Source organism: Sceloporus occidentalis, unplaced genomic scaffold (assembly GCF_023333645.1).
Source record: "Sceloporus occidentalis isolate IW3139 unplaced genomic scaffold, rSceOcc1.0.p SCAF_107, whole genome shotgun sequence".
In the NCBI taxonomy this organism is placed as follows: domain Eukaryota; kingdom Metazoa; phylum Chordata; class Lepidosauria; order Squamata; family Phrynosomatidae; genus Sceloporus; species Sceloporus occidentalis.
The window spans coordinates 3,185,538-3,473,895 of NW_028317087.1; the positions used below are offsets into that span (position 1 = coordinate 3,185,538).

The following is a 288,358-nucleotide window of genomic DNA, read 5'->3' on the forward strand; positions in this document are numbered from 1 at the left end:
CGTTGTCTACGCGGATCGCGTAGACGTCAACCCGCTGCCCCGGCAATACAGCAGGAAGCACCGGTAAGTGTGTATGATGGGGGGGGGGGGTGAGACAGGAGGATCCAGGTCCCCTGCAGCGGTGCGGGGGATCTGGATCTTAGTCTCCTAATCAGACTCTATTTGAGGTCTGATTAGAAGACGACCCCGATTAGAAGACGAGGGGTATTTTTCAGAGCATTTGCTCTGAAAAAAACCTCGTCTTATAATCGAGCAAATACGGTAGTTACACAAGATCAGTAATTGCTTTCATGATTTAGTCAATTGATGCATAGAATTACTTGTATGTGCTATTTCTTAGAAATCAGATAACAGTCAAGTAGGGATACTGTCTCGCAATTTTGCTTTAAAGGATATTAACAGTTTACCAAAAGCAGTAGTGGAATGCCGAGCGACAACTACAGAGTAAGCTCTTTCATGCAATTCGTGTTTAGGACTGAAACAACTATAAAACCGATAATAATCGATAATGAAAATCGTTGACAACGATTTTCATTATCGATTAGTCGAATCTATTTTTATCGATTATAAAAAGAGGTTTTTTCAGAGCAAATGCTCTGAAGAAACTCCTCTCCTTATATAATCCGACCTCAAACAAAGATCGGATTATAACACTAGAATCCAGATCCCCCGCAATGCTGCAGGGGACCTGGATTCCCCTCACTGTCAGCCGGTGGGTGTTCGTGCGATGCGCACAGACAACTTCCGTTTCTCCCATCCACTTCCACTGCTACGATGCAGTGGCAGCATCGCATGATGTAGAAGCCCCAGCGGAAGTGAAGGTGAGTAACGGAGGCTGTCTGTGCACATCGTGCAGACCCCCACCGGCTGACAGAGAATCGAGGTCTCCTGCAGAGGATCATCCTCTCTGTCAGCTGGTGGGGGTCTGCAAGATGCGCACAGACAGCCTCCGTTACTGCCCTTCACTTACGCTGATTCTTCTATAAAGCCACCCTCCCATACACCACTCTGCCTCTCTACCCGGCTCCCTGGTGTCTTGTGAACCTCCGTTGCTGACAGGAGGCTGAGTGGTGTATGGGAGGGGGAGGAGGCAGAGTGGTGTATGGGAGGGGGGAGGAGCCAGAGTGGTGTATGGGAGGGGGAGGAGCCAGAGTGGTGTATGGGAGGGGGAGGAGCCAGAGTGGTGTATGGGAGGGGGAGGAGGCAAAGTGGTGTATGGGAGGGGGGAGGAGGCAGAGTGGTGTATGGGAGGGGGGAGGAGGCAGAGTGGTGTATGGGTGAGTTATAGTGGTGTATGGGGGGTATAATGAATTTCAGGGTAGCAGAGTGGTGTATGGGGGTGTAATGAATTTCAGGGAGGCAGAATGGCATATCTGTGGGAGTTAGAGTGGTGTATAGGGGGGTATAATGAATTTCAGGGTGGTGCAGGGCATTTATGGGGGGCGGAGTGGCATATCAGTGTACACCGTGGCATATAGGGAGGTATAAGGCATAAATGGGGCGAGTGGCATATTGGAAGTTATAAGGCATATCGATATTAGGCATATCAAGGGGGCATAAAACATATCTGGGGGTAAAAGGTATATCAGGGGGCTCAGTTGCATATCACTGGCATATAAGGAGTATAAGGCATATCGGGGGCACAGTGGCATATCAGGGGGCACAGTGGAATCTGGCATATAAGAGGTATAAGGCATATATGGGGCAGAGTGGCAAGCTGGGGGTCAGATGTGCATAACTGGGGGCAGTTTGGTAAATAAAAGAAAATATAAACAAGGCTTTTTTTCTCATAGTTTTTATTAAATATGAAAAATAGTTAACATATGAATTAATATTTACTAATAACTTTGTATTAAAACCTAGTTTGAGAAACACTGTGTTTGGGTTCTTGTAGCTTTTTTTATTATGTCAGTAAAATAAGAAGGTGAATAGAGAGAGAGGCCATTGCGATAAAGAGATGAAAGTGTAAATTGTACGTTTTTTATTACATTATTTTAAATGTAAAAAAAATAAATTTTTTTATCCGATTAATCGAAAAAATAATCTGCAACTAATCGATTATTAAAATAATTGTTAGTTGCAGCCCTATTCGTGTTATAATCTGCCCAGTTTAATTATAAAGGCCTTTACTTTGCATGAACTAACAGGGCAAAGAATCAAATATAGACATATGATGGGTCAGTAATTTTTTGTCCAAGTCATTTACTTTAATGTCATTACTCCTCTTTTCACAGTTTTTTCGGCATTAAGTGCCTGAGCAGCTCTGTCTTGCACCCATTTTTGTATTATGTATTAGACATGTTTATGTAGAAACTGTAAAAATGTTAAAGAATTCTTCCCCTGCCTGTGATTAGTGCCGTTATTTTCAGATTTCATGATCCTTGCTTCGCTGGTGTCAGTTAAGATTTTTTTTTTTTTTACTGTGAAGCCCAAAGGACTTGTGCTTCTCAGTCGTACATATGAAAAAAAATGAACCCGTGCTCAAAAGTGATAGGGCCACGAATAATATAGATTTTTGCCATAAAATGTCAAATAATCTCCCTCCCAGATGTTCAGCTCCCACTGGAATACTGCCACCAGATAGTTTATAGAGAATGATGAGAGTGGTATTCCCAAATCAGCTGCCAGCCTAACCCTCAACCTTTACTCACAAGAGATAGAAATCCAGATGTAAACACAAGAGAAGTCTGTGTTCTGTATAATGTATTTCACAATCTTTGTGCATGTCCCTGGGGTCTGTAATTTTAATGAGGTGAGCGGGGGGAGGCAGAGTAACACAAAGGCTCCATGCAGAAAATGCTGTGATACAGAACAGGCTGGCAGCAAAACAACATGCAGAGGAAAAGCCGAGTGGCCCGCACCTCAGGGGAGTGAGGGGTGGAGCAGGGTGGACATCGGGGAAATTAAGTAAGCTCTGTGATGGCAATATATAAGCATGTGAATCTATTTAACCCAGTGCCAGAAAGGTATTTAGCCTAATGTACCCATTCCCCTGGCATTGAAGTGGTAAACGCACACATACCCAGGGGGCATACCAAGACATTTTGGACAACGCTATGCTTCCAAGTTTGAGGGAAGACCCTTTTCTATTCCATCATGTGCGTACCCCAGTGTACAAAGCAAGGTCCATAAAGACATGGTTGGATGACTTGACTGCCCCACACAGATCCCTGATCAAAACCCATCAAACACCCTGGGATGAACTGGAACAGAGATTGCGACCCAGGCTCTTGTCCAACATCATTGCCTGACCTCACAAATGCTCTACCTGATGAATGGGAAAAAATTCCCACTGAAACAATACAAAATCTTATGGGAAGCCTCCCCTGAATAGTGGAAGCTGTAATAGCTGCAAAGGGGGACCAACTACATATTAATGGTTATGCATTTAGAATGCAATGTCATCAAAGTCCCTGTTTGGTGTAATGTTTTTGTCCATATAGTGTATATGTATACATTCGTGTGAAAAATACACCCTCTTTTTAAATTCTATGGTTTTACATGTCAGGCCACAATAACAATCATCTGTTCCTTAACAGGTGACAAAATTAGGTGAATTCAACCTCATACAACAACATATAACATATTACACTGTGTCATGATTTATTCAACAAAAATTATGCCAAAATGGAGAAGCAATGTGTGAAAAACTAGGTACACCTTATGATTCAATAGCTGTAGAAACACTTTTAACAGCAATAACTTACAGTAATTGTTTTCTGTATGACTTTATCAGTCTCTCACATTGGTCTGGAGGAATTCGGGCCCGCTCTTTTTTACAACATTGCTTCAATTCATTGAGGTTTGTGGGCATTTGTTTATGCACATCTTTCTTAAGGTTCTGCAACAGCATTTCAATCAGGTTAAGGTTTGACCGGACCATTGCAAACACTTTAATTATTTTCTTTTTCAGCCATTCTATTGTAGTGCTGGCGCGCTTGGGATCATTGTCCTGTTGCATGACCCAATTTCAGCCAAGCTTTAGCTGTCGGACAGATGGCCTCACATTTGACTCTAGAATACTTTGGTATACAGAGGATTTCATGGTCGACTCAATGACTGCAAGGTTATAGGTTCTGTAGCTGCAAAACAAGCCAAAATGATCACCCCTTCACCACCGTGCTACCAGTCGGTATGAGGTGCTTGTGCTGTGTTTGGTTTTCGCCAAACGTGGTGCTGTGCATTATGGCCAAACATCTCTACTTTGGTCTCGTCCGTCCAAAATACATTGTTCCAGGAGCCTTGTGGTTTGTTCAGATGCGACTTTGCAAACCTAAGCAGTGCTGCCATGTTCTTTTGAGAGAGAAAAGGCTTTCTACTGGCAACCCTTCCAAACAAACCATACGTGTTTAGTATTTTTCTAATTATACAGTCATGAACTTTATCATTTAATATGCTGGGGCCTGTAGAGTGTGAGATGCGTCGTCTGATCTTGGGGTGAATTTGCTGGGATGTCCACTCCTGGAAAGACTAGCAACTATCTTGAATGTTTTCCACTTTTGAATAATATTTCTCACTGTAGAATGATGGACTTTCAAGTGTTTGGAAATGGTCTTATAACCCTTCCCAGACTGATGGGCAGCAACAATTGCTTTTCTGAGATCATTGCTGATGTTCTTCTTGGTATTGTGGTAACACACCTGAATGCTCCAGACCAGCAAACTGTTCTGTGTGAGGTTTTAAAGTTGCCATACTTATGTGAATTAGATCATTCCATTGATTGCTATGGTCGTGATGAGACCGCTTTTAAGAATTGAACGTACAAGAATTGTTTAATAAATACCCCAAGTTGTTATGGCGTGGTAAAGCCCCCCCTTCAGGCTACTAGGCCAGTGGCTTCCACCTGCTGGAGCAGCCTACTTCTAATAACTATTTTAACAGACTGCGGACGGGTTAACACCAATCATTAACTCAGCGGAGAACATGATGCTGTTACAAGTTCCCTTTCTCCTGAAGACGTTAGTGCTGGGAAAAAACAACTCAATGCACGGTTCTCATAGGTTTGCTGAGAGTCTTTCTCAAGGAAAGCTATGTGTACACAGCCAGCTCTTAGCTCAATGAGATTTCTATTTTCCTTTAGGTCAAAGCATGTCTTTTCTTAATAGACGCATAATGAGTCTGAAATGTTGGTGCCTTAGGATAAGAGATAACATTTCTTTGTGCTGCACTTTGTGGCTGCACATGATCTATTCAGGACAAGTTTCAAAGCTGGTGGCCTTTAGGTGAATCTTGTTTTGCGTGTGCCTGGAAGCCGCATTCTACGCATAGTTCACATTCTTCGTGCTAATGGGTGTGTAGCTGTGTTGCTAGGCAACAAGGTATGCAGTAAAAGGCCCCATTGGCTCCAGAAAGATGACTGCGTGCATCAGAAAAGGTAAAATCTTTATTATTAGTACAACTTTAGTTAAAATCCAGCTAGAATACAATCCACATTCTACTGATTGGGAATGCACTTTACAAAAAAAATATGCATATGTATAGAACGCATACTTTAAATCTAATTATCATATTTTGAAACAATTATATCGATTATAGTGTGTGTTCATTGTGAGCATGTATCGATTCTTCTTCTGTCCTTTCTAGTCTGTCAGACCCTTTCAATGTTTAAATTGTAAGAAGCACTGCGTAAATTGTTGGCGCTATATAAATAAAAGATATAAAATATATGTATATAAAAATATATATATATAAATAATATATATTATTATATTCTAAAAACAACGTAAAATAATATCTTCAAAATATATGTTCTATTAATGCAAGAAAGCATTATAATCATCTTACTGTATTACGGTTGGGTGTCCCAGCATGCTTGCTGATCTACTATATTGCAGGTTTTATGTTCTATTAGCAGGCAATACATACTAGCCTCCCAATAGATTATTGATAAATGAATAATAATAAATATTGTTTTTAGAAAGCGCTATCACATTCTGAGTGCTGTTCGTACAGACATGATGGAGCCAAATGAACTGCTCATTTCCACAGGGGAGACAGGAAGAGTTCCAAGCTGGTCTTGGGGTATCAGGGCTAGCCAGGCAATGGTGTAGAAACTCCCACCATGCTTAGCATCCATCAGGTGAAATAAGAATAGTGTGACATCAGGACATCTTGAGCTCTGGGGCTGGACAGACATGAAGCAAGGAGCAGTCAGGTAGCTCCTCCAGTGCCAAATGTTTCCAACTCCTGCGTTAGAAGATCAATACAGTCTCCATGGTATGCTTTGTATCCAGCTCCCGGGTCGTGGCTGCTATCCCGTGTAGCCTTTGTAATTATGGAAGATTGTTTATACTGTGAAGAAAATCAGCATGTTGTGTACTCAGAGGTATTAAAGCCTTTATTTGTTACGTTAATAGACTCTGAAGAGACTTAAAGCTTAGAACTCCTAAGTAAACTTAACCCTAAATCCCTGTAAATGTACGGATTCGCCCTGCCGTAATGAGATACAGGACCCAACAAGCTATAGACACTCAAAGAGTTGACAGTCTAAGAAGCTTATGAATCAATGGGATTAGTGAAATTTGACTGGTACACCAGCAGTTACAGCTGTGCCAGAAAAAAGCATTGCGTGGTTTTAGAACATACACGACTAGGTCACATTGCAATAAGTGCAGTAAAAAGACCCCCATGCAGCACGGGGAATTTATAGAGAAGGCTTGTTAAAAGCCTATGTGGCAACCCTAGGTATTGGATTATAAGACTGGGAAATGTTTCCCAGGCTGAATATGGGTAAATGCTCTACATATTGACATCAACACATTTACTTTGAGCGGATTTATTTTCTGGGTTCGAGTAATTATCACTGGATACTGAATCGGCAGATGAAGAGTTATACCCGGCTTTCGAACCTAAATGACGCTGATGTCTTCATTGAGACCTTTTATCATAGCTGTAATAATAATTTTGTAACAATACAAACCTTAATTATCTCTAAAATGTATTTTAGTCTTCCATGTTATTATTCAGAGGTGGAGTGCGACTCCATTATCAACAGACCCTTAGTATTCTTTATTACGACAAGACAAGACTGGGTGTGAGACTTTGCCTGCGGAGCCTGGCATCTTACTGGGGATCATTGCAGCTGTGCACTGATGGGGTAGGAAGACCTCCACATCCTGCTCCATGGCATTTCCATTTTCCAGCGTTTTTGCCTGCCTATTTATAGATTTATTCATGATAATAATTATAATGGGTATATGATGGTCAAGCATAATCAGAGCAGAACTTCAGTTTCACAGCCAGCACAAGTGTTCATCAGCCCCGACACTTGCCCCCATTCCTTTATCTGTGGGTGGTGACACCTGAGCGTTCTGTGACATTAGGATGACCACACATGGCACACATACATTTCTGGTTACATATTGGATGATACTGGGATGATATTTGCAAGACCTGTGCAGGTAATGATTTATATTTTCATCCTTTAAAGTTTAGGTTTGTAATGTATGCATACATAATGAATGCATATTTTTTGTCTAAAAAGTGAAGACAGCGGTAAAGGCCAAATCTCCGTATCTTTAATGCAGTCTTTGCCATATAAACCAATTTTCATGATAAAACAGTTTGGCAATGAGGTGATTGCTACTTAATCTAGTATATTGTAATGGTAATGAGAATATCCAATTGTCACTCAGAATAAACAGATATATCCTCCTTTAAAAAGAAAACATTATGTGTGCAACAGAAAATGGCTTTATAAAAATGGCTGTGGTTTGATAGGAAATTAAAAATATGCTAATAGCAGCAGATCTCAATCAAGCAAGATAGTACATTTCCACTAGCTAATGTCTCTGTAAAAAAGAGAGAAAAAGTCTACCAGACAGCTGGCAAATTGGGATTTTCCGTGCAGCATATATCGGTTTTCATAAAAGCATTAATATGGCTTATCATTATTATTTGAATTCATAAGCTTTTGTTCAGAAGACCCTGTTCTGGAATTAATAGTCGTAATGGTTCTGGGATTTCTATGTTAGATTGTTGCGACTACTCTAGTTGAGGAACGTGAAACCCTGCACAATAAAAGACAGAACACTGTGTATAGCATAGGTGGGATCTCTAAACCAGTGTCTGAACTGGTTCTAGTCTGTGCTACAATCTAGCAAACCTAAATGGTCATCAAAAATGAATAGGGATAAGGACTGAGGTTCAGTTAGCTGATCAAAAGGTCACCTTCGTCAGTGCAGGACTTGCGTTAGACCTCCGAGAGAAGTCTGTCTGCAAGAGACAGTACTTACAAGGACACCTTAACGTGCGCTGCCACCTGCTGATCAGTAAGATTATCCATCCGCTGTTTAATATTTAACAGTATGAACATTATTTTTAATTGTTCCAGAGGACCCTCTCAAATAACCAGAATTTCACAGCTTTCCATAATACGTTTTCCTTTCATTATTCCTACCTGGGCTGTGACTGGCGTGCCTTATTGGATTTATTCTTTGAATTGTAGTTTGGGTCAGTGACCTTTTTAAACATACCCATGTCGCAGTTGGTTGTTACATTGTACGTGCTGAAGTAAGGAGTATTGTTCTCAGATTGTTACTTTACCCTCAAATTAGATCACTGTTTTTTAACGGTGGCCCTTTGACTGGGCTGTCGCAGTTAATTACAAAATCAGAAGTGTTCTTTAATATCGAGTCTGGCATTCTGTGCTGCATCACATTAGTAGTAATTACCGGAGATCTCTACAAATGAAAACGGGATTATTTTTCATGTACCAAGCCGAGTCTATAAGCCATCTTTAAATTGTATAAGAGCATTGATCGTATGTAGTAATGTGAACCGTATTATAATTGCGGTTATTGTCAACCATGATAAAACACAGGCACTGTTACAATTTCTATATATTCATTTTACAGTTTACCATCTGTAACGGGTTCACCAAGAGAGCTGTAGTAACTCTCAGAGATCACCCAGTATCCTCCTGTTGTCCACGGAATCACTTCCAGCACCAGCCAGCATGCGCACCTTGGAACCCTGCTATGTGTACCCAATAAGTAGACACAACTACCTTGAACTGAGTACAGCAGGAATGAATAGTTTATTGTTGTAAGACATAGACTGATATAGCCACAGAACTTCATTAACATAAATCAACATTGATAACCAGGTACATGTAGACAACCCAACCTTTAATCCCCTTTAGCTACTGAATATCCCCCTGGTAGCCATCCTGTTAATGGGATTAGTTTAACAATGGAGTTCCTGCCTGTTTGGCAGCCAGTTTGGCAGCCAGGCTGGAGCCATCTCTGAATACCTTGGGCCCTGTATGACAGCTCATTCTGTCACACCATCAAACAAGCTGTTCTTAGTCGTATGAGTAATCCTGACCAGGGTTGGCTTTACATTTCAGCTTCCTCTGAAGACTAATACTTCAAAAGCTTTTCTACTAGGGGTTCTCGACCGGCATCATGGCTGGATTGCCCGTCCCTGACCCTGAGTTTGTTGAGGTTACGAATGGATGAAAAAAGCAGGAGCTCTTTATCAAAATATACATATATTAAATAATCATTTAGAAATACATATTCTCGCCTCAAACATATTTTTACCCAGGGAATAGATTTTGATCAAAACCAAGTTTTGCTTGAAGAAATTTACCAATGCAATTTATCATCTGCCGTATAGAAATTGAAAACTGCTTCTTAAGTCTATAAAAACTGGGTGTTAAGACAGAACGGCTGTGTTTTATATTGCTTATCGTCGAGCTGCATTTATTCAGTGCACAGATGGCCGATCTTTTTTTGTTTTGTTTACTTGTTCTTGCTACAGAGATCTGCTCTGCATTCATCATTTTTAGGATCATTTTTTTTTTTTGCAGAGCCAAATATCTAGCTTTGCTCCTGTAGAGCCGTATAAATGGGCTTCTGACTTAAAGTACCGTATTTGCTCGATTATAAGACGACCCTGATTATAAGACGACCCCCCAAAATCTGAATATTAACTTAGGAAAAAAAGAAAAAGCCTGAATATAAGACGACCCTAAAGGAAAAAAGTTTTACCAGTAAATGTTAATTCATGTAAACTATTTTTTTTAATAAAAGCTATGATTGAGAAAAATATTTTTTTTGTTTTTATTTCTTGTATTTTCCAACCTGTCCCCCAGTTACGCACATCTGCCCCCAGGCTTGCCACTCCAATATGGCACTGTGGCCCATGATATGCCTTTTAACCCTCTATATGCCACTGTGCCCCATGGTATGCCTTTTGACCCCCTATGTGCCACTCTGCCTCCAGAAATGCCTTATACCCCTATATGCCACTCTGCCTCCAGAAATGCCTTATACCCCTATATCCCATTCTGGCATTTAGGGGGTTAAAATGCATATTATGGGGCAGAGTGGCATATAGGGAGGTATAAGGCATTTCAGGAGGCAGAGTGGCATTAAGGGAGTTAAAAGGCATTGTATAGAGCACTCTGCCTCCAGAAATGCCTTATACCCCTATATGCCACTCTGGCATTTAGGGGGTTAAAATGCATATTATGGGGCAGAGTGGCATATAGGTGTATAAGGCATTTCAGGAGGCAGAGTGCTCTATTAAATGCCCCCTTAACGCCACTCCAGAAATGCCCTATGCCCCCATTTAACACACACACACACACACACACACACACACACACCCTATACCCCGATTTAACTAACACACACACACACACACACTCTCCCCTCCCCTCCCCTCTCAGCCCTCTCTTACCGGTGCTTCCAGCCGGGGCAGCGGGTTGACGTCGCATTCTGCTGCAGCCGGAAGGAGGTGGAGTTGGCAGCGGGGGTTTGTATCCGTCCGTCGCGTATACTTTCCCCGGCTGTCAGTCGGGGAAGGTTTGCGCGACGGACGCAGACAACCCCCGCTGCTAGCCACACCTCCTTCCGGCTGCAGCGGACGTTGTCTACGCGGATCGCGTAGACGTCAACCCGCTGCCCCGGCAATACAGCAGGAAGCACCGGTAAGTGTGTGTATGATGGGGGGGGGGGTGAGACAGGAGGATCCAGGTCCCCTGCAGCGGTGCGGGGGATCTGGATCTTAGTCTCCTAATCAGACTCTATTTGAGGTCTGATTAGAAGACGACCCCGATTAGAAGACGAGGGGTATTTTTCAGAGCATTTGCTCTGAAAAAAACCTCGTCTTATAATCGAGCAAATACGGTACTTTTTATATTTCTCCTGTTCCATATCAGTGTGAACAGAACAGATTTACATCGAAAGCAAATGGCCTATAATAATGACTTTTATCCTTGTTATGAAAATTACACTCTTCATAAAACATAGCATTCGCCGCAGAGAGGTTTATGCAGCCGCGAATCACAGGCACCTATGATGGTTTGCTGCAAATGAAAACATAAACCATGATATACCGGCAGAATCCATGCATCCCATTGCAGTATAACACATGCAGTGCTTAACGGCTCAGAGCGGCTCATCTTCCGGCTTTATGATCATACCTAAGGCTCTCTCAGTTCGGGAAAGGGTGATGCATGCATGATGGACATACTTTGTACAGATTCACATTGCACAGACATGATAAGCTACGAATGCTTAGCCTGTGCAGCCGAGAACGGATTGCTCACGTCCTTCGTTACACACTAATTGCATAAATCATGTGAGTAATTGTGACTGCAGTTTTACTTTGTTTGCTATAATGCCTTACGCTACAGCTATTACAGATGGGGTGTTATTTGGTTTATTCATTTGCATCGAGTCCTTTGCTTCCAAGCTGTATTTAGGGTGGTCCATGTAACCATCATGGCAGGGGCTACTTGGTGCTATCACTGGATTAAGATGGAGTAAGAACTTTGTTTTTTTTATTGTCTAAAAGCAAATGCATCTGAGCAGTGACTGGCGCATGTATATAAGAGCCCAGACTGATGCGCCAAGCCCATTGGCATCCCTAAAACCTCTTCTCTGTCATTGCACAAATATGACGTTGAGCCTTGGATTAATCTCTAGAATGGGAATGCCATGCTTATGGCTGCTCTAGAGACGCTGCAAGGCTTTTTGCATAAAATAATTAATTAATCTTGCACCTTTCCTGCATTTGCAGATGGTTCAGAGAAATACGCTGTCTGAAGTCGCAGTTCATGTTATCTATCTGAGATCGCAGCTTTCTCTCCAAGCCGTGGAGATTTCCATTCCGTAACGATTTGCTGTCCCTTTATCCAGGGCATCATTTCTCTTGGTTCAGGCACTTGCTGTATGTTTTATTTCCATCACAGATCTACTTATGAGGAATAATCAACAAAACAAGCTTACTGTTAAAATGGTTCTAGGGTTTTAATGTTACTGATGCATGATGCCATGCAAAATACACTGCATTTCTAGGTGCGGATCTTGTTTCGAAATAGAACCATACATAAGTGTCCAGATATAGCCTTATGTCTGTGGATGGATTTTGAGGAACATGATTGTGGGAGGCAGCCATGATTGTGGGAAGCGGGTAGAAATACTGTATGTGGGTAGTGATGGTGACAATGCAGCTGTTAGCGTGTTCCAGAAGTGTGTATATACATAAAGAACTAGTATTTTAGCGTGGATGGTTTACTGTAATCTAGGTAGCTACAAATGTTTTAACTTGTCATATGAAACCAGTGTAGAGGTTTCCCCAGTTATAGTGTAAGCTGTGTATAGTATTCTCACCTACATGTAACTCCAAAAATCGGCCCAGCACCTGGTGGTGGAGAACGTGCCTCAACTCTCCGCACTCAAAGAGTTAAAGGGACAGTAAAGCCTCAGCACATTAATAGATGATGACAGCCTGTAGAATCCTAGCCTTCAGGATGCCAGAGACAGACAGCCAGTGCTATAATTTTCAGTCAGAACAGCAAAACTGTAATATTAATTCTAATGAAGAAACCTGTAGAATTCGGCACAATAAGCATGTACATGGTTTTTTTGGCGCAGAGTGTTATTGGCCAATTGCTAATTCCCGGATATTTAAAGTAACCCTGGAAACATCACATAAGCTAGGTAGTTGACCAAGAAATTTCACCCTTTATGTAAAATTCCCATTTTAATTTGATTTCCAGCAACTACACTTTATTACCTCCTCGCCCATAACTGCTTCTCCTTCCCCTGAGCAAGAACTGGCTGAAATATTGAACGCAGCTAATATGTGTGCTACCGGTCTCATGCAGGCTATCACGTATCCCGAGAGGTGGGTGTGAAAGGGTTATTACTATTATTAGCATATTAACAAGCAGTGCATCTCATAACAATTTAGACCCATGGAGACAAAAGGTAAGGAGAGCCCTTCTCAAGTGAGCTTACATTCTAAAAAGTGAATCACCTGCTGCTTTCCAGGCAGGGCACAGGACCAGTGTGTGTGCAAGAAGTGTACATAATAGAATACATAATAAACTATGTACCCATATAGTAGCCGAGTTTATCCTGTTCATTCAATATATGAGCCCTTAGGTAGATGTTAGAAAATTATTATTATTTTTATTCATAATTGGAAATAAAATATACATTCATATTAAACACCATATACTCCCTGACAGCTACCTCCAGTGTTAATGTGACCCCCCTACACACGTGTGGTAAGACCTCCTATGGATTTCAGCGCCACCGATGTACTGCTTCAAGCTGCCAAAAGTGGCATGAAGACCCCAGAGGAGGGAGCACAGTGCACTACAGCTCTGGAGCTACAGCTTCAACTCATGCATATTAAGAAACGTACAAAAAAACTTTAAGGGGCATTGATCATTGGTGGGTGGTACATGGTATACTAGTCCTTATGTGATGCCATGTGCAGTCTCTTGATAGCAAGCTGGCTGCAGAAGTGTGTGAATGCATCCTTGCAGGCAGGCAGTGTGATTCTTTGTGAAATCAGAGGTAACACCTTTGGATAGATTACAGCTACTATCGGCTGTTTTGAGTGGCCATGTGTTGTGTTGACAAGGAAAAGGGGAAAGTCGCTTTTGGATGTATCCTTTCACACATTGTGTCCTGTCTATAGTGCAGCTAGAGAGAAAACAGACATCCCAGTCACAAACACTCCAGCCAATGACACCCACCATACTCCAAGCCTCCGCAGGGGGGTGAGTGTATATACCGTGTATATACCGTATATATAGATAGATATATCTGATAATCCAGTTCCTGTCATTCGCAGAGACCAACTCAGATCCCTGGACTGCTCTTATAGATCACTAGGGATTAGAAATACAAGTATTAAAAGGCGCATGAGAGTGGGAAACTAACAAAAAGCTTTGAGAAGGGAAAGTGACGTTTTATAGGAATAAAAGAAAAAGTAACCACTGATGAGGTGAGATTTTTTTTTTAATTATTATTGTTATTTTCTTTTTTATCATCACCCTCTGTATGTTGGGTGTGCTGGCATTCACTGTGCATGGGGTGAGATGGCCCTTGTAAAACTGTATTTTTAGGGGAATGCCTGGACAGTAGACAAAGGCAGATGTGTTTTGTGTTAAACTTTTTCAAGACTGTCTGGAAACGGATTTGTCTTTTGCTTCACATAATGAGAACTGAGCTTGCAGTTTTACATATGACAGTCTAATTTTCCACTTTATTTACACTTGGGACCAATTTCACATTGGTACCAATATAATTTTAACTCTGTTTCATACTTTTAAATATGCGTTACATGGGCTTCTCTTTGCAGCTTTTACCAGGGCTGCTCAGTAACCCTCGGTCACCACAAACATTAAGGAGGCTTTCAAGAAATCTCACTATACAGGGCCAGCCGAGCCATTCATGCAGAAAGTGAATACGAGAATCCATAGGCCAAAAAGAGCAACGTAGGCTATCGCATGCCACCACTTATCTTTAGTCTTAGAACTGAACCGCTTATAAATTATAAAAATAAATACACGTATAAAATTAATAAGCATAGAGAAAATATGTTAAGGTATGAAATCAATAGATGCAGGAGAGAAACATAAAATAGATTTCAGAAAAGTATTACAAATTATACCCATTTAGCTGCTGATCATGATAGGAGAAGCTATATATTCAGTTATACTAAATTGTAGCAAATAACCAGGGTAAACAGGTTAATAATGTAAAGTTAAGTTAGACAAGTTAGACTGTATCTACACTGAGTATGGTTGTACACCCATAATAAATTAACAAATCTGAAAATGTTCAAAATCAGTTATTGTATTAGCCGTGCATGACTTCTCCTTTTATCCGAAATTGCATAGTCCAACGGCAGACTAAAATTGGGAAGTAAAAGTATGAGAAAGCCACAGCTAACAATAATTAAGACTGCGTTTCATGGAGTTTTTTCACAGAGTAAAAGAGGAATTGAATATAGAAAAGTACTTTAATGTTCATTTTTTCATTACTGGATAACGCACAAAGATAAAATCCGACAAATACAGGCTTTGTGTTTTTTCCTCTGTTTATTAGACTCAATTACAGGACCTAGTTAAAATGCACAAGCTGGACACTTTAACTTCCCATATCTGTCTTCTTAATCCTCCTAACCCCGTGTAACATTGGCACTGAATAATACTTTATTAGATGTGGAAAGAAAATGAACAACTTTGATAATTTGCATGTTTTTGATACATCTTAGGTCTCCTTGTGGAAAAAATTATTACTACCTGTAGAAGAGACTAAAGCAGTCTAGAAAGTTCACCCTTTTGAACACAGCCAGACTAATTATTATGACTGGAAGCACACATCAGTGCTGGTTTTTCATTCAGTCATAGCAGTACAAAGATCACTTTTTCCATCATGTAGTCTGTAATAACTAAACTTGTGCAAATGGACCAAAAACTATTTTCATGTTTAATTTTCTGCCCTTTAAATAAAATTCAGAAATGAGATTCATGGTCACTTACCCTCCCTCACGCTCTCTTACATTCTGTCATGCTCTCTCTGTGTCTCCTTACCTCCTCCACCGACCACTTTCATGTCCCTGTCTCCTTTTCCCTAAATCCCCTTCTCTTATTGTTTTATATAGTGCCATCATATTCTGCAGCACTGTACAATGGGTAAACAGGACATAACAACATGTAGTAAACAAGAGGTAAAGAGGGCCCTGCTCAAGCTTACAAAATTGCCTCCTGTTCTTCTGTCTTCTTTCTTCGTCTGCTTCTTCCTAATATTAGTTCCGTTAGCCTTCTCCTACACCATCTTCCCGAGAGGAGCTGCAGAAGTTTCCAGGTACAGGGAAGTGGATGGTGGAGAAACTAGGGGGACATTGAGTGTGAGAGATTGTGAGATAGAGTGAGAGTAGAGCTTGAGAGAGTGAAAGTGTGAGAAAAAGCAACAAAATACAAATAAAAAAATTCAGAGCTGTCGTTCGTATGATTTCGCAAAAATGGCACATTTTGTTAATTCATCCATGGCACAAGTGTAGTAACAACAAAGGATTGTATGCACCATGACAACAGAAAATAAGTGTCACCAATAAAAAGAAATGTGCATCTAAGTGATTTGAAAAACTGTATGAATGTTTATTCACTTAACAAAGACGATGTGTATAGTGCAAATAGTTCCAAGCAGAACCAGTTGCCAATGGATCCCAGGCAACCTTCCATGTGCTCTTTGCTAACACAGGTCTAAATATTAAATAATCATATCCACCATTACCCTTACAGTAAGTAGTTTTTTAGTATCTTTCTTAAATCCTATTAGTTTTCTGTTCCACTTTTGAAGGCATCAATCTAGGAAATAAGTCAACTGAAATATCATTGTTGCCTAATCAGGAATTCTCCAGTGTTATTAAGCAGTAGAAAAAAACATATTTTGGTCTTCAAAAGTGCTTTCTTCTCTATCATCATCAAGTGATTCACCAGTCGATCCAAACAAGCATTCTTCTCTATGATCACTGACCTTAACAAACAAGAATTTCTCTGCAAGACGACCAGGCAGTGAAGTAAGAATTCTCCCACAAGCTGCCTAAATGTTCAAAAGTAAATTCTGCTCCGAGGTCGTCAGTATTTTGAAAGAGACCAGGGAATGACACCTTTCAATTTAATGAAATATGTGTTTTCTTGCGGAAGGAGGTTTCTCAGCACTAAAATAATTTTGGCCTCCAAATTCAACTGTTTGATTTATATATGTTTGGAAGTCTTCCGATGCTATTCTGGATGTTTTGTCGCATTGTTGCAAACAAGCTGATCTAGGTCTAAGAAATACTGACCCTAAGGCATTGTTGTAAATTTGTAGCCCCGGTTTCACGATATCTTTAAGATCCGTCCAGGAATTGCTGTAGTATTTCTTGTTACATTTAAGCAGAGATTGTAAAACAAAACACCATTTCCATAACTTGTCTGTAAAATCTGTTGGGAGGTTAAGATGTCAGAGGGGTTACAAATCCTTTTTGCAGAAAATTCTTGTCCTAAAAGTGCAACAATTTGATCCTAAATGTTTACTGACTGAACCAGTCATGCCCCAGAAATTACATGTATCCATTTAATCGGCAACTTTAGTGATACGTTGTGACGGAAGCCTCCATCACTGGGGCCACTGGAGAAGCCTGACTGCCAGCCTCCTCCCTATTGACTATGGGCCCTGGGTTTGTAAAGACTTCTGTGGCTACCCCCAGCAGTATCCTCTCATCACTGGCTGAGGGGATTATCTCCAGCAGACAGCCAGGATCTGCCACCAGGGAGTGACCACCATTCTTTGATGTTTAATGTTGTATAAATCAGTCTCCCCCCCTATTGTATTGTTAATCCCGTTACTGCCCCTGTTGTCTCTGAGAGGCAGATTAAGGGGGCGGTTTGTGTCCCAATATCTTGTTTTATGTTAATGTGTGTTTTGCTGGATATATCCAGCTCTGTGTGTCTAAAATAAATCAGTCTTCGTTTGGTTTTACCCTACACTGAGTCTCGGCTAGTGACTGGGGAACCGGGGAAAGTGTGTTGTCCCAGGCTAAGGGAGCATAAGACAGCGGAGGCAGTCGGTCGGACTAGCCAGCTCCGTGACATTGGTGGCAAGCGGCGGGATTTTTTTCTTAGTCTGAGGGACACTTACTTTCTACCGGTATTGACCGACAGGACGGCAGACTTCGGTCGCCTTGACAAGGACATGGATGTGGTATCAGAATTCCAGGGGCTGCTGCGGGTCATCCTCTCCTGCTACACCACTGCTTTGCCTACAGAACAATACCAGAACCTGAGGCAAGTGGTTCGACGGTCAGTATGGCAGAGGGCTGTTATACGCCGGGGTCAGTGTCTTCCAAGCTCCGAACAAAAGATTAGAGACCAGCGGGAACTACGGATGTCTTTCCTGGGACAGCAACCCCAGGAGCAATGGGTATCCGAATTGGACAAGCTGGTCCAACAGGAGGTAGAGCTGGAAGATCACTATAGGGCTCTGCAGTGGTATACAGAACAAGCATATTGGGGAACTGCGAAAGATTGTTCTCCAGAGGGCTATGACTTTGGTGGCCCGGGATTATTATGGGATAGTCTTCAGGAGGATCCGGACTTCGGCAGTACAGCGGAGTGGCGGATTGAGGACATCCGGGATTTCAGGGAGTGGGACCTCCCAGATGCCCTAGGATTTAAAGGTGATTTAGACTTTTTAATTACGCAGGAGTGGGAACTGGAGAAGGCGTATAAAAAACTGTTTGACCGCGTTCAACAGAATGCCCCGGTGTCCAGGGATTGTGTGGATTTTGTGGATGTGATTGAGTGGTCAGCTGAGGATGTTGACCCAGGTGGGGTGGATGGGACTGCGGTCTCCACCCCTGAGTCAGAGGGATACTGGGCAGCTAATCCAGATCCGATACTGGAGCTGTGCGACTGTGCTCCACAACCAGATCCAGAGATTGTGGATCTAACTGATTTTACATCTGAGGATGTTAACCCAAGAGGGGTGGATAACACTGCGGTCTCCACACCGGGGGCCTCAGAATGCTGGGCAGTCTGCCCAGATCTCTTAGTCCCAGCTGAAGAGCTGGCAACAGGGCAGAGCGCTGCTGGCTTCTGCCCCACACCTGCAATGACTACAGGGATCCAGGGAGATGTGGCAGCCGGCCCTTCTCTCCAGCGGCAGCTCACATGTCCGGGAGCGGAGGAACTTGTTTTTCCTCCCCAGCGGCAGTGGGAGGAACCGAGAGATGTGACAGCCGGTCCATCTTCCCAGCGGCAGCTCACATGTCCGGGAGCAGAGGAACCGGCCCTCCCTCCCCAGCGGCAGGCCGACCCACAAGATTCCCTAACCCCAGCTGAAGTGCTGGCAACCAGGCAGAGCATCGCTGGCCTCTGCCCAGCACCTACCAAAGCTGCAGGAGTTCAGGGAGATACAGTGGCCGACCCGCCCCCCCAGCAGCAGAACCTAATTCCAGGACCGGATCAACCGGAACTCCCTCCTCACTGGCAACAGGAGCACCAGGGAGGGGATGCAGGCGGCATCACTCCCCAGCGGTACCCGGGAGATGGCGCAGCCGGCCCATCTCCCCAGCAGCAGCAGGAGCACCAATTTTGGGAGGGCATTAATGGGCCAAATAAACTGACTGACTACGGAGTCAACCCGTTTGGGGTCTCATCCTATGTCAGTCCAATTCGAAGGGGGGAGAATTGTGACGGAAGCCTCCATCACTGGGGCCACTGGAGAAGCCTGACTGCCAGCCTCCTCCCTATTGACTATGGGCCCTGGGTTTGTAAAGACTTCTGTGGCTACCCCCAGCAGTATCCTCTCATCACTGGCTGAGGGGATTATCTCCAGCAGACAGCCAGGATCTGCCACCAGGGAGTGACCACCATTCTTTGATGTTTAATGTTGTATAAATCAGTCTCCCCCCCTATTGTATTGTTAATCCCGTTACTGCCCCTGTTGTCTCTGAGAGGCAGATTAAGGGGGCGGTTTGTGTCCCAATATCTTGTTTTATGTTAATGTGTGTTTTGCTGGATATATCCAGCTCTGTGTGTCTAAAATAAATCAGTCTTCGTTTGGTTTTACCCTACACTGAGTCTCGGCTAGTGACTGGGGAACCGGGGAAAGTGTGTTGTCCCAGGCTAAGGGAGCATAAGACAGCGGAGGCAGTCGGTCGGACTAGCCAGCTCCGTGACATACGTTAATTAAGATAAATGAGGTATGGACATTATAGGTACCTTGGGAGGAGTAGACATCCAAAGTCAAAGTCACTTGACTTCTGCCATTGTGTGAGTGTAGACCTGCAGTCATCATATTGATAGTTAAAAGGATAAGCAGTGCTGAAAATAAAAACCAATAAACATTGCTATTTGTCTTATGGACTCGCCATCTCCCTCCAAGGGACACCTTTCCAGGAAATAGTTGTAAGGTGACTTTTTGTTTTCATTCTTCAAATTATTCCGGCAATGCTTCTGAATTTAGTATGTCATAAAAAAGTTCTTGCTGGGGATAAACCACCAGAGGGAAAATAAATAAATTCAACAAAACTTGGAGAAAATAAAAACGGCAAATGGTTATACAAATATCTTGTGTATAAATAGTTGTCTTCTCTACATATGTCCTGAGGCATGCACATCACTGAAAATAAATTGTTAGCTGCTTCCAAATACAAGGACTATAATATTATTTCTTTATCGCTGTGGAGGAAAACACAAAGAGTATTTCATTGTGACATTTTGGTATTTTCAATTATAACGATGAGACCTTGGGTATTTTTTTATCTACATTTCCATAAACTGTCACATTTGGCTGCCCCCCATGGCTAAGCCCATAATGTTTTTTTAATCCTTTTTGTTACTGAGTTATAGCTGACAGAGTTACCTATAATATTCATTTAATTTGTCATCCGATGACACTTTTTGCCTGCTCTTTAGTGGATTCCTGATTTTATTCGTAGGAACCTCTTGATATTGGCATGTTTCATGAATAATTCAACCAGAGCTTTTGATAGTTGAACCTGCTAATGATCCAGAACCAGACCTAGGTTTACATATTGGTTAAGTACAAGCATTGCTATTCAATAGAAAAACTCCCACTTAACGATAGTTTTAAACTGTGTGTTTAATGCTAGTAATAGGTTCATGCAGGATATTAAAATAGTTGTTCTTCTATTCAAGCAAGTGTATATTTAGGGAAGGAGTTGACCTCTGGTCCTCTAGGGCAATTCTGTATGTCCTTAATTAAACATGTTTTCATTCATTTAAGGCATCTTCATTGATCTGTCTATGCTCAAGCTGGAATATACAAACATTCTGGCCCACTTGAGGCCTTGAGTTAAACACCCCTGATCTATGAAGCACTATACAGTCCTTAAAATGTACTTGGCACCTACTTCCTGTTCTGTATCAAGGGGTCCAGTAAATGTATTCATGAAGTGCAAGTATTTGGGTCCAGGTAACACAGTCCAGACCATTTTATAGAATATAAATCCATATTTCCTTGTCAGAAATGTGACATCCTGATCCTCATTGATTACTATGGTGGAATAGTAATAAAATACTATCAAGTGTCCTGATCTCTGTCAGTTTGAAATTCTATTGTTATGTGGAAAGAAGAGACCTCTCTGTCTGGCATAAATCATGGTTTGATTGCGGCTGGTTTGGAGAGAGAATACTAATTTGATTTTTAGTGTACAAAACATTCCATCATTTCATATGCTGATCACTTAAATATCTCCTCGTTCACTGCAGAGTAGCAAGTGCTGTTTACTTGACTTCCCTGTGTCCTTTGTTTCAAAACATGCTCCAACTTTGCCATGTATGGCAAACGTAACCGGGTTTAACAGCATAGTCATCCTGGCACACACACATATACATATATATATATATATATATATATATATATCTCCATCCATAGTTCTCTCATATATCCCTTCTCATTTGCTCTGCTGCGGTAGTAGTGCTCCATCAGTTCCAGTTTCTCGTGTCTTGTCCATGTATGGTTAGTTCCAGTTGCCCAGAGAAGATGTAGAGAGTGAAAGCCAAATTTGTCCCAGTGGTCATGGGAGCACCCTGGGCTGTGACTCTTAAGCTGTGAGAGTGCCAACTGATTCCAGGAACGACATCAGAACGCTGTCCAGAAGAGTGCAGTGCTAGAAACAGCTACAATACTGCGCAGAACCCTCACACTCCCAGGCCTATGGTAAAGTTGAAGAGGAGAGATACCACCCATAGGACTGAGAAGGAAATCTCTGTAGCACACCAGAGAGGATTGTTCCTGTTATCTGTTCCATCAGTAGGTGTTGTCACACAAAGATTATAGCGGGATGATATCAGATAACATAACTTTCCCCATGACAGAGCACCTAGAACAATACTTGGGTTAAGTGTCATATGCACTTAAATGCACATGATAGTTGTGTCATCTTTAAATTAACATTTTTCCTGGGCAAATAAATCACGGTATTCATCGGCATCCCCTCAGTGCATTTGCATTGTGTCCGGTCCCCAGCTCCTTTGCTTACCATACGTGCGTTATACTTATGGCCTTATTTTTCTTTTTTTCTTTTACAAGCAAAGAATGCATATTAAATAACTTACAAAGTACTTTCAAATGTGTTCTTCATCAGCTGAGCTATATGGGGTACTAGAGTGTATGCTCTCTTTAAGGGGACATGATAGATTTACTATAAAAGATTTACTATAAAGTCACACTACACTGTGTTGTTTGTAAATAACACATCTTAAGTGGAGAAATTGGCTTATTATGAGTGTCCATATATTTATTATATGATATTTAGCATATATAATTTATATGGTTTGTATCACAGACACATGCTGTTGTGTTAAAACGTCTTATAAACATGGCGTAATTAAAATGTGTAGACTTGGTAGTACAGCTATTGGTGTGGTTAATCCCGCCTGGAGTATAACCAGAATGTGGCGTATGAGGTATAGTAACATTGGTGTGTGTGCCGCGTGTTTATTCAGCTTTCCCAGGGATGGGCTGTTCTGCATTTTGTTTTCTGTGTGCCGCATATGAATGACATCTGCAGAGAACGCTTCGGCATTATGTCCCCAGTGCTCATTTACAATTATATGGGGCATTGAATAAAAGCCAAGTTTTGTATAATAAAGACGTAAAATCAGACATAAATTACACGCAGCATACTTTTTTCCCCTGCATTCAGTTTGTAATGTAAATTCTAATGCTTTTACTGCCGATTCGAAATGACATATTTTATTTTTCTTGAGAGACGTGCTTAAGAGAAGAGCTGTAGCCGACTGATTTGTTGCCTGTTTCCAAAGATGAATTTCAGTGTGTAAATGGTGATTGTACATACATTTAACACCCTGTGTGTGGGAGGGATGTGATATACAGTGCGTGCTGAGAGAAAGCCAAGGTTGCTTCGCTCATAGTTTTGATCACTACTTCTCATTTGCCATGGTAGCCAGCTAGCCGCTCGTGTGCGCTCCCATAATACACTGTGGTGGCCAGCTGCGTGTAGTATATACAGTCTTACATATGTTGATGTGACACGTGGCAGGGTCCACACACCTCCGGACCACAAACATTTTTGTAGTCTGATACTACGGGGACCAACCTCCAAACTGCCCATTTCCTTCTAAGACAGGCGGAAGTGACTGCAGGACTCCAGGTGTTTATGAGCCAAAACTCCCACGATCACCTGAGAATTATCATCCAAACAAACGTTCTTTCAGCCACCCCCTGCGCCGGAGAGTTTATGTTGGAAACACCATGCAAATCCGGTGATGTCCTTACCTTTCACTGTGCTTGTCCATTAGCCTTGTTGGAATGTAGTTTGTGAAGCACTTTTCTGTGCCTTTTGGATGGACTATGTGATAAAGTGACAAATACATTAAATTTAGCTTCACCAAAATGTACTTTAGTATTAATTCTTTAGAAATTGAACAAATAAAATATGTATCTTAGGGAGCAGCTGTAGTTCTGTAGCGCATCCTCCTCGATCAGATATTCTTGCCATTATTTTGTATATTAAAATACTTTCAAACAGCTTGAAAGGAAGATGAGAGAGGGTGGTTACGATGGGAATATTCAAATACATGGACGGTTTAAATGAAGTATAGGTCAGGTGTACAGTTCAAATTAGGAAGATACTACAGGAGGCTAAAGCGATCTCTACTAAGAAAAATAGTTCTGTGATTCTGTGTTTATTGTAAGTATTTTGGCTGTATACATTGAATGCTTGAAATATGTTTACCACTGGCAGTTGTTACTTAGTAATGATTAAAATCTTTTGTACAAATTATCTCAGTTTTGCAACACTGGATAATAGTCATTGCTGCATAATGTGCTCCCTCTGCTGTGCGACTACTTGAGATGAATTTAAATGTAGCTTTAATTATACTTCTGGATTATTCGCCGGAAAGCTAGTTAAATATATTAAATCATTAGTTTGATGAAACGCTGCTATCTTTCAAACAACGCTCCGTGATTACAGTTCTTAGCGGGCTTTTTAATTTGTGGGAGGTTTTTGATAGGCACACTTCGTGTATTATATGGACGTTCACCCATCTCCCAGGTTCTCCTGGAATTCAAGATAATGGTAGCCATTTGTCAGATGGAACCTTTAGGAGATGCTGCTACAGTTATATTCGTTCACTGTGGTAACATTACATCATATGGCAACTTAATAAGCCCTGTTGCTTTCAAATTCAGTTCATGTATAAAGCTGACGTAACAACAATGAAAAATACAGTCTCACGAAAGCCATGGTCTGGGGCCTTTTAACCCATAAACATCATATAGATATTGGTGAAAGTCTTTATTTTCAGTATTACATACGTGGAAAAATACCTGAATGCTCAAGTTTAATACAGGCTTTCTGATGCAGATTTTTGCAAAGAAGAGTTTGATCTATACAATATGCTGTTAAAATGACTAAACAGATGAAGTACAAGCAGCCAGATCATAGTTAGTATATATATATATATATATATATATATATATATATATATATATTGATCACATCCGGCTTTTGCCTTTTTTTTTGTTCAGTAACAAAATGAGTACTTTGTACCATACCATAGGATTTATTGCAAGTTATCCTAATGTAGATCAAAAATGTAGGCAGTCCTATGTCTATAGCTAATTTACCATGGAAGGTGTTGGTTACATATAGGGTTTTTGTGTTCTTCCCACATGGTGAAATCAATGATTAAACCGCAGAACTATGCGACAGCTGTCCATATGCACTACATCTGTGCCGTCGCCTTTTACAGTGCCAAGAGAGCACAGCCGAGCTAACAATAGAGCTCATTCACACCTCGCCTGGAATTTAACGGGAAGCACAGACATTAGTGCTGGCCTGCATACGGCTTATGTTTATTGGATAGAGCAATTCTGGTGCAAAGTGCAATTGCCAAAGCAACCAGTTGACTTTTCCGGCTGATTTTTCTTGGTTTGCTCCAGAACTTCTCTTTATACGTAACCCTCATAGTATGCATTTGGAAACCTTAAAGCGGACGAGCCCCCTCCAACACTTTATATTAATCACTACAGCATAAAGAACTCTCTTTTACCCATTTCTTGTAGTTAGACGGCACATTGTTGATGTTTATATGTATGTATGTATGTATGTATGTGTCTGCCTTCTCTTTGTGATTTGCTGCTGATCTTTTTCATAACATGCCAAGAGCATAAAATACCCAAGCATTTGAGGAGAAAATATAGCTGGCATGTTCCTTTAATGCCCCCCGACACACTCGACAGAGGACCACCAGTACCAGGCTGGAAAATGTAATTCAGTCCTGGCAATTTAACCCCAGCATCTGATATATGATATGCAACATTTTTTATGTGACAGGGTGATAGAATGCACTGTGCGCCAAAAAAAAGAAATAGTAAATGTATGTTCCTTTTTTTATCCTATTTTTATAACATTCTTTACACAAAAGGTCCACATCATCATACCATACATCAGGGGTGTCCAAGTTTTTTCTGCAGTGGGCCACTTCATCAGAATTGTATCCGTGCGCGGGCCGCACTCATTTTTCACTGTGAGAAAATATGGCCTTTAATAAAATATGCAGATTAAAATAAAGTAAATGACACAAAACCTTTACTTTTCCTCTCACTGATTTCTGGGCCTAGAAAGTTTTGTGACTACAAATTTAGGACTCAGGATAATTAAAAATGAAATAGTTCTATTTATTCTAGGGATGCACCAAAATGAAAGTTCTGGACCAAAACATTCACGGTTCACTGTTAGCAATCACACTCCTATCATGCCAAGTCAGCCAGTACATGCTGATACAGGGTGGCTGTAAGTGATGTGCAGACCCCATACTGCTGGCAGCATCAATGCACAAGGGGGGCAGCCAGGTTTCAGCATGTACTGGCTGACTTGGCATGATAGGAGTGTGATTGCTAACAGCAATCACAGTCCCATCATGCCTAGGTTCCAGCACTTACACATCCACACACACTCATTCATTCATATACTCATTCATTCACAGATTAATTCCCTCAATCACGCATACTCATTCAAACACCCTCCCCACCCCCTTACCTGCACTGCAGCTCCTCGATGCCGCTCACAGACTTCAGCAGGGGGGCGCGGCCTCCCTCTGCATTCTCTGGTTCTGCACAGAGGAAGCAGGACTGGAGCAGAGTCATGTGATGTCACGTGAACCCTGCTGGGTTCCGCTTCCTCTATGCAGTACAAAAGACACTCCCACAGGTAAGTAGCAGGGCTCTGGTTGTAGCAGGGCTCGAGGTGCGGTCTGCGTAAGATCGGTTGCCCTTGCTGCAGGGCCGCATTTTGGGCGCCCCTGCCATACATCATTCCAAAAAAAACAATCTGCATAAAAATAAAGCTATTCCTGTATCCTAAACCTATAGTTATCCGCCACTCCCTGTCCATGGTGCTGATATCAGGAACCTAATGTATATATTTAGGAACACAGAAGAATACCGTTCTGCATCACGTATATCCCTGCAGTGGAAATAGCTGCCGGGTACCTGCTGCCATTGTGTTTCTGAGCCTTTCTACACTGATCGTGTTATATCTGTACTGCGGAAACGGCCATAAGTTAGATCTCTAGCTTTTTCTGAAATATCTCTCCCTCTGGATCATGGAAAATATAGCTGATCAGCTGGCCGTTGGGCGCTCCTGCTTTTTGCTGTGTTTTATGATCTCATATTAAGTTCACCTCTCGGCAGATACAGGTTAATCTGGGAGCAGCATAGATACATAGCCCGTCTTCTTGTGGGTTTCTGAAGTAGGCTACAGTCTGACTTATAATACCCGTGATGTTTTCATGTTGTCTTGTGATTTTAAACTTCAGCCTAACCGTGGCATCCGTCACAGAGATGCTGTTGTCTTGATGTCGGTTTGTGTTGCTTCAGGCAAACACCAGATAACATTTCCAGGCTAATGTGCGTTGTGGCAGCTCAGAGGTAGCAATGAATTTCCTAGAGCAAGAAAGATAACAACTGAGACGGGTTTAGTGAAATTGCAAGCGGTCAGCATATTTTCTGTGAAAAATTGGAAAGTAAGACGCATTTCACAGTCTGGCTGCTTGGATTGCTGTCACATACCTCATAGTGTGAGCCAGAGTTAACTCTGATATCGACTGGTGTTTAAAATTAAGATGTCCTTTTCCACTAAATAATTACCCCAATTATGTATGATGTCACAAGCATAAAGAAAGTTTCAGTTCATTTGTGTGCCACGGTGCGATCTGACTCGGTGACCCAACTAGTTCCTAAATGATTTCATCAACTGCAACTGGTTGCATTACTCCCTTCGGTGCTCAATTCGTTAAACTTGCCGTAGTGGTATGACTCATAAGTCGAAGTCCATGGCTAATACATTCCGATCATGCAATCAATAAAGAATGCACCCAATTGTCATGAAATATTAGAGGTATTTAACGTTTTAATGTAAGAAGATTAATAGCAGCTGTAAATCTTTTTTTCTTTTTCCCCAGCTCCGGGGTTTAATCCGAGAGGAGACATCTCCAATAGCTGTTCACGGCGCTGTTATGTTCTGACGGTCCACCATGGGCAGGCGCTATCCAGGTGCATCCTACAGGCCAAGCACTTCATGTATGTATAGCTTTTTGCCGTGTACGTTATTAACACAGTCCTGCGTTCCCTACTGTTTCAATTTTGTATCAGTTTCCCAGACACATGGAATAAAGGGATAAGGGGTATGATTATGAGACAAAGCTGTTGCTCGGCAGTAATCGTAGAACTTCTATTTATTGACAGTTCATCGTCATGAATGATTATAGCAGACAGTGACAGCTAAATTACTTCATTTCATTTAAATACAGCAGGTTAACTTTTTGTTGTAACACTGACGCATGGAATGCTGCAAACATTTGGCTGTGATATATTGTTCTTCCCTCTGTGAATTCTCATCCTATTTTGTGCTAAGCTGATACCGGAGTCATCTCCACAAAAGAAGTCCTAATGACCAACTATAATTTCACTACATTTTACCGTCCAAATACAGGGCTGCTTGCTTAATATGAATGCCAGAGAGGGTTTGGGTAACCTGCAAGATCCAAGAGTTTCCAATTTCCTATTAATGTCCAACTTTGATTTTTTTTGTATTATTAAAAGGGCTTTCTAAATATTGGTTTCAAAACAATTATAATTTTCCTATAATGCTGCTTTTTTACTTTATGTATATATGGTTTGCTCTGTTAGCCCTTTGTACTTGAGAAACACATCAAGTCCTTATCAAGCTGCCACGCACTAATTTAAAAAAAGGGTTCGTTGTCTAGAGAGACCCTCATTTCTAAAAATCTTTGTTACTATAAGCAGATATGCGGAGAAAGTATGTTTATTGCAACACATGATCTAAACCCACCCGGCCGTGAAATGTGAAAAAAGTCACACAAACAGCACACACAGGACATAAAGTGGGAAACGAGTATATACCCGCATTACCCGAATAGCCACCCTGTGATGCAACAGCAAAGACCTCCATTCATTTTATAGAGGATGTCTCCAGCTGGCTCATGATGGACAGTTGGGGGTTTGTATCACAGATAGTTAAATCATAAATATATATTTTTGACCCCACTAATTTCTGTTTCCCTGTATCCACGTTGTCTAGGTGATTGTATACGCACTTGTAGGCTATCTGTGTAGCTTTAAAGTCTTCAACCATAATAAGTGCCACAGTTTCCTTTTAATTGGCTTTAGGAAGGAAATGTAATTATAAGGATTTATGATAGGAATCACTTCTGAGTAGCATCAAAAACACTGGCATGCATTTGACAGCCATAAACGGAAAGACTTATAGCTTTGGCTGCAGGGGTAGCGTTTATAGCAGCAATGTACCCAGAATGTAAAGCGGACAGAAATCTTGCCATCATACAGCAATTTTGTAGCCGTGCTGACCTCATGAAAGTGAGGTGTCAAGGTCACAAGATGCTCTCAGCATGATGGAATCACTGGGATGCCAGATTCGATTTGTGTACATTTTCAACCTTTGACTGAGCACCAGATTTGCTGAGCTCCGGTTCCTTACATGCCTGTATAGGTAGGGGTTTCATAGAGACAAAAAAAACAGGTTATTACCAGCATCAAAGTTTTCACTAACTCAAAAAAACAAAGAACTTGACAGCCGATAACACCCATCTAGTCTGCTCTACAGATAGAAACCCAGGAGCCCTATTCCTGTCCCATGTATGTTTAAAATATCTCACTACATTAACCTCTGCCACCCTCTCAGTAAAGTAAAACATCCCACTCTACTTTAGTCTCTGACCCTCTGGTTTAAAAAAAAAAAACTATCTAAAAATGTCATAAAGTGTTACACAGAGCAGCGCTGGTGCGTAAATCGTGGCAACTGATGCATGGTTTGTGTTGATTGCTTCACTTTTAACATTGTGCCCCAGAACTTGTCCACAATACACAGCCCCCGATGTCGTTCAGTTGGCAGCCCAGAGCTCCAGATGCAGCCTTCTTGGGAATTTTAAAACCAAACTGGTTATCGCACTTTACCCACTGGTTGTAAGGGACAATATCTCCATCAAATGGTGCAGAATAATTACTTTAACAAGTACTGCTCCAGAAAGTGCTTGTTTCAGTGACATTGATTGTAATTGAAGTGGAACTGATGTGGCAGAGTCCATACATAACACATCCCGTACTGGCATTCATGCCATTAAATCCCGTTACTCATTTCTTACCCATAAAAGCAGAATGTCATTAGACCAGAGAGAGGCAGGGATCGGTGCAGCTGTGTGGCATGTCAACGACATTCACGGGCATTGAAAGCTTGGAGAATCGCAGCGATGATTTGTTTGGAAAAATTAAAAACGTACAATGCATGATGAGTGTGTTACGTGTAGCTTCAGAGTGACCCGTCCTCTGCGTCCTCTGCCAGTCACTTCCACAGTCATGTCCTCTCCTTGGACACCAATACCCAAGGAGTACTGAGAACCATCAACCCCATGCATTGGATTTCCTGGGCCTGGATCTGGGTGTCCCTTTTACTTCTACGTTCTAAATGGCCTTTAACATCGGCGTACCTTTTGTTTCTGTTGATTCTGTCTGTTTTCTCCTTCGTCCTCTGGTTTGGGACATGTGCTATTGAGTAGGCCTTTGTAAAATATGTTCAAATGATTTTTATGAATATGACTGAACCTTCATACATGGAACGGTCACATCTCTACCTTTAATGTTTTTATGTTAATCCCTCAGTATTCTTACGCGCTGCAAAATATTTTTGCAGAGCCAATTGGCTAGGTTCTGTTTGGCCTGATATCACCATAGCCCGTTTAGCAGGCCAGCGTGCCATTGTGCCGGATGGGAGTCATGAATGTGCCGCTAGTACACCTGTCAGTGTGGATGTCTAGGAGGCAGCAGCAGCTCTTGGTTAAGGGACCAGGTAGTGGAAAACCAATGCTTGTCTGACTAAAGGAAAGATAACAGCGAGATAAACACTGCCCGACCGATGCTTTAAGAGCAAATAGTCTTTATCCATCAGTCGTCAAGTGAACGAAGGCTGATTGGTGGGTTTTGGGATAGGCCCCCAAGGTGCAAAATGCTTTTATTACCCATTAATGGACAAAAGTGCATCTAATAGCTGTATAGACAGGTGTACATACAGATGAGTAGATTGATCGCTAATTAGTAGATCATTAATGAGCTTTTTACTCTTTCTTTGTTGTGGCATGTGATGCAGTAATACGCTTTGCCATACCATTAAGATCAATGGTGTGTACAAAAACTTGCAAGCCATAAATTAAATATCTCTTATATGTGTTCAACATAACGAATATAAAATATATGTTATAGAGGTCTTATTAGAGGCTTTAAACATGGACCCCACATGTTATGGTGTTAAGAAAGCTATACCTTTTTTCTATGTGAGATGCAAAAACAGTTGAATTGTATATATTTCAGCAGAAATAAGTTAATTTCTCTCTCTTTAATTCTGTCTGGGCTGCTGGGTGTAGCCCTGATTTCTTTTCCTGAAAATCTGCAGTTTGTTATTTTTGTGCGTGCGCAGGGATAAAGAATAGAAAAGATTTGTCTAGGTATGTGAAAAGGAGCCGTGCTTTCCTGTGCGATGATGCCTGATCTTTGGGAGATTAGAAGTGACTCGTTTCCTTATAGCCACACATTCTGCACTCTCCAGACGTGTCTTTAAAGCCTAATTCCCCGTGAAAGGTTTGGTCTGTTTCATGTGGTGCTTTACTGCAGACAAACGTGTTATTCTCTGTAGCTGTATTTTTATCATCATTATATTTTTTATTATATTTTGACTTTGTTGGTAACCGAAGGAAGTGCGTACCTCTCTGACTTATGGATGTATATACTTTTCGAGGACAGGGCTGTGCTAGTGAAGAAACAGGTATGTAAGAGGTTGTCAGATTTGCTAGTCTTGTACGGAGGTTTCCGCTTACCTGATGCACTAAATGCTCCCATTCAACTTAAAGTGTATGGAGCAGAGTGGGAATGTGCTAAATCCCACTATCATGTGCTAAATGGCACTATCATGTGCTAAATCCCACTATCATGTGCTGTATATTGGATAGATTTATGATACAAATTAATGAAGGGCTAGAGTTACTGGTAAAAACATCACAACCGAAGGGACATCATTGCCCATGGTAATGGTCTTCACGCCTTGGGGGGAATCTCTGGTATATATATTTTATTGAAGCATAGATATATTATTTAATGTGCATCACTTTTCCCAAAACCTATATTTTACAGTCCAGTTAATAAACCCAGACATACACAACATACATACATACATACATACACACAAGTATTAAAAGTCAACCCCACCATGTGAATGCCATGGGGGTAGCTAACTCCATTTACGTGGACTCCGGTTCATGGAAATCAGTACAGGCGTTCTTTAGTTGTTGGAGTTCCATTATGAGGCTTCTGTCTCATTTAAGTCCTCCCCAGCTGCTTGTACTGGAGGCCAGGAGCGTTCGTCAGTACACTTCTTGGACATACTCATTCTAGGCAATGGAATTTTAGAGTCTAAATATGATGGAACAAGTTACAAACACCTAGACTTCCCCTATGTATTTAATGTAACAGCTACTATCGCTGTCACATAGCCTTCTTGTGCAACGTTGCAACTCTGTGATAACAGACATGAATGAAATAGGTATTATTTTATACATTTCAAAGTATATTACTATTGGAAAGTGCTGGTTCATTAATGCCAAGGGTGCCAAAGGACGATTTTCTGTAGCGCAGCCAGCTAATCAGTATATAGCTGTGTTGGTTTCCAGTAAATCAGTGGTGGTTGTGGAAATACTGCAGGGAAAAATGCATTGATTCAGGCTGCCTTCGAATGTAAATGATGAGAAAGGGGGCAAGTTCATGGCGGGAAAGAGAATTTGTTTTTAGAAATCAGTAAATTAGTGGAGGTTTTACTTGTACGTGCCACTGAACCTGCTTAATCTTTAAAACAATTACATTATTCCAGGGGTATCATTTTAAATGTATAAAATGAGCTAGAATCGGTAAAATACGAGACCTGTAACAAAGGTAAATAATATTTTAGATTTTTTCCATGCCTGACCTTAGACATTGTGATTTTCCTGTGTTTGTCTTTCAATTTATGTTGGATTTCCGTTTTCTTTCATTTTATACCCTTTTTATCACATTCCCGGTATTAGTTTAATCCTGTAGTATTAGTAAGATTTTCTTTGTTTTAATTTTTCCAATCATCCCTCTTTTCAGATTTCTAACTTTATCCTAAATCCTGATCCATTGCTGACGCCCTTGCGATCCATGTCTGAAGCCATGCAAGGTCAGACTCCCTTGAAAATGTTGTGTCGAGTGTGAGCTGTGTTCCTCAACCCATGTTTTGTTTGATTTTCATTTTATGGTTTCTTTTCACACTTCTTTGCTTTTTTTCTGTTTACTTCCTAATGTCCATAAAGGTTTGCAACGTCTTCAATTGATATAGTTGCAACTTTGAAATCCTAGTTGAAATCCTTTGGATGGAAATACATGTATTTGTTTGACTCTATTTCTCCTAATCACAGCAGCCCTTGGCAAAACAACAAAGGGCTTACAAGATGGATACAATACATATACTATTATGTTTTTGCTTTCATAATATGTTACAGCATGGTATCTTTTTGGCATCATGCTTTTATCCTTCTTCAAAATCTTAGAAGAATATCCTTGTTGGTTCTCCCTATTGAATACGGATCTGATTAAGGGAAAGTCCTGTACTTCTGCTGGCACTTGAATTCATAAACTGGGGCGCTGCAGTGTGCAATTATAGGTTGCTGCCCTGGGGGGTGGCCTTCAGCAAGCACTAAACCTCATCACACGTAGGGTCTCATAATCTGCATGTTTTAGGGCACAAGCCCTTTTCTAAAAGGTGAGTCTCTCTGTTTCTCGTTACTTATTGGAACGGTATGTTTGCTTGCGGAAATACTCACGCGGCTCATCATTCAGATGTAAGTAGCAGAGCAGCCAGTGTTGGAGTGCAAGCCCAGCCAAACAAATGACCAGTATTACCAAAATAAATCACACATATATCACATTGGCATCCGGACTTCCCAGCATTCACTATTGTCAAACCTTTTTAAATTTCACGAACAATCTCTAAAACGGATGGCATGAAAAAGGAGTGTTGGAGAAAGTACTGTCTTGAAATGTTATTATAGATGCCACCTCAAAATATATATAAAAAGAAAATTATAAGGTAAATGTAATATCCACTACAGAAGAAACATAGTATCATAAGATTCTGAAGAAGCATAGTAGCATGTGATTCTGACTTTTATTAGAATTATTATAACATAAATTATTATAACAAAAAAATGCATTGAGTTAATCCTTATTCCCAAACATTGTAAAGTAGGCCGATTTGGATGTTTGCGTTAACATGAGCAGAACAAGTTTGTATGTGGCGAAGATGTAATTTCAGAACCATGTTTCCTAAACTACTCTTTCTTTTAATTTTTTTAGTTGATTCGGGTGTGGACACCCTTCCAGTGTTTATGGCTAGCCACAGTGCGACAGACATTGCGAATCGAAATGGTCCACTTAGCCCTCCAAACACCTTGAACTTGCGCTCATCCCATAACGAGTTGCTGAATGCAGATGTGAAGCACACTGAACCAAAGAGCAACACTCCACCAAAATGCAGAAAAAAATACGCACTGACCAATATTCAGGCAGCTATGGGCTTGTCTGACCCTGCAAGTCAGCCTCTTTTGTCAAATGGTTCTCCAAACATTAAAGTAGTGAAGAATGGAGAAAATCAACTGAGGAAGGCAGCTGAACAAGGGCAGGATCCCAACAAAAATGGAAGCACAGAGGCTGCTGTCAACAGAATTTCAGAGAAGCTGGAAGGGAGAGAAGTAGTTGCAGATGACATAGGAAGCAGTGAAATTGCACCATTACTTCCTAGAAGAACCAAGAGCTTCCTCAACTACTATGCAGATCTAGAAACATCTAGAGATCTGGGGCAGGGGCTTGGTAATGGCCACTCAGTGAAGCAAGAGGAAAACTCTACCTGGATCAGTGGCCACGGATCTGGCATAATAGCCAATGGGGAAGTGTTGCCCACAAAATTGAACAAGACACCAAGTCCAGAGGACAGTCAGGTTCCCACAGTATCATCCAGTCCAGAAACTAAGAAGGACCAACCAAAAACTGGTGCAAAGACAGACTGTGCTTTGCACCGCATTCAGAACCTGGCGCCTAGTGATGAAGATTCAAGTTGGACAACGTTATCCCAGGACAGCGCTTCACCAATATCACCTGATGAAACAGGTAACCAATTATAATGTACATGGTGATCATGTGTCTTCATGTTTTTAGAGTGTATACATTTAAAGCATTGTTTATTAGAATTTTAGGTAAGCATGGATTTTACTATAAATATATATATTTAATATTTTGCTCCTACATATGTTGTTACGGGCAAGGACAACATTAAAAAAAAACCAGGTACTTTCCTTACCTAAAATAAATATCATTGAAAAAATATGAAGGTACAGTGCTTTGGAAAATGGTACTTTGTGATCCTCCAGTGGTTATCCCACTTTATGTAAAATGAGTACAAAGCAAAGACCACACCAAGTGCTGACAAATCTTTGGCTGATAAGAGACCTGAGTATACTTTATATGCACCTGAATACACAAAGTTTTTTAATAGCTTAACTTGGATCTTGAGTTTAGGTATTAAAGCTTTTAGGGACACCACATGTACCAAGTGTTAGCTTGTGATTTGAGAGAAGATGGAACCTTTAGTAGGACTTGATACTTAATGAATACATCATCTTTGACTGAAGCTCGGAGGTCCCAAATGCCTATGTGACTCTACATTGCTTTTTCAATGTTGGCCCAATAAAAGGTATCAACTTCAAAAAAAATACATGATTTCCTCTTAGAACAATAGAATTATATAAATTTTCCTTACATGTGGTTCAACGATGATTTTGTGAATAGCAACATTTTCTATGTGTGTTTTCTTTAGTGAGCAGAACAAAATATGGGGTTTGGATTATGAATACTAAATAGATTTTTAAATATGATAGTTTTATTACCCATTTTCAACCCTAAATAGCAATATACGTATATGTGAACTGTAAATGTTTTGTTAACATGATAGCTCCTTGTATGCTAGTATAGGCATCTTGAGGAATTGAAAAGGAAAGCCAGCTATCGTGGATGTAGAGTTTTATAGCTTGTTCAGGTCCTTCCCATAATCCTGCAGCACGATTAGTGCCAAATGTCCCTGAAGCTAGGGCTTCATAATTGGTTTCTTAAGTCTTGCCCAGGGCCCGATAGGCATTCTGCGTAGCTCTGGGCACCACGACTGCGGTCTCCCTAAACGGCTGTAAAGGTTTTCTAGAAAAGGATCTGTAGGCTTTGCATAGGCAAAAAAAAAATGAACGCCATATAACAGGAGAATTTGGTAGAGGAGGTCTACAGCACCACTAAAAACCTTCAATTTAGGCATGTGTCAATTCTACTTTATAGAGAATCCAGCCCTTGTCTTGCCATAGGACGTGTTATCTCAAGCTGTAGTTACATGTGTGACATACATTATAGGTAACAAATTATATACACAGTACGTACCCAGAATTACTTTGTTACTTATATTGGTCCTGAATATAAAAAAAGGCTGATTAATGGCAAAAAAGAAAAACACGCATCCTCCTACTTACCTTAACTTAAAAAACCCACCTATTCGGAGAAGAGTACAATCTACACTCCATCTGCCCTCCATAGCTTTAAGATCTCCAACGCACTGACTTCTCCACAAGAACAAATCTTCCTCATCCAAGAAGTCCTTATCCTTCTGCCTCATTTCTTCTCAACCTCCTAAGTGATTGTAAACTCAGAAAATCAGTGCCCTTCTTCACCAGTATATCTTATCATGTGTTAATCATATTGTCAAATTGTTGTAAAAGTGCTAAAGAATCTTCTGCTGCTCTATAAGTAAATATAAGTGTAAAGTGTTTTCACCGCAGGGGAAACTAAGCCGAGGTGTTAAACCAGTGTGCATTTTTCTTCTAGTATTTCTCTTTTTGGACCCTGTTTTATGTTTTAATAAATTATTGACTCTGTTATGTGAGAGCCCGGTTGATTTGTACTTGAACATAGCTCTAACTTTATTAATTTATTGGGGAGAGTTTGTCTGCGAGAAAGAAGAGAATCAGGAGTTCTTCAATCTTTGACATGTTAATCTGTACCGACTGGGAATGTTCCTTCCGGTATTTAGCTTTAGTGCTATAGGGACTATGACAATCATTCATTAAAAAAGATGGGTTTTTTTAAGTTGGTCGTCAAGGTCTTATGGTGTTCAGTGATCTGGGCATTAACACAATTAACAAATAGAAGTTAGATTTGACCTGGAGAGGACGTGGAGTGGGTACAGAGGGGCTGCTGCCAGAGCCTTAATGCTGCTTGACTGAGCCGTAGAGTTCTTGTGCCTGCGCTGCCTATGAAATCGTTGGCCATTCAGTCTCAGAATGTTTTCTGTCTATTATACCAACAGCACAAAGAGCCAAACATTTTTTCAGGATGTCTCCGTAAATCACTGCAAAGCTCTTATCAAAACTTGAAAGATTTGGTATGTTAGGAATTTTATTTTCACAAATGTTAAATAACTGTTTTACTTCAGGCAAAAGCAGCATCGCTGGCAAGCAAAATTGTGTTTTGTAAACCTGTCTTTGCATGTCTGAGGGGCCTCTGATAAACCCACGGGATTGCGATTAAATGTCTTTAACAGCGATGTGGAATTCACTTCAGTGATTTATGCATTTCTCTAGAAACTAGATTTTTTTTCATCATGCCTTATCCCATACCTCCCAACAGTCCCTGGTTTCATGTTGCTGGGTAGCTGTCCCGCTGTCCTGCTTTTGTAGGCAGCGGGGTTCATGGGCTAGTTGGTATGATTTTCGGCTCTACCCTGACCAGCCCAAGCAGCTGTAAAATCAATGGAGGTCTGTACCCTTAACTCTGCTCTAATTACAAGTTCCTTTTTAATGACATAATAGGGCATAAATAGCGTTTCAGGCAGGATATGAGTCATACAGTGTCAGGGCCACGCTGGGTCCCCAAGCAATCCAATGGCAACCCAGCGGAGGGCTGCTGATGACAATGTCTTAATAAATAAATACATCTGACAGCTCCTTTTACCAGGGACACTTACACTATAAGACTGCATCCAGGTTTGTAAAATCTCCTACTGCTAAAGGTGGTATTTATTTAACGTTCGTATAACAAACAAGCTACACATCACAGGTTAACCCAGTGAAACCCACAAACCTCCTATTCACTAATGGTCCAGTCATAGAATAATTCTACATTGTTCATGTTTGACCCTGTATTGCAGCCTGGATTCTGAGAAATAAAGCAGGTCAGTTATTTGATTTTAAGGTATATTCTTTATTCACATGCATTGAGTCCTAGGGATGCATCATGAGAAGGGTGACTTTCGTCTGTATCCCATATAACAGACGTACGGCCGAGTACCTCGTATATACATTATTGATTCTGATGCCAAACTATTGTGTCCTATGTAGGTAAAAATTCTTGAGCGGCTCTTGAGCTCTGTGAATCTCTTAAGAATATGTTTTTGGAGCCTTGAGTGCTGAATCGTTCCTGCCGCAGTAGTGATAGTATGGTTACTAGATCCCAATGAAATGCAATATATTGTTTACATGGCAGTAAATAGATTAAATGTGACTTTCATATCTCTGATCTAATCCTTGTTCTAATCTGCCTTCCTGATAGTTTTAAGGCTTGACAAAGGCTGGCTGATGATGATGAGCATTGCTAAAATTGAAAAATAATCAAAGGTACTCATCCCTGGTGTATATCATGGGGTACGGCTTAGTGCATTAGTACATTGTGGACCTATTTAGCTTATAATTGTTTAACAGAGTTTTAAACAATTGTTCACACAGATTTCTTAATGAAAATATATATATGGTCCCACTGCTCAATAATGCAAAGCCTCCATTCTATATGTGTAATATGTCACCACAGAGCCTCTGTAACTTGACCATAGCAAGGTTTAATTAATACATATATGTTGATATATTGACATACTCTATATGTATACATCCATTTAATCGATGAGCAGGGCCGTATTTAGTTTGCAGGAGCCTTTGGTCACAAGGAGGTTTATTCACTAAAGCAGGAGTTTGCAGGTGTTGACTGGAGACGTATCAATGTCATTTATGGGCCATGTATAATGCAGTTACATTAGTGAAAGTTCCTACAAAGTTACCAGACAGGTTTAACTATCCATTATAGAGGGGAATCCCACCTCCATGTGCAGGAGACATTTGACTATTCATAATATATAATCAAGTTGGCACCCTTGGTAAAGCTGTGAAAAGTTTCAGATGAAACCAAAATTAAGCTTTTGGCAATCAACACTAGAGGTGGGTTTGGCGCGCACACAGAGAGGTAGCCATATGGAAAAGTACCCTATGCCCATGTTAAATATGGTGGTGACGCCTTAATGTTTTGGGGCTGTTTTCTGCAAGAAGACCTGTACATTTTGTTAGGATATATGACATCATGGTATCAAATATCAACAGATATTAAATTAATAAAATGGACAATGATCCAAAACTGTGTGGTGTGTGGGGGGATGCCTGCGATGTCAAACATACTGATCTCCGTGTGTTAGCATCCCTGCAAAAGCTGGACAGGGCCAGAAAATCAGGACTGTCCTGCTAAAACTTAGGAGGTACGTAGATGCTATATACAATATCAACAGCTTTGGTTTGGGCAGGGCTTCCATTTAGACGTTCATTTTTTCCAGTATTTGGGTTGCCGCTTAAACGAATTAATAAAAAAAAACAAAAAACCTGGTCAGTGTGCCAGCTCGGCTCTGGGCTTCTCTTAAGTGATCCATCCAAATGATGGGAGGCACTCTGTGATGAAAACAGCACTCTCACTAATAGAAATCTCCTACTAAATCAATTCAGCCCAGTGCTGCAATGCACCTTCACCGACTCGAAGGTTAGAAGCTGGGAGAGCTGTCTGTCTGTTTAATTACCAGCCTGTGAAACCTGTTTAATGTGCAATCATTTTCTACATATACATTATTGGTAAAGTATGCCGAATGTGCGGGGGCCCATGGTATCTTCTTCGCATTAATAATGATGCGCTGGGTTTGCAGTAGGGTTCTACAGTCATTAAGCGAGCAGAGTGGTATTAAATACGTGATGTCCACCTGGGAGCGTGGATGTTAATGCGAGGCTCTGGTGTTTTTAACGGGATTGATGGTCGCTGACTTTCAGCTTGAATTTATTCTTTGTAAAGCTTGCGTCTTGTACAGAATCCATCGGAAAATACATCACTGTCTTCGTGAAATCAATGGAGTAGTGATGTGTGCGCGCGCAGGGCTATCGTTTCCTTATTGCTCTTGTAGCTCGTGTCTGGCTAGTGGAGGCAGTGACTTCTGATATCAACATGTGGTGTCTCACTACAGACCCGGCTACTGGAGAAGGTCGGAAGCTTTTCTGCGATCGAATCCAGCAGCTCCACCTTTGTAGAATAAGGAAGCTCTGGCAGGTCTCATCAGGACGCTGTTGGACCGAGCTGAGAAATCCATGGTTTTAACTGTCAGACCTTGGGAATTCTTTATGGAAGAAAAGAATGAGGCTCTTTGGAGCTACATGTCCTGTAGCTAACAAAGGATGCTGATAGCAGGACAATTCAGGTTTAACAAGGCTAAAGATACCTGTAAGTAAGACGACTTTCAGCACTTGTGGCTTTGGTAATTGTTTCTAAAGTCTTAATAATGCCTTTTGTTTAAACGTACAGCAGTGAGCAGCATGATGAACATTATTTTATCTGGGTTTTTTTAATTGATCATTGATTCCTAGCATCAGATCTGTATAAAGATTAATTCTGCTCCTTATGCAGCATGAGCTTAGTGATTGGCAGCTATCAGTGCCTTCCAATTCATGCAGCAGAAGTGATTTCTCAAGCAATTTCTACTTAATTCAGTGATTTGTGTATTTTTGTGCTTTTGCCATTTCATGCAATTAATCCCAATCTCCTGCAATCAAATGAACAAAAACCTTTTCTGTATTTTAATATGATTTTCATATTTATGTACATGCAACTGATGAATTGGCAAAAGATATTCAAATATAAGTTAATGCAGCAAATCAAGAGCTAAATCTCTGTATATACACTGGGTTTCAACACCCTAACTTTACAATGCATTATGAAGGGCCGATTTCAACAAGCTTCTAGTGCAAGAAAGGCACAGCAGACCACGTAAAATACAGTTAAATCTGTGGGCTTCCTTGAATTTCACCTCACCCATTGAACTATGCATTATACAGGGCCAGCTTGGCCCTTTTCATAGTAGAGACCTGGCATGGTTGGACCTTATAAAATGTACAGTCCTGCAAACCCAAGTACACCTAGTTGAATTTGATGGTGTTTTGGCTTTGGAAGATTAAAACAGCATTTTCCAAGTTCTGAAAGTATTACATTAATTAATATTTATTTTGTAGGTAAACCTCATACGAACCATCAAAGCCTACATGGAGTCAGTACTTATTTAGAAAGATTGATGATGAAGAACAAGACAAATAGGTTGATTGGTGTAGTATGGTTAATTGTGGTCTTCAGCAAAGCGCTGCATGGCTCTCCAGAAGATAAAGGGTTATGGTCTTTTTTGTCATTAAAACCTTTCAGCGTTTACATAATTTTACTTTTAATCTGCCAGAGTGCACTGAAAAAAATGGCCGTTCTTCACTTATTTTGCCGGCCTGTTCTTGGCCTGAATTCAGCTATTGATTGTAGGTTATCAGAACACACTGATTTTCATGCTCTGCAACCACTGGGATTTTTCCCCCTGACCATTTTCTGTGCGTTTATTCTTCCCATCGTGTTTTCTGATATGATGGTAAAAAGTTATGGTTTTATGATATCTTAAATGCATGTAATGATATTAAGCAGTATAAAACATAGGCCACATTGACGTTCATAGCTGATCACTAATAGATGCTGTAAAAGCTTTTATTTGATTTTGTGATTTTTATTTAGCCTGGACTTTATAATCTCTAAATAGTTTTTTCAAAAGTGGTATAAAATCAGGACAATAAAAGCAGCTGAGTGGTCAGTAAAGACTTGTATACTCACCCGATTTTCTCTGTTTCCCTCGTTCTAGATTTCTAGTACTTTTATTTATATAATCTATGTCATTGACCGTTTAGTTTTTCTTTAAACTAGTTCATTTTGGGTGTATAGATAGATATTCTACATTCTGAGATATCCCAACAGGACTGTGCAGTGGATGACAAGTGGATGCAGCCCCCTTGTTTCCTCTTCCCCCTGTTACCTTGTGTTGCATGTACCCAGCTGCCCACCAACACCACCTGAAGGACCAAATCTGCCCCTCAAGCCGCAGGAGGTGGAACCGTGCAGTGCCATTCCACGTCAGACATTTGCCTGTATATAAAGATTTTCCAAATGACACTGTAGATAACTCATTTATGAAGTTACTACCTACTTCCACCCATGTATTCCACGCTTCCTGTCCCTAACTTGTGAAAAGAATTTGGAAAGCAACGTGCCCCGGCTTCCCTTTGTTACAATACCCTGGTATAAGACAATAAGTCTTTTTAAGATATTGCTCAGATGTGCAAATGGTGCATCCCCATGTCTCTCTAAAGCGAAGGAGGTTGAGTTTTCGAAATGCTTTTCGTAAGGTTTTATAAAATAAAGAAAATATGTGGATAATGGAAGCGCTATGTAAAAGATCCTCTGGATCCCCATTCCTCTTAATTTTTCTTCTCTCTCTATTACTTGGATAACTCAAATGGGAAGGTTTTGAGGCTTATAATAATTAGATTATGTTTTCCATTAAAACAGTTAAGTGACCCAAACATTTGAACGGTAGTGTATATGGCTATTGTGAGGATCGTCTTACCGGAAGGAATCCAGGATGCAGGAAAGGAACACGCTTGCTCAGTACAGGACACGCATAAGGGGCCTGAGGAGGATAACAGGACACTTGGCAGTGTAGCTGTAAGCACGGGTGATCTGGACGGAGCCGTTAAGCAGACCAGGGTCAGGATACCAGAGGTTCTCAGAGTCGTTAGGATAGCCGGGGTCAGGATGCCAGAAGTACACAGGAGCCGTAAGGATAGCCGAGGTCAGGATGCCAGAAATATACAATAGCCGTTTAGCAGACCGGGGTCAGGATGCCAGAGGTACTCAGAGTCGTTAGGATAGCCAGGGTCAGGATACCAGAAGTTCTCGATAGCCATTGAGCAGACCAGGGTCAAGATACCAGAAGTAACACAAACAATAATGTAACACAGGAGGGGGCTCAATAAGCACGGAAGCACCAGTACAACTGAGCACCGGTGGATGTGTGAGAGATGTTTAAATAGCCCGGGGAGGCGTTCCCCGGCGTCTCTGACGTAACCGCGTCCACCGTCGCCATAGCGACGCGGCGGAATCCAGGCGGCGGACATACATTCAGATCATTTTACAGAGTAATATTTATTTTGAAACATAATTTAACCACATAATATACTATATATTATATATATATATATATATATATATATATATATATATATATATATATATATATACCGTATTGGCTCGGATATAGGCCACACCCGCATATAGGTGCTTTTTTAATGAAAAAAGTTTCTGCCCCCCCCTCCCCGAGATATGCTGCCACTCTGTCCCGAAGATGTACCCCCCGAGATATGCTGCCACTCTACCCCCCCGAGATATGCTGCCACTCTACCCCCCTGAGATATGCTGCCACTCTACCCCCCCCGAGATATGCTGCCACTCTGTCCCCAAGATGTCCCCCCCCACCAGACTTACCGGTGCAGACTCCACGGGGTCTTTCGGGCCGGTGGGGGACATCTACACATAACACGTATTCAACTTCCGGTGCCGGCACTTCCGCTGTGGGAAGTACCGGTAAGGAAGATTGTTCACGCAGATGTTCACCGGCAGGGGCGATGCGAGCAGAAACAACCTCCGCTGCCGGCACGTCTGCAAGATGTGCTTTAAAATCTCCCACGTGGGAATTCCCGGAAAGGGAGATTGTTAAAGCACATCGTGCAGACGTGCCGGCAGCGGAGGCTGTTTACGCACATCGCCACTGCCGGTGAACGTCTGCGCGATGCTCTTGGACAATCTCCCGTACCGGCACTCCCGCCGTGGAAAGTGCTGGCAGGGGAGGCTGTCTGAGCGTATCGGAGAGTAGGATGCAGGTCCCCTGCACCGCTCCGGGAGATCTGTATCCTAACCCTGCTGGCTGCCCGGCGCCCGGAATTGCATATCCCGGGCGTCGGGCGCTAGACCCCGAATATAGGCCGCACCCCCACTTTATAGACTTAAAGTGGGGGAAAAAAGTGCGGCCTATATTCGAGCCAATACGGTATATATATATATATATATATTTTATATTAATAAAATGTAAAAAAAATTGTGACAAAAATGATATTATATACATATTGTTTCTGTACACATTATTGTCCAAACAAAACTGCTGCTCTTGCAGCCGATGTTCAGCTTACGTGGAGCTGATTGCTATTATTTTGCGTTCCTTGTCTACTGTAATTAAACATTGTCTTTTTCCATGTTGCAGGCAGTCCTGCAGAGACAGCTAATCATGTCCTTCCCTTCCCACGGGAGCTGCTTTCCACATTATGAAATCAGCGGTAATGCTCTAAAAGTAATCCGAAAGCTTCATTAATAGAGAACATTGCTTTTTGCTGGGGAGTTTGGGATAGGCAAAAGTTATTGCTCGTTGTAAAACCCAAGTACCTCCAACCAAGGAAAATATAGTCTTCATAAATTTCATTTTTTGCTTTGCTACACTTATATCCAATTATATTTATTACAGTATTTTCATATAAGATGCGCTCTGCATGCAGCCTGAATACATAAATACAGGCAATGCTATATATATATACATATATATATATATATATATATATATATATATATATAATGTATGTACGTATGTGAAAGGTGCTTGTTATGTTTAAGTGAGAAGCAACAGACGCTTTCTGTTATGTATCATAATTGTGTTCTGTACGGGGTATGTGAAAACCCTTCCATGTTCTCGATCAGTGGTGCTTGAGTTAAGAACATCTCTATGAAAGATAGAGGCTTCTTCCCGTTCTAAATGGCCATCAGCCATGACCCTTTTGCCAATCTGCAGTGGTATCAAGAGGCAGAAGCTCGGTGATCAATGCCTTGCTCACTGTGTTTCATTATCACATTGTAAAGAAGAATCTTGTTTTATTTATTGAGAGTAGCCATGGCATGTGCAGATTTGTGGACGTCTGGTCCAGTTTAATGCTGTGTTTCGTCCCTGCTACTACAACTACTGCTGGAGGAAGTAGGGAGGCATGATTAAGACGAGAGTTAAAGGCAGGGTATGAGGGACAGTGGACAGATTGGACAATGTGTTATAGAACAATAAACAGTTAACCATGTAGGTATATTTATGCAGTCATAACTGAGTTTAGGTGGGTATGATGTTTATATTTACATTCTTAAACTGTGCAATACCGTCTGCTCAATTTGTAATTATATAAAACAACCCACAATTATAAAGGTGAAAAGTTACTTTTTTTTAAAAGAATTATAAATAAGGTTTGAAGTTTTAAATTGGTTCTTATTACCTGGCCAATTCAAATTCAATGCACTCAATTCAAATTCTGTGTTCCCTAGCTCTCAGATTCTACGGTTCTGTGTATATGGAGTTCATAGAATAAGTGTCTGGTTTTATTGATTAGTGGAATCACTATTGAACTTCTCCTATTGAACGCATCTCTTGTGAGGCCTTGTATAATAAAGTTGTGATCTATTTGAATTATGTATTATCCATCACTTACGGTTGTGTTGAAGCAGATGATGCTCAGAACATACTTATTCCATCCTATGCCTCTTAAGTCTTCCTGTTTGGAGCCCAACTCACTCCTGTGATGTCCCTCTTTTCTAGGAGCTCACAATGTTGGGTATGACGTCATCACTGTGTAGATAAAAACATTCTAATTTACTGAATTAAATAGCTACCAATAAATCACAAAATCACATTAAAAAAGTCTTTGTAAAGCCCAGTCCCTTGGCTATTCCTCACATCACACCCATAAGAACAAAAGTGTTCCCCTTTGGCCATTTGGAAATACTTGGAGGAATGCGGCTCATTTCCATATATATTCTGATCCTAGAACCTTCTCGTTGATATAGAATGCCAGAGGGTTGAATGCTTTAACTGTGTCTGTCACCAGACGATGGAAACACTCATCAATCCACTGCTGTCAGTGCAGGAATCCTAAAGATTGGGAGAAATTGAAACATAAAAATAAGGTTGTAAGTTCTAGTGAGTTGAGCCCTCCACACCTTCTATCTCTGTTATTAATTCATATAACCCCAGTTTTACAGAGCTGGGCACTCTATAAAAAATAATTATAAAAACCTTTTTTACCGCTTACCCTTGGGTTTTTGTGATGCCGCCTGGTCATGAATTTGGATGCAATTGTCTGGAACCAAGAGATTCTGACATAAAGAAAGGGCTTCTGGTGCACAGTCTGAAAAGTGTCCATCGTTTACATTGAGCACAGAATTTTACCTATGAAATAGTTTGCACTTAAAGAGGACATGGAACACCTGACATATAACCATAACTGGATCCAGAGCTGAAAACCATCTGTCATAGACACTGCAATTTATGCAAAGTTTCCATAATTCTGCCATGAAGATAACATTGAAATGCTCGTATATGCCCAACCCTTCCTGTGCCCAGAGTATATTGTTTAAGCAGAGCAGCCCTGTAAAGACGATGTTCCACTCAGATAAAACATTAATTGCACTTCTTCTTGTATGGTAAGCAAATAATGCCTTTGGTATGAAAGTCTCGGTCAGAAAAGCATTTTTCCAGATTTGTAATGACAGATGAAATGTTGTGAATTTGCAGCCATTTATAAGGGGTCTTGCATTGAGTCCCTGCTGATTCACAGTGCGTTCTTGGGGGTTTCCGTCAAGTTGAACAACTCATAGCGGAGCTGTATGGCAGACTCTCTGGAGTCTCTGGTTCAAGGCACACCCAGTTGTTTGCTTCAGCGAAAGGGCTCTTTCGGCACTTCAAACTCATTCATTTCAGAACAATTCTATTAATGCTTTTTTCTCGGATAAACTTAATGACATTAAATCATTTATAAGACATTTTACCGGCTCTTAAAACCCAATAGTTTAGCTTCTTTTCAGAGACATTTTCTTTGGAACCTTTCATATTCTTGGTCGCTGTGAAACTATACTATTCTGGTTCTTATCTTGCGTCCAATGGCACTTTCAGCGTCTCCTTTTCCAGTAATTCTTCCTTACTTCCCCTCTCAGCAACATAAGGCTCCGTTTTAGGACCGCTCCTAGTCTTGCTTTACCTCTCTTCTCTTGGCAAACTAATTTTGACCTTGTGGCTTACAGGTGAATGCTCCTGTGTGTCTCTAAAACGGAATGACTTATTTTCAAACTTCCGTTGATCGTCATCTGTACCCCATATGCCTGCTTTCTTGGTGTCACTATCGTCTCCCACCTGCCGTACTTCAGTACAGATAGGGGCTTTTATGAGTAAATCTCTTTCTTCTTGCGCTTATCAACTCCCATCTTGACCACTGTAACTGTGTCTAAGCTGATCTCCATCAAATCTGTCTTGTCTATTAACATCTATCATGAATGCTGCTGCAAGGCTTATCTTACTTTATTTAAACAACATATATACCCTCTCCTCGCAGATTGTATGGTAGTATTTCTTATGTCTTGTTTAATCAAGCACTGCTGAAAATGATGGAGCTATATAAATGCACAATTAATAATAAAATGAAGCCAGTAGCCCTGTATAATTATACTGCTAGGTGTTTCTATGCTTCACTAAAATGGTAAATAAGAGCCTTATGTAATAAGAAGGGGTTAATCACAGAGCAGAGGCTCGCCGGGAATTCACATCAGAAGCATTTTGCATCTAAAATAAACACTGCTTGTTGGTAATTTGTTTAAGTCTAAGACAGCTATTCATACTGTTTATTTTGTTTTTCATCTCAGAAGAGCTCTTAGTGCAGCAATTTTCGAAAGGTCACAATAACAAGTAATAGCTGTGATCTGCTAAGGAGGAATGCTAGCGTGTGACGCTCTAACACAAACAAAATGCTGCTTAAAGACGAGGGTTACAATAATTCATTTCAGACTGAAATTTGTATCTTGACAAAACGGCTAGTTATTGTTACGGAATCAGGCACCGCAGGTGATGGACCCACAATGCAGAAATGGCGAGCAAATCCAATAAACAAGCCGGGATCGAGGCAGGCAGCACAGGAGCGAAGTCAAACAACAATAGCCAAGGTCGGGACGGGCAGCGCAGGATCGTAGTCAAAGAACAATAGCCAAGGTCGGGACGGGCAGCGCAGGATCGTAGTCAAGGAACAATAGCCAAGGTCTGGTACACAAGAATAGCAATCAAAAGGCACAAGCGAAACAAACACCCCGAGAACAATGATTTGGACTCGTTGAATGGGCAAGGAAACACAGGACCAGGAAGTTTAAATAGGACCAATGGCGGGAAAGCAGGTACGATGACGTCATCGCGACCGGCGCAAGAGAAGCGTCGTCGCGATGACAACGAATCAAAACAAACCCTACTGCCTGTGGTACCTCCGCGAAAGACGCGGAAGCGCCACACAGGCAGGGGAGGAAGAGACAGCAACCGTGGACAGGCAGCGGCGATCGAACACTCGATCGCCGCCGACATGTCCGCGGCGGCTAACCACAATCTCCTCTCTGCCTGTGCTGCCGCCGCGAGCGACGCGGCGGCGCCGCACAGGCAGAAGAGGTACTGGTCGGGCGCCACGAGCATGTAGCGGCGGATCGTCTCTTCGATCGCCGCTGACATGTAGCGGCAGCCCGATCAGGACTGACAGTGGCAGGAAGGCGTGCCTGCCCGATACACACGCCCCCTCGTGTGCGCGCCGCACGCACGGCAACACACGAGGAGGACGGGCGCGAAGGACGCCGAGGGACCCCAGCCGGCCGGGTAGGTACGACACAACCCCCCCTCCCAGGAGCGCGCTCCGGGCGCGAAGGACCGGGACGGAGAGGGAAGCGGGCATGGAATCGGGAGACACAGAGAGGCGCGTGCACAGCACGGGCAGGTATCCAGGACCGCTCCTCCGGACCGTACCCTCGCCAGTCGATCAGATACTGCAGGGAGCCGCGGTGCCAACGGGAGTCGAGCACGCGGCGGACGACGTGCTCCTCGTGGCCGCGGACAAGGACAGGGGCAGGAGGACGAAGGGCCACAGAATAGCGGTTACGCACACAGGGTTTGAGGAGAGACACGTGGAACGTGTTGGGGATACGCATAGAAGGAGGAAGAGCAAGGGACACGGCGACCTCGTTGATACGCCGGACGACGCGGAAGGGACCGAGAAACCGGGGACCTAGGGTCCTACAGGGTTGACGGAGTGCAACATTCCGCGCGGATAGCCATACGTAGTCGCCGACCCTGTAGTGGGGAGGCGAAGCACGATGTTTGTCAGCAGCCGTCTTGCTGCGGGCTTGGGCCTTGACCAGCTGGTCATGGAGAGCCTTCCAATGGGCACGCATGTCAGCGACCCGTTCCTCGACGGCAGGGATAGAGGCACCGCGAGAGGTGGCAGGAGGCGGCAGGACAACGGGATGGTATCCCAACGCGGCAAAAAACGGCGAACAACGCAAGGATTCATGGACAGCGTTGTTGTAGGATAATTCGGCCAAGGGTAACAGGGAAGACCAGTTGTCGTGGCGTTCATTGACGTGGAGGCGTAGGTATTGTTTCAAGGTCTGGTTGGTGCGTTCAGTCTGGCCGTTAGATTGCGGGTGATAAGCCGAGGACAGATGCGTCCGGATCCCTAACTTGCAGCAAAGGGCTCTCCAGTATTTGGATATAAACTGGGGACCCCTATCTGATACTACGTGGAGAGGCAGACCATGCAGGCGTACCACGTCTCTGATGAACACATCCGCCAACTGGGATGCCGTGGGTAGCTTGCGTAGGGCAATGAAGTGGGCCTGCTTCGTGAACCTGTCAACCACAACGAGGATGGTAGTGAACCCTTGAGAGACAGGAAGGTCGACAATGAAGTCCATAGCGATGTGAGTCCATGGGATTCTTGGGACTGGAAGAGGCAATAGGAAACCAGAAGGCCGAGTATGTATGGATTTGTGACGGGAACATTGAGGACAGGTGGCAATAAAGGCGCTGACGTCACGCGTTAAGGACGGCCACCAGAAGGTTTTCCGGATGTGGTACTCGGTCTTGCGGGCTCCAGGATGACCGGCTAGTGGTGGGTTATGACCCCAGTGGAGAACAGCAGCACGAAACTGTTGGGAGACATAGAGCCTTCCCGAAGGAGGTCGTTGGGACGCTGTGATGTGCGTCTGTTGCATACGAATCCGGTGCATCACGGAAGACGATAAGGAAGAGATGATGCGTGCCTGAGGAATGATGGGTTCCTCTTGGGCGACGTCCCGATGGCTGTCGAATTGACGGGAGAGAGCATCTGCTTTGATGTTTTTACTTCCGGGCTGATATGTCATGACGTAATTAAATCGGGTGAAGAACAAGGCCCATCTGGCCTGTCGAGGGTTCAGGCGTCGAGCGGATTCTACATATTGTAAATTCTTGTGGTCTGTCATGACCACAACAGGCAGTTTGGTTCCTTCGAGTAGGTGACGCCATTCCTCGAAGGCCAGTTTGACCGCGAGAAGTTCTCTGTTTCCTACGTCGTAGTTACGTTCGGCGGACGAGAAACCCTTGGAAAAGAACGCACAGGGGTGGTACTTGGAGGTTGTCGGATTCCGCTGAGAAAGCACAGCCCCCGCACCTGTCTCTGATGCGTCTACTTCAAGCAGGTATTGCAAAGCAGGATCTGGACGTTGCAGAACGGGAGCTGAACAGAAGGCATGTTTGAGGCGTTCGAAGGCTTTCACAGCTTCCACAGACCAGTACTTGGGATCAGCCCCTTTTTTAGTAAAGGCGATGATAGGCGCTGCGATGGAGGCATAATTGCGTATGAAGCGCCGATAATAATTGGCGAATCCCAAAAAGCGTTGTACTGCCTTTACGGTATGGGGGATTGGCCAATCGAGGATGGCCTTCAACTTGCTAGGGTCCATTTCGAGACCGTTAGCGGAGATGATGTACCCGAGGAACGGGAGGCTGTTTTTTTCGAAGTCGCATTTTTCGGCTTTGGCATAGAGACCGTTCTCACGCAGTCTCTGCAGCACTGACCGTAGATGCAGTCGATGTGTTATGATGTCCGGTGAATAGACAAGGATGTCATCGAGGTAGACGACCACGTGTGACAGCAACATGTCTCGGAACACGTCATTGATGAAGGCTTGAAACACGGCAGGAGCGTTACATAGTCCGAAGGGCATCACCCGGTACTCATAATGACCGAATCTCGTATTGAAGGCGGTCTTCCATTCATCGTTTTCCTTAATGCGTACTAGGTTGTAAGCCCCTCTTAGGTCGAGCTTGGTGAAAACCGTAGCCCCCTTCAACCTGTCATAGATCTCCGTGATTAACGGAAGAGGATACCGGTTCTTTACGGTGATACGATTTAGTCCCCTATAATCTATGCATGGCCGAAGGGAGCCCTCCTTTTTGGAGACAAAAAAGAATCCAGCCCCTGCTGGTGAGGAGGAGGGTCGGATGAAGCCCTTCTCCAGGCTCTCTTTGATGTATAATTCCAGAGCTTCATTTTCTGGCTCAGATAGGGGATATGTACGTCCCCGAGGAGGCGTGGTACCTGGTAACAAGTCTATGGCACAGTCATAGGATCTGTGAGGAGGTAGGCGTTCTGCCTGTCGTTTGGAGAACACGTCCAGGAAGGCCCAATACTGTTGCGGCACTAGCAGCTTGGGGTCTGTAGGCTTGAGTTCCAAAACGAGATTCACCCTTGTGCAAGGTAAGGAACAAAGGCGGTGACAAGAAGGACTCCATGCAAGTATCTCGCCTTTGTCCCAATCGATGCGTGGATTGTGAAGCCTTAGCCAGGTGAACCCCAGTATCAAGGGGGCATGAGGTGATTGTATTAGTTCGAAAGTGATTGTTTCTCTGTGGGTTGCCCCAATGAACATAGAGAGCGGACAGGTCTCTCGGGTGACCACTCCCCGACCTAAGAGGCTACCGTCAACAGCGGTCACCACAGAAGGAGTCTCTTTGGGACGTAGTGGTAGCCCATGTTGTACGGCCCATTGTTCGTCCAAAAACACTCCAGCCGCCCCGGAGTCTATGAAAGCTTGGGTGACCACAGAGTGGTCTAGCCACCTAAGCGAGACGGAGATCAACATGCGATGGGGAGGAGATGTGTTCTTACTGCTTAGGGGTTCTCCTCCTTTGGTCCCTAAGCTTTTTCGTTTCCCGGACGTAACGGACATGTACGTAGGAGGTGATCCGCTTGTCCGCAGTAGAAACAGAGACCGTGAGTCCTCCTTCGCGTTTTCTCTGCTTCCGTGAGGTGCCGTATAGTGCCAATCTCCATGGGTTCCTCGGGAGGTTGGCTGGGTGCAGTAGGTGGTGTGTGAGAACCGCTATGGGAGGGAAGCGGCCGATGTCGCCTGCCTTTGTCTTTCTCTGCGTTTCTCTCCTGAATGCGCTTGTCCACACGCAAACAAAGGGTAATAAAGTCCTCTAGATCAGATGGGGGATCGTGGAACAACAGCACGTCCTTGATCTTCTCATTGAGACCCTTCCGATACGCTGCTCGGAGGGAACCCTGATCCCACTGGAGTTCACATGCCAGAGTACGGAATTCCACAGTATATTGGGCTAGAGTCTTATGTCCTTGCTGTAGCTCCAACAAGGAGTTTTCGGCTGTTTCTTTGCGGCCTGGCACATCAAAGACCGATCGTAAGGCCTCCATGAAAGCAGGACAGTCGTCCATCAGGTCGGATCCCTGCTCGATAAGGGGAGAGGCCCACAGCAGTGCCTCACCCTTCAACAATGAAATGATGAAGGACACCCGTTTGGAGGAGGTGCGAAACGCCCGTGGATGGTTGCGGAAATGTAGCAAACATTGATTCAGGAATCCCCTGCATTCTTTGGGATCCCCAGCATACTTGTCCGGAAGAGGCAAGCGAGCGGCAGCGCCTCCGTCCTCAGGGCTGGGATCCCTGGGTACGAAAGGCGGTCTAGCAGAGGGAGCGACAGCCAGAGACCGTAGCAAGTCAGTCATAGTGTCCATTTTGCTGGATAAGGACTGCAGTTGCGTGGAGTGAGACGTAAGCAGCTGCTCCTGCAGGTCCTGGCGGGAGAGGACGTTAGCCATATCCGCGGGGTCCATGGTATGGCCCGTTCAATGTGTTACGGAATCAGGCACCGCAGGTGATGGACCCACAATGCAGAAATGGCGAGCAAATCCAATAAACAAGCCGGGATCGAGGCAGGCAGCACAGGAGCGAAGTCAAACAACAATAGCCAAGGTCGGGACGGGCAGCGCAGGATCGTAGTCAAAGAACAATAGCCAAGGTCGGGACAGGCAGCGCAGGATCGTAGTCAAGGAACAATAGCCAAGGTCTGGTACACAAGAATAGCAATCAAAAGGCACAAGCGAAACAAACACCCCGAGAACAATGATTTGGACTCGTTGAACGGGCAAGGAAACACAGGACCAGGAAGTTTAAATAGGACCAATGGCGGGAAAGCAGGTACGATGACGTCATCGCGACCGGCGCAAGAGAAGCGTCGTCGCGATGACAACGAATCAAAACAAACCCTACTGCCTGTGGTACCTCCGCGAAAGACGCGGAAGCGCCACACAGGCAGGGGAGGAAGAGACAGCAACCGTGGACAGGCAGCGGCGATCGAACACTCGATCGCCGCCGACATGTCCGCGGCGGCTAACCACAATCTCCTCTCTGCCTGTGCTGCCGCCGCGAGCGACGCGGCGGCGCCGCACAGGCAGAAGAGGTACTGGTCGGGCGCCACGAGCATGTAGCGGCGGATCGTCTCTTCGATCGCCGCTGACATGTAGCGGCAGCCCGATCAGGACTGACAGTGGCAGGAAGGCGTGCCTGCCCGATACACACGCCCCCTCGTGTGCGCGCCGCACGCACGGCAACACACGAGGAGGACGGGCGCGAAGGACGCCGAGGGACCCCAGCCGGCCGGGTAGGTACGACAGTTATAATGGATTATTCCTTGTCATTCAGGGATAATTTCATTTGACAAGAAAATCAGACGGTGGTTCTGAGCGAGTCACCAGGGCGCTTTCATGCCTTCCACTTTAATAACAAGATTTAGTCTGCTTAAACCGTTAGTGAGTCAGTGTTTCTTCAAGATTTATTCAAGCAAGTTTTTAGCTTCCAAGTACCCTCCATTTTATCAGTTTCAAATACACCGATCAGCAAAAACATTATGACCACCTCCCTAATATTGTACAGATGCCCCTTTTGCCGCCAAAACAGCCCTGACCTGTCGAGGAATGGCCTCCACTAGAGCTCCGAAGGTGTGCTGTGATATCTGGCATCAAGACTTTAGGAGCAGATCCTTTAAGTCCTGTAAGTTGCGAGGTGCGGCCTCCATGGATGCATCCAGGTCCCGTGTGTTCTCCAGGTAAGCACCGGCCATCCATGTGATGAAAAAGAAAACGTGATTCATCAGACCAGGCCACCTTCTTTCATTGCTCCGTGGTCCAGTTTTTATGCTCATGTCCACTTTCGGCAGTGGATAGGGGTCAGTATGGGAACCCTGACTGGTCTGCGGCTTCACGGCCCCATACGCAACAAACTGTGATGCGCTTTGTGTCCTGACTCCTTTCTATCAGAACCAGCATTACTTTTTCAGCAATTAGAGCTACAGTAACTCGTCCGTTGGATTTGTCCACACAGGCCAGCCTTCTCCACTACGTACATCAATGAGCCTTGGCCGCCCATAACCCTTTTCCTTCCGCTTTTCCTTCCTTGGACCACTTATGATAGGCACTGACCGCTGCAGACCAGGAACATCGCACAATAGCTGCAGTTCTGGAGATGCTCTGACTCAGTCGTTTAGACATCACAATTTGGCCCTTGTCAAAGTCGCTCTGTTCCTTACGTTTGCCCATTTTTCCTGCTTCTAACACATTAACTTTGGGGACGAAATGTTCACTTGCTGCCTAATATATCCCACCCACTCACAGGTGCATGATAACAAGATCATCCATGCTATCCACTTCACCTGTCAGTGGTCATAACGTTATGGCTGATGAGTGTATAATCTAGTCTTGGAATGCCAGGTGCTGGATTCAGATCTTCCACTCCCAGTTAGTGCAGATGTTCTAGCCATGGCAATTTATTCTAGTGTTATCCTAGATCTGTGATGACCGGGACAGTTAAACCTGACTAACTCATTCTAGTCTTGGGAATGTAGACAACGGCATTCTGAGCTTAGCCTCATGGAGCCCCAAAAATACAGGGCCGGCCATTTGTAGAAATGTTGTACAAGCCTTTGTATCTGTACACTTACCTCTTATAGGGATCATGGCACAGCTGTTTAGTCACCCTCCAGAGCTGGCAGGTCCTCTTCTCCTGAGTATGACAGCAGTTGTGTGTTTTCTCTCAAGTGTTTGTTCATTTTTGCATTTGTTTCTTTCCCAGCTGTCACATCTAATGAGGTATTTTATTTAAGTTTCTCATTGTGACTCTGGGTGTGCTGATCCCTGACAGTTTGTATTTAGGCTTGGCTTTGATCACCATTAACCTTACCACAGCTTGTGTTTTAACTACAATATTCGCTACTCCTCTGGTACTTCTTGTTGCCTGACTGATCTACTGTTGCTGACTCTGCCTTGTTCTTGACTTTGTCCACGGCTCATCTTCTGCGAAGAGTGTCCAGCCCACGACCTAAAGCATCGCTACAGCATCTAATTAATGAGGCGAAGCCAGGTAGTGGTAAACTAACAACACCCCAGGTATATAAGAACAAACAGTTTGAATCCAATATTATTCAGGAAATTTCACGGTTTTAGCCACTTGTTTTCTAATGACCTTAATACGAAGAGAAACTGAATTTCTATACCGTTAGCGGATGGGTTGTACTGTTCATCTCAGAGCTTGGCACATGGATGTATTGTGTAGCTAAATGCAGAAACCTGACACCTAGTGGCCTGATAGAGAACTACCGATACCTTCTTCATCTCCCTCACATATTCTGGCATTATTACCACTGTGGACCGTGTATATGCAACTCTTTGCTTTTAGGTTATTATTTTTTTATCATTATTATTATTATATGTTGCAAAGACATTTAAGGTTACTGGGAATAACATTTATAATCTAAATCTCATTACATATGTACACCAACTAAAAAGATACTTTGATTGCATCTCATAATACATGAACCAGAATGAAGTATGGATATACGGTAATACTATATACTTTGATGAGAGGTTGGATGAAAACTGTGGGATATGATTAACTAGTGATTTATTTAATAGTTAATTAGCTGCAGAATGTACAACTGCTGATTATATCAATCATATTTCCCCCTAATTTTTTTGGGTTATTCATTGTCTTCATACTTTAGATCTATATTATATTAAGATTACTCAACAATAGCTCTCCATATATTGTAGATTTACATCTTCCCATGATGCTGTCTGCCATTGGAGAGTTCACCTATGACAAGCACATCTCTTAGTAGAGGGATCTGAGATCTGTGCTCATCATTCTTCTCCAGTCTTCAATTGGCATCAATGGACAATGCCACAAATTAAGCAAAATTAGACTTTTTTCAAATACAAATGAAAGAAACCACTTTACAATGTGTTTTATGACCATGTTTTAAAAGTGTCAGAGCGCACTTGGCTTTAATAACATGTAGTGTGCACAGTTAAAGTGTATTTAAGAGAGAGAGAGATTTATTCTCTCTGCCTCTGGATCAGTCCTATCGGCTTCATCTCATTTGAGTCCTGCAGAGGAAGTCATACTGTCCTTTGATTCTAATCATTGTAATTGAGTTGGGAACATGGCATGTACTTCCTAGAAACAGATATATATATTTTTTTTATACAGAGCAGCATAAATTTAGTTGATAGAGGGAGGGTGAGTATACCTAGAGCCTGGGATTATCTGAAATGCAGTTGATTGAGAGCCCTTGGTCTGTGTGATATCGTACATTCAATAAATGGCGCATGCTTTAGAAGAGCAGCAATTCCTTAACCAATCACTACCAGATCATGTACCTATTAGATATCGCTTATTATTATTTATTTTTTTTTAAAGTCCCAAATTCCCAACCCAATTCTTTACCCAGTGTCCATCTTTTCTAGAAGCTTGGACTACTAATCCAGCTCTATCTACAGTAGAGTTTCCTCTAAAATATCATTGCTCTGTATGATTAATCTAACATAGACATGTAGCAAAACATCTGAAAACACAGAAGCCTTGGTAGGCATTAATTGGAAAGGCTCCTGTGACTTCTCAGCTCTCACTACTCATTTCATCAGTGCTGTAATATTTTCCTAGTAAACACACTGTGTGCCATTGACTTTCCTGAATAAGATGTTAATTATAGGAGCACTTTAGCCTGTACTGATAAAAACTGTATCATCTCTAAACTAAAGATCATGGTCCGATGCCAGCTTCCTGTCCTACCGCAGTCTGGGTGTACTTGAGCTGTATAGCAGATCTCAGCAGATAGTATGACAATTCTATGGCTGGCTTTTATTCATGAACAAGTCATTTTCAGATAAGCTGTATAATATTTATAACCCCTCACGCTGGAAGGAAGTTCAGGATCACCCATATAACTGTGTTGCTTAAAGCTGTGCCTTGTGGAGCAGTTTTGGCTTCAATATCAGCGGTGATTTTCCATCTGAATTCTGCAGGAGCTTGGCAGATAACACAGTAGCTGCATGTTAATCGGATTAGCTGACTGCAATACCTCTCCTGAACTTGGGGGCCCAAGGAATAGAACTACAACCAACCAATCCCGTTCCCGGGATCAAAAATACCCTTATTATTACCCCACCCTAAAACATCACTTTTATTAAGGTGTTTATTAAAAGGTATAACCAAAAAAGATGTTTAAAAACACCAGCGTCACCAGTCCTAAAAGGTATACGTCACTATGACATGAGGGCATATACCCACAGTCGTATAACACTAATAGTATCACATCATATATACTGTTGATGGCTGCAATCCTAATAACAATAATAATAGAATTATGACCAGTGACACGGGCTTATTAAAAACTCAAACAAATAGCCCCCCTGACATGTTTCGCTCCTCAGAGCTTCATCAGAGGTCTGGGCTAATCAAGGTATAGAAGGATCCTGATGAGTCTAGTGCAGTTGTGGCCAAATTAATATTATCATTGTAAGTCTTTTTACAAAAAAGAACTGTCTGCAGTGAAAGTACTCATCACTCATGTATATACACATACTATACGTTTCGGCTCCCTGTTATGTTTGCGCTTTATCAAGGACACACTATAGTGAACCTTTCTTGCAAGAAGAGCTCAGCTGGCTCTGCGCAATGCAGAGGTAATGTTGGAGGGAGAACCCAAAATGTGCGCCAAGTGTATAGGAAGTACCTCCATCACCGTGGGCCATACTTGTACCCTCTTAGTGCAGCCTGTGATAGGATACAGATGTTAAATCCCAGGATTCTACATGCTCCCAAGCTGGTGGCCCCATGACATTTAATGCCCAACACAATTAAAGTATAACTGGTGGAAGGAAGACCCCCATATAGTTCATCTTTAAGGTGCCTAAACACAATATATATATATTAGAAACATCATTACTTTTACCGGCTAGCATGTTAGATATAAACACAACCAGCAAATGTGTTGTAACACACAGATTGGCTGTTTCCCTCTTAATATTTTCTTGCCTTGTCTAAAAAATTTCCTAAAATGCACACAATTTGTCACTTCACATCAGGCGCATGGATGCGTGTGGTGGGGAATAACATACTGGGAATGCTATTAAACATAAAGATGAATGTGGAACCGTATCATTGATTTGTCTCTCTGTGCTGGTAATTAGCAGGTGGCAGATTGGAAAACATATTTTAAAGGAGCAGACACTGTTTACTGGAGAAAGACAATTGTTTACAATATAAGTTAGTAAAATATAAAGCTATTCTGAATCCAACACTCTACACTCTATCTAGATGGGCCGGGGGGTTCTTACCTTGCGTCGGAAACTTTCAAACATTTGATTTCCATCTTGAGATGTTTTTGTATGTATTCCTACGTAATGTTAAAAGACGTTAAACACTGCTGGAAGACTAACACAACTGCAAACAGCTGCTGTGCCATTCCCAAGGAATTATCCTATACTCTGGGTTAAGAAATCGTTCCCATTTTTAATGCATAAGGGAATTCATTTAGCACGGATTCCAATTCATGTTACTGCATACAGATTACTTTTTATTTAGTTAACAGATTTATAAGAGCAGCAATTCCTTAACCCGTTCACTACGAAATAGTACTATGAGTCTTCTGCCTCATTTTCCTCCCCCCTTGAAAGCAGGAAGCATATTCATGTACGCAATTTATTCATGTACACAATAATATGTATTCAATAAAGTAGCAGCATTTTATATATGTAAATGGACTTTGCACACAACCTGGATTGGAGTGTTCCTATAAGAAACAAAATACCTATGTTTCATATTATATATACAATATATATATATATATATATATATATATATATATATATATATGATGTAACTTAGTATCAGTTCTGTTCCGCAGCCTTTTCTCCCCATCCATATAGGGACGCAGTGAATCATTATGGAAGCCTGCGTCGGTGTATACACTACACTTGCAAAAGAGACAGCCCTCCCGTTGCATCTGGTTCTCTCTGCCTCTCTATTTCCCTGCTGACCATGTGATTGTTTCTCGGAGATACTGTATGGGAGATGCACTTTCTGTTTCCATGACAACCCCACCATGCTGTGAGGAAGGAGCTTTCGGAATCATCAGCTCTCCTGCTGTTTATTCCTCGCTCCGTGATGAGCGCTGTTACCAAAAATAGACTGAGGTGTAACATTTTCTGTTTGTATTTGTGAGGTGGTCCTGATGCCACCGCTGTGCCAGGATGCTGGGAAGAGACTGTATGCTGACCATCGTGATTGTTAATTACGAGGGTATGTAATGCTGTTTTTCTCCGCCGTACCGTAGGGATTTCCTTGCGAGGATTTGGAACTATTGGCCTACAACCAGCAAATAATAATGCATGTGCAGTGCAATTAAGGTTTACAGAAAAGGCAAAAGGGACATGAGAGAGAAATGCCATTAAATAATGTCTTCTTCTAGAAAAGTAGAGGACTGGCTTCTGCCAAAGGGTTTGAGTTTTAACCATTTGAAATGCATTGAAAATATTTGCACGTAAAAGATATATTATTATTATTATTATTTAGCACCATCAAATTCCGTGGCGCTGTACAATGGGTATGTCATAATTCTGCAGCACTGCATTTCATTATAATATTTACTTGTGAATAGACTTACAGCTAGTACCTACACCAGAGAAAGAATTGAATTGTAATAATGTAGAGAGATTAGAATATTTAGGGACCCGGAACAGAAGCCTGATGCTTAATAGAATTTTTTTTTTTAGTTTTTAATTACCTTACTGGACATGTTTCGTCATCCATATTCCAGTTATCCCATTGGCCTTGTTGCATGGTTATATAGCTATAATGGATATGTCGTGTTGTGGCGGTTATTTTGTATCATTGGTATAAAGAGTTAATGATGGGTATTTTGTGCTACTCCCTCTTAAAATGTATTTTATATGATATTTCTTGATAATTTCATTTTTAATTACATACATTAAAGAAATAGTAAAATCCACAGCTTGTTTTGAATTTGTTGGTTTAGACCTGAACCTTGGGCCTATAAGTGTTTGGGACCACTTAGACTGAATAACCACTCTTTCAAATGTAACTATATATATATATATATATATATATATATATATATATATATATATATATATATATATAATGTCCATAAGTGGTGATCTGGGTATTGTACCTCTTACCCGAGTTTTGTCTAAAGGCTGTCCTGTACAGCAGGCAATTACTTTCAAGGATCCATGTATAAAGTCGATATAGAGGCAAAGGTGATCATTGTTAACCTTATTTGCATGCGCCTACCCAGAATCCCTTGTGGTTGTGGCAGCACCATGACATTTCTGAGGGAAAAACAAGCCTTCTGGCTTGTCTGGTGTCTGTAGATGAGTGTTTAATAATACTATATATATAGATAGATATAGATAGATAGATAGATAGATAGATATGTATAGATCTGTGCATTATGGAGGGCTTCAGTTCTTTCATTTCCTGATAGCTTGGGCCAGCAATATTTGAGGAGGTAAGCAGTCAGACAAGGTGCATGGTCACAAGGGAGCCAAACAAGTTGTGAGGTTGTAAGTAAGCAGAGATAAGTGCTCCATCAGCAAAGGTCTCTATAATTTGCGTTCTTGCCTGGCTGTATTGTGTAGAAAGCCACTATATGATGTCATATGATGTCTGCACCTTGCCGATGCTCAAGTAAGCAAGCCATAAAGTCCTGTGCTTCAACGAATTCCAGCTCCACAAAGTTAACGCAAGTGGGCTCAAAACGGGTACATTGAAGATTTTGGGGAATACTGCTGCCCCTGATGATACATAAATGACTTGGCACATTTACATGACTGAAGGAGCTCAATGACAACGTTTTTGCTATTGTACCGGAGCAAAAATACCGGTACCTTTAGAAAAGGCAAGTTTAGCCTAAATATCATGGTTATGTATATAACAAGGACACAAATATCCATTGCTTTAGAGAGCAATTTGCAAATACTTAATAAACAATGCATTACATTGACAAGCAGGCTTAATAGCCTGTGTTTAATTATGTGTTTGCCCTCCCTGTCTGGTCTTGTCCCCATATGCTATCGGCTCTCTTCTCTCCCTCTTCCAAGTGTAGAGGGATCGATACAGACTATTACTTTTCAGGCCACTGTGTTTCATGGGTCTTTGTTCTGGCATACTAATTAGGTTCTTTTACCGATTGTATCGCTGCCTTGTGATGCGTGATGTGCAGTTTAATGGGTTATAATTTACAGGTGCAACAGCAAGGAATACAAGGGATAAAAAAGAAATAAAAGGAAATCTTTTTTAGTGGGCTGAGATTCCAATTTCTGAACCAAATTCCATGATTTGGTTAATTATTAATTTAATATTTTGTCTCGAGTAGGGCTGTTGGACTGTTACAGCATTATAGATAGTACCAGGCTTTGGGTGAAAACCTGAAACAATCTTAAGAAAACTGCAAAATGAGTGCATTTCACAGAATACAGCGGTCGAAATTAGTTGTGGAAAGAAAGATGAGACTTCTATAGAGCCTGTTGCGGGAAACAAAAACTGGTGTCCAGAAGGTGAAACCCAAGGCGCCTGGAAGGAATTCCTAGTGGACATGGAAACCTGGCACTGGGGATTTGGGGTGCCTTGCACAAAAAGTTCCACTGGAAGGTCCTTCTGAGTCAAAAGAAGAATGATCCCATTACTAAGCGATATGGCTAATACGGCAGAACCACATAGTTCACATTAGCTGGCTGGGCTTTCTAAGCATCTGAGTGCTGATTTACCTATAGCACCAAGACCCCTTGGGTTGGACCGGTTCTCAAAGAGTAATAATACAGGCCTATAGACTCATTTTACTAAGATCATCATAAAATGGAATACATTTACATATCATGCAGTTTTTTAAAAGAAATAAAAAAAAACTAATTTGTTCAATGCAAAACTAAACTACCATGTTCAATGTACAAAAATTAGATTTTATATGGATTATAGGTTCTATTTTATCACCTGTCTTTGCAGATAATACATTGCTTAGAGACAAGATTTTTTCATGATGATACCAACATAACAGATGAGTCATATGTGCTAATTACAAGCTACCGAACAGTAATGACGATTACCAACTAATCATTTAAATAGCATGGTGTATTTTGACTGTTCTTTAAACCTGTCTTGAATCAGCGTTTCCAGTGAAAGCCTGTATGTCTGACTCCTTTTTTGACCTTGGAACAGTTTCTTTAACGTTGTAGTCTGGCACTTTAACAATGTGTACCTTGAGTACTGGCGCTATGTTACCTGTCTTTAAACAAACCTAACCAGGATTGGCCCTTCATAATTAATAGTTTTGTTTAATGAGCTGTACAGTGGTTTCAGCCTCTGGAGGAGCCTGTCTTTCTAGATTTTACAAATGTCAAGTATATGCATATTGGTCATTTATATATGTTCTGGCTCTGTTATCTAGAAGACCATTCTAGAAGATGAAAACAGTGACTCCTTATGATACTGCCTTGTGGCAAATGATGACATGTATCAGTCAGCAGCATATTTAACTTGGGCACTGTGCTAGGTCTCATGGAGAGTAGCTCACCCAGCTGCCAACTCTGCTGTTGTCACTGTGTGATGCCGGCAGAACCCTCCATAGTGTACGTAGACCGGCTGGGAGACTAGAGGTGTCCATTATAACAACCCCTTTCAGAAGCTGTACAGCAGAGAGGCAGATCGGCCAAGACGACTGCAGCACCCCCTAGTCAGCCTAAGCCAGAATACGTCGCTGGTCTCTTAATCACCTTGAGGGGCCCTCCGACCTATAAAAGTCTATAGAGGGAAGGATTTTATTGGTTAAGCAGTACTTCTTTAGCATGACTGGCATCAATGGCAGCCTACATGTTTGCAGATAAACCAAAGATTATTGGGTGCTAAATTTACTCATTACTGTATCTATTGCTTAAATAAAAATATTTATTTTTCCATGAGACTTGTCCTTCAAAAAACTATTTGGGTAGCTAATATTGACATACATGGTAAACATTGCTGTGAATTTCGTATTGATCCATCATGTTCACAGCTCTCCTGAGTCAGGTCCCTGATGGCTTATGGAGCACTAATGATTTGACTCGGCTTCTGATCTCAGATGCGTGGATGGATTTTTACACTCAAGATGGTGGCAAGTGCTTCCCAGGTCCATGCTGCCCTGGGCTATAAAGGCACTTACCATTGGAGTCTATTTCCCGAAGGAGTCCACAGAGCTTGCCACGTTGTATCCAAATCCAAGAAGATAATCCTCCCTAAATGCTTTTTGCTGGTGCTGCCTTGAACATGTACCACAGTAAACTGTTCTGTGGACTTAATAATTGTGGAAGGGCTGATTATTTTACACATTGAAGTATACATTTTCCAAAGACAAATGGACATTTCACAACTTATTCCATCTCTGTCATTCTAGCTAAGCTTAAATCCGGTGAATATAAGCATAAAGGATATAAGCATAAACATTAAACATATAGAAAAAAAACACAGCCGACAGATTTATTACAAATCAGGGTTTATGGCATTTTAAATTATCCGGTGGCTCTAGTTTTTTCATTGAATTATTCTCATCTCGTCAGCTACAATAATATCCTTTACTCCACTGAATTTATTTGATAGAAATTGGGTGTTTAATTAGATGGCATCTCAAGATGTACCCACGATTGCAAACCCCGAAGCCATCTAATGTCATTACAGCCTGAATGGGCTTATTGTCAGAAACCGCAGCGTTTCTAGCAGCGAATACTCTGCAGGCAGCACTGCGGAGGTGAAATGATTAGCTTTTTTATATACTTTTTTTTTCATCTACCATTTGGCTGGTATTTTTATGGCTTCCTAACCTTCATGCACAACTCCAATCCCAAAGGTCAATCAAACATAGGAAAACATTGTAGTCATTATCTCCATGTGAGTTCCATGTGACCCAAAAGCAATTGCAATTCTATTTATATTCTGGTGTTGTTTCATTAGGGTTCTGTTAATACTTTCTGGAGAGATTATACCTGCACACGGTCACGTGTTACAGTACCATCCGGCTGCAAGGGAAAAAAATATTATTTATTAATTGTTGCTGGTTTAACATGTCTGTAACTAAATGCAACTTTCGAAACACTATTCCTAGTATTGAATAGTGTTTCTCCTATTGAATGCCTAATTACCACAGTAGCAATTCTTTAATCAGTTAAGTTTTGCCTCATTTATAATCATCTTAAAAATGTCACTGTTGTTTTTCTGTGTAAATCTTTGTAGAAAGGAACACAATGATAGATCTGCTAAGCTAATTTGCTTAACATACTAGAGAGCACCAGGACAGGACTGGCGATGTCCAGGCGGTCCTGGCATTTAAGGCTAGCTGCTGCCTGGTTTCCTCATTCATTTTAGAAAGTGTTTTTAGGCTAACGATACTTTACCCCTTACATCCGCCAGTAGACTATATTCAGCTGTGAACTTGTTACATGGATTTGCCGTTGTATCATTTTTTTAAACTGATGCCATGTTCATAGCACAAATCAAATCCTGGTATATTCTTCCCTTTCATGAAACACATAGGGCTTACAAGATGGCTCTTTTAAGTGTGGACCCAAAAACAAATGCATTGTGTAGTCCAGCAAGCACAGCACTGTTCCTTTTTGCACGTGTATCCATGTTTGCATAGCCACACGACACATCCCGCCACTGGGTGTTACAATGTAATGCAGCCGCACTGAAGCCCCAAAGTATTTCAGATTTGCCCACTGCAGGTTATGCATGCGTTATTTAATAGTCAAAGTGGATAAGAGTTCAGGGGTAAAAACATAAAAATGTCAACAGTATCAGCTGAAGCTGAGTCTTTATGGTATCTTAGTGCAGCAAGAATTCCGGGCTGCGCGTTTTAAGTTAGACATTTGAACAAAACATCCTACTTAGCCCTTTCAGACCGTTGGCAGGTGCAGCTGTTTGTTGTATACCCCATAAGGCATTAAACATGTTAAGAGCTCCAATGTGCTATGTGATACAGATACAGTGCAGTATTATGGCACGGAGCTATAGCGTGGGCCATTTAACACAGGCTCAAATACACTAAACGAGCCCAGCCAGGATCGCCTCAGTATATACGGTATATATATTTGCGTGAGGATCCTGTATGCTGGTAAATTGTATCCCAGATCAAATATACGATTATGGAGTACCTTAAAAAGATTTGTGGAAGGGAAAAAGGGAGTAGTTTTTTTTAATTACAATTATATGTTTCAAGGATTCATACAATTACTTTTGCGGAAAATAAACATTTCTACATATTTATGTAGAAATCAGGTTTGTATCGGTATCCAGAAGCAGGTACGCCACATTCCTGAGCAGAATGTGACACTTACTATAATCCGGTGCTTTGTCATTCCAGTCACTGGCGGTATTTCACGCAGGGGCATAACAGAGGTCCTCATAGCCAGGTCTTAGAGAGCTTTGGTGCTCTTGAGGGCCTTTTGAAACTGGCTTCTGCTGTTACTCATATTGTTTTACCACTGGGCACACACATACTGAAGTCATTGAAGCAACAAGGCGACACAAGACCATGGGAGATGTAGAAATGTTTCACGGTCCCTGGTAGACGTTGCATCCCTTGAGTAAAGACCAGTAAATTGCCATGCACTGGCATTCAGTGGGCCAAACCAATCATCCATGGTCAACATTGCAAAACAACAAACTACAATTCAATGCATTTGAATATTGATGACACATTAATTATATGATATACTGATATGGAATCTTAGTGGTTGGTCTGGCTCTGTTGATGAATGTTTCAAATAAACTTTAACTCACAACAAATCATTAACCAAAGGCTCTTTGCGCTGTCATTTTGCTAAACTTCATAGTGTGAAGATTAAGCAGGCCTGCACGTCTTGCACTGCGCAACCAAGATTAAGCGATCATTTTATAATACATGGCTTTCTTTTACTATTTCGGTTCCTTGGGAGAAAAGCAATGGAAGAAAAATCTAAAACAAAACCCAGCGTGTTATACTTTGGTGAGATATGCGGCTTCACTGAGGAATCTAAAATATTGTTTAATTGTAAAACCTCTTTATTATTTTGTGAGTCTGCGATCCTGAATCATGGTGTGCGCAGCACTGAGTAACGGATATTGTTGGAATGCATCATGTGTGTCTCTGAAGGCCGATAGTTCAAGGAGAAATCTTTGATATTGCGGTGTATAATTTTAAAGACATCTTTAAAAACAATACACCAAATACAATAGGAATTAGGCTTCGGAGTACACTTAGAAGATTAAAACAAAATTACAAGTGTGTTGGTGGTTTGAATTCCTTAATTACCACTAGGTAGGAAAAATGCTGCCATCATGGCCCTGCTAACAGGATTTATGTAAATGTTATGTGATATGAATTTAGACACTTGCGGCCCTGGTTGATGGTATGTAACATCCACATACATGCAGGAACCAGGTAATTAATATTGCTTATACCTATTAACATGGCTGGGAATTTCACCTTTTGACACGTGAAGCCAGTATTTTAACACACACTGTCTGACCAAAAGTATGTGCACACCTGACCATCACACCTTGAGTTTGTTGGACATCCCATTCCAAAACCATGGGCATTGATATATATATAGTTGGCCCCACTTTCCAGGTCAGATGCTGATGTTGGTCAAGAAGACCTGGCTCGCAATCTATGTTCCTGTTCATCCCAAAGGTATTTGGTGGGTTTGAGGACCTTGCTTTGTGCACTTTGGCACAGACATGCTGGAATAGAAAAGTACCTTCCCTAAACTGTTCACACAAACGTAGAAGCATAGCATTGTCCAAAATATCTTGGTATGCTGAAGGATTAAGATTTCCCTTCACTGGAAGTAAAGGACCCAACCCCTCAAAAACAACCCCATACCATTATCCCTCCTCCACCAAACTGTACAGGGGGCACCATGCATTCTGGTAGGAGCTGTTATCACTCCTAGACGCTCCCACTTCACTTAAATTACACAGTGGACCCAAGGAGGTGGCTTCCTATGACAGTGACACATTTAACGTCACAGTGCTCTTAAGTATGACCCATTTTGTCAATGTTTGTCTATGGCAATGGCTGCCTATGGACTTCGTTTTATACACCTGTTAGCAATGGGTGCCCACATAAATTATAGTATCATAAACATGAAAGGTTACAAGGCCCAAGCAATTATATTGAAATATGCAAACCATGTACAAGGGTCAAACAGTTTATTGCCTCTACTCTAGTGGCCAAAATGTGTCTTTATGTTACATTATGTAGGTCGCTTTGATGAAAGCTTTAAAGCAATGCACGTTTAAAGTTTAATGTTTATTTGGGATGAAGTGCTTGTTGCATTTTATTTCATGCTTTTTGATGTTTGTTTTACAGCTGACATATGGAGCGACCATTCATTTCAGACAGATCCTGATCTACCACCTGGCTGGAAGAAAGTCAATGACATTGCTGGGATCTACTACTGGCATATACCAACCGGTGCCACACAGTGGGAACGCCCTGTGTCAGCGCCGACAGATCTTCCTGGATCACGAAAGGGATCACTCAGCTCTCTCACATCATCTCCTACTCCAGAGAATGAGGTAAAATACATCACATTTTTTCATCATAATACCTGCGGCTCACCCTTTCTCCATAGTGTTTGACATGCCTACAAAGCAGCGTTTTCCGGTCCTTACAAGGAAGTGGGCAGTAGATAAATCGTGAAGAGCAATCATACAATCATATGTTCGTACAGTTTGCAGTGTGTGCTGCTCTGATAAGCCCAGTAGCTCTGAATCCCCTGTGACCCCACGTCATAAATTAGACAGGTCTATAGCTCCAGTTTCACATAGACAGTAGGGGCCACTCTGGAATAACATTATTTCCCAGTTATTAACAGAGAGGAGCCAACAGACCCATAACATGGCTCTGATACACACATAAAGGACAACATTTTATGCATATATTGAACATCTGTATAATGCATTAAAGTTTTTTTCCCAGTTAATACTCAATCTATTAAAACATTTTTTAAACTGTATTTTAGCCTTTAAGACAGTTTTACTTGTGAGATTATCGCATATCCTTTTAAGCAATATTTCACCTATATCATGGCAATAATAAAAGTGAACCCATTCAAAAATGGTCTTCTGTTCTAAGTCCAGAACTACCCCAGCCACTTAATAGGTTTGCTCCGTGACCAGAGGTAGGCAGCCACCAGCGCTCCAGTTGCCATCGACCACCATTCCTATCAACCAATGTACCGGCCAGTATGAGACTCGCATCATTGCAAGTTTCTTGGTAGTTAGTTATCGGGATTATGCACCAACAATCTACAGTATAAAGATTGATATTATAACCTGATGCTATAGAAATGATTACTATGTTATGAATCAAGTTATGGTTACATCAAATATATGTTTGTTAGTATGGATTAAATCAGCCAGTGGTAAAATCCCAAGGTTAAATGTATAGTGAGCACACATTAACGTACAGACATGTCTGGGTGGCCATAGACAGCCTTGTTACCACTTTCAGAATACTGTAATACTACTTGATTTCACACCGAATTGGGCTGATACGATATGACAGGAACCCTACAGGGAAGTGTCATATCTACAGAGTACAAACAACGTGCATCAAATATTTACTTGCTCTGTCTCTGGATAAGGCTTTATATTGTAATTTGTCTATATTTAATTTCTTTCCAATACAAAACTTTTCTTCAGACCTTCAGAGTTATCTGAGAAGGAACAGGAATAGTGAGCGGATATGAAATAAACATTAAACCTCCTGAATGTGAATATTTGAACGAAGCAACCAACGTATTATTCTTGTATGGAACAGACATGCAAATTTTGAAGTTATAAATATTTGATTTGCTTTGAGGCATCAGATTGAATATTTAAAATAAAAGCAGATTGAAGTTATCCGCTGTCATGCATGAAAAAAATGGGGGTGGGAGGGAAGCCATAAATATTTAAATAAGCATCAAACTACAACTGAGCGTTTTATGGAGATTAACAGCCTACATGACTGTATCCGCCGTGATCAGTGCTGAGTGGATATCATTTGTGGATTGGATATAATTATTCCAATCTATACAAAAATAATAAAAAATCTTGCAAGCATTTATAGAAATGTGCATGAAGACAATGGCAGATAAACAAACAAAAGGAAACATTGTGATCAGTCTTACGTTAAATCGAAAGTCTTGGGAAAAAATACGTGTTTTCCTTTCAATTTTTAATACAGTTGTATAGAGCATTTTAGTATATGACTGAAGAGAATTGGGTTTTGTTTTACATTGTTCCAATAAACGTTTTCCGCAGATCTGTAGGTTGCCATTGTAGACAATCGTGATATTTAGTTTCAAGCTCTACACTGAGCTGATTCTCTGTGGCAATGCTAATGAACCCATGGACCTTAATTAGTCAGAGAGTCCCTCTGGTTGATTAAGCCAATATTGTTTACAAGTATGATAGAAACTTAGTGTGTTTGTCTAGTAGACGGGGCATAGGGAACAGACCCTAGCACGTGCAAAAAAAAGGTATTAAACACCAAATATTGTATCTTGAGAAATCTCATTTTTGAAAGATGACACTGTTTTCAAAACTAGTTTTAGTCAATAGCAATAATTATTTTTCAGCCTCAATCTCCATAATTTATTACACTCATACTGTGTGAATACATGGATATGCTCCATACTTGTTAAATAATGTGATACCCAGTGTCTTCATTAAACTTAAAAAAACAAAGATAAAACAACATTACTGTTTGAGTGCAGGTAAATAAAATGTCCCAGAGAGCTCTTCAGCTTCATAAGAGATGATTTACTACAAAATCCAGAAAGCTATCTGAATGCTGTCCATGGCATCATGCAATGTAGCTCTAGGAAGTTCCTAAGTTCCTGAGTAGTGTTCCTCTACTTCTGTAAATAGAGGTTCATATCTTGGAATGTTGTACTAGGTTCATGTTCCAGAATCTTGTGGACGTGGCTCTAGATTATACATTTTCATAGAGTGTGACTGATCCCAGGAAGGAGCCTGGCTTTACGTCTGATGAGTGTTCTCCAGCTCTGTTATGACATTCTGAAGTGCCCTTCGTCAGCCGACTATGATAACCAGGAATAATCCAAGGGGTGATGGTGTCAGAAATACTGAACATGTAAATGACATCTTTCAACACAAAATAAACACATTTTCTAATTGTAGCTATATGAATATAATGGTATTATTTTCTTTTTAAGTAGTAGAAAAAGAAGTCTGCATTAAATTTACTAATAGAATGACCTGCTCTGAATGGACTTGACAGTCTGTATTCTCCCTTGTTGTCATCTTCACATACTGTAGATACTGTTTATTTGCCGCTATGCCACATGATTTCCGCTTGTGCGTTGGGTCATCCAGAAAAGATGCCACAGAGGTCTCCACAGATCTCTACTGTATAAACGGTACAAATTGTCCCCTAGTAAAGGGGCCCAAGGGCTGTCACCGTCCTGACCTGCTGCCTTAGGCCTAATCAGCCTAGGCCAGAATATACCACCACATCTGACTAAACACGAAACGGAGTTAAATACATGATTTAGGATAATCATACACATCTAAACTCTAAAATCTTTAATTAGTGTTCACAATGTAACCAGTCGTTTGTATTACATTATAAATGGCCTCAGCGGTTACTGGAGTATTAGTGCAAATACAAGCGAAGCAATTACTGAATAATTGTTTAACAATCGATCCATTGCAGTCCAAACAAAATCTAAAACATGCATTAATATAAATTATAAGGAATGTATTGATTAATATAACTATGTGGGGCTTTGGATTGGTTGCAGGGCCCAATTTATATTAAACTTTGAACGTCTTTCTAAGGAAAAAATCAGTGTATCTGTAACCGAAATATTATTGCCCCCCTCCCTATTAACTTTTTTTTAAGATAAAACGTTGTACTTTGGGCATGTGCTTGGATGCTCCAGCTTAAATGGTGTGGGATGGACAGTAATGGGTGGTGTGCTTGGCTGGGTTATTGGAGGGACTGTTTGCCCCCCCCCCGTCATTGCTCCATGTAGTTCCCCTAACGACCTTGTACCTATGCAGAACCTCAGTGTACCCGGGCTTAATCCCGCAAACTGCCACCAACCAGCCCCTGTATGGAAAAAATATGAAGCTTTAGAAATCCCTTAATATAAGCAGCTTTTCTAAATGTGATTTAAAGCTTATTACGCTGCTGGCATAAACATAAAGATACCCGTATTATTATATGGATACAAGCAGAGCATATAGGACTTTGTGCAGCATATCTGTATTAATACCCTGGCAGCAGCTATTACCTCCGTGTCAGAGAGGTGAGAACAGAATAGTGTTATCCACCTTTTACATTAAATACAGAGATTTCCATAAAATATTTGGAGAAACTCAGCGGGAGGCCGGCTGCAAAGGCTGCTGGTGATTGCCATGTAGTTTTAAACCTATGTTCAAAGCAGGGATCTGACTATAAATATCTGGGCAGGGAGACAAAACCCTTTGCACCAGAATCACTTTTTAACACTCTTTTATTATTTCAATGTGAGAGCTCTGTGGGTACTATATATATATATATATATAAAAATATATATATATATATATATATATATGTGGTACTATACATCTAAATGTACCTCAAGCTAATTTAATGTTAGAATTTCAGTCTTTAACAACCAGCTAATACTTTGATGTTACCTCCAACATTACTTTGTTTCTATCAAATAATAGACCATTTTAGTAAAATTAGGTTTGGGTGGGTACACCTTTGTATGAAATACTTTGGCTGCCGGAGGGTTTGCATTGCTTTGGGGTTCCCTCCGGCAACCAAGGGGTTACGATGCTACTGCTCCTATAACAATCCCTGTGTTTATATGCTAACAACATTGTCTTGTGTTTTGTTTTTTTTTGTTCCCCCTCTTTTTTTTATCAATGTGCTTCTTCCTTGTGAATAATTGTATACCTAGAAACAGCCATGGAGTGATTTTGCTGTTCTGAATGGGGGAAAGATAAATGTTGACATTTGGAAGGCAAGTATCTGCTCAGAAACATTTCAAAGTGTTACGCTGTTTATTTTGTCGTTTGCATGGCAGTGGCTGTGTTACTTTCACAATTACCATTCATACAGCAGGCAGGACTGAACAAATGAAACGCACGATGCTTTATCTGTCTTAAAGGGATAGACAGCCACTGGCTACCTGGCTGCTATGGACTACGTTTCCCATGATGCTCAGCCAGCCCAGAAGGAATACTTGTCTATTCTGCCACAGACTGAATGCTGCTCCTACAGCCACCTGGCTATAGAAAGCTGCAAGCTGTTGCCTGGCTGAGCGTGCTAGGATTTGTAATCGCCAGCAGCTAGATCTCCAGAGGATGCCTATTCCCGGATGTTTGTAATGCCTACTCTCTAACCAGATGGTCCCTCTTTTCTATAGCTCCCACGCTCAGCCCAGAACACACACAGATTGCATGTCCTTGTCTTTTAACCAATATAGTATGCTTTATATATTTGCATATTTCCTCAAAGAATATTAATTACAAAAATAATTTGCCATCAGATGCCATGTCATGTATTAGCGCTTATTGCTATGCCATTCTTTCAGGGATCGATTTATCATGCAGTGTCACACACGTGGCAAAGATGAATTGGCTCTAAAAGATAGCATAGCACAAAGTAATATTTATCTCATGCCAGATAAATAAAACCCTCTAATGTGTCGGTGCAGTAAGTATCATCTTGTAAAATGATTCTTAGTAAATAGGGTATGTAGTCTTCTCCTCCTGACTGCTGCCATAATGTAATTTGATGTGTGCTTATATTTAGGACTTGCACGCAGCCACGGTCAACCCAGATCCAAGTCTAAAGGAGTTTGAAGGAGCCACATTGCGATACGCTTCGTTAAAGTTAAGGTAAGCACAGATCAGGCAGTTTGTGACATTAAACCCTATTTGGGAGCGACACTCAGATTTAGCAGATTTCATCAAGTTGAGCTGCTTACCTTTATCCCAAGTGAGATCAGCATGTTTTAGGGGGGGAATAAGAGCTACTGGCACAATAATGAACTCGTTAAGCACTGTAACATGTTTTGGGGTCATGTTGCCCCAAATTCTGGAGATTTTCAGCCTTAATCAAATTGAGCACTTGTGAAAAGAATCCTAATTCTCTTTTGTTTTGCCAAAATTCCTGGACACGTCAATCCTGGCCAACTACCTATAGAATATTAACATTAACTTAATTTGTGTCCATGGAACTTTTCTGTGGCCTCGTTCAAGCCCTCGTTTTAGATTATTTTCTGCATCAGGCGCTTCCAGGCTGGTCTGTGAGAAATCCATGTGTGTATTGGTAGAAGTCATCTCATAGCTTACTGTACGTTTCCTTTGGGGGCTGATTTTACCAGATATTTGTAGGAATTTCACTCACCAAACTATTTCTGTTAGTAATGGGTTTGTGACGATATAAAATGTAATAAAATAGTTACGTTTGGAATATATAACTATGGGGAATCTTGTGGGACGCACATTGTCCTAAAATTGTAAATGTACTTTTCGTCCTTAGAAATGGCCCTCAGTCTGACGAAGAGGACTCATCTAGTATTAACAGTGACCCAGAAGCCAAGGTCAGTGAACAGACTATTGCTGTACATGATGGGCAGACGTCACCTACGGGTACAGAGAACTGTCATTATTATTAGCCATAGGTATACAGGATGCAATGAATGAATGTGCTGAGATCACCCAGGATCTGACAAAAGCCTTTGCATAAAAGCTCATTAATAAAGCATCAGAATATCTGGGTAATTGTATTGGAATTCAAATAAAATAAATATTTATGAATGTGAAGGACCTCTCATTGTCCGCATTGAAACCTTTTTTTCAAGGAGCTCTGAAAGTGCTTCTTATGTGTGTTTAAGCCACGGTAATCACATTTTCACTTTTCTGCCACCTAGTGGCCACAATATGTCAGTGCTATTCAGATTAGACTGGCACTCTTCAGCTTAAAATCTATTGTTATTATTATTATTATTATTATTATATATAATGTGACACCATTTTATCCCACACTTTAACAGTATGATATAACATCAGATCAGTGAACACCGGTACTGTAAATATTTTTGAACACTTTCTGCCCATAGCAATGATACAGACGATCCACGGATGTCCCTTATTTTTGAGAAGAAAAAAGTGATTTAAAATTGGATAGCGATTGACCACGGAGACTGATGTTTCAAGTGTTAGTCCGTAAAATTATTTTGCTATTTATGGATTATTATGAGATATTAAACACTAGATGCAATTAAACTATTGTTTCTTGATAATAATAGTAAAATGGGGGAAACGGAATACATTAGCGCCCTTTACAGAGGTGTATGTGAACATTGCTCATAGGGACGTGTTGATTACGGCAAATATGTATCCAGCTCTGTGGCGAAGCAGCTCTGCATATCAAGGGCTCTGCCACTCTTCTGATGTTAGGAGGCATCACGTGGCTGAGGACATATATCTTCCTGTTCCTGAACAAAGCAAAAAGAAGCCATCTACACAGGATACCACGTTATATTCAGCAAATACTGCTCCTTTACTTTCCTAACAACCCCCACACGCAATTCCCTTTAATTAATATTGGATGGTTTGCAATATACTACAAGCATCTCATTATGTGTATCCGTGTTAGAAAGATAATTTGCACATAATTATACCCAAGGAGCGCTGACTCCGTAGAGGCTCTGTAAATTTTGCATGTTCGCTATAACCTTGTCTTTGGCTACTAAGGGCACACACCTTAAATTAATCTCGCATTGGAAAATGTGGCTCATCTTTGTGGCTAGAGGTTTAACAATTTTATTGCTGTAGCGGCTTAATGGGTGGTGTATGTTTTATGTGCATATATTTTCTGTAACACAATAGGGACATTAAACAATATTAAATAAATGTGCATGGCTATCCGGGGAATTTACTCCTAAACTGGAGAATTGAGATGAATGAGAGATCAGGAGTCAGATTTGTGTAGAAGATGACACTTGGTAATGTAAAGATACAGAATATACAGAAGGCTTGTTTAAGTGTAAAAATAATTTATTTACAGCTTTATATAATATTATTATAATAGCAAAAATGGACATAGCTGTATTTGCATTCTAAAGCAGATGGTGTGCCGGGAGAGCTGCTTTAAAGGGGCCAATAGAGAATAAGCTGTAGGTGAAGTAAGGGAGTGCTAGAGAGTATGTGTGTGTGTTAGAATGAGAATGCATGTATACGTGTGTGTGTTAACAAGAATAGGAAAGTGTTTGTGTGGCCCCAGGCACCAAGATCCCTCTGCCACACGCACATACATGTTTCATTAATGAGCCAGTAAAATGCAGGTGACTCTTACGGACTTTAATGCAAAACATCTCTGTGGTAAGAGATACTGCTGGGTCAGGACTTTCTGAAAGCCAGTTTCCTTGTTACAGTATAAAGCCACATACTCTGAATTCATTACTTGTTTTTTAATCTGTGTTTTTTTTAACGATTTGCAGTGTCTCATGGACCATGCAGTCACAATGCCTATTGCGGAATATAGTATTAAGGCAATAGTGTGGGAGAATCTAATTTGAAACCCGGACTTGGCCATATCTGCTTGTCTGACTGTGAGCCTAGAACAAGTCCAATGAATTCTGCTAGAAAAATCTGATAGATAATCCTGACAAATATCCCAGGGGAACAGGACTCACTGGTGATGATGGTAGAACTGGGGCAGAGTCCAGTATTTCAGGTCTTGGTTTCTTGCGCAGTTGGGAGACCCATGATGTAGGGTTCTGATTCTTAGCGCGGTAGTCCTCTGTATACTGAAGTGGAGATCTTTCTTTTAGGCAGCCTGTGATACCTAGGAGATACCCAGATAACTTGTTTGTCTTGGCTTACTGGAATGGCCTCAAAACATACAAGCCACCGAGTCAATCATGTGAAAGCTTATCACGTCTTTAGCACTTCACTGTATCAACTAAACCCTCAAGCATTCAATTAAATAGTCTCATTAGCCTTTTCACCTCCTGACTCTACATGTTTATACGCAAAATAAAGCAATTAGGAGGATAAATATTTCTACCAAAGGACACACGCTATTATATTTATGATTAATTCAAAGACTGTTTTTCTCGAAGAATATCACGTGACATGTGGTTTCCTATGCTGGTGATTATATATATATATTATAGATATGCCAATTGCTAACTCACTTGTCCTCCCCAGAAGTTCACTATTATGAATGTCATTATTCACTGGTGTGCATGCAGAACACCATAAGGGGTGAAGGGGAAGTTATCTCTGGACCCAGTGCGGTTAGAAACAGAATCTGACAGCAGATAAGAACCAGTCGGCTCATCGGCCCATTTTCCTGATATAGATTGTAGCTTTATGCCAATTCCATACATGTTTACATTTTGAGGACAGGGGAATCTCCATGGAGAGCTGCGCTGCCACTAACAGACCTCTCCCAGTGTCACGATCACCATCATTTATCTGATCCCAGAAGCCATAAGGAGCTGTTGATGTGAAGGACGTATCACTTGTCACTCAAAGCTCATTTATGAGCCACTCCAGAGGTGTTTAGCAGCTGAATTCCAGCTATATGGAATGAAATATATTAGGTCTTCCATGTCTTTAGCTTGGGAAGCTACAGGGAGACATTATTTATTACACCACACTGTCTTTTATGTTGATTAATTACTATGCACTAGTTTCCCAAAAGTCATTCACTTCTGCATGCCTTTGGGAAGCTGATATCATTTAAGGTGTAGTGCTCTCCCTATAGATGTGTATGGAACGGGGTGAGACAAGCAGTAGATGGGTGGGAGGGAAGCCTGTGGAGAGGGCAGAACCAGACAGAGAGTGGAACTATAAACATTATGGCTGCTACCCTCAGCTGTTATTTTCCGCAGCTCCATCGAGTGTCCCCGGCAGGATTCAGCAGCATCATCGTACTGTGGAAATATTGTCCTTACCGGTAAAGAATCTCGGTGGCAATGGCAAACACTGCAGTGTTTACATATTGGCTGTTTGTGGCGTGGTTTGGCTGGATGCCACACACAGGACTGAAATCCGTCCACAGCTTTAATGCGGATCTGCAGATAGATGATGCACTGTCTGCAATGACTCAGCCTTATCTATATCACATATACATATTACACTGTACAGACACTAACGCACAAACTAAGACAATGGTGACTAAGAATATTGTTTGAATGTGGCTGCCAGGTCAGCTGTCAAGTCCTTCTTTCTAGTTCAGCATTTAAACATAGATTACCCGGCTATTCCTCTCTTGCAGGACATAATATACATGTATTGCTATGTGTTCATGTACATGCTTGATAAATGTAAAAGGTTATGTCCATAATCGCTTACATACAAAGCTATCAATAGGCTCAGTATCTATCTAAAGTTACTGCCTTATGTCTAAATGATATAATTCTGCTTGTGTAGGCTATTTTATTCCATAAGTACATTGTACTAGTCAGCTAACAAATGTTTGAACCATCTGTGACTATTGGATGGTTTATTTGCAATGTAAAAGTTATACAATTGCTAGTATATATATATATATTCCCAATATTTGGTTACACATACAAGCTCTTTTTAAAAGCTACTTTATCGAGTGCACCTACAACATTGATCACAAGAGGGCAGCACTGCACTAAGAATTCTCCGTGTTATGTCGGAGTGGACTGTTTTTGCAAAATGATGATGCCTCCAAGCTGCTATTTATGGGATACCCAGTTAATATAAACCAATTTCACATACTAATACTTGATTCATTTATTTATTATTTCAAATTATAATTTTTTTCAAAACCTGCAAGCAGGGCAGTCATGAAAGATAATGGGACCCCGGCCAACCTCTATATAATTTATGTTGTGCTCCGTAGAGCAGATTATGAGATATTAAACAGATTGCAAGTGCCGCTTAATTTCACAAATCTGCCCTAAAGAGGCTGTACAGTGATTTATGTGCATTATTGAAGAACGATCCCCTTTCTCATGTCAGTGGGGAAGCAAACTAGTGAGATCCTAGATGTAGAGAGTGAACCCTAAGCTTTCTGGGTTAATACAGATGACCCCCTTTGCTCCACTTTATAGACATCTGCACTTGATTGTCTCTATGGAATAATCTGATGGAGATTAATTTCTACACATTAGATAAATGACTGCCTTACCTAATAGAATTCTAAGGAAATTAGTATTGTCTTGACATTCTAGGACCTCAAGATGTAGTTTACTTCTAGGCAGATAGCGATACAATTGCTGGATAAATGTGTTAGGGACTGAAGAAATAATAAGCTTAAAAAAGGAAAATTGATGGCCTTTAACAAATGAGTCTTTTTATCCATAAAAAATGCAGTCTTTTCATCTATTTTCATGTACTGCGGGTAGTGCATATGACCATATCATCCGCACCGAGAGTGATAAACAAAACGTGTCAATGGATGCCGGGAGCACCACCATGAGACACTATGTGTGAAGACGTCGCTGCTGCCCCAAGCAGATGCTGACACTTTTATACAGCGTGGCGACTGCAGTCATGGCAGAACTTTAGGCCACTGGCTCTATTTTATTGCAAGCATTTTCTGTGTTTTTGATCTTGTAAGAGAGTTTATGAATTGTCTACATCCCTAGTTTTACTACCTTCCTCGGGAAAACACTTGGCACAGTCATCGTTATACCCGGTCAATCGCATTTTGGTGCACTAGGTTGAAATAGGCAACATACATCCATGGTAAGCCTGCATTAGATGTATGCAATGGGAGCAGCCATCTTAGTGTGATTTTTTTTTAATTCAATGGCTCTGATAGCCTTAGAAACTGGAAAAAGGTTTTATAGATAGGAATCTCCTTAGTTATTAATCACAGCTCTGTTGAGTTAAAACAGTTTTGAACCAAATGTGTTGTTGTTATTAATAATCATAATAAGAACAATAAAAAAAACCATTACTTGACAATTTTGATAAGTAAATGTAATGATGCCAAAAGCTGTATAGATGAGGAATCCAATTTTAAGTGATCTAGGATCTTGTAGAGAAATAAGGCGATGGAAAATATGAAAGGTTATTAGGGAACGTGTTTCTTTTGTAAAATACAGAACATGGCCTTGAAAATGGCTTCGATGTACCCCAAGATACTGAATAGGACAAGAACACAAACTAGACCTGTGTGTTTCTTAGCAATGTTTCCAGTGTCAAAATGTTGAGGGGGAAGAGTAAAGATGGCGCACGGTTGTAGACGTGTCCCAGATGTGTAGGAACACAGGCTGTTTGGCTTATCTGAAATTCTGTGTCTTGGCTTTTCTGGGGCTCTTTTCTCAGCACGATAACAGCTGCTGTAGGCAGATCTGTCTGTCTGTAGTCTCTGGGACGCCGAGTACTCGTTTCACTTGGGACTTTAATTTTTCATAAGTTCACTTATGAAATAAATAATGCAGCACTACACAATTCAGGAGCAAAAGCCATAATAATATTAATAAAATGACTTCTAAAATTCAGCGTCCGTTAATTAGTGGCAAAATTTTCAGAAATATTGAAACTATTTCTGTTCATGGTGGATGTTAACATGAAAAACAAAACATGTAACCCCGCCACCGCTAAAAAAAAGTGCATTCAATGAACGTTAAGCAGCAAACTGATCCTCACGCTCATCATTTTAACTGCAAATGCACATTTCAGACAATCACAATTCATAGACAATTATGCATCTATAAAATCTATATAAGCCCCTGCGCAAGCCTTTAGCAAGATATAACATAAGGGCTTTGGAGCAGAGAACAGTGATGGAGTAGAAAGCAGAGTAAGAGTGGAGCAATCGACACTTGTAATACTCATTGATACATTGCACTCTACATTACAAATACATAATATCTACATCACATTACTTATTTATGGTTCACTTTATTTCTTGTATTTTTGCCTGTGGGGTTGATAGGGATTGTGGTTGTAGCGGGATCATCGATTTGTAAATTGGAGTGTACAGAGCAGAAGACCGAGGAGCAGGGAGGACCCGTTGGGATCCCCAGAGATTGAAGGAGACCCAGGGTTTGGGCACATAGGTGGGGATGAAAGCAAAGGGGCCTGAGATCTAGGGGATGTGCTTGGTGTTTAAAGTTGACGGCTGTTAGTTGTGTTGTTTTATTCTGTAACAGGAAGAACAGCAATGGCTGTGAAGAAAAAAAAAATCCCATTTGTAATGTTAGAAATGTTACTGGCCACTCAACCAAGAGTTTCAGTCTAGACATAGCATCCCACCGGATTAGTGTTACATCCATAAAATTACAGAGAATTAAACGGCTAGCCCCATACTGAATCATATATGAGCCATGATGGGACAGACAGATTTATAGGGTTTATTCGCTAGAGAAGAAGATGGGGGGCGTTTGCAATTTTCCTGGCTTCAGTTTATATTATGGAAGTTCAAGTCAGCTTTCATGCCAAATCCCGCTTTAGTGAGTAAAACCCTAGTGACTATTCATGTCCAGCTAATTGGGTTCAAAAATCTGAGAACGGATTAAAGTAATAGTGCTTTTATGTATTTGAAGGGTTTTATCTAAAGACCACCCATTATTTTAGACATGTAATTGCCTAAAATAGGTGCCAATCCTTTTACCATTATTTTAATTTCATTGAATTGTCATTAATCATTAATCATTCCCTTCTCAAAGGCTGTTTTATATTAACACGTCTCAATTCTCTTTTCAGTGCTTTGCAGTGCGGTCATTGGGTTGGGTGGAAATGGCAGAAGAAGACTTGGCTCCGGGGAAAAGTAGTGTTGCTGTGAACAATTGTATCAGGCAGCTGTCTTACAGCAAGAACGACATCAGAGACACCGTTGGCATATGGGGAGAGGTAGGAGCAATAAACTATGGGGAAATAATAACGAAACAGTGTGCTATATGGTTGAAGGTCACTTGCAGAGCCAGTTTGGGCTGAACAATCTGTTAATAGTCATAGCAAACAGCCAAGAATGTACATACGAGCAGAACTCATTAACGTGCAATCGCCCATATCATTGAGAACTGAACACCTACAGCTTAGTGTGCTATATATACACAAAGTGATAAAAACACTTTGACATGGCATCTATGCCTGAGTTCAAAATGTAGATATCTTTGAGTGTTTTCTTACAGCAATCCCTTCAGCCTGGCAGAAATCATATCCATCCACTCTTTGAATGTATCTGTCAATACAGTGTTTCATTCTATGCAGCATTCCATATTATTATTTCTGTAGAGACCTTTTCTGTTGCTGGAGGCAAAGCCTGGTTTCCTGATTATATATATATATATATTTTTTTAATTTTTTTCCCACTCCTCTTTGGCATTTTTTACTATTTTGTTGCATTACGACCTGGAATTAAAATGGATTTGTTGAGGGTTTGTATCATTTGCTTTACACAACATGCCTACCACTTTGATGATGCAAAATATAAATAAGACAAAAAAAAACAAAACCTTGAGATAACTTCAGAGTTATCTTTGGTATCTTTGTTGCCTCTCTGATTAATGTCCTCCTTGCCCGGTCCGGGAGATTTGGTGAGCGTCTCTTGGCACGTTTATTGTGGTGCCGTATTCTTTCTACTTCTTAATAATGGATTTAATGGGATGTTTAAAGTTTCGGATATTTTTTTATAACCCAACCCTGATCCACAACTTTGTCCCAGACCTGTATAGAGAGCTCCTTGGTCTTGATGGTGCCCATTGCTCAGTGGTGTTGCAGACTCTGGGGGCTTTCAGAACAGGTGTATATATATATACTAAGGTCATGTGACAAATCATGTGACACTTAGATTGCACACAAGTGGACTTTATTTAACTAATTATGTGACTTCTTAAGGTAATTGGTTGCACCAGATCTTATTTGGGGGCTTCTTAGCAAAGGAGGTAAATACATATGCACGCAACACTTTTCCGTTTTGTTTTTTAAAAAACAACATATATTTTCTTCATTTCACTTCACCAAAGGTTGTAATGCAATAAAATAGAAAACATTATTGCCAAGGAGGTTGAATACTTTTGGAAGGCACTGTATGTGTGTCTGTGTGTGTGTATATATATATATATATATATATATATATATATATATGTATACACATACATACATACACATCCATCTGTTCCTACTGTACAATTAACATCTGACCCTCATTTTTTTTGTTACAGGGGAAAGACATGTACCTGATTTTGGAGAATGACATGTTAAATCTAGTGGACCCAATGGATCGAACACTATTACATTCTCAACCCATTGTCAGCATCCGAGTGTGGGGAGTGGGCAGAGACAACGGCCGGTGAGTGCATTTTTTTTTTCGTGTTATCTAAATTTTATTGTATTGCTGGAGTTCTGTAACATTTTAAATGCAATCCTGTTTGTAAGCTATCACCTTGTTTATTTTCTGTATTTCTTAAACGTATGTTATGATTTAATAAATGTGCTTCCTGAAAAATAGTTGGGTAACAGTGGGCAGAACATGTGTGGGGAATAATGCCCCTCCGCAAACCCGCGAGTTCCCAGGTATGCTCAATGTACATATGTAAGGGTCATGTTGTTGACGCTTTTTGATGCACCTGTTTGGAAAAAAAAAAGATTGTTAATAGTAAAGGGAAAATTATAAATTGCAATTACATCTCCTGACTTTGACCTATAATTTCCATATATTTTTCTGAGCTAATGTCTGATGACCAGCTTGCATGCTGTTTGTTAAATGAAAGATATTTTGTAGAACCGACACCCTGATAAAGAGTATATTGTGGCACTTTACATTCTGTACTTCGGACGCTATTTACCTATTTTCCATATTAGTCACTCTGGCTCTGGTTAAACGCATACCTGTGGAGCTGAACATGCCACAAGTAGCCCTGCGTGGTGCAGAAGCCCACCTTGCGTGTTTGATTCGGATCTTTTATAGTCATACACTAGGCCTTAGCTCCCTCGTGTACCAAATGAAGTAATAACGTAGATAACATGCCACCTTAAAACCTCTATATTTCTGAAGCACAGCTGCTGTGTGTAGACGGCATTCATTTTTGGGTTTTAAGCTTGTTGGAACACAAATTATGTATATTATGAGACCATGCAAGCACTGGTTTGTGTTATGCTTTTGTCACTGTAAGTGAGTGGTTGAAACACTGTATCCTTACCAACTGTTCTCCAAGGAAGGTCCGTGTTCCTGGTGGGATCTCCATAGTCAATGAGACGTTGTTTCACAGTCGGGAGACGTGCGCTGAATTAGTAGTCTAGCAGTGAAACGTCCACCTCTGCGGCTTTGTCTCGTGGTTTCTTTGCTTGGTTGTGTTTTGTCGCGGTCCCCGAGGCTCTCTGCTTTTATCTCCCTCTATGGCCTGTCACTGTGAATAAACCTCCTTTGTTAGTAGTCTTGGTGCAGCTCTAGAAATGCCTGACATCATCTCTGTTAGGAACAATGTCGAGCTTTGATATTCAGTGTGTTGTCCCTGTTCTTCTCCTTGCCCTTGATTGCTTTTATTTTTTTTGGTGTGTTATATAATAGCACCTGTTGTCATGAATCTTCTCTTAATAACTTGCTCAAGCCTGATTTATGATCTGAAGTTTGGGACCAGAAAGCCTTCACTTAAGAGCAAAGTTGTTTTCAGAAGCATTGGGCTTTTTTTAGCCTTGGTTTTAAGTAATAACACATGACGTGATTGCACTCTCCCTCACTTGTAATATCTAATATGTGTACTGTGGGTTGTTTTTTCATGGACATTTTTTTGTCAAGTCCCTGGTTTTATCTGTAATTTAATACTTTCATTCATATGTAAATAAAATGTCTTGAAACTGAAGAAATTGGCTTTGAGTCGTGTAAGATGTTTGCATCATCAACTCATTCAAATGTCAAAGCAGCTGTGTCAGAATGAAGTTTCCACATAGAAAACAGGGCTGAGGTTAACAATAAAGGAAGTGGTATCATGTGTTTTTTTATAAACTACAACATTGTCTCATAGACGTTGTGGGAATGCAGACAATTTCATTGAAATATTTCATATTGCAGTTATCCTATTGTACAGAATAATTTATATATATATATATATATATATATATTCTACAAATGACTCTTGAAACACGTTCATTTGGTCGTACAAGACTGCAATATTTTGACCATTAGTTCCGATTCCTGAGCATCTAGAAGACAAGTTTGTGTAACCCTTTAGCTACCTACCAGTAGAGGTAGGAGCTATGCAGATCTATTGTACTTCGGCACTCCTCATTCTTCTGCATTTTGCTGAAGGAGTTAATGTGATGGTGTTGGCCTACTTTGGGAGGCCATAACAACATTAAGTGTCCTATGAATTGAGCTTCCTTCTGCCTCTGCTATAGCAGAAATAATTGCATGTTTTCAAAGGAATCGCAAGAAGATGGGTTTCAGATGACTGACGTTCAAACTCTCCAGTGAGTGATATGTTTCTCGGTCTCCTGGAAAGTTTTAAAGAACAATGTGAAGAATAAAGGGATAGAGGTGTATGACTGTAGCAGGCTTTCTGTTTTAACCCCCTAAAGACTAGGTTGGAGAGCACTGGACATTGCAATGCTGTAAATCAGCCCTGTCTAGCTTTAAAACATGATAGGTCGTATACCATTCAGAAGCTTGGGGAGCTGCACACTTCTCAAACTAATATTGTAACACAGAAAAATGTTTTTATTAGGTCAGAGCTAATAAACAGTCTTTATTATGCACCACTTCTTACAGTAAATACATTCAAGAGAATGACTAAACTAGAACTGACAGATTAAGACAAACAGTTATATTAGGTAGAGAGCCCTCCTCGCAAGCTTACTGGCTCACCGTTCACCACAACTCCTTTGGTTTTCTACTGTTCTACTGTCCCATAGCTGATGGATCTCAGACATGTTTTGTATGTAAGCCACAAGCTTCACTAAAATATATGAAAACAATTTCCACTGGCTCATAGTAACTTTCCTGTAGACCTCATAACTGTATGGGGCAAAGCTGATCACTTAGGAGTCACATCCAGCCCACGGTGCTGCTACTGGGCAATGTTTTCTATTCTCTAGAGTCTTTGAAAATGGATGTACAAAACTTACATAGATATGACTTATTCAACCAATGGTTAGGCTAGACAGTGCCAAGGGTTTGATTGATAGAGTTTCAGTCCTCAAATGGCCCTATAGTTCATATTTACTGCAGTGCGAACTGCCTCTGAAGACTGTACAATGAGTGAATGTGTTAGCCTGTGGTGTTAGAATGCATGCGTGTTTGCGTATGGTGTACCTACTCTAACATGTCATATAGTAATGAATATAGTGTTATGGTTATGGGTGTGTTGGGATATTTTGTTAGAGAGTCTGTGTTAGTGTTAGCGTGAGCGTGTTGGGATATTTTGTTAGAGAGTCTGTGTTAGCGTGAGTGTGTGTAAGAGCATGTTTGCGTGTATGTGTTTGCTACAGGGGCATGGCTGGCACCAAACAAATCTTGCAAAATTGAAATTCTCATAAGACTAAATCTCTTCACACCCCCAAAAAACATGTATTAAACTACGTATTTGTTTTTAATCAGTCTCTGGATGTAGAAATATGCATGTTTCAAATACATTGCACATCTGGAGTTATGTAATTCTAATGTGCAGTGGTAAATGTGGAACAGTTGCTTACTATGGTGTTTGCACTACTTTTGCTGCTTTAAACAAGAAGTATTTTTTTTATCCATAACCACCAGTATGTTAAAAAGGTCAATATTCAAGCCCAGGCTGCAGAAACCAGTAAAACAGCCCTACGACTCCCACCTTCAGAGAATTAGCGTGGCGGTAGCCTTAAAGAGGATGTTGATATGCATCTTGGCTGCTCTACTAATAGTTTATTCTGGTGAAATTATTAATTTATAATGATAAAATGTAAACGACAAGCTTTTTAGTGACAGTTTAGCATCTCTTTCTGGGTTCAGTTGGACATTAGAAGATGAAAGCTTCCAAAGCAACATCTGATGAAATAATTTTATGAGCCTTGCTGCAATGAAAGATTGATGACACGCAGAGCTGCTGAAAGTTTAATTTTATCGCATTGTCTCTTAGCTTACCTACAAACGGGGGATAATATTCTCAGAAATATGGCATCATCTCCGCCTGACCTTCAGAGTTAATTTTTATACAATTTAGTTTAGCAGGTTAATTAAAACCTGATTTAAAAAAATATTTATATAAATCTGTGTTGGTGCAGAGGAGAGGGAAATGTTACCTATGTGCTTTACAGCTGCAAGTAGTACAGTTTTAGCAAAAACATGCATTGGTAAATAGGATAGATATATATATATATATATATATATATATATATATATATATATATACATTTTGTGTTCTTTACCTTTTTACCACAAGGTTCCATACGGTCGTGAAACCAGTGGGCTTTAAAGTGTGTCAAGGGCCAGGCCAAAGAGCTGTGTTACCTGCTAGTTCCTGGGTTGGAGAACTTGTTTTAGGTCACTAAGGGGTTACATTTTGGTGGTGGATTTTTTTTTGTCCCCGTTAGCTTATTTTACCGCTAGCGTCTTGGTAGAAGCAGCAGTGTTCATCTACAGTAAATTTGATATAGTATTCTATAATTATTTTAATAATTACATATAGTTTCTGTTGTTTTAACTTTCTTTACAGACAGGCAGCAACAGGAGGTGCTTTTTATTTTTTCTCATGAAATTAATTTTTAAAATGTAGGCTCGAAGTTTATAACTTATTTATTTTTTAATTGACTCTCTTACTTGTGTGCATTTCATGAGTGCACGTGTCTGTGCCGAAAGGCTCTTCCGCTCAACAGCAAAAGTAGGTCACACAGCCTTTTAGTATACGGGGCTTAGTTTTACCTGCAGTCATTCTGCTACACAAGCAGGATTCATCATTATCAGTCATTATGGAAAGCCTGCTTAAATCATTCAGTCTCATTAACCGCATGAAACTGCTCAACGCCATCGCTGTCTTAGATTTGCCAGAACAGGAAAAAGTCATACTTATTAGGATTGCCGCCTTCCAAGAATGTGGCGTGGAAAAATGTGGGAGGATGGGCGCGAGGGTAGAACATCCCAAAAAGTCACAACTCGTACCTCGTATATGAAGTTTGGGTTTTACATGGAGGCTCTGGGTCGGTTTCTCCATTCTTTCAATTCAAATTGATTTTTTTATTTATTAACTGCTAATGTCGGTTAGATGGTTGTGAGCAAGAAATACCTAAAATCTAAAACATTCACCTATAGAAATTCGTGGTGTTCCTTTAAGAAGGCGTAGAGGATTACAGATGTTATTTGAAAAAGCAGAAACCTGTTAAAATGACATGCAATCATGGAGCATTTGTGTGCTTCGCTCAATCACAAACCCTGAAAGATGTTCTTTGGAGTTAAAATGGTATCAATTTGCTGTGATTCTTTTGGTTTACATTATAAAAGAAGACATTAAGTTCTCACTTCCACCGTCTCTTCCAAGACCAAGTAGATCGTTGCGATATTAAGGAAATATCAGCTTCTGTAAAGATGTATGGTTTGTGCGTTTTTGTTACAGGAGATAATTGGAAGTGAGACAGCCTTTCTCTGTGTCCAGCCCGGCCGGTTTACTGGTAACATCCAGTAGTGGCAAACCTTACCTACTTTACCAATGGCATTGGAGGAAATCAGTCCTAAGGGTTTTTTGGTTAAGGGTTAACATTTATTGAACAGTAAAACGTTTCCATCTCAGTTCTTAATTTGTTAGGATTAACAACTGTTACTGAAGGTGTAAAACCACTCATCCAAGTTTTGTTGCACATTATCCATGATTTCTCATCCAAAATATAGACCTCTTACTCAACTTATTAATGTAGAACATTTGTCGTTTCTTATCACAGGTTTAATGAATCGTAAAAATGACATCTATGGCTGTAGAGCTTCCGTCCGACACTCAGTCCTAGGTTTTGGGTGTTGGTGTTTTGCTGCAGGGTGATGGCCACTCTTTTGAAACATATCGAGTCATGGATTTGCATCTAGATCATGTCAACCAAATCATTTGTACCAATACAATGTAACTGATTAACATTAAATGACAAAAAAATAGGTGTCTGTAGTAAATGTACTCGGTTGAGTACGCCTTGTGCATTTGGGTCAAGCTATAGATATAATGATATAGACCAGCTAATACTTTTACCAAAATCACACAACATTTGAGCATCTGTTCTCATTTGTGAGGCCAGCACACATTTGCCTGATCCCATTTTGTCCCAGCGTGTAGACATTATCCAACTGTGCTCCAAACAGATACACAGCACCACGGTGAGATCAAAGCTGCGCTCCGTGTCCTTCATAAAGCCAGCACTCCACTAGAGAGACTGAGCAAGCAGAAGCCTTCTGTCATTATTTTTTCAACTAAAATCATTCATTTCATAATAAAATCCAGCCTTTAAAAATAACACCAGCTGTGCATTATCAAGCCGATCACGTCAGCTCACAGCTGATGCCAACGGGAATGTTGCATAGTTTCTACAAAGTGGACACGTTGACTCTTCTTTAGAGTTATGAAAATATGTGACTTCTCTGTCAGATTTTACTTGTGCTTTTCCAATAAACATACTATCTTGCTGCCCTCCAGATATCTGTAAGATATCTGGAGAAATTCTCTCACTGGTGTAACAAGCACCAGGTTCTCAATGCCTTCAGTCACCTAGTCTTCATCCTCAGATGATCAGAGCACCACCTCTACTCAAAGCGCGATAGAGCAAGTGATAGAGCTGCTGCAAAGGCTGGGTTGAGATTAAGGAATGAGACATTTTTAAGACAAATGCAAATGGAGACAACAACGCCATAATACCTCAATATAACGCCTGCATGTAATGTGCAGTCCAAGTCATTTTCTTAAAACAGTGATCCAGCATCTATTACAGTGTAATAGGTGAACATTCCCATAATTATATGGGATTATTGCGGTCGATGGCGTCTGTCAATGACAAGGGCAAGAGATGGAGGCTTATAAATTTGCTACTACTTCATGCTATGACAACTTAATTAATGCTCCTCATATTGCATATCCTCTTAGATAAACACAATTAACATGAATATTCCTCATTATAGGGTAAATAAATCAAAGGCATAAGATGCAGAGAAAATAGGGTGGCCACAAAATAGGCAGACGATCGGTTGGAGTGGTCAAGAGACAGAGCGGTGTTCATTAGAATAAATATCAGACTGGATAAATCACTAAACATACTGTATGTAATATGTAGAACTGTTTAGTTTAAGCAATGGTTAATATTTTGATTCTGCAATATCCTGCAAGATTTTTAAATTAGTATTATGTGGGCGTTACTAATTTTCCAAGGCTGCTGCCAGCTTCGAAATGTGTGAATCCGTCGCTTTAAAAATGTTCCAAAAATATATATTAACATGTGTTGTCGCCATTTTACAGGAGTCTAAATATACAATTTATTAAAATATATACATTTATTACAAATGATATGCCGCAGTCTTGTACTGAATCAAGTGAGTCATTGCGATTCCTGTATATATTATACCTACAGAACCTACAGTTTAAAAATATAACAACGATTATTTTTTTATGTATTATGAACATTAGTTAAGTGTAACTTCGGAAGATTGGTTCATTTTGTTACTTTTGTCTGCATACTTAGTTTGAATTTAAGGATAAACATTCCATTTGAAAAAGAGACATTTGAGTTCCTGAAAGCCTATGTAACTTTACATCTTTTTCTTTGTTGACCCAATAAAAGGTATCCACTTTGACGACTTTGAGGCTAAACAGAAAGCCTGTTTTACAAAACATTTCCATTTTAGAGAGAGAATTATCAAGGGAAACAGAGCTGTCCAGCATTGCCTTTGAGGGCCACAGTGCAGCATTTTAGCATTTCTTATTAATATTTTAGCGGATTAGCTTATTCTCATGCTGTGTTTATTTGCCCCTCTTTTCTCCCTTTATGCCCCTCTTTTCTCCCTGCGAATGAAACTATTATCACAGTATTTAACAACCCTAAGGGTAACAATAACGTTTAAAGAAATAAGGAATATATTTGGGCAATTTTGTAAATGCATTCTTTTTCTTTCAAAGGCTAATCCTGACAAATAACTATTAATAGGTTACAAAGTCACATAACAAAACCTCTTGGTAAATCCCAGGCTCCCTGCATTAAATTAACGGCCACAATGCTGCTACATTTTCACGCCAGTCCAAGCTTTTTGTCCCCTCCTGTGAATTTTACTGGTGGCACATTACCGCCTGCTGCCGCTTTGATCTATAGTCTACTTTTCATCGTAGGCATTCATTTTCACTCTAGCCTTCTGGAGAATCCTGCATAGAGTTAAACCGGGTTGTAATGTTGGCTTCTGTATGTAATCCCTGAACACAATACACATTTATCAGATGCAGCAGCAGAAGATAACTCTTAAGGGCCCGTGTTTGAACTATTCTGGGCAAGCATCCTCCTTCTACCTGTCACTTTATTATCTGCCGAGGAAGCAGGGAACGGGCCTTAAACGCGCACCTTTGTTGTCCTCCTTGCCTGTGCCATATTTTAATACCTCATTTGTTACTCAGAGAGTATTCCATGGAACACAACTAAATACAGGGCCGGCCCAAGGCAAAATGCCACCTGGGGCGAATTTTAAAATGCCGCCTGGGGCGAATTTTAAAATGCCGCCCCCCCCCCCATTATCTACCCTTCCTCTCCCTCCGTCCCTGCCGCCCCCCCCCCATTATCTACCCTTCCTCTCCCTCCCCCCCCCCCCCTGTACTTACCTTTGAGTAGTCCTTCGGCGAGTCTCCCTGTTCGGTCTCGGTGCCGGCTTGTAATGCTGAGCGCCGGAAATCTTCCGGCACTCAGCATTACAAGCCGGCACCGAGACCGAACATGGAGACTCGCCGCAGAGGAGAGAGAGAGGGGCCCCTTTCTCTCTTTCGCTTTTTTTTTAAAAAAAAGGGCTTCAAAAGTGCCGCCTGGAGCGGTTGCCCCACTTGGCTCCATTGTCGGGCCGGCCCTGACTAAATACACCTTGAAATCCATTCTCACAGCATACAGCACATGTACTCATCAGGGCCAAACTGTATGTTTATTATCTGTACATCCTACTGCGTGTCACTGAGTGAGTATTGGAATTGAGATATATTGGGATGTTGTTGTATTTGTTGATACAGATGCAGTCATGTTTTATCTCACAGGTTCTGGATATATTTCCTAGTCTTATAGCATCAGAGCTTGACACAAAGTTGCCTATTAATCCAATGGAAGCAATTCGATTTACAAAGAAATAAGAGGCAGGTAGGGCCCTGCTTAAATGAGCTTACGATCTAGAGGGAGTTGGGATATATTACACGATATGTAAAAAGGCCACTGATAGGGAAGGACCAGCCACACTGGTATAAGTATTATCTGAAGGCTGTTACATCAATCATATATCTAATGTATTGAGTTACCAATAATGTTGTTACCCCTCTGTGTAATGCCCCCACATTGCACAGGCAATCAGAGACATGTTTGAGAAATCTGAGCCATATTTACATCCATGGAAGGAGTTACCACCAAGGCAAACCAATATGAATGTACCGGTGATATAATATAGTAGCCCCCATTGCGTCTTGCACAGTGACACTTGCAATTAAATCTGTACACTAGTGACACTGAATTTATAGTTTGTGTGTGTTATATATATATATATATATATACATATATATATATATATATATATATATATATATATATATATATATATATATATACACAAAAGTAGGATAAGTTACAAGATTTAGGTTTTAAGAAAACTGCCTCCGTCTTCACAGCCACGGCTAGAATCTATTACCTTCAACATTTTTGATTAGAAGAATTCCAATGAAGTATTCAGCTCTACAGTCAAAGTAATTATCTGAGTCACACATGATGTATTGTGATCACCTCCACCTACACTGCCTGTTAAGCTGCATTGAATACTCTACATTGTCTAGACCTGGCGCTGTGTGTCTGTTGCATAGTCTTACTGACCTTGTGAAGATTCAATTTATAGTTGCATTATTCGTTTTTGTGGATTTAAGAGCCTTAATAATAGTAATGTTAATAATAAAACTCCCACTGACTCTCTTCAACTCTATTGGATTACCTTCATCAAAATGCATTTTGTTTACATACTTTGTTGTGTTTTTGAGACCATTTCTCAGGCTATTTGGTGTATATTCACCACGCACAGAAAGATGACCTGGAAGAATGATGAAATAGCGTGGGGTAGAGGACCAGCAGGGCCACACTATTTCAACAACTTTTTTTTTGCATAAATACAAAAAAAAAATTAAATCAATGGACACTGTGATCTAATATCTTCCCTTCAGCTTATCACCTATACATTAGTAACGCATTTATTATGCTGTATAGATTGATGTCATGAGAAGGATATTTACCCTCTACTGAGACATTTAACAATGAACCATGCTGTATAAAAATGAGTATCGCCTAAATAATATATATATATAATTAATGAAGAATAAAGGATAATGTATTGAGAGTATTGATTTTAGAGCAGCAAGAGTCAAAGCAGTTAGGTGGGAGTGTGTCGTAGTAATGTTGCGTGATAACGGATACATGAGAAATAATTACTTTCTAGGTCACCTGCAATTTACATGACTCATTAGTGCTGAAACCCTTGTTAAGGGTTAACGCATGGGTTAGGAAAGGTAGCTTCACAATCTATTTGATCAAGAATTATTGTTGTACAGAAGAAATGCATTGTGGCGGAGGTTAATTGGATGGTGGCTATTCCCCTGCTCCATACCTATACCTGTCACATCGGCAACCAGCATAGGAAGGTAAAGTCCTGTAAGAATGACACTGTCCATCCATTACTCTGGCTGAAGAGGAACTGTGACTTTCCAGAGTATTTGTAATCCTCACCAACACACAAAATATATTTTTTAAATGAATTTAAAATTGATTGAACATCCGTATCAAATAAAATACCTCTATGATTTTTCTTTGGGGGCTGCGTGTAGGAGTTGCTGACAGGCCGTCCTGTCCTATGCCATTGAGACTGGGCCGCGACGCAGTAGGTTTCCCCCTCTACACACATACTGCATACCATGAAGCAAGTACAGAGACTTGGAGAGATCCAAGGAGAACGCTGAGCATAAAGATAAGGGGTTGGAGGTGCGGAGAGACAGTGCCTGCAGAGGGTGTGGGTGCAGAAAGAGTATGCCTCATTCAAGGGGGTCTCTGCTTTGCCGGTTGGACATCCATAGCGTAACTGGACCAGTTACAAGGAAGCCCTCTGATCTGCCCAACCTGCCTATTGAGCACCAGTACACCAGGGAGTCTCCAGCGTAGTCTGCTCCCTAGGCCATGGTTTAGCCAGCAAGGACAAAATGCACCCTTCCCTGTGACTATATGCTATGCACTAATTCAAATTTTTATTAAGGTGTTGCAATGTCATTAGTTGAACAGCATGCTATGGATAAAAAAAGCCATCTTATGTGTACATACTGTTTAAAAAATAAATGAGTTGTAAACCGGAGAGCCAGTGACATATATATATAGTATAGGTAAATGTATATCCTTGCTCTTCCAACGACTGGATCTTATTAATTTCTTGGTAGGAATAGCCTGGGCCATTAACTGCATTTAAACATACTGAGATACAGCATATTACGCAGTGCAATAAAGCTAGCACCAGGCTCCTTGCAGCAGTAACTGGCCTGTTTTATGGATCCCGAGAGGATAAAACTATAATTCTGCTGCGCCGAAGAGTGCAGAACTAAAGTGTGCTCTTTCAGTACAGTGAATTCTCTCTGTCTTTCCAGAAACAAGGTGTGTGTGGAATGGGCATCCAGCTGTAAGAAAAGTGAAATATGTCTTCGGTCAAGGACAGCTGGCATTGCCTAACCCAGAGCATTGATTGATGCAGACAGTAGGTGTCTCTTTCTGTTGGGATCTAACTCTACTTGACGTGCACACGTCTCATTAGAGGGAACATTCTGTTTTTGAACAATCGAAAATGAAAAGGTGAAACATTAGATTAAAAAGGTCCAGAGACTTGTTATGACTCTGGAAGGGCATTCAGGAGGATTCAGGTTGGAGCTGCTGAGTAGAACACGTAGCAGTTGAGAGTCTGACAGCACGTGGAACGTTCTCAGTTCCCTATTCCCAGTCTGAAAAACCAAGTCTGAAATACAGTATTAGGATCTTTTAAAACCAAGTTACCCAACCTGATCAGAGATGCAATAACTGTCATATTTACTACCACTGTCTCTGACTCTCGATAGATGAGCCCGTAGTTGAGTGTGCACTTAACACTTGCACTGGAAGGCTTTTCAATGTATCTGTCATTACTTATATAAAAATAGACATTTTCTGGTATTCTTCCCAAATTACCCTCTACCTACAGGGCACAGTCTCCTGAAAATATCCATAGTGTACTCTTAATTCTGACAGTATGCTCATAACATTTGCGTGGTTTGGCAGTATCTGCCTGAATCAGATTCAACTCACATAATACAGTAGGGCTTTTTTCACACTGTGTCATATTAGTGAAAGAAACAGGGTGTTTGTGTCCATCACCGATCCTGCCTTTTCTTCTGTGTGTTTTGAAACCAGTGCTTGCTGCGCTCTCTTTCACTGCTAATAATGTTTAAAAAATATTCTGTTACCGAGACAATAAATCCAGTTTCAGGATCATTATCAGAATCTAAAGAACAAGGTTGCCTGGATTAAATGTATTTATTGCTAAATGTAATACTGGGACCAAAGCTCACCGTAGTGGTTTAATAATGCCAAAATACGGCTCAGATCTATAAGCGCTTATACAAGTACATGCAAGAATATCACTTATGTTAACCTTGGTCCTTGGGGTTTTAATCTAGGAGTAGTGGTGACATTAAAAGCACATTATTCAGAAGAACACAGTGTTAAGGATTAACAGTTCTGAATATTTTAGGTAAAATGGTTGGGTGGATATTTCTGTGGAGTTGACTAGTATTTTAATGAAGTGGCAACAGAGCCTGAAGAAGCTTCCATTGGAAAGTAGTTAAAGGGATAAGTCCCATACAGCCCCACCAATGAATCATTCTTACCCCGTGGGAAAGAGGATAGGAATCATTGGGTTCGCTTTCTGGATATGCGTGCAGAGGGTCTAATCTCATGCGAGCCAGTGCTGGACCTGGCTGGTGAGGAGTACACGTCACATACTCAATGGAAAGCAGCAGAGACATTTGCCTGGGGGGGGGCAATAAATCATCTAAAGGCGACACAAGTAATGGCTGGAGTGGCGATCCTTGTCTGCATGGTTACCAGTAATAAAGGGGTTGCACAGCCTGATAATGCCTGTATTCCCGATAGCAGCAGGGGCACTAACTCTGTCAGGGGTCCAAGGCATTCGCTTAGTTGGTCATGTGTCGTAAACCTTCAGTGAATAAACAGTACAAACTTTCCTGTTTTTGGTTTTATGTCAAATGTTTTTGGAAAATAAATAAATGAGGCAAATTTGACTTGATCAAAGATTCCTATCTGAAGTATGTGTGCATTCAACAGTACGAGGAGTAATGACCCTCATGACAATCTTAGTTCCCAATCTTAAGGTGTAGTAGTTGAGTGTTACAGGGGCGTCCGTGAATGTATGGTTAAAGATTCCACTATGCCAAGCAAGTATCTTTCCTTTACGTCAGATGTCTTTTGTTTGTTTATATCGTGGCATAAAATTAGAATAATTCGTAGTTTAGCCTTGATGGTAATTTTCCTGACCACAAACAATCATTTGTAGTAGTAGTGATACACAGGCCCAGGGAGGGGGCAGACCAGGAGACAGAAACTAGACTTCATACTGATTGGTATGTTTATTTGATGTATATATATGCATTAATAGGCGTTCTGTATCACACTCTGCTTAGTTTTGAATTCCTGTATTTATTTAAGATAAATAACTATATTTGGATTCTCAGTCCTTTCTCTTGATTGTGCTCACGACTTCATTTATTGAATGTGAGAGTGATCCACGTGTATAACATTGAGATGACTTAGTTTGAGAAAATAACCTCTTTTAAGACATTACATGGGAGGAAAGGTGAGAACCCATCACAGGAGCAGCACACTGAATCACGCTGCTAACTTTATTACTGTCGTACGCTGCATTTTAATAAAAATCCCCTTTTACCGCGCCGCTAAACCTTTTCTGCTACCCCAGTTTACCAACAGCTGTATCGCTGCGTTTAGATTTTATAGCAAATAATTTGCATTATTCTCATGATTATTATAAAAAAAATTATAAAATGCACTTTTCAGTCTTTTCACATCTTAACCAAATGCTCACTTTTCCTCCTGTGTTTTGCGGCCACTCTTGTACCTAGCATCGGCACGGGTAAAGCATTTCAAAGAACGCTTTTTCCAGATGCTTTTGAAAACTGGCATTCGTACAACGTTTGGTTTTCAGGAGGTGTTAAAGAGAATTCAAATCAAGTGTTCACTCAGAAAAAGAAACAAGCCTTTTTTGAGTTAAAGTATGGGTGAAACCGGCCGGCTGTTTACTTGCTGGTTTGTTGTCTAATGTATCGTGACTGAAAGAAGAGACACTCCGTCTCCTCTCATCACTATTTTTATAACCATGCGTATATTCCCGTGGAATTCACATTGCACCCGGTGGGTTAAAAATGCATTCAGTGGGTGGAAACTATTAACCTTTTCTTGCCCAGCGAAGCGACAGTATAAATCACAAGCATTTAGCTCTATTTTGATATTCTCAAAATATCATTTACCTAAAATATGGCCAGGCATGTGATCGTTAAGACGCTAAACGAAAACTATTTTATTAACATTTAGGAGTTGGTCAAGCAGCGCAGGCATTGCAGGACTGCTATTCCCATGATAAGGCTAGCAAAGCATTTTGGGAGCGGTAGTCCACAGTGTTTGGAGTGCACAAACCGCTTTTTCCTGCCGACATTGAAAGGTGAGAGCCATTAGTCACTGTTAATCAGCCTTTCCCCAAAAGGCTACCAGTTACCAGTGACATCTGGCAAGGCTTTGTGTACGAAGGCAATGGTCCCCGTCTGTGTGTTAAGAATCGCAAGCTGCCATCCTCCCAAGCCACTTAACCTTCAGAGACGCTGATTGTGAATGAATGAATGGCTGGGAGTGCTGGAAGTGTTCTTGCTTTGGAGGGGCGGGGATACACAGCATCCGCGTCTCGCAGTCCTCGGCTGAGCGCTGGAGATTGTGCACGGCTCGGGATCCTCAATTACCTGCTGCTGATCACAGGTTTGTTAATGAATGGCTCCTTTTCCTTTTGTGTATCGCAGGCTGTGTTGCTTTATAAATTATCTGCGTTATGTGTATGTCCTGCAGAACCACATTGTTCATAGAGCTGTGGATAAATACAGGAGAGCTCATTCTGATATGGCTGTGTTATCCTTTGATTTATTTATGGTGGGTAACCTTGGTGATGTCTATCAGATCCCTGCTTGGCAGGGACACCGAGGACAGTCTCAACCCGGTTGGTTTTGGAGGTAGCTGTTCACTCTTTCATTCCCAGGCAGGAGTGTGATCTGTAATATGGACTGAATGTGCTAGAGGATGGGGATCGTGCTTCTTTCAGCAAGATAAAGGTACCACTTCCTATGTTACAGGAAAGTCATCTATTGTTTTGTGGCGTTTCAGGGGTTAAAACGCTTCATTTAATCAGGTTTTCCAAGGTCATGGAAAATGTTAACCTCAGATCATACAGAAACATGTATTAATGAAGATATTCATTTAGATATCCATTTGCTTCTAGGCGGCACCTTGTACATGTAAAGTAAATATGTTGACTATTATACGGGTAGTAAATTCCAGTGATCTCTAGTATAATGTACATTGATAGGTTAAAATCATAAATATTTATATTTTGTACTTCTCAAGACATTGGCTGGTGGGGGTCACGGCAGATTTCTGCACCCAGGAGCTTGTATTCTAACCTCTGATGAATACTGAACTAATTACCGTACTTGGAAATTTGGCTCAGGGTTCCGGATACTAATAAATCACTGAATAACACCTCCCGTGTTTATTTCGGGCTCTGAACAAGTTTGCATTGGCCCCAGCGGTTGCAAACCTGAGATCTGTGCTTGTATTGTGCTGCCCCTTCTCGTCGTGAGAAATGTCTGTTGTTCTGCTGTTGCTAAGCTATTACTTTAACACGAAGCTAGTTCTTTGTGACCAATAAAAATGATTACTTCGGAAACAGAGCACCGAACATCCTACCCAAGGAATGGAGTTGGTTTTAACTATCTGTGGGTTTATCTGTGGGCTTTCTATTTTAAAACCAGTAGAGCTGAGATCTGTATTGTCTTATTTCTACTTTAGTATTACATAGTGCGCTATATAATATATTGTCTTAATGTTTATTGATGGAATGCCGATGGTCTTGCACAATGATCAGCCTCTCTTATTGCCCGCTGATGCAATTCTTGAATTTTGCGACTGACACTGGATTTATATGAATTCTGTTACCGTGTCCTGCGACAGAATGACATTTCCTAGTTGTTTTTATAAACAGGAGGTTTCTTAAAGGCAGATCTGCTATTAAAATTTGACAAATATGGTTTTGGACCACACACAAGTCAGCTTGAGGTACCTTTAGGTCACAGATTCAGGAAAGATTCAAATCACCCTCATAGACAGGTTGGCTCCTAGAGTAGAAGTGATTAACATGGAATTTCATGGAATGTGACCTACATAAAACCAAATGATATAACCAGTTTATCCGTGTGATTTTACATCACTGCTCCTAGTTTCCCTGTTCACTTCTCTTCAGCGTTTAGAACAGTAAATGCACATTGTAGCAGATGTTGGTTTTGAATAGTCCATATTTTACTAAATGTTTAGTGAATGTTGAAGTGGGTTGTGGGTGGCCAGATTTGCTTGAGATGGAGAATGCAATTATTTCTCTTTACAGACCCAACAAAAGTATAGACCTGAGATTTTCTCGAGTGGGTTGCACAGGTCCACAATACTCTACGGAAGACACCCTGTCCAAAGAGCATACCTGACTTAATGGCAGTGTGTTGAGTTATTTTGAGGGGACAGCAAATTTACACTGTTATACAGGCTGTACACTCGCTACTTTACATTGTAGCAGAGTGTCATTTCTTCAGTATTGTCACATGAAAAGATATAATAAAATATTTACAAAAATGTGAGGGGTGTACTCACTTTTGTGAGATACTGTATGTCAAGAGCAGTTTGGCTGGGATTTTTTATAGAGCATTAGCTGTCCCATGTAGAAAAAAAAAGGAAAAGTGCCCTCAAAATTTTGGATAAATTTTTGTATTTTCGTGGCCGCCATTAGTTCACATACGACAACTACAGGTCCATAGATCATGGCTGACATGTACTTGGCCAATGAGCTGGTGGTGCCAGCACCTGGTTCCCTCTTATGTAAGCAGTCACATGTAAGACGAGGCACCACAGACAGTTTGCCTGTGGCACTAGAACCTTTGGCCCAACCTAATATGTAGAATATTTTGCTACCTATAAAGAAAAATGTAGTTTAGTTTTTTTCTACGCATGATGGCCATCTCATACGTCATGGGTAAACGAGAAATTAAGATTACAGAAGAAAATGTGGGGTTTTTTTCACGTTTCAGAAGATCTGGTGTATAATTAACAAAGAGAACAGAATGTATTGTTCATCATCTGACATATATATGATTAAGATGTACTTGTCATTGTTGCCCTCTGGCAGACATATGAATAAAGTGAAAATGTCACACAGAAAACATGAAATGATTGTCAGAAAACATACAACTAGTAGAGCTCATAATGTAATGTTAAGGCCATTTATCACACAACAGAAGCCTATGAGACATTTGTAATAAAACATTCCTTCCTACCATTTGTGAAATGTATTATGAGATGGGTGTTTCGGGCACCCACGTGAACAACCTTCTGTGTTTTGGGGAGGTTGCACCAATTAAACAGGAGGTTACAAGTTTTAAAAAAAAATTTTATTAGACAGGCTGCGGGAAACTGTTCCCTCCATTCCAACTTATAAATGGCAAAGCGGTTCACACATATAGTTTAAAGCCTGGGTTGTGACAACCAATCTTTGCATTGGGCAGCCAACTTCGCCTCTGTGTGAAGGCGCTCGGGCATCTGCATAACCCCTTGCATTTGTTAGCTGAACGACCCAACCGTATTCTATTGCATCCATGTTTTGTGGGTGTGAATAATCACTTAACCTTCCAGAGTTTTTATGGCCCCATTGTGTGTAGACCACAGGCTGTAGTGTTCAAGGTCTTATTATCAGATCATACAATTTAACCTAATGCCAAGAAAGTCAAATGTGTTTTTTGTTAATGACCTTCTCTTGTTCTAGGTAAGGAAAATTCAGGGTTCACGGGTAAAAAAATTTCTAGAACTAGCTTAGCTTGATCAGTCCTGCCATATTAACCGTGGTACTGTATGTCACCCGATTTTTGTCATGAGCTCCTGTGGAAGAGACGCCATCGCTGGTGCCGGCCAAGGATTTAAACAATCAGTGGTGGGAAGTGAACAGTAGAGACAAGAGATATAAAAACTGTGGGCTGTTAATGTAAATGAATCTGGAGGGACCTAATTTACCACTGATTATTAACGTTGTAATATCTTTTCCAGCATGTGCGAGTGGGTAACTTGCTTGTACATGGTATAGACAGCAATGATTACTGGATCTTTTCTCTTCTACCCCCTTTGTGAAGATTATAATATGGCCCATCCCCCGTGTTGTTAACATGATTTCTTCTGGTGTGACATTCACATCTATGCATAACCATCAGCATCAAAAAGCTACTGCGAAGTATCATACACGGAAATTCTCATTTCTGTTAATATGTCTTCTTTCACAAGATATTTTCACATAACGGAGGCAGAATTAAGTTAGTTTGGCATTTTGTGCATATATATATATCCTCCCTCTGCCTAATATAGATATTAAGCGAGGAGCAGGGGCTTTCTCACACGTCTGACCCGCACACGTTAATAATAATGATAAAGCCTGCAACCATAAGGCAGGCTGGCATGAGGTTGTGGGGGCTAATAAAGGTCAGGTTATTAGTGGTAGGGATAGGCTGTGGGGTCAGGGAAAGGTCAGAAGTTTATATTAAAAAAAAAAAAAAATGTGAAGGTTATGTAAGTGATTGTGCGTTTGCGCATGCGTTAGCGCTTTGCCGCGCTTTTTAGTGGTCGCGTGCTGCCGCGTGCCTGCCTCGCGGGCGCCTCGCGCTGCGCAATGGGCGGGAAAGCCGCCTATAAATAAGGCTGTTGTGAGGGGTTTGCGCACTTACCTGGCGAACCGCTGAGCCGATACTGCACTGACCTCTGAGTCTGGTGAGCAGTGGCGAGGCTGGTAAGCTGAAGACTCCATGGAGGAATTAATGAAGATGCTGCAGGAACGTGTTGCGGGAAGAGGAGGTGAAGACTGGCTTCGCGGTTGTCTGCAAGCTTCTTCGTGTCCGGACGAGCTGGTTGCTGTTACTCCGAGCGGTGCAGAAGACGAAGTGGCGGAGGAGGAGCCGGAGGAAGTTTTTATACCGGCGAAGAGTCCACCAGATGGCGCTCGACTGCGGGGTGACGGCGGTTCATCCGGATCAGGTGATCGGGTCGCGGTTACGTCTGAGAGACGTTGCAGACCCGGAAGAAGTGTTCCTGACTCCATACAGAAGAAGAAAAGGCCCGCTTCTCGGGTGAAGGAGGTTAGGAAGCGGTCCAAGACGCTGCAGGACCCGGGGGAAGGCTGCAGCACACAACTGAGCAGCCGGGGCAGGCGTCTGTCACAGGCTGTTCCAGCTGCTGCAGAACAGCTTGATGCTGAACAGAGTGTGGTGAGACCTGAGGGCAGTGCTGGTGAAGATGGTGAGTCTGTTGGTTTATCTATTAACACTTTCAATGAAGCGGTTTCAGCATTGGTGAATGTTTTGAAAGGTTTTCAGAAACAAAGTCCAGCGCAGGCTTGGGTACAAACCGAAAATGTGGGTATGAGAAGCAGTGTAGTTAATGAAGCTTGCATGAAGGAAGTAATGTCGTGTGAAGTTTCGCCTCTTGGTTTTCATTTAAGTAAATCTATCAAGGAAAAAATTTGGAATGACGAATATTTAGACATTTTATCGTTATTGCCTGCTTCAAAAGAATTTTTGTTAAAGAATGATAAGGATGAAGAGAGGCGTAGGCCAGTTGTGAGATCTTTTAACAACTGGTTACAAGCGTTTTGTATATTTTCAAGTGTGTATTGTGAGAAACATAAAGAGAGTAGTGCGGGTTTGTTTCAACATCTGGATGCGGTTTTAGAGGCGTATAAGAACTTTGGAGGCTTAGCATGGTTTCACTATGACGAGACATTTAGACAAAAAATGTCGGTGCATAAAACTTTGAAATGGGGTATGAAGGATGTAGGCTCGTGGGTAAGCATTATGATACCTCAGAAGAATGCTACTAGCCTCAGGTCAATGGGAAGTGTATCGCAACCTAATAGACAGAAAGGTTTGTGTTGGTCTTTTAATGAGCATCAATGTAAGTGGCCCAACACTTGCAAGTTTAAACATGAATGTTCAGTTTGTTCAGGAAATCATCCAGCTTTTCGTTGTTTTCGCAAGAATTTGCATGCAGGAAAGGACCTTCCCAAAAGCAGTGACACCGGTGAGAGTAGCAAGTCTGCTCCCCTTTTTAGGCAGGTATCCAAACCGTCAGATGGCTAAGTTAATTTATGATGGTTTTAATGAAGGTTTTAGGATACCTATTTATGATCAGGATGGTATGGTGTGGGTGGACAATTTAAAGTCGGTTAATGAGAATGAGGATGTGGTAAGAGCCAAAATAAGCAAGGAATTAAGTTTGGGAAGGGTTGAGGGTCCATTCGCTAGGCCCCCCTTTTCTTGTTTTCGTTTATCCCCACTGGGTTTAGTACCTAAAAAAGAACCTGGTACTTTTCGGTTAATTCACCATTTGTCATTTCCGAAGGGTGGGTCTTTGAATGATGAGATAATAAAGGAGGATTTTTCGGTGCACTACTCTTCATTTGATGATGCACTGAAGTGGGTTAGATTAATGGGGAAAAATGCTTTGTTGGCTAAGGTTGATATCGAAGCGGCTTTTAGATTGCTTCCTATGCATCCAGATTGTTTTAGATCGCTAGGTTTTCAGTTTGATAATTTGTTCTATTTTGATAAATGTTTGCCCATGGGTTGTGCAGTTTCTTGTTTTTATTTTGAGACATTTTCGACGTTTTTAGAATGGGTTTTTAAGGATGTTTCAGGTTTTGAATCAATAGTGCATTATTTGGACGATTTTTTATTTATAGGTAGAGCAGATTCGGATGATTGTTTGTCTATGTTGAATATGTTTTTACGGTTAGCCGATAGTTTTGGTGTTCCTTTAGCAGGTGATAAAACAGTTTTCCCGTCTACGGAGTTGCAGTTTTTAGGTATAGTCATAGATACGGAGAATATGTGTTTTAAACTTCCTTCTGATAAGATTTTTAAGTTGAGACGGTTTATTCATAGGGTTTTAATTAGCAATAAGTTGAAGGTTAAAGAATTTCAGTCATTATTAGGAATGTTTAATTTTGCAGCAAGGGTGATGCCTATGGGTAGGGTTTTTTCTAGACATATGGCAAGAGCCATTTCGGGGAAAAAGATGCCTCACCATAGGGTTCGGATAACGAAACAAATTAAAGAGGATCTTAAAGTATGGGATTTGTTTTTGCGTGATTTTAACGGTTCAGCCATTTGGCAAGAAGAATTTGTAGATAGTGCGGCAATGGAATTTTTTACCGACGCTGCTGGAGCTACAGGTTTTGGAATATTTTGGAGTGGGAAGTGGGCAGCAGCGGAATGGCCGGTAACGTGGATGGAAGCGGGTTGGGTTAGGAATATGGTTCTGTTAGAATTATTTCCAGTAGTGGTTGCATTTGAGTTATGGTCTAGCCAATGGGTTAATAGAAGGATTTTGCTTCACTGCGACAATATGGGTGTGGTTTGGGTGGTCAATACCTTGCGGGCAAAATCCATTCCTGTGATTAATCTTTTGAGACGTTTAGTATTTTTGTGTTTGAAAAATAACATATGGCTTAAGGCCAAGCATATACCGGGCAATAGGAATGTTTTGGCTGATGCGCTATCTCGCTTTAATTTCAAGCTGTTCAGGACGTTGGCACCGCAAGCAGACAAGGAGCGGATTGTAATTCCGGAGTCGGTTTGGGAGTTAACTTCGCCCAGTTAAGTGATCTATTGGTGCAATCGGTTTCAAAGAATACATGGGAGGGTTATTCCAAGGCTTGGAAGGCTTGGGCTGTTTTTGTGCATCAGAGAAGGTTGGACATTTTTGAAGGGAGTTTAAATGGAGCGTTACCTTTTGTGTTTAGTCTAATTGATAAGGGTATGGCGAAGTCTAGTATAGAGAGATGTTTATTTGGTTTAGCTTTCTTTTTTAAGTTAGCTGGTAAGCAGCATTCATTTCGGGATTTTTTGATTAAACAGGTGCTTAAAGGTTACGGTAATAGGACTAGGTTGCCTGATGATAGGAGACCTCTGTCGTCAAAGATCTTAGGAAAGTTAATTGGTGTTTTGTCTCGAATTTGTTGGGATGAATTTGAATGCAGGTTATTTAAAGCTGCTTTTGTAACTGCTTTTTTCGGAGCTTTTAGGATTAGCGAATTAGTGGCTAATAATAAATATGGTGGGTCGGGTTTACAGGATAAAGATGTCATATGTGACAGTACGTTAAAAATGTTTGTAAGAGCTTCTAAGACGGATAGGGCAGCTAAAGGTTGTTGGGTTGTCTTGAATAGTTTGGAGGGTTCAGATATTTGTCCTGTAGGAGCGGCTGAGGCGTTTAATGCAGTCAGGCCTAGGGTTACTGGGAATTGGTTAGTGCATCGGTCGGGTTTACCCTTAACAAGGTTTCAATTTAAGGGGGTTTTGAATTTGGGTTTAAAAGAGTTGGGTTTAGCGGATAAGAAATATACAACGCATTCCTTTCGAATCGGCGCTGCTACTGAGGCTGCCTTGTTGGGTTTAGATGAATCTGTGATTAGGAGATTGGGTAGGTGGCAGTCTCACCGTTTTAAAATATATGTTAGGCCAAATTTGTTATAATATTGTTGTTATGTTTTAGTAGTTGTAATTTTGCATTTTTTACAGGTCGTCCAACTTTCATAGTCTGGATTGTTGGGCATTCTTTCATATTTTGGGCACAAAGAAGAGCGGCAGCAAGAAGCTATGGAGAAAATTTAGGTTTTGCTAAAAATGATATTGCCATTTATTGGTTAGGGGTAAGAGGTTTAAGGGTTAATAATTTACAGGATTGCTTAGAGGAGGGTATAGATTATTTTCCATGGCCTAATGCAATAATAATACATTGTGGTGGGAATGATATGGGTAGTATGAAATCATTGGAGTTAATAATGTTTTGTAAAAGTTTAATTTTATGTTTTAAAGAAGGTTTTCATGATGTGTTGTTGGTTTGGTCAGAGGTTATTCCACGTCTTCTGTGGCTGCAGAGGCCAGAATTAAAGGCGTTGGAAAGAGTGCGTCGCAAGTTCAATAGAGCAATGGAAAAATTTATGTTATTGGTAGGAGGTTTTTCTTTCAGGCATACAGAGTTGGAAGGTGGATGTACGGGTTTCTACAGACAGGATGGGGTTCATCTGTCTGACATTGGTAATGACATATTTAATGTAGATTTGCAATGTATGGTTGAACAGGCCGTGGTGTGGTGGGGTAGGGCCTCAAATGGTCATTTAGAGCCCATTTGAGGCGGTTGGGGAACTGTAAGTTTAAGTTATGCCGGCTGGCTTTTATGGCGGTTGGCAAGATTATGTGATTTTACGGATGCCCTGGGCTTGTGCCAAGGGCTTGTTATGTTTATGTTACAATGGTTGCAAGGTCATTTCGTTACATTGAAAGTATGTATGTTTGATAAACTAAATAAAAGCCACGGCCTGTTTCATCCAAGTATGTGTTGGTTTTCATTTATTAGTGTGTGTAGTTATTTGGTATATGTATTTATGCTTATGTCCCTTACAACCTCATGATAAAGCCTGCAACCATAAGGCAGGCTGGCATGAGGTTGTGGGGGCTAATAAAGGTCAGGTTATTAGTGGTAGGGATAGGCTGTGGGGTCAGGGAAAGGTCAGAAGTTTATATTAAAAAAAAAAAAAAATGTGAAGGTTATGTAAGTGATTGTGCGTTTGCGCATGCGTTAGCGCTTTGCCGCGCTTTTTAGTGGTCGCGTGCTGCCGCGTGCCTGCCTCGCGGGCGCCTCGCGCTGCGCAATGGGCGGGAAAGCCGCCTATAAATAAGGCTGTTGTGAGGGGTTTGCGCACTTACCTGGCGAACCGCTGAGCCGATACTGCACTGACCTCTGAGTCTGGTGAGCAGTGGCGAGGCTGGTAAGCTGAAGACTCCATGGAGGAATTAATGAAGATGCGCCCTCCCACCCACCCTGTATTATATTGTTGTTCTTTGTCGTGGCTTTTATCGGGGTATAGTTACCCTATATCTTTAGGGGGAACTGTAAGTTTAAGTTATGCCGGCTGGCTTTTATGGCGGTTGGCAAGATTATGTGATTTTACGGATGCCCTGGGCTTGTGCCAAGGGCTTGTTATGTTTATGTTACAATGGTTGCAAGGTCATTTCGTTACATTGAAAGTATGTATGTTTGATAAACTAAATAAAAGCCACGGCCTGTTTCATCCAAGTATGTGTTGGTTTTCATTTATTAGTGTGTGTAGTTATTTGGTATATGTATTTATGCTTATGTCCCTTACAACCTCATGTAGTGGGAGTAAGTGCTTCCAGAGTAGCAGAGAACATCGCACCTGAGTTTCTCCAGTAACGGAGTGAGTCACCCCTTCAAGCATACGACATCAGAGACTGTTTTGCAAGTAGTGATGGGGGGGGGGTCATAAAATATTACATTCTGTGACATATTAAATACTGAATCCATGAAAAATATATTACAAGGTTTTCTTGGTCGTGGTTAATCAGGGCTGTAAGCACAAGTGGGAAAGTGGAGACAGCGGCTTTATATGACTCTTCAGGACTTACATGTCTGTCCATCAAGTCCACATGTTCTAGAGCAGGGGTAGCCAACAGCGGAATGTCCAGCTGTTGCGGAATTGATACTCCCGTGATGCTTTGCCTGGATTATGTCTGTAGCTTGCTGGGTATTCTGTGTGTGTGTGTGTGTGTGTGTGTATATATATATATATCTAGATAAAATATGTGACTTTTGCTTGCCTGCATCATTAACTGATATAATGGGTGTGCATCAAAGACCCAGGTATTCTGCTTCCTACTGCTAGACCACCAGGAAGAAGGTGACAGAGCTGGGGGGCTGTTCAAAATTATGGACCTGGTGCCAGACATGGAGTTACACCACAGGACATGTACCTGATGATATGACTCCAGTGGGAGTGACTAGGATTGTTCTTTGTTAAATAGAGAAGTTTCAATTTAGGGTGGAAATTAATATATTTAAAGAATAATTGTTGCCCTGACCCTTCCGTTCAGAGGCAGTAATCTGTTCTTTGCAATTGTGTATGAATTCTCTGCGCTGTCATAAAATCATGTCCGCTTCATTGAGCCTCACTGGAATTATACACCCACATAGACAATAGGGGGGGGGGGTTAAAATTGGCTCATACTGTAATTTCCACACCGGCATTTTCTGTTTTTCTTTTTAATTAACTATATTGTTAGAGGCTCTGAACTATCCAATGTCTATTAAAACCTGTTTTTTATGAAGCAGTAAATTAGGTTTCTCAGGTTTTTCTGCCTTCTACAAATTTGCATATTATAGTTTCAAAAATGTTTTGCAAGTTCCTTTTCATATTACTTGTGTACTTTTTCCCCCAGTGGTCTAGCAGAATCATGTTGGTAATTAGATATTCATTAGAGCTGGCTGCATGGAAGGGGTGATTTTTGGCCTGTTCTCCGGTGAGATACGTGGATTAATAGTCCGACCAAGCTGCAGTTAGTACGGTGTTACAGCGTGCAAATGTTATCCGGTTCACTGGGATTTGGTCCATTACACCGGTGTTATTATTCAAAACATACGCTATGATATTGCTAACAATGTAATCTGTGTTTGCATGTTACCTCCTTTCTTCCATAAACCCCATTCATTTTTTTATTTGGATTATAATGGGGTTTATGCACTAAAGTGATTGTTTACAGGGCAGCTGTGGTTTTAACCCTTGACATCACTATACATTACCAAGGTCCAACCGCAGTGAGCTACTGCTGCAGGAACAGATTTGCTGACCACTTACAATCTTTAATTAAACGAGTGAGGTTTCTTCAGATTCCCCTTTACCCATTGAATTATACATTATACAGGGCTAGCTTAGTCCTTCACACTGGACAAACTTGCCATTGTTGGTCCTTCATAATGAATAATGAAGTGAGGGAGTGGAAATTACAACCCTCGGGCATACTGCTGCTAACCGCCCCTTCAGTGAATGAACCCCAAGTTGAGATTTTCAACAGAAACAGAACATATCTGTAATGTTACTACAATATTAGATGGAAGCAAAGGTGTAATAGCTTCATGGAAGTTCTGTGGGCTGAGCCCGCTAAACTATGAGTTGCATTGCAATGATAGATTATTTATCAGTTATGGAGGTTGTTGCGAGGTTCTCTAGCATCCTCAGACTGCAGTGTGTCTCATTGAAGCTATATTGGTCAATCATAGTTTGTAGGATCCCACCAACACAGATTTATTATGACCGTCCTAATTGTCAATGACACCAGAGAAAACTGGACAAAAGTACCATATACCAACTTCATCGGACGAGCTGTAGGTATGACGGATAATTAATCTCAACTGTGCTTTGAGGTTTTTCCAATCCTTAATTGCATACATTCTTGAGAAATAACTATATTGTATCATCAACGGCCTGCTGTAGAGGCGTTCAAACCCAGCATAGACATTTGTGTTGTTATGCTGATTGTAACTATTACAATGAAGTTCAGTGTCTCTGTACTACATATATTTATACATTTACATATACTTATGTAAATATAAGCTCATGAGCAGGCTGTCATCATTCCTGCCAGGTAAAACAAGTGTTGGTCTATGAGGATATTAATATCATAGAGATGGACTTCATAAAATTGTATGTTCTCAAAGTCAGTGCAACTTTTCTGGACATTTTCACAGAAGCGCAGGTGGCTCTGTCAGAATGATTAAATTCTAGGTTAATGCAGAGATTATCGAGTGAAGACAAATTATCCCCTGAGGGGCTCTTCAGATGATGACATTCTTATCAGCATATGGGGTAATCTTTCAGAATTTATAGCTGGGCACTAGCAGTTTGGTGACAAATGTTTCCGCTTTGTTGGCGTATCGATGAAGGTCAGTTGACTAGAACTGGCCTGTACCTTTAATTAAAATGTGATGTATTGAGGATTACTTATATTTCTTAATGATCCTGAAGTTGCAAAATACTTTCACAAAAAAATAAAATGCCACCCCACTGACTCGCTGGAAATCCTGTCACCATTCCTCTAACACTTTTGTGACTGAGGCCGACCTAAGCGGAGAGTATAGACCTCAATTCAGATGTTGTGGGGTAGAACTGTTTTTGGATGCCTGTGTGTAATGGGAATTGTAGAGCACAGCCCCCGGACTCCCTGGAAGTAAGATGCGTGTGAACATACGGTGGAAGCGTATCTGCTGTATGATGCTGTGATTTATTGCGCCTCCCGATCAGATGCTGCGAGGAGTTTGATGAGGGTTTGCCGCTCGCAGTGCATATGCTGCATCTCCAAATCTCCCAATCCAGCTGCTGCCCTCACACTTCATTCTCTTTTCTCAACCTCAGCACATAGTCTATTTGGAAGGTTATTATTGTCCTTCTAATACGTTCTAATACATTTGTTTATTTGTGTGTGTGTATATATTAAATGTGTGTAGTCCTTTGTTCTAGGTGGTATAATTAATTTAACAGTCAAGGAAAGCAATCAACTGTGTATTGATCGCTTGAACCGTAAGCCAGCCTGTATGACTATGCTTACGGCGTCTGACAAGCGTGTCTTTGTACTTCTGCATCTCTGACTTTAGTAACAGCTCTTCTAACTTGTCTTTTTTCTGTCTCTTCACGCTGTCACGGATCCAGGGAGAGGTAACTTCTTTTCCTTCTACATCTTGCATGCCTTCTGAGTTTTACATTTCTGTGAATTGCATTCAGAGAACAATACATTTATCGTCCAAATCCAATGAGCACCAATGGGGGATAATCAAAGGTTATCGACAAGCAGGAAAAAGTCGCCCCTGCTGAGAACAGCCAGCTGATGGCTGTAAACTACATAAAGTCTGTATACGGGATGTGCTCTACAACCTAATGTGTAAACACAATTGCACACATTAGGGGTTATGACAGGCCAATTGTGGGTTATTTTTTTATATTTAGGTAAGCAGACAAAACAACATAACACTGGGAAAAGCAAGCAGGGTGCTGGGTTGTATATCTAGAGGCATTAGTAGCAGGAAGAAGGTGGTGGTTCTGCCCCTTTATAGATCTCTGGTCAGAACTCACCTAGAGTATTGCGTATGGTTCTGGAGACCCCCATCTCCTGAAGAATATTAACACATTCAGAGGAGGGCTACTAAAAAGGTAATTGGTTTGCAGGATGAAAATTACCAAGCTTGGAGCAGAGGAGAGAGAGAAAAGGAAAGTCATAAAAACATTTGAATAATTAAAGGGACTTTAAAGTGGGTCAATCACCACAGAAACCAGTACAAGATTCCTTGCACCAGAATTACTCTTTTTACATAACCCTCGTAGAAAAAACTTTTTGGCATATAATAGCCTTTTGGCCCTTTCCCCCAAAACTGCTCATGGTAGATAAGTTTTCATTGCACATATTGTATTGTTGGCCATCCCAGAGTTTAAATCCGTTACACTGCAGGTCATTTCTGTCTTCTCAATGTATATGGAGGGTTTTTATTGTTATCCTGCCCCGGCACCAAAATGGTTAATGTTTTACACATAATAAAACACAACTGCCTCTTTTATTGCTACTTGTGTTAGTAGAAACAATTTAAATTTGCTTTAAAGGCCCGAGGACACTGAATTAGCTTTGTACTGTTTAGATCTGACATTAAAGGTAGCCTCTAACGCAGACCTGGGCAAAGCACGGCCCGCGGGCCACATCCGGCCCGCTGAATAGCTCGGACCGGCCCGCAAAGAGTGTCCTGGTGACTCACCAATTAGTCCGGTGTCCCCCCCCGCCCCGGTCACTTACCTTAAACTCCTGTGTTGGAAGCGTTTGTCTCGGGTGCCGGCGCTTTACGCTGGGCGCCGGCATATGACGTCAGACGCCGGCGATCAGCAGTGAAGCGCCGGCACCCGAGACAAACGCCTCACGCTTCCAACACAAGAGTTTAAGGTAAGTGACCGGGGTGGGGGGGGAGATCCTGAGAAGGGGGGGTTAGGGAGTTAGAGGGGAGATACTGAGAAGGGGGGGTTAGGGAGTTAGAGGGGAGATACTGAGAAGGGGGGTTAGGGAGGGAGGTCTTACTGTGTGTGTGTGTCTTACTGTGTGTGTGTGTATCTTACTGTGTCTGTGTGTGTCTCACTGTGTCTGTGTGTGTCTTACTGTGTCTGTGTGTGTCTCACTGTGTCTGTGTGTGTCTTACTGTGTCTGTGTGTGTCTTACTGTGTCTGTGTGTGTCTTACTGTGTCTGTGTGTGTCTCACTGTGTCTGTGTGTGTCTTACTGTGTCTGTGTGTGTCTTACTGTGTCTGTGTGTGTCTCACTGTGTCTGTGTGTATCTTACTGTGTCTGTGTGTGTCTCACTGTGTCTGTGTGTGTCTCACTGTGTCTGTGTGTGTCTTACTGTGTCTGTGTGTGTCTTACTGTGTCTGTGTGTGTCTCACTGTGTCTGTGTGTGTCTTACTGTGTCTGTGTGTGTCTTACTGTGTCTGTGTGTGTCTTACTGCGTGTGTCTTACTGTGTTCATAGCTTATTCAGTTATTGTAATAAATATTTTAGCCCATTTTTTAGCTCAAAATATTTTTTCCTTTTTTTTCCTCCTCTAAAATCTAGGTGCGTCTTATCAGCAGGTGCGTCTTATAGAGCGAAAAATACGGTATGCACTCCGAAGCCTTGTTCATTTTGTTCACTTCTGTGCTGTGCTAATAGTTATTCAGGCCTTACTTATTCAAGCACCTCTACCAATGACGTAGGCTTGAATAACTTTATTAAACAGCACATAAGTTAACAAAATGGACAAGGCTTCGGAGTTTGTAGTTTGTAGAGGTCTGGCCCTCTAAAACCATTCCAATTTCTCATGTGGCCCCATGGGAAAATTAATTGCCCACCCCTGCTCTAACGTCACGAACTGGAATAAATTGAATCAATTTTAAAAGCAGTTTGTTCTATTTTATTGCAAGACATATTAAAGTGCTGTAACCAGGATATCTTCCCGGAGCTATACGACTACCCAGGGTCAGATGTGCGCAGCATTGGCGTGTTACGAATAGGAGTTTTTTATTAAATGTGGTAGGCCTTTGACAATAAGAATCCAAATTATGGGCTGTATGGATCAAATTCCCAAATATTATTCCATTGTGATACATTTTTATATTAGGGTGATATGTTTCACAAACATCTATATTGCACAGCATGGAATAACCTTCATACTAGAAATCCCAAAACCAGCTGGTTGGTGCCTGCCTTTCGGACTTGTCAGGATGGGGTGACCCACGAGGCTCATATGTTGAGTAGATGACTCAAGTAGCATCCAAGTGCATGAGAGCTGAACACTTTAAATTAGATATTTAAACCATTTCTAAAATCAGTCACAGTCTACTTTACTTCTAATATAGCGCACTCACATATCAATTCAGGTATGTGCACTCATAGTAACATAGTTCATAGTAACATAGTAACATAGTTCATAAGGTTGAAAAAAGACCAAAGTCCATCAAGTTCAACCTATATACATATTGTGTCCCTACTGTGTTGATCCAGAGGAAGGCAAAAAACCCTTATGAAGCAGATGCCAATTGCCCCATACCAGGGGGAAAATTCCTTCCCGACTCCAAATATGGCAATCAGAATAAATTCCTGGATCAACGTTCTGTCCCTATTAATCTAATATCCATAAGGCAATAAGGTGGTCCCCTGTATATTATTCTAAGAAATGTAGAAAATGATGGAACCAATCTAAATCAATATAGATGTAGCCAACAAACTTATCTCAAAAAGTAATGCCTTACATTTAAAACGTGCGGCAACCAGCGTCCATATTGCAAGATCCAGGCAAATAATAAAACCAAAGAAAAACGGTCCAAAAAAATGAATGCAACCACTGGGTCAGTAAATGAATGCAACGCGTTTCGCTGTATCAGAGCTTTTACCTGGCGTATGCAAATAGTTACTGCTACTGCATCTGCACAGGACTTTATGCAGATCTCTTTAGAATTCAATTAAAGGGATTAAATCAATTGATGGATTACTGTAGACGAGCACGAAACTACGCGTAAACACATTGTATGGTTCTCTTATCAATTTGTTTTAATGTGTCACTGTTCAATGTATTTACTTTTAGTTTATCACATTCCTGTTTAAAACACATTAATCAGTGTTTTTTTTATTTTTTATTTGAGTATCAGAAGATTAACCTTATTTTTATTTTACCCCTATTATTTTCTTAGATAGTCTTGAAAGCTTGCAATCCATTATGTGTCAGTTAGCCAATAAAGGGATCATCTTTATCAAATTTGTTTCTTTCTTTCTATGGCTAACATGGTACAATTTTATACATTATAAAGGTGATAGCACATCCAAATAAGCAAGACAGACAATGCTTATCAATTTAATCACAATACATGGAAATACACCCAAATATATAAAAGAATAACAATACAAAAATGCAGAAGGGGAAAGGCCAGAGACAGAGCTGTCCTAGAAGATACCTTCTTTGGATCAAGGCAATATATTGAGTTGATACATATAGTATGTAGCTCCGCTTCTCTGGGTCAACACCCGAATCTCAAGGTCGCAATAGGATGTGATTACATGTATTGTGACTTACAACGTCCTGCTTAGGCTAACAGAACAATCCCAATGAGGGATCATGGAAATCAAGAAGATTCAGGCAAATGTGACATCAGATCTGAAGAGTATGTCAGCATCAGAAACGGATCATTTAAAATAGACTAGTAGCTATATGATATATGCTTTTAAGGGCTAAATTAAGTTAAGGTTGTATCGCAGATGAGACGGTTCTTTAAGGAATGCATATTTTACAGGGTAAAATGTGCCTTTGTTTGTCGATGAGCACATACGCGTTCACATTAATCTCCTAAATTCATTTTGAGATATGGCTTTATGAGCATATTGCCAAAGGGCTAACATTCTCATGTGTATTTCAATGAGAAAAATTTGGATTAGGGTATTTATTTTTAACATATGTCCTTTTCTTGATCTTTGGCAAATGCTATTCTGTTCTTTGTTAATCTTTCATTTAGACACCCCATAGGGACCTGTCACTGTTCTGTTACATTTTAAGTAGGGCTGTCAGTCGTCAGAGGGAAAGAAAAATCAATATGGCAGCCACGATTCATCCTACAGTCTGACTCGTGAATAAAAGGCTCTGTAGGCATTACCTCTAAAACAAAAGGATCTTATTTTACTTTTAATGTAGAACATTTATCACGCTTTTAAGATATTTTTTGTAACATTTCTCCTTAACCACTTCCATCTTTTTCCTACCAATCAGTTAGCTGTAGTGTATTTAGGGCACACATTTTTCCATAATGTGGTAGTAGGATACCCTATGCTCTAAAAGATGTGGGTTCTCCAACTCCACTTCAAAATAAATGGACTATGGCAATGCTTCTTTTTTATTTATTATTATTGGATATTATCCCCAATTCTACTGGTCAACCTTACCCCCCAGCACTTACCTGTCGTCAGGGGTTGGTGAGCCCAGGGCGGAATGGTTATTGATTGAAGGATGCTTATTGGTGGAAGGAGACCTTCTCTGCAGCCAGCACACATCTCTCATCTGCTGGTCACTCCAAGTAAAATAAGCAGAGTTTCAGTACGGCAAAACATCCCTCTTTGGTCCACACCAGGCCCAGGGGCAATAGAAGATGTGGTGTGACATCCTGGGACTTGGGGTGTGAATGCATTTGTACCCATCTGGACCCCTATTAGGCCACAGCATTTTACCCCATTTTTGATAATCTACTTACCAAGAAAATAGCTTGAGTTGGAAGAGCTGCTCAGGTATGTTTTGAGAGATGTTTTAAGTGTAAAATGAATTTTAGAAAGTACTTTAAAATTTCAGAAGTCAGCGTATAAAAGGCACCTGGATTCTAAAGATGTTTGTCCAGTCAAAATCGCCTATCTCTAGATTCTTAGAGAGAGTAACACAGGGAATTGTATCACATACAGTGTCATTTACGTGGAAGGGGGGTCTGGAAGGGGACAGCCCCTCTTCTGCAAAACATGGGCAGATCCCTTGCTATATCTTAATTCAGCTTAAGTAGCTTTAATATTAGTTATTATTCACCAGAGAGGGAATGTTAGTTCAGGGCAATGTCTAAGTGTCCATGATTGCTGAGTGTTTGCATGATGTATACTGGGGGTCCTAACTTTAGGGCATGACTGAAGGCAGCAGTGTGTTGCTTATGATGGAAGTTGCAGTCCCGATGTTGTGTTTCAGTGTATTAGATCTCACTGGGTGAACACTGGAGCCAGTCGGTCATAACTGGTCCATCTCATCAATTATGCATGTACAATAGAAGTGTTTCCTGCAAAGATATTTCATATTCAGATGATCTGTCCGAGTAAGAGAATGCAGCATGGCCCCCGCAGCCACATACTGGACAGCTCTCCATACATTTCCTCTGGAAGCTGCTTGCTACATTGACCCCCATGGCCACTGGAATAAGGACATGTATGTCTGGTCTTATACAGCTTTCTCAGTATTTAAACGCAGCATTAGCCAAAAAGTGAAAACATTGCATTCTGACAATATTACAGGCCTGGAAAAGTATTGCTATGGGTTTTCTGTAAAACGGAAAGGTTATTAATCAGAATGGAAAGTTACATTTATAGAAAGACAACTACTAAGCTTGGTTCTTTATTATTACAGCATTGATTATCGAATTAATACACAAATTTTTGGTAGCTGTGAAAAAAAGGGTTGCAAGGGATTTTTGCAAGTCTAAATACAGTTGTCCATTTCAACCATCTCAACTAGGCAAGCTCCATAGGCTCATATGTTTCCAGAGAATAATATAGTCATATATGTACAATGCATATGTGCTGTAATGCTTGTTACATGTGTGGATGTATTGTATTACTGAGAGTGTGGTCCATAAGAGGAATTGCCTTCCAGGAGAAGTGGTAATACAGGTTAATACAGTGAGGAATGCAAACATGCATGGGATAGGCATTTGGGTTACCCTAAATATAAGACAAGGAATAAATAAGGTTTGAGGTTTCTAAAGCAGGAAGAAATGGAAGAGTAGATGGAACGAATGGTTTTTTTTCTACCGGCAAGTTACCTGTTCCGTTCTTGCCTTTTTTTTTTTTTTATCGACTATAACTTCTTGATTGTCATTTGGATGAATGTCCGCATTCAATTTGCATTTGTATAAAGACGCATTGCCAATTAGAGATGATAATTTATTTTCTGTGTACTGCATTTATTTTCTTAATTGGCATTTATAGATGGAAAATGTATCAGTGTTTTCATGGTTTTTGGATGAATTCCCTTGTAATTGTTAAAGGGTTCATTACTATATTCAGATTACCGTACTTAAATCAGTGTCTAATATACAGGATGAGAAATGGCTCTGCATGTGACCTTCTTATTCATTATTAGAAGCCTGACTTGTGACCTTGACAAAAAAAAAGTTATCATATTGATAAAATATGGGTGTAATTGTCAATTAGCACACCTTCTATTACTTGGGCATTATTAAAAACAAGAGCAAATATTTATATGCTCATTAACCTCCGCATAGCCATATTATTGTTTTATTGCTATGTAGCATAGTACAGAGCTGGGGGATATGATGGCGCTATAAAACCAATAAATAACAATAACCTGCAATTATCTGCCACATTGACAGTAAATATAATGACTCTCACCGAGCCTGATACAGCGCAGGGATGCGACATCGCCATCATCGTCTCTATATGACATATATATTCTAGTTTCTGCATAATGTTTTCAGGCAGCTGCATATCAGTAATTCTAGATTTGTAATCTTAGCCTAATCTTCTAGACAAACACCCTAATTCTTCATCATAGTGGCTTGAGATAAACAATAGAATGACTCAGTCTTAATTGCCCAGCCTGACACACTTGCTAATGATGGAGGAATGGCCTTCATTAGCATTCCCATAAAGAATTTGCTCAGTGTTTGCAGGGAAGAAAATCACCCTAAATATCACATGACTGACAGCAATGGCCTCCAGGTCTGCAGAAAAAGGAGGTTTACAAAACAGGATAAAACCAGGTTTTTATCGATGGTAACCTATATTATGATATACATGCTCAAGGAGGAAAATGTTTTTTTTCTTGGGGCATTTCCGTTATGAATGACCTCCCCCGGGTTAGCCCCCCCATATTAAATTTTTTTACAAAAGATCATGGCATTTGTTAGATCTTTGTTAGATCAGGTTTGATCAACTGTTTTTTTCGTTAGATCTACTCTAAAATAGGCAATATTAACAATCTTTTTCAGGGGGGGCTAACCCGTAGCCAGCCCCCCCTCAACAAAAATTTCAACAAAATGTTACTGATTATGATAGCTCTACGTTAGATCAGGTTTGATCAGACAAAATTTTTGTTAGATCTAGTCTAATTACTGAGATATTGCATATTTAATGAGGGGGGGCTGGCCCCCCCTCAACTGAAATTTGGATTTTTTTTAATGGATCTTGGTAGATATTCGTTAGATCAGGTTAGATCAACAGTTTTTTTCGTTAGATCTATCACACAGGAGGCGATATTCACAATCCTATTTTGTGTGCGGGGGATGGGTACACATACGGTCTGGCCCCCCCTCAACTGAAATTTTGATTTTTTTTTAATGGATCTTGGTAGATATTCGTTAGATCAGGTTAGATCAACAGTTTTTTTCGTTAGATCTATCACACAGGAGGCGATATTCACAATCCTATTTTGTGTGCGGGGGATGGGTATACATACGGTCTGGCCCCCCCTCAACTGAAATTTGGATTTTTTTTAATGGATCTTGGTAGATATTCGTTAGATCAGGTTAGATCAACAGTTTTTTTCGTTAGATCTACCACGCAGGAGGCGGTATTCACAATCCTATTTTGTGTGCGGGGGATGGGTACACATACGGTCTGGCCCCCCCTCAACTGAAATTTGGATTTTTTTTAATGGATCTTGGTAGATATTCGTTAGATCAGGTTAGATCAACTGTTTTTTTCGTTAGATCTACCACGCAGGAGGCGGTATTCACAATCCTATTTTGTGTGCGGGGGATGGGTACACATACGGTCTGGCCCCCCCTCAACTGAAATTTTGATTTTTTTTTTAATGGATCTTGGTAGATATTCGTTAGATCAGGTTAGATCAACAGTTTTTTTCGTTAGATCTATCACACAGGAGGCGATATTCACAATCCTATTTTGTGTGCGGGGGATGGGTATACATAGGGGCTGGCCCCCCCTCAACTGAAATTTGGATTTTTTTTAATGGATCTTGGTAGATATTCGTTAGATCAGGTTAGATCAACAGTTTTTTTCGTTAGATCTATCACACAGGAGGCGATATTCACAATCCTATTTTGTGTGCGGGTAATGGGTATACATAGGGGCTGGCCCCCCCTCAACTGAAATTTGGATTTTTTTTAATGGATCTTGGTAGATATTCGTTAGATCAGGTTAGATCAACAGTTTTTTTCGTTAGATCTACCACGCAGGAGGCGGTATTCACAATCCTATTTTGTGTGCGGGGGATGGGTACACATACGGTCTGGCCCCCCCTCAACTGAAATTTGGATTTTTTTTAGTGGATTTTGGTAGATATTCGTTAGATCCGGTTAGATCAACTGTTTTTTTCGTTAGATCTACCACGCAGGAGGCGGTATTCACAATCCTATTTTATGTGCGGGGGGATGGGTATACATACGGGCTGGCCCCCCCTCAACTGAAATTTGGAAAAACAATTATGGATTTTGGTAGATATTCGTTAGATCTGGTTAGATCAACAGTTTGTTTCGGTTGGAGGGACAACCCATATGTATTCCCATCCCCCCGCACACTATATAGGATTGTCAATACCCCCTCTTGTGTGATAGATCTAACAAAAAAAACAGTTGATCTAACCGGATCTAATGAATATCTACCAAAATACATGAAAAAAATTCCAAATTTCAGTTGAGGGGGGGCCAACCCGTATGTATACCCACCCCCCGCACAAAAAATAGGATTGTGAATACCGCCTCCTGCGTGGTAGATCTAACGAAAAAAACTATTGATCTTACCAGATCTAAAGAATATCTACCAAAATCCATTAAACAAATTCCAAATTTCAGTTGAGGGGGGGCCAACCCGTATGTATTGCCATCCCCCGCACACAAAATAGGATTGTGAATACAGCCTACTGGGTGATAGATCTAACGAAACAAACTGTTGATCTAACCTGATCTAACGAATATCTACCAAAATCCATAATTTTTTTTCCAAATTTCAGTTAAGGGGGGGCCAGCCCGTATGTATACCCATCCCCTGCACATAAAATAGGATTGTAATTACCGCCTCCTGTGTGATAGATCTAACGAAAAAAACAGTTGATCTAACCGGATCTAACGAATATCTACCAAAATCCATTAAAAAAAATCCAAATTTCAGTTGGGGGGGCCAACTCGTATGTATACCCATCCCCCGTACACAAAATAGGATTGTGAATACCGCCTCCTGCGTGGTAGATCTAACGAAAAAAACTGTTGATCTAACCGGATCTAACGAATATCTACCAAAATCCATTTAAAAAAATCCAAATTTCAGTTGAGGGGGGGCCAACCCGTATGTATTGCCATCCCCCACAAACAAAATAGGATTGTGAATACCGCCTCCTGCGTGATAGATCTAACGAAAAAAAAACAGTTGATCTAACCTGATCTAACGAATATCTACCAAGATCCATTAAAAAAAATCCAAATTTCAGTTGAGGGGGGGCCAGACCGTATGTGTACCCATCCCCCGCACACAAAATAGGATTGTGAATACCGCCTCCTGCGTGGTAGATCTAACGAAAAAAACTGTTGATCTAACCTGATCTAACGAATATCTACCAAGATCCATTAAAAAAAATCCAAATTTCAGTTGAGGGGGGGCCAGCCCCTATGTATACCCATTACCCGCACACAAAATAGGATTGTGAATATCGCCTCCTGTGTGATAGATCTAACGAAAAAAACTGTTGATCTAACCTGATCTAACGATTATCTACCAAGATCCATTAAAAAAAATCCAAATTTCAGTTGAGGGGGGGCCAGACCGTATGTATACCCATCCCCCGCACACAAAATAGGATTGTGAATATCGCCTCCTGTGTGATAGATCTAACGAAAAAAACAGTTGATCTAACCTGATCTAACGAATATCTACCAAGATCCATTAAAAAAAATCCAAATTTCAGTTGAGGGGGGGCCAGACCGTATGTGTACCCATCCCCCGCACACAAAATAGGATTGTGAATACCGCCTCCTGCGTGGTAGATCTAACGAAAAAAACTGTTGATCTAACCTGATCTAACGAATATCTACCAAGATCCATTAAAAAAAATCCAAATTTCAGTTGAGGGGGGGCCAGACCGTATGTATACCCATCCCCCGCACACAAAATAGGATTGTGAATATCGCCTCCTGTGTGATAGATCTAACGAAAAAAACTGTTGATCTAACCTGATCTAACGAATATCTACCAAGATCCATTAAAAAAAATCCAAATTTCAGTTGAGGGGGGGCCAGACCGTATGTGTACCCATCCCCCGCACACAAAATAGGATTGTGAATACCGCCTCCCGCGTGGTAGATCTAACGAAAAAAACAGTTGATCTAACCTGATCTAACGAATATCTACCAAGATCCATTAAAAAAAATCCAAATTTCAGTTGAGGGGGGGCCAGCCCCCCCTCATTAAATATGCAATATCTCAGTAATTAGACTAGATCTAACAAAAATTTTGTCTGATCAAACCTGATCTAACATAGAGCTATCATAATCAGTAACATTTTGTTGAAATTTTTGTTGAGGGGGGGCTGGCTACGGGTTAGCCCCCCTGAAAAAGATTGTTAATATTGCCTATTTTAGAGTAGATCTAACGAAAAAAACAGTTGATCAAACCTGATCTAACAATGATCTAACAAATGCCATGATCTTTTGTAAAAAAATTTAATATGGGGGGGCTAACCCGGGGGAGGTTTATGAATGTGGGTTCTAGTGTAACGACTGCAGGACCGGCAACCTCTGAAGTATATACAGCATGTGTCTGGCAAGCAGTGGAGAAGCGGAAGAATACGTCCATCGCCCCATCTAAGAGACTAGAGATAAGTTATTGTATTTGACTGCTCCTGGGTAACCTGCAATAATCTGCTCCAAAGACAGATAGACGATAAGGCGCAAACTCATTACAGATGCTGTCAAAAACTGGAACGAAAGCCTGAATCCAGCGAGTTCACTGAACCCGTTTTGTTCTCGAAATCTGTTTTTGTTTTCAAGCAATTGCGTTATAAACAGAACGTTCCTCCTTGGAAATTCAACATCTCGTGCACCAGCTGCTGTGACTACAAATCCCATGATGCTCAGCTGGTTCCATACACACCATGGAAGATGAGATCTCTACAGCGCTTGTGAATGAATTACTGGCTAATCACCATGGGATTTATACTCGCTGGAGTGTCGAGGGAATTTAATGCGAGTAAAACCAGCTTTGGTGGACTACTACTAAGGAGCGGTTTGTTTGCTACCCGGCACAAATATTTTTCTGCTACCCACAAAGCCCAACACAATTTCCTGAAACAGCAAATGATAGATGCCTCTGAAGAACTGCATTGATTAAACACGTGTTCATTTAACATTCCTAGACATCTGTGTCATTGACAGGGGGCCACAAAGCTATTGTCCTTGGATAACAGCAGGATGATCACGTCAGGCAGCCAGATTAATGGATAAGTTATGGCATCCAAATCACTTTTAATGTCTTCACCAAAGGCTCATGTACATGACGGTGTCCGTTTGGGAACGGTATCCTTTGGAGCTGTGGCTTGGTAGCGTTAGGGCTCCGGGGCCTGTGAGTCTGAGGCGCTCCTGCTTTACAGCGCTGTGTTAAAGAGCATTAAATACAGCGCTGGATGCAACTCTTAAGAAAATTGGCTTTAATTTTGTTCCAGTAAACGTCCCTTTATCTGCAGACCTGTAGGGCGCCATTGAAATATGTCGTTTGATGGGCGACGTTCCCTGCTAAAACACCACGGTGAGAGTATTCTTTCTGGTGATGCTAATGATGTTCTGTTTCGCTAAAAATGCTTTCCGCTCAGAGTCCCTCTGGGTGATTAAGACCGTGACATTCTGTTGTTTACTACAAAGCAGTTATGTGTTGATTCGCAGTTATGTGTTGATTCTGCGTTTCCATGTGAATCTGGAGGGATTATAGGCCAGTAAAACTTTCAAAAGCCTTGGCCTACAAGACACCGCACTTCATCTAAACACCCAAAAAGCATTTCCGCGATTGATTCCTCGGCGACACCGTGGCAGGAACGGTGTATGGCGGGGCCCTTTGTTATGCTGAACGTTTTCATGTTCCTCTATATACCATTTTGAGAATCTTATCGGAGCTGCCGTTCCCGAAACCCCGTGTTTTTACGAGCGGAGCGACATGTTTCCTGAATTTCAATGAAGGAGGCAGCTTTCCAATTAAGCTGCATGTGGAGATTTATTACTCTTAGGGTTTACTCATTTGCAATTTACAATTCAGCGCAGCATATTGTATTTGTTTGCCGAGCAGAAAACATACAATTGAGTTTCAGAGTGACATTCTTATTATACGCGCGCGGTAACGGCACCTCTGCAAGCAAGTCTCCAGTCTTATCGCTCCATTATCAGAGTGTTATTAGTGCTGCCGATGCTGTGCCGGAGCGGGGAGAGGTTACTCGTACTATACCTTCAGTAATCCCAACTGTGCAAATAAAAAATAAATTAAAAATGTGATTACATTTATTTTATTTTCACAGGGACTTTGCTTATGTTGCAAGAGACAAAGAAACAAGAATTTTAAAATGTCACGTGTTCAGATGTGACACGCCAGCGAAAGCGATTGCCACTAGTCTCCACGAAATCTGTTCTAAGGTGAGAATAGAAAAAAGGACACCAGTGACAAGAAAGAAGGGAAGTATATTGGTCACTGTTCTTTTCTCCATTTATACCTTTTTCAGACTGTCCTTCATCACTTTGTTTTTGCACATACTAAGGTGAGAATATGCAGAGGAGGGGTTGAATTGTAGAGAGGCTACTCAGTAAGTAGGGTCGGGAAGGATTATTTCACAAGATCTTCCTTTTCAAGATAGCACTGCTTATACACTAATCCATTAAAAGTAATGTGTTATTTAAAGGGACACTCCAGCCACTTTAATGCAGACGATGGCTCCGTGGTCCCTTTCACATCCCTTATGTATTAACCCTTTGCCCGTCCCCTGCTACTTTCCATGCCTGAGATGTGTTCACATCTGCCTGCACATGAACTCACCTCCAGGACTGTCTGTGGGGACACGCAACTAACTAAGATTAAAGTTAACAACAAAAATGTTCCGTTCTACACAGATTATGGCAGAAAGGAAAAACGCCAAAGCCTCTGCTTGCAGCTCATCGCAGGAGCGGCCACACACGAGCCTGGATGTGCCATTGCAAGGTACGTGAGGAAGGAGAGAGGCTCTCATACCAGCAACAATTAAACACTCTTTATGGGAATGTGATACCATTCGTTGGGAAACATTACATTGAAATTCACCTGAAGAAGAGACACCTGAGATCATGGAAGCTATGTTGGGCCAGTAAAAATGCGATGTGGCTATACCCATTTTCCAAATCATAAAATGCCTCTGCAGAAGGTATCATCCCGAGGACCTTAACCACAAGTGCTCCGAGGGGTGTTCAAATCACCAGAGCACTAATCTATTATAAATGTCTTTATCATTCCTTGCGTTTTCCTAGAAAGATTGAATTCTTACTGATCTATTGATCCATATGGGGATATTAACAGATCAACCTGCGGTTAAACACAGAAGCCACACAAGCTGCTGAGCTAAGATTTAGAAGACAACAATGTGTTCTGTGGAATGAGCGTTAGTCGATGTGCCGGGTTACTGTTAATGGTCTGTTATCTCTCCTCATATACAGTAGAATTCCCAACACCAAAGACAGAACTTGTGCAGAAGTTCCATGTCCTGTATCTGGGTATGTTGGAAGTCTCCAGGCCTGTAGGTGAGTTACCCATCTGTGGTATCTTTGCATATACTGCTGTCTAGGTACTCTTTCACCAACCCCCCCACGAGTACCGCTATAACGTTTTCTCATTACCTGTGCCCTGAACAGTATTATGGTTACTTTTAATGAGGTGTGCCTAAATAATCCTGAAAGCTGCAGGCACCCCTTTCTTCTCTTCTGTTGAAGGTATGGATATTGTAAATGAAGCCATCGAAACGCTTATGAACCCCTCGGACAAAGAAGACTGGACACCAGTAATTCTGAATGTGGCTGATGCGACTGTCACAGTCATCAAAGAAAAGGTAAGAAATTGCAAGTAAATGGTGAATATGTATAATTTACACACAGCCGGCAAGTTTGCTTTTAGTGGCAGTACAGGACACACTGGGACACACAGTGACTTCATGTTTGGTGGATGGTTTAGTGCACCGTCTCTTCACTCATTTCACGCACGGTATTTCATACTCTTTGTATCGATACCCTGAAAAAGCGCCTGACCAAAATCACTCACATCTCTATCAACCAGTCGGTGTCAATAGATAAAGTCAATCTGCGGTCCGGTTATGGTGCCCTGTTTTCTAGGATGAAGAAGTCCTGGTGGAGTGCAGGGTTCGCTTCCTGTCCTTCATGGGAGTCGGGAAGGATGTGCACACGTTCGCTTTCATTATGGACACCGGGAATCAGCATTTTGAGACTCATGTTTTCTGGTGTGAGCCCAATGCAGGGAATGTCTCAGAAGCTGTTCAGGCTGCTTGCATGGTAAGACGGCTTTTTGTGTTATTACGCTACGTGTGAGCCACCTATAGATGAGGCTTCAGTCGGTTCTGTTTTTGATCATGGTGGAATGCAGTCTGGCCGCTGGCGTGTAATATCTGTAATACCTGATACCTGTCCAGGTTAAAAGCTAAAGGGGTCTCTTCCAATTAGCATTTGTTGATATGCAGAGGAGTTATAATAATTAAAGGTGCTGTTCCACTTGAGATTTTTAGCATGTTATGGTTTAATTGGTTAATTTTCAATCTAGAGATTTGTAGTATTTGAAACTAGTAATAAACAAATTAAAAACTTAGAAGGAATCCTAAACACCTTGTGCTTGCCTGCGGTAGAAATATAACATGAAAAAAACGTTTCTGCTCACAACACAAACATGTTGAAAAGTAATAAAAATGTCGTGTTTCTAAGAGAGTGCTTCCGCCTTCCTAAACCCGTAAAAACAACTACATCGGTACAGTTGCCTGGCTTAGTGTGCTGAGAGGTGTATTTCTCTGCAGTCCTTTCTCTCCATTATTTTTTTTCTACCTTTAGTGTTAGGAATGACTTGTTCACAGACCCTGGGGCTGCGTGAAATTTCTGCGTCCCAAACACCGCTTTATGTTTCTCACTGCGATAAGCTTTCTGAAAGCTCCTAGTTGCATTATTCAAACTCCTCTCCCAAGGAAATAAATGTCATGTGATTGTAACAATACTCATATTGTGGGTTTTTTTTTCCAACAAGCCTTATGTTTTAGGCTCATGTTTGACTAATCGTTAGCACGAATCTGTGTTTTCTTGCAGTTACGGTATCAGAAGTGCTTGGTCGCCAGGCCTCCTTCCCAGAAGCCGCAACCACCTCCTCCTCCTGCAGACTCCGTGACCCGGAGAGTCACGACCAGCGTAAAACGCGGGGTTTTGTCCCTTATTGACACTTTGAAACAGAAACGCCCCGTCGCTGACATGCCATAGTAGGGGTTAAAAAAATCTAGATCCTTAAACACATCGTTTGGACATCTTTACTGAAACAAAAGATTATATCGCAGCTCAGCCTTCCATTAAACGGCTGCTTCCTCTTCAGACAATTTAACTTTATCCAATGTGTGACAAGCATGTTCCTGTTCTACGACATCATGGCGTACTACAAAAGAAAGCATGAATATAGATATATCTACTCATCGGTTTTTTAATGTTCTTTCTCCTGCCGCCTGTCAGTGGTTCTCATTACATGCATTGGATGTTCCGAGTTGTAAATAAGATGAGGGGATTGTGACAAGATGACATTTTCTGCACTGCAGATGCTGAATGCTATGGAGCCCATCAATGTAAAGGATTAATAAGTGTCCCATAGCTCACTGGCTTAAAGAAGTGTAAACAGAACCATCCGGGTTTATGATCATAAAAAAGGCTATTTTGGATAACCATAACAGCTTGTGTCATTATAGCTGCTTTCTGGATTCCATATTACCCGAGATACCGTGTCTTTGTAATTTGCCTGTAAAAGGGGTTTCCTGAGGATGGAGGATAATTGGGTCCCACACGTGCGTATAGCGCCGGGTGCGTTTCACATAAGACATTTTGCAGACACTCGTAGAATATTACTTGAATTTTCTGTTTAGTGGTCCTCAAATAGCATGAGAAGCCATCGACAGGCCACAATGGGTTAATACCTGCAATCCTGTTAGAGCAGATCAAAGCTTGAGTTCCGCTACGAACCACAGCCTGTCTCACTTTTTCTATAATGAATACCTATTTTATCACAACCAGAACATGGGGTGTTGTGACTTGTGATAAATATTTATCCCATCAGAAGGGCACATTGGTAGTAGGAGCAGGTCCAAGGGCCACACCTGGTCTGGATTGAGTTATTTATGTATGTGAAAAAATATTTTATATTATCTACAAATCTGCTTTTTGTAATGCTCTTATCTCATGGGCCTGTGGAAGGCGTGAATGGAAGTCCTCATGCTAAGGAAAGGACTTTGTACACTGAAAAATCGCAGACAGAGACTGATGTTTTATTCTGATTTCAGGGTATAAATAAAAAAGGACATGCAGGATAATAACGTCACCGGACACCCACAGCGTCCACGTTCGTTATAAGCTACAACCATATTTATGAAAGGAAACCCGGGGCAGATGAGATGGAATTTCTGATCAATGTGTCCTAAATTTGCTTTTCACTGTATGCTGAATGTGCAAGTGCTGGTCTGCTCTCTGCTATAGTCATTTTGGGGGAGATATGTTTGTATCGCTAATTTGTTTGCTTGCTTGTTTCGTTATACAAACACACAGGTGCAAGCGATTGGTGGCTGGGCGCTAACAGTCTTTGGTGATTCGGGTAAAACGCAACTAACTAAGATTCTGCCACATGGTGGATAAACCCAACCTTATAACAAAGCACAAAGTGACAGATTTATGTAACCTTCCCGTAAGAAAGAAATCCTCGCGGCACAAAGGAACATGGTTTTACACACTAACACCAAGAGGTGTCCTTCCAAGCCTACAATCTATACTTCTCAAAGAAAATGAGGCTCTAATTATGTTCACAGATGACTTCATATTAACTCGTCAGCATAACTAGTAGTCTGTAGCTGAATTCTGTAATTTAATTAATCATTCGTTTTATAAAGAAGACTGTTTAGTAGATATTCTCTGCGAGAGTCCAAGCTCTAGAGTTATCATCTGCAAGTTTTTAACCCATTATTTTAGTTTTGCACACAGTCTGCCTTCACTAGCAGTGTTCATTCGAGGTGAAAAATACTCAGCTCCAGAAAAGCCAGATTCCTGCTCTAGGTCTGTAGGGCCGTAAGTGATTTAAAGATCCCCCTTCTAATATAAGTGATGGGAATGAACACAGTATTTATAGCGATATAACTTCTTGAGAGATCTAGGTCTTATTGTGACGGTGCTAAAACCATTCGGGGACCTTAGCTGCTGCTTCATTTGCTTTTACTTTAGAGTCGCCTCTGCTTCTTGGGCACTCAGATTTAATAATACCTTGGATTTTAAATAAACAAATGATCCCAAATCTGACTACAGAATAGATCCGTTTTGAAAATCAGGAAGGAAAGTACACAGTCATGTAAAAAAAAAAGCCTGTTTCTGCCATAGTGTTAATGATTCTTGGCTGATGTATTATGTATTCGTTGTTACAGGATTGGAACTTCAGAATCCATAAGCCTAGAACTGATGGGCAAGTAGAGCTTCTTAGCCGCAGTGATACATATAATATAAACAAGGCTCAGAAGTCTTAACGCATAACATCATAATGCCTTCTTTTTATTTTTAAAGTGCTGTGCCTTAGTACAATCTCAGTTATAGGTGTAGAAATCTGGCCTCTGGCTACATTTTGCATGGTACTTTCAGCGCTGGTTAAATTCTGCTATAAGCGGCTGGCTAAATGCTGGTTATGTATCTCCAGCAACACATCAGCCCCGAAACCATATATCAAGATTGAATTCATGTTATATTTATATAGCACCATCATATTCTGCAGCACCCTACATCACGCTCTAACTCTAGTCCCCTTTACCAAGCTTGGAAATGTATTTTCCTGGAAAAACGGTTGTCTTGATTACTCGGGAGACATTACTGCCAAAAGTCAGATACATATGAAGTGTTCTGACTCGTAAGGATACGAGTAGAAGGTGTCGCGAGTAGAACTCCACATGCCACGTTTATTCTCCAAGCTTTTATATGGATTACATTGTGTGCACTTATTTTCTGTTATATATGCCATACCTTTTCTGTCTGAGCAGAGAATTTGTAAATCCCCACAGCAGATACCGCTGCTGCTAGGCGATCACCTACAGTGTCAGAAACAGCACATGGGACCTTCCCAAAAATAAACCCTATGAATCCCTACACAGTGCTCTGGGGAACAACCAGGGTTAAAGAGGCTGGAAACCACTATAAGCATCTCAAGACAGCACACTTATAATACCTGCAGCTCTGCTAATAGGATGGGTATCCTTACACACAGGTAATCAATGAAGAATGACTGCATCTTATATTTTCCTTTAATGTATGCTTTTTATTTGCACATTGGGAGATCCAGTAATTGTAAAGCATATAACCTTCCTATAAGTCTGCTTATAAAATAAGAATCAACATTATTTCCATCCACTCATCCAAAATAAATGTTTAGTGGGAACATGTGGGACTCGGAAAACTGTGAGGACAATGGGAAAATATGTATACTACCAGGGCCGGCCCAAGGCAAAATGCTGCCTGGGGCAAATTTTAAAATGCCGCCCCCCCCCTTTATCTACCCTTCCTCTCCCTCCGTCCCTCCCCATTATCTACCCTTCCTCTCCCTCCGTCCCCCCCCCCTTGTACTTACCTTCAGCAGTCCTGCGGCGAGTCTCCCTGTTCGGTCTCGGTGCCGGCTTGTAATGCTGAGCACCGGAAATCTTCCGGCACTCAGCATTACAAGCCGGCACCGAGACCGAACAGGGAGACTCGCCGCAGAGGAGAGAGCGAGGGGCGCCGAGCGGGTACTGACAGCTTGGTAAGCGAAAACCACTCGGCGCCCCTTTCTCTCTTTCGCTTTTTAAAAAAAAAAAAAAAAGGGCTTGGGGCGGCAAAGTGCCGCCCCTTCAAAAGTGCCGCCTGGAGCGGTTGCCCCACTTGGCTCCATTGTCGGGCCGGCCCTGTATACTACTATAGTGTTACTTGTGGCCAAATGATAACACCTTGTGTTTCTTGTATAAGGCAAGCATCACCGGACTGTACTCACGTGAAAGTGGAGTATTGAGTTGGATGACACCTCATGGAATGCCAGGAAAACAGTGATCTATGGGAAAATGGAAATCCTTTGCAGATATTTTGTTTTAAAAATAGCTTTGCATATTTTAACTTAAAAATTATTTTGTAAAATCGATTGTAATTAAAAAGTCACTTTTTTTACTGCCAAAAAGTATGTATGTGGTGTGTATGTGTGACTAAATGCCAATGTGTTAGTAAGAGTTCATTTATCTATGCATTATTAGTATACTGTGGCTCTATAAACAGCCATATTCACTATGCCTTTGTACGTCTTGTTTCTTTTTCTTTGGCTCATGTGTCAAATATCTGCTTCCAAATAGATATATAATTTATATTTTTTTAAATGGGTAGCTGGTTAGTGTGGATTCAGTTAATTGTGAGAAATGTATCACTTGTTTTTCTTATGTATAAAACAGTAAACTGTAATATATTTGTAATTTGCTGTGCATGGTTCCCTTGTCTAAAAAAAAAGGCTTGAGATCTCAGCTTATGTCTGAGAAGAAATAAGAGCAAGAACTGCTAAATGAGCTGGCTTCTTATTAAGGGTGGGCTAATAACATGCACCCAGTGGGGGTATTCCCACCAGCTGGCCCAGTACATGGTGTATGTGGAAGACAACGCGTGAAGGCGTACTATTCACATCCAAAACACCTTAAGGGGTAGGAAAACAAAAACACAAAAAGAAACAACAGAAATGATTCAGTAAAAAAAAGTAAATTCTTGCTCGAGACCCTGGTGGCTGTGTGTGGAATTGCAGGTAAACCTAAGCAAGCGTCTGGCAATGGCCTGAAATGTTTTACTTACCAGCCCTCCCCTAATGCTAATTATAGCGCCGTTTGCGAAGTGATCCTCTGTCAATTGATTGTAGTCATCGTTAATGCACTTGTGGAAATATTGACGTATGCCAATACAGACACTAGATACAGATTAAAGGGCTGTCAGAACACAATCTGTACACGTTTACTAGCTGTCCGGGGTGGCACACTGGGGCATGTAAGGTCACACTTATTAGATTATAATATCTTATTAAAAAAGCAGTCATCTCAAAAAAGGATAACCAGCTTTCTTTCTTAACTGGCCTTAAAGCATGTCTTTTATATTTATTGGACTGCAGGCATGTTTCTATTTGGTGGCTTTTAGGCATTGAAGTTTGTGGAGGGGAAGCGCCTGCTCGCTCCTCTCTGGGTAAATATGGGTATTTTACATTTGTTTAAAAATGTATAGTTTTATATAGTGGAGGAGGATGATCCACTTAAATCCTGTTGCACTGAATATTTTGCAAGTTCAGGCACTTCAGAAGTCATGACTTCCATCGTGACTGCAGCTCACATCACATTGTGCAGGTTGCTGAATGGAGCAGTGTGTCTCTTTAGGAGCATTTGCGCCCCCATGTTGGAGACAATCGTCTAAGCTTTATATTGTCTATGTCTCGCCAGGCCGCTAACCTCACATGGGCTGTACTAGGTAATGAGCACTAAAAAGTGGCTCAAAGCATTGCTGAGATGAGTCCCAGTTGACTTTGCAGTGTTGAGCTGATGGCGCAGCTGTCACTTTTCACTGAACTCAGAAGGTCCTCACATCCATGAATGCTATCGGTCAGCGGACGAGGCTTTTGCTGGACTCATCATATTAGCAGTCACCTGTTGTGAGAATATGACTTGGCATAAGATCAGCCCCGGGAGACTGCTAAACGGGCAGAGAAGTCCATGGCACAATCACAGCTCCCCAGCATGGCCACCATCAGTTTAGCCCATGGTCCATTAAATTCCAGATTAACAACATCTGCAAGGCTGCTCTACACAATATAAAACTGTTTATATTCAGTGTCACGATTCACCTAATATTACAATATAATTTCCAGCACTCTTTATATATAATATTGCCCTTCAAGGTCATTTTTGGAAAAAAAATATTTTGCAGTGCCATTTTGCAACCTTTTAACTACTTGATAAAGGTTTGCATGTTATAATTGAGGAAGGAGCTTTGCATAAAAAATGTATCTTTACAAAATGTTTTATTTCCTACAACTATTAGTAATGCTGACATTTTAAATGCAGCCCACTTGGGAAATTCACTAGCGACCTGCAATGAAATGTCCCGGCGTACGGAAAACAGGGTGCCCAGGTCCTGATAATGGGGCAACACCAAACCTCATATATCCCCGGATGCCTCTCACAATTTCCTCCCTCATCCCCAAATAGCTTCATGGAGGAGTGACAACTGACAACCACTCGAAGTTTTAGTGGACCGCAGAGGATTTGAGAGTTCCAGGGGAATGCTGCTGTCTTCTGACCAGGTGTAAGTGGGAGTCTGCTGCAATTCCCGACATCACCAGCAGGTGGAGTTGTGTGCAATAAGGATAAGGTCAGGGTGGTAAAAATAAAAATAAACCTGTGGGTAGAATTAACTGACATAAAAAGGCAAAGTTCCTATGGGCTCAGCCAGGTCTACCCAAGACTTAATGCCGCCTGGGGCGAAGTTTAAAATGCCGCCCCCCCCTGCCCACGCCGGGGGCGGCATTTTAAACTTCGCCGACGCCATTATCTACCCTCCCTCCCTATTATCTACCCCCCCTTTGTACTTACCTTTAAACAGTCCTGCGGCGAGTCTCCCTGCTCTGCCACGGTGCCGGCTTGTAATGCTGAGCGCCGGAAATTGACGTCACTTCCGGCGCTCAGCATTACAAGCCGGCACCGAGACCGGGCTAGAGGGCTCGCAGAGGAGAGAGAGGGATGCCGAGCGGGTACGCGAAAACCACTCGGCACCCCTCTCTCTGCTCCGCTTTTAAAAAAAAAAAAAGCGCTTGCCGGCTCCATTGTAGGGCCGGCCCTGGGCTCAGGAGTTCTGCAGAGTTTCTTGGTTTGTCCCAGTCAAGTGCATGGAGCCCTCGTATCGTGTTAGTCAGTACAAGTCTGCATTGGACAGACCAGACTGGGTTTCCTGGTCATCCTATGCACCCCCCCTCCACACACACACAGAGTGACTTAGACATAAGAGGGGACTAGGAAGCTGAAAAAGGAGCTTCAACCTTGCAAACTTAGTATCTGATATCACCATAAAGCAGATGTTTCAAACTCCGGGCCTCTTATGCCATGAAAAGCAGGCTATCATTTATTTGGGGATATTCCAGAAGGAGGCCTTGGGGCCGTACACTTCTACTTAGATTCCTGGTGGACAAGCCAAATGGCACATGATTTATTTGAATCCTCTGCAAAAAAAGTCACACCTTACCACTAAGACCTCTAATATCATCACTAATAAAACTATTAAAAAGTACAGGTCCCAATACCGATCCCTGAAGTACCCCACTAGTAACAAGACTTCCCTCTGAATATACTCCATTAACTACAACCTTCTATCTCCTGTCACTCAACCATTCTGTTATCTCTTCAACTATTCTGGCATCCAAACCCAAACACTGCAGTTTATGTCTAGAGAGGGCCAAGCCTTACCGAAACGCAAATATTAACAGCTCTTCTCTGCTCTATTATTTTAGTTGCCCAGTGAAAGAAATAAATGAAATTAGTTTGACTGGATCTCTATGTAGGAAACCTCTTTCTAATCAAACCATTTGCATCTAAACATAGCTTTTCTCCGAGCCACAGTTATTGTAAGAAGGCAGAGCGTTCTGTACGTGTGCAGCTCTCACACTTAGCGTTCCGGAAGCCCCGATATGTTTTATCTTTTTGATTTTTCTTTTCTTTGAATATACAGTAGCCGCACAGCCTTTGTTGTTAGACAGATAGTCTGTTGTATTTAGTTTGGTGCTGTGTATATATTAACGCTGCAAATGTATTTCTTTCTTCTGTTTTAATTAGAAGACTTTGTGTTTCAGTTCATTTGCCACATAATAGGCTTGTCTGCCTTATTTAAATATGTTTTTAATCTGTATAAAAGTGTTTTTGAAAGATCAGCAGCAGGACACATTTTTACTGGCAGTAATTATATCACTTGCTTCTCCCAGACATAAACCATAAGTAAGTTGTATTTCCCCATAAAGTTGTGCATTAAGCTAATATTTCCCAATGAGAAGAACATTCCTAATAATCATGAGGAGTGAGGCAGAGGTGCCCCCGCGCTCCAACGGGAAACAACCGTATCAGTGACACCAGGGCACGGCTCCCACTATTCAGCCCACGGGCCGGCTCCGCCAGACAATCCAGCATAAAGCAGCCCAAAACACTTCGGGTAGAAGCCGTGTTCAATGTGCACCATCCAGTCCTGCATTAAACAGATTTACAAAAGGGGTATACATACTCATACAAGGAGCACAGAAAGGATCCAGTCAGCATGCACTTGCCACCTAAACTCCTTCTTACTTTACATTCTGGCGGTTATATGTGGCATTGCAAATCAGATAGGGGTCTAGTCTTCCTAGTCTGTTTTGGCAGCATAAATGCCTTTACAGGTTTGAGCCTCATCTAAGGGAAGATGAAGTGACATTTAATATATTAAAGGCAGACTAGACTAAAGTTTGAAACTTCAGTTCTATGTGACAGAAAGTTTATGGCAATTTAAGCCATCATATACATTTTAATGTCCCATATTCAGAACCCCCCCATATGTATTTGCCCCTGTCCCTGCCCCAGCTATTTTATGTGCAGTAGATGTGCTCAGTCAAATAAATCTCCAGGCATGTGATAAATGCACCACTGGTCAGCTAGAGCACTGGCCCGGCAAACACCGCAGTCTATGGAGACCCCCATATGCATATGTATGGAAAGTCCTCCTATAGCTTTCAATAACAGCACTTTACTGCCACTCATCGGGTTTAGGTGGCTCCCTGGGTAACTGGGGCGTCCTTTTAAAAGTAATCAAATCTTTATGGCAACCTATGTTATTTTTCTACTGCAGTCACTACCTTATATAATAGTTATAAATATCAGGATATGCAACGACAGAAAGAGTTTAAAGTTACTGAAATAAAGACTCTGATACTGACGTATAGGATTAGAGAATGCAGTAGTCTGGATTACATGTTATTGTGGGATATTTGGCTCTATGTATTACAAGATTAATCTTCGACAGGCTGAATGCAGATAAATCCCCAAGTAAGAATCCATATTTTATGTATTAGCTGCTGTATATGCTTTCATAAATTCTAACATTATCAGTGCGATGATGTCTGCGAAGGATAAGCAAAAATATAAATATGACGTGGATGATTAGGCTGAGCATCTTTAGTGATATTGTGCTGGCTGTCTACAAGCCTGAGGAAAGGAACTAATGAGACCGATAAATTATACCAGCTGCAAATAGTGTATGAAGAATACAAACCAACTATGCCTCGCTTCTTTTTTTAATTTGATGCAAAAGAAATCATTGTATTTTAAATAAAAAAGGTTAAAACATACAAAATCATTTCCTCCAGAATTCTGGCATGATTATTCCAACTAAACTTCAGTCTAACCTCTGATGCAAAGGTTGCTTCCTTGGTTAATAGAAAAGGATGTAAGAATGAAGCTAAATCATTTACTTGCCACATAGGGAATGATTACACTCAGGGGCAGACTGGCCTAGGGGCAAACTCTGAAAACATGGTGTATCCTAATTGGGCTCACGCACTCATGGCGGAGGGAACTTAGTGGAATCACACAAGCAACATGGTAGTAGCAAGGGAGATTTCTTCCTCTTTTTCCTTCTTCTCCGTTAATAAAAATATATTTAAATAGATCATAATATAATGTTTGCAGGCAGCTGCATATCAGCCATTTGTCTGTGTTCTAGCTCTGTTGTCTGTAGCACAATCCACTAGAACTCCCTGACTCGTTATTGGATTGATTGTGGTAAAAAACCCTAATCACTTATATAGGCACTCTGACTAAAGTGTATGGAGGAGCTGATCTATTTAGCATAACCATAAAGAATCAAGTCAGTGTGGAGTAGGAGTAGGGAAATCCCTCTAAAATATCACCAAAGACAAACAATGGCAGCCTCCAGGTCTGCAGATAAAGAAAAATGAGATAAAACCAGTTTTTGTCAATGCTAACTTACATTACTATATAGAGCTCTGTATTTTTTAAATTTTTTTTTTAGAAGGAAATCATTTTTCCATTTCTCTTTAGTACCCCTACTAACCTTGCTCATGTGTGGATGTTCCTTAGTAGTATAACTAGTATAAGTAGTAGAAAATACAGGAGAGAGGTTTATTTCAGAGGATAAATTATCAAATGAGAGGTCAAAGTCTACAACTAGAGGGTCAGAGGCTTAGATGCAAAACAAATCATTTTTAGTAAGTGGTAGATAGTTGGAACAGCCTCCCAGCAAAAGTGGTAAATGCTAGTTAGGGATTGTAAACATGGATTGGATAAGTATATGGCTATTCTGAACCAAAGACTGATTAGAACAAAAATGTTTGCAAAAGTCCGGCTCTTGTGTATGAATAGTTTGGAAAATATGTATAATAATATTCTGATCTAGATAACAAAATCCTACATATATACATACTGGAAACACCAAATGGCTTGTTTTTCCTGTGTTTATTAGAAAAATGAAGAGATTACATGTGAAAAAGTTTGGGTTTTCAGTGCCAAGGCTTGGGATGATGGAGCGTACTACAAGGCGGTGTGGCTTTGGGCTTGTTGACCATAGACAGCGTGGGGATGAAATAATGGTGTGAGTTGGCCCTCACGTCCCAGCCCTGCACATATGGAACAGGATTCCGTCCTTGGCCTGCCGACTGCTTGCTGGAAAAAGGCATCATCAAAGGAGGCAGTACTATCTGCTTTGGCTTCAGAACAATTATTCTCCCCTCCTTCCTTCGCTTGGCTGTCTGTTGAGGAAAAACATTGGGAATGGCCGAGAAGCTGGCACTTTTTATCTGCTTTGGGTTCAAAATAATCATTCCTTCTCCCTTGTGCGCTTTGGCGTTCTGCTGAGTAAATACTCTGGGCACAGCAGAAAAGCTGGTGCTTCTTTTAGGTGCCGCTGTCTCTCTGTCCATAAATTCTGCGATCTTTACCTGTGTATCTTTAAAAGATGAGGTGGCTTTTGGTGTCGTGGCTTTTACCATCGCAGCTTTTTCTTTCTGTTTTTTCCTTTTCTTGTCCTCCTTTTTATATGATGTTTTCACACCCTCAAGCAATCCCTTCGCAGCAGCTCGAGCCAAAACATCTTTCGCAGATAAACAGTTAGATTTATCCTTCTGGAAAAGACAGACACAGACATGTAAGTCATCAAGGCAATCACACCGCAATATGTTACTTTGTTTCAAAATACAATTTTAAAATTTTACAAAAATAAAACCTCGCAATTAATTTGTGAGTTCCGTTTAAAAAATATACAGAAATAAATTTCAATCTAAATTTGTAATTTGGTAATATGAAAGGCGCTACAAATACTATTGCAAGGCCCTGTATATAATTTGCTCCAGGGAAATAGCATTCAGAGAGAAATGTAGGAAACCCAAAACAGTCTTGTAGTCGTACTGAAGGGGGAATGCAGTTCATGATTGGGTAGAATACGATAAAGAGAAGGGCTGTAGGAAATATAGAGACCATGAATGTCAAGAAACCGGGAGAGGACGGCGCGGTCAACACTATCAAATTCAGGAATATGTGCCTGTTATTAATGTTTTTGGCCTAGAAGACACAGTATGCAAAGCTCCATTCTAGGTTTGTGATTCTAAGACAGTTTAAACATCTTGGCTTATAGATCTAGCTTTATAGATAGGAAGAGAAAAGTAGTTATTTTTCTTTTAAAAAAAGGAATACTGACAAAAACAATCCATAAGAAAATTACAGTACTTCATGACTTTATTTCTAAAGCCTGAATAATGCAGAAACTGGAACGAGAAACTATTTTCACTGGGTCTGCATGAAAAATGTAGTTGCAGAGGTACACTATGACCAAAATTATGCTGACATACCTCTACTTATTAAGTACAGGTGTTTAAGCCATGCTTATTACTGGTGTATAAAACCAAGTACATAGGCAGCCATCTCCATAGACAAACATTGGCAGGAGAATGGGTCCTATTGAAGAGCTCAGTGACTTTAGGATCTTGGGGCTCTATCTGCCCCGACCTGTTTTAAGTGCTTTTATTGTGAGGTGGAAACGTCTAGGAGTGACAACAGCTCACCATGAATTGGTAGATCACACACACTCACAGAGCAGGGCTGCTGAGAGCTGAAGCGCATGCGCTGTGTGTCAGGAGCTTCATGAAATGGGTTTCCAAGGCTAAGAAGCTGCACACTAGCTGAAGATCACTATTCGCAATGCCAAGTGTGGGCTGGAGTGGTGTAAAGACCACCGCCACTGGAGCAGTGTAAATATGTTCTCTGGAGTGATGAATCAAGATTCACTATCTGGAAGTCTGATGGACGAATAAGGGTATGGCCGATGCCAGTAGTGGCTACTGTTGGATTTGGTGGAGGAGGGATAATGGTCTGGGCTAGACCCCCTAATGTCAGTAATGAGTTATGTTTATGTTACAGCATACAAAGACAATGCTATGCTTCCAACTTTGTGGAAACAGTTTGAGGGAAGACCCTTTTCTATTCCATCATGTGTGTGGCCCAGCACACAAAGCAAGGTCCATAAAGACATGAGATTGGATGAGATTGGTGTGGAAGAATTCGAGTGGCTGAAAAGAGCCCTGACCTAAACCACAGTGTGCAAGAAAAAAACTTCCAGGAACGAAAGGTGTGAGAGAGCAAGAGGATGAGTGAAAAAGGGTAAGGGAGTGAGTAAAGTGAGTGAGAGTTAGGGAGTAAGTATGTATGCATACATTTATGCTAAAGTGTGCATGTGTTGGCATGAATGTGTATGTGTGTTAGCGTGACTTTGTATGTGTGTGTTTAAGTGTATGATTGTGTTAGCATGAGTGTGTAAATGTCTGAGTGTGTGTTAATGTATGCTTTGTAGTATGCGAGAGTATATAAAATGTGCGCCAGTGTGTATGTTATCGAGGGGGTGGGCGCATGGGGTTGATGGGGCCACTTGGCTTTACCTGTCCCCCATGCCAAAAGGGACGCCTACCATAGAGCGGAGCACTCACCACAGAAGTTCTTCTCCCCGTAGAACAGTACCAGGGGAAAAATCCCAAGCAAAGTTCACCAGGTTTTCCATGATCCTAACAGTGAAGAGGCTCCGGAAAAGGAAGACATAATTATAACAGATAGTCCTTGAGTAGGCAAGGCGAGGACCGAAAAATCAGAGAGATTCCCAAAATGTCACACGCACCCCACCGCAGACATCACACATGCACCACCGCAGACATCACACACGCCCCACCGCAGACGTCACACGCACCCCACTGCAGACATCACATATGCACCACCGCAGACATCACACACGCCCCACCGCAGACGTCACACGCACCCCACCGCAGACATCACACATGCACCACCGCAGACATCACACACGCCCCACCGCAGACGTCACACACGCCCCACCGCAGACATCACACGCGCCCCACCGCAGACATCACACGAGCCCCACTGCAGACATGACACACGCCCCACCGCAGACATCACACTCGCCCCACCTCAGACGTCACATGCACCCCACCGCAGACATCACACGCGCCCCACCGCAGACATCACATGCGCCCCCTCCCTGCTCGACACACTCAAAATGCGCCTGCTGCGTCCAGCAGAGGGAGCCCCCAAGACGAGGATCCCTTACCCGCTGCTTCCCCCTTACCCCGATGTGAAGTAAGTGTAGTGGGGACCCGGGGACCTTGGGAGCGAGTGACAGCGCCAACCCTCCCTTGTTAATGCCCATGGTTTTGGAGTGGGGTGTCCACATACTTTTAGTCATACACTGTATGCTAAACAATCAGTTTGCTTAAGCTTTTAAGCACCTGATGCCTGATTTTCGCCTAGGGTTTGACTCACGATATGAAAGCTGTCGTGCACTCACTTTATTGATCTAAATACCGTATTTGCTTGTTTAGATGACCCTGATTATAAAACGAACCCCCAAAATTTAAATATTAAAAAGCCTGAATATAATATATATATAAAAAAAGAAAAAGCCTGAATATAAGACTACCTTATAGGAAAAAGTTTTACTAGTAAATATTAATGTAAACTTTTTTTAATATTTCATAAAAACTATGATTGAGAGAAATGCATTTCTTGGTTTTTTTCCTTTTCTTTGACAACCTGCCCCCCAGTTATGCACATCTGCCTTCCCAGACTTACCAATGCATCACCAGACTTGTCCCCCGTGCTTCAGAATCCCTAGTGTCTAGTGGGGGCAGCCGGTGGATGTCTGCGCGATGCACGTAGACAACCCCCACTGCTACCCGGGACCTCCACCGGGGCTTCTACCTAATTCACCCAGTAATAAAACTGGCCCTTGCTTGACTTGCCACTCTGCCTCCTGATATGCAACATACTCAACTTCAACACACAAATGCTAAATAATAATTAATAGCAAAGTGCTTTTTACATGCTTGGGGATGGCTCGTCAAACACTGCCACATGTTCAGAATCATTAGAAATATATCTCTGCACTTTGCAGCTGCCCTAATGTAATGTATAACAAGTATATTGTCCAACAATCAAAGAATAATGTAGGTTGGTGCATCTATTGTACTGAAAATAAAAACAATAAGGTACTTACAATTAATATTATTTAATTTGAAAATGTAAATTGTGGATCTGTTAACTAAATGAAAAGAATATTATGGTAGTATTATAACATTAAAAATGTTCCCATGTAATAACCATATATTTTTGTGCACGTGTGGATAATTTGTATATCCATAAAATCATAGGCATACGAAAATACTAAAAATCACAGTTATCCATTTTCCAATCATGCATTCTAGTTAATACTTTATTAATAATTAGCCATTATTGCTACACAAATCATGGGATTTGTCTTACCTCCCGTGCCAAGACAGCAATAAAACACCCATTGGTGGTATCAGATGGCTCAATTTTAAAATAATTATCAGAAGCAGATACAACCTCCTCGCCTGAGCATAAAGGGATCACAGGAGGGCTGAGCCTGTAGTAAAGATATGCAACGGTTTGGTAAAACATATTGTAGTTTCATACAGAGAAATCAGTTCAATTAAAGAAATGTATCTGCATTCCATAACCCAATGACTATAAACCATCGAGAAATAATTTTACACCAAAACAGGTCGGGACTTCAGTATTCTTGTGGTTTTTTCATGGTCAGTTGTCAAGCAGTAAAACTCCATCACCTGTGTCCATCGTAACTATTTAAACATTAATAATGACAAATATTACTATAAAATATATAGAAACTAACTTCCACCACGTCTGCTCGAGTACTTATGCAAACAATTAAGAAACATTTTTGTAGCCGTGGTCAATGTGCGTAGAGATGATCCTTACCTATATGACTTTACTCGGGTATCCTCAGATTTTAGTTCCAAAGCATAGTTTATCACATTCTCATTTTCTTCTGGATTAACGGATGAAGTGCAGTAGACGATGGCTTGAACGCTACTAACTGAAATAAAAATAAAAACATGCAATAATGTAACGGAGCTATCGTGAACTGAATAGTATTTATCATTATTTTTTTCATTTTTAACTGTGGTTTAAACACTAGAAATTCCTGCTGACTTCAACAAAACTGTTTTAGCCTTTTTCACATTAGTGATCATCTCTCAAGAACAACGGCGCAGCATCTAGCAGGGCTCTTACTGTCTTGCAGCTTGTAAAACCTTTGAAATGGAGCTAAAACTTAAATAACTCATCCTACGGAAACATGGGAAACGGACAATCCAGGGTCGTACCACTGAACAATTTATAAGCATTGCTAATTTAAGTTGTGGTGTGACAATCATTAATAATTATCATTAATAATATGAAGGTCTCGGATTTACCTAAAAACATAGTGTGAAAAAAAGCAATTACACCAAAATATCAAAACTTTCACTTACACTCCATCGCATGTTTGATCTCCGATCGCTGATGATTTGCAAGGTCACAGATTTTATCTGGTGCTGGGAATCCTTGAGAAAAATCCTGCAGCAATGCGGGGTCTGAATTGAAGAATGAAAATGCTCATAACTTGCTTTTACAATGGACCCTACTCAGAAGGGTACAATAAATTTTGTAAAATAACATCTAAATAAAATGGACGTTACCTCCTAGTCCACTTAAAACAAAATCTACTGGATCACTGACTCCAGATCCTGAGCACTGCGGCATCAACATAATCACTTTTGCTTTTCGTAGCATCTTGTCAGCCGGGTTGATGTCAGTGAAAGTCTCTGTAAGAATCGTAATCTCTGCAAAAAAAAAAATAACGTGTATTGGAAAAGTTACCTATCATCGAACACGGTTTTGAATATCATAATATATCATACCATCATAATTTGACATGGAAATCATAGAGAAAATGTATGATTTAATGCTTCAACCATGTTTAAAAGAAATGCTCAGTTGGTATGAGTGTCTGACCATCTTATAGAAACAGCAGAAAGGTTAAATTAAATATGTAATTCCGCTTTTAAATGCCTTGCTCAATTATATAAATAGCCACATAATATCTCAGTAAAGCTCTCCTTTAGCCACGCCTCTAGCCACACCCCTAAAAGAAAAGTATCCTTTTTTGGTCATTTAGAATGTTGGGAGGTCCTAGATTGCAGAGGGAGACCGAAGCGCAGTCAGCGTGACGTCAGCCCACTAACGAGGTATTAGGTTTCCGTCTCCTCGTTTGCTGGTTTTATGTCCCCACTTACTCGTGCAGTCCATGTTTGCAAACAGTTCCTCCAGTTCTTCCTTCTTTTTCTCAGATTTTATTCCACAAACATAAATGTTGCAGGAGTTCTGGTGAGACAGCGCTGACATGTGAGCTAGAGTAAATCCTGGAATAGGGTCGGCTACAATGATGTCATCATCTAAATTCAATAACGCTTTTACAGAATGAACCGCCAAACTCTGTGATTTGTCCTGTTAACAGAAAAAGTTTAGAGCATAATGAAGGATTATCTAAGGATATGTTAGCTGGTTTCCTTCTGCTTAGGAAGACATGCTCTCTACATTTAGTGCTGCTATGCACCCGTAATGCAGGGTGCTTGATGTAGCTACTTCTGTGGATTAGTTATCCAGGCCCAGTGACTTCTTTTTAAAGACAAATCAGTCTGCCTGACACCCATGAAGGGAATTTTCTGAATGGAGAGCTGCACTCCTCTCAACATTTCAGACACATTAAAAAACACAAGCGCACTCTTTAGCTATAACACAGAATGTGGGTATTAAACAGCTCAATTGGGAGACTGAACAATCAGAGATATACACCACATCTGTGAGTAAAATGCTCCCAGCACCAGTAGCGCAGTTTCTATCTCCCCAACGCTTGACAAATAAACATTTTGTGTGTTTTCAGAGAGCTATCTTTGGCCAAAACTTGTATATTTTAAACGGAATTCATCCTGTGAGTGACAGATGGCTGATGAATAGATCCTGCACTGACATTTCAACAACACAAACCATGAAGCGCATTATCTGTGTACTTTTCCATTCCTGAAAAATCACCTGATTCAAGCAAAAATAAAAACAAAATAGCAAACAAGGAAAATGAATGTGAACAGCATGAGCTGTTACAGTACAGGGGACGCCAGCTGAGGTTTTAGTGAATTTGTAGGACCTTGGGGTTTACAATGGGGTATTAAAACACAACAACGGCAAATCTTATTATGAGACTGACAACATGGCAGGATGGGCAATATATATTTTGAAATAAAGCATGTTTAAATCTCTACAAAGAAATGGTTCTTCTTTTGATTGCGAGATAGATAAAGGCACGTTCATATGAAAAATATTGAATATGAAAGCATAAAGCAAAGCCAGGCTTTTAACGTATCCCAAAACATAAAGCAGGATACAGCATATACCGGTATATTCTAATACAGCATGGAAAGTACGTGGACACAAGACAAAACTTATCTCTGGCTTTCCAGCGTGATTTATAGCAGGATTCAAACTGAATGCGTTCAGAGGAGGCCGCCATATTTCATGTTCGCGCTGTCCTTTCAGGATTAAAAGATCAAGCTCTTAAACTGGCCAAGCTCCGTATTTATTGCAGGCCTGACGCGCACACGTTACAATGCAACCTTTTTACTGATGCAGCCGCATTGTTTCTCTGAATCGGGAATGTGTCCAATCCAGCGAGAACGTGTGATGATTTTATATGGAGTTTAGGATCTTTGCACAAACACTTAAAACACTACCTATAGGTCAATGTAAACAAAGAGAACAAAACTCAGAAGCGTTGTGTGGTCAGGTAAACAGCGATGTGGTAATGGAGTTATGTGTACATCGCTCAGAGTGCAGAGTGCTGGCAGTGAGTAAAGGAGTGTGGTTGGTAACCATGTTCCCAAAGGTTACAGAACTTCTGAGTACCAGCATCATATTTGAAGAGAAATGTGAGGACATTTGTTGATCTCTAGCAAGAGTAGCAGATAAGGAGAGTCAGACTTACAGGTTCAATGATCCCTGTGCGCTGTGTGCTGAATTTGTATAGAGATGATAAAGCACACAGATTGTATACAGGGCCACACGGCCCGTCATAATGTGACTATTTATCTCTCACATGGAGGAGACATGAGACACGCAATAACATGCCTGCCTGCCTGCCTGCCTGCCTACCTGAAATACGATTTTGTAATCGGTGAAAAGTTCCAGTTTATTGAGTTCCTCCTTAAGCTGTGCAGGGAAGATAAGTAAATCCTGGCAGTGATTGTCTATGCAGTAGTTATAGCCATCAAATTCCGAAGGGGAGTCCACTTTACTGAAACCCTTTTGTTCCAATGTGTTGAAAACATCAGTGGAGCTTAAAACACAAGACAGATAACAAAGATATTAATCAAATGACTCCTTTATTTTTACAGCACAAATACTTAAAGTGTTGTTGAACTATTGGTGATTGCCAAGTTTGTTTCCTAAAAGGTACTGTGAAACATCAAACATTTGCACAAAGACCGCAATACATTACATTGCCCACAACCCCCTGGACAATGTCATATTAATCTCTATGTGTTTAGAATGCTATGTCATCAAAGTCCCTGTTGGTATAACGGTCAGGTATCCCAATACTTCTGTCCATATAGTGTATATGTTACAATGTGCTGCATTACGGTTATACTGACACTTCCTATACAAACCTATCCCTGCCATGAACGTACCTGGCTTTGGCGGTATTCACCCAGGCATAGAGTGGTACATGAGACGCTCTCTGCTCCTGCTTCTGCACGCTCTCAGGCAATATGTGTTTAATAGTCGGTGCATTATGTTTGATACGAAATCTTGCCAAGGAAGCAGCAAGCCTGGTTTTATACCTATTTGGAAAAAATCCAGAGCACAATAAAGTAACAATAAAATAGACATATTCAATATTTTTTTTAAATGTTATTTACAGATTACAATTCTGTCTCTGCTGAGAGCAGCAAAACAGGTTTAGCTGTTATTTAATGTATGTAAACTTTAATGTATAAAGGGAGGCATTTTGTATAAAAACCTCACAGTGCTGCAGCCAAAGTACTAACTGTGAGCAATATTCTTCTGACTACATCTGACTCTTTAGAAGATACTAGGTCGGCAAACCATTTTAACCCTGCTCGGTATGTGGTCCTTTAGACACTAGTATGTAGAAACATACACAAATGTTACTACAGCGACTGTGGTGTTTTACCTAAATAGAAGGTTTTCAACTTCTTGCACTTCTTGTATGATGTCTTCTTTATTATATATACAACGAGGCTGGAATTTGCGGTCCTGGAAATCATACAGCATCACCACAACTAAACTGCTCATATCCTCCGCCTCGAGACAAGACAGAAATTGGGAAAAGATGGAATAATCATTTCAAATATGTGTTAAATGTGAAATGCATTGTAGAAAGAAAAAAAATCTTTGACTTCATACAGGCAAAAATGCTTTCAAAGCTAACCTTGCAATAACTTTGTAGGGAATGGGGTAACAGGCGGCATCCATCCTTATCATAGTATTAAACCTTATCACAGAGCCCTGTGTTCACTACTGCTTTCAACTTCTAAAGGAATGCCGTGTAAAGCTCTATTGCCTATCATAGTATATCCTGGATATAGCAATGGAGGCTTCAATACACAAATATGGATAGCTCTTGTTCACAAATGGCAAACATTTGATGACGTAACCCAAATAATCTTGCCCGTCAACTCATAACAATCTTCTTAACTCCCTTAACAAATAACATATATGGAAATATAACTAATTTAGAAAGAAAAATAACATGTATAAAATAACATACTGGACTGCCAAGGACATTTGATACATAGTTAATTATTATTAATGTCAAACGGATGACAAAAGAGAATGAGCTGTGTACATGAATTTAGTGAACAGAAAGTTTCATCAATAATTTCAAGCAAACAAAATCAAATTCCTCTTGCATCCTCTTAATAAATACGCATTCTGGACCAATAACTTGCAAAAATGTGGACTATTCTATGGAGAGTAAAATCAAATCAAAATTCAAGATGCTACAAACATCAAATCTTAATATTGAAACATTTCATAGGCTGTTTCTAATACACTAGACAACAGAGGCATGACTACAGGTGAAGCGCAGGGGGCCATTGCTACAAAGCCACCGCGGCGGCTCTGGGAAGTCCAGAGCATAGATTTCTCACCAGTCATATTGTAAAGAAGTCACGGCTTTTTCGGGTTAAGGTGTAATCATATGACATTTAACAGCCGTGTACACCTGAGCAGCATCTTCCAGCTACTGCACTAGATCACCAGGGATGGCGATAGGAAACCCCAAAACATTTAAAAAGCACCTCTGTAGCCTAGTAATGCTGTGAGAAAACAATCATACCACAAATTAAATTATCATATGCTTACCAGATTTCCAGAATAGTAGAAACCACTATCCAATAACATGGTTTCAATAAGGTGTTGGTCTGAAATAAAAAAAATTAAATAAAAATTTATTCTCAAGCAATAAATCCAGTCCTTAGACACAAAATTAAAGAGGACGTCTTCCTGCCCCTGCCCCTTAAAATGTTTCCGTAAAAACACTACAGTTCTAATATTTAGAACTTAACAGCTAATTTAACAACTAATATCAATTTAATTCAAGAAAAAACAATATGTAACCCGGGGAATTTAACGTTGTTTATACACACACATTAAAGAATGAGCAGTTTTGAAAGAGACAGTATCCAACAAAGAGTAGTAGTTACAGTTACAAACTGGAGGCCATGATCCATTAGTTCACAAAGCAAGGTCCATAAAGACATGGTTTGACAAGCTTAGTATGGAGGAACTAGCGTGGCCCGCACAGAACCCTAACCTTAAGCCCATCGAAAAACCTTTGGGATGTTGATTGCGAGCCAGGTCATCTTGTTCAACATCAGGGCCTGACCTCACAAATGCTCTACTGGATGAAAAAGGAAAAATACACAAAGACATGCTAGACAATCTTGTGGCAAGCCTTCCCAGAATAGTGGAAGCTGTTATAGCTGCAAAGGGGGGCATCTCCAAAAAAACATTTGTCACATCTGCCCAAAAAACTGTGCCAATGGTTTTGGAATGGTATGACCAACAATCTCATACAGGTGTAATGGTCCAGTGTCCGCATGAGTTTGGTCATACGGTGTATCACAGGCAATGTGCTTTGTCCACTTTGTGATTCCTTATCTTTGAAACACAATGCTGATTAAACATACTTGTGTCGGTGCCTGGAGACCTGTTTCTGTTACCTGTAAAGCATCCCAGTTCACACTCCCTACTTCCGCATAACAAATACCCAAAGACAATGTGTGTGCGTTTACATTTTTATTCTATCATTATGTTAATCTTCAGTAATCTGGCTGAACGTAGGCTGTACCTGGGAACGCCGCTGATGAGCGTAAATAGAGCCTTCTGTGTAATCTGTGGTCAACGTCAACACAAATTATGGAAAGTGTGCTCACCACATAATGTATAATACTTGCATCTTCTAATGTTGTACTTTTATGAACTTTATGTGAAGTTTTTCTAAATCTGGGTGCTAAATTACTATTGTTGTCGAGAGCTGCACATCATACCCACCATTGCCTGATATACATGTATTCTGGAGTAGTCCACAAAAGTAGGGAAGACGTGTCTGTTTCCAGGATTAAGATTTCCTAAGGGGGGTAATCACACCTCAACACCTCGGCTCTGTGTTATAGATGCTGGGGCTTAAGCACCTATTATTATTCTCCATTCTGTTATAGGTAACCTGTTTTTGTCTCTATGCCCTCTGCATCCAGATTTAAGCTACTAATAAACCCCCTGTAATTAAAGATGTATGTTGTTCCTGGCAATTTTCCCAGGAGGGATGTTTCGGGTGTAGTTGAAACATGCTCTTTAATTATGTTATTTGGAACCTGAATTTTTTCCCCACTAATGGGGATAATCTCTTTCGGCCCCACATTCTCTACAGATCACAGTACAGATTAAGGCTGCATGTTGTGTAGACCTGCAGGTACATAGCAACCAATATATTCTGGAAGGATTACAGTTTCTTGTTTCTGGAAAATGTCTCTGTACTATTTGTGTATTAGTGATACTACCTTCTACTTCTCAAATGCTACATTTGAAAGTTTGGTAGAGGAAAAAAATACAAATAAATAAGTCCCAATGTCACATAAAGTCTCTTGGAAAATCTACTATCCTCCGCCATACCTGTAACCACATCTCTGGGGAAAAAGTCCCTTTTTGGCCATTTCAAACGTTGTGATGTCAAGTGTTTGCTACTCAATGTTATTGGTTTGGTGAAATGAAAGGTTATTTTATCTACAAGAAGCAGCATTCAGTGGCAGTGGATGGTGAAATCTGCATCAGTAGCTACTATGCAGATCATCTCACGTCTCCTTCCAAAAAAGAGTAAGGGGAGTAAGGGGAGAAGAGTCACGCATATCTCGAGAGTGATAAGAACACTGCTCCTATTGGTCTATATACAGTATAATACAAGTATGCATTTAATTATTGTAAATAATACTTTTCCAACATCCTATATCTGCCCTGTAGGGTAATATCATTTTTGGTTGAAGTCAATACCTATTACCAGTCCACAATAATACATCTTCAATCGTACCACTATGCCCATCCCATGTATATGCTGTCACACTGGGCTATGTACAGGGCTTAGCTGTTGGCAGAACTATAGGGCACTTCCAGATAAAGCAAGTCATCTAAGCAGGAATGTTGTAAGCACACATAGCAAGTCCTCATAGGGCATGCCGGTTATGTGACATCAATGTGTAAGGAGTAAGCCTGTGACATATGCATAAACATTTACACAGATAAGACGAACTGTTTTAATAAATCACCAATACAAAATCAGGGGAACACCTCCACAGTACAAGGAGTAATTATTTTTCCTATATATCCAGTGACAACCAGTATTGTTTGACAGCAACAGTATTCATGTTAAAACTAAATATAGTCATCATGACATCATGAAACTGTAAAGCAGAAGCGCCCTTTACTTTGGTGAGATCACCAACAGAAAGCCGCAGCACCTTGGTCAGACTGGAAGAAGTGAAGATATTACAGTTGCAAGTGTTTAATATAACGTAAAATCCTACATATAATCAACATAACTTCTAACATGAGAATTGGTGCATATTAACCCCTTAAGGACCAGGCTGTTTTTTATTTTTTGTACCCTTTGTAACCAAGGCTGTTTTAACACTTGCGGTGCTCGTGTTTAGCTGTAATTTTCTTCTCTTCTAGTTAGTGTACCCAAACAAATTATATATTTTTTGACAAGATGGGCTTTCTTCAGATACTATTTTTGATCATATAAGCTAATTTGCTATAAAAAAAGTTATAAAATATGATGAAAAATTCCCCAAAAAACTTACTTTCAGTTTTATTTGAAGCTAATAAAAAAACTGCTAAATAGATTCTACTATTTGTCCTGAGTTTAGAAATACCCAATGTTTTTATGGGTTCTTGTTGCAAGTTATAGGGCAATAAGTAAATGTAGCGTTTTGCTATTTCAAAATTTTCCAAATCTGGTCATTCTGCCCCCATATGCTAATTGGAACATCTTTAAAGCCGGCCAATGCAATTTACCCCATCACTAGATACCCCAACTAGATACCCCAAGGTATTGCAAATGCTGGTATTTTAACCCTTTCTATGCACTAATTCTACTACCACCTTTTGTCAAACATTGTGGTGGTAATTTATTTTGTGTTTTTAATAATGCAAATTGTACTTGAGGCATGAATTTACAGCTCCTGGTATATGTCACTGTTACACAACATCCCAATATGTGTTCAGCAACATCTCCCGAATACAGTGATACTACTCATGCATGGGTTTGTCAGGTTGTTTAGGAGGTAAAATGCTACATTTAGGAGGCGCACTTGTTTTAACTTTACATTTTTAAGTTTGGTCCTTCTGCCACCATGTCCTATTTGGGACATCTTTGAAGCCAGTCAGTTTGATTTACCCCATCAAACCATATTTTAAAAATAGACACCCCAGGGTATTACAAATAGCGGTATTTAACCCTGTTAATGCACTAGTTTTACCACCAGCCTTTGTCAAAATTTGTGGTGGTATTTTTTGTGGGTTATTTTCACACACATTGTACTTCAGGTATGAATTTACCACTCCTGGTATACATCAAAAACACCCCAATATGTGTTCAGCAACATCTCTTGAATACAGTAATAATACCCATGCATGGGTGTTTAGGTGCTAAAAGAACACATTATTTTCCACTTTGGTCAGTCTTTCCCTTTACCCTATTTGGGACATCTTTGAAACCGTCCACTCCAATTTACCCCATCAAACAATTACTTTTTCTTAAAGTAGACACCCCTTGGGTATTTCAAATGCTACGATTTTAACTGTCAGGATTTTTGGGAAGATACAGCTTTAATTTTAGCACTTGCTCATTTTGGACTTTTTCTCCATTTTGTTGGAACTGGATGGTTCCCCGATGGTGACATCCTTGCATAATTAATTTTAAATGTTACCACATTTTTATTTAAATTTTTAGCTATTTTTATGTTTTCCATTTAAAAATTTTTTTTTACTAATCACATTGCGAATAGAAAGCTGGGCTTCACTGACTTGCATGGTTTAATGCAGTGCCTGTATTTAATCTGCATGGGTATCCAGAGTAATCAGGAGGGTTAGAGGCCCTCTTGGAAACCTTTTTTTTAAAGGAAGTGCCATCTTGCGAGAGGCAAAATTTCTTGCAGTGGCGCTTGTCACAGTGCATCCTGGAGTGGGTGTTCGGTGTTGCTGAATGCCTTGCTATCAGTGCTTTCATCGTCTATCTCCTCCTAAGCTCTAGGATCGTAGACCGCTTTATAAGCATGTTTAATGCCATGACGTGCCAGGCATGTCATTGGTTGTTAACTGATCATTTTTGCATGACGTGTCTGGCATGTCATTGGTCGTTAAGGGGTTCAATAAGTGTTAAAAACAACACTACACTACCACTCAAAAGCTTTGGTCACCTAGAAATATCCTTGTTTTTGAAAGAAAAGCACATTTTGCCCATTAAAATAACATGAAATGGATCAGAAATACAGCGCAGACGTTGTTAATGGTGTAAATGACTATGATAGCTGGTATAGCTTCATTGGCGTACAGAGTCCCTTTATCACTCCCATCACTCCTGTGTTCCAATGGACTTGTGTTCGCTAATCCAAGTTGAAGTTTAAAAGGCTAACTGATCAGTAAAAACCCCTTTTGCAATTATGTTACAACTAGAAATTCCCTTGTTTTCCAAGAACAGATAAGTGACCACAACTTTAAAACAGTAGTGTATTCCCTGCAGGAATGTAGTATAGTTTACCATTATATCCAGAAACTTTATAATGTGTGCTGTCATATCAAGTGTGTTTACACTTAGTTGTACATATATTCAGCCTGAGTACCGAGCTCTTCCATTACATCCTATCATATTTGCCATGAAGTCACAAAACCTCTTGCAAGTACTTTTGTACTTTCGGCAACACAAAATATGATCAAGAAAAAGTAAATGAGATGTAACCTAGAAAAACCACCGGGTAAATCCTGTTAAACAGAGAGGAAAAGGGGATATATGCAAAGTATGATAAGAAAAAAAATCCCTGACACAGTTTAGGCCTGTGAGTTACATGAAATGGTCATGTGGCGTACAAAGGGGAAGAAAAGAAAATACACAAGTGAGATTTAAAAATGAGAAATACACGGCTAATGATAAAAAGGAAGCATTTTGAAATGTAATAGTTCAAAATCCACATTTTATTTTATACTCACATTTAACTGAATTAAAAGCAAGCTCATAGGACCAGCGCTTCAATTTTTCATCTTCATATTCCGGCAAGGAGAGCTGCAGGCCACAGCCGTACTTCACCAGGATCCTGTCTGGAGGTTTCTTCACATGAATGCTATAGAAGATCTTTGCTGCGTTTATGAAAACGCGATCAGGATAGCTGTCCTTCTCAGTCAGGTACAATGAATTTCGCATTAACCGGTCAATGGAATTTAAGGTCAGACTAGAGTCTTGTTGCGCATGTATGTGATTTGAGGTTGCCAGCAGCAAATTATCCACAGAGATGGACATTTGGGATAGCAGACAAAAAAAAGCCTGGTAGGAGGCCGCTTCCTGATAATAAAATGAAGAAAGAATTAGTATTGCGCTACTGTTAAAATATTTAAATGTCTTAAAAACATAAATGGCTTCCTTTATAGTTATAAACTCCATTCCCAGATTAACAGTTCAAACCATTTATAACAAGATTAGAAGACATGCAAATTTTAGACCTAAAGTTGATGAAAATGTACACCTTCTAAATATCTTATTGGGCACATGGCTGTAAAGGCATACCTGCCAACAGTCCTGAATGTCCCTGGACAGTTCCATTTGTTGAGGAGGTCTGGTCCCGTCTAATTCGGGTCTGTCCCGGAATAAAAATAGTGCCTATGCACAGTGCATTACACTGTGGATAAGCAGCATTCTAGGACACACACAGCCTACACGATTGTAAATGTACTCCAAACTACCCAGTATCTGTCCTGGGTATCCTAGAGATCAATGCTGCAGCGTCCCGCAGAGTGTTTGGCATCGTCCCCTTTGTTCCGGGATCCAGGAGGGAAATGTTGGTGGGTATGTAAAGGAACACCTTTGATGACTATCTTATTTGCACGTTACCCTGACACAGAGCTACAAATGGCCACATCAGACGAGACAAACACCAACACACTTAAAGGCAAATAGCGACATCTCAAAACACTCATTACGCCTCCGTGTCAGAATACAGGTGGCTGGTGACAGTTTCAGTCCATTGTACAACATTGTAAGAAGATGTGTTAATGTGTTCTAAACAGATGTTTGTTAAAGAGAATTGATGGTACCCTCGCACACACAACAATAAATTGACAAATCTGGTCTAGTTAACAATGATTTACAATTTGTCACAACTTTATCAGATGTGATCAGAACTTTGGATAAAACCCATAAATGTCGGCACATTTAATCATTCTAAAAATAAAACAGGATAATTCTGAACAGTATTAAAATCATTTTCTTTGGTTTTAGAAAGCGTGTGGGTTGCTTTAAAAAACTAGCAAAAGATACACATTACTGAATACGGCAGAAATGAAATTTGCAGCTTACGGTAAATTAAGGCACAATTGCTTGTTTAAGACTAGGGAAGAAATATTATACAAGCTGTAAAGGCAATTTTGTTTTGAGTGTTAAATTACACCCAGTTCCTTTGGGAAACTTAATTAAAATGTAACTTTAGATGCATTAAACAAGAATCATGGAAGAATCATAAGCAGACAAACTATTCACATTGAACATAAAGTTTCAGGAAAAAGCAATAAGCAGCTCGTAGATTGTGAAACTTGTGCCCAATGTAGTTTACACAACAAAAACTTTCCATAGATCAGCCACTACATAGAAACATAGAAAGTAACGGCAGATAAGAACCATTCGGTCCTTATAGTCCGCCTAACATCCCTAGAATCTTAGTCAATTACGGTAGTGGTAACAATTTTTCATTGTCAAAAAATGCTACTTAAAAATAATAAAAAAATAATAATAAAAAACGTCCCCGTTTTGGCATCTGTAATTATAATTGTGAGCCCCCTACCCTGGTCTTGAACGGTGGTTTGTAAATCTAGATCTCCCTAAGTCTGTCTATGCCAACCATACAGGCTTTTTATTCAGTTGATCCATGTAGAGCCACAGAGATCTAGAATGCCAGTTGATGAAGTGAGAATATACAAAGTACATGCTGAGGAAAGGCAGTATCACACCATATACACCATATGTATATTCGGTGCCATATATACCCTCCTGATTCTTGCGTGTTCAAGCAACTATAAATGGTTGTGTGTGGGGAGAGCGGTGCCCACGCTTGGTGGAACAGCAGGGTGGTTCAGACTGGATTAGACGTTCCAAGTGATGTTGGTAACACTGGTCCTTTTACTTCTTTGATAATAAATTATTTTCCCATATTTATTTAGCAGTTATGTATGTACCTTGCCCGTTGCTGCTACTGGCAAATACAGCTATGTCTGTCATGTTGTGCCAATGGCTGTCTATTCCCTTTTCCCCGCAGCTGTTCCCCACCTATCCATTGTTTCCCTTGGATATTCATTCCTTGTTTCTGTTTATTAAGTAAATAATGCACATTACCAGTAGGTAATTACAAACTGCCCATGGTTCAACAAACAGTAACAGTCTATTATTTGTGATGTTTTAGACTCCTACAGAGAAATGATAGGCTGGAAAGATGTTTCTGGGGAATGAAGCATGTCTGAGACAAGGCGATCTGAACTGTTCCCACAACCAAGTTAGGAGCAGAGTCACGTGAAACGGATTGTTTAATACATCCAGTTGTGAGAGAGCCATAGAACAGAATAACTTCAGTTATGAGCAGAGGACACAAAATTCATGCCTGCGTATGTGATAATTACTAGACATGCACACACGGACCATTTTTCGTTTCATTTGTGGTTTATTCTCAAACAATTAATTTTGTTTCCTGCCATTTTGATTCTGACAACATTTGGAGGGAGACAAAATGTGTTGTGTTTTCTCTCTCACTCACTTTCTTTCTCTACCTTCCCCAACAACCACTTCTGTGCCTCCGCTTCCCCATATGTCTCCGCTTCTCCATCTTCCCTCCTCTTCAGCATTCTTCAGAGTACTTCTGCAAGATTGTGCAGCCTCCACACACACCACGGGGAGAACCTCTTCCCCTAATCCACAGGGAAGTAGAGACAGAGAAGCGCAGACAGGGATGTGAGCCTGGGAGGTGGCGACACAGAAGTGGTTTGCTGGAGAAAGTAGGGAGAGACAGAAGTTGAGAGAGAGAACAAAAAACAACCAATTTCTGTCAGCTTCAGTGTACCAGAGGAGACGTTAGGTAGGACACTGTGCCCCCAAAAAAGAGAGAGTCAGTTGATCTCAGAAGAGTTCTTCACCCACCAACCGCTTACCCTTTAAGTTGACTTTGAGTTTGAGCGGCTGTGGGACTTTCTGGTGATCTTCTGGGACCGGGGACAAAGTCTATGGCAATACACACAGGATAGTCAAGACAAGCCATAGTCAGGAAGCTGGAGATCTGGGTAGTTGTATAACAGAGCCAGAACACACAGTAGTCGAGGTCAAGCTGGGTCAAACTCAGATTCAATACTATAGAAACGTACTGGGATGGGATACTCTATGACTAGGATAGGTATGGCTGCTAGAGGACGGAAAAAAGCCCCAAAATGGCATTTGGTGCCAAATTTCAATAATGAATGCTGTAACTTTGTAACGTTTGTACGCCCGAGGGCATCTTGAGTGTGGCATTGCTGCGGAATGGCCCCCCTGGCAACAAGGGACAGTAGACACTCGTTGACAGAGAGGAGAACAGGACTCCACGCAGAGAACGCGGGTAGATGACAATTTCAAACAAACATTCTGAGCTCTCTCCTTCATTTTTGTTTGTTTTGTTGGGGCTTCCTCCTCGTTTTTGGACATTTGAACGAGTATTTGAATAAGCAAGTGTAATAATTACTGGAGTCCAGTCACACGGCCACCAATAATCCCGCTGCTGTTACCAGTCAAATATTCTTGTACATAGGGAAAACAATTGTATTTATTACAAATTGCCTATGAAATAACAATTAGCTGCAGAAGTTGATCCCATTTCTGGTAAAAAGCATAATAAAGATACAGTTTAGTGTTGCATGCAGCCTCAACAACAAAAATGCATTTTAAAGCCTTCCCGGCACGTATTATTACAACCTGCAGAGCCCTACAGTGGAGCATGCAGGACATAATAGCATGTCATGTGTTTTAATGACCTACACTGCGTCCTCCTCTGCTACGCATGGAAACCTTCAATAGAAAAAAGGCACCGCCAAAGAGGGGTTGCCTCTGCTCTCTGCCCTTCTCGATCATAAGCTGGAAAGGAGCTACAAAGTTAAAGTTAACTCTTGATAAATACAGGAGCCACAGAGTTAAAGTTTACTCTTGATGCACCTAGTGTGAAACTGCATGCACAGTTACGTTAGACTATATATATATATATATATATATATATATAAACATAAACACAATAATATTTTTACTCCTCTCTTTTGTAATTCAAGGTGTACTATAATCGACCCCTTGTCTTTATTTGCTCTGTAATATAACCACAGCCACAGCCATTTAGGACAAAACAGAATACATACAGAGTTTGTATGAAGCCCATGAAAATTATGTTACTCCAGTGTAAGAAATGCAATGTGTGATAAAGGGGAACTGCCACCAACATTCTGTAGTATCATAGTATCATATCAATTGAGTTTTTTTTAAAAAATTTGTTATTTTCTGTGTAAAAACAATATGAGGTTTTTTTTTTTACATCATATTGACATAATATTTTCAGACAGATTTCTCCTGTGTTAATCTAACCCTGTCTATTAAACAGGGGAACCCCCTAACTTGTTAGGCTGTGGGGGAAATAACTTCATTAGACAATATAGTTTTTTTGCATGTTGCTCTCCCAGACGCTCCCAACCCATTCAAAGATGACAGTGATATTAGGAACTATGTGTTTTTTGGATGTTTCTTATTTATGACATACTTTAAAAATGCCTAGTTTTGTATCTATTCTTAACCAAAAAATATTGGGGCTGGGACCCCACATTCGGCACATCTAGTCTGCCTATCTCAGCCATCAGCCGAGGTGGCACAGGCAGGCTGTTTCAGGGGCAGAGGTGGCACAGACAGACTGTTTCAGGGGCAGAGGTGGCACAGGCAGGCTGTTTCAGGGGCAGAGGTGGCACAGGCAGGCTGTTTCAGGGGCAGATGTGGCACAGGCAGGCTGTTTCAGGGGCAGATGTGGCACATGCAGGCTGTTTCAGGGGCAGATGTGGCACAGGCAGGCTGTTTCAGAGGCAGAGGTGGCACAGGCAGGCTGTATCAGGGGCAGAGGTGGCACAGGCAGAATGTTTCAGGGGCAGATTTGGCAGAGGCAGGCTGTTTCTGGGGCAGAGATGGCACAGGCAGGCTGTTTCAGGGGCAGAGGTGGCACAGGCAGGCTGTTTCAGGGGCAGAGGTGGCACAGGCAGGCTGTTTCAGGGACAGAGGGGACAGGCTGCCCATACAAGGCATATAATGTGCCAGTCTAACAGTGAAAGTGCCCTTAGTTATGCTGTGCTTCCCCTGTATAAGTTAATATGTTGGCACGGTATGCCATCCGCCTTTGCCTGAGAATATGGGAGTTGTTGTGTTGTGGCTGCCGGGTTATGGATACTAAATGAGGATTACAAGCATGAATGATTGCCACTGTGCAGTACTATGTTAACTGTTTAAAGAAGTTTTACATGTTGTTTGAGGACACATAAGTAACATATAAATGCATTACATGTGCCCAATGTAACCAGAGACAGGTTCTCAGCTTGTGTTTCATCATAGATAATCAGGACTGTTTGGTGGGTTTTAGGTCCCTCGGTTGCTATTCATTAAAAAGCAGTGGGGACTCCATTATAAAAAATAAAAAAGGAAAGTTTGCAAATACAGGGAGATTTATTTACTTAAAAGTTACCGTCTGCTCCATAAACTATTACACTCGTATCCACAAACCCATCGCTAATCCCCACAGCCATACACCCCCCCCCCCCCCACACCTTTCCAGCCAAATCCATGTCTCCGCCGAGGCGGCTTTACCCGGTTTCGGTTGAACACGCTGGGTTCCTGGCGGCTCTGGTGTCTCCGGGTCCGTTCAGAGGGGTCAGAGGCTGCGGTGGGTGCACCGTGTCAGAGGAGGCGTCCGGAGCGCGGGGCAAACCCTCGCAGCATCACAGAAATCCGAGGCTGAGCATCCGCTGCCACTCCGGCGAGAAGCCGCTGGGAGTCACTATGGCAACCGGCAACGTGACGGTTTAACGATAACAACCAGGCGGAGTCTCGTATAGGGGCACGGGTACACTTTGTGTGCGTTCGGTACGCGTATAATAAATTGTGTATACAAAATAAGTACGCAAATACTTTATATATATAAACGCTACAGAAATATATATATATATGTAAAACAGGTCTGTATATAAATTTTACGTCTTTGCTGCGAGATTTTTGGAATTTAATAATTTGGCAGGGAAAAGGGTCTTCCCAACAGTAGCGTACCGCCCCGGGTGCCACTCATCACGGGGGTGCCTTACAGATGTGGAGCTCCCACACTACGAGGAAACCCCCTACGCGGGATAAGAGTTTCCTCACAAAGTGCCCGGTGCCACAGCAGTAAGAGCCCCATAGAGTCTAGACGGCCCCAGTGATGCTCGGCCGCCCCCCGGACCAGTGAGTGAGATGAGTGTTTGTTTAGGGGCAGAAATGGGCCAGGCGGGCTGATTGTTGGTGCAGAACTGGCACAGGCCATATCTATTGTATATTGTAATGGTTGACTGCTGTGCGGTTAAACACAAACAGAACTGTAGACAGGGGAGAGCTGGCAAGTCATTGACTTTGAGCAAATTTTATTAAGATCCCCATTTTATTATTGTAGCTTTCAATATTTCTTGTAACTTTTTGTCCCATTTCATGATCCAGGTTCTCGGGGGCTGAGCAGCAGGGAGACAGTCGGTGGAACCAAAAGCGGGTATGGAGCCTTTATTGCCTGCGTGCGATACTAAACATTCACCGCTAGGTGTCAGCGGAGGAGCTCCACCCGATGGATCAAGATTCCTGCACAGCTTCCATCTGAAAACGCTGAGCGGGCTTTTGACACCCGCATGGGGCCTGAGGAGCTGCGGAGACCAGGCGGTCGGGTAAAAACGTGTCTTTTCTTTTCCATCTTCTTTTATGAGTGCAGGTGTTGCACATACTGGGTTGGCTGGGGGTGCAGGGATCGGTGCAGCGGCATCTCAGATTATGGTGGGTTTTAAAGGTTTTTAAATCGCTACTCCACATCAGCCTTCGCAAGTTTGGGCCTCTATGGTGGTTTCTGAGGGTTCCTGAATGACTTCTGTGCCCTTGGACCCTGGGTCCAGTCTCTATGGCAAGAGAATATGAGGTGACCGTGGGCCCTGCTCCTTCAGACGGGGTCGGACAGAGTGTGGGGAGAGGCTGAGCATCTAAAGATTCTGCCCGGGCAGAGTAGTATGTCGCAAACTGGAGTAGTATGTCGCAAACTGGAGTAGTATGTCGCAAACTGGAGTAGTATGTCGCAAACTGGAACTATGGACAGATGCCGCTGGCCCGGTGGGTTTGGGGCATTTTGCAGTCGTTAGCAGTGGTGTGATGAGTCGGGGGTTTATTTGGGCATTACGAAAAATTGCCTTCAAGTTTTGGGGGCAATTGCAGTCTTGTGCAATATTTTAAGCATCATGGTACGCAATTAATAGGTTTATGTATCCTTTCCCCTAGTTATTCGGTCATTTGGTATGATGTTATGTTTTAATAAATAAAACAAAGCAAGAATTTAGCCAAGTGAATACCATTCACATCAGGCATAAATACTGGGGATCTGTCACACTATATGGCTATATATTGCTTAGCCCACCACTATGTCAATGTACCCCAAGTTCAGTGAATCTAATTTTTCATGGCTATATTGTTTTGTTTTGTTTTTTGCTTTTTTATTGCATTCTAACCCAAAAGAGACTCTCGAGCAATTTAAAGCCTTTTTTGGACACAGTTAAAAAGGCATCTGTGTTTGGTTTAATGTTTGCGCAGAAATATATATACAGAAATAGAGTAGCGCACAACCTAAAAAGCATAAAAGTAATAAAAGTACAGATTCCCGGGTGCTGCTAGAATAATAATTACCAATAAGTACACAAAACAACGCAAGAATTCAGTGCATGCCCAATAAAAAAAAATTTCACCAAGCATGCGCTGAATTTTTGTTTTGCGTACCTACCAGCTTTTTATCAGTAATTTGCAGACATGACAACAAGCATTTCACACCATTTAAACATCTCCCGTCTGGCACCACTCACTCCACTGGGTTGGGTCTTCTGTATTCCCAAGATGAAAACATGCGCCATGGGCATATGATAACCGAATCTGTGCCATTGTTTAGAAAGTGACTGCACTGGCAGGTTACCTGAGAAACACAAACAAAACACAAGGGTAATTGTAACGATAATAATGCACTGGCTCCTATACGATTGCATTTACATCATAATTCTCAAATGTCTAAAGGGGATATTCAGAAAAAAAGATTTCATAATAACATATCTTAACAGCAATAGCAGAAGAAAAGCCAAACAGCGACTGAAAGACGTGCAGCAGGGCATTGGCTTCCTGCCTATCCTGGAATTCTGCGCTTTCTTGTGTGATCTGTCCCTCTAGAATGCAGAAAATGTGCCGATGTTGGATGGATTTATCATGGACAGTTGCCTATTTGCGCTACTAACCAAACCTCTAATCTATATGATGCTTTATCTTCATTGATAAATATTGGTGACAAAACCAGACATTCTACTGAACTTACGTTGGTTTACACGGTTGTGCATTTACACTACGATCCAGACCTGTCATTTGTGGACGAGTTAATGTTTTTATTTTTTCTTTCTATTGAGCGTATTTGGAAAATAAATATTGGTGACAAAACCAGACATATATAATATTGGGGAAATTAGGTCCTGCTCTACGGGGCTGCATGTGCCTGGCTTCCCAGACGCAGTGCTCAGCTACTACTGATACTGCTGTACCTCCTTGACCGTCCTTACTCTGGGGGGGCCGTTTTACATTTCTATAATATTGTGGAAGTTCAGTCCTGCTCCACGGGGCTGCATGTGCCTATCATCCGCCAGCACCTGGCTTCCTAGGCCCAGTGTCCTACTCAGGGCTGAACATGCGTAGACAAGACACAAGTTCTCATACTAACATACCCACATACACATATCTACACAAACATACCAGACAAAGACACATGTTCACACACTAACATGCCCAGACACACATGCCTACCCATACAGACACACACTAATATACATACCTAGATAAACACTAACATACAAACACACATACACACAGCTCGCTTACCCCAAAAAGCCTCAGCTGGTCTCTGATGCATGTCTCATTGCGAGCTGCCATGCTATCCCCACTGAGCCCCAGCGGAAGGGGAATTGATTCACCGATGTCGGCTATTAACGTGGTATGCCGGTTGTAGGGATGCCTGATCACTCTTATACAAGCCGACATCTTATTCCAAAGATTTATTGCTGAACCAAAGGATAGACTGGAACTAATGGCTTTATTTACTAATGGGAGAGTTGCACAACTGTTCATTATGAAGAGCCAACAGCGGCAGGTTCCTCCAGCAAGAATGACCGAGTTGGCATGTATAATGTTCCAATAGTTCAATGGGTCAGGAGACTTTGATGAGCTCTCATGTATTTAACTATACATCATACAGGACCAGCCAAGCTGTCCCTGCAGCAGAAGCTCCCTGGGGTTGGCCCTTCACAGTGAAGTAAATGAGCTGAAACTCAACTGTCCTGTCCAAATTCTCCTGACAACTCTCTGTTTAGTGAATAGAGCCCTAAGACATACAGGCTTGCGTGCTGTGGACTACAACTCCTATGACGCCTGGTTAACCTATGGGACACCGGCTGCAGCGGCTACAACTCCTGAATCTCAGGAAGCCACGGTGTATCTGTCTGCACCCCTCAGACTAGTAGAGCGGAACCTCAATCAGTTTCGGGAATTGTTGTGGAGCGCAGCCCCCGCCTAACCCAGCAGATTCCTCTCCATGACTCGGATATACTCGGGCGCTGCTGGCGAGGCACCTGAATACACGGCTGTCTTTATTTGTAGCCATTTGTAACTATCGCCCTCGCTGGTCGCCAATGCACGGCCTCCTTACATTAATCCTTTCTCATCACAGCTCCGTATTGCACATGCGCGCACACTTGGCAACCGCAGATGTTCAACTCAACGCAGTGTTCTGGATCTCCATAGCAACTGTTTAGTCAATGACCATAGAGCAGGGGCGTCCAACCTTCGGCTGCTGCAGGATTTAATCTCCCATCCTCCTCAGCCAGCCCCCTTAGCTGAAAGAGCATTATGGGAGATGTATTCCTGCAGCAGCTGGAGAGCCGCAGGTTGGACGCCCCTGCCGTAGAGAAAGGTGGGAGAGTTGTTGAGTCGAGTTCTAAGTGCAAGAGCTGCGTTAAGATCGTAGCCTCATTTCCGGAGACATTTTTTGGAGACCAAACGCAGGTTACAGTGTTTTGAACTTTACTGGCTGCATAACCGTCATAAAGTGTTTCTTCATAGCGATACGTTTGTTGATTATGTAAGTAGTCTGATTCACACCAAAACACCGCAGAATATTTGATTTTAGGTTCCATCAGCAAATAAAATGTTTATTTGTTTCAGTATTATAAAGGTAGATGGAATTCTTTTGCCTGGGGACAAAGATGGCACTGACAAGCAGTTTGAAGGGCAGTTTTCGCACCGGGGCCTTGTTGTTTCTACTTACGCCACACTTTAAAATACATAAGGCTGGTGTCCAAATATTTCCAGGATTGCTTTTCATTTGAGGGTTGAGTTTATGGCCAGGTTGCAGAGCTTTACCAACACTTTTATGTGAGTTTGTGACCTCCTGGTGTTATTTATGTAACAAGTAAGGCATTTACTGGTTGTTCTAGAAATATCATTCTGGCTTTGATGGCTGTAGAAAATTGTGATACATTGATATCCAGAAAACATTTGAGTTCTTAGAAAAGGACATCACGGTGGAGAAGAGGCACAAGGGGATTTGACACCACAAGAAGGACTGATCCTCCTAAAGAAACGACACTTGGGAGGTATGGAATACCAATTCATGCATCCGCATCTTTTGAACTTCTTTGTACCCCATTCAGACGAAACAAAAGGCCACAGCCGTAGCCACTTGCAATTAATGGTTCTATGTAGGGCTGCAACTAACGATTATTTTAATAATCGATTAGTTGGCCTATTATTTTTTGATTAATCGGATAAAAAAACAAAACAATATGCAAACTTTTCGTTTATTTAAAATTTAATGAACTGGATGTTAAAAAACAACTTAAAATTTACATTTACATTCTTATTTTGTTACAAGAACCCAAACACAATATTAATCAAACTAGTTTTAATACCTAAACCACTCACTTTGCCCCGGCAACCTGCACTTTGCACCCAGCACTTTGCACCCTGCACTTTGCACCCAGCACCCAACACTTTGCACCCAGCACTTTGCCCCCTGCACCCACACTCTGCCCTCCACTCACACCCTGCACCCACACTCACACCCTGCACCCACACTCACACCCTGCCCTACACTCACACCCTGCCCTGCACCCACACTCACACCCTGCCCTGCACCCAGTCTCCCACTCTGCTCTGCACCCTGCCCTGCACCCACACTCACACCCTGCCCTGCCCTGCAGCCACCCCCACCCTGCACCCAGTCTCCTACTCTGCCCTGAACCCAGTCTCCCACTCTGCCCTGCACCCACACTCACACTCTGCCCTGCCCTGCATCCCCACTCACACCCAGCCCTGCACCCAGTCTCCCACTCTGACACTCTCACACATAGACATTCACACATAGAGAATCACTTACCTCAGCTATGGACTCGTTCCACTTCCAAGCTTCAAGAAGTTGAAAACTTTATTTGAACGGCAGACCAACATTGAAGCGCGTCACGTAGCTCAAAGAAGGCGGAGACTGCAGCGCGCGTAGCAGAAGCCGGGAAACGCTCGCGGAGGAGGTAAAACAAGCCGAGTTCTCCAACAACTAATCGATCACTCGATTAATCGATAACGGAAATCGTCGACAACGATTTCCGTTATCGATTATCGATTTTATCGATTCGTTGTTTCAATCCTAGTTCTATGCATCTCCTGTGTTGCACAAGATTAGCAAGAACTTGATTTTACGTGAGCACACTGAACCACTACCACTGTGCAAAAGCACTTAATACTACTTACTACCGTTACACTTAAGCATTGCCATGTAAGCAGTAAAGAACAAGACTTAATTAAGTTAATTAACCAAACCACACACTTATTGTGTACTATAGTCATAACATGCTTATTTTGCTAAAACATTTCCAGTTTTAAGAAGTTTGTCTGTGTGTGTATGTGTGTTAGGAGCCAGGACTTTTTTTTTGCCCCAGCACTCAGTCTCGCGCTGTGCCCCAGCACTCAGTCTCGCGCTGTGCCCCAGCACTCAGTCTCGCGCTGTGCCCCAGCACTCAGTCTCGCGCTGTGCCCCAGCACTCAGTCTCGCGCTGTGCCCCAGCACTCAGTCTCGCGCTGTGCCCCAGCACTCAGTCTCGCGCTGTAACACCAATCACAGTCCTGCCCAGACATACGCAGGTTCCAGCATGTACTGGCTGACTTGGCATGATAGGAGTACATGCTGAAACCTGGCTTGCTGCCCCCCCCTTGTGTATTGATGCTGCACATCACTTAAAGCCCCATGTGCCATCAGAGCCGGCCTTAAGTGTTCTGGTGGCCTGTGCGGACTACTCCTCTGGCGCCCCATTCTCACTACCCCCCTGCGCCTTCTCACTACCTCGCCCCCCTCTGCCACTTCTCACTACCTCGCCCCCCCTCTGCCCCCTCTCACTACCTCTCCCCCCTGCCCCGTCTCACTACCCCCCCTCTGCCCCTTCTCACTATCTACTCCCGCTCCCTACTTCTCATTATCTTCACTTACCTTGTTGCCGGAGTCCTGCGGTGGGAGCGGGAGGCATCCTTCTTCCCGCTCTGCCGCGGTGCCGGCATTTCATGTTGAGCGTCGGAGTATGATGTTGGGGTGCCGAGCGGCTGCTGAAAACTTCACGAGCAACCGCTCGTCGCCCCTGCCCGGGACTTAAATTAAAGCATTGGGTTTTTTTGTTGTTTTTTTTAAACTTTATTTAACAAAAAAACCCGATGTTTTAATTTAAGTCCCGGGCAGGCGCCCCTGCTGCCATAGCGCCCTGTGAGGCCGCACAGGTCGCACACCCCTAAGGCCGGCCCTGGTGGATGCATTCTATATGAGTGAGTAGGTGCCCTTACATGACCTTATAGCATAAACAGCTCAAGAAACAACAGAGGTTGAAAGAGCCATGAACTGTGAGGACCGTATTTACTCGATTATAAGACGACCCCCAAAATTTGAATATTAATTTAGGGGGGAAAAAAAGCCTGAATAGAAGACTACCCTTTAGGAAAAAAAGTTTACTTGTAAATATTAATTCACATGCAAACTATTTTTTCATATTTAATAAAAACTATGATTGAGAAATGCATTTTTTTTTATTTCCTTTTATTTGCCAACCTACCCCCCATTTATGCACATCTGCACCAGGCTTGCCAATCTGCCCCCAGATATGACCTATACCCCTTTATATGCCCTCAGAAATGCCTTATACCCCCTATATGCCACTCTGTCCCCCCAGAAATGCCTTATACCCACCTATATGCCAAACTGTCCCCTACACTTACCAGTCCCAAGTGGGGGCAGCCAGTGAACGTCTGGCATCGCATTAAACAAATGCGATCGCTTTCTTCGCTCAAACGTTGTTGCAGTAATGCCTTGATGTCTAGGCATTCAGCAACACTGAGATCGCCATCAGGGCCTGTGTGGCCCATCCCCAGGGCATCAATGGCATAGACAAAAAAACCAGCGCACTTCCCAATTGTGGCATTTTACCTCCCAAACAACCTGACAATATACCCCCTATATACCACCCTGGCCCCCAGATGTGCATTATACCCCCATATGCCACTCTGACCCCCAGATATGCCTTATACCCCCTATATGTCACTCTGACCCTATATATGCCACGAACCCCAGATATCCCTTATACCCTCTATATGCCTTAAACCCCCTATATTCCACTCCAAAAATATTAAAATTATGAGCAAGTGCTGTATCTTCCCAAAAATCTTGACATGGAAAGAGTTTTTTTTTTTTTTAAATGGTTTGATGGGGTAAATTGAAGGGGCCAAGTTCAAAGATGTCTCAAATAGGGCATAATAGGGCATATACACAGACTGACCAAAATGAAGTAAAAAGAGCAGTGGCATATACCAGGAGCTATAAATTCACACCTGAAGTACAATTTATGTGAAAAAAGATTTAAAAAAAAAACCTACCACAAACTTTGACAAAGGCTGTTGGTAGAATCTTGTGCACGAAAAGGGTTACAATACCAGCATTTTAAATACCCTGAGTAAAAGATTTTTCCAATATTTTTTTTCACTTTTTCATCATATTTTCTTCTTCTTATTATTATTATTTTTAGGAAATTAGATGATATGATCAAAAAATGGTATCTGAAGAAAGCCTTGTCCTGAAAACAAATAAACAATATGTCACTTACACTAAATAGGGGAGGAGAAAATTGCAGCTAAACACGGGTACTGCAAAAGTGTTAAAACAGCCTTGGTCACAAAGGGCAAAGGGTACAAAATATAAAAAACAGCCTGATCTTTAAGGCAGTGGTGTGGAATTTTTTTAAAAAAACCTACTTGTCCAAGGGACTAAAATGGTAGCCCAATCTACTAGTCCCTCATGACAATCTATTCATCCTGATACAAAAAATAATTTTAATCAAAGCTCTTAATGTGAATATGCCTGGTGCCACTAAATCATTTGGTGTGTGATGTGATACTTTGTATTGCATACATTATCCCCTAATGTTATATTAAAGTTATATTAATAACACCATGTCAGCAGATGTTAGCCAGCATAACAGGCCTCCTCATACAGAGCCCATCATCCTGGGGACTTCGCCTCATTCATAATCGATTAGTTGGCCTGTTATTTTTTAGATTTAACGGATAAAAAACAATATGCACATTTTTGGTTTATTTTAAATAAAGCTATATTTTAAAGGTACAAGAACCCAAACACAATATTTCTTAAACTAGGTTTTAATATCTAAAAAAGTTTTACTAGTAAATATTAATTCATATTTAATAAAAACTGATTGAGAAAAATGAATTTCTTGTTTTCTTTCAACCAGCCCCCCAGCTATGCACATCTGACCCCAGGCTTGCCACTCTGCCCCCCAGGTATTCCTTATACCCCCAAATATACCTTAAACCCACTATATGCCACTCTGCCCTCAGGCCGCCTGCTTTGCCTATAGGTGGTGCCGGCCCTGAGTGTATGTGTATGTATGCGCAGGAATGTAAGGGCAGTGTATGTGTAGGATATGGGTGTGTAAGGGTACTGTATGTGTATATGTGTTTGTATAAGCAGGCTTGTGTTAGGCTGCTTAGGCAGTGAATGTGTATGTGTATGGACAGGCAAATGTAAGGGCAGTTTATGTATATATATATATATATATATATATATTTACTCACAGGGTCCATTGCACACCATTCCAAATATTCCAAGCCCGGTGCTAGTAACCAGCAGTTTCCATGTAAAACACTTTCAAAAAGATGGTCAGCACTCCAGGTCTTTAAATAGACAATTTCATTTTATTCAAAGTCAAGTCGACGTTTCAGTCATTACTGACTGTATGTCCTGATGAAAGTCAGTAATGACTGAAACGTCGACTTGACTTTGAATAAAATGAAATTGTCTATTTAAAGACCTGGAGTGCTGACCATCTTTTTGAAAGTGTTTTATATATATATATATATATATATATATATGGGCAGGCAAATGTAAGGGCAGTGAGTGTGTATGTGTGCGAGCAAGCGTGTGTAAGGGAAGTATATGTGTATATGTATGGGCAGGCATGCATAAAGGCAGTGTATGGTACATGTATATATGTACAGTACGTGTATATATAGGTGTGATGCTGTACCCTTACCACAAGATGAACATGACAGGCGCATAGTCGAAATGTGGGCCCCTGGAAAAAAGACCCCACCAAAATACCATTCCCCCCAAATGAAACACAGACACAGAAATGTAGTGGAAAATTATTAAGTCCACAGCTTGTAAAAACATGAACAAAAATCATTGTCATACAAAACCATAAAATACAAATAGCCCGACACCACCCACACCATGACAATGACCCAAAATAAATTAACAGTGACCAAAAAACATAACAATAAAGTGCCAATAATTTACATTTCCAACTCCAAAATAGGGGTATACCCAGATACCCCTACACCCCCAGGTTCTGAGCCACAGACCAGCTCGAAACCTACAAAAAACCACGACCAGCAACCTTTCATTCACTTTCTCCACGAAAACCCCCATTCAAGAATTCCAAAACTTGCCACTCCACCCCGCCGCTGTGACCAAACGGTCCATCTCCGACCACACTACCGAAACCCCCGGCACCAAATCCCTCAACCGATCCAGATCCTGCTTCATCCGCCGCACCAAGTCCTTCTGCGGCACCAGACCCAACTCATTACCCCCAGCATGAAACAGCACAACATCCGGCCGCAACCCAGAATGCAACCTCCCCCACACCTCCGAACACACTTCCATCCAGCTGAAACCCCGAAAACCAAACCACCAAATCTTGATCCGGTCCTCAGGAAAGCCCAGCTGCTGACCGTTAACACGAACTGCAGCTCTCCGTCTGGCCCAGAAAACATACGAGTGGCCCACGATCCAAGCCACCAAACCTACAAAGAAAAGAGAACACACCAAATCAACAAAAGAACATCACACCATCAGACCACATCCCCAGGTCGCACATACGTACGAAAACAATCCGACTCCCATCTCCCGATCCTCTTAACCAAGGCATCGCCCAAACCTAAGCGTGCCGCCTCCGTAGCCGCCCCAATCCGGAACGAATGGGTTCCAAAATGCCGAGGATCCAAACCAAGACCCAGCAGCCCTTTCTGAAAAACCTGTAAAAACTGAAAACGGGATAACGCAGTACCATCAGCATGAACAAAGAAAGCCCCAGACACCCGTGGACGACCGTCCAAAAACGCCATCACACCCTGCACTGGGCACAACAAGGACCCCTCAAACGGGAACAGGACCACCACACAACCCTTTCCCAAAACATCAGTTTTCGATCTCCGTAACCAGATCGAGACCATGTCCCTGCTCACCACCACATCCTCAAAACGCAACCCACCTTGACCCTTCGTATTGCCACTCACCAGCTCGCCAATTCGAAACGCCCCAAAAAACGCAAACAAAAAAGCAACTTGAAACAACCGGGTCTCATAAAACGAAAAACAAATACCAGGTAATACTCCGAGCAACCGAGATAGAACCTGCACCGAGACAGGCCGCCTCGAATCAACTCCCCCACGATTCCTCCTGAACCCCTTCAAAGCCTGACGAACCACAAAATTTTTGGTGTGATCCACCCAACCACGCAATTTAAACAAAAAAGCCAGTGCAGCCATATTCTTATCGAGAACCGACGCCGACACCCCCGAGGAAAACAAACGAAATATAAACCAAAGCAAAGCGTCCAACTGATTCGAACTGGAACACAAATCCCCAACCACGGACACCTGCTGATCCCAAGCATCCCACACTCTACTGTAAGCCGCCCACGTCTTAGGCGCCAAAGAAGCTCTTATGCAACCTGCAAACATTCGGTCCCGAGCAGCCAGATCTCCTCCGGACACGCCTGACCATCCGCACACGCTCCCGGTGCCGCGTCCCGAAACCGCTGCCACTGGAAACGAGACAGAGAATCCGCAACTATGTTCAGAAATCCAGGAACATGCCGAGCACGAAAAACAACATTCAATGACATGCACAGCAACACGAACCTGCGCAATAACCGAACCACCGGACCCGAAGATGCCGACAGATGATTCACCGCCTGCACCACTGACATATTGTCGGAAAAGAAAACAACCTTCTGATCCCGCAACAGATCCCCCCATAAAGCCAAAGAAACAACCAAAGGGAACAATTCCAAAAAGGCCAAATTCCGAATCAAGGAACTCTCCAACCATTGAACAGGCCACCTCTCCGCACACCAGCGGCCCCCGAAATAGGCCCCAAAACCAACACTACCAGAAGCATCCGTAAACAGTTCCAACTCCTCTGCAGTAGCAGACGCCTTCCGAAAAATCACCGTACCATTAAAATGTGCTAAGAACGTCCCCCAAACCTCCAAATCCGCCCTCATATCCACGGACACCCTGATAAAGTGATGCGCAGACCGCACCCCGGACGTTGCCTTAGACAGACTCCTACTAAATATCCTGCCCATAGGTATAACCCTGCAAGCAAAATTCAAGCGACCGATCAACGATTGCAATTGCCAAAGGGTCACTTTCCTAGCAGACTTCACCATGTCGACACACTGCCGCAACGCCATCCGTTTATTCTGAGGGAGCCTGCACTCCCCCTTACCAGAGTCAATCTCCAACCCCAAAAAACTTAAACAAGTCGTGGGGCCCTCCGTCTTATCGGCGGCCAAGGGAACCCCAAACAAAACCGCAACCCATTCCAACGTCCGAAGCAAATAAGAACAATCAGCCGAATCAGCCGCCCCTACACACAAAAAATCGTCCAGATAGTGAACCACCGACCGGCTCCCCGCCTCCTCTTTAACCACCCACTCCAAAAAAGAACTAAACTTTTCAAAATAGGAACAAGAAATGGAACAGCCCATTGGCCAACACAAATCAACAAAATACTCACGATCAAAAACACAACCTAATAAATGATGACACCCCGGATGAATCGGCAACAAACGAAAAGCAGCCTCAACATCAGCCTTAGCCATAAGGGCATTAGGCCCAGCCCTCCTGACCAACTCAACCGCCTGGTCGAATGATGCATAGGAGACCGAACACAGCTCCCTATCAATGTCATCATTAACCGACAACCCTTTGGGGTAAGATAAATGGTGTATCAGCCGATACTTCCCCGCCTCCTTCTTCGGGACTACCCCCAAAGGAGAAATCCTCAAATTCTCCAATGGAGGAGCCGAAAACGGCCCCGCCATCCTACCCAACTGCACCTCCTTCATCAACTTATCCCTAACCACGTCAGGAAAATCCGCAACCGACTTAAGATTCCTACACCCACGCCCCGCATCCCTAGGCTGGAACGGAATGAAAAAACCATGCAGAAAACCCTCCCTTAACAACTCCGCATCCTCACGCCTACCGTAGCGGCTTAGCCACGGTAACATCGCGCTTAACCTCACTGGAGACCGCCCCAGCGGGAGCAGCTGAAGGCGTTGACCGACCGCCCCTGACTTACCCCGTTTGAAACACCGGTTGAGCCCATGCGCCCCCCCACAGCCCGAGCACTCGTGCTTAAATTTACAGCCGGTGCCCCACTTGCACTGACCCTCATTAAAGAGCCAACAGAAACCTTTTTTATTAACGGCCGACGAGGAACCGGAGGTTCCCGCGCCGGCCCCCTGTTGAAAGGGCGAGGCCCGCTGAGCCATCATCAACTTCATCCACAGCGGCAGGTCCATATGGTCCCACCGCATGCCCGGGTTAGCCGCTAAGCGCTGCCTAAATTGTTCATCATACTTCCACCACGCCAACCCCCCGTACGTACGGTAAGCCTCCCATATCCCGTCGACGTAGCAAAATAAGGACGAACACAAATTAGGCGACTTCTCCCCTAAAACACTCGCCAGGATGCAAAAAGCCCTTAACCAATTACCAAACGATTTCGGTATCTTCCGATACCGACGCCGCTTCTCCTCTTCCTCCTTTTTAGCATCTTTTTTATCCTCCTCCTTAACCTCCACAAACTCTTCTAGCGGAAGAAGCGAAAAAATCTCGACAAACTCCCCTTTCCACAGCTTCTCCTTAACTTCACGCTTCAAATGAACTCCCAACGGACCAGAAAAAGACACATAAGCATTCTGCCTAGCTGAATCTGCAATTTCACCCGACAATTCTGCCCGCTCACCAACGGGCACAACATCCTCAGCCGACTGGCCAACCTCCCCAACCGCCAAACCTACCGCCGCCTCACCAGAAACCGGCCCTGCCTTCACCTGCTGTTCAGACCTGGAAACCCAAACCTGACCACAATCCGCACTGGACCCCGACCTACCCAAAGACTCCACTAACGCCTTCAGACCTGCCAACAATCTACCCTCCTGAGGACCCAAGACAGACTCACCACCAGAACCCCCGGCTGTTGAAAGCCTCGTGGTTGCATCCTGACCACCACCAACAGACGACTCCGCTGGTCTGGTCGCCGTCCCGAGCAACTCCGCACCCGTCTGCTGAACGCCCGGTACATCCGCCTGGCGCTGCTCCGACCTGGAACGAGAAGAAGACCGCGGCAATACCCTACTCGTAGACTCCCGACTGGACCTCCTAACATCCCTGGGAACCGAACCCCTAGAGCCGGAACGGGAACGCCATCCTCTTCCACCACCGCCACCTGTCGCACGCACGCTCCACCGACCCTCATCGGCCCTCCTGGCAACACTAGGCGACCTCCTATCCCTGCTCCGTGAGCAGCGCCTGCGGCCCGTCCGCCGAGCCGACCGTGAAGGCGACCGACTCCTACGTGAAAAAGCACCGCCAACCCGACTAGCGTGCCTGCCGCGCTGCGCACCAGCCCCGACTGGGACCGTGCGTTCCCGCCTAGAGCCATCTGCACTCCTCCTGCCACTGAAAACAGCACCCCGCGCCTCCCTGGGGCCTGATGCAGATTCCCCATACAAAAAACGCCAGCCACTCCCATCCCTATCACGCTCAGCCATCCCGCGATCACCACAATCACTGCTGCCACTCGCCTGACCGATCCTAGGACTCCCAACAGCACCCCCAGCGCCGCAGGGGCCCGCCGCCAAACTCCCCTCAGCTGTGCCATAAGCCTCACTGACCACGTGTCCTCCGTGGCCTTCCCCGTCGCTCCCCGACGTCCCAGCAGTGCCCCCCCCCGCACCCGAGGCCTGCCGCTCTCTCCTCACCGGTGAGTACATCAGCCGTTCCTCTGGATCCCTGCAGAACCGCTCCCGCTACACGCTGTCCTCCCGCAGGCCCTGACAAGCCCCGGGGCCTCCGTCCCCGCTCCTCCGGTCCCGGACGTCCCGCAGCTGGGCTCACGCACCGCTCCAGGCCTCGCTTGCGACCGCGACCGGCCTTTACAGAAGGGATCCGCTCCCGCCGCCGCCGACGACCGGTCTCCTCCGAACTCAGGCGTTGCGGCGGCCTCGTCCTCCGCACCGGACGACGTGGTTCCAGCGACGCGGGCCCGGCACCTTCCAGCAACGGGCCCAACTGGCCCCGCAGCCATGCCGCGCCTCGGTCCCTCGTAGCAGCCCGGATTCCCTCCAGCAACGCCTCCACATCGCGATCCATGAACCTGCAAAAGAAAAAACACACTCCCCAGACCAGAAAATGCCAAAAGACAACAATCCGGTCTGACAAGCAGATTAAAAGTGAGTTACACAAAATGGATGCTACCTATTTATAACACCCAACCCCTAACCTAACAGACCAATGAAATTAAACCAAAACCTCTAAGGCCCACCTCCTAGCACTGTCAAGGCCTCCTCCGCTAAGCTGTGCTTGCTCCAATGGCTTCAGGAACAGGGTAGCTTGCAAAATTTTATCCTGCCCCATGTGACTGTAATTCTAGTGATGCCACTGGATCCTAGAAAAGAAGAGGTTTGATATTAGGTATGTATTATTGAACATGTATTTTTATTCATAATTATTCTATTTTTTTTTTTAAATATTCATATTAAATGATAGCTTATATCTCTCCATCGGGGGGGGGGGGGGTAAATATATAAACTGTGTGGATACAATAAATAGCAAAAATGGAAATTGCGATTGAACAAGGTAAAAAAAATGGCAAAAAAGCTTTGAACAGTAGGGTGGGAAAACCCTTTTCATGAAGGTCATAAATAGCAGCAACGTTGGTTAAGTTGAAACATTCAACTTTTTTGTGAGTTTCAGTGAGTTTGTGTACGTAGCTTAGTGCTGGGTGTAAACATTCTGTAACTCACCATGACATCATAGTGTCATAAGCTTCTGCTGTCATTGCATTTGCTACTTGATTATTGTGAGAGGGAGCTGCCGCGGTGATAAACTTGATTAGCTGTGGAAGCTTTTCCCCAGTACGATGGATTATATAGATCCTGAGTGCTTATCAGTTATTGATCCTGCTTGGGAGGTGCTGGACCCAAACCCCAACCTCCAGGAATTGTTCATGTCATTTAATGGCATGTTTTTCCAGGGACAGTTGAAGGGGGTGGAAGTAAAATGGAGCCGCAGGATGATACTAAACAGCGGGATTTGTTACTACAAGGAAAATGAAGACGTGTGCACTATATATATCAGCAAGCCACTATTGAGTTTGAGATCAAGGAGAGATCTTGTTGAGGTCCTTCTCCATGAAATGATTCATGCTTTCCTGTTTGTAACACGCCAATACAGAGATGATGGAGCCCACGGACCAGAGTTCTGCAAACACATGGAGCACATAAATAACATCACTGGCGCCAACATTTCCATCTACCACAATTTCCATGCAGAGGTTGCTGAATGCAGAAAACACTGGTGGCTCTGTAATGGTCCCTGCAGAGCTTGGGGGCCAAAGTTTGGCTTCATAATGCGGGCAATAAATCGGGCACCCTCTGCTCGGGAACGTTGGTGGTCACACCATCAGCTTACCTGTGGGGGGACTTTTATTAAAGTGAATGGGCCTGAAAACTACATTCAAAAAGGGAAGAAGAGGAGTTTCAGTTCACCAACCGCCACCCCAAATGACAACAGTGACCATCAACTGCCTAGCAAGAGGGCCAGAATGGACAAATAATTCATTGATATGTTATAACATCTATACATACTGATCAGCACATGGTTCTTGTGCTACTTTGTTACTTGGAGTTCTACTAGTTCCTGATTGTATTATATACCAATTAAATTGTTTAAACCCAAGTGAACATTTCTATTGAATTCCTTACTATACATATATATAAGTGCATAATTTCTGATAAAGACAGGCATCTTTTGGGCTACATTCATCCCCACCAAACATTCTCAGCGCTAAAGAAAGATGAACAGGCGGTATTGGGTCAATTTAGGTCCAAAAGAGGGACCCTTGGGAGGTATGATTTATGTGATACGTTATTTGGCATTAACCATTACATTTCCCAAATTACACAACATTTTATTTTCAGTTCTGCAAGGGAAACATCTATCTGACAAAATTACATGTAGCTGCTGAAGTGAGTTTGGTGGTGACGGGTTGCTCGGTAGAGAGCAAGAAGTGGCTGAAGGGAATTAAATTAACTTGGCAGACATCGTATGGCTTCCAGTACGTTGGACAAACACGTCAATCAATAACCTGCTTTATAATAACGTCAGAATTTCCTATCGTACGATTAATTTAAGATGTGTTTGGAGTTGCCATTGAGTCTCCACATACCTCTAAATCATTCTGGATCCTAAATAGAATATTAAATAGTCTCCGGACCCCGGCTTCTTAGTAACTCTTATAAAGCTTTAGTTAAGTCATTACGTTTCTTGTAGCTTTCCCTTCCTGCTTACCAGGCATGAGGTGGTAACCTCTTTTGTTGGCTGAATTGCATTTTAGGTATGTATTTCCCTAAAAGACATGTTTGTTTTATGATTATATGTAAAAATCCTTGAATCTTCAATAAAGAAATTAAGTTGGAATAAAAAAGGTTTAGACAATATATATGTATACACACACACACACACACACATATATATCTGTACTGGGGGGGCATAAGGGGTGCTGGAAAGTTTTAGTGGAGGAGTGTAAGGATGAACTAAGGGGAGTTAGTGTAAAAATAGGGCAGAGGGAGAGGCCTAGGAGGCCATCAACATTTGTACCTATATTTGTACAATGTGACATTCAGAGCCGGCCTTAAGTGTTCTGGTGCCCTGTGCGGACTACTCCTCTGGCGCCCCCTTCTCACTACCCCCCTGCCCCTTCTCACTACCTCGCCCCCCTCTGCCACTTCTCACTACCTCGCCCCCCCCTCACTACCCCCCTCTGCCACTTCTCACTACCTCGCCCCCCATCACGACCTCTCCCCCCTGCCCATTCTCACTACCCCCTCTGCCCCTTCTCTACTCCCGCTCCCTACTTCTCATTATCCTCACTTACCTTGTTGCCGGAGTCCTGCGGTGGGAGCGTAGACATCCGTCTTCCCGCTGTGTCGCAGTACCGGCATTTCATGTTGAGGGGTGCCGAGCGGCTGCTGAAAACTTCACTAGCAACCACTCGTCGCCCCTGCCCGGGACTTAATTTAAAGCATGGGGTTTTTTTGTTTTTTTTTTTAAACTTTAACATGATGGATGTTAAATAAAGTTTAAAAAAAATAAACGATGTTTTAATTTAAGTCCCGGGCAGGCGCCCCTGCTGCCATGGCGCCCCGTACTTGTCATGTACTTTTTAAACATACCTGAAATAGTACATGAAATACTGACAAATGCATTTGTTTTATCCAGGCACAAATCTTGTTGTCTTTTTGCCTTTGTTTGAGACCCAGGGCCATTCAGAGTCTTCCCTTACAAACGTTTGTACGACACAAATTTATAAATTGTTTTCACGTCTTTCTCATATTTTAGATGACATATTCCTTTGCAATATTATAAAAGAATAACACACACAAAAAGAATAAGACTACTAAAAGTTTATTATTAAATCAAATACAATATGTGGACAGAAGCAAAAAGTAGACATTTACCTCAAAGGAGGTCAGATATAGGGCTACCTCTGGACTCACGAAGAGTCTTTCTTCAGCTCGCAGGAGAGAAAAAACCTCATTGGAGGAAATCTCTGGGGGACCATGGATGAAAGAACCGCCCTTCCCTCTGGGCATTAAGAGGTTAATATGAAACCTAACTGTGCTTTTCTACACTGCACCTTTTACTGTAGACTATTCAATATTCCTACATTCACTATATGTTTCTTAGCCCAGTAAAACACAAAGTTAACATGAAATTAAAAAGGAACGACCGCCTTGTAGATGTTTCTCCTTCAGATATCTCAACTGGAACCCTGACAAACTGCCAGGTAGCCAGCGAACTTGATATCTCTAGGTTCTCTTGTCGGAAGTCCTCGACTGCCTTGTTGTAGATGTTACTCCTTCCTCGTTCTGTAGCAGCAGCAATCTTCAGATATCTCAATTGGATACCTGACAAACTGCCAGGTAGTCAGCGAACCTGATATCTCTAGGTTCACAACGTAACTGTTAATATATGGGAATGGAACCCTACATATAGGCAGCTTCTATTGTGACATCACAATGTCAACAACAGTGTCTATGACATCATTTCCTGTTCTTACACTCTAAAAGGCAAAAACCTTGCAAATTACTGAGCCCTTACATTAACCTGTGTACATTAACTAGGACACTAGCCCTAAACTGATCATACTAGCTAAAAGGCTGTTTAACTGTTAAAACAATAATTCAGAGGTCCACAGTTTACAACATAAATAGACACTTTATTTGTTGGTTTTAATAAAAGATGAAAATACATAATTAAAACGTAACTTTTAATTTAACACTAAAATGAAAGAGCACCAAAAAAAGAAAGAAATGTAAAGTGTATATAACACATCACTCAATCAAACTTGGGCAGAGGAGGAGCATGTACTGGGAATAGAAGATTCTCACATTGTCCCTGTAAGCTTGCGAGTGGGGCTCTCTCCCCCTAATGAATCGGTTTATCTTAGTCTGTCAAATTCTAGTCTTGTAATACCTTTGAATATAGTTCCTACCCCGCCTGCCTTAACAGTAATGAGATCTGATGCAGTGTCAAAAGCTCAGTTGCGGTGTAATAAAGTGATCGTGAACTCTAGTGAGGTGTTTTATTCCTTGCTTTAGTATTCAACCTCTTCATCGGGGGAACCCGCATTTCTGAGTTGAGGAAATTTAAATAACCTGCCTAAAAGCTCGTCAACTCAGAAATGCGGGTTATTTAAATTTCCTCAACTCAATAGCAGTTGAGGCTCAACCAATCAGCAAAGAATGCAGGTTATTTCAATTTCCTCAACTGCTATTGAGAAGCACACGCCATTCTGCTACCACCCCTACAGAGAGATCAACACTCATCTCTGGAGTCTATTGAGGAGGTAGGACGGAATATGGTTAAAAAAAGATTAATATGGAATATAGGGCTGCAACGACTAATCGATAATGAAAATCATTGCCAACTAATTTTCATTATCGATTAGTTGAATAGATTTTTATCAATTATAAAATTAGGGTTTTTTCAGAGCAAATGCTCTGAAAAATCTCCCTCGTTTTATAATCCGTTTGATTCAGTGTGACTCACAGCAGCAGTTACTACTTACAGTCCCTCCCTGCAGTCACTCTGACCCCGCCCATTTCCTTATAGCAACTCTGTATAAAATTTATATTTGGGCTGCTGAAAGTTAGGGGAGGTGGGGATTAATGTAGGGTCAGTTATGGTTAATGTAAGGTCAGTTATGGTTAATGGGGTGTTTAGGGTTAATTTAGGGTCAGTTATGGTTAATGGGGTGTTTAGGGTTAATTTAGGGTCAGTTATGGTTCATGGGGTGTTTAGGGTTAACTTAGGGGCAGTTATGGTTGATGGGGTCGTTAGGGTTAATTTAAGGGCAATTATTGTTGATGGGGTCATTAGGGTTAATTTAGGGGCAGTTATGGCTGATGGGGTCGTTAGGGTTAATTTAGGATCTGTTATGGTTGATGGGGTCGTTAGGGTTAATTTAGGAGTACTTATGGTTAATGGGGTCTTTAGAGTTAATTTAGGAGCAGTTATGTTTAATGGGGTCTTAAGGGTTAATTTAATGCTGAGGACTGAGGGTTAAATTAATTTAATAAGGTTAACTTAAGGTGCAGTTAGAGATAAAAGAGGCAAACTAAAGGGAATCTAAATCCTGGGGCAGTGGAGATTATTAATGTATTTATTTATAAAAGTATTGTGTCAGTGTGCTGGGGGTATGAGGCATATAGGGTATATAAGGCATATGTGGGATGCAGTGTGACATATCTGGGGGTATATGGCATATGTGGGAGGCAGTGTGGCAAGCCTGGGCTCAAATGTACATAACGGGGGGGGGGGGGCAGATTGGGAAATAAAAACAAGAAATGCATTTTTTATCAATGTTATTATTTTTTCAAATCTCTGTTTATTGAAAAAGATATTGTACAGTGGTATATTAGGCATTACAAGAGAACCATATACTTCAGGCATAAGACAGAAACATTCTGCGACGTGAGATACATACGTCAGAACAAATAGTACAGAGAATGGCATTATAGTCTAAGATGAAGGGACAATACCACAGCACATAGCAGTATAAAGGTTATCGTCTGGAGAACGGTCGAGAAGTGACACGTAAGTTGAACGTAACCGTATAAAACAGAGAAGGGTGAATGGATGGTGCGCCGTCTAGAACCATCATAGAAAGAGGTTTGGTATTATAAAAAATGAAACAAACAGCCTAAAGTGTATGTGTAAGAAAGTAAGCAGAGGCCAAAAACCTAGTTAACAAGCACCAGGTCAGGACGGGGCCCAATATAGCCACCTAGGACAGCGTGAAAAGAGAGAGAGGTCAGAAACTCCCCACAAGGCAACCGTTTCAATCCATTTTTGTACCCCCGGCCCCTGGAAGTCATAACCAAGTCCTCCATCTAGCATATGAAATTGACCTTCCTGAGTCAATTGCTTCCACAACCGCGGGATAATAGCTTTGGCAGCATTGATTAAGTGAATTGATAACGACCTCTTATAGGAACCCACACTAGAGGCAGTATGATGAAGCAACATTGTCTCAGGAGAGGCCTGGAAGTCAGGGTTGTCCACCGCTTAAACGACCGCGGTCACAGCAGACCACGGAGGTTGTATAAGGGGGCATTCCCACCAGAGATGGATGTAAGAGCCTATGTCGATTCCGCATCTCCAACATTGTGGGGGGATATGTGGGAGGAAGTGGTGGAGATCTGCAGGTACCTTGTATCATGTTGTCAGTAGCTTATATGCAGATTCCTGCATTTTGCTCTAGGTGGTGCCCTTATGTATGAGTGAAATCATTTTGTCCCAGTCATCTGGTTCAAATGTGCGGTTCTGCCGTTTGTTTTTAACATCCTGTTTGTTTATTAAATTATTTTAAGTAAATAAAAAATTTTCATTTAATCGATTAATGGAAAAAATAATCGGCCAACTAATCGATTATGAAAATAATCGTTAGTTGCAGCCCTAATGGAATAATACATTTGCTCTAAATACTTGCTCACAACATCCAATACCTGTTCATACAGCACAAGTTATTAATCATGAGTAACTCTCATAAAGGGAAAAGAGCCTTCCTTGGATTAGTTTGACCCAGAATAGGCAACACTTGGTATGTCGCCAATTAAGCAGAGGTGTATCAACCAGTTGTGACCCAGGCCGGAAGCACCCCCAGACTCTCCCTCCACAACCGCCCTGCCTTACTGCAGAGCTGGCCCAGACTGACCATCTGACACAACGGGCTTACTTCTGCCCGGCCATTCAACTCGGACAAAATTTGGGGGCACTAAAGGGGGATGTCCCTGACACCTTCTGGACTCCTGGACTTAGGGTGACAAAAATCCTAGTTTTTATGCTTTAACAGACTTGTAATATTGCAACATTGATATGATTGTCATGTTTCACTCCTCTAATTCACCAAATGTTGCTTTTCAAATCCTGTATGTCGGACCCTTTTTTGGTGAAGATAATCAAAATGTGTTGGTTTTTTTTTCCCTGTAACTATTGCTTTTGGAAATGTGCCTATTTACTTAGAAGATAGAGAACAGTGACTTCTTCAACCACTTATCCTACCTTTATTGAGAATTATTTTTACTTTTAGTAAACTACAAAAAAATATAAAAGCCTCATTCCCAATGTTTTAGAAATTAGAATCTAAATCCACTGATTGAATTATTAAACCCCATCACTGGGTGGAAACATACAAAAATATCAAATATGACAATAAGAACTATAATGAAACCTAAATAATATTAACAAAAATAACTATAATAACTTATTTTTTATTAATAATTATTACTTGGGTTTCATTATAGTGCCTGTCATCATACTTGTGTGTTTACCCATCTAGGAAAAGAGGAGGAAAAGATGAATTAGTTACAGGTAAATCCCAGAAATGGGAATAAAATAAGATAGATACAGAACGTTCCTTTACCTGCAACATAATGTAAAATGCTACACACATTTGTATTGCAGATCACACCCGCCATGTATGTGTGGTGGGAAGAACAGATATACTCTAACTAAAGCCGTCATACAGTTGCAGATGTTGTAGAAAATGTTTATTGTAAGGTAATGGAGAAGCAACCCGGTGTAGAGAGGTGTGTTTGAAACTGACCAATTGGCTGCAAGTTGGTTGCCGACCAGAGGAAGGGGGGAGTTTTTAGGCTTGACCCATCAGCGAAGAATGCGGGTTCACCCGACAGAATATGGTTAACCTATTGTAGTTTGAGAGCAGTTAAAAACCCCAGCCCTAGCGGCTTTAATGAGGATAATCCAGACTTGAAGTGTTGTAAAGTGATCCGATGACGGGAATGGTGGTGTAGTACATCAGTAGATGTAACGTAGTAGACCAGGTAGACAGTGCATTGTCTTTGCCATGCAGGCTGTATGCACAGTATGTTTCAAATCCTTAAACCGGAATTTCCAAAAGTAAGGCTGAGTACATGTGGCCACATACAGCCTGAGTATAAACATGTACAGCATGCCGCACCTACATCATTTGCTGGGCATTGGCTCCACTGAACAAAACCTATAGAAAACATGTATCTTATTTTAAAACATGAATATGTTTATTTAACATGTATACACTAGTACATCATTTATATAAGGGCCATTGGGAATGAAATGTCTAGATGGAACAGCACCTTGAAAAGCAATGCAGGGGAGAGACAGCCTGCCCTCTGTCAGCAGATTAGATAAGAATGTATTGCATATGGTACATAGTAATAGGCTTGGAGCCAGGGGCGTAACTAGACACCTCAGGGCCCGGGTGCGAGAATCTGTTAACACATCCATCCAGTAAATGCTGGAACCTAGGCATGATGGGACTGTGATTGCTGTTAGCAATCACACTCCTATTATGCCAAGTCAGCCAATACACGCTGGTACAGGGTGGCTGTAAGTGATGTGCAGACCCCATACTGCTGGCAGCATCAATACACAAGGGGGGCAGCTAGCCAGGTTTCAGCATGTACTGGCTGACTTGGCATGATAGGAGTGTGATTGCTAACAGCAATCACAGTCCCATCATGCCTAGGTTCCAGCACTTACACATCCATCCAGTAAATGCTGGAACCTAGGCATTATGGGACTGTGATTGCTGTTAGCAATCACACTCCTATCATGCCAAGTCAGCCAGTACATGCTGGAACAGGGTGGCTGTAAGTGCAGACCCCATACTGCTGGCAGCATCACTACACAAGGGGGGCAGCTGGCCAGGTTTCAGCATGTACTGGCTGACTTGGCATGATAGGAGTGTGATTGCTAACAGCAATCACAGTCCCATCATGCCTAGGTTCCAGCACTTACACATCCATGCTATCACACACACACACACACACACACACACACACTCATTTATTCATATAACCATTCATTCACAGATTCATTCCCTCAATCACACACACTCATTCAAACACCCTCCCCACCCCCTTACCTGCACTGCAGCTCCTCGATGCCGCTCACAGAGTTCAGCAGGGGGCGCGGCCTCCCTCTGCCTTCTCTGCTAAAGCACAGAGGAAGTAGGATGTCACGTGAACTCCGCTTCCTCTGTGCAGCCCAGAAGACCCTCCCACAAGTAAGTAGCAGGGCTTGAGGTGCGGCTCGCGTAAGATCGGTTGCCCTGGCTGCACCCAGTCTCCCACTCTGCCTTATACCCCCTATATGCCACTCTGTCCCCCAGATATGCCTTACACCCCCCTATATGTCACTCTGCCCCATACATGCATTATAACCAACCCAGATATACCTTAAACCCACTATATGCCACTCTGCCCTCAGGCCGCCTACTTTGCCTATAGGTGGCGCCGGCCCTGAGTGTATGTGTATGTATGCGCAGGAATGTAAGGGCAGTGTATGTGTAGGATATGGGTGTGTAATGGTACTGTATGTGTATATGTGTTTGTATAAGCAGGCTTGTGTTAGGCTGCTTAGGCAGTGAATGTGTATGTGTATGGACAGGCAAATGTAAGGGCGGTTTATGTATATATATATATATATATATATATATTTACTCACAGGGTCCATTGCACACCATTCCAAATATTCCAAGCCCGGTGCTAGTAACCAGCAGTTTCCATGTAAAACACTTTCAAAAAGATGGTCAGCACTCCAGGTCTTTAAATAGACAATTTCATTTTATTCAAAGTCAAGTCGACGTTTCAGTCATTACTGACTGTATGTCCTGATGAAAGTCAGTAATGACTGAAACGTCGACTTGACTTTGAATAAAATGAAATTGTCTATTTAAAGACCTGGAGTGCTGACCATCTTTTTGAAAGTGTTTTATATATATATATATATATATATATGGGCAGGCAAATGTAAGGGCAGTGAGTGTGTATGTGTGCGAGCAAGCGTGTGTAAGGGAAGTATATGTGTATATGTATGGGCAGGCATGCATAAAGGCAGTGTATGGTACATGTATATATGTACAGTATGTGTATATATAGGTGTGAGGCTGTACCCTTACCACAAGATGAACAGGAACAGGGTAGCTTGCAAAATTTGATCCTGCCCCATGTGACTGTAATTCTAGTGATGCCACTGGATCCTAGAAAAGAAGAGGTTTGATATTAGGTATGTATTATTGAACATGTATTTTTATTCATAATTATTCTATTTTTATTTTTTAATATTCATATTAAATGATAGCTTATATCTCTCCATCGGGGGGGGGGGGGTAAATATATAAACTGTGTGGATACAATAAATAGCAAAAATGGAAATTGCGATTGAACAAGGTAAAAAAAATGGCAAAAAAAGCTTTGAACAGTAGGGTGGGAAAACCCTTTTCATGAAGGTCATAAATAGCAGCAACGTTGGTTAAGTTGAAACATTCAACTTTTTTGTGAGTTTCAGTGAGTTTGTGTACGTAGCTTAGTGCTGGGTGTAAACATTCTGTAACTCACCATGACATCATAGTGTCATAAGCTTCTGCTGTCATTGCATTTGCTACTTGATTATTGTGAGAGGGAGCTGCTGCGGTGATAAACTTGATTAGCTGTGGAAGCTTTTCCCCAGTACGATGGATTATATAGATCCTGAGTGCTTATCAGTTATTGATCCTGCTTGGGAGGTGCTGGACCCAAACCCCAACCTCCAGGAATTGTTCATGTCATTTAATGGCATGTTTTTCCAGGGACAGTTGAAGGGGGTGGAAGTAAAATGGAGCCGCAGGATGATACTAAACAGCGGGATTTGTTACTACAAGGAAAATGAAGACGTGTGCACTATATATATCAGCAAGCCACTATTGAGTTTGAGATCAAGGAGAGATCTTGTTGAGGTCCTTCTCCATGAAATGATTCATGCTTTCCTGTTTGTAACACGCCAATACAGAGATGATGGAGCCCACGGACCAGAGTTCTGCAAACACATGGAGCGCATAAATAACATCACTGGCGCCAACATTTCCATCTACCACAATTTCCATGCAGAGGTTGCTGAATGCAGAAAACACTGGTGGCTCTGTAATGGTCCCTGCAGAGCTTGGGGGCCAAAGTTTGGCTTCATAATGCGGGCAATAAATCGGGCACCCTCTGCTCGGGAACGTTGGTGGTCACACCATCAGCTTACCTGTGGGGGGACTTTTATTAAAGTGAATGGGCCTGAAAACTACATTCAAAAAGGGAAGAAGAGGAGTTTCAGTTCACCAACCGCCACCCCAAATGACAACAGTGACCATCAACTGCCTAGCAAGAGGGCCAGAATGGACAAATAATTCATTGATATGTTATAACATCTATACATACTGATCAGCACATGGTTCTTGTGCTACTTTGTTACTTGGAGTTCTACTAGTTCCTGATTGTATTATATACCAATTAAATTGTTTAAACCCAAGTGAACATTTCTATTGAATTCCTTACTATACATATATATAAGTGCATAATTTCTGATAAAGACAGGCATCTTTTGGGCTACATTCATCCCCACCAAACATTCTCAGCGCTAAAGAAAGATGAACAGGCGGTATTGGGTCAATTTAGGTCCAAAAGAGGGACCCTTGGGAGGTATGATTTATGTGATACGTTATTTGGCATTAACCATTACATTTCCCAAATTACACAACATTTTATTTTCAGTTCTGCAAGGGAAACATCTATCTGACAAAATTACATGTAGCTGCTGAAGTGAGTTTGGTGGTGACGGGTTGCTCGGTAGAGAGCAAGAAGTGGCTGAAGGGAATTAAATTAACTTGGCAGACATCGTATGGCTTCCAGTACGTTGGACAAACACGTCAATCAATAACCTGCTTTATAATAACGTCAGAATTTCCTATCGTACGATTAATTTAAGATGTGTTTGGAGTTGCCATTGAGTCTCCACATACCTCTAAATCATTCTGGATCCTAAATAGAATATTAAATAGTCTCCGGACCCCGGCTTCTTAGTAACTCTTATAAAGCTTTAGTTAAGTCATTACGTTTCTTGTAGCTTTCCCTTCCTGCTTACCAGGCATGAGGTGGTAACCTCTTTTGTTGGCTGAATTGCATTTTAGGTATGTATTTCCCTAAAAGACATGTTTGTTTTATGATTATATGTAAAAATCCTTGAATCTTCAATAAAGAAATTAAGTTGGAATAAAAAAGGTTTAGACAATATATATGTATACACACACGCGCACACACACACATATATATCTGTACTGGGGGGGGCATAAGGGGTGCTGGAAAGTTTTAGTGGAGGAGTGTAAGGATGAACTAAGGGGAGTTAGTGTAAAAATAGGGCAGAGGGAGAGGCCTAGGAGGCCATCAACATTTGTACCTATATTTGTACAATGTGACATTCAGAGCCGGCCTTAAGTGTTCTGGTGCCCTGTGCGGACTACTCCTCTGGCGCCCCCTTCTCACTACCCCCCTGCCCCTTCTCACTACCTCGCCCCCCTCTGCCACTTCTCACTACCTCGCCCCCCCCTCACTACCCCCCTCTGCCACTTCTCACTACCTCGCCCCCCATCACGACCTCTCCCCCCTGCCCATTCTCACTACCCCCTCTGCCCCTTCTCTACTCCCGCTCCCTACTTCTCATTATCCTCACTTACCTTGTTGCCGGAGTCCTGCGGTGGGAGCGTAGACATCCGTCTTCCCGCTGTGTCGCAGTACCGGCATTTCATGTTGAGGGGTGCCGAGCGGCTGCTGAAAACTTCACGAGCAACCACTCGTCGCCCCTGCCCGGGACTTAATTTAAAGCATGGGGTTTTTTTTGTTTTTTTTTAAACTTTAACATGATGGATGTTAAATAAAGTTTCAAAAAAATAAACAATGTTTTAATTTAAGTCCCGGGCAGGCGCCCCTGCTGCCATGGCGCCCCGTACTTGTCATGTACTTTTTAAACATACCTGAAATAGTACATGAAATACTGACAAATGCATTTGTTTTATCCAGGCACAAATCTTGTTGTCTTTTTGCCTTTGTTTGAGACCCAGGGCCATTCAGAGTCTTCCCTTACAAACGTTTGTACGACACAAATTTATAAATTGTTTTCACGTCTTTCTCATATTTTAGATGACATATTCCTTTGCAATATTATAAAAGAATAACACACACAAAAAGAATAAGACTACTAAAAGTTTATTATTAAATCAAATACAATATGTGGACAGAAGCAAAAAGTAGACATTTACCTCAAAGGAGGTCAGATATAGGGCTACCTCTGGACTCACGAAGAGTCTTTCTTCAGCTCGCAGGAGAGAAAAAACCTCATTGGAGGAAATCTCTGGGGGACCATGGATGAAAGAACCGCCCTTCCCTCTGGGCATTAAGAGGTTAATATGAAACCTAACTGTGCTTTTCTACACTGCACCTTTTACTGTAGACTATTCAATATTCCTACATTCACTATATGTTTCTTAGCCCAGTAAAACACAAAGTTAACATGAAATTAAAAAGGAACGACCGCCTTGTAGATGTTTCTCCTTCAGATATCTCAACTGGAACCCTGACAAACTGCCAGGTAGCCAGCGAACTTGATATCTCTAGGTTCTCTTGTCGGAAGTCCTCGACTGCCTTGTTGTAGATGTTACTCCTTCCTCGTTCTGTAGCAGCAGCAATCTTCAGATATCTCAATTGGATACCTGACAAACTGCCAGGTAGTCAGCGAACCTGATATCTCTAGGTTCACAACGTAACTGTTAATATATGGGAATGGAACCCTACATATAGGCAGCTTCTATTGTGACATCACAATGTCAACAACAGTGTCTATGACATCATTTCCTGTTCTTACACTCTAAAAGGCAAAAACCTTGCAAATTACTGAGCCCTTACATTAACCTGTGTACATTAACTAGGACACTAGCCCTAAACTGATCATACTAGCTAAAAGGCTGTTTAACTGTTAAAACAATAATTCAGAGGTCCACAGTTTACAACATAAATAGACACTTTATTTGTTGGTTTTAATAAAAGATGAAAATACATAATTAAAACGTAACTTTTAATTTAACACTAAAATGAAAGAGCACCAAAAAAAGAAAGAAATGTAAAGTGTATATAACACATCACTCAATCAAACTTGGGCAGAGGAGGAGCATGTACTGGGAATAGAAGATTCTCACATTGTCCCTGTAAGCTTGCGAGTGGGGCTCTCTCCCCCTAATGAATCGGTTTATCTTAGTCTGTCAAATTCTAGTCTTGTAATACCTTTGAATATAGTTCCTACCCCGCCTGCCTTAACAGTAATGAGATCTGATGCAGTGTCAAAAGCTCAGTTGCGGTGTAATAAAGTGATCGTGAACTCTAGTGAGGTGTTTTATTCCTTGCTTTAGTATTCAACCTCTTCATCGGGGGAACCCGCATTTCTGAGTTGAGGAAATTTAAATAACCTGCCTAAAAGCTCGTCAACTCAGAAATGCGGGTTATTTAAATTTCCTCAACTCAATAGCAGTTGAGGCTCAACCAATCAGCAAAGAATGCAGGTTATTTCAATTTCCTCAACTGCTATTGAGAAGCACACGCCATTCTGCTACCACCCCTACAGAGAGATCAACACTCATCTCTGGAGTCTATTGAGGAGGTAGGACGGAATATGGTTAAAAAAAGATTAATATGGAATATAGGGCTGCAACGACTAATCGATAATGAAAATCATTGCCAACTAATTTTCATTATCGATTAGTTGAATAGATTTTTATCAATTATAAAATTAGGGTTTTTTCAGAGCAAATGCTCTGAAAAATCTCCCTCGTTTTATAATCCGTTTGATTCAGTGTGACTCACAGCAGCAGTTACTACTTACAGTCCCTCCCTGCAGTCACTCTGACCCCGCCCATTTCCTTATAGCAACTCTGTATAAAATTTATATTTGGGCTGCTGAAAGTTAGGGGAGGTGGGGATTAATGTAGGGTCAGTTATGGTTAATGTAAGGTCAGTTATGGTTAATGGGGTGTTTAGGGTTAATTTAGGGTCAGTTATGGTTAATGGGGTGTTTAGGGTTAATTTAGGGTCAGTTATGGTTCATGGGGTGTTTAGGGTTAACTTAGGGGCAGTTATGGTTGATGGGGTCGTTAGGGTTAATTTAAGGGCAATTATTGTTGATGGGGTCATTAGGGTTAATTTAGGGGCAGTTATGGCTGATGGGGTCGTTAGGGTTAATTTAGGATCTGTTATGGTTGATGGGGTCGTTAGGGTTAATTTAGGAGTACTTATGGTTAATGGGGTCTTTAGAGTTAATTTAGGAGCAGTTATGTTTAATGGGGTCTTAAGGGTTAATTTAATGCTGAGGACTGAGGGTTAAATTAATTTAATAAGGTTAACTTAAGGTGCAGTTAGAGATAAAAGAGGCAAACTAAAGGGAATCTAAATCCTGGGGCAGTGGAGATTATTAATGTATTTATTTATAAAAGTATTGTGTCAGTGTGCTGGGGGTATGAGGCATATAGGGTATATAAGGCATATGTGGGATGCAGTGTGACATATCTGGGGGTATATGGCATATGTGGGAGGCAGTGTGGCAAGCCTGGGCTCAAATGTACATAACGGGGGGGGGGGCAGATTGGGAAATAAAAACAAGAAATGCATTTTTTATCAATGTTATTATTTTTTCAAATCTCTGTTTATTGAAAAAGATATTGTACAGTGGTATATTAGGCATTACAAGAGAACCATATACTTCAGGCATAAGACAGAAACATTCTGCGACGTGAGATACATACGTCAGAACAAATAGTACAGAGAATGGCATTATAGTCTAAGATGAAGGGACAATACCACAGCACATAGCAGTATAAAGGTTATCGTCTGGAGAACGGTCGAGAAGTGACACGTAAGTTGAACGTAACCGTATAAAACAGAGACGGGTGAATGGATGGTGCGCCGTCTAGAACCATCATAGAAAGAGGTTTGGTATTATAAAAAATGAAACAAACAGCCTAAAGTGTATGTGTAAGAAAGTAAGCAGAGGCCAAAAACCTAGTTAACAAGCACCAGGTCAGGACGGGGCCCAATATAGCCACCTAGGACAGCGTGAAAAGAGAGAGAGGTCAGAAACTCCCCACAAGGCAACCGTTTCAATCCATTTTTGTACCCCAGGCCCCTGGAAGTCATAACCAAGTCCTCCATCTAGCATATGAAATTGACCTTCCTGAGTCAATTGCTTCCACAACCGCGGGATAATAGCTTTGGCAGCATTGATTAAGTGAATTGATAACGAACTCTTATAGGAACCCACACTAGAGGCAGTATGATGAAGCAACATTGTCTCAGGAGAGGCCTGGAAGTCAGGGTTGTCCACCGCTTAAACGACCGCGGTCACAGCAGACCACGGAGGTTGTATAAGGGGGCATTCCCACCAGAGATGGATGTAAGAGCCTATGTCGATTCCGCATCTCCAACATTGTGGGGGGATATGTGGGAGGAAGTGGTGGAGATCTGCAGGTACCTTGTATCATGTTGTCAGTAGCTTATATGCAGATTCCTGCATTTTGCTCTAGGTGGTGCCCTTATGTATGAGTGAAATCATTTTGTCCCAGTCATCTGGTTCAAATGTGCGGTTCTGCCGTTTGTTTTTAACATCCTGTTTGTTTATTAAATTATTTTAAGTAAATAAAAAATTTTCATTTAATCGATTAATGGAAAAAATAATCGGCCAACTAATCGATTATGAAAATAATCGTTAGTTGCAGCCCTAATGGAATAATACATTTGCTCTAAATACTTGCTCACAACATCCAATACCTGTTCATACAGCACAAGTTATTAATCATGAGTAACTCTCATAAAGGGAAAAGAGCCTTCCTTGGATTAGTTTGACCCAGAATAGGCAACACTTGGTATGTCGCCAATTAAGCAGAGGTGTATCAACCAGTTGTGACCCAGGCCGGAAGCACCCCCAGACTCTCCCTCCACAACCGCCCTGCCTTACTGCAGAGCTGGCCCAGACTGACCATCTGACACAACGGGCTTACTTCTGCCCGGCCATTCAACTCGGACAAAATTTGGGGGCACTAAAGGGGGAGGTCCCTGACACCTTCTGGACTCCTGGACTTAGGGTGACAAAAATCCTAGTTTTTATGCTTTAACAGACTTGTAATATTGCAACATTGATATGATTGTCATGTTTCACTCCTCTAATTCACCAAATGTTGCTTTTCAAATCCTGTATGTCGGACCCTTTTTTGGTGAAGATAATCAAAATGTGTTGGTTTTTTTTTCCCTGTAACTATTGCCCCAGCCCTAGCGGCTTTAATGAGGATAATCCAGACTTGAAGTGTTGTAAAGTGATCCGATGACGGGAATGGTGGTGTAGTACATCAGTAGATGTAACGTAGTAGACCAGGTAGACAGTGCATTGTCTTTGCCATGCAGGCTGTATGTACAGTATGTTTCAAATCCTTAAACCGGAATTTCCAAAAGTAAGGCTGAGTACATGTGGCCACATACAGCCTGAGTATAAACATGTACAGCATGCCGCACCTACATCATTTGCTGGGCATTGGCTCCACTGAACAAAACCTATAGAAAACATGTATCTTATTTTAAAACATGAGTATGTTTATTTAACATGTATACACTAGTACATCATTTATATAAGGGCCATTGGGAATGAAATGTCTAGATGGAACAGCACCTTGAAAAGCAATGCAGGGGAGAGACAGCCTGCCCTCTGTCAGCAGATTAGATAAGAATGTATTGCATATGGTACATAGTAATAGGCTTGGAGCCAGGGGCGTAACTAGACGCCTCAGGGCCCGGGTGCGAGAATCTGTTAACACATCCATCCAGTAAATGCTGGAACCTAGGCATGATGGGACTGTGATTGCTGTTAGCAATCACACTCCTATTATGCCAAGTCAGCCAATACACGCTGGTACAGGGTGGCTGTAAGTGATGTGCAGACCCCATACTGCTGGCAGCATCAATACACAAGGGGGGCAGCTAGCCAGGTTTCAGCATGTACTGGCTGACTTGGCATGATAGGAGTGTGATTGCTAACAGCAATCACAGTCCCATCATGCCTAGGTTCCAGCACTTACACATCCATCCAGTAAATGCTGGAACCTAGGCATTATGGGACTGTGATTGCTGTTAGCAATCACACTCCTATCATGCCAAGTCAGCCAGTACATGCTGGAACAGGGTGGCTGTAAGTGCAGACCCCATACTGCTGGCAGCATCACTACACAAGGGGGGCAGCTGGCCAGGTTTCAGCATGTACTGGCTGACTTGGCATGATAGGAGTGTGATTGCTAACAGCAATCACAGTCCCATCATGCCTAGGTTCCAGCACTTACACATCCATGCTATCACACACACACACACACACACTCATTTATTCATATAACCATTCATTCACAGATTCATTCCCTCAATCACACACACTCATTCAAACACCCTCCCCACCCCCTTACCTGCACTGCAGCTCCTCGATGCCGCTCACAGAGTTCAGCAGGGGGCGCGGCCTCCCTCTGCCTTCTCTGCTAAAGCACAGAGGAAGTAGGATGTCACGTGAACTCCGCTTCCTCTGTGCAGCCCAGAAGACCCTCCCACAAGTAAGTAGCAGGGCTTGAGGTGCGGCTCGCGTAAGATCGGTTGCCCTGGCTGCACCCAGTCTCCCACTCTGCCTTATACCCCCTATATGCCACTCTGTCCCCCAGATATGCCTTACACCCCCCTATATGTCACTCTGCCCCATACATGCATTATAACCAACCCAGATATACCTTAAACCCACTATATGCCACTCTGCCCTCAGGCCGCCTACTTTGCCTATAGGTGGCGCCGGCCCTGAGTGTATGTGTATGTATGCGCAGGAATGTAAGGGCAGTGTATGTGTAGGATATGGGTGTGTAATGGTACTGTATGTGTATATGTGTTTGTATAAGCAGGCTTGTGTTAGGCTGCTCAGGCAGTGAATGTGTATGTGTATGGACAGGCAAATGTAAGGGCGGTTTATGTATATATATATATATATATATATATATATATATATATTTACTCACAGGGTCCATTGCACACCATTCCAAATATTCCAAGCCCGGTGCTAGTAACCAGCAGTTTCCATGTAAAACACTTTCAAAAAGATGGTCAGCACTCCAGGTCTTTAAATAGACAATTTCATTTTATTCAAAGTCAAGTCGACGTTTCAGTCATTACTGACTGTATGTCCTGATGAAAGTCAGTAATGACTGAAACGTCGACTTGACTTTGAATAAAATGAAATTGTCTATTTAAAGACCTGGAGTGCTGACCATCTTTTTGAAAGTGTTTTATATATATATATATATATATGGGCAGGCAAATGTAAGGGCAGTGAGTGTGTATGTGTGCGAGCAAGCGTGTGTAAGGGAAGTATATGTGTATATGTATGGGCAGGCATGCATAAAGGCAGTGTATGGTACATGTATATATGTACAGTATGTGTATATATAGGTGTGAGGCTGTACCCTTACCACAAGATGAACAGGAACAGGGTAGCTTGCAAAATTTTATCCTGCCCCATGTGACTGTAATTCTAGTGATGCCACTGGATCCTAGAAAAGAAGAGGTTTGATATTAGGTATGTATTATTGAACATGTATTTTTATTCATAATTATTCTATTTTTATTTTTTAATATTCATATTAAATGATAGCTTATATCTCTCCATCGGGGGGGGGGGGGGGGGGGTAAATATATAAACTGTGTGGATACAATAAATAGCAAAAATGGAAATTGCGATTGAACAAGGTAAAAAAAATGGCAAAAAAAGCTTTGAACAGTAGGGTGGGAAAACCCTTTTCATGAAGGTCATAAATAGCAGCAACGTTGGTTAAGTTGAAACATTCAACTTTTTTGTGAGTTTCAGTGAGTTTGTGTACGTAGCTTAGTGCTGGGTGTAAACATTCTGTAACTCACCATGACATCATAGTGTCATAAGCTTCTGCTGTCATTGCATTTGCTACTTGATTATTGTGAGAGGGAGCTGCTGCGGTGATAAACTTGATTAGCTGTGGAAGCTTTTCCCCAGTACGATGGATTATATAGATCCTGAGTGCTTATCAGTTATTGATCCTGCTTGGGAGGTGCTGGACCCAAACCCCAACCTCCAGGAATTGTTCATGTCATTTAATGGCATGTTTTTCCAGGGACAGTTGAAGGGGGTGGAAGTAAAATGGAGCCGCAGGATGATACTAAACAGCGGGATTTGTTACTACAAGGAAAATGAAGACGTGTGCACTATATATATCAGCAAGCCACTATTGAGTTTGAGATCAAGGAGAGATCTTGTTGAGGTCCTTCTCCATGAAATGATTCATGCTTTCCTGTTTGTAACACGCCAATACAGAGATGATGGAGCCCACGGACCAGAGTTCTGCAAACACATGGAGCGCATAAATAACATCACTGGCGCCAACATTTCCATCTACCACAATTTCCATGCAGAGGTTGCTGAATGCAGAAAACACTGGTGGCTCTGTAATGGTCCCTGCAGAGCTTGGGGGCCAAAGTTTGGCTTCATAATGCGGGCAATAAATCGGGCACCCTCTGCTCGGGAACGTTGGTGGTCACACCATCAGCTTACCTGTGGGGGGACTTTTATTAAAGTGAATGGGCCTGAAAACTACATTCAAAAAGGGAAGAAGAGGAGTTTCAGTTCACCAACCGCCACCCCAAATGACAACAGTGACCATCAACTGCCTAGCAAGAGGGCCAGAATGGACAAATAATTCATTGATATGTTATAACATCTATACATACTGATCAGCACATGGTTCTTGTGCTACTTTGTTACTTGGAGTTCTACTAGTTCCTGATTGTATTATATACCAATTAAATTGTTTAAACCCAAGTGAACATTTCTATTGAATTCCTTACTATACATATATATAAGTGCATAATTTCTGATAAAGACAGGCATCTTTTGGGCTACATTCATCCCCACCAAACATTCTCAGCGCTAAAGAAAGATGAACAGGCGGTATTGGGTCAATTTAGGTCCAAAAGAGGGACCCTTGGGAGGTATGATTTATGTGATACGTTATTTGGCATTAACCATTACATTTCCCAAATTACACAACATTTTATTTTCAGTTCTGCAAGGGAAACATCTATCTGACAAAATTACATGTAGCTGCTGAAGTGAGTTTGGTGGTGACGGGTTGCTCGGTAGAGAGCAAGAAGTGGCTGAAGGGAATTAAATTAACTTGGCAGACATCGTATGGCTTCCAGTACGTTGGACAAACACGTCAATCAATAACCTGCTTTATAATCGTCAGAATTTCCTATCGTACGATTAATTTAAGATGTGTTTGGAGTTGCCATTGAGTCTCCACATACCTCTAAATCATTCTGGATCCTAAATAGAATATTAAATAGTCTCCGGACCCCGGCTTCTTAGTAACTCTTATAAAGCTTTAGTTAAGTCAGTACGTTTCTTGTAGCTTTCCCTTCCTGCTTACCAGGCATGAGGTGGTAACCTCTTTTGTTGGCTGAATTGCATTTTAGGTATGTATTTCCCTAAAAGACCATGTTTGTTTTATGATTATATGTAAAAATCCTTGAATCTTCAATAAAGAAATTAAGATTGGAATAAAAAAGGTTTAGACAATATATATGTATACACACACGCGCACACACACACATATATATCTGTACTGGGGGGGCATAAGGGGTGCTGGAAAGTTTTAGTGGAGGAGTGTAAGGATGAACTAAGGGGAGTTAGTGTAAAAATAGGGCAGAGGGAGAGGCCTAGGAGGCCATCAACATTTGTACCTATATTTGTACAATGTGACATTCAGAGCCGGCCTTAAGTGTCTGGTGCCCTGTGCGGACTACTCCTCTGGCGCCCCCTTCTCACTACCCCCCTGCCCCTTCTCACTACCTCGCCCCCCTCTGCCACTTCTCACTACCTCGCCCCCCCCTCACTACCCCCCTCTGCCACTTCTCACTACCTCGCCCCCCCTCACGACCTCTCCCCCCTGCCCATTCTCACTACCCCCTCTGCCCCTTCTCTACTCCCGCTCCCTACTTCTCATTATCCTCACTTACCTTGTTGCCGGAGTCCTGCGGTGGGAGCGTAGACATCCGTCTTCCCCGCTGTGTCGCAGTACCGGCAATTTCATGTTGAGGGGTGCCGAGCGGCTGCTGAAAACTTCACGAGCAACCACGCGTCGCCCCTGCCCGGGACTTAATTTAAAGCATGGGGTTTGTTGTGTTTTTTTTTTAAACTTTAACATGATGGATGTTAAATAAGTTTAAAAAAAATAAACGATGTTTTAATTTAAGTCCCGGGCAGGCGCCCCTGCTGCCATTGGCGCCCGTACTTGTCATGTACTTTTTAAACATACCTGAAATAGAGTACATGAAATACTGACAAATGCATTTGTTTTATCCAGGCACAAATCTTGTTGTCTTTTTGCCTTTGTTTGAGACCCAGGGCCATTCAGAGTCTTCCCTTACAAACGTTTGTACGACACAAATTTATAAATTGTTTTCACGTCTTTCTCATATTTTAGATGACATATTCCTTTGCAATATTATAAAAGAATAACACACACAAAAAGAATAAGACTACTAAAAGTTTATTATTAAATCAAATACAATATGTGGACAGAAGCAAAAAGTACACATTTACCTCAAAGGAGGTCAGATATAGGGCTACCTCTGGACTCACGAAGAGTCTTTCTTCAGCTCGCAGGAGAGAAAAAACCTCATTGGAGGAAATCTCTGGGGGACCATGGATGAAAGAACCGCCCTTCCCTCTGGGCATTAAGAGGTTAATATGAAACCTAACTGTGCTTTTCTACACTGCACCTTTTACTGTAGACTATTCAATATTCCTACATTCACTATATGTTTCTTAGCCCAGTAAAACACAAAGTTAACATGAAATTAAAAAGGAACGACCGCCTTGTAGATGTTTCTCCTTCAGATATCTCAACTGGAACCCTGACAAACTGCCAGGTAGCCAGCGAACTTGATATCTCTAGGTTCTCTTGTCGGAAGTCCTCGACTGCCTTGTTGTAGATGTTACTCCTTCCTCGTTCTGTAGCAGCAGCAATCTTCAGATATCTCAATTGGATACCTGACAAACTGCCAGGTAGTCAGCGAACCTGATATCTCTAGGTTCACAACGTAACTGTTAATATATGGGAATGGAACCCTACATATAGGCAGCTTCTATTGTGACATCACAATGTCAACAACAGTGTCTATGACATCATTTCCTGTTCTTACACTCTAAAAGGCAAAAACCTTGCAAATTACTGAGCCCTTACATTAACCTGTGTACATTAACTAGGACACTAGCCCTAAACTGATCATACTAGCTAAAAGGCTGTTTAACTGTTAAAACAATAATTCAGAGGTCCACAGTTTACAACATAAATAGACACTTTATTTGTTGGTTTTAATAAAAGATGAAAATACATAATTAAAACGTAACTTTTAATTTAACACTAAAATGAAAGAGCACCAAAAAAAGAAAGAAATGTAAAGTGTATATAACACATCACTCAATCAAACTTGGGCAGAGGAGGAGCATGTACTGGGAATAGAAGATTCTCACATTGTCCCTGTAAGCTTGCGAGTGGGGCTCTCTCCCCCTAATGAATCGGTTTATCTTAGTCTGTCAAATTCTAGTCTTGTAATACCTTTGAATATAGTTCCTACCCCGCCTGCCTTAACAGTAATGAGATCTGATGCAGTGTCAAAAGCTCAGTTGCGGTGTAATAAAGTGATCGTGAACTCTAGTGAGGTGTTTTATTCCTTGCTTTAGTATTCAACCTCTTCATCGGGGGAACCCGCATTTCTGAGTTGAGGAAATTTAAATAACCTGCCTAAAAGCTCGTCAACTCAGAAATGCGGGTTATTTAAATTTCCTCAACTCAATAGCAGTTGAGGCTCAACCAATCAGCAAAGAATGCAGGTTATTTCAATTTCCTCAACTGCTATTGAGAAGCACACGCCATTCTGCTACCACCCCTACAGAGAGATCAACACTCATCTCTGGAGTCTATTGAGGAGGTAGGACGGAATATGGTTAAAAAAAGATTAATATGGAATATAGGGCTGCAACGACTAATCGATAATGAAAATCATTGCCAACTAATTTTCATTATCGATTAGTTGAATAGATTTTTATCAATTATAAAATTAGGGTTTTTTCAGAGCAAATGCTCTGAAAAATCTCCCTCGTTTTATAATCCGTTTGATTCAGTGTGACTCACAGCAGCAGTTACTACTTACAGTCCCTCCCTGCAGTCACTCTGACCCCGCCCATTTCCTTATAGCAACTCTGTATAAAATTTATATTTGGGCTGCTGAAAGTTAGGGGAGGTGGGGATTAATGTAGGGTCAGTTATGGTTAATGTAAGGTCAGTTATGGTTAATGGGGTGTTTAGGGTTAATTTAGGGTCAGTTATGGTTAATGGGGTGTTTAGGGTTAATTTAGGGTCAGTTATGGTTCATGGGGTGTTTAGGGTTAACTTAGGGGCAGTTATGGTTGATGGGGTCGTTAGGGTTAATTTAAGGGCAATTATTGTTGATGGGGTCATTAGGGTTAATTTAGGGGCAGTTATGGCTGATGGGGTCGTTAGGGTTAATTTAGGATCTGTTATGGTTGATGGGGTCGTTAGGGTTAATTTAGGAGTACTTATGGTTAATGGGGTCTTTAGAGTTAATTTAGGAGCAGTTATGTTTAATGGGGTCTTAAGGGTTAATTTAATGCTGAGGACTGAGGGTTAAATTAATTTAATAAGGTTAACTTAAGGTGCAGTTAGAGATAAAAGAGGCAAACTAAAGGGAATCTAAATCCTGGGGCAGTGGAGATTATTAATGTATTTATTTGTAAAAGTATTGTGTCAGTGTGCTGGGGTATGAGGCATATAGGGTATATAAGGCATATGTGGGATGCAGTGTGACATATCTGGGGGTATATGGCATATGTGGGAGGCGGTGTGGCAAGCCTGGGATCAAATGTACATAACGGGGGGGGGCAGATTGGGAAATAAAAACAAGAAATGCATTTTTTATCAATGTTATTATTTTTTCAAATCTCTGTTTATTGAAAAAGATATTGTACAGTGGTATATTAGGCATTACAAGAGAACCATATACTTCAGGCATAAGACAGAAACATTCTGCGACGTGAGATACATACGTCAGAACAAATAGTACAGAGAATGGCATTATAGTCTAAGATGAAGGGACAATACCACAGCACATAGCAGTATAAAGGTTATCGTCTGGAGAACGGTCGAGAAGTGACACGTAAGTTGAACGTAACCGTATAAAACAGAGAAGGGTGAATGGATGGTGCGCCGTCTAGAACCATCATAGAAAGAGGTTTGGTATTATAAAAAATGAAACAAACAGCCTAAAGTGTATGTGTAAGAAAGTAAGCAGAGGCCAAAAACCTAGTTAACAAGCACCAGGTCAGGACGGGGCCCAATATAGCCACCTAGGACAGCGTGAAAAGAGAGAGAGGTCAGAAACTCCCCACAAGGCAACCGTTTCAATCCATTTTTGTACCCCAGGCCCCTGGAAGTCATAACCAAGTCCTCCATCTAGCATATGAAATTGACCTTCCTGAGTCAATTGCTTCCACAACCGCGGGATAATAGCTTTGGCAGCATTGATTAAGTGAATTGATAACGACCTCTTATAGGAACCCACACTAGAGGCAGTATGATGAAGCAACATTGTCTCAGGAGAGGCCTGGAAGTCAGGGTTGTCCACCGCTTAAACGACCGCGGTCACAGCAGACCACGGAGGTTGTATAAGGGGGCATTCCCACCAGAGATGGATGTAAGAGCCTATGTCGATTCCGCATCTCCAACATTGTGGGGGGATATGTGGGAGGAAGTGGTGGAGATCTGCAGGTACCTTGTATCATGTTGTCAGTAGCTTATATGCAGATTCCTGCATTTTGCTCTAGGTGGTGCCCTTATGTATGAGTGAAATCATTTTGTCCCAGTCATCTGGTTCAAATGTGCGGTTCTGCCGTTTGTTTTTAACATCCTGTTTGTTTATTAAATTATTTTAAGTAAATAAAAAATTTTCATTTAATCGATTAATGGAAAAAATAATCGGCCAACTAATCGATTATGAAAATAATCGTTAGTTGCAGCCCTAATGGAATAATACATTTGCTCTAAATACTTGCTCACAACATCCAATACCTGTTCATACAGCACAAGTTATTAATCATGAGTAACTCTCATAAAGGGAAAAGAGCCTTCCTTGGATTAGTTTGACCCAGAATAGGCAACACTTGGTATGTCGCCAATTAAGCAGAGGTGTATCAACCAGTTGTGACCCAGGCCGGAAGCACCCCCAGACTCTCCCTCCACAACCGCCCTGCCTTACTGCAGAGCTGGCCCAGACTGACCATCTGACACAACGGGCTTACTTCTGCCCGGCCATTCAACTCGGACAAAATTTGGGGGCACTAAAGGGGGAGGTCCCTGACACCTTCTGGACTCCTGGACTTAGGGTGACAAAAATCCTAGTTTTTATGCTTTAACAGACTTGTAATATTGCAACATTGATATGATTGTCATGTTTCACTCCTCTAATTCACCAAATGTTGCTTTTCAAATCCTGTATGTCGGACCCTTTTTTGGTGAAGATAATCAAAATGTGTTGGTTTTTTTTTCCCTGTAACTATTGCTTTTGGAAATGTGCCTATTTACTTAGAAGATAGAGAACAGTGACTTCTTCAACCACTTATCCTACCTTTATTGAGAATTATTTTTACTTTTAGTAAACTACAAAAAAATATAAAAGCCTCATTCCCAATGTTTTAGAAATTAGAATCTAAATCCACTGATTGAATTATTAAACCCCATCACTGGGTGGAAACATACAAAAATATCAAATATGACAATAAGAACTATAATGAAACCTAAATAATATTAACAAAAATAACTATAATAACTTATTTTTTATTAATAATTATTACTTGGGTTTCATTATAGTGCCTGTCATCATACTTGTGTGTTTACCCATCTAGGAAAAGAGGAGGAAAAGATGAATTAGTTACAGGTAAATCCCAGAAATGGGAATAAAATAAGATAGATACAGAACGTTCCTTTACCTGCAACATAATGTAAAATGCTACACACATTTGTATTGCAGATCACACCCGCCATGTATGTGTGGTGGGAAGAACAGATATACTCTAACTAAAGCCGTCATACAGTTGCAGATGTTGTAGAAAATGTTTATTGTAAGGTAATGGAGAAGCAACCCGGTGTAGAGAGGTGTGTTTGAAACTGACCAATTGGCTGCAAGTTGGTTGCCGACCAGAGGAAGGGGGGAGTTTTTAGGCTTGACCCATCAGCGAAGAATGCGGGTTCACCCGACAGAATATGGTTAACCTATTGTAGTTTGAGAGCAGTTAAAAACCCCAGCCCTAGCGGCTTTAATGAGGATAATCCAGACTTGAAGTGTTGTAAAGTGATCCGATGACGGGAATGGTGGTGTAGTACATCAGTAGATGTAACGTAGTAGACCAGGTAGACAGTGCATTGTCTTTGCCATGCAGGCTGTATGTACAGTATGTTTCAAATCCTTAAACCGGAATTTCCAAAAGTAAGGCTGAGTACATGTGGCCACATACAGCCTGAGTATAAACATGTACAGCATGCCGCACCTACATCATTTGCTGGGCATTGGCTCCACTGAACAAAACCTATAGAAAACATGTATCTTATTTTAAAACATGAATATGTTTATTTAACATGTATACACTAGTACATCATTTATATAAGGGCCATTGGGAATGAAATGTCTAGATGGAACAGCACCTTGAAAAGCAATGCAGGGGAGAGACAGCCTGCCCTCTGTCAGCAGATTAGATAAGAATGTATTGCATATGGTACATAGTAATAGGCTTGGAGCCAGGGGCGTAACTAGACGCCTCAGGGCCCGGGTGCGAGAATCTGTTAACACATCCATCCAGTAAATGCTGGAACCTAGGCATGATGGGACTGTGATTGCTGTTAGCAATCACACTCCTATTATGCCAAGTCAGCCAGTACATGCTGGAACAGGGTGGCTGTAAGTGCAGACCCCATACTGCTGGCAGCATCACTACACAAGGGGGGCAGCTGGCCAGGTTTCAGCATGTACTGGCTGACTTGGCATGATAGGAGTGTGATTGCTAACAGCAATCACAGTCCCATCATGCCTAGGTTCCAGCACTTACACATCCATGCTATCACACACACACACACACACACACACACACACACTCATTTATTCATATAACCATTCATTCACAGATTCATTCCCTCAATCACACACACTCATTCAAACACCCTCCCCACCCCCTTACCTGCACTGCAGCTCCTCGATGCCGCTCACAGAGTTCAGCAGGGGGCGCGGCCTCCCTCTGCCTTCTCTGCTAAAGCACAGAGGAAGTAGGATGTCACGTGAACTCCGCTTCCTCTGTGCAGCCCAGAAGACCCTCCCACAAGTAAGTAGCAGGGCTTGAGGTGCGGCTCGCGTAAGATCGGTTGCCCTGGCTGCACCCAGTCTCCCACTCTGCCTTATACCCCCTATATGCCACTCTGTCCCCCAGATATGCCTTACACCCCCCTATATGTCACTCTGCCCCATACATGCATTATAACCAACCCAGATATACCTTAAACCCACTATATGCCACTCCTATGCCTATAGGTGGCGCCGGCCCTGAGTGTATGTGTATGTATGCGCAGGAATGTAAGGGCAGTGTATGTGTAGGATATGGGTGTGTAATGGTACTGTATGTGTATATGTGTTTGTATAAGCAGGCTTGTGTTAGGCTGCTCAGGCAGTGAATGTGTATGTGTATGGACAGGCAAATGTAAGGGCGGTTTATGTATATATATATATATATATATATATATATATATATATATATATTTACTCACAGGGTCCATTGCACACCATTCCAAATATTCCAAGCCCGGTGCTAGTAACCAGCAGTTTCCATGTAAAACACTTTCAAAAAGATGGTCAGCACTCCAGGTCTTTAAATAGACAATTTCATTTTATTCAAAGTCAAGTCGACGTTTCAGTCATTACTGACTGTATGTCCTGATGAAAGTCAGTAATGACTGAAACGTCGACTTGACTTTGAATAAAATGAAATTGTCTATTTAAAGACCTGGAGTGCTGACCATCTTTTTGAAAGTGTTTTATATATATATATATATATATATGGGCAGGCAAATGTAAGGGCAGTGAGTGTGTATGTGTGCGAGCAAGCGTGTGTAAGGGAAGTATATGTGTATATGTATGGGCAGGCATGCATAAAGGCAGTGTATGGTACATGTATATATGTACAGTATGTGTATATATAGGTGTGAGGCTGTACCCTTACCACAAGATGAACAGGAACAGGGTAGCTTGCAAAATTTTATCCTGCCCCATGTGACTGTAATTCTAGTGATGCCACTGGATCCTAGAAAAGAAGAGGTTTGATATTAGGTATGTATTATTGAACATGTATTTTTATTCATAATTATTCTATTTTTATTTTTTAATATTCATATTAAATGATAGCTTATATCTCTCCATCGGGGGGGGGGGGGTAAATATATAAACTGTGTGGATACAATAAATAGCAAAAATGGAAATTGCGATTGAACAAGGTAAAAAAATGGCAAAAAAAGCTTTGAACAGTAGGGTGGGAAAACCCTTTTCATGAAGGTCATAAATAGCAGCAACGTTGGTTAAGTTGAAACATTCAACTTTTTTGTGAGTTTCAGTGAGTTTGTGTACGTAGCTTAGTGCTGGGTGTAAACATTCTGTAACTCACCATGACATCATAGTGTCATAAGCTTCTGCTGTCATTGCATTTGCTACTTGATTATTGTGAGAGGGAGCTGCTGCGGTGATAAACTTGATTAGCTGTGGAAGCTTTTCCCCAGTACGATGGATTATATAGATCCTGAGTGCTTATCAGTTATTGATCCTGCTTGGGAGGTGCTGGACCCAAACCCCAACCTCCAGGAATTGTTCATGTCATTTAATGGCATGTTTTTCCAGGGACAGTTGAAGGGGGTGGAAGTAAAATGGAGCCGCAGGATGATACTAAACAGCGGGATTTGTTACTACAAGGAAAATGAAGACGTGTGCACTATATATATCAGCAAGCCACTATTGAGTTTGAGATCAAGGAGAGATCTTGTTGAGGTCCTTCTCCATGAAATGATTCATGCTTTCCTGTTTGTAACACGCCAATACAGAGATGATGGAGCCCACGGACCAGAGTTCTGCAAACACATGGAGCGCATAAATAACATCACTGGCGCCAACATTTCCATCTACCACAATTTCCATGCAGAGGTTGCTGAATGCAGAAAACACTGGTGGCTCTGTAATGGTCCCTGCAGAGCTTGGGGGCCAAAGTTTGGCTTCATAATGCGGGCAATAAATCGGGCACCCTCTGCTCGGGAACGTTGGTGGTCACACCATCAGCTTACCTGTGGGGGGACTTTTATTAAAGTGAATGGGCCTGAAAACTACATTCAAAAAGGGAAGAAGAGGAGTTTCAGTTCACCAACCGCCACCCCAAATGACAACAGTGACCATCAACTGCCTAGCAAGAGGGCCAGAATGGACAAATAATTCATTGATATGTTATAACATCTATACATACTGATCAGCACATGGTTCTTGTGCTACTTTGTTACTTGGAGTTCTACTAGTTCCTGATTGTATTATATACCAATTAAATTGTTTAAACCCAAGTGAACATTTCTATTGAATTCCTTACTATACATATATATAAGTGCATAATTTCTGATAAAGACAGGCATCTTTTGGGCTACATTCATCCCCACCAAACATTCTCAGCGCTAAAGAAAGATGAACAGGCGGTATTGGGTCAATTTAGGTCCAAAAGAGGGACCCTTGGGAGGTATGATTTATGTGATACGTTATTTGGCATTAACCATTACATTTCCCAAATTACACAACATTTTATTTTCAGTTCTGCAAGGGAAACATCTATCTGACAAAATTACATGTAGCTGCTGAAGTGAGTTTGGTGGTGACGGGTTGCTCGGTAGAGAGCAAGAAGTGGCTGAAGGGAATTAAATTAACTTGGCAGACATCGTATGGCTTCCAGTACGTTGGACAAACACGTCAATCAATAACCTGCTTTATAATAACGTCAGAATTTCCTATCGTACGATTAATTTAAGATGTGTTTGGAGTTGCCATTGAGTCTCCACATACCTCTAAATCATTCTGGATCCTAAATAGAATATTAAATAGTCTCCGGACCCCGGCTTCTTAGTAACTCTTATAAAGCTTTAGTTAAGTCATTACGTTTCTTGTAGCTTTCCCTTCCTGCTTACCAGGCATGAGGTGGTAACCTCTTTTGTTGGCTGAATTGCATTTTAGGTATGTATTTCCCTAAAAGACATGTTTGTTTTATGATTATATGTAAAAATCCTTGAATCTTCAATAAAGAAATTAAGTTGGAATAAAAAAGGTTTAGACAATATATATGTATACACACACGCGCACACACACACATATATATCTGTACTGGGGGGGCATAAGGGGTGCTGGAAAGTTTTAGTGGAGGAGTGTAAGGATGAACTAAGGGGAGTTAGTGTAAAAATAGGGCAGAGGGAGAGGCCTAGGAGGCCATCAACATTTGTACCTATATTTGTACAATGTGACATTCAGAGCCGGCCTTAAGTGTTCTGGTGCCCTGTGCGGACTACTCCTCTGGCGCCCCCTTCTCACTACCCCCCTGCCCCTTCTCACTACCTCGCCCCCCTCTGCCACTTCTCACTACCTCGCCCCCCCCTCACTACCCCCCTCTGCCACTTCTCACTACCTCGCCCCCCCTCACGACCTCTCCCCCCTGCCCATTCTCACTACCCCCTCTGCCCCTTCTCTACTCCCGCTCCCTACTTCTCATTATCCTCACTTACCTTGTTGCCGGAGTCCTGCGGTGGGAGCGTAGACATCCGTCTTCCCGCTGTGTCGCAGTACCGGCATTTCATGTTGAGGGGTGCCGAGCGGCTGCTGAAAACTTCACGAGCAACCACTCGTCGCCCCTGCCCGGGACTTAATTTAAAGCATGGGGTTTGTTTGTTTTTTTTTTTAAACTTTAACATGATGGATGTTAAATAAAGTTTAAAAAAAATAAACGATGTTTTAATTTAAGTCCCGGGCAGGCGCCCCTGCTGCCATGGCGCCCCGTACTTGTCATGTACTTTTTAAACATACCTGAAATAGTACATGAAATACTGACAAATGCATTTGTTTTATCCAGGCACAAATCTTGTTGTCTTTTTGCCTTTGTTTGAGACCCAGGGCCATTCAGAGTCTTCCCTTACAAACGTTTGTACGACACAAATTTATAAATTGTTTTCACGTCTTTCTCATATTTTAGATGACATATTCCTTTGCAATATTATAAAAGAATAACACACACAAAAAGAATAAGACTACTAAAAGTTTATTATTAAATCAAATACAATATGTGGACAGAAGCAAAAAGTACACATTTACCTCAAAGGAGGTCAGATATAGGGCTACCTCTGGACTCACGAAGAGTCTTTCTTCAGCTCGCAGGAGAGAAAAAACCTCATTGGAGGAAATCTCTGGGGGACCATGGATGAAAGAACCGCCCTTCCCTCTGGGCATTAAGAGGTTAATATGAAACCTAACTGTGCTTTTCTACACTGCACCTTTTACTGTAGACTATTCAATATTCCTACATTCACTATATGTTTCTTAGCCCAGTAAAACACAAAGTTAACATGAAATTAAAAAGGAACGACCGCCTTGTAGATGTTTCTCCTTCAGATATCTCAACTGGAACCCTGACAAACTGCCAGGTAGCCAGCGAACTTGATATCTCTAGGTTCTCTTGTCGGAAGTCCTCGACTGCCTTGTTGTAGATGTTACTCCTTCCTCGTTCTGTAGCAGCAGCAATCTTCAGATATCTCAATTGGATACCTGACAAACTGCCAGGTAGTCAGCGAACCTGATATCTCTAGGTTCACAACGTAACTGTTAATATATGGGAATGGAACCCTACATATAGGCAGCTTCTATTGTGACATCACAATGTCAACAACAGTGTCTATGACATCATTTCCTGTTCTTACACTCTAAAAGGCAAAAACCTTGCAAATTACTGAGCCCTTACATTAACCTGTGTACATTAACTAGGACACTAGCCCTAAACTGATCATACTAGCTAAAAGGCTGTTTAACTGTTAAAACAATAATTCAGAGGTCCACAGTTTACAACATAAATAGACACTTTATTTGTTGGTTTTAATAAAAGATGAAAATACATAATTAAAACGTAACTTTTAATTTAACACTAAAATGAAAGAGCACCAAAAAAAGAAAGAAATGTAAAGTGTATATAACACATCACTCAATCAAACTTGGGCAGAGGAGGAGCATGTACTGGGAATAGAAGATTCTCACATTGTCCCTGTAAGCTTGCGAGTGGGGCTCTCTCCCCCTAATGAATCGGTTTATCTTAGTCTGTCAAATTCTAGTCTTGTAATACCTTTGAATATAGTTCCTACCCCGCCTGCCTTAACAGTAATGAGATCTGATGCAGTGTCAAAAGCTCAGTTGCGGTGTAATAAAGTGATCGTGAACTCTAGTGAGGTGTTTTATTCCTTGCTTTAGTATTCAACCTCTTCATCGGGGGAACCCGCATTTCTGAGTTGAGGAAATTTAAATAACCTGCCTAAAAGCTCGTCAACTCAGAAATGCGGGTTATTTAAATTTCCTCAACTCAATAGCAGTTGAGGCTCAACCAATCAGCAAAGAATGCAGGTTATTTCAATTTCCTCAACTGCTATTGAGAAGCACACGCCATTCTGCTACCACCCCTACAGAGAGATCAACACTCATCTCTGGAGTCTATTGAGGAGGTAGGACGGAATATGGTTAAAAAAAGATTAATATGGAATATAGGGCTGCAACGACTAATCGATAATGAAAATCATTGCCAACTAATTTTCATTATCGATTAGTTGAATAGATTTTTATCAATTATAAAATTAGGGTTTTTTCAGAGCAAATGCTCTGAAAAATCTCCCTCGTTTTATAATCCGTTTGATTCAGTGTGACTCACAGCAGCAGTTACTACTTACAGTCCCTCCCTGCAGTCACTCTGACCCCGCCCATTTCCTTATAGCAACTCTGTATAAAATTTATATTTGGGCTGCTGAAAGTTAGGGGAGGTGGGGATTAATGTAGAGTCAGTTATGGTTAATGTAAGGTCAGTTATGGTTAATGGGGTGTTTAGGGTTAATTTAGGGTCAGTTATGGTTAATGGGGTGTTTAGGGTTAATTTAGGGTCAGTTATGGTTCATGGGGTGTTTAGGGTTAACTTAGGGGCAGTTATGGTTGATGGGGTCGTTAGGGTTAATTTAAGGGCAATTATTGTTGATGGGGTCATTAGGGTTAATTTAGGGGCAGTTATGGCTGATGGGGTCGTTAGGGTTAATTTAGGATCTGTTATGGTTGATGGGGTCGTTAGGGTTAATTTAGGAGTACTTATGGTTAATGGGGTCTTTAGAGTTAATTTAGGAGCAGTTATGTTTAATGGGGTCTTAAGGGTTAATTTAATGCTGAGGACTGAGGGTTAAATTAATTTAATAAGGTTAACTTAAGGTGCAGTTAGAGATAAAAGAGGCAAACTAAAGGGAATCTAAATCCTGGGGCAGTGGAGATTATTAATGTATTTATTTATAAAAGTATTGTGTCAGTGTGCTGGGGGTATGAGGCATATAGGGTATATAAGGCATATGTGGGATGCAGTGTGACATATCTGGGGGTATATGGCATATGTGGGAGGCGGTGTGGCAAGCCTGGGATCAAATGTACATAACGGGGGGGGCAGATTGGGAAATAAAAACAAGAAATGCATTTTTTATCAATGTTATTATTTTTTCAAATCTCTGTTTATTGAAAAAGATATTGTACAGTGGTATATTAGGCATTACAAGAGAACCATATACTTCAGGCATAAGACAGAAACATTCTGCGACGTGAGATACATACGTCAGAACAAATAGTACAGAGAATGGCATTATAGTCTAAGATGAAGGGACAATACCACAGCACATAGCAGTATAAAGGTTATCGTCTGGAGAACGGTCGAGAAGTGACACGTAAGTTGAACGTAACCGTATAAAACAGAGAAGGGTGAATGGATGGTGCGCCGTCTAGAACCATCATAGAAAGATGTTTGGTATTATAAAAAATGAAACAAACAGCCTAAAGTGTATGTGTAAGAAAGTAAGCAGAGGCCAAAAACCTAGTTAACAAGCACCAGGTCAGGACGGGGCCCAATATAGCCACCTAGGACAGCGTGAAAAGAGAGAGAGGTCAGAAACTCCCCACAAGGCAACCGTTTCAATCCATTTTTGTACCCCAGGCCCCTGGAAGTCATAACCAAGTCCTCCATCTAGCATATGAAATTGACCTTCCTGAGTCAATTGCTTCCACAACCGCGGGATAATAGCTTTGGCAGCATTGATTAAGTGAATTGATAACGACCTCTTATAGGAACCCACACTAGAGGCAGTATGATGAAGCAACATTGTCTCAGGAGAGGCCTGGAAGTCAGGGTTGTCCACCGCTTAAACGACCGCGGTCACAGCAGACCACGGAGGTTGTATAAGGGGGCATTCCCACCAGAGATGGATGTAAGAGCCTATGTCGATTCCGCATCTCCAACATTGTGGGGGGATATGTGGGAGGAAGTGGTGGAGATCTGCAGGTACCTTGTATCATGTTGTCAGTAGCTTATATGCAGATTCCTGCATTTTGCTCTAGGTGGTGCCCTTATGTATGAGTGAAATCATTTTGTCCCAGTCATCTGGTTCAAATGTGCGGTTCTGCCGTTTGTTTTTAACATCCTGTTTGTTTATTAAATTATTTTAAGTAAATAAAACATTTTCATTTAATCGATTAATGGAAAAAATAATCGGCCAACTAATCGTTTATGAAAATAATCGTTAGTTGCAGCCCTAATGGAATAATACATTTGCTCTAAATACTTGCTCACAACAACCAATACTTGTTCATACAGCACAAGTTATTAATCATGAGTAACTCTCATAAAGGGAAAAGAGCCTTCCTTGGATTAGTTTGACCCAGAATAGGCAACACTTGGTATGTCGCCAATTAAGCAGAGGTGTATCAACCAGTTGTGACCCAGGCCGGAAGCACCCCCAGACTCTCCCTCCACAACCGCCCTGCCTTACTGCAGAGCTGGCCCAGACTGACCATCTGACACAACGGGCTTACTTCTGCCCGGCCATTCAACTCGGACAAAATTTGGGGGCACTAAAGGGGGAGGTCCCTGACACCTTCTGGACTCCTGGACTTAGGGTGACAAAAATCCTAGTTTTTATGCTTTAACAGACTTGTAATATTGCAACATTGATATGATTGTCATGTTTCACTCCTCTAATTCACCAAATGTTGCTTTTCAAATCCTGTATGTCGGACCCTTTTTTGGTGAAGATAATCAAAATGTGTTGGTTTTTTTTTCCCTGTAACTATTGCTTTTGGAAATGTGCCTATTTACTTAGAAGATAGAGAACAGTGACTTCTTCAACCACTTATCCTACCTTTATTGAGAATTATTTTTACTTTTAGTAAACTACAAAAAAATATAAAAGCCTCATTCCCAATGTTTTAGAAATTAGAATCTAAATCCACTGATTGAATTATTAAACCCCATCACTGGGTGGAAACATACAAAAATATCAAATAGGACAATAAGAACTATAATGAAACCTAAATAATATTAACAAAAATAACTATAATAACTTATTTTTTATTAATAATTATTACTTGGGTTTCATTATAGTGCCTGTCATCATACTTGTGTGTTTACCCATCTAGGAAAAGAGGAGGAAAAGATGAATTAGTTACAGGTAAATCCCAGAAATGGGAATAAAATAAGATAGATACAGAACGTTCCTTTACCTGCAACATAATGTAAAATGCTACACACATTTGTATTGCAGATCACACCCGCCATGTATGTGTGGTGGGAAGAACAGATATACTCTAACTAAAGCCGTCATACAGTTGCAGATGTTGTAGAAAATGTTTATTGTAAGGTAATGGAGAAGCAACCCGGTGTAGAGAGGTGTGTTTGAAACTGACCAATTGGCTGCAAGTTGGTTGCCGACCAGAGGAAGGGGGGAGTTTTTAGGCTTGACCCATCAGCGAAGAATGCGGGTTCACCCGACAGAATATGGTTAACCTATTGTAGTTTGAGAGCAGTTAAAAACCCCAGCCCTAGCGGCTTTAATGAGGATAATCCAGACTTGAAGTGTTGTAAAGTGATCCGATGACGGGAATGGTGGTGTAGTACATCAGTAGATGTAACGTAGTAGACCAGGTAGACAGTGCATTGTCTTTGCCATGCAGGCTGTATGCACAGTATGTTTCAAATCCTTAAACCGGAATTTCCAAAAGTAAGGCTGAGTACATGTGGCCACATACAGCCTGAGTATAAACATGTACAGCATGCCGCACCTACATAATTTGCTGGGCATTGGCTCCACTGAACAAAACCTATAGAAAACATGCATCTTATTTTAAAACATGAATATGTTTATTTAACATGTATACACTAGTACATCATTTATATAAGGGCCATTGGGAATGAAATGTCTAGATGGAACAGCACCTTGAAAAGCAATGCAGGGGAGAGACAGCCTGCCCTCTGTCAGCAGATTAGATAAGAATGTATTGCATATGGTACATAGTAATAGGCTTGGAGCCAGGGGCGTAACTAGACGCCTCAGGGCCCGGGTGCGAGAATCTGTTAACACATCCATCCAGTAAATGCTGGAACCTAGGCATGATGGGACTGTGATTGCTGTTAGCAATCACACTCCTATTATGCCAAGTCAGCCAATACACGCTGGTACAGGGTGGCTGTAAGTGATGTGCAGACCCCATACTGCTGGCAGCATCAATACACAAGGGGGGCAGCTAGCCAGGTTTCAGCATGTACTGGCTGACTTGGCATGATAGGAGTGTGATTGCTAACAGCAATCACAGTCCCATCATGCCTAGGTTCCAGCACTTACACATCCATCCAGTAAATGCTGGAACCTAGGCATTATGGGACTGTGATTGCTGTTAGCAATCACACTCCTATCATGCCAAGTCAGCCAGTACATGCTGGAACAGGGTGGCTGTAAGTGCAGACCCCATACTGCTGGCAGCATCACTACACAAGGGGGGCAGCTGGCCAGGTTTCAGCATGTACTGGCTGACTTGGCATGATAGGAGTGTGATTGCTAACAGCAATCACAGTCCCATCATGCCTAGGTTCCAGCACTTACACATCCATGCTATCACACACACACACACACACACACTCATTTATTCATATAACCATTCATTCACAGATTCATTCCCTCAATCACACACACTCATTCAAACACCCTCCCCACCCCCTTACCTGCACTGCAGCTCCTCGATGCCGCTCACAGAGTTCAGCAGGGGGCGCGGCCTCCCTCTGCCTTCTCTGCTAAAGCACAGAGGAAGTAGGATGTCACGTGAACTCCGCTTCCTCTGTGCAGCCCAGAAGACCCTCCCACAAGTAAGTAGCAGGGCTTGAGGTGCGGCTCGCGTAAGATCGGTTGCCCTGGCTGCACCCAGTCTCCCACTCTGCCTTATACCCCCTATATGCCACTCTGTCCCCCAGATATGCCTTACACCCCCCTATATGTCACTCTGCCCCATACATGCATTATAACCAACCCAGATATACCTTAAACCCACTATATGCCACTCTGCCCTCAGGCCGCCTACTTTGCCTATAGGTGGCGCCGGCCCTGAGTGTATGTGTATGTATGCGCAGGAATGTAAGGGCAGTGTATGTGTAGGATATGGGTGTGTAATGGTACTGTATGTGTATATGTGTTTGTATAAGCAGGCTTGTGTTAGGCTGCTTAGGCAGTGAATGTGTATGTGTATGGACAGGCAAATGTAAGGGCGGTTTATGTATATATATATATATATATATTTACTCACAGGGTCCATTGCACACCATTCCAAATATTCCAAGCCCGGTGCTAGTAACCAGCAGTTTCCATGTAAAACACTTTCAAAAAGATGGTCAGCACTCCAGGTCTTTAAATAGACAATTTCATTTTATTCAAAGTCAAGTCGACGTTTCAGTCATTACTGACTGTATGTCCTGATGAAAGTCAGTAATGACTGAAACGTCGACTTGACTTTGAATAAAATGAAATTGTCTATTTAAAGACCTGGAGTGCTGACCATCTTTTTGAAAGTGTTTTATATATATATATATATATATGGGCAGGCAAATGTAAGGGCAGTGAGTGTGTATGTGTGCGAGCAAGCGTGTGTAAGGGAAGTATATGTGTATATGTATGGGCAGGCATGCATAAAGGCAGTGTATGGTACATGTATATATGTACAGTATGTGTATATATAGGTGTGAGGCTGTACCCTTACCACAAGATGAACAGGAACAGGGTAGCTTGCAAAATTTTATCCTGCCCCATGTGACTGTAATTCTAGTGATGCCACTGGATCCTAGAAAAGAAGAGGTTTGATATTAGGTATGTATTATTGAACATGTATTTTTATTCATAATTATTCTATTTTTATTTTTTAATATTCATATTAAATGATAGCTTATATCTCTCCATCGGGGGGGGGGGGTAAATATATAAACTGTGTGGATACAATAAATAGCAAAAATGGAAATTGCGATTGAACAAGGTAAAAAAAATGGCAAAAAAAGCTTTGAACAGTAGGGTGGGAAAACCCTTTTCATGAAGGTCATAAATAGCAGCAACGTTGGTTAAGTTGAAACATTCAACTTTTTTGTGAGTTTCAGTGAGTTTGTGTACGTAGCTTAGTGCTGGGTGTAAACATTCTGTAACTCACCATGACATCATAGTGTCATAAGCTTCTGCTGTCATTGCATTTGCTACTTGATTATTGTGAGAGGGAGCTGCTGCGGTGATAAACTTGATTAGCTGTGGAAGCTTTTCCCCAGTACGATGGATTATATAGATCCTGAGTGCTTATCAGTTATTGATCCTGCTTGGGAGGTGCTGGACCCAAACCCCAACCTCCAGGAATTGTTCATGTCATTTAATGGCATGTTTTTCCAGGGACAGTTGAAGGGGGTGGAAGTAAAATGGAGCCGCAGGATGATACTAAACAGCGGGATTTGTTACTACAAGGAAAATGAAGACGTGTGCACTATATATATCAGCAAGCCACTATTGAGTTTGAGATCAAGGAGAGATCTTGTTGAGGTCCTTCTCCATGAAATGATTCATGCTTTCCTGTTTGTAACACGCCAATACAGAGATGATGGAGCCCACGGACCAGAGTTCTGCAAACACATGGAGCGCATAAATAACATCACTGGCGCCAACATTTCCATCTACCACAATTTCCATGCAGAGGTTGCTGAATGCAGAAAACACTGGTGGCTCTGTAATGGTCCCTGCAGAGCTTGGGGGCCAAAGTTTGGCTTCATAATGCGGGCAATAAATCGGGCACCCTCTGCTCGGGAACGTTGGTGGTCACACCATCAGCTTACCTGTGGGGGGACTTTTATTAAAGTGAATGGGCCTGAAAACTACATTCAAAAAGGGAAGAAGAGGAGTTTCAGTTCACCAACCGCCACCCCAAATGACAACAGTGACCATCAACTGCCTAGCAAGAGGGCCAGAATGGACAAATAATTCATTGATATGTTATAACATCTATACATACTGATCAGCACATGGTTCTTGTGCTACTTTGTTACTTGGAGTTCTACTAGTTCCTGATTGTATTATATACCAATTAAATTGTTTAAACCCAAGTGAACATTTCTATTGAATTCCTTACTATACATATATATAAGTGCATAATTTCTGATAAAGACAGGCATCTTTTGGGCTACATTCATCCCCACCAAACATTCTCAGCGCTAAAGAAAGATGAACAGGCGGTATTGGGTCAATTTAGGTCCAAAAGAGGGACCCTTGGGAGGTATGATTTATGTGATACGTTATTTGGCATTAACCATTACATTTCCCAAATTACACAACATTTTATTTTCAGTTCTGCAAGGGAAACATCTATCTGACAAAATTACATGTAGCTGCTGAAGTGAGTTTGGTGGTGACGGGTTGCTCGGTAGAGAGCAAGAAGTGGCTGAAGGGAATTAAATTAACTTGGCAGACATCGTATGGCTTCCAGTACGTTGGACAAACACGTCAATCAATAACCTGCTTTATAATAACGTCAGAATTTCCTATCGTACGATTAATTTAAGATGTGTTTGGAGTTGCCATTGAGTCTCCACATACCTCTAAATCATTCTGGATCCTAAATAGAATATTAAATAGTCTCCGGACCCCGGCTTCTTAGTAACTCTTATAAAGCTTTAGTTAAGTCATTACGTTTCTTGTAGCTTTCCCTTCCTGCTTACCAGGCATGAGGTGGTAACCTCTTTTGTTGGCTGAATTGCATTTTAGGTATGTATTTCCCTAAAAGACATGTTTGTTTTATGATTATATGTAAAAATCCTTGAATCTTCAATAAAGAAATTAAGTTGGAATAAAAAAGGTTTAGACAATATATATGTATACACACACGCGCACACACACACACATATATATCTGTACTGGGGGGGCATAAGGGGTGCTGGAAAGTTTTAGTGGAGGAGTGTAAGGATGAACTAAGGGGAGTTAGTGTAAAAATAGGGCAGAGGGAGAGGCCTAGGAGGCCATCAACATTTGTACCTATATTTGTACAATGTGACATTCAGAGCCGGCCTTAAGTGTTCTGGTGCCCTGTGCGGACTACTCCTCTGGCGCCCCCTTCTCATTACCCCCCTGCCCCTTCTCACTACCTCGCCCCCCTCTGCCACTTCTCACTACCTCGCCCCCCCCTCACTACCCCCCTCTGCCACTTCTCACTACCTCGCCCCCCCTCACGACCTCTCCCCCCTGCCCATTCTCACTACCCCCTCTGCCCCTTCTCTACTCCCGCTCCCTACTTCTCATTATCCTCACTTACCTTGTTGCCGGAGTCCTGCGGTGGGAGCGTATACATCCGTCTTCCCGCTGTGTCGCAGTACCGGCATTTCATGTTGAGGGGTGTCGAGCGGCTGCTGAAAACTTCACGAGCAACCACTCGTCGCCCCTGCCCGGGACTTAATTTAAAGCATGGGGTTTTTTTTGTTTTTTTTTAAACTTTAACATGATGGATGTTAAATAAAGTTTAAAAAAAATAAACGATGTTTTAATTTAAGTCCCGGGCAGGCGCCCCTGCTGCCATGGCGCCCCGTACTTGTCATGTACTTTTTAAACATACCTGAAATAGTACATGAAATACTGACAAATGCATTTGTTTTATCCAGGCACAAATCTTGTTGTCTTTTTGCCTTTGTTTGAGACCCAGGGCCATTCAGAGTCTTCCCTTACAAACGTTTGTACGACACAAATTTATAAATTGTTTTCACGTCTTTCTCATATTTTAGATGACATATTCCTTTGCAATATTATAAAAGAATAACACACACAAAAAGAATAAGACTACTAAAAGTTTATTATTAAATCAAATACAATATGTGGACAGAAGCAAAAAGTAGACATTTACCTCAAAGGAGGTCAGATATAGGGCTACCTCTGGACTCACGAAGAGTCTTTCTTCAGCTCGCAGGAGAGAAAAAACCTCATTGGAGGAAATCTCTGGGGGACCATGGATGAAAGAACCGCCCTTCCCTCTGGGCATTAAGAGGTTAATATGAAACCTAACTGTGCTTTTCTACACTGCACCTTTTACTGTAGACTATTCAATATTCCTACATTCACTATATGTTTCTTAGCCCAGTAAAACACAAAGTTAACATGAAATTAAAAAGGAACGACCGCCTTGTAGATGTTTCTCCTTCAGATATCTCAACTGGAACCCTGACAAACTGCCAGGTAGCCAGCGAACTTGATATCTCTAGGTTCTCTTGTCGGAAGTCCTCGACTGCCTTGTTGTAGATGTTACTCCTTCCTCGTTCTGTAGCAGCAGCAATCTTCAGATATCTCAATTGGATACCTGACAAACTGCCAGGTAGTCAGCGAACCTGATATCTCTAGGTTCACAACGTAACTGTTAATATATGGGAATGGAACCCTACATATAGGCAGCTTCTATTGTGACATCACAATGTCAACAACAGTGTCTATGACATCATTTCCTGTTCTTACACTCTAAAAGGCAAAAACCTTGCAAATTACTGAGCCCTTACATTAACCTGTGTACATTAACTAGGACACTAGCCCTAAACTGATCATACTAGCTAAAAGGCTGTTTAACTGTTAAAACAATAATTCAGAGGTCCACAGTTTACAACATAAATAGACACTTTATTTGTTGGTTTTAATAAAAGATGAAAATACATAATTAAAACGTAACTTTTAATTTAACACTAAAATGAAAGAGCACCAAAACAAGAAAGAAATGTAAAGTGTATATAACACATCACTCAATCAAACTTGGGCAGAGGAGGAGCATGTACTGGGAATAGAAGATTCTCACATTGTCCCTGTAAGCTTGCGAGTGGGGCTCTCTCCCCCTAATGAATCGGTTTATCTTAGTCTGTCAAATTCTAGTCTTGTAATACCTTTGAATATAGTTCCTACCCCGCCTGCCTTAACAGTAATGAGATCTGATGCAGTGTCAAAAGCTCAGTTGCGGTGTAATAAAGTGATCGTGAACTCTAGTGAGGTGTTTTATTCCTTGCTTTAGTATTCAACCTCTTCATCGGGGGAACCCGCATTTCTGAGTTGAGGAAATTTAAATAACCTGCCTAAAAGCTCGTCAACTCAGAAATGCGGGTTATTTAAATTTCCTCAACTCAATAGCAGTTGAGGCTCAACCAATCAGCAAAGAATGCAGGTTATTTCAATTTCCTCAACTGCTATTGAGAAGCACACGCCATTCTGCTACCACACCTACAGAGAGATCAACACTCATCTCTGGAGTCTATTGAGGAGGTAGGACGGAATATGGTTAAAAAAAGATTAATATGGAATATAGGGCTGCAACGACTAATCGATAATGAAAATCATTGCCAACTAATTTTCATTATCGATTAGTTGAATAGATTTGTATCAATTATAAAATTAGGGTTTTTTCAGAGCAAATGCTCTGAAAAATCTCCCTCGTTTTATAATCCGTTTGATTCAGTGTGACTCACAGCAGCAGTTACTACTTACAGTCCCTCCCTGCAGTCACTCTGACCCTGCCCATTTCCTTATAGCAACTCTGTATAAAATTTATATTTGGGCTGCTGAAAGTTAGGGGAGGTGGGGATTAATGTAGGGTCAGTTATGGTTAATGTAAGGTCAGTTATGGTTAATGGGGTGTTTAGGGTTAATTTAGGGTCAGTTATGGTTAATGGGGTGTTTAGGGTTAATTTAGGGTCAGTTATGGTTCATGGGGTGTTTAGGGTTAACTTAGGGGCAGTTATGGTTGATGGGGTCGTTAGGGTTAATTTAAGGGCAATTATTGTTGATGGGGTCATTAGGGTTAATTTAGGGGCAGTTATGGCTGATGGGGTCGTTAGGGTTAATTTAGGATCTGTTATGGTTGATGGGGTCGTTAGGGTTAATTTAGGAGTACTTATGGTTAATGGGGTCTTTAGAGTTAATTTAGGAGCAGTTATGTTTAATGGGGTCTTAAGGGTTAATTTAATGCTGAGGACTGAGGGTTAAATTAATTTAATGAGGTTAACTTAAGGTGCAGTTAGAGATAAAAGAGGCAAACTAAAGGGAATCTAAATCCTGGGGCAGTGGAGATTATTAATGTATTTATTTATAAAAGTATTGTGTCAGTGTGCTGGGGGTATGAGGCATATAGGGTATATAAGGCATATGTGGGATGCAGTGTGACATATCTGGGGGTATATGGCATATGTGGGAGGCAGTGTGGCAAGCCTGGGCTCAAATGTACATAACGGGGGGGGGGGGCAGATTGGGAAATAAAAACAAGAAATGCATTTTTTATCAATGTTATTATTTTTTCAAATCTCTGTTTATTGAAAAAGATATTGTACAGTGGTATATTAGGCATTACAAGAGAACCATATACTTCAGGCATAAGACAGAAACATTCTGCGACGTGAGATACATACGTCAGAACAAATAGTACAGAGAATGGCATTATAGTCTAAGATGAAGGAACAATACCACAGCACATAGCAGTATAAAGGTTATCGTCTGGAGAACGGTCGAGAAGTGACAAGTAAGTTGAACGTAACCGTATAAAACAGAGAAGGGTGAATGGATGGTGCGCCGTCTAGAACCATCATAGAAAGAGGTTTGGTATTATAAAAAATGAAACAAACAGCCTAAAGTGTATGTGTAAGAAAGTAAGCAGAGGCCAAAAACCTAGTTAACAAGCACCAGGTCAGGACGGGGCCCAATATAGCCACCTAGGACAGCGTGAAAAGAGAGAGAGGTCAGAAACTCCCCACAAGGCAACCGTTTCAATCCATTTTTGTACCCCAGGCCCCTGGAAGTCATAACCAAGTCCTCCATCTAGCATATGAAATTGACCTTCCTGAGTCAATTGCTTCCACAACCGCGGGATAATAGCTTTGGCAGCATTGATTAAGTGAATTGATAACGAACTCTTATAGGAACCCACACTAGAGGCAGTATGATGAAGCAACATTGTCTCAGGAGAGGCCTGGAAGTCAGGGTTGTCCACCGCTTAAACGACCGCGGTCACAGCAGACCACGGAGGTTGTATAAGGGGGCATTCCCACCAGAGATGGATGTAAGAGCCTATGTCGATTCCGCATCTCCAACATTGTGGGGGGATATGTGGGAGGAAGTGGTGGAGATCTGCAGGTACCTTGTATCATGTTGTCAGTAGCTTATATGCAGATTCCTGCATTTTGCTCTAGGTGGTGCCCTTATGTATGAGTGAAATCATTTTGTCCCAGTCATCTGGTTCAAATGTGCGGTTCTGCCGTTTGTTTTTAACATCCTGTTTGTTTATTAAATTATTTTAAGTAAATAAAAAAATTTCATTTAATCGATTAATGGAAAAAATAATCGTTAGTTGCAGCCCTAATGGAATAATACATTTGCTCTAAATACTTGCTCACAACATCCAATACCTGTTCATACAGCACAAGTTATTAATCATGAGTAACTCTCATAAAGGGAAAAGAGCCTTCCTTGGATTAGTTTGACCCAGAATAGGCAACACTTGGTATGTCGCCAATTAAGCAGAGGTGTATCAACCAGTTGTGACCCAGGCCGGAAGCACCCCCAGACTCTCCCTCCACAACCGCCCTGCCTTACTGCAGAGCTGGCCCAGACTGACCATCTGACACAACGGGCTTACTTCTGCCCGGCCATTCAACTCGGACAAAATTTGGGGGCACTAAAGGGGGAGGTCCCTGACACCTTCTGGACTCCTGGACTTAGGGTGACAAAAATCCTAGTTTTTATGCTTTAACAGACTTGTAATATTGCAACATTGATATGATTGTCATGTTTCACTCCTCTAATTCACCAAATGTTGCTTTTCAAATCCTGTATGTCGGACCCTTTTTTGGTGAAGATAATCAAAATGTGTTGGTTTTTTTTTCCCTGTAACTATTGCTTTTGGAAATGTGCCTATTTACTTAGAAGATAGAGAACAGTGACTTCTTCAACCACTTATCCTACCTTTATTGAGAATTATTTTTACTTTTAGTAAACTACAAAAAAATATAAAAGCCTCATTCCCAATGTTTTAGAAATTAGAATCTAAATCCACTGATTGAATTATTAAACCCCATCACTGGGTGGAAACATACAAAAATATCAAATATGACAATAAGAACTATAATGAAACCTAAATAATATTAACAAAAATAACTATAATAACTTATTTTTTATTAATAATTATTACTTGGGTTTCATTATAGTGCCTGTCATCATACTTGTGTGTTTACCCATCTAGGAAAAGAGGAGGAAAAGATGAATTAGTTACAGGTAAATCCCAGAAATGGGAATAAAATAAGATAGATACAGAACGTTCCTTTACCTGCAACATAATGTAAAATGCTACACACATTTGTATTGCAGATCACACCCGCCATGTATGTGTGGTGGGAAGAACAGATATACTCTAACTAAAGCCGTCATACAGTTGCAGATGTTGTAGAAAATGTTTATTGTAAGGTAATGGAGAAGCAACCCGGTGTAGAGAGGTGTGTTTGAAACTGACCAATTGGCTGCAAGTTGGTTGCCGACCAGAGGAAGGGGGGAGTTTTTAGGCTTGACCCATCAGCGAAGAATGCGGGTTCACCCGACAGAATATGGTTAACCTATTGTAGTTTGAGAGCAGTTAAAAACCCCAGCCCTAGCGGCTTTAATGAGGATAATCCAGACTTGTTGTAAAGTGATCCGATGACGGGAATGGTGGTGTAGTACATCAGTAGATGTAACGTAGTAGACCAGGTAGACAGTGCATTGTCTTTGCCATGCAGGCTGTATGTACAGTATGTTTCAAATCCTTAAACCGGAATTTCCAAAAGTAAGGCTGAGTACATGTGGCCACATACAGCCTGAGTATAAACATGTACAGCATGCCGCACCTACATCATTTGCTGGGCATTGGCTCCACTGAACAAAACCTATAGAAAACATGTATCTTATTTTAAAACATGAATATGTTTATTTAACATGTATACACTAGTACATCATTTATATAAGGGCCATTGGGAATGAAATGTCTAGATGGAACAGCACCTTGAAAAGCAATGCAGGGGAGAGACAGCCTGCCCTCTGTCAGCAGATTAGATAAGAATGTATTGCATATGGTACATAGTAATAGGCTTGGAGCCAGGGGCGTAACTAGACGCCTCAGGGCCCGGGTGCGAGAATCTGTTAACACATCCATCCAGTAAATGCTGGAACCTAGGCATGATGGGACTGTGATTGCTGTTAGCAATCACACTCCTATTATGCCAAGTCAGCCAGTACATGCTGGAACAGGGTGGCTGTAAGTGCAGACCCCATACTGCTGGCAGCATCACTACACAAGGGGGGCAGCTGGCCAGGTTTCAGCATGTACTGGCTGACTTGGCATGATAGGAGTGTGATTGCTAACAGCAATCACAGTCCCATCATGCCTAGGTTCCAGCACTTACACATCCATGCTATCACACACACACACACACACACACACACACACTCATTTATTCATATAACCATTCATTCACAGATTCATTCCCTCAATCACACACACTCATTCAAACACCCTCCCCACCCCCTTACCTGCACTGCAGCTCCTCGATGCCGCTCACAGAGTTCAGCAGGGGGCGCGGCCTCCCTCTGCCTTCTCTGCTAAAGCACAGAGGAAGTAGGATGTCACGTGAACTCCGCTTCCTCTGTGCAGCCCAGAAGACCCTCCCACAAGTAAGTAGCAGGGCTTGAGGTGCGGCTCGCGTAAGATCGGTTGCCCTGGCTGCACCCAGTCTCCCACTCTGCCTTATACCCCCTATATGCCACTCTGTCCCCCAGATATGCCTTACACCCCCCTATATGTCACTCTGCCCCATACATGCATTATAACCAACCCAGATATACCTTAAACCCACTATATGCCACTCCTATGCCTATAGGTGGCGCCGGCCCTGAGTGTATGTGTATGTATGCGCAGGAATGTAAGGGCAGTGTATGTGTAGGATATGGGTGTGTAATGGTACTGTATGTGTATATGTGTTTGTATAAGCAGGCTTGTGTTAGGCTGCTTAGGCAGTGAATGTGTATGTGTATGGACAGGCAAATGTAAGGGCGGTTTATGTATATATATATATATATATATATATATATATATTTACTCACAGAGTCCATTGCACACCATTCCAAATATTCCAAGCCCGGTGCTAGTAACCAGCAGTTTCCATGTAAAACACTTTCAAAAAGATGGTCAGCACTCCAGGTCTTTAAATAGACAATTTAATTTTATTCAAAGTCAAGTCGACGTTTCAGTCATTACTGACTGTATGTCCTGATGAAAGTCAGTAATGACTGAAACGTCGACTTGACTTTGAATAAAATGAAATTGTCTATTTAAAGACCTGGAGTGCTGACCATCTTTTTGAAAGTGTTTTATATATATATATATATATATATATATATATATGGGCAGGCAAATGTAAGGGCAGTGAGTGTGTATGTGTGCGAGCAAGCGTGTGTAAGGGAAGTATATGTGTATATGTATGGGCAGGCATGCATAAAGGCAGTGTATGGTACATGTATATATGTACAGTACGTGTATATATAGGTGTGAGGCTGTACCCTTACCACAAGATGAACAGGGTAGCTTGCAAAATTTTATCCTGCCCCATGTGACTGTAATTCTAGTGATGCCACTGGATCCTAGAAAAGAAGAGGTTTGATATTAGGTATGTATTATTGAACATGTATTTTTATTCATAATTATTCAAATTTTTTTTTTTAATATTCATATTAAATGGTAGCTTATATCTCTCCATCGGGGGGGGGGTAAATATATAAACTGTGTGGATACAATAAATAGCAAAAATGGAAATTGTGATTGAACAAGGTAAAAAAAATGGCAAAAAAAGCTTTGAACAGTAGGGTGGGAAAACCCTTTTCATGAAGGTCATAAATAGCAGCAACGTTGGTTAAGTTGAAACATTCAACTTTTTTGTGAGTTTCAGTGAGTTTGTGTACGTAGCTTAGTGCTGGGTGTAAACATTCTGTAACTCACCATGACATCATAGTGTCATAAGCTTCTGCTGTCATTGCATTTGCTACTTGATTATTGTGAGAGGGAGCTGCTGCGGTGATAAACTTGATTAGCTGTGGAAGCTTTTCCCCAGTACGATGGATTATATAGATCCTGAGTGCTTATCAGTTATTGATCCTGCTTGGGAGGTGCTGGACCCAAACCCCAACCTCCAGGAATTGTTCATGTCATTTAATGGCATGTTTTTCCAGGGACAGTTGAAGGGGGTGGAAGTAAAATGGAGCCGCAGGATGATACTAAACAGCGGGATTTGTTACTACAAGGAAAATGAAGACGTGTGCACTATATATATCAGCAAGCCACTATTGAGTTTGAGATCAAGGAGAGATCTTGTTGAGGTCCTTCTCCATGAAATGATTCATGCTTTCCTGTTTGTAACACGCCAATACAGAGATGATGGAGCCCACGGACCAGAGTTCTGCAAACACATGGAGTGCATAAATAACATCACTGGCGCCAACATTTCCATCTACCACAATTTCCATGCAGAGGTTGCTGAATGCAGAAAACACTGGTGGCTCTGTAATGGTCCCTGCAGAGCTTGGGGGCCAAAGTTTGGCTTCATAATGCGGGCAATAAATCGGGCACCCTCTGCTCGGGAACGTTGGTGGTCACACCATCAGCTTACCTGTGGGGGGACTTTTATTAAAGTGAATGGGCCTGAAAACTACATTCAAAAAGGGAAGAAGAGGAGTTTCAGTTCACCAACCGCCACCCCAAATGACAACAGTGACCATCAACTGCCTAGCAAGAGGGCCAGAATGGACAAATAATTCATTGATATGTTATAACATCTATACATACTGATCAGCACATGGTTCTTGTGCTACTTTGTTACTTGGAGTTCTACTAGTTCCTGATTGTATTATATACCAATTAAATTGTTTAAACCCAAGTGAACATTTCTATTGAATTCCTTACTATACATATATATAAGTGCATAATTTCTGATAAAGACAGGCATCTTTTGGGCTACATTCATCCCCACCAAACATTCTCAGCGCTAAAGAAAGATGAACAGGCGGTATTGGGTCAATTTAGGTCCAAAAGAGGGACCCTTGGGAGGTATGATTTATGTGATACGTTATTTGGCATTAACCATTACATTTCCCAAATTACACAACATTTTATTTTCAGTTCTGCAAGGGAAACATCTATCTGACAAAATTACATGTAGCTGCTGAAGTGAGTTTGGTGGTGACGGGTTGCTCGGTAGAGAGCAAGAAGTGGCTGAAGGGAATTAAATTAACTTGGCAGACATCGTATGGCTTCCAGTACGTTGGACAAACACGTCAATCAATAACCTGCTTTATAATAACGTCAGAATTTCCTATCGTACGATTAATTTAAGATGTGTTTGGAGTTGCCATTGAGTCTCCACATACCTCTAAATCATTCTGGATCCTAAATAGAATATTAAATAGTCTCCGGACCCCGGCTTCTTAGTAACTCTTATAAAGCTTTAGTTAAGTCATTACGTTTCTTGTAGCTTTCCCTTCCTGCTTACCAGGCATGAGGTGGTAACCTCTTTTGTTGGCTGAATTGCATTTTAGGTATGTATTTCCCTAAAAGACATGTTTGTTTTATGATTATATGTAAAAATCCTTGAATCTTCAATAAAGAAATTAAGTTGGCATAAAAAAGGTTTAGACAATATATATGTATACACACACGCGCACACACACACATATATATCTGTACTGGGGGGGCATAAGGGGTGCTGGACAGTTTTAGTGGAGGAGTGTAAGGATGAACTAAGGGGAGTTAGTGTAAAAATAGGGCAGAGGGAGAGGCCTAGGAGGCCATCAACATTTGTACCTATATTTGTACAATGTGACATTCAGAGCCGGCCTTAAGTGTTCTGGTGCCCTGTGCGGACTACTCCTCTGGCGCCCCCTTCTCACTACCCCCCTGCCCCTTCTCACTACCTCGCCCCCCTCTGCCACTTCTCACTACCTCGCCCCCCCCTCACTACCCCCCTCTGCCACTTCTCACTACCTCGCCCCCCCTCACGACCTCTCCCCCCTGCCCATTCTCACTACCCCCTCTGCCCCTTCTCTACTCCCGCTCCCTACTTCTCATTATCCTCACTTACCTTGTTGCCGGAGTCCTGCGGTGGGAGCGTAGACATCCGTCTTCCCGCTGTGTCGCAGTACCGGCATTTCATGTTGAGGGGTGCCGAGCGGCTGCTGAAAACTTCACGAGCAACCACTCGTCGCCCCTGCCCGGGACTTAATTTAAAGCATGGGGTTTTTTTTGTTTTTTTTTAAACTTTAACATGATGGATGTTAAATAAAGTTTAAAAAAAATAAACGATGTTTTAATTTAAGTCCCGGGCAGGCGCCCCTGCTGCCATGGCGCCCCGTACTTGTCATGTACTTTTTAAACATACCTGAAATAGTACATGAAATACTGACAAATGCATTTGTTTTATCCAGGCACAAATCTTGTTGTCTTTTTGCCTTTGTTTGAGACCCAGGGCCATTCAGAGTCTTCCCTTACAAACGTTTGTACGACACAAATTTATAAATTGTTTTCACGTCTTTCTCATATTTTAGATGACATATTCCTTTGCAATATTATAAAAGAATAACACACACAAAAAGAATAAGACTACTAAAAGTTTATTATTAAATCAAATACAATATGTGGACAGAAGCAAAAAGTACACATTTACCTCAAAGGAGGTCAGATATAGGGCTACCTCTGGACTCACGAAGAGTCTTTCTTCAGCTCGCAGGAGAGAAAAAACCTCATTGGAGGAAATCTCTGGGGGACCATGGATGAAAGAACCGCCCTTCCCTCTGGGCATTAAGAGGTTAATATGAAACCTAACTGTGCTTTTCTACACTGCACCTTTTACTGTAGACTATTCAATATTCCTACATTCACTATATGTTTCTTAGCCCAGTAAAACACAAAGTTAACATGAAATTAAAAAGGAACGACCGCCTTGTAGATGTTTCTCCTTCAGATATCTCAACTGGAACCCTGACAAACTGCCAGGTAGCCAGCGAACTTGATATCTCTAGGTTCTCTTGTCGGAAGTCCTCGACTGCCTTGTTGTAGATGTTACTCCTTCCTCGTTCTGTAGCAGCAGCAATCTTCAGATATCTCAATTGGATACCTGACAAACTGCCAGGTAGTCAGCGAACCTGATATCTCTAGGTTCACAACGTAACTGTTAATATATGGGAATGGAACCCTACATATAGGCAGCTTCTATTGTGACATCACAATGTCAACAACAGTGTCTATGACATCATTTCCTGTTCTTACACTCTAAAAGGCAAAAACCTTGCAAATTACTGAGCCCTTACATTAACCTGTGTACATTAACTAGGACACTAGCCCTAAACTGATCATACTAGCTAAAAGGCTGTTTAACTGTTAAAACAATAATTCAGAGGTCCACAGTTTACAACATAAATAGACACTTTATTTGTTGGTTTTAATAAAAGATGAAAATACATAATTAAAACGTAACTTTTAATTTAACACTAAAATGAAAGAGCACCAAAAAAAGAAAGAAATGTAAAGTGTATATAACACATCACTCAATCAAACTTGGGCAGAGGAGGAGCATGTACTGGGAATAGAAGATTCTCACATTGTCCCTGTAAGCTTGCGAGTGGGGCTCTCTCCCCCTAATGAATCGGTTTATCTTAGTCTGTCAAATTCTAGTCTTGTAATACCTTTGAATATAGTTCCTACCCCGCCTGCCTTAACAGTAATGAGATCTGATGCAGTGTCAAAAGCTCAGTTGCGGTGTAATAAAGTGATCGTGAACTCTAGTGAGGTGTTTTATTCCTTGCTTTAGTATTCAACCTCTTCATCGGGGGAACCCGCATTTCTGAGTTGAGGAAATTTAAATAACCTGCCTAAAAGCTCGTCAACTCAGAAATGCGGGTTATTTAAATTTCCTCAACTCAATAGCAGTTGAGGCTCAACCAATCAGCAAAGAATGCAGGTTATTTCAATTTCCTCAACTGCTATTGAGAAGCACACGCCATTCTGCTACCACCCCTACAGAGAGATCAACACTCATCTCTGGAGTCTATTGAGGAGGTAGGACGGAATATGGTTAAAAAAAGATTAATATGGAATATAGGGCTGCAACGACTAATCGATAATGAAAATCATTGCCAACTAATTTTCATTATCGATTAGTTGAATAGATTTTTATCAATTATAAAATTAGGGTTTTTTCAGAGCAAATGCTCTGAAAAATCTCCCTCGTTTTATAATCCGTTTGATTCAGTGTGACTCACAGCAGCAGTTACTACTTACAGTCCCTCCCTGCAGTCACTCTGACCCCGCCCATTTCCTTATAGCAACTCTGTATAAAATTTATATTTGGGCTGCTGAAAGTTAGGGGAGGTGGGGATTAATGTAGGGTCAGTTATGGTTAATGTAAGGTCAGTTATGGTTAATGGGGTGTTTAGGGTTAATTTAGGGTCAGTTATGGTTAATGGGGTGTTTAGGGTTAATTTAGGGTCAGTTATGGTTCATGGGGTGTTTAGGGTTAACTTAGGGGCAGTTATGGTTGATGGGGTCGTTAGGGTTAATTTAAGGGCAATTATTGTTGATGGGGTCATTAGGGTTAATTTAGGGGCAGTTATGGCTGATGGGGTCGTTAGGGTTAATTTAGGATCTGTTATGGTTGATGGGGTCGTTAGGGTTAATTTAGGAGTACTTATGGTTAATGGGGTCTTTAGAGTTAATTTAGGAGCAGTTATGTTTAATGGGGTCTTAAGGGTTAATTTAATGCTGAGGACTGAGGGTTAAATTAATTTAATAAGGTTAACTTAAGGTGCAGTTAGAGATAAAAGAGGCAAACTAAAGGGAATCTAAATCCTGGGGCAGTGGAGATTATTAATGTATTTATTTATAAAAGTATTGTGTCAGTGTGCTGGGGGTATGAGGCATATAGGGTATATAAGGCATATGTGGGATGCAGTGTGACATATCTGGGGGTATATGGCATATGTGGGAGGCAGTGTGGCAAGCCTGGGCTCAAATGTACATAACGGGGGGGGGGGGGGCAGATTGGGAAATAAAAACAAGAAATGCATTTTTTATCAATGTTATTATTTTTTCAAATCTCTGTTTATTGAAAAAGATATTGTACAGTGGTATATTAGGCATTACAAGAGAACCATATACTTCAGGCATAAGACAGAAACATTCTGCGACGTGAGATACATACGTCAGAACAAATAGTACAGAGAATGGCATTATAGTCTAAGATGAAGGGACAATACCACAGCACATAGCAGTATAAAGGTTATCGTCTGGAGAACGGTCGAGAAGTGACACGTAAGTTGAACGTAACCGTATAAAACAGAGAAGGGTGAATGGATGGTGCGCCGTCTAGAACCATCATAGAAAGAGGTTTGGTATTATAAAAAATGAAACAAACAGCCTAAAGTGTATGTGTAAGAAAGTAAGCAGAGACCAAAAACCTAGTTAACAAGCACCAGGTCAGGACGGGGCCCAATATAGCCACCTAAGACAGCGTGAAAAGAGAGAGAGGTCAGAAACTCCCCACAAGGCAACCGTTTCAATCCATTTTTGTACCCCAGGCCCCTGGAAGTCATAACCAAGTCCTCCATCTAGCATATGAAATTGACCTTCCTGAGTCAATTGCTTCCACAACCGCGGGATAATAGCTTTGGCAGCATTGATTAAGTGAATTGATAACGACCTCTTATAGGAACCCACACTAGAGGCAGTATGATGAAGCAACATTGTCTCAGGAGAGGCCTGGAAGTCAGGGTTGTCCACCGCTTAAACGACCGCGGTCACAGCAGACCACGGAGGTTGTATAAGGGGGCATTCCCACCAGAGATGGATGTAAGAGCCTATGTCGATTCCGCATCTCCAACATTGTGGGGGGATATGTGGGAGGAAGTGGTGGAGATCTGCAGGTACCTTGTATCATGTTGTCAGTAGCTTATATGCAGATTCCTGCATTTTGCTCTAGGTGGTGCCCTTATGTATGAGTGAAATCATTTTGTCCCAGTCATCTGGTTCAAATGTGCGGTTCTGCCGTTTGTTTTTAACATCCTGTTTGTTTATTAAATTATTTTAAGTAAATAAAAAATTTTCATTTAATCGATTAATGGAAAAAATAATCGGCCAACTAATCGATTATGAAAATAATCGTTAGTTGCAGCCCTAATGGAATAATACATTTGCTCTAAATACTTGCTCACAACATCCAATACCTGTTCATACAGCACAAGTTATTAATCATGAGTAACTCTCATAAAGGGAAAAGAGCCTTCCTTGGATTAGTTTGACCCAGAATAGGCAACACTTGGTATGTCGCCAATTAAGCAGAGGTGTATCAACCAGTTGTGACCCAGGCCGGAAGCACCCCCAGACTCTCCCTCCACAACCGCCCTGCCTTACTGCAGAGCTGGCCCAGACTGACCATCTGACACAACGGGCTTACTTCTGCCCGGCCATTCAACTCGGACAAAATTTGGGGGCACTAAAGGGGGAGGTCCCTGACACCTTCTGGACTCCTGGACTTAGGGTGACAAAAATCCTAGTTTTTATGCTTTAACAGACTTGTAATATTGCAACATTGATATGATTGTCATGTTTCACTCCTCTAATTCACCAAATGTTGCTTTTCAAATCCTGTATGTCGGACCCTTTTTTGGTGAAGATAATCAAAATGTGTTGGTTTTTTTTTCCCTGTAACTATTGCTTTTGGAAATGTGCCTATTTACTTAGAAGATAGAGAACAGTGACTTCTTCAACCACTTATCCTACCTTTATTGAGAATTATTTTTACTTTTAGTAAACTACAAAAAAATATAAAAGCCTCATTCCCAATGTTTTAGAAATTAGAATCTAAATCCACTGATTGAATTATTAAACCCCATCACTGGGTGGAAACATACAAAAATATCAAATATGACAATAAGAACTATAATGAAACCTAAATAATATTAACAAAAATAACTATAATAACTTATTTTTTATTAATAATTATTACTTGGGTTTCATTATAGTGCCTGTCATCATACTTGTGTGTTTACCCATCTAGGAAAAGAGGAGGAAAAGATGAATTAGTTACAGGTAAATCCCAGAAATGGGAATAAAATAAGATAGATACAGAACGTTCCTTTACCTGCAACATAATGTAAAATGCTACACACATTTGTATTGCAGATCACACCCGCCATGTATGTGTGGTGGGAAGAACAGATATACTCTAACTAAAGCCGTCATACAGTTGCAGATGTTGTAGAAAATGTTTATTGTAAGGTAATGGAGAAGCAACCCGGTGTAGAGAGGTGTGTTTGAAACTGACCAATTGGCTGCAAGTTGGTTGCTGACCAGAGGAAGGGGGGAGTTTTTAGGCTTGACCCATCAGCGAAGAATGCGGGTTCACCCGACAGAATATGGTTAACCTATTGTAGTTTGAGAGCAGTTAAAAACCCCAGCCCTAGCGGCTTTAATGAGGATAATCCAGACTTGAAGTGTTGTAAAGTGATCCGATGACGGGAATGGTGGTGTAGTACATCAGTAGATGTAACGTAGTAGACCAGGTAGACAGTGCATTGTCTTTGCCATGCAGGCTGTATGCACAGTATGTTTCAAATCCTTAAACCGGAATTTCCAAAAGTAAGGCTGAGTACATGTGGCCACATACAGCCTGAGTATAAACATGTACAGCATGCCGCACCTACATCATTTGCTGGGCATTGGCTCCACTGAACAAAACCTATAGAAAACATGTATCTTATTTTAAAACATGAATATGTTTATTTAACATGTATACACTAGTACATCATTTATATAAGGGCCATTGGGAATGAAATGTCTAGATGGAACAGCACCTTGAAAAGCAATGCAGGGGAGAGACAGCCTGCCCTCTGTCAGCAGATTAGATAAGAATGTATTGCATATGGTACATAGTAATAGGCTTGGAGCCAGGGGCGTAACTAGACGCCTCAGGGCCCGGGTGCGAGAATCTGTTAACACATCCATCCAGTAAATGCTGGAACCTAGGCATGATGGGACTGTGATTGCTGTTAGCAATCACACTCCTATTATGCCAAGTCAGCCAATACACGCTGGTACAGGGTGGCTGTAAGTGATGTGCAGACCCCATACTGCTGGCAGCATCAATACACAAGGGGGGCAGCTAGCCAGTTTTCAGCATGTACTGGCTGACTTGGCATGATAGGAGTGTGATTGCTAACAGCAATCACAGTCCCATCATGCCTAGGTTCCAGCACTTACACATCCATCCAGTAAATGCTGGAACCTAGGCATTATGGGACTGTGATTGCTGTTAGCAATCACACTCCTATCATGCCAAGTCAGCCAGTACATGCTGGAACAGGGTGGCTGTAAGTGCAGACCCCATACTGCTGGCAGCATCACTACACAAGGGGGGCAGCTGGCCAGGTTTCAGCATGTACTGGCTGACTTGGCATGATAGGAGTGTGATTGCTAACAGCAATCACAGTCCCATCATGCCTAGGTTCCAGCACTTACACATCCATGCTATCACACACACACACACACACACACTCATTTATTCATATAACCATTCATTCACAGATTCATTCCCTCAATCACACACACTCATTCAAACACCCTCCCCACCCCCTTACCTGCACTGCAGCTCCTCGATGCCGCTCACAGAGTTCAGCAGGGGGCGCGGCCTCCCTCTGCCTTCTCTGCTAAAGCACAGAGGAAGTAGGATGTCACGTGAACTCCGCTTCCTCTGTGCAGCCCAGAAGACCCTCCCACAAGTAAGTAGCAGGGCTTGAGGTGCGGCTCGCGTAAGATCGGTTGCCCTGGCTGCACCCAGTCTCCCACTCTGCCTTATACCCCCTATATGCCACTCTGTCCCCCAGATATGCCTTACACCCCCCTATATGTCACTCTGCCCCATACATGCATTATAACCAACCCAGATATACCTTAAACCCACTATATGCCACTCTGCCCTCAGGCCGCCTACTTTGCCTATAGGTGGCGCCGGCCCTGAGTGTATGTGTATGTATGCGCAGGAATGTAAGGGCAGTGTATGTGTAGGATATGGGTGTGTAATGGTATTGTATGTGTATATGTGTTTGTATAAGCAGGCTTGTGTTAGGCTGCTTAGGCAGTGAATGTGTATGTGTATGGACAGGCAAATGTAAGGGCGGTTTATGTATATATATATATATATATATATATATATATATATATATATTTACTCACAGGGTCCATTGCACACCATTCCAAATATTCCAAGCCCGGTGCTAGTAACCAGCAGTTTCCATGTAAAACACTTTCAAAAAGATGGTCAGCACTCCAGGTCTTTAAATAGACAATTTCATTTTATTCAAAGTCAAGTCGACGTTTCAGTCATTACTGACTGTATGTCCTGATGAAAGTCAGTAATGACTGAAACGTCGACTTGACTTTGAATAAAATGAAATTGTCTATTTAAAGACCTGGAGTGCTGACCATCTTTTTGAAAGTGTTTTATATATATATATATATATATGGGCAGGCAAATGTAAGGGCAGTGAGTGTGTATGTGTGCGAGCAAGCGTGTGTAAGGGAAGTATATGTGTATATGTATGGGCAGGCATTCATAAAGGCAGTGTATGGTACATGTATATATGTACAGTACGTGTATATATAGGTGTGAGGCTGTACCCTTACCACAAGATGAACAGGGTAGCTTGCAAAATTTTATCCTGCCCCATGTGACTGTAATTCTAGTGATGCCACTGGATCCTAGAAAAGAAGAGGTTTGATATTAGGTATGTATTATTGAACATGTATTTTTATTCATAATTATTCAAATTTTTTTTTTTAATATTCATATTAAATGGTAGCTTATATCTCTCCATCGGGGGGGGGTAAATATATAAACTGTGTGGATACAATAAATAGCAAAAATGGAAATTGCGATTGAACAAGGTAAAAAAAATGGCAAAAAAAGCTTTGAACAGTAGGGTGGGAAAACCCTTTTCATGAAGGTCATAAATAGCAGCAACGTTGGTTAAGTTGAAACATTCAACTTTTTTGTGAGTTTCAGTGAGTTTGTGTACGTAGCTTAGTGCTGGGTGTAAACATTCTGTAACTCACCATGACATCATAGTGTCATAAGCTTCTGCTGTCATTGCATTTGCTACTTGATTATTGTGAGAGGGAGCTGCTGCGGTGATAAACTTGATTAGCTGTGGAAGCTTTTCCCCAGTACGATGGATTATATAGATCCTGAGTGCTTATCAGTTATTGATCCTGCTTGGGAGGTGCTGGACCCAAACCCCAACCTCCAGGAATTGTTCATGTCATTTAATGGCATGTTTTTCCAGGGACAGTTGAAGGGGGTGGAAGTAAAATGGAGCCGCAGGATGATACTAAACAGCGGGATTTGTTACTACAAGGAAAATGAAGACGTGTGCACTATATATATCAGCAAGCCACTATTGAGTTTGAGATCAAGGAGAGATCTTGTTGAGGTCCTTCTCCATGAAATGATTCATGCTTTCCTGTTTGTAACACGCCAATACAGAGATGATGGAGCCCACGGACCAGAGTTCTGCAAACACATGGAGCGCATAAATAACATCACTGGCGCCAACATTTCCATCTACCACAATTTCCATGCAGAGGTTGCTGAATGCAGAAAACACTGGTGGCTCTGTAATGGTCCCTGCAGAGCTTGGGGGCCAAAGTTTGGCTTCATAATGCGGGCAATAAATCGGGCACCCTCTGCTCGGGAACGTTGGTGGTCACACCATCAGCTTACCTGTGGGGGGACTTTTATTAAAGTGAATGGGCCTGAAAACTACATTCAAAAAGGGAAGAAGAGGAGTTTCAGTTCACCAACCGCCACCCCAAATGACAACAGTGACCATCAACTGCCTAGCAAGAGGGCCAGAATGGACAAATAATTCATTGATATGTTATAACATCTATACATACTGATCAGCACATGGTTCTTGTGCTACTTTGTTACTTGGAGTTCTACTAGTTCCTGATTGTATTATATACCAATTAAATTGTTTAAACCCAAGTGAACATTTCTATTGAATTCCTTACTATACATATATATAAGTGCATAATTTCTGATAAAGACAGGCATCTTTTGGGCTACATTCATCCCCACCAAACATTCTCAGCGCTAAAGAAAGATGAACAGGCGGTATTGGGTCAATTTAGGTCCAAAAGAGGGACCCTTGGGAGGTATGATTTATGTGATACGTTATTTGGCATTAACCATTACATTTCCCAAATTACACAACATTTTATTTTCAGTTCTGCAAGGGAAACATCTATCTGACAAAATTACATGTAGCTGCTGAAGTGAGTTTGGTGGTGACGGGTTGCTCGGTAGAGAGCAAGAAGTGGCTGAAGGGAATTAAATTAACTTGGCAGACATCGTATGGCTTCCAGTACGTTGGACAAACACGTCAATCAATAACCTGCTTTATAATAACGTCAGAATTTCCTATCGTACGATTAATTTAAGATGTGTTTGGAGTTGCCATTGAGTCTCCACATACCTCTAAATCATTCTGGATCCTAAATAGAATATTAAATAGTCTCCGGACCCCGGCTTCTTAGTAACTCTTATAAAGCTTTAGTTAAGTCATTACGTTTCTTGTAGCTTTCCCTTCCTGCTTACCAGGCATGAGGTGGTAACCTCTTTTGTTGGCTGAATTGCATTTTAGGTATGTATTTCCCTAAAAGACATGTTTGTTTTATGATTATATGTAAAAATCCTTGAATCTTCAATAAAGAAATTAAGTTGGAATAAAAAAGGTTTAGACAATATATATGTATACACACACACACACACACACATATATATCTGTACTGGGGGGGCATAAGGGGTGCTGGAAAGTTTTAGTGGAGGAGTGTAAGGATGAACTAAGGGGAGTTAGTGTAAAAATAGGGCAGAGGGAGAGGCCTAGGAGGCCATCAACATTTGTACCTATATTTGTACAATGTGACATTCAGAGCCGGCCTTAAGTGTTCTGGTGCCCTGTGCGGACTACTCCTCTGGCGCCCCCTTCTCACTACCCCCCTGCCCCTTCTCACTACCTCGCCCCCCTCTGCCACTTCTCACTACCTCGCCCCCCCCTCACTACCCCCCTCTGCCACTTCTCACTACCTCGCCCCCCCTCACGACCTCTCCCCCCTGCCCATTCTCACTACCCCCCTCTGCCCCTTCTCTACTCCCGCTCCCTACTTCTCATTATCCTCACTTACCTTGTTGCCGGAGTCCTGCGGTGGGAGCGTAGACATCCGTATTCCCGCTGTGTCGCAGTACCGGCATTTCATGTTGAGGGGTGCCGAGCGGCTGCTGAAAACTTCACGAGCAACCACTCGTCGCCCCTGCCCGGGACTTAATTTAAAGCATGGGGTTTTTTTTGTTTTTTTTTAAACTTTAACATGATGGATGTTAAATAAAGTTTAAAAAAAATAAACGATGTTTTAATTTAAGTCCCGGGCAGGCGCCCCTGCTGCCATGGCGCCCCGTACTTGTCATGTACTTTTTAAACATACCTGAAATAGTACATGAAATACTGACAAATGCATTTGTTTTATCCAGGCACAAATCTTGTTGTCTTTTTGCCTTTGTTTGAGACCCAGGGCCATTCAGAGTCTTCCCTTACAAACGTTTGTACGACACAAATTTATAAATTGTTTTCACGTCTTTCTCATATTTTAGATGACATATTCCTTTGCAATATTATAAAAGAATAACACACACAAAAAGAATAAGACTACTAAAAGTTTATTATTAAATCAAATACAATATGTGGACAGAAGCAAAAAGTACACATTTACCTCAAAGGAGGTCAGATATAGGGCTACCTCTGGACTCACGAAGAGTCTTTCTTCAGCTCGCAGGAGAGAAAAAACCTCATTGGAGGAAATCTCTGGGGGACCATGGATGAAAGAACCGCCCTTCCCTCTGGGCATTAAGAGGTTAATATGAAACCTAACTGTGCTTTTCTACACTGCACCTTTTACTGTAGACTATTCAATATTCCTACATTCACTATATGTTTCTTAGCCCAGTAAAACACAAAGTTAACATGAAATTAAAAAGGAACGACCGCCTTGTAGATGTTTCTCCTTCAGATATCTCAACTGGAACCCTGACAAACTGCCAGGTAGCCAGCGAACTTGATATCTCTAGGTTCTCTTGTCGGAAGTCCTCGACTGCCTTGTTGTAGATGTTACTCCTTCCTCGTTCTGTAGCAGCAGCAATCTTCAGATATCTCAATTGGATACCTGACAAACTGCCAGGTAGTCAGCGAACCTGATATCTCTAGGTTCACAACGTAACTGTTAATATATGGGAATGGAACCCTACATATAGGCAGCTTCTATTGTGACATCACAATGTCAACAACAGTGTCTATGACATCATTTCCTGTTCTTACACTCTAAAAGGCAAAAACCTTGCAAATTACTGAGCCCTTACATTAACCTGTGTACATTAACTAGGACACTAGCCCTAAACTGATCATACTAGCTAAAAGGCTGTTTAACTGTTAAAACAATAATTCAGAGGTCCACAGTTTACAACATAAATAGACACTTTATTTGTTGGTTTTAATAAAAGATGAAAATACATAATTAAAACGTAACTTTTAATTTAACACTAAAATGAAAGAGCACCAAAAAAAGAAAGAAATGTAAAGTGTATATAACACATCACTCAATCAAACTTGGGCAGAGGAGGAGCATGTACTGGGAATAGAAGATTCTCACATTGTCCCTGTAAGCTTGCGAGTGGGGCTCTCTCCCCCTAATGAATCGGTTTATCTTAGTCTGTCAAATTCTAGTCTTGTAATACCTTTGAATATAGTTCCTACCCCGCCTGCCTTAACAGTAATGAGATCTGATGCAGTGTCAAAAGCTCAGTTGCGGTGTAATAAAGTGATCGTGAACTCTAGTGAGGTGTTTTATTCCTTGCTTTAGTATTCAACCTCTTCATCGGGGGAACCCGCATTTCTGAGTTGAGGAAATTTAAATAACCTGCCTAAAAGCTCGTCAACTCAGAAATGCGGGTTATTTAAATTTCCTCAACTCAATAGCAGTTGAGGCTCAACCAATCAGCAAAGAATGCAGGTTATTTCAATTTCCTCAACTGCTATTGAGAAGCACACGCCATTCTGCTACCACCCCTACAGAGAGATCAACACTCATCTCTGGAGTCTATTGAGGAGGTAGGACGGAATATGGTTAAAAAAAGATTAATATGGAATATAGGGCTGCAACGACTAATCGATAATGAAAATCATTGCCAACTAATTTTCATTATCGATTAGTTGAATAGATTTTTATCAATTATAAAATTAGGGTTTTTTCAGAGCAAATGCTCTGAAAAATCTCCCTCGTTTTATAATCCGTTTGATTCAGTGTGACTCACAGCAGCAGTTACTACTTACAGTCCCTCCCTGCAGTCACTCTGACCCCGCCCATTTCCTTATAGCAACTCTGTATAAAATTTATATTTGGGCTGCTGAAAGTTAGGGGAGGTGGGGATTAATGTAGGGTCAGTTATGGTTAATGTAAGGTCAGTTATGGTTAATGGGGTGTTTAGGGTTAATTTAGGGTCAGTTATGGTTAATGGGGTGTTTAGGGTTAATTTAGGGTCAGTTATGGTTCATGGGGTGTTTAGGGTTAACTTAGGGGCAGTTATGGTTGATGGGGTCGTTAGGGTTAATTTAAGGGCAATTATTGTTGATGGGGTCATTAGGGTTAATTTAGGGGCAGTTATGGCTGATGGGGTCGTTAGGGTTAATTTAGGATCTGTTATGGTTGATGGGGTCGTTAGGGTTAATTTAGGAGTACTTATGGTTAATGGGGTCTTTAGAGTTAATTTAGGAGCAGTTATGTTTAATGGGGTCTTAAGGGTTAATTTAATGCTGAGGACTGAGGGTTAAATTAATTTAATAAGGTTAACTTAAGGTGCAGTTAGAGATAAAAGAGGCAAACTAAAGGGAATCTAAATCCTGGGGCAGTGGAGATTATTAATGTATTTATTTGTAAAAGTATTGTGTCAGTGTGCTGGGGTATGAGGCATATAGGGTATATAAGGCATATGTGGGATGCAGTGTGACATATCTGGGGGTATATGGCATATGTGGGAGGCAGTGTGGCATATCTAGGGGTATGTGGCATATGTGGGAGGCAGTGTGGCAAGCCTGGGCTCAAATGTACATAACGGGGGGGGGCAGATTGGGAAATAAAAACAAGAAATACATTTTTTATCAATGTTATTATTTTTTCAAATCTCTGTTTATTGAAAAAGATATTGTACAGTGGTATATTAGGCATTACAAGAGAACCATATACTTCAGGCATAAGACAGAAACATTCTGCGACGTGAGATACATACGTCAGAACAAATAGTACAGAGAATGGCATTATAGTCTAAGATGAAGGGACAATACCACAGCACATAGCAGTATAAAGGTTATCGTCTGGAGAACGGTCGAGAAGTGACACGTAAGTTGAACGTAACCGTATAAAACAGAGAAGGGTGAATGGATGGTGCGCCGTCTAGAACCATCATAGAAAGAGGTTTGGTATTATAAAAAATGAAACAAACAGCCTAAAGTGTATGTGTAAGAAAGTAGGCAGAGACCAAAAACCTAGTTAACAAGCACCAGGTCAGGACGGGGCCCAATATAGCCACCTAAGACAGCGTGAAAAGAGAGAGAGGTCAGAAACTCCCCACAAGGCAACCGTTTCAATCCATTTTTGTACCCCAGGCCCCTGGAAGTCATAACCAAGTCCTCCATCTAGCATATGAAATTGACCTTCCTGAGTCAATTGCTTCCACAACCGCGGGATAATAGCTTTGGCAGCATTGATTAAGTGAATTGATAACGACCTCTTATAGGAACCCACACTAGAGGCAGTATGATGAAGCAACATTGTCTCAGGAGAGGCCTGGAAGTCAGGGTTGTCCACCGCTTAAACGACCGCGGTCACAGCAGACCACGGAGGTTGTATAAGGGGGCATTCCCACCAGAGATGGATGTAAGAGCCTATGTCGATTCCGCATCTCCAACATTGTGGGGGGATATGTGGGAGGAAGTGGTGGAGATCTGCAGGTACCTTGTATCATGTTGTCAGTAGCTTATATGCAGATTCCTGCATTTTGCTCTAGGTGGTGCCCTTATGTATGAGTGAAATCATTTTGTCCCAGTCATCTGGTTCAAATGTGCGGTTCTGCCGTTTGTTTTTAACATCCTGTTTGTTTATTAAATTATTTTAAGTAAATAAAAAATTTTCATTTAATCGATTAATGGAAAAAATAATCGTTAGTTGCAGCCCTAATGGAATAATACATTTGCTCTAAATACTTGCTCACAACATCCAATACCTGTTCATACAGCACAAGTTATTAATCATGAGTAACTCTCATAAAGGGAAAAGAGCCTTCCTTGGATTAGTTTGACCCAGAATAGGCAACACTTGGTATGTCGCCAATTAAGCAGAGGTGTATCAACCAGTTGTGACCCAGGCCGGAAGCACCCCCAGACTCTCCCTCCACAACCGCCCTGCCTTACTGCAGAGCTGGCCCAGACTGACCATCTGACACAACGGGCTTACTTCTGCCCGGCCATTCAACTCGGACAAAATTTGGGGGCACTAAAGGGGGAGGTCCCTGACACCTTCTGGACTCCTGGACTTAGGGTGACAAAAATCCTAGTTTTTATGCTTTAACAGACTTGTAATATTGCAACATTGATATGATTGTCATGTTTCACTCCTCTAATTCACCAAATGTTGCTTTTCAAATCCTGTATGTCGGACCCTTTTTTGGTGAAGATAATCAAAATGTGTTGGTTTTTTTTTCCCTGTAACTATTGCTTTTGGAAATGTGCCTATTTACTTAGAAGATAGAGAACAGTGACTTCTTCAACCACTTATCCTACCTTTATTGAGAATTATTTTTACTTTTAGTAAACTACAAAAAAATATAAAAGCCTCATTCCCAATGTTTTAGAAATTAGAATCTAAATCCACTGATTGAATTATTAAACCCCATCACTGGGTGGAAACATACAAAAATATCAAATATGACAATAAGAACTATAATGAAACCTAAATAATATTAACAAAAATAACTATAATAACTTATTTTTTATTAATAATTATTACTTGGGTTTCATTATAGTGCCTGTCATCATACTTGTGTGTTTACCCATCTAGGAAAAGAGGAGGAAAAGATGAATTAGTTACAGGTAAATCCCAGAAATGGGAATAAAATAAGATAGATACAGAACGTTCCTTTACCTGCAACATAATGTAAAATGCTACACACATTTGTATTGCAGATCACACCCGCCATGTATGTGTGGTGGGAAGAACAGATATACTCTAACTAAAGCCGTCATACAGTTGCAGATGTTGTAGAAAATGTTTATTGTAAGGTAATGGAGAAGCAACCCGGTGTAGAGAGGTGTGTTTGAAACTGACCAATTGGCTGCAAGTTGGTTGCCGACCAGAGGAAGGGGGGAGTTTTTAGGCTTGACCCATCAGCGAAGAATGCGGGTTCACCCGACAGAATATGGTTAACCTATTGTAGTTTGAGAGCAGTTAAAAACCCCAGCCCTAGCGGCTTTAATGAGGATAATCCAGACTTGAAGTGTTGTAAAGTGATCCGATGACGGGAATGGTGGTGTAGTACATCAGTAGATGTAACGTAGTAGACCAGGTAGACAGTGCATTGTCTTTGCCATGCAGGCTGTATGCACAGTATGTTTCAAATCCTTAAACCGGAATTTCCAAAAGTAAGGCTGAGTACATGTGGCCACATACAGCCTGAGTATAAACATGTACAGCATGCCGCACCTACATCATTTGCTGGGCATTGGCTCCACTGAACAAAACCTATAGAAAACATGCATCTTATTTTAAAACATGAATATGTTTATTTAACATGTATACACTAGTACATCATTTATATAAGGGCCATTGGGAATGAAATGTCTAGATGGAACAGCACCTTGAAAAGCAATGCAGGGGAGAGACAGCCTGCCCTCTGTCAGCAGATTAGATAAGAATGTATTGCATATGGTACATAGTAATAGGCTTGGAGCCAGGGGCGTAACTAGACGCCTCAGGGCCCGGGTGCGAGAATCTGTTAACACATCCATCCAGTAAATGCTGGAACCTAGGCATGATGGGACTGTGATTGCTGTTAGCAATCACACTCCTATTATGCCAAGTCAGCCAATACACGCTGGTACAGGGTGGCTGTAAGTGATGTGCAGACCCCATACTGCTGGCAGCATCAATACACAAGGGGGGCAGCTAGCCAGGTTTCAGCATGTACTGGCTGACTTGGCATGATAGGAGTGTGATTGCTAACAGCAATCACAGTCCCATCATGCCTAGGTTCCAGCACTTACACATCCATCCAGTAAATGCTGGAACCTAGGCATTATGGGACTGTGATTGCTGTTAGCAATCACACTCCTATCATGCCAAGTCAGCCAGTACATGCTGGAACAGGGTGGCTGTAAGTGCAGACCCCATACTGCTGGCAGCATCACTACACAAGGGGGGCAGCTGGCCAGGTTTCAGCATGTACTGGCTGACTTGGCATGATAGGAGTGTGATTGCTAACAGCAATCACAGTCCCATCATGCCTAGGTTCCAGCACTTACACATCCATGCTATCACTCACACACACACACACACACACACACACACACTCATTTATTCATATAACCATTCATTCACAGATTCATTCCCTCAATCACACACACTCATTCAAACACCCTCCCCACCCCCTTACCTGCACTGCAGCTCCTCGATGCCGCTCACAGAGTTCAGCAGGGGGCGCGGCCTCCCTCTGCCTTCTCTGCTAAAGCACAGAGGAAGTAGGATGTCACGTGAACTCCGCTTCCTCTGTGCAGCCCAGAAGACCCTCCCACAAGTAAGTAGCAGGGCTTGAGGTGCGGCTCGCGTAAGATCGGTTGCCCTGGCTGCACCCAGTCTCCCACTCTGCCTTATACCCCCTATATGCCACTCTGTCCCCCAGATATGCCTTACACCCCCCTATATGTCACTCTGCCCCATACATGCATTATAACCAACCCAGATATACCTTAAACCCACTATATGCCACTCTGCCCTCAGGCCGCCTACTTTGCCTATAGGTGGCGCCGGCCCTGAGTGTATGTGTATGTATGCGCAGGAATGTAAGGGCAGTGTATGTGTAGGATATGGGTGTGTAATGGTACTGTATGTGTATATGTGTTTGTATAAGCAGGCTTGTGTTAGGCTGCTTAGGCAGTGAATGTGTATGTGTATGGACAGGCAAATGTAAGGGCGGTTTATGTATATATATATATATATATATATATATATATATATATATATTTACTCACAGGGTCCATTGCACACCATTCCAAATATTCCAAGCCCGGTGCTAGTAACCAGCAGTTTCCATGTAAAACACTTTCAAAAAGATGGTCAGCACTCCAGGTCTTTAAATAGACAATTTCATTTTATTCAAAGTCAAGTCGACGTTTCAGTCATTACTGACTGTATGTCCTGATGAAAGTCAGTAATGACTGAAACGTCGACTTGACTTTGAATAAAATGAAATCGTCTATTTAAAGACCTGGAGTGCTGACCATCTTTTTGAAAGTGTTTTATATATATATATATATATATATATGGGCAGGCAAATGTAAGGGCAGTGAGTGTGTATGTGTGCGAGCAAGTGTGTGTAAGGGAAGTATATGTGTATATGTATGGGCAGGCATGCATAAAGGCAGTGTATGGTACATGTATATATGTACAGTATGTGTATATATAGGTGTGAGGCTGTACCCTTACCACAAGATGAACAGGAACAGGGTAGCTTGCAAAATTTTATCCTGCCCCATGTGACTGTAATTCTAGTGATGCCACTGGATCCTAGAAAAGAAGAGGTTTGATATTAGGTATGTATTATTGAACATGTATTTTTATTCATAATTATTCTATTTTTATTTTTTAATATTCATATTAAATGATAGCTTATATCTCTCCATCGGGGGGGGGGGGGTAAATATATAAACTGTGTGGATACAATAAATAGCAAAAATGGAAATTGCGATTGAACAAGGTAAAAAAAATGGCAAAAAAAGCTTTGAACAGTAGGGTGGGAAAACCCTTTTCATGAAGGTCATAAATAGCAGCAACGTTGGTTAAGTTGAAACATTCAACTTTTTTGTGAGTTTCAGTGAGTTTGTGTACGTAGCTTAGTGCTGGGTGTAAACATTCTGTAACTCACCATGACATCATAGTGTCATAAGCTTCTGCTGTCATTGCATTTGCTACTTGATTATTGTGAGAGGGAGCTGCTGCGGTGATAAACTTGATTAGCTGTGGAAGCTTTTCCCCAGTACGATGGATTATATAGATCCTGAGTGCTTATCAGTTATTGATCCTGCTTGGGAGGTGCTGGACCCAAACCCCAACCTCCAGGAATTGTTCATGTCATTTAATGGCATGTTTTTCCAGGGACAGTTGAAGGGGGTGGAAGTAAAATGGAGCCGCAGGATGATACTAAACAGCGGGATTTGTTACTACAAGGAAAATGAAGACGTGTGCACTATATATATCAGCAAGCCACTATTGAGTTTGAGATCAAGGAGAGATCTTGTTGAGGTCCTTCTCCATGAAATGCTTCATGCTTTCCTGTTTGTAACACGCCAATACAGAGATGATGGAGCCCACGGATCAGAGTTCTGCAAACACATGGAGCGCATAAATAACATCACTGGCGCCAACATTTCCATCTACCACAATTTCCATGCAGAGGTTGCTGAATGCAGAAAACACTGGTGGCTCTGTAATGGTCCCTGCAGAGCTTGGGGGCCAAAGTTTGGCTTCATAATGCGGGCAATAAATCGGGCACCCTCTGCTCGGGAACGTTGGTGGTCACACCATCAGCTTACCTGTGGGGGGACTTTTATTAAAGTGAATGGGCCTGAAAACTACATTCAAAAAGGGAAGAAGAGGAGTTTCAGTTCACCAACCGCCACCCCAAATGACAACAGTGACCATCAACTGCCTAGCAAGAGGGCCAGAATGGACAAATAATTCATTGATATGTTATAACATCTATACATACTGATCAGCACATGGTTCTTGTGCTACTTTGTTACTTGGAGTTCTACTAGTTCCTGATTGTATTATATACCAATTAAATTGTTTAAACCCAAGTGAACATTTCTATTGAATTCCTTACTATACATATATATAAGTGCATAATTTCTGATAAAGACAGGCATCTTTTGGGCTACATTCATCCCCACCAAACATTCTCAGCGCTAAAGAAAGATGAACAGGCGGTATTGGGTCAATTTAGGTCCAAAAGAGGGACCCTTGGGAGGTATGATTTATGTGATACGTTATTTGGCATTAACCATTACATTTCCCAAATTACACAACATTTTATTTTCAGTTCTGCAAGGGAAACATCTATCTGACAAAATTACATGTAGCTGCTGAAGTGAGTTTGGTGGTGACGGGTTGCTCGGTAGAGAGCAAGAAGTGGCTGAAGGGAATTAAATTAACTTGGCAGACATCGTATGGCTTCCAGTACGTTGGACAAACACGTCAATCAATAACCTGCTTTATAATAACGTCAGAATTTCCTATCGTACGATTAATTTAAGATGTGTTTGGAGTTGCCATTGAGTCTCCACATACCTCTAAATCATTCTGGATCCTAAATAGAATATTAAATAGTCTCCGGACCCCGGCTTCTTAGTAACTCTTATAAAGCTTTAGTTAAGTCATTACGTTTCTTGTAGCTTTCCCTTCCTGCTTACCAGGCATGAGGTGGTAACCTCTTTTGTTGGCTGAATTGCATTTTAGGTATGTATTTCCCTAAAAGACATGTTTGTTTTATGATTATATGTAAAAATCCTTGAATCTTCAATAAAGAAATTAAGTTGGAATAAAAAAGGTTTAGACAATATATATGTATACACACACGCGCACACACACACATATATATCTGTACTGGGGGGGCATAAGGGGTGCTGGAAAGTTTTAGTGGAGGAGTGTAAGGATGAACTAAGGGGAGTTAGTGTAAAAATAGGGCAGAGGGAGAGGCCTAGGAGGCCATCAACATTTGTACCTATATTTGTACAATGTGACATTCAGAGCCGGCCTTAAGTGTTCTGGTGCCCTGTGCGGACTACTCCTCTGGCGCCCCCTTCTCACTACCCCCCCTGCCCCTTCTCACTACCTCGCCCCCCTCTGCCACTTCTCACTACCTCGCCCCCCCTCACTACCCCCCTCTGCCACTTCTCACTACCTCGCCCCCCCTCACGACCTCTCCCCCCTGCCCATTCTCACTACCCCCTCTGCCCCTTCTCTACTCCCGCTCCCTACTTCTCATTATCCTCACTTACCTTGTTGCCGGAGTCCTGCGGTGGGAGCGTAGACATCCGTCTTCCCGCTGTGTCGCAGTACCGGCATTTCATGTTGAGGGGTGCCGAGCGGCTGCTGAAAACTTCACGAGCAACCACTCGTCGCCCCTGCCCGGGACTTAATTTAAAGCATGGGGTTTTTTTTGTTTTTTTTTAAACTTTAACATGATGGATGTTAAATAAAGTTTAAAAAAAATAAACGATGTTTTAATTTAAGTCCCGGGCAGGCGCCCCTGCTGCCATGGCGCCCCGTACTTGTCATGTACTTTTTAAACATACCTGAAATAGTACATGAAATACTGACAAATGCATTTGTTTTATCCAGGCACAAATCTTGTTGTCTTTTTGCCTTTGTTTGAGACCCAGGGCCATTCAGAGTCTTCCCTTACAAACGTTTGTACGACACAAATTTATAAATTGTTTTCACGTCTTTCTCATATTTTAGATGACATATTCCTTTGCAATATTATAAAAGAATAACACACACAAAAAGAATAAGACTACTAAAAGTTTATTATTAAATCAAATACAATATGTGGACAGAAGCAAAAAGTACACATTTACCTCAAAGGAGGTCAGATATAGGGCTACCTCTGGACTCACGAAGAGTCTTTCTTCAGCTCGCAGGAGAGAAAAAACCTCATTGGAGGAAATCTCTGGGGGACCATGGATGAAAGAACCGCCCTTCCCTCTGGGCATTAAGAGGTTAATATGAAACCTAACTGTGCTTTTCTACACTGCACCTTTTACTGTAGACTATTCAATATTCCTACATTCACTATATGTTTCTTAGCCCAGTAAAACACAAAGTTAACATGAAATTAAAAAGGAACGACCGCCTTGTAGATGTTTCTCCTTCAGATATCTCAACTGGAACCCTGACAAACTGCCAGGTAGCCAGCGAACTTGATATCTCTAGGTTCTCTTGTCGGAAGTCCTCGACTGCCTTGTTGTAGATGTTACTCCTTCCTCGTTCTGTAGCAGCAGCAATCTTCAGATATCTCAATTGGATACCTGACAAACTGCCAGGTAGTCAGCGAACCGGATATCTCTAGGTTCACAACGTAACTGTTAATATATGGGAATGGAACCCTACATATAGGCAGCTTCTATTGTGACATCACAATGTCAACAACAGTGTCTATGACATCATTTCCTGTTCTTACACTCTAAAAGGCAAAAACCTTGCAAATTACTGAGCCCTTACATTAACCTGTGTACATTAACTAGGACACTAGCCCTAAACTGATCATACTAGCTAAAAGGCTGTTTAACTGTTAAAACAATAATTCAGAGGTCCACAGTTTACAACATAAATAGACACTTTATTTGTTGGTTTTAATAAAAGATGAAAATACATAATTAAAACGTAACTTTTAATTTAACACTAAAATGAAAGAGCACCAAAAAAAGAAAGAAATGTAAAGTGTATATAACACATCACTCAATCAAACTTGGGCAGAGGAGGAGCATGTACTGGGAATAGAAGATTCTCACATTGTCCCTGTAAGCTTGCGAGTGGGGCTCTCTCCCCCTAATGAATCGGTTTATCTTAGTCTGTCAAATTCTAGTCTTGTAATACCTTTGAATATAGTTCCTACCCCGCCTGCCTTAACAGTAATGAGATCTGATGCAGTGTCAAAAGCTCAGTTGCGGTGTAATAAAGTGATCGTGAACTCTAGTGAGGTGTTTTATTCCTTGCTTTAGTATTCAACCTCTTCATCGGGGGAACCCGCATTTCTGAGTTGAGGAAATTTAAATAACCTGCCTAAAAGCTCGTCAACTCAGAAATGCGGGTTATTTAAATTTCCTCAACTCAATAGCAGTTGAGGCTCAACCAATCAGCAAAGAATGCAGGTTATTTCAATTTCCTCAACTGCTATTGAGAAGCACACGCCATTCTGCTACCACCCCTACAGAGAGATCAACACTCATCTCTGGAGTCTATTGAGGAGGTAGGACGGAATATGGTTAAAAAAAGATTAATATGGAATATAGGGCTGCAACGACTAATCGATAATGAAAATCATTGCCAACTAATTTTCATTATCGATTAGTTGAATAGATTTTTATCAATTATAAAATTAGGGTTTTTTCAGAGCAAATGCTCTGAAAAATCTCCCTCGTTTTATAATCCGTTTGATTCAGTGTGACTCACAGCAGCAGTTACTACTTACAGTCCCTCCCTGCAGTCACTCTGACCCCGCCCATTTCCTTATAGCAACTCTGTATAAAATTTATATTTGGGCTGCTGAAAGTTAGGGGAGGTGGGGATTAATGTAGGGTCAGTTATGGTTAATGTAAGGTCAGTTATGGTTAATGGGGTGTTTAGGGTTAATTTAGGGTCAGTTATGGTTAATGGGGTGTTTAGGGTTAATTTAGGGTCAGTTATGGTTCATGGGGTGTTTAGGGTTAACTTAGGGGCAGTTATGGTTGATGGGGTCGTTAGGGTTAATTTAAGGGCAATTATTGTTGATGGGGTCATTAGGGTTAATTTAGGGGCAGTTATGGCTGATGGGGTCGTTAGGGTTAATTTAGGATCTGTTATGGTTGATGGGGTCGTTAGGGTTAATTTAGGAGTACTTATGGTTAATGGGGTCTTTAGAGTTAATTTAGGAGCAGTTATGTTTAATGGGGTCTTAAGGGTTAATTTAATGCTGAGGACTGAGGGTTAAATTAATTTAATAAGGTTAACTTAAGGTGCAGTTAGAGATAAAAGAGGCAAACTAAAGGGAATCTAAATCCTGGGGCAGTGGAGATTATTAATGTATTTATTTGTAAAAGTATTGTGTCAGTGTGCTGGGGTATGAGGCATATAGGGTATATAAGGCATATGTGGGATGCAGTGTGACATATCTGGGGGTATATGGCATATGTGGGAGGCGGTGTGGCAAGCCTGGGATCAAATGTACATAACGGGGGGGGGCAGATTGGGAAATAAAAACAAGAAATACATTTTTTATCAATGTTATTATTTTTTCAAATCTCTGTTTATTGAAAAAGATATTGTACAGTGGTATATTAGGCATTACAAGAGAACCATATACTTCAGGCATAAGACAGAAACATTCTGCGACGTGAGATACATACGTCAGAACAAATAGTACAGAGAATGGCATTATAGTCTAAGATGAAGGGACAATACCACAGCACATAGCAGTATAAAGGTTATCGTCTGGAGAACGGTCGAGAAGTGACACGTAAGTTGAACGTAACCGTATAAAACAGAGAAGGGTGAATGGATGGTGCGCCGTCTAGAACCATCATAGAAAGAGGTTTGGTATTATAAAAAATGAAACAAACAGCCTAAAGTGTATGTGTAAGAAAGTAGGCAGAGACCAAAAACCTAGTTAACAAGCACCAGGTCAGGACGGGGCCCAATATAGCCACCTAAGACAGCGTGAAAAGAGAGAGAGGTCAGAAACTCCCCACAAGGCAACCGTTTCAATCCATTTTTGTACCCCAGGCCCCTGGAAGTCATAACCAAGTCCTCCATCTAGCATATGAAATTGACCTTCCTGAGTCAATTGCTTCCACAACCGCGGGATAATAGCTTTGGCAGCATTGATTAAGTGAATTGATAACGACCTCTTATAGGAACCCACACTAGAGGCAGTATGATGAAGCAACATTGTCTCAGGAGAGGCCTGGAAGTCAGGGTTGTCCACCGCTTAAACGACCGCGGTCACAGCAGACCACGGAGGTTGTATAAGGGGGCATTCCCACCAGAGATGGATGTAAGAGCCTATGTCGATTCCGCATCTCCAACATTGTGGGGGGATATGTGGGAGGAAGTGGTGGAGATCTGCAGGTACCTTGTATCATGTTGTCAGTAGCTTATATGCAGATTCCTGCATTTTGCTCTAGGTGGTGCCCTTATGTATGAGTGAAATCATTTTGTCCCAGTCATCTGGTTCAAATGTGCGGTTCTGCCGTTTGTTTTTAACATCCTGTTTGTTTATTAAATTATTTTAAGTAAATAAAAAATTTTCATTTAATCGATTAATGGAAAAAATAATCGGCCAACTAATCGATTATGAAAATAATCGTTAGTTGCAGCCCTAATGGAATAATACATTTGCTCTAAATACTTGCTCACAACATCCAATACCTGTTCATACAGCACAAGTTATTAATCATGAGTAACTCTCATAAAGGGAAAAGAGCCTTCCTTGGATTAGTTTGACCCAGAATAGGCAACACTTGGTATGTCGCCAATTAAGCAGAGGTGTATCAACCAGTTGTGACCCAGGCCGGAAGCACCCCCAGACTCTCCCTCCACAACCGCCCTGCCTTACTGCAGAGCTGGCCCAGACTGACCATCTGACACAACGGGCTTACTTCTGCCCGGCCATTCAACTCGGACAAAATTTGGGGGCACTAAAGGGGGAGGTCCCTGACACCTTCTGGACTCCTGGACTTAGGGTGACAAAAATCCTAGTTTTTATGCTTTAACAGACTTGTAATATTGCAACATTGATATGATTGTCATGTTTCACTCCTCTAATTCACCAAATGTTGCTTTTCAAATCCTGTATGTCGGACCCTTTTTTGGTGAAGATAATCAAAATGTGTTGGGTTTTTTTTCCCTGTAACTATTGCTTTTGGAAATGTGCCTATTTACTTAGAAGATAGAGAACAGTGACTTCTTCAACCACTTATCCTACCTTTATTGAGAATTATTTTTACTTTTAGTAAACTACAAAAAAATATAAAAGCCTCATTCCCAATGTTTTAGAAATTAGAATCTAAATCCACTGATTGAATTATTAAACCCCATCACTGGGTGGAAACATACAAAAATATCAAATATGACAATAAGAACTATAATGAAACCTAAATAATATTAACAAAAATAACTATAATAACTTATTTTTTATTAATAATTATTACTTGGGTTTCATTATAGTGCCTGTCATCATACTTGTGTGTTTACCCATCTAGGAAAAGAGGAGGAAAAGATGAATTAGTTACAGGTAAATCCCAGAAATGGGAATAAAATAAGATAGATACAGAACGTTCCTTTACCTGCAACATAATGTAAAATGCTACACACATTTGTATTGCAGATCACACCCGCCATGTATGTGTGGTGGGAAGAACAGATATACTCTAACTAAAGCCGTCATACAGTTGCAGATGTTGTAGAAAATGTTTATTGTAAGGTAATGGAGAAGCAACCCGGTGTAGAGAGGTGTGTTTGAAACTGACCAATTGGCTGCAAGTTGGTTGCCGACCAGAGGAAGGGGGGAGTTTTTAGGCTTGACCCATCAGCAAAGAATGCGGGTTCACCCGACAGAATATGGTTAACCTATTGTAGTTTGAGAGCAGTTAAAAACCCCAGCCCTAGCGGCTTTAATGAGGATAATCCAGACTTGAAGTGTTGTAAAGTGATCCGATGACGGGAATGGTGGTGTAGTACATCAGTAGATGTAACGTAGTAGACCAGGTAGACAGTGCATTGTCTTTGCCATGCAGGCTGTATGCACAGTATGTTTCAAATCCTTAAACCGGAATTTCCAAAAGTAAGGCTGAGTACATGTGGCCACATACAGCCTGAGTATAAACATGTACAGCATGCCGCACCTACATCATTTGCTGGGCATTGGCTCCACTGAACAAAACCTATAGAAAACATGTATCTTATTTTAAAACATGAATATGTTTATTTAACATGTATACACTAGTACATCATTTATATAAGGGCCATTGGGAATGAAATGTCTAGATGGAACAGCACCTTGAAAAGCAATGCAGGGGAGAGACAGCCTGCCCTCTGTCAGCAGATTAGATAAGAATGTATTGCATATGGTACATAGTAATAGGCTTGGAGCCAGGGGCGTAACTAGACGCCTCAGGGCCCGGGTGCGAGAATCTGTTAACACATCCATCCAGTAAATGCTGGAACCTAGGCATGATGGGACTGTGATTGCTGTTAGCAATCACACTCCTATTATGCCAAGTCAGCCAATACACGCTGGTACAGGGTGGCTGTAAGTGATGTGCAGACCCCATACTGCTGGCAGCATCAATACACAAGGGGGGCAGCTAGCCAGGTTTCAGCATGTACTGGCTGACTTGGCATGATAGGAGTGTGATTGCTAACAGCAATCACAGTCCCATCATGCCTAGGTTCCAGCACTTACACATCCATCCAGTAAATGCTGGAACCTAGGCATTATGGGACTGTGATTGCTGTTAGCAATCACACTCCTATCATGCCAAGTCAGCCAGTACATGCTGGAACAGGGTGGCTGTAAGTGCAGACCCCATACTGCTGGCAGCATCACTACACAAGGGGGGCAGCTGGCCAGGTTTCAGCATGTACTGGCTGACTTGGCATGATAGGAGTGTGATTGCTAACAGCAATCACAGTCCCATCATGCCTAGGTTCCAGCACTTACACATCCATGCTATCACACACACACACACACACACACACACTCATTTATTCATATAACCATTCATTCACAGATTCATTCCCTCAATCACACACACTCATTCAAACACCCTCCCCACCCCCTTACCTGCACTGCAGCTCCTCGATGCCGCTCACAGAGTTCAGCAGGGGGCGCGGCCTCCCTCTGCCTTCTCTGCTAAAGCACAGAGGAAGTAGGATGTCACGTGAACTCCGCTTCCTCTGTGCAGCCCAGAAGACCCTCCCACAAGTAAGTAGCAGGGCTTGAGGTGCGGCTCGCGTAAGATCGGTTGCCCTGGCTGCACCCAGTCTCCCACTCTGCCTTATACCCCCTATATGCCACTCTGTCCCCCAGATATGCCTTACACCCCCCTATATGTCACTCTGCCCCATACATGCATTATAACCAACCCAGATATACCTTAAACCCACTATATGCCACTCTGCCCTCAGGCCGCCTACTTTGCCTATAGGTGGCGCCGGCCCTGAGTGTATGTGTATGTATGCGCAGGAATGTAAGGGCAGTGTATGTGTAGGATATGGGTGTGTAATGGTACTGTATGTGTATATGTGTTTGTATAAGCAGGCTTGTGTTAGGCTGCTTAGGCAGTGAATGTGTATGTGTATGGACAGGCAAATGTAAGGGCGGTTTATGTATATATATATATATATATATATATATATTTACTCACAGGGTCCATTGCACACCATTCCAAATATTCCAAGCCCGGTGCTAGTAACCAGCAGTTTCCATGTAAAACACTTTCAAAAAGATGGTCAGCACTCCAGGTCTTTAAATAGACAATTTCATTTTATTCAAAGTCAAGTCGACGTTTCAGTCATTACTGACTGTATGTCCTGATGAAAGTCAGTAATGACTGAAACGTCGACTTGACTTTGAATAAAATGAAATTGTCTATTTAAAGACCTGGAGTGCTGACCATCTTTTTGAAAGTGTTTTATATATATATATATATATATATATATATGGGCAGGCAAATGTAAGGGCAGTGAGTGTGTATGTGTGCGAGCAAGTGTGTGTAAGGGAAGTATATGTGTATATGTATGGGCAGGCATGCATAAAGGCAGTGTATGGTACATGTATATATGTACAGTATGTGTATATATAGGTGTGAGGCTGTACCCTTACCACAAGATGAACAGGAACAGGGTAGCTTGCAAAATTTTATCCTGCCCCATGTGACTGTAATTCTAGTGATGCCACTGGATCCTAGAAAAGAAGAGGTTTGATATTAGGTATGTATTATTGAACATGTATTTTTATTCATAATTATTCTATTTTTATTTTTTAATATTCATATTAAATGATAGCTTATATCTCTCCATCGGGGGGGGGGGGTAAATATATAAACTGTGTGGATACAATAAATAGCAAAAATGGAAATTGCGATTGAACAAGGTAAAAAAAAATGGCAAAAAAAGCTTTGAACAGTAGGGTGGGAAAACCCTTTTCATGAAGGTCATAAATAGCAGCAACGTTGGTTAAGTTGAAACATTCAACTTTTTTGTGAGTTTCAGTGAGTTTGTGTACGTAGCTTAGTGCTGGGTGTAAACATTCTGTAACTCACCATGACATCATAGTGTCATAAGCTTCTGCTGTCATTGCATTTGCTACTTGATTATTGTGAGAGGGAGCTGCTGCGGTGATAAACTTGATTAGCTGTGGAAGCTTTTCCCCAGTACGATGGATTATATAGATCCTGAGTGCTTATCAGTTATTGATCCTGCTTGGGAGGTGCTGGACCCAAACCCCAACCTCCAGGAATTGTTCATGTCATTTAATGGCATGTTTTTCCAGGGACAGTTGAAGGGGGTGGAAGTAAAATGGAGCCGCAGGATGATACTAAACAGCGGGATTTGTTACTACAAGGAAAATGAAGACGTGTGCACTATATATATCAGCAAGCCACTATTGAGTTTGAGATCAAGGAGAGATCTTGTTGAGGTCCTTCTCCATGAAATGATTCATGCTTTCCTGTTTGTAACACGCCAATACAGAGATGATGGAGCCCACGGATCAGAGTTCTGCAAACACATGGAGCGCATAAATAACATCACTGGCGCCAACATTTCCATCTACCACAATTTCCATGCAGAGGTTGCTGAATGCAGAAAACACTGGTGGCTCTGTAATGGTCCCTGCAGAGCTTGGGGGCCAAAGTTTGGCTTCATAATGCGGGCAATAAATCGGGCACCCTCTGCTCGGGAACGTTGGTGGTCACACCATCAGCTTACCTGTGGGGGGACTTTTATTAAAGTGAATGGGCCTGAAAACTACATTCAAAAAGGGAAGAAGAGGAGTTTCAGTTCACCAACCGCCACCCCAAATGACAACAGTGACCATCAACTGCCTAGCAAGAGGGCCAGAATGGACAAATAATTCATTGATATGTTATAACATCTATACATACTGATCAGCACATGGTTCTTGTGCTACTTTGTTACTTGGAGTTCTACTAGTTCCTGATTGTATTATATACCAATTAAATTGTTTAAACCCAAGTGAACATTTCTATTGAATTCCTTACTATACATATATATAAGTGCATAATTTCTGATAAAGACAGGCATCTTTTGGGCTACATTCATCCCCACCAAACATTCTCAGCGCTAAAGAAAGATGAACAGGCGGTATTGGGTCAATTTAGGTCCAAAAGAGGGACCCTTGGGAGGTATGATTTATGTGATACGTTATTTGGCATTAACCATTACATTTCCCAAATTACACAACATTTTATTTTCAGTTCTGCAAGGGAAACATCTATCTGACAAAATTACATGTAGCTGCTGAAGTGAGTTTGGTGGTGACGGGTTGCTCGGTAGAGAGCAAGAAGTGGCTGAAGGGAATTAAATTAACTTGGCAGACATCGTATGGCTTCCAGTACGTTGGACAAACACGTCAATCAATAACCTGCTTTATAATAACGTCAGAATTTCCTATCGTACGATTAATTTAAGATGTGTTTGGAGTTGCCATTGAGTCTCCACATACCTCTAAATCATTCTGGATCCTAAATAGAATATTAAATAGTCTCCGGACCCCGGCTTCTTAGTAACTCTTATAAAGCTTTAGTTAAGTCATTACGTTTCTTGTAGCTTTCCCTTCCTGCTTACCAGGCATGAGGTGGTAACCTCTTTTGTTGGCTGAATTGCATTTTAGGTATGTATTTCCCTAAAAGACATGTTTGTTTTATGATTATATGTAAAAATCCTTGAATCTTCAATAAAGAAATTAAGTTGGAATAAAAAAGGTTTAGACAATATATATGTATACACACACGCGCACACACACACATATATATCTGTACTGGGGGGGCATAAGGGGTGCTGGAAAGTTTTAGTGGAGGAGTGTAAGGATGAACTAAGGGGAGTTAGTGTAAAAATAGGGCAGAGGGAGAGGCCTAGGAGGCCATCAACATTTGTACCTATATTTGTACAATGTGACATTCAGAGCCGGCCTTAAGTGTTCTGGTGCCCTGTGCGGACTACTCCTCTGGCGCCCCCTTCTCACTACCCCCCTGCCCCTTCTCACTACCTCGCCCCCCTCTGCCACTTCTCACTACCTCGCCCCCCCCTCACTACCCCCCTCTGCCACTTCTCACTACCTCGCCCCCCCTCACGACCTCTCCCCCCTGCCCATTCTCACTACCCCCTCTGCCCCTTCTCTACTCCCGCTCCCTACTTCTCATTATCCTCACTTACCTTGTTGCCGGAGTCCTGCGGTGGGAGCGTAGACATCCGTCTTCCCGCTGTGTCGCAGTACCGGCATTTCATGTTGAGGGGTGCCGAGCGGCTGCTGAAAACTTCACGAGCAACCACTCGTCGCCCCTGCCCGGGACTTAATTTAAAGCATGGGGTTTTTTTTGTTTTTTTTTAAACTTTAACATGATGGATGTTAAATAAAGTTTAAAAAAAATAAACGATGTTTTAATTTAAGTCCCGGGCAGGCGCCCCTGCTGCCATGGCGCCCCGTACTTGTCATGTACTTTTTAAACATACCTGAAATAGTACATGAAATACTGACAAATGCATTTGTTTTATCCAGGCACAAATCTTGTTGTCTTTTTGCCTTTGTTTGAGACCCAGGGCCATTCAGAGTCTTCCCTTACAAACGTTTGTACGACACAAATTTATAAATTGTTTTCACGTCTTTCTCATATTTTAGATGACATATTCCTTTGCAATATTATAAAAGAATAACACACACAAAAAGAATAAGACTACTAAAAGTTTATTATTAAATCAAATACAATATGTGGACAGAAGCAAAAAGTACACATTTACCTCAAAGGAGGTCAGATATAGGGCTACCTCTGGACTCACGAAGAGTCTTTCTTCAGCTCGCAGGAGAGAAAAAACCTCATTGGAGGAAATCTCTGGGGGACCATGGATGAAAGAACCGCCCTTCCCTCTGGGCATTAAGAGGTTAATATGAAACCTAACTGTGCTTTTCTACACTGCACCTTTTACTGTAGACTATTCAATATTCCTACATTCACTATATGTTTCTTAGCCCAGTAAAACACAAAGTTAACATGAAATTAAAAAGGAACGACCGCCTTGTAGATGTTTCTCCTTCAGATATCTCAACTGGAACCCTGACAAACTGCCAGGTAGCCAGCGAACTTGATATCTCTAGGTTCTCTTGTCGGAAGTCCTCGACTGCCTTGTTGTAGATGTTACTCCTTCCTCGTTCTGTAGCAGCAGCAATCTTCAGATATCTCAATTGGATACCTGACAAACTGCCAGGTAGTCAGCGAACCTGATATCTCTAGGTTCACAACGTAACTGTTAATATATGGGAATGGAACCCTACATATAGGCAGCTTCTATTGTGACATCACAATGTCAACAACAGTGTCTATGACATCATTTCCTGTTCTTACACTCTAAAAGGCAAAAACCTTGCAAATTACTGAGCCCTTACATTAACCTGTGTACATTAACTAGGACACTAGCCCTAAACTGATCATACTAGCTAAAAGGCTGTTTAACTGTTAAAACAATAATTCAGAGGTCCACAGTTTACAACATAAATAGACACTTTATTTGTTGGTTTTAATAAAAGATGAAAATACATAATTAAAACGTAACTTTTAATTTAACACTAAAATGAAAGAGCACCAAAAAAAGAAAGAAATGTAAAGTGTATATAACACATCACTCAATCAAACTTGGGCAGAGGAGGAGCATGTACTGGGAATAGAAGATTCTCACATTGTCCCTGTAAGCTTGCGAGTGGGGCTCTCTCCCCCTAATGAATCGGTTTATCTTAGTCTGTCAAATTCTAGTCTTGTAATACCTTTGAATATAGTTCCTACCCCGCCTGCCTTAACAGTAATGAGATCTGATGCAGTGTCAAAAGCTCAGTTGCGGTGTAATAAAGTGATCGTGAACTCTAGTGAGGTGTTTTATTCCTTGCTTTAGTATTCAACCTCTTCATCGGGGGAACCCGCATTTCTGAGTTGAGGAAATTTAAATAACCTGCCTAAAAGCTCGTCAACTCAGAAATGCGGGTTATTTAAATTTCCTCAACTCAATAGCAGTTGAGGCTCAACCAATCAGCAAAGAATGCAGGTTATTTCAATTTCCTCAACTGCTATTGAGAAGCACACGCCATTCTGCTACCACCCCTACAGAGAGATCAACACTCATCTCTGGAGTCTATTGAGGAGGTAGGACGGAATATGGTTAAAAAAAGATTAATATGGAATATAGGGCTGCAACGACTAATCGATAATGAAAATCATTGCCAACTAATTTTCATTATCGATTAGTTGAATAGATTTTTATCAATTATAAAATTAGGGTTTTTTCAGAGCAAATGCTCTGAAAAATCTCCCTCGTTTTATAATCCGTTTGATTCAGTGTGACTCACAGCAGCAGTTACTACTTACAGTCCCTCCCTGCAGTCACTCTGACCCCGCCCATTTCCTTATAGCAACTCTGTATAAAATTTATATTTGGGCTGCTGAAAGTTAGGGGAGGTGGGGATTAATGTAGGGTCAGTTATGGTTAATGTAAGGTCAGTTATGGTTAATGGGGTGTTTAGGGTTAATTTAGGGTCAGTTATGGTTAATGGGGTGTTTAGGGTTAATTTAGGGTCAGTTATGGTTCATGGGGTGTTTAGGGTTAACTTAGGGGCAGTTATGGTTGATGGGGTCGTTAGGGTTAATTTAAGGGCAATTATTGTTGATGGGGTCATTAGGGTTAATTTAGGGGCAGTTATGGCTGATGGGGTCGTTAGGGTTAATTTAGGATCTGTTATGGTTGATGGGGTCGTTAGGGTTAATTTAGGAGTACTTATGGTTAATGGGGTCTTTAGAGTTAATTTAGGAGCAGTTATGTTTAATGGGGTCTTAAGGGTTAATTTAATGCTGAGGACTGAGGGTTAAATTAATTTAATAAGGTTAACTTAAGGTGCAGTTAGAGATAAAAGAGGCAAACTAAAGGGAATCTAAATCCTGGGGCAGTGGAGATTATTAATGTATTTATTTGTAAAAGTATTGTGTCAGTGTGCTGGGGTATGAGGCATATAGGGTATATAAGGCATATGTGGGATGCAGTGTGACATATCTGGGGGTATATGGCATATGTGGGAGGCAGTGTGGCATATCTAGGGGTATGTGGCATATGTGGGAGGCAGTGTGGCAAGCCTGGGCTCAAATGTACATAACGGGGGGGGGCAGATTGGGAAATAAAAACAAGAAATACATTTTTTATCAATGTTATTATTTTTTCAAATCTCTGTTTATTGAAAAAGATATTGTACAGTGGTATATTAGGCATTACAAGAGAACCATATACTTCAGGCATAAGACAGAAACATTCTGCGACGTGAGATACATACGTCAGAACAAATAGTACAGAGAATGGCATTATAGTCTAAGATGAAGGGACAATACCACAGCACATAGCAGTATAAAGGTTATCGTCTGGAGAACGGTCGAGAAGTGACACGTAAGTTGAACGTAACCGTATAAAACAGAGAAGGGTGAATGGATGGTGCGCCGTCTAGAACCATCATAGAAAGAGGTTTGGTATTATAAAAAATGAAACAAACAGCCTAAAGTGTATGTGTAAGAAAGTAGGCAGAGACCAAAAACCTAGTTAACAAGCACCAGGTCAGGACGGGGCCCAATATAGCCACCTAAGACAGCGTGAAAAGAGAGAGAGGTCAGAAACTCCCCACAAGGCAACCGTTTCAATCCATTTTTGTACCCCAGGCCCCTGGAAGTCATAACCAAGTCCTCCATCTAGCATATGAAATTGACCTTCCTGAGTCAATTGCTTCCACAACCGCGGGATAATAGCTTTGGCAGCATTGATTAAGTGAATTGATAACGACCTCTTATAGGAACCCACACTAGAGGCAGTATGATGAAGCAACATTGTCTCAGGAGAGGCCTGGAAGTCAGGGTTGTCCACCGCTTAAACGACCGCGGTCACAGCAGACCACGGAGGTTGTATAAGGGGGCATTCCCACCAGAGATGGATGTAAGAGCCTATGTCGATTCCGCATCTCCAACATTGTGGGGGGATATGTGGGAGGAAGTGGTGGAGATCTGCAGGTACCTTGTATCATGTTGTCAGTAGCTTATATGCAGATTCCTGCATTTTGCTCTAGGTGGTGCCCTTATGTATGAGTGAAATCATTTTGTCCCAGTCATCTGGTTCAAATGTGCGGTTCTGCCGTTTGTTTTTAACATCCTGTTTGTTTATTAAATTATTTTAAGTAAATAAAAAATTTTCATTTAATCGATTAATGGAAAAAATAATCGGCCAACTAATCGATTATGAAAATAATCGTTAGTTGCAGCCCTAATGGAATAATACATTTGCTCTAAATACTTGCTCACAACATCCAATACCTGTTCATACAGCACAAGTTATTAATCATGAGTAACTCTCATAAAGGGAAAAGAGCCTTCCTTGGATTAGTTTGACCCAGAATAGGCAACACTTGGTATGTCGCCAATTAAGCAGAGGTGTATCAACCAGTTGTGACCCAGGCCGGAAGCACCCCCAGACTCTCCCTCCACAACCGCCCTGCCTTACTGCTGAGCTGGCCCAGACTGACCATCTGACACAACGGGCTTACTTCTGCCCGGCCATTCAACTCGGACAAAATTTGGGGGCACTAAAGGGGGAGGTCCCTGACACCTTCTGGACTCCTGGACTTAGGGTGACAAAAATCCTAGTTTTTATGCTTTAACAGACTTGTAATATTGCAACATTGATATGATTGTCATGTTTCACTCCTCTAATTCACCAAATGTTGCTTTTCAAATCCTGTATGTCGGACCCTTTTTTGGTGAAGATAATCAAAATGTGTTGGGTTTTTTTTCCCTGTAACTATTGCTTTTGGAAATGTGCCTATTTACTTAGAAGATAGAGAACAGTGACTTCTTCAACCACTTATCCTACCTTTATTGAGAATTATTTTTACTTTTAGTAAACTACAAAAAAATATAAAAGCCTCATTCCCAATGTTTTAGAAATTAGAATCTAAATCCACTGATTGAATTATTAAACCCCATCACTGGGTGGAAACATACAAAAATATCAAATATGACAATAAGAACTATAATGAAACCTAAATAATATTAACAAAAATAACTATAATAACTTATTTTTTATTAATAATTATTACTTGGGTTTCATTATAGTGCCTGTCATCATACTTGTGTGTTTACCCATCTAGGAAAAGAGGAGGAAAAGATGAATTAGTTACAGGTAAATCCCAGAAATGGGAATAAAATAAGATAGATACAGAACGTTCCTTTACCTGCAACATAATGTAAAATGCTACACACATTTGTATTGCAGATCACACCCGCCATGTATGTGTGGTGGGAAGAACAGATATACTCTAACTAAAGCCGTCATACAGTTGCAGATGTTGTAGAAAATGTTTATTGTAAGGTAATGGAGAAGCAACCCGGTGTAGAGAGGTGTGTTTGAAACTGACCAATTGGCTGCAAGTTGGTTGCCGACCAGAGGAAGGGGGGAGTTTTTAGGCTTGACCCATCAGCGAAGAATGCGGGTTCACCCGACAGAATATGGTTAACCTATTGTAGTTTGAGAGCAGTTAAAAACCCCAGCCCTAGCGGCTTTAATGAGGATAATCCAGACTTGAAGTGTTGTAAAGTGATCCGATGACGGGAATGGTGGTGTAGTACATCAGTAGATGTAACGTAGTAGACCAGGTAGACAGTGCATTGTCTTTGCCATGCAGGCTGTATGCACAGTATGTTTCAAATCCTTAAACCGGAATTTCCAAAAGTAAGGCTGAGTACATGTGGCCACATACAGCCTGAGTATAAACATGTACAGCATGCCGCACCTACATCATTTGCTGGGCATTGGCTCCACTGAACAAAACCTATAGAAAACATGTATCTTATTTTAAAACATGAATATGTTTATTTAACATGTATACACTAGTACATCATTTATATAAGGGCCATTGGGAATGAAATGTCTAGATGGAACAGCACCTTGAAAAGCAATGCAGGGGAGAGACAGCCTGCCCTCTGTCAGCAGATTAGATAAGAATGTATTGCATATGGTACATAGTAATAGGCTTGGAGCCAGGGGCGTAACTAGACGCCTCAGGGCCCGGGTGCGAGAATCTGTTAACACATCCATCCAGTAAATGCTGGAACCTAGGCATGATGGGACTGTGATTGCTGTTAGCAATCACACTCCTATTATGCCAAGTCAGCCAATACACGCTGGTACAGGGTGGCTGTAAGTGATGTGCAGACCCCATACTGCTGGCAGCATCAATACACAAGGGGGGCAGCTAGCCAGGTTTCAGCATGTACTGATTGCTAAACAGCAATCACAGTCCCATCATGCCTAGGTTCCAGCACTTACACATCCATCCAGTAAATGCTGGAACCTAGGCATTATGGGACTGTGATTGCTGTTAGCAATCACACTCCCTATCATGCCAAGTCAGCCAGTACATGCTGGAACAGGGTGGCTGTAAGTGCAGACCCCATACTGCTGGCAGCATCACTACACAAGGGGGGCAGCTGGCCAGGTTTCAGCATGTACTGGCTTGACTTGGCATGATAGGAGAGTGTGATTGCTAACAGCAATCACAGTCCCATCATGCCTAGGTTCCAGCACTTACACATCCATGCTATCACACAACACCACACACACACACACTCATTTATTCATATAACCATTCATTCACTAGATTCATTCCCTCAATCACACACACTCATTCAAACACCCTCCCCACCCCCTTACCTGCACTGCAGCTCCTCGATGCCGCTCACAGAGTTCAGCAGGGGGCCGCGGCCTCCCTCTGCCTTCTCTGCTAAAGCACAGAGGAAGTAGGATTGTCACGTGAACTCCGCTTCCTCTGTGCAGCCCAGAAGACCCTCCCACAACGTAAGTAGCAGGGCTTGAGGTGCGGCTCGCGTAAGATCGGTTTGCCCTGGCTGCACCCAGTCTCCCACTCTGCCCTTATACCCCCCTATATGCCCCTCTGTCCCCCAGATATGCCTTACACCCCCCTATATGTCACTCTGCCCACATACATGCATTATAACCAACCCAGATTATACCTTAAACCCACTATATGCCACTCTGCCCTCAGGCCGCCTACTTTGCCTATAGGTGGCGCCGGCCCTGAGTGTATGTGTATGTATGCGCAGGAATGTAAGGGCAGTGTATGTGTAGGATATGGGTGTGTAATGGTACTGTATGTGTATATGTGTTTGTATACAGCAGGCTTGTGTTAGGCTGCTTAGGCAGTGAATGTGTATTGTGTATGGACAGGCAAAATGTAAGGGCGGTTTATGTATATATATATATAGTATATATATATATATTTACTCACAGGGTCCATTGCACACCATTTCCAAATATTCCAAGCCCGGTGCTAGTAACCAAGCAGTTTCCATGTAAAACACTTTCAAAAAGATGGTCAGCACTCCAGGTCTTTAAATAGACAATTTCATTTTATTCAAAGTCAAGTCGACGTTTCAGTCATTACTGACTGTATGTCCTGATGAAAGTCAGTAATGACTGAAACGTCGACTTGACTTTGAATAAAATGAAATTGTCTATTTAAAGACCTGGAGTGCTCGACCATCTTTTTTGAAAGTGTTTTATATATATATATATAGGTATATATATATGGCAGGCAAATGTAAGGGCAGTGAGTGTGTATGTGTGCGAGCAAGCGTGTGTAAGGGAAGTATATGTGTATATGTATGGGCAGGCATTCATAAAGGCAGTGTATGGTACATGTATATATGTACAGTACGTGTATATATAGGTGTGAGGCTGTACCCTTACCACAAGATGAACAGGGTAGCTTGCAAAATTTTATCCTGCCCCATGTGACTGTAATTCTAGTGATGCCACTGGATCCTAGAAAAGAAGAGGTTTGATATTAGGTATGTATTATTGAACATGTATTTTTATTCATAATTATTCAAATTTTTTTTTTTAATATTCATATTAAATGGTAGCTTATATCTCTCCATCGGGGGGGGGGTAAATATATAAACTGTGTGGATACAATAAATAGCAAAAATGGAAATTGCGATTGAACAAGGTAAAAAAAATTGCAAAAAAAGCTTTTGAACAGTAGGGTGGGAAAACCCTTTTCATGAAGGTCATAAATAGCAGCAACGTTGGGTTAAGTTGAAACATTCAACTTTTTTTGTGAGTTTCAGTGAGTTTGTGTACGTAGCTTAGTGCTGGGTGTAAACATTCTGTAACTCACCATGACATCATAGTGTCATAAGCTTCTGCTGTCATTTGCATTTGCTACTTGATTATTTGTGAGAGGGAGCTGCTGCGGTGATAAACTTGATTAGCTGTGGAAGCTTTTCCCCAGTACGATGGATTATATAGATCCTGAGTGCTTATCAGTTATTGATCCTGCTTGGGAGGTGCTGGACCCAAACCCCAACCTCCAGGAATTGTTCATGTCATTTAATGGCATGTTTTTTCCAGGGACAGTTGAAGGGGGTGGAAGTAAAATGGAGCCGCAGGATGATACTAAACAGCGGGATTTGTTACTACAAGGAAAATGAAGACGTGTGCACTATATATATATCAGCAAGCCACTATTGAGTTTGAGATCAAGGAGAGATCTTGTTGAGAGTCCTTCTCCATGAAATGGATTCATGCTTTCCTGTTTGTAACACGCCAATACAGAGATGATGGAAGCCCACGGACCAGAGTTCTGCAAACACATGGAGCGCATAAATAACATCACTGGCGCCAACATTTCCATCTACCACAATTTCCATGCAGAGGTTGCTGAATGCAGAAAACACTGGTGGCTCTGTAATGGTCCCTGCAGAGCTTGGGGGCCAAAGTTTGGCTTCATAATGCGGGCAATAAATCGGGCACCCTCTGCTCGGGAACGTTGGTGGTCACACCATCAGCTTACCTGTGGGGGGACTTTTATTAAAGTGAATGGGCCTGAAAAACTACATTCAAAAAGGGAAGAAGAGGAGTTTCAGTTCACCAACCGCCACCCCAAATGACAACAGTGACCATCAACTGCCTAGCAAGAGGGCCAGAATGGACAAATAATTCATTGATATGTTATAACATCTATACATACTGATCAGCACATGGTTCTTGTGCTACTTTGTTACTTGGAGTTCTACTAGTTCCTGATTGTATTATATACCAATTAAATTGTTTAAACCCAAGTGAACATTTCTATTCATACTGATCAGCACATGGTTCTTGTGCTACTTTGTTACTTGGAGTTCTACTAGTTCCTGATTGTATTATATACCAATTAAATTGTTTAAACCCAAGTGAACATTTCTATTGAATTCCTTACTATACATATATATAAGTGCATAATTTCTGATAAAGACAGGCATCTTTTGGGCTACATTCATCCCCACCAAACATTCTCAGCGCTAAAGAAAGATGAACAGGCGGTATTGGGTCAATTTAGGTCCAAAAGAGGGACCCTTGGGAGGTATGATTTATGTGATACGTTATTTGGCATTAACCATTACATTTCCCAAATTACACAACATTTTATTTTCAGTTCTGCAAGGGAAACATCTATCTGACAAAATTACATGTAGCTGCTGAAGTGAGTTTGGTGGTGACGGGTTGCTCGGTAGAGAGCAAGAAGTGGCTGAAGGGAATTAAATTAACTTGGCAGACATCGTATGGCTTCCAGTACGTTGGACAAACACGTCAATCAATAACCTGCTTTATAATAACGTCAGAATTTCCTATCGTACGATTAATTTAAGATGTGTTTGGAGTTGCCATTGAGTCTCCACATACCTCTAAATCATTCTGGATCCTAAATAGAATATTAAATAGTCTCCGGACCCCGGCTTCTTAGTAACTCTTATAAAGCTTTAGTTAAGTCATTACGTTTCTTGTAGCTTTCCCTTCCTGCTTACCAGGCATGAGGTGGTAACCTCTTTTGTTGGCTGAATTGCATTTTAGGTATGTATTTCCCTAAAAGACATGTTTGTTTTATGATTATATGTAAAAATCCTTGAATCTTCAATAAAGAAATTAAGTTGGAATAAAAAAGGTTTAGACAATATATATGTATACACACACGCGCACACACACACATATATATCTGTACTGGGGGGGCATAAGGGGTGCTGGAAAGTTTTAGTGGAGGAGTGTAAGGATGAACTAAGGGGAGTTAGTGTAAAAATAGGGCAGAGGGAGAGGCCTAGGAGGCCATCAACATTTGTACCTATATTTGTACAATGTGACATTCAGAGCCGGCCTTAAGTGTTCTGGTGCCCTGTGCGGACTACTCCTCTGGCGCCCCCTTCTCACTACCCCCCTGCCCCTTCTCACTACCTCGCCCCCCTCTGCCACTTCTCACTACCTCGCCCCCCCCTCACTACCCCCCTCTGCCACTTCTCACTACCTCGCCCCCCCTCACGACCTCTCCCCCCTGCCCATTCTCACTACCCCCTCTGCCCCTTCTCTACTCCCGCTCCCTACTTCTCATTATCCTCACTTACCTTGTTGCCGGAGTCCTGCGGTGGGAGCGTAGACATCCGTCTTCCCGCTGTGTCGCAGTACCGGCATTTCATGTTGAGGGGTGCCGAGCGGCTGCTGAAAACTTCACGAGCAACCACTCGTCGCCCCTGCCCGGGACTTAATTTAAAGCATGGGGTTTTTTTTGTTTTTTTTTTAAACTTTAACATGATGGATGTTAAATAAAGTTTAAAAAAAATAAACGATGTTTTAATTTAAGTCCCGGGCAGGCGCCCCTGCTGCCATGGCGCCCCGTACTTGTCATGTACTTTTTAAACATACCTGAAATAGTACATGAAATACTGACAAATGCATTTGTTTTATCCAGGCACAAATCTTGTTGTCTTTTTGCCTTTGTTTGAGACCCAGGGCCATTCAGAGTCTTCCCTTACAAACGTTTGTACGACACAAATTTATAAATTGTTTTCACGTCTTTCTCATATTTTAGATGACATATTCCTTTGCAATATTATAAAAGAATAACACACACAAAAAGAATAAGACTACTAAAAGTTTATTATTAAATCAAATACAATATGTGGACAGAAGCAAAAAGTACACATTTACCTCAAAGGAGGTCAGATATAGGGCTACCTCTGGACTCACGAAGAGTCTTTCTTCAGCTCGCAGGAGAGAAAAAACCTCATTGGAGGAAATCTCTGGGGGACCATGGATGAAAGAACCGCCCTTCCCTCTGGGCATTAAGAGGTTAATATGAAACCTAACTGTGCTTTTCTACACTGCACCTTTTACTGTAGACTATTCAATATTCCTACATTCACTATATGTTTCTTAGCCCAGTAAAACACAAAGTTAACATGAAATTAAAAAGGAACGACCGCCTTGTAGATGTTTCTCCTTCAGATATCTCAACTGGAACCCTGACAAACTGCCAGGTAGCCAGCGAACTTGATATCTCTAGGTTCTCTTGTCGGAAGTCCTCGACTGCCTTGTTGTAGATGTTACTCCTTCCTCGTTCTGTAGCAGCAGCAATCTTCAGATATCTCAATTGGATACCTGACAAACTGCCAGGTAGTCAGCGAACCTGATATCTCTAGGTTCACAACGTAACTGTTAATATATGGGAATGGAACCCTACATATAGGCAGCTTCTATTGTGACATCACAATGTCAACAACAGTGTCTATGACATCATTTCCTGTTCTTACACTCTAAAAGGCAAAAACCTTGCAAATTACTGAGCCCTTACATTAACCTGTGTACATTAACTAGGACACTAGCCCTAAACTGATCATACTAGCTAAAAGGCTGTTTAACTGTTAAAACAATAATTCAGAGGTCCACAGTTTACAACATAAATAGACACTTTATTTGTTGGTTTTAATAAAAGATGAAAATACATAATTAAAACGTAACTTTTAATTTAACACTAAAATGAAAGAGCACCAAAAAAAGAAAGAAATGTAAAGTGTATATAACACATCACTCAATCAAACTTGGGCAGAGGAGGAGCATGTACTGGGAATAGAAGATTCTCACATTGTCCCTGTAAGCTTGCGAGTGGGGCTCTCTCCCCCTAATGAATCGGTTTATCTTAGTCTGTCAAATTCTAGTCTTGTAATACCTTTGAATATAGTTCCTACCCCGCCTGCCTTAACAGTAATGAGATCTGATGCAGTGTCAAAAGCTCAGTTGCGGTGTAATAAAGTGATCGTGAACTCTAGTGAGGTGTTTTATTCCTTGCTTTAGTATTCAACCTCTTCATCGGGGGAACCCGCATTTCTGAGTTGAGGAAATTTAAATAACCTGCCTAAAAGCTCGTCAACTCAGAAATGCGGGTTATTTAAATTTCCTCAACTCAATAGCAGTTGAGGCTCAACCAATCAGCAAAGAATGCAGGTTATTTCAATTTCCTCAACTGCTATTGAGAAGCACACGCCATTCTGCTACCACCCCTACAGAGAGATCAACACTCATCTCTGGAGTCTATTGAGGAGGTAGGACGGAATATGGTTAAAAAAAGATTAATATGGAATATAGGGCTGCAACGACTAATCGATAATGAAAATCATTGCCAACTAATTTTCATTATCGATTAGTTGAATAGATTTTTATCAATTATAAAATTAGGGTTTTTTCAGAGCAAATGCTCTGAAAAATCTCCCTCGTTTTATAATCCGTTTGATTCAGTGTGACTCACAGCAGCAGTTACTACTTACAGTCCCTCCCTGCAGTCACTCTGACCCCGCCCATTTCCTTATAGCAACTCTGTATAAAATTTATATTTGGGCTGCTGAAAGTTAGGGGAGGTGGGGATTAATGTAGGGTCAGTTATGGTTAATGTAAGGTCAGTTATGGTTAATGGGGTGTTTAGGGTTAATTTAGGGTCAGTTATGGTTAATGGGGTGTTTAGGGTTAATTTAGGGTCAGTTATGGTTCATGGGGTGTTTAGGGTTAACTTAGGGGCAGTTATGGTTGATGGGGTCGTTAGGGTTAATTTAAGGGCAATTATTGTTGATGGGGTCATTAGGGTTAATTTAGGGGCAGTTATGGCTGATGGGGTCGTTAGGGTTAATTTAGGATCTGTTATGGTTGATGGGGTCGTTAGGGTTAATTTAGGAGTACTTATGGTTAATGGGGTCTTTAGAGTTAATTTAGGAGCAGTTATGTTTAATGGGGTCTTAAGGGTTAATTTAATGCTGAGGACTGAGGGTTAAATTAATTTAATAAGGTTAACTTAAGGTGCAGTTAGAGATAAAAGAGGCAAACTAAAGGGAATCTAAATCCTGGGGCAGTGGAGATTATTAATGTATTTATTTGTAAAAGTATTGTGTCAGTGTGCTGGGGTATGAGGCATATAGGGTATATAAGGCATATGTGGGATGCAGTGTGACATATCTGGGGGTATATGGCATATGTGGGAGGCAGTGTGGCATATCTAGGGGTATGTGGCATATGTGGGAGGCAGTGTGGCAAGCCTGGGCTCAAATGTACATAACGGGGGGGGGCAGATTGGGAAATAAAAACAAGAAATACATTTTTTATCAATGTTATTATTTTTTCAAATCTCTGTTTATTGAAAAAGATATTGTACAGTGGTATATTAGGCATTACAAGAGAACCATATACTTCAGGCATAAGACAGAAACATTCTGCGACGTGAGATACATACGTCAGAACAAATAGTACAGAGAATGGCATTATAGTCTAAGATGAAGGGACAATACCACAGCACATAGCAGTATAAAGGTTATCGTCTGGAGAACGGTCGAGAAGTGACACGTAAGTTGAACGTAACCGTATAAAACAGAGAAGGGTGAATGGATGGTGCGCCGTCTAGAACCATCATAGAAAGAGGTTTGGTATTATAAAAAATGAAACAAACAGCCTAAAGTGTATGTGTAAGAAAGTAGGCAGAGACCAAAAACCTAGTTAACAAGCACCAGGTCAGGACGGGGCCCAATATAGCCACCTAAGACAGCGTGAAAAGAGAGAGAGGTCAGAAACTCCCCACAAGGCAACCGTTTCAATCCATTTTTGTACCCCAGGCCCCTGGAAGTCATAACCAAGTCCTCCATCTAGCATATGAAATTGACCTTCCTGAGTCAATTGCTTCCACAACCGCGGGATAATAGCTTTGGCAGCATTGATTAAGTGAATTGATAACGACCTCTTATAGGAACCCACACTAGAGGCAGTATGATGAAGCAACATTGTCTCAGGAGAGGCCTGGAAGTCAGGGTTGTCCACCGCTTAAACGACCGCGGTCACAGCAGACCACGGAGGTTGTATAAGGGGGCATTCCCACCAGAGATGGATGTAAGAGCCTATGTCGATTCCGCATCTCCAACATTGTGGGGGGATATGTGGGAGGAAGTGGTGGAGATCTGCAGGTACCTTGTATCATGTTGTCAGTAGCTTATATGCAGATTCCTGCATTTTGCTCTAGGTGGTGCCCTTATGTATGAGTGAAATCATTTTGTCCCAGTCATCTGGTTCAAATGTGCGGTTCTGCCGTTTGTTTTTAACATCCTGTTTGTTTATTAAATTATTTTAAGTAAATAAAAAATTTTCATTTAATCGATTAATGGAAAAAATAATCGGCCAACTAATCGATTATGAAAATAATCGTTAGTTGCAGCCCTAATGGAATAATACATTTGCTCTAAATACTTGCTCACAACATCCAATACCTGTTCATACAGCACAAGTTATTAATCATGAGTAACTCTCATAAAGGGAAAAGAGCCTTCCTTGGATTAGTTTGACCCAGAATAGGCAACACTTGGTATGTCGCCAATTAAGCAGAGGTGTATCAACCAGTTGTGACCCAGGCCGGAAGCACCCCCAGACTCTCCCTCCACAACCGCCCTGCCTTACTGCAGAGCTGGCCCAGACTGACCATCTGACACAACGGGCTTACTTCTGCCCGGCCATTCAACTCGGACAAAATTTGGGGGCACTAAAGGGGGAGGTCCCTGACACCTTCTGGACTCCTGGACTTAGGGTGACAAAAATCCTAGTTTTTATGCTTTAACAGACTTGTAATATTGCAACATTGATATGATTGTCATGTTTCACTCCTCTAATTCACCAAATGTTGCTTTTCAAATCCTGTATGTCGGACCCTTTTTTGGTGAAGATAATCAAAATGTGTTGGGTTTTTTTTCCCTGTAACTATTGCTTTTGGAAATGTGCCTATTTACTTAGAAGATAGAGAACAGTGACTTCTTCAACCACTTATCCTACCTTTATTGAGAATTATTTTTACTTTTAGTAAACTACAAAAAAATATAAAAGCCTCATTCCCAATGTTTTAGAAATTAGAATCTAAATCCACTGATTGAATTATTAAACCCCATCACTGGGTGGAAACATACAAAAATATCAAATATGACAATAAGAACTATAATGAAACCTAAATAATATTAACAAAAATAACTATAATAACTTATTTTTTATTAATAATTATTACTTGGGTTTCATTATAGTGCCTGTCATCATACTTGTGTGTTTACCCATCTAGGAAAAGAGGAGGAAAAGATGAATTAGTTACAGGTAAATCCCAGAAATGGGAATAAAATAAGATAGATACAGAACGTTCCTTTACCTGCAACATAATGTAAAATGCTACACACATTTGTATTGCAGATCACACCCGCCATGTATGTGTGGTGGGAAGAACAGATATACTCTAACTAAAGCCGTCATACAGTTGCAGATGTTGTAGAAAATGTTTATTGTAAGGTAATGGAGAAGCAACCCGGTGTAGAGAGGTGTGTTTGAAACTGACCAATTGGCTGCAAGTTGGTTGCCGACCAGAGGAAGGGGGGAGTTTTTAGGCTTGACCCATCAGCGAAGAATGCGGGTTCACCCGACAGAATATGGTTAACCTATTGTAGTTTGAGAGCAGTTAAAAACCCCAGCCCTAGCGGCTTTAATGAGGATAATCCAGACTTGAAGTGTTGTAAAGTGATCCGATGACGGGAATGGTGGTGTAGTACATCAGTAGATGTAACGTAGTAGACCAGGTAGACAGTGCATTGTCTTTGCCATGCAGGCTGTATGTACAATATGTTTCAAATCCTTAAACCGGAATTTCCAAAAGTAAGGCTGAGTACATGTGGCCACATACAGCCTGAGTATAAACATGTACAGCATGCCACACCTACATCATTTGCTGGGCATTGGCTCCACTGAACAAAACCTATAGAAAACATGTATCTTATTTTAAAACATGAATATGTTTATTTAACATGTATACACTAGTACATCATTTATATAAGGGCCATTGGGAATGAAATGTCTAGATGGAACAGCACCTTGAAAAGCAATGCAGGGGAGAGACAGCCTGCCCTCTGTCAGCAGATTAGATAAGAATGTATTGCATATGGTACATAGTAATAGGCTTGGAGCCAGGGGCGTAACTAGACGCCTCAGGGCCCGGGTGCGAGAATCTGTTAACACATCCATCCAGTAAATGCTGGAACCTAGGCATGATGGGACTGTGATTGCTGTTAGCAATCACACTCCTATTATGCCAAGTCAGCCAATACACGCTGGTACAGGGTGGCTGTAAGTGATGTGCAGACCCCATACTGCTGGCAGCATCAATACACAAGGGGGGCAGCTAGCCAGGTTTCAGCATGTACTGGCTGACTTGGCATGATAGGAGTGTGATTGCTAACAGCAATCACAGTCCCATCATGCCTAGGTTCCAGCACTTACACATCCATCCAGTAAATGCTGGAACCTAGGCATTATGGGACTGTGATTGCTGTTAGCAATCACACTCCTATCATGCCAAGTCAGCCAGTACATGCTGGAACAGGGTGGCTGTAAGTGCAGACCCCATACTGCTGGCAGCATCACTACACAAGGGGGGCAGCTGGCCAGGTTTCAGCATGTACTGGCTGACTTGGCATGATAGGAGTGTGATTGCTAACAGCAATCACAGTCCCATCATGCCTAGGTTCCAGCACTTACACATCCATGCTATCACACACACACACACACACACACACACTCATTTATTCATATAACCATTCATTCACAGATTCATTCCCTCAATCACACACACTCATTCAAACACCCTCCCCACCCCCTTACCTGCACTGCAGCTCCTCGATGCCGCTCACAGAGTTCAGCAGGGGGCGCGGCCTCCCTCTGCCTTCTCTGCTAAAGCACAGAGGAAGTAGGATGTCACGTGAACTCCGCTTCCTCTGTGCAGCCCAGAAGACCCTCCCACAAGTAAGTAGCAGGGCTTGAGGTGCGGCTCGCGTAAGATCGGTTGCCCTGGCTGCACCCAGTCTCCCACTCTGCCTTATACCCCCTATATGCCACTCTGTCCCCCAGATATGCCTTACACCCCCCTATATGTCACTCTGCCCCATACATGCATTATAACCAACCCAGATATACCTTAAACCCACTATATGCCACTCTGCCCTCAGGCCGCCTACTTTGCCTATAGGTGGCGCCGGCCCTGAGTGTATGTGTATGTATGCGCAGGAATGTAAGGGCAGTGTATGTGTAGGATATGGGTGTGTAATGGTACTGTATGTGTATATGTGTTTGTATAAGCAGGCTTGTGTTAGGCTGCTTAGGCAGTGAATGTGTATGTGTATGGACAGGCAAATGTAAGGGCGGTTTATGTATATATATATATATATATATATATATATATATTTACTCACAGGGTCCATTGCACACCATTCCAAATATTCCAAGCCCGGTGCTAGTAACCAGCAGTTTCCATGTAAAACACTTTCAAAAAGATGGTCAGCACTCCAGGTCTTTAAATAGACAATTTAATTTTATTCAAAGTCAAGTCGACGTTTCAGTCATTACTGACTGTATGTCCTGATGAAAGTCAGTAATGACTGAAACGTCGACTTGACTTTGAATAAAATGAAATTGTCTATTTAAAGACCTGGAGTGGCTGACCATCTTTTTGAAAGTGTTTTATATATATATATATATATATATATATGGGCAGGCAAATGTAAGGGCAGTGAGTGTGTATGTGTGCGAGCAAGCGTGTGTAAGGGAAGTATATGTGTATATGTATGGGCAGGCATTCATAAAGGCAGTGTATGGTACATGTATATATGTACAGTACGTGTATATATAGGTGTGAGGCTGTACCCTTACCACAAGATGAACAGGGTAGCTTGCAAAATTTTATCCTGCCCCATGTGACTGTAATTCTAGTGATGCCACTGGATCCTAGAAAAGAAGAGGTTTGATATTAGGTATGTATTATTGAACATGTATTTTTATTCATAATTATTCAAATTTTTTTTTTTAATATTCATATTAAATGGTAGCTTATATCTCTCCATCGGGGGGGGGGGTAAATATATAAAACTGTGTGGATACAATAAATAGCAAAAATGGAAATTGCGATTGAACAAGGGTAAAAAAAATGGCAAAAAAAAGCTTTGAACAGTAGGGTGGGAAAACCCTTTTCATGAAGGTCATAAATAGCAGCAACGTTGGTTAAGTTGAAACATTCAACTTTTTTGTGAGTTTCAGTGAGTTTGTGTACGTAGCTTAGTGCTGGGTGTAAACATTCTGTAACTCACCATGACATCATAGTGTCATAAGCTTCTGCTGTCATTGCATTTGCTACTTGATTATTGTGAGAGGGAGCTGCTGCGGTGATAAACTTGATTAGCTGTGGAAGCTTTTCCCCAGTACGATGGATTATATAGATCCTGAGTGCTTATCAGTTATTGATCCTGCTTGGGAGGTGCTGGACCCAAACCCCAACCTCCAGGAATTGTTCATGTCATTTAATGGCATGTTTTTCCAGGGACAGTTGAAGGGGGTGGAAGTAAAATGGAGCCGCAGGATGATACTAAACAGCGGGATTTGTTACTACAAGGAAAATGAAGACGTGTGCACTATATATATCAGCAAGCCACTATTGAGTTTGAGATCAAGGAGAGATCTTGTTGAGGTCCTTCTCCATGAAATGATTCATGCTTTCCTGTTGTAACACGCCAATACAGAGATGATGGAGCCCACGGACCAGAGTTCTGCAAACACATGGAGCGCATAAATAACATCACTGGCGCCAACATTTCCATCTACCACAATTTCCATGCAGAGGTTGCTGAATGCAGAAAACACTGGTGGCCAGGGGCGTAACTAGACGCCTCAGGGCCCGGGTGCGAGAATCTGTTAAGGGCCCCCCCACCCCCTCACCCCCTCACCCCCCCCAAAAAACATGATTTTTACCCAACAATTTTTTTTCAACTAATTCAACAAATTCAATTTACATATTGAATCATAATCAAAGAAAAAGGGGCGCATGTACAAAGGGCATAATCCAGGGGTGTCCAAGTTTTTTCTGCAGTGGGCCACTTCATCAGAATTGTATACGTGCGCGGGCCGCACTCATTTTTCCACTGTGACAAAAAATATGGCCTTTAATAAAATATGCAGATTAAAATAAAGTAAAATGACACAAAACCTTTACTCTTCCTCTCACTGATTTCTGGGCCTTGAAAGTTTTGCGACTACAAATTCAGGATTCCCTAGATTTATTCTAGGGATGAACTAAAATGAAAATTCTGGACCAAAACATTCAGGGTTCACTTAGCCAAAACCGAAAATGACCCCCACCTTTAAAAATAATAATAAAAACTCACATATTTAATAAAAGTAGGTAACACACAATAGGACAAAATTAGCAATATGACTTGGCATGATAGGAGTGTGATTGCTGTTAGCCTAGGCAACCAGTAAATGCTGGTACCTAGGCATGATGGGACTGTGCTCGCTGTGATTGCTGTTAGCAATCACACTCCTATCATGCCAAGTCAGCAGTACATGCTGGTACAGGGTGGCTGTAAGTGATGTGCAGACCCCATACTGCTGGCAGCATCACTACACGAGGGGGGCAGCTAGCTAGGTTTCAGCATGTACTAGCTGACTTGGCATGATAGGAGTGTGATTGCTAACAGTAGTCACAGTCCCATCATGCCTAGGTTCCAGCACTTACACATCCATCCAGTAAATGCTGGAACCTAGGCATGATGGGACTCTGATTGCTGTTAGCAATCACACTCCTATCATGCCAAGTCAGCCAATACACGCTGGTACAGGATGGCTGTAAGTGATGTGCAGACCCCATACTGCTGGCAGCATCAATACACAAGGGGGGCAGCTAGCCAGGTTTCAGCATGTACTGGCTGACTTGGCATGATAGGAGTGTGATTGCTAACAGCAATCACAGTCCCATCATGCCTAGGTTCCAGCACTTACACATCCATCCAGTAAATGCTGGAACCTAGGCATTATGGGACTGTGATTGCTGTTAGCAATCACACTCCTATCATGCCAAGTCAGCCAGTACATGCTGGTACAGGGTGGCTGTAAGTGCAGACCCCATACTGCTGGCAGCATCACTACACAAGGGGGGCAGCTGGCCAGGTTTCAGCATGTACTGGCTGACTTGGCATGATAGGAGTGTGATTGCTAACAGCAATCACAGTCCCATCATGCCTAGGTTCCAGCACTTACACATCCATGCTATCTCACACACACACACACACACACACACATATAATCATTAATTCACAGATTCATTCCCTCAATCACACACACTCATTCAAACACCCTCCCCACCCCCTTACCTGTACTGCAGCTCCCTCGATGCCGCTCACAGACTTCAACAGGGGGCGCGGCCTCCCTCTGCCTTCTCTGCTAAAGCACAGAGGAAGTAGGAAGTCACGTGAACTCCGCTTCCTCCGTGCTGTCCAGAAGACCCTCCCACAAGTAAGTAGCAGGGCTTGAGGTGCGGCTCGTGTAAGATCGGTTGCCCTGGCTGCCGATCTTACGCGGGCCGCACCTCGAGGTCTCGCGGGCCGCATTTTGGACGCCCCTGCCTTATTTAAAAAAAAAAAAAAAAAAAAACGTAAAAAAAAAAGATTTCGGGCGGCCCCCTTGGCTTGGGCCCCCCTGCCGCCGGGGCCCGGTCGCAGTCGCGACCCCTGCGACCCCGGTAGATCCGCCACTGCTGGTGGCTCTGTAATGGTCCCTGCAGAGCTTGGGGGCCAAAGTTTGGCTTCATAATGCGGGCAATAAATCGGACACCCTCTGCTCGGGAACGTTGGTGGTCACACAATCAGGTTACCTGTGGGGGGACTTTTATTAAAGTGAATGGGCCTGAAAACTACATTCAAAAAGGGAAGAAGAGGAGTTTCAGTTCACCAACCGCCACCCCAAATGACAACAGTGACCATCAACTGCCTAGCAAGAGGGCCAGAATGGACAAATAATTCATTGATATGTTATAACATCTATACATACTGATCAGCACATGGTTCTTGTGCTACTTTGTTACTTGGAGTTCTACTAGTTCCTGATTGTATTATATACCAATTAAATTGTTTAAACCCAAGTGAACATTTCTATTGAATTCCTTACTATACATATATATAAGTGCATAATTTCTGATAAAGACAGGCATCTTTTGGGCTACATTCATCCCCACCAAACATTCTCAGCGCTAAAGAAAGATGAACAGGCGGTATTGGGTCAATTTAGGTCCAAAAGAGGGACCCTTGGGAGGTATGATTTATGTGATACGTTATTTGGCATTAACCATTACATTTCCCAAATTACACAACATTTTATTTTCAGTTCTGCAAGGGAAACATCTATCTGACAAAATTACATGTAGCTGCTGAAGTGAGTTTGGTGGTGACGGGTTGCTCGGTAGAGAGCAAGAAGTGGCTGAAGGGAATTAAATTAACTTGGCAGACATCGTATGGCTTCCAGTACGTTGGACAAACACGTCAATCAATAACCTGCTTTATAATAACGTCAGAATTTCCTATCGTACGATTAATTTAAGATGTGTTTGGAGTTGCCATTGAGTCTCCACATACCTCTAAATCATTCTGGATCCTAAATAGAATATTAAATAGTCTCCGGACCCCGGCTTCTTAGTAACTCTTATAAAGCTTTAGTTAAGTCATTACGTTTCTTGTAGCTTTCCCTTCCTGCTTACCAGGCATGAGGTGGTAACCTCTTTTGTTGGCTGAATTGCATTTTAGGTATGTATTTCCCTAAAAGACATGTTTGTTTTATGATTATATGTAAAAATCCTTGAATCTTCAATAAAGAAATTAAGTTGGAATAAAAAAGGTTTAGACAATATATATGTATACACACACGCGCACACACACACATATATATCTGTACTGGGGGGGCATAAGGGGTGCTGGAAAGTTTTAGTGGAGGAGTGTAAGGATGAACTAAGGGGAGTTAGTGTAAAAATAGGGCAGAGGGAGAGGCCTAGGAGGCCATCAACATTTGTACCTATATTTGTACAATGTGACATTCAGAGCCGGCCTTAAGTGTTCTGGTGCCCTGTGCGGACTACTCCTCTGGCGCCCCCTTCTCACTACCCCCCTGCCCCTTCTCACTACCTCGCCCCCCTCTGCCACTTCTCACTACCTCGCCCCCCCCTCACTACCCCCCTCTGCCACTTCTCACTACCTCGCCCCCCCTCACGACCTCTCCCCCCTGCCCATTCTCACTACCCCCTCTGCCCCTTCTCTACTCCCGCTCCCTACTTCTCATTATCCTCACTTACCTTGTTGCCGGAGTCCTGCGGTGGGAGCGTAGACATCCGTCTTCCCGCTGTGTCGCAGTACCGGCATTTCATGTTGAGGGGTGCCGAGCGGCTGCTGAAAACTTCACGAGCAACCACTCGTCGCCCCTGCCCGGGACTTAATTTAAAGCATGGGGTTTTTTTTGTTTTTTTTTAAACTTTAACATGATGGATGTTAAATAAAGTTTAAAAAAAATAAACGATGTTTTAATTTAAGTCCCGGGCAGGCGCCCCTGCTGCCATGGCGCCCTGTACTTGTCATGTACTTTTTAAACATACCTGAAATAGTACATGAAATACTGACAAATGCATTTGTTTTATCCAGGCACAAATCTTGTTGTCTTTTTGCCTTTGTTTGAGACCCAGGGCCATTCAGAGTCTTCCCTTACAAACGTTTGTACGACACAAATTTATAAATTGTTTTCACGTCTTTCTCATATTTTAGATGACATATTCCTTTGCAATATTATAAAAGAATAACACACACAAAAAGAATAAGACTACTAAAAGTTTATTATTAAATCAAATACAATATGTGGACAGAAGCAAAAAGTACACATTTACCTCAAAGGAGGTCAGATATAGGGCTACCTCTGGACTCACGAAGAGTCTTTCTTCAGCTCGCAGGAGAGAAAAAACCTCATTGGAGGAAATCTCTGGGGGACCATGGATGAAAGAACCGCCCTTCCCTCTGGGCATTAAGAGGTTAATATGAAACCTAACTGTGCTTTTCTACACTGCACCTTTTACTGTAGACTATTCAATATTCCTACATTCACTATATGTTTCTTAGCCCAGTAAAACACAAAGTTAACATGAAATTAAAAAGGAACGACCGCCTTGTAGATGTTTCTCCTTCAGATATCTCAACTGGAACCCTGACAAACTGCCAGGTAGCCAGCGAACTTGATATCTCTAGGTTCTCTTGTCGGAAGTCCTCGACTGCCTTGTTGTAGATGTTACTCCTTCCTCGTTCTGTAGCAGCAGCAATCTTCAGATATCTCAATTGGATACCTGACAAACTGCCAGGTAGTCAGCGAACCGGATATCTCTAGGTTCACAACGTAACTGTTAATATATGGGAATGGAACCCTACATATAGGCAGCTTCTATTGTGACATCACAATGTCAACAACAGTGTCTATGACATCATTTCCTGTTCTTACACTCTAAAAGGCAAAAACCTTGCAAATTACTGAGCCCTTACATTAACCTGTGTACATTAACTAGGACACTAGCCCTAAACTGATCATACTAGCTAAAAGGCTGTTTAACTGTTAAAACAATAATTCAGAGGTCCACAGTTTACAACATAAATAGACACTTTATTTGTTGGTTTTAATAAAAGATGAAAATACATAATTAAAACGTAACTTTTAATTTAACACTAAAATGAAAGAGCACCAAAAAAAGAAAGAAATGTAAAGTGTATATAACACATCACTCAATCAAACTTGGGCAGAGGAGGAGCATGTACTGGGAATAGAAGATTCTCACATTGTCCCTGTAAGCTTGCGAGTGGGGCTCTCTCCCCATAATGAATCGGTTTATCTTAGTCTGTCAAATTCTAGTCTTGTAATACCTTTGAATATAGTTCCTACCCCGCCTGCCTTAACAGTAATGAGATCTGATGCAGTGTCAAAAGCTCAGTTGCGGTGTAATAAAGTGATCGTGAACTCTAGTGAGGTGTTTTATTCCTTGCTTTAGTATTCAACCTCTTCATCGGGGGAACCCGCATTTCTGAGTTGAGGAAATTTAAATAACCTGCCTAAAAGCTCGTCAACTCAGAAATGCGGGTTATTTAAATTTCCTCAACTCAATAGCAGTTGAGGCTCAACCAATCAGCAAAGAATGCAGGTTATTTCAATTTCCTCAACTGCTATTGAGAAGCACACGCCATTCTGCTACCACCCCTACAGAGAGATCAACACTCATCTCTGGAGTCTATTGAGGAGGTAGGACGGAATATGGTTAAAAAAAGATTAATATGGAATATAGGGCTGCAACGACTAATCGATAATGAAAATCATTGCCAACTAATTTTCATTATCGATTAGTTGAATAGATTTTTATCAATTATAAAATTAGGGTTTTTTCAGAGCAAATGCTCTGAAAAATCTCCCTCGTTTTATAATCCGTTTGATTCAGTGTGACTCACAGCAGCAGTTACTACTTACAGTCCCTCCCTGCAGTCACTCTGACCCCGCCCATTTCCTTATAGCAACTCTGTATAAAATTTATATTTGGGCTGCTGAAAGTTAGGGGAGGGTGGGGATTAATGTAGGGTCAGTTATGGTTAATGTAAGGTCAGTTATGGTTAATGGGGTGTTTAGGGTTAATTTAGGGTCAGTTATGGTTAATGGGGTGTTTAGGGTTAATTTAGGGTCAGTTATGGTTCATGGGGTGTTTAGGGTTAACTTAGGGGCAGTTATGGTTGATGGGGTCGTTAGGGTTAATTTAAGGGCAATTATTGTTGATGGGGTCATTAGGGTTAATTTAGGGGCAGTTATGGCTGATGGGGTCGTTAGGGTTAATTTAGGATCTGTTATGGTTGATGGGGTCGTTAGGGTTAATTTAGGAGTACTTATGGTTAATGGGGTCTTTAGAGTTAATTTAGGAGCAGTTATGTTTAATGGGGTCTTAAGGGTTAATTTAATGCTGAGGACTGAGGGTTAAATTAATTTAATAAGGTTAACTTAAGGTGCAGTTAGAGATAAAAGAGGCAAACTAAAGGGAATCTAAATCCTGGGGCAGTGGAGATTATTAATGTATTTATTTATAAAAGTATTGTGTCAGTGTGCTGGGGGTATGAGGCATATAGGGTATATAAGGCATATGTGGGATGCAGTGTGACATATCTGGGGGTATATGGCATATGTGGGAGGCAGTGTGGCAAGCCTGGGCTCAAATGTGCATAACGGGGGGGGGGGGCAGATTGGGAAATAAAAACAAGAAATGCATTTTTTATCAATGTTATTATTTTTTCAAATCTCTGTTTATTGAAAAAGATATTGTACAGTGGTATATTAGGCATTACAAGAGAACCATATACTTCAGGCATAAGACAGAAACATTCTGCGACGTGAGATACATACGTCAGAACAAATAGTACAGAGAATGGCATTATAGTCTAAGATGAAGGGACAATACCACAGCACATAGCAGTATAAAGGTTATCGTCTGGAGAACGGTCGAGAAGTGACACGTAAGTTGAACGTAACCGTATAAAACAGAGAAGGGTGAATGGATGGTGCGCCGTCTAGAACCATCATAGAAAGAGGTTTGGTATTATAAAAAATGAAACAAACAGCCTAAAGTATATGTGTAAGAAAGTAAGCAGAGGCCAAAAACCTAGTTAACAAGCACCAGGTCAGGACGGGGCCCAATATAGCCACCTAGGACAGCGTGAAAAGAGAGAGAGGTCAGAAACTCCCCACAAGGCAACCGTTTCAATCCATTTTTGTACCCCAGGCCCCTGGAAGTCATAACCAAGTCCTCCATCTAGCATATGAAATTGACCTTCCTGAGTCAATTGCTTCCACAACCGCGGGATAATAGCTTTGGCAGCATTGATTAAGTGAATTGATAACGAACTCTTATAGGAACCCACACTAGAGGCAGTATGATGAAGCAACATTGTCTCAGGAGAGGCCTGGAAGTCAGGGTTGTCCACCGCTTAAACGACCGCGGTCACAGCAGACCACGGAGGTTGTATAAGGGGGCATTCCCACCAGAGATGGATGTAAGAGCCTATGTCGATTCCGCATCTCCAACATTGTGGGGGGATATGTGGGAGGAAGTGGTGGAGATCTGCAGGTACCTTGTATCATGTTGTCAGTAGCTTATATGCAGATTCCTGCATTTTGCTCTAGGTGGTGCCCTTATGTATGAGTGAAATCATTTTGTCCCAGTCATCTGGTTCAAATGTGCGGTTCTGCCGTTTGTTTTTAACATCCTGTTTGTTTATTAAATTATTTTAAGTAAATAAAAAATTTTCATTTAATCGATTAATGGAAAAAATAATCGGCCAACTAATCGATTATGAAAATAATCGTTAGTTGCAGCCCTAATGGAATAATACATTTGCTCTAAATACTTGCTCACAACATCCAATACCTGTTCATACAGCACAAGTTATTAATCATGAGTAACTCTCATAAAGGGAAAAAAGCCTTCCTTGGATTAGTTTGACCCAGAATAGGCAACACTTGGTATGTCGCCAATTAAGCAGAGGTGTATCAACCAGTTGTGACCCAGGCCGGAAGCACCCCCAGACTCTCCCTCCACAACCGCCCTGCCTTACTGCAGAGCTGGCCCAGACTGACCATCTGACACAACGGGCTTACTTCTGCCCGGCCATTCAACTCGGACAAAATTTGGGGGCACTAAAGGGGGAGGTCCCTGACACCTTCTGGACACCTGGACTTAGGGTGACAAAAATCCTAGTTTTTATGCTTTAACAGACTTGTAATATTGCAACATTGATATGATTGTCATGTTTCACTCCTCTAATTCACCAAATGTTGCTTTTCAAATCCTGTATGTCGGACCCTTTTTTGGTGAAGATAATCAAAATGTGTTGGGTTTTTTTTCCCTGTAACTATTGCTTTTGGAAATGTGCCTATTTACTTAGAAGATAGAGAACAGTGACTTCTTCAACCACTTATCCTACCTTTATTGAGAATTATTTTTACTTTTAGTAAACTACAAAAAAATATAAAAGCCTCATTCCCAATGTTTTAGAAATTAGAATCTAAATCCACTGATTGAATTATTAAACCCCATCACTGGGTGGACAATGACAATAAGAACTATAATGAAACCTAAATAATATTAACAAAAATAACTATAATAACTTATTTTTTATTAATAATTATTACTTGGGTTTCATTATAGTGCCTGTCATCATACTTGTGTGTTTACCCATCTAGGAAAAGAGGAGGAAAAGATGAATTAGTTACAGGTAAATCCCAGAAATGGGAATAAAATAAGATAGATACAGAACGTTCCTTTACCTGCAACATAATGTAAAATGCTACACACATTTGTATTGCAGATCACACCCGCCATGTATGTGTGGTGGGAAGAACAGATATACTCTAACTAAAGCCGTCATACAGTTGCAGATGTTGTAGAAAATGTTTATTGTAAGGTAATGGAGAAGCAACCCGGTGTAGAGAGGTGTGTTTGAAACTGACCAATTGGCTGCAAGTTGGTTGCTGACCAGAGGAAGGGGGGAGTTTTTAGGCTTGACCCATCAGCGAAGAATGCGGGTTCACCCGACAGAATATGGTTAACCTATTGTAGTTTGAGAGCAGTTAAAAACCCCAGCCCTAGCGGCTTTAATGAGGATAATCCAGACTTGAAGTGTTGTAAAGTGATCCGATGACGGGAATGGTGGTGTAGTACATCAGTAGATGTAACGTAGTAGACCAGGTAGACAGTGCATTGTCTTTGCCATGCAGGCTGTATGCACAGTATGTTTCAAATCCTTAAACCGGAATTTCCAAAAGTAAGGCTGAGTACATGTGGCCACATACAGCCTGAGTATAAACATGTACAGCATGCCGCACCTACATCATTTGCTGGGCATTGGCTCCACTGAACAAAACCTATAGAAAACATGTATCTTATTTTAAAACATGAATATGTTTATTTAACATGTATACACTAGTACATCATTTATATAAGGGCCATTGGGAATGAAATGTCTAGATGGAACAGCACCTTGAAAAGCAATGCAGGGGAGAGACAGCCTGCCCTCTGTCAGCAGATTAGATAAGAATGTATTGCATATGGTACATAGTAATAGGCTTGGAGCCAGGGGCGTAACTAGACGCCTCAGGGCCCGGGTGCGAGAATCTGTTAACACATCCATCCAGTAAATGCTGGAACCTAGGCATGATGGGACTGTGATTGCTGTTAGCAATCACACTCCTATTATGCCAAGTCAGCCAATACACGCTGGTACAGGGTGGCTGTAAGTGATGTGCAGACCCCATACTGCTGGCAGCATCAATACACAAGGGGGGCAGCTAGCCAGGTTTCAGCATGTACTGGCTGACTTGGCATGATAGGAGTGTGATTGCTAACAGCAATCACAGTCCCATCATGCCTAGGTTCCAGCACTTACACATCCATCCAGTAAATGCTGGAACCTAGGCATTATGGGACTGTGATTGCTGTTAGCAATCACACTCCTATCATGCCAAGTCAGCCAGTACATGCTGGAACAGGGTGGCTGTAAGTGCAGACCCCATACTGCTGGCAGCATCACTACACAAGGGGGGCAGCTGGCCAGGTTTCAGCATGTACTGGCTGACTTGGCATGATAGGAGTGTGATTGCTAACAGCAATCACAGTCCCATCATGCCTAGGTTCCAGCACTTACACATCCATGCTATCACACACACACACACACACACACACACTCATTTATTCATATAACCATTCATTCACAGATTCATTCCCTCAATCACACACACTCATTCAAACACCCTCCCCACCCCCTTACCTGCACTGCAGCTCCTCGATGCCGCTCACAGAGTTCAGCAGGGGGCGCGGCCTCCCTCTGCCTTCTCTGCTAAAGCACAGAGGAAGTAGGATGTCACGTGAACTCCGCTTCCTCTGTGCAGCCCAGAAGACCCTCCCACAAGTAAGTAGCAGGGCTTGAGGTGCGGCTCGCGTAAGATCGGTTGCCCTGGCTGCACCCAGTCTCCCACTCTGCCTTATACCCCCTATATGCCACTCTGTCCCCCAGATATGCCTTACACCCCCCTATATGTCACTCTGCCCCATACATGCATTATAACCAACCCAGATATACCTTAAACCCACTATATGCCACTCTGCCCTCAGGCCGCCTACTTTGCCTATAGGTGGCGCCGGCCCTGAGTGTATGTGTATGTATGCGCAGGAATGTAAGGGCAGTGTATGTGTAGGATATGGGTGTGTAATGGTACTGTATGTGTATATGTGTTTGTATAAGCAGGCTTGTGTTAGGCTGCTTAGGCAGTGAATGTGTATGTGTATGGACAGGCAAATGTAAGGGCGGTTTATGTATATATATATATATATATATATATATATATTTACTCACAGGGTCCATTGCACACCATTCCAAATATTCCAAGCCCGGTGCTAGTAACCAGCAGTTTCCATGTAAAACACTTTCAAAAAGATGGTCAGCACTCCAGGTCTTTAAATAGACAATTTCATTTTATTCAAAGTCAAGTCGACGTTTCAGTCATTACTGACTGTATGTCCTGATGAAAGTCAGTAATGACTGAAACGTCGACTTGACTTTGAATAAAATGAAATTGTCTATTTAAAGACCTGGAGTGCTGACCATCTTTTTGAAAGTGTTTTATATATATATATATATATATATATATATGGGCAGGCAAATGTAAGGGCAGTGAGTGTGTATGTGTGCGAGCAAGTGTGTGTAAGGGAAGTATATGTGTATATGTATGGGCAGGCATGCATAAAGGCAGTGTATGGTACATGTATATATGTACAGTATGTGTATATATAGGTGTGAGGCTGTACCCTTACCACAAGATGAACAGGAACAGGGTAGCTTGCAAAATTTTATCCTGCCCCATGTGACTGTAATTCTAGTGATGCCACTGGATCCTAGAAAAGAAGAGGTTTGATATTAGGTATGTATTATTGAACATGTATTTTTATTCATAATTATTCTATTTTTATTTTTTAATATTCATATTAAATGATAGCTTATATCTCTCCATCGGGGGGGGGGGGGGGGGTAAATATATAAACTGTGTGGATACAATAAATAGCAAAAATGGAAATTGCGATTGAACAAGGTAAAAAAAAATGGCAAAAAAAGCTTTGAACAGTAGGGTGGGAAAACCCTTTTCATGAAGGTCATAAATAGCAGCAACGTTGGTTAAGTTGAAACATTCAACTTTTTTGTGAGTTTCAGTGAGTTTGTGTACGTAGCTTAGTGCTGGGTGTAAACATTCTGTAACTCACCATGACATCATAGTGTCATAAGCTTCTGCTGTCATTGCATTTGCTACTTGATTATTGTGAGAGGGAGCTGCTGCGGTGATAAACTTGATTAGCTGTGGAAGCTTTTCCCCAGTACGATGGATTATATAGATCCTGAGTGCTTATCAGTTATTGATCCTGCTTGGGAGGTGCTGGACCCAAACCCCAACCTCCAGGAATTGTTCATGTCATTTAATGGCATGTTTTTCCAGGGACAGTTGAAGGGGGTGGAAGTAAAATGGAGCCGCAGGATGATACTAAACAGCGGGATTTGTTACTACAAGGAAAATGAAGACGTGTGCACTATATATATCAGCAAGCCACTATTGAGTTTGAGATCAAGGAGAGATCTTGTTGAGGTCCTTCTCCATGAAATGATTCATGCTTTCCTGTTTGTAACACGCCAATACAGAGATGATGGAGCCCACGGACCAGAGTTCTGCAAACACATGGAGCGCATAAATAACATCACTGGCGCCAACATTTCCATCTACCACAATTTCCATGCAGAGGTTGCTGAATGCAGAAAACACTGGTGGCTCTGTAATGGTCCCTGCAGAGCTTGGGGGCCAAAGTTTGGCTTCATAATGCGGGCAATAAATCGGGCACCCTCTGCTCGGGAACGTTGGTGGTCACACCATCAGCTTACCTGTGGGGGGACTTTTATTAAAGTGAATGGGCCTGAAAACTACATTCAAAAAGGGAAGAAGAGGAGTTTCAGTTCACCAACCGCCACCCCAAATGACAACAGTGACCATCAACTGCCTAGCAAGAGGGCCAGAATGGACAAATAATTCATTGATATGTTATAACATCTATACATACTGATCAGCACATGGTTCTTGTGCTACTTTGTTACTTGGAGTTCTACTAGTTCCTGATTGTAT

The 288,358-nt window shown here is 41.6% G+C and overlaps 2 protein-coding genes and 12 pseudogenes across 4 annotated transcripts; 13 read left to right on the top strand and 1 right to left on the bottom strand.

Annotated features, from left to right (window-relative positions):
• Positions 1–27,835: 27,835 nt before the first annotated feature.
• Positions 27,836–126,869, top strand: LOC149283274 (amyloid beta precursor protein binding family B member 2-like). 3 transcript variants are annotated; one of them, XM_089497770.1, is made up of 15 exons: positions 33,060–33,078; positions 34,254–35,063; positions 68,047–68,255; positions 72,644–72,706; positions 73,501–73,586; positions 74,233–74,293; positions 81,396–81,542; positions 82,856–82,983; positions 101,744–101,749; positions 123,899–124,013; positions 124,485–124,572; positions 125,061–125,144; positions 125,334–125,449; positions 125,730–125,906; positions 126,702–126,869. In XM_089497770.1, exons 1-15 carry the CDS (start codon positions 33,060–33,062, stop codon positions 126,867–126,869), a joined length of 2,277 nt encoding a protein of 758 aa, XP_089353896.1. The 3 variants fall into 3 exon arrangements, with proteins under 3 accessions (XP_089353895.1, XP_089353897.1, XP_089353896.1); XM_089497769.1 differs by lacking the exons at positions 33,060–33,078; positions 101,744–101,749 and adding an exon at positions 27,836–27,881; XM_089497771.1 differs by lacking the exons at positions 33,060–33,078; positions 72,644–72,706; positions 101,744–101,749 and adding an exon at positions 27,836–27,881.
• Positions 126,870–137,190: 10,321 nt separating this feature from the next.
• Positions 137,191–153,095, bottom strand: LOC149283275 (protein NSUN7-like). Its single transcript, XM_089497804.1, has 11 exons — positions 152,885–153,095; positions 147,488–147,546; positions 146,295–146,425; positions 145,789–145,941; positions 145,253–145,436; positions 143,344–143,554; positions 142,747–142,890; positions 142,540–142,641; positions 141,986–142,103; positions 141,506–141,629; positions 137,191–137,811 (listed from the first exon to the last, which is right to left on the bottom strand). Exons 1-11 carry the CDS (start codon positions 153,093–153,095, stop codon positions 137,191–137,193), a joined length of 2,058 nt encoding a protein of 685 aa, XP_089353930.1.
• A 21,949-nt stretch (positions 153,096–175,044) lies between these two features.
• On the top strand, positions 175,045–175,740 carry LOC149283276 (DNA-dependent metalloprotease SPRTN pseudogene; annotated as a pseudogene).
• Positions 175,741–185,205: 9,465 nt separating this feature from the next.
• LOC149283277 (DNA-dependent metalloprotease SPRTN pseudogene) lies at positions 185,206–185,901 on the top strand (annotated as a pseudogene).
• Positions 185,902–194,631: 8,730 nt separating this feature from the next.
• On the top strand, positions 194,632–195,327 carry LOC149283278 (DNA-dependent metalloprotease SPRTN pseudogene; annotated as a pseudogene).
• Positions 195,328–204,526: 9,199 nt separating this feature from the next.
• LOC149283279 (DNA-dependent metalloprotease SPRTN pseudogene) lies at positions 204,527–205,222 on the top strand (annotated as a pseudogene).
• Positions 205,223–214,665: 9,443 nt separating this feature from the next.
• LOC149283280 (DNA-dependent metalloprotease SPRTN pseudogene) lies at positions 214,666–215,361 on the top strand (annotated as a pseudogene).
• Positions 215,362–224,520: 9,159 nt separating this feature from the next.
• Positions 224,521–225,216, top strand: LOC149283281 (DNA-dependent metalloprotease SPRTN pseudogene; annotated as a pseudogene).
• A 9,459-nt stretch (positions 225,217–234,675) lies between these two features.
• On the top strand, positions 234,676–235,371 carry LOC149283282 (DNA-dependent metalloprotease SPRTN pseudogene; annotated as a pseudogene).
• Positions 235,372–244,861: 9,490 nt separating this feature from the next.
• Positions 244,862–245,557, top strand: LOC149283283 (DNA-dependent metalloprotease SPRTN pseudogene; annotated as a pseudogene).
• Positions 245,558–255,020: 9,463 nt separating this feature from the next.
• LOC149283284 (DNA-dependent metalloprotease SPRTN pseudogene) lies at positions 255,021–255,716 on the top strand (annotated as a pseudogene).
• A 9,493-nt stretch (positions 255,717–265,209) lies between these two features.
• On the top strand, positions 265,210–265,863 carry LOC149283285 (DNA-dependent metalloprotease SPRTN pseudogene; annotated as a pseudogene).
• Positions 265,864–275,525: 9,662 nt separating this feature from the next.
• LOC149283286 (DNA-dependent metalloprotease SPRTN pseudogene) lies at positions 275,526–278,112 on the top strand (annotated as a pseudogene).
• A 9,457-nt stretch (positions 278,113–287,569) lies between these two features.
• Positions 287,570–288,265, top strand: LOC149283287 (DNA-dependent metalloprotease SPRTN pseudogene; annotated as a pseudogene).
• Positions 288,266–288,358: the final 93 nt, after the last annotated feature.

Excerpts from the sequence above, each read along its gene's own strand:
- LOC149283274 (XM_089497769.1), top strand. The coding sequence starts at position 27,836 with ATGGGCAGGCGCTATCCAGGTGCATCCTACAGGCCAAGCACTTCAT. Across the intron at positions 73,587-74,232 it reads TACGCTTCGTTAAAGTTAAG|AAATGGCCCTCAGTCTGACG; the intron begins GTAAGCACAGAT and ends TTTCGTCCTTAG. Across the intron at positions 125,907-126,701 it reads CTGTTCAGGCTGCTTGCATG|TTACGGTATCAGAAGTGCTT; the intron begins GTAAGACGGCTT and ends GTTTTCTTGCAG.
- LOC149283275 (XM_089497804.1), bottom strand. The coding sequence starts at position 153,095 with ATGCGAAATTCATTGTACCTGACTGAGAAGGACAGCTATCCTGATCGC. Across the intron at positions 145,437-145,788 it reads GTGAATACCGCCAAAGCCAG|CTCCACTGATGTTTTCAACA; the intron begins GTACGTTCATGG and ends TTGTGTTTTAAG. Across the intron at positions 143,555-145,252 it reads ATTACAAAATCGTATTTCAG|GACAAATCACAGAGTTTGGC; the intron begins GTAGGCAGGCAG and ends TTCTGTTAACAG.